We start from the raw sequence: 281,630 nt of genomic DNA, 5'->3' as shown, positions 1-281,630 counted from the left end.
CCAGTCTCTGCTTAAATTACTCGGCCTTATCGACCAGTCCGCAACGTCGCATACCGATCATTTTGGCACACTCTTGCAGCCACGATGCTTGGGCGTCGCGTCTTCAAGCGCCTGTCGCCATCGGACGACCCTGTCGGGTGCAGCTCCAAGGCAGCCGGTTGTGCCACGTATCTTGCGCCGTCTGCAATCCGCCGGATTCGCGACTGCGGATTGATCGCTCGATGCTGGTGGTTTGCCCCTCTGCCGATTCCTAAGTGTCGGTGGGCGAATAAGCAGCCCATGTTGCGCCCGTAGGCGCGCCTCCGATGACCGCAGTTTAAGAAAACTTAATAAATTACGTATCGAAAGTGAGGCTTATGATTTAAAGCTAAACTTTAAAAGTTATGTCTGCTTGGATGCAACATCATTCGATACGAAAAATCGTAGTGTTTGAAATATTTAAAATATAGATTGAATAAATTTTTTTTGCTAAACTATTTTTCTTGCAGGATAATGTATCTACGACAGCAAATTCGTAGGTTGGAAGAGTCCAAATCGGAAAATTCATTCATGTCGTCAGATGACCTATAGCGTTCATGTATCTATAGAGGACATGTTTATCATTGCATGGAACATTAGAGAGAGAGAAGAGCTGGAGATGTATGTTGAGAAGTTTATAATAAAAATTAAGAAAACGTATGGGAAAAATAAAAAAAAAAACTACAAACCATAACTACAATACATTGCTAACTAACGCATGAAAAAATAATGTTCTAGATAATAAAGAGAGTACAATATGGGATAATCTAGAAAAGTATAAGCAGATAACGATGAAGTGTGATACATATATGTATCAAAAAATAGTCGCGAAACAAATTTCTTACGTTTTTAGCAGGAGTTAGGAAAACGGATTTGCCACTTGCGTAAAAATTGGCAAAAAAACAAAGTACGGATAAATAAAAATATAAAATCTATACCTACGGTAAAAAAAACTATCAAGCAGAGTTTTTAGATGTATATTTCTGACGTCCAGCGACGAACCACTTCCTACAACAGTACATCGGATGACATTGAAAAAATTTACGTAAGCACCAAAGACACAGCAAAGCTGCGCATCCTTTTCTTACGGACATGATCTGAAGCGGATCAGTATGGGCCCGACGAGCCGTAGCTTGAGTTAGGCATTTCCAGGGAACTTCCCTTGTAGTTCCGAACCCGGAGCTGATACAAGTCAAAGTCGAGCGTCCAAGTGTGTGTAAATAGTACCGGCACTTCTCAGTTTTTTTAGTTTGGCATAACTTGAATTTCCTATTAGCAGGAGCATTTAGCAATCTGCTTAATCTGAAGCCGATGCACTTGCTTCCCATTCTTAGGTTTTTTTTTACATAAACATTTACTTATGGCTACATTAAGCGCACTGGGGCAATCAGTCCATATCTACGTTGGAGTTGTTTCTAGATGCGCTAATATCACACGACTTTTAGGGATCTTGAAACGCCAAGGGAAGCTTTTTCAAAACAGCAGTTCACCACATCACAATTGCCAATGCGAACTGAAAAAACAATTAGTATGGCTCCATACTTAACATCTTGCTTGTTTTGCAGCCGTCCTATCAGAGAACGCCCAACATTTTATTTCATTTTAGACTCATTACATAATTTTCATTCAGAGTGTTTCGTTCGATTCAAACTCATAGCATCACTACTTTTCGCCGGGATTGTACAGTGTCACATATCCTTTGAAGGTGCGAATGTTGTTTTCTGAAAAGACACGAATTATGTAACTTTTGCAACACCCTACTTTCGATATATGCTGTGCCAAACGTACCTTCACTTGACATCTTGTTCCCGGGCACCCAGCGACAATGGCTTTCGACCGAGCTCTTTTAGTGATACTTGTAGTTGCGATGGTGCTTCAACTTGCCGTAATTAATGGTGTAGAAAAATACCATGCCTCCGACAACTACTTGGAAGAACGGAGCGATTCCGGTCCGCTTCGGCTGCATGTACTTGTGTTGCCATCTCCAGAACGCACGGCTAAAAACTCCGGCCAATGCCCGTGGGTTCTTATCGCGACGTGCGAGCCATGCGCCCACTTCTCCAACTTTTACCTGGCCGAACGGGGTGTCGGGCTTGCCGTAGAAACGGGCCGGATCGTACGGGCCGTGAGTCTTCGGATTGTACTCTGCTGGATAATCTCCTATTGCCATGTTGAATTCAGAGCAATTCACCTTTGATGACTGCTTCTGTCGTAAGCGCTGTGTAAAGATGAAGGGAAGGGAGGGAGGGAAGGGAAGAAGAAGGGAGGGAGTGACATTTGCCAGCAATCGAACGTCAATTTGACTTTGACGTTCTGAAAGCATTGTCACTTTTGCCGTAAACCGTTAAAATCTTATTTTTACTGAGCCAAATCATTGTTTTGGCTTCATCAAATCATCACAATCCTTCTCTTCACAGAATAAATAAAACTGAGTAATTAAAAAATTAAATCAAGAACAGAATTGATTGAAATTTTAAAATTTAAATTATTTAAATTTGTTGGGCTCTTGAAGGACCTCTTTTCGCTATTGTTTTCTGAAACCCAGCCTAATGTCGGTCCTCCGGAGACCTTAATCTTTACAATCTTGGCAAATATGGGATCGGAATAGTAAATTTAAACCATCATTTTTATTGCATGCTTCGAAAAAAGCTTGTAGGTTTTGCCAACTACTTTCTAAGGTGGTACTCAGGAATCATTTGGAGGGGGTTTTGCTATAATCAGCAAGGAACCAGTATATCGTCAATAGAGCGATCTTCGCTGTTTATATAAGAGAAAAAACTGCAATGGTAGCAGAATGATACATTTTCCATCTTTTTTTACAATCGGACACTTTTAATAATTTGGTAACGAACCCGATATTCGCGTGTCCGATTCGCGCGAAAGGGACCCTAAAACCCTAAAACAGCGTGGTTGTCCCCGGATGAATTACTACTATTTGAATTGATTGATTGATTGATTGATTGATTGGGTTATTGATTGGAAACGGTTCATAAAAGTATAACATATTCACAACAAAAAGAATCGGTTGTGGGAAGACGGAACGACGGAAAATTAACACCGGAAACTTACAGTGTAAAAAACAAAAACTACGAGAAAACGGCACAAAATTACAAAAGGTACAAAAGTTAGGAATTGCAGCAATAAATAATCGAAACTGAACCAAACGAAGTGGTCATTTCACATGTAGTTCAGGCCTTTAACAACATATGCATCACCACACAATGACAACAGAGCAGTAACATATAGAAACAAACTTCAAGTAATTTAGAACAAGTTCCCAAAATCAATCTTGAACCAACCTCCTTGTTACAATAAAGAAAAATCACGAAGTTATGGTTGGCTACCATTGGTTCCATGGCTTTATTAATAAAACTTGTCCCGAAATTAATTCTCGCAGCAAACCACATGTGACTGATACAATCGTAATAAACCAAAAGTAATTAGAACAGGAAATAAGATGAAATAAAGCAATAAAGAAGTAGTAACTCCATTGTTAAGACCTAAATTAAGAGGATAACTTCGGTAAGTAGTGCTCTTTATGTGAAACTGTTATTATCCTAATTGTAGGAAATTTTATCAACGTGTGTGCTATAAATATCAACTTAACTGAGTCGTTATCTTCCTTTAGATACAGTGAAACTTCGAAAACTAACAACATTCTGATTGATTGAGCATTGCGTTGTGAAGACCTAATCGATACTGCCCTGTTAACAACCCATTATTTAACGAACTAAGTGACCACGAGTAGACATCTTCTGGTCGTTCTACATCGTTCTTCAGGGTTCTCAAGCAGTAAGAAAGTCCTCTTTACCGTTCATGGGTTTACAATCTCAATGCGCAGACGTTCAGACGTTTTGATTGCATCAAACAGGTCGCAGTTTTATCGAGCGTTGTTTTATCGGACTTCACTGTTTCATTGTTTTTCCATAATTCTATTAAAAAAAGAAAATTTCTAATTCGAAAATCGTCTTTCTCCACTGAAACAAAAATGCGCAAACAAGCCAAGAAGTGAAGTGAAGTTGGCGAAATTTATCCTGAAGCATTAAGAGAGTTGATTTCAAACCCAAACCATAAAAAAGCGACCACACGACCCAAGAAGTTTGTTCCGTTAGTAACGAAAAATGAACACGAGCGATAGTAATGGGCGCTGGCACCTGGGGTCAATTCGTTCAACGTGGATCTTCAAAGAAATTCCATCTCTCGCTCGATACCGACGAACTTCAGTTGCTCTGTTGGACCGTAACGATAATCGAAGAATAGTTCCTCGCCGGGTTGAATGGGCCGTTTAGCAAATATTCCAATGCGGTGGTCGCCGTTCACTACTAACACCTTGGCGTAGCAGTTGGGGTTGATGGAATGGTTGGCAAAACGAATTTTATTCCCCTTGCGTGTAGCGTCCACAACAAACTCTGTAAAAGGACAGTTGAAAAGTAAGATATTTTTAACCAATTTGCCACCTTTAGTTTCGCATTATTGTTTTACAACTCACCATTATTGAGATTGAAGAGAAAGCTGCACATATATTTATCATACACCTTGCCGCGGCGGTCCGCCTCATCCTGCGAAATTATTTCTCCACAATACTCAGAAATGAACTCATTTTTCTGTGCGCTTTCCTTCAAGAAAATTCCCCACCCAGCAACGTCCGATGGTGCCATGAGTAGATGTTTGTCTAGAGTAAATGATGGTAGGACATCTGAGATGATTGCTGTTTGGCTCGCAATTATTTTGAGTTAGAAACTTACGTAAAGCTCGCTGAACGCTCACGTTCTTGCACGTGATCTTGTTAACTTCGTAATGCTCTGCTCCGCACGTTTGACATAGATCCGGATCACATTCGCGTACAGCCAGATAACAGGGACACTGCTTAGTGTTGCACTGTGCCTTGCATCGGCATCCTGGAAATCGAATCTGGCAGTCACTACTGCAGTTGCAAAACTTTTCACAAAAACTCCCATAGCACGGACAATTGGTGTCACACTGGCCGGTGTGATCGCAGGGCGAATAATTGTACAAGTGATTCGCATTTGCTTCCTTACGCAGCTGGATCTTTCGACAGTGCATTGACCAAAGTCGTTGCTTCTTTTTCTTCTTTCTCGGTGGCGTACTATCCTTGTTCAACTCCACAGGCATGAAATCAGCAGCCTCCTGCTGGGCGAATTTGTAAACCTCCTGGCAAGTCTTCACGAGCATCGCTTCCGCAATTGCACAGAAGTTATGCAGATAGGTTTTTTGGAGCGTTCGAAAGAACGATTTGTCCGACCCATTCCACGGTTCGTGGCTGTTGTTAAACAACTCCAACACGCTAGTACCATTGGGAGATTTGGCAAAAGGAGTGTCCTTGCTATAGCGGCTGCTGTCGTTGCTATCTTCGGAACTTGCCTCGTTACCAGAATCCGGCAAGGACGATGTCTGCTTGTTACTATCGCCATCAGCTATTTTCTCCTTCATTTCATCCTAACAAAATAAAGTAAAGAACAAAAGAAAACGTTTCCGAACATATTACTTCAAACAGTTAGCGGATTTACAATCGTCTACTTAAATCCTGGGTATACGCGATAATACCCGACAATTTAACGTTTATTAAAGTAGATGCAACCTTACTTACCAGCAATAAATAACATGTGTCGCTGCAAGGTTTGCTCGGAGTTTTCAGTTCGGGCCAGCGGCGCCTTTGCAGGTTTGGACCCGAATGATTCACCTGTAAGCCTGTGCAAGCATCCATGGACCAATATTCAAGATTTGCATCGTTGGGCAGTATTAATGAGAAGAGAAGAAAAAACAGAAAGAGAAAGAAGGAGAAAAATGTTTAATGTCAATATTTGGTATCAGAGTATAAATGGTAAAACGAAATATAATAACGAGAACAGAAATATACCAACAATGGTGTAGAGTAAACTAACACAACCTCCAGAAATGTATGCAAAGTGAGTTGGATTAATTTTGAGTCTGTTGTCTGTACGATGTGTGTTGTAAGGTGAGTTATCTAATGTATCGTTGGAGAGATAAGCATATACCAGCTTAGTGTAAGTTTGGTCCCGTGAAGCTAAGGATGGCTTATGGACGTGAGGGTTGCGAGTGTTCGAAACAAACGAATTCAAACTGGCAAGTAATGAACAAACAACGAGAAAACGCACGGCCAATAAAACATACAGTACCCATACAATCCTCTCCATGAAAAAACGTTTATTTTAAATTAAGTTCCACAGGTAAAAAGAAAAAAAGAAACATATGTATTGTGAACAAAAATGGGCCTTTGTTCTGCTTTGCTTCAATGAAACAATGTTAAAATGACCAATAAACGACCCAGTTCGATCATGCCCACACAATGGTTATGTATGAATTTCTTTTACTTTTGTGACAAAGTTTCATATTAGCCATATATCGTTCATCGGATTCGCCGCGGAGCGTATGATCGTAGACTCTCCACTATACAACGGGCAACTTACGATTAGTTAGCTGACCAGCAGACGATGGAAGTCCTGCAGGCAGATCAGATAGTAGTGGTTGCAGTTGTGGATGGTTGATGATGGTTGTAGTAGCATTTTAGAAAAAAAAGTTGAGATTTGTCATTGCCATTTCCATGATTGAATGGCGGCCAGGATAAGAAAGGAGCACGGTTTTTTAGGGTTGTGTAAGTACAGAAAATTTATCATTTGGACAGAGAACGATACTGTAATATAAATACTACAAACATACTCAGTACTATATACTTTTAATATAGACATACATGTATCTTGGTTCTGGTTGGTACATTTTCGTACGTGAACCAATACATATATGAACATATATGTGTTGTTTTGTGGGCGGTGACTGTTCTAATTCCAAACTAAAGCAAAATAAATTCACAACATTGTTCAAATTAGATTCCAATGTTGCTGTGCGAGACACGCTGGGACATATTTTTATCAGCTTCGGTTTAATGATTCTCTAGAAAGTTTCGCTTCATTCAACAGCTGCAAGAAAGTGAATGCAATCCATACGAAGGTGGTGCCTTTATACTTACAACATATGCAATATATATGTCTTAGCATTGCAGATATGCAAGATATTGGTAAAGTACTATTTGCAATCAGAAAAGAATCAAAACCTTGACGGTTTCAAAGAAAATCAAACGATTTTATTTATGAGAAATATTCAAATATTATTCGACCGTCGTTTAAATCTTTTTCAACATGCGTGAAGTAAATTGAACAGGCGGCAAGCCAGCTTAAAAAATTGCCATTTTTTTAATTACTTGCCTTTCATTGACGGTTTTAAGTTACGATGCACCACTATGGCACAGTTTCATTTGGACATTGAACGCCAACCCCGGCATTTGTGGCTCGTAGTGTGCTTATACATACAAACATATATAAGAACACTCCATATATTTTATCATTCGTGTGCGAAATGAAGTAAGCATAGGATGGTTGGTACTCACGGTGAAGAAAGCAGTCATACTTAAAACAGCGACGGCAGAACAAAGTGTGGTAAGAGTGTAGCGTTTGTTCACGCGAAACTGATTCAGCACGGGCACCATCGATGTTTGGTGTACACTCTGGCGGTCGCTCAGGGTCGACCCGTTCCGTCAGCTCGATATACTTATCCCTCATTTCCTCAGGAGTACCGCGTTCCGGAAACTGGGAGCTTATAGCCTGAAAAACGATCGGTGCTGGGAACGGCTTTACATCCAACGGTTCCTTGATCAACTCTTCGTCCGGGCTTGTGACTTTATCGTTCGCTGTCTTGCTTTCTTCATCAGCACCCTCTCCGGACTCGAGCTTTTTCACAGCGCTTCTTGAACTGACTTTAATGTTGATGTCTTCAACCTTGACGACACAAGACGCTTTGTCATTTGCCGAAGATGATCGTAAACCAGTTTTACCATCGCATGGACTGTCTCCGTTGCGGACTTCTTTTTCCGAGTAGTTCATTAGTGCATGAACCAACTCAATGAAAATAGAATCATCTAGGAAGCTGCCTTCCTTATCTCCATGCACTTTTCCGTCGTAGTTTTTTATCAGTTCTTCTATGAAGGAACCATCTTTATCGAGCACTTCGTCACCCATGTAAGGTATGTTGTGCAGAACGGTTTCGTCTTCGACCATGAAATTCTGGTGTGTCGGAGCCCAGGTATACATGGTCGGTATCGGTGTAACAGCATTAATGACACGTATCGGTGCGGACTGATGGTTCCCTTCATGATCTGTAATTTCGGCCTGTTTCATACATTTCACATGAGGCAATTGATTCATGTCGCACTGTACCCAAGCCGCATTCGTCATAAGCCAGTTGTCGTTTTCCCTCATCAGCATGTCCAGCAACTTCTGACTGCAAGTACAGCGCTATTGTTTGATTTACCTAAACGCGAGAATGTGTTCTTACTCACCGGTTTCGGTTCCACGCTGATCGCACGTCGTCCACCTTTTTGTGGCGCTTGCTTTGGCGTATTTTCATATACTCCGCCTTTACGCGCTTCTTCCATTCCAGAGAAACCTTGTTTTTAAGCATGGCGAGAGCTTTTTCCCTTTCCAAGATTCGATGCGCTTGCTCACGGGGTTTCAACGTTGCTTGGTATTGCCCAAGTACGTTCTAGTACAGCAGAAAAACGGTTGTAAAAGGCTTCGCTCGTCACTCAGCGACAAGTTTTCACATAACACCAACAATTTGTGTAAAACGCACTGTTTTAATGAAGATTTTCCGTCACTAACCAAGCGTCGCTTTGGTTCAACCAACCCGCTCAATAGCGATCTGACAATTGTGCTTCAAAACGACGACCACAAAGGTGGCATTTACACCGACCGGCGTGATTATACCGTCACCGCTCGCAACACCAACTCGTCGATTGTTGATAAATTAAAAATATTATTGAACATTTTCATAACGTAATATTGTAACATAATTAGGTTTATTGGGCAATATTTTCTTTCAATGACATGAAATTTCCTGTATAAAAAATGAAGGTTTTAGTGAGTAGGCATTTAAAACTTCGGTAACGAAAGTTTTGGTTGCCTGGGAAAATCGGGTGATTTTCAGCATCATTAGGTAAAAGATTACATTTTTTATAGTTATTTCGAATTCTAAACATCGAAAATAATCATTCGCAGAGTATCGATAACAGAAAACATGGTCGCGTGAACTTTCGCTTGTCCTAGGCGTTACGCGTTTTCGCGGTGTGATTTTTTTCAAGAGTTCATGACGGGTAGGAAAAAATGGAAAAATTCATATCATATTGAATAAAATAGTATTAAAAAAAAGCAAATTTTATATTGGCTGTTCCGTCCAATGTAGCAACCTTGAACCTAGCGAAATCCGATATTGGGCATTTTACGTAAACAAAGATAAACTGAGTTTATAAGTTCGCCTCCCGAAAACTAAAAAGAAACAAACCGAGTAATCGTGTCGCAGTTTCCCCAGCGATTCGCTGGCCATCTACATACAGAACATCATATCGTTATTGAGAAAATTGAATTAAATTAAGATGAGTAACGTTCGAGGTTGAAATGAGTAGATCAAAATGTATAAATTAGCTTCGACTTCTACATACAATCGACTTTCACTTATTTATCGCCAGTGTTAAAGAGAGTTATTTAAAACTAGTTTTGCTAGTTTCTCCGCATTCGGTTCCTGTATTCGGCGACTTCGTTAAGGTAGCATCATCATGGGACCGAACTGAATAACCTTCAATGGGTGGTCATCAATGAACCATATTAACTGGCCATTCTTCCGCTGACCGACGACGTATTTAGCGTTGCTTCGCGAACAGAATTCTCCGATTAATCCCAATGGCGTATGCCGTGTACCTATGTAGCTTAACACTAGGTTCGCCCCGTTGCCAAATCAGAAACCTTTCGGTTTAACGGTTTCGTCCCAGCAGGTGAAACAGTGGATCTCGTGACCTTAACCTGTTGGAAATAATTACATAACCTAATTAACGGTGTTATTCGTTGCAACTTGTTACTTGTGAAGCCACACATACCCTTGACTGGTTGCCATACAATGGCCTCAACGGACTGTGCCGTTCCGTACTAACGATGCTACGACGAACGCCAGCTACCCATGCGAAAGGTAAATTTAACTACTTCAGGGTATGAAGCATTATTTCTCATGTCCAGAAACACATACAGCTCCTCCGTAATGGTTGTATCATAATTTTGAACTTGGTGCCTTTTTGGATTTGTTTATCGTTCTTCATAGTGCGCGCATTGAATATATGTACCTTCGCTAGACTGTGTGATGTGTTATTGTTCGCGGAAGATACGCAGATGATCGCTATTGCTTTTGGTCAGTATTGTTACGCTCGTTGATGTTGAGGATTTCGTTGTTGATTTTCACTTCAAAGATGAAAGAAATTTCACCTCCAAGCGCGATTAACACCATGTTCAAGCGCTACTGCTGTCGGAAAAGTCACCCTCGTCCTCAATCGTTTCAGCATCCGAGTATTTCGGTTTGACTGGTTGTGGAGTTTCGCCAGCACCGGTATTATCCACGTTCTCACGCTTATGACGAACCGAAATGTTTTTAAGAGACAGATTTTGCCGTACGAGAAAGTTTTGTAACCAACCGGGACTAGCGGAAAAATTGCTGATGTTTAATCTTCGAGCAATCTTCCACGCGTTTTCCTGTATCACTAAACCATTCAAAGGCATGTTATTATTGAGCGCTTCTGTAACAAAAGATGCCACAGCCGCTTCTAGTTTCGGATAAGGTACGCTTCTTGTTCTATAAACGTTCGTTTTCACCCTATTTGGTGTCTTTGCTTGCAAAAGCCACCGTTCCTTGTTTCTGTAAACAGCGAACACTGTTTTGTAGGGAACATCAAGTTCCGCTGAAACCGTCCTTGTGCTTTTTCCCGAGTCCATTTCTTCAATTATCAACAATTTCTGTCGTAGCGATAAACTTCGACGATGCATTTTGGTTTTATTTGGTTCAAGCGTTAATGTTTCCATACTGAAATAACTAAAATCGCTTATATTTTGTACAACACCACTTTCGAAGCGAAGCAACGTGTTAAATCGGCTTTCCTCGCAGCTTGGAATCGATGGGTTTTTGACGTCTAGTTTGACATTGGTTTTTTTTTTCGAACAACACACTGCTTATCGAAGGCGCAGAACGTGTGCCTGTTCTTATTTTTCATGTTCGAATTCGGACAATCCAATCCAAAAACAATACAAACTTATCCAATCTAGTAATTTATTTATGGTGTGGAAACTAGTTAGCATATGTGTGATTTTTAGGGAATAATAATAAAATAGACTGAACAATATGATAAAAATGATGATTTTGCTAATTACTAATGGCCCTTCTAGTCTTTGAGTAGTTCATCAAAATGATGGGCCAACCGCGAGCGTACCTCTGGCTGGTTACTGACCAGGTTTCGGACCCTGTCGCGGTAGCAGATGACTTCAGCTATGGAGTTGATGGAGATATTCTACATTTGCTACACAAGGGTGTTGTGGCTTAAATCGATTCAATGAGGCCGGAGCAAACAAATGGCAGTCATTGAAAGAACTGTTCTCATCAGTTACACTGCCCTGCGAAAATCCCGAACGACAATACAGAAAACCCCATGCGTTTCATGTGATATTGAATACGTCAGAACCGAAATCATTCCAAGAAACCACACGAATAGTGGTCTTAAAAGAAGTGTTGAAAATGGATTATTTGTGCATTACTATGCGTTGTATAGGGCATACAGCATTTTATGAAATGCCCGTTACGAGCAACTTTGACCAGACGTAGAGAGATTGCTCAAGCCAATATGACGCCACCAAGTACGGCCAAGTTACTTGCAATACGCAGTGTCTGAGCCACATTGTTGAAGAGATGAAGAACTACGACCTCTCCCTTTCAAATCAAAAAATCCCTTTGAAGAGATCTTGGATGTGTTGAAAACTAATGCTGACGAAAACTCAGACAATTTGCAACAGTTTCTAACGACCTGGCTCACACGAGAGATATGCTCCGCCATAAACCACCGGTGGACTCTTCGAAGGCAAGCATAACTGGCATAAATGATTAGCTACACCTACCTCGATCGGTTGTCTCTGACCAGGAAAGTACAATATAGGTATTTGCGAGATCCAAGTAGACAGATTGGGTAGAGACTTGGGTATACTCAAAATAGTCACGTGTCCAATGAGGTTACTTGATACTTTATTTACATTTTATTTATATTGATTAGGAATTAAAACATATTACTCAGAGATTCACCGAACAATGTAAATTGGTTGTAGTAAATATAATGCTTATATAAAAATGTACTGCACTCTACCGAGTGATGCCCTGGGCACGTGCCATTGTCAAGGTGTTTCAAATTTGAATAAACTCCATGTTTTCATTAGCCTCATTTATGTTTATCTGAAGTATGGCTTAGCAGCTTAACAACTGGTACAGGTCCTACAAAGTATGTGCGTGGGCATTGGTGTAACTGTTGGCAAGAAGAGAAGATGTGAATGCTCGTTAAACGGCAATAACGGCAAAAGCTATCTTTGGAAGGCTGTTGGTTCTCTTAAGCGGCTCCACCCGCCTTTTGGGTACCAAAACGAAAACTCTTGAAGCATTAGTTCGTCCCACTTACTTCTCCATCTGCTGCAAGTTGCGGTGCTTTCATTGTACCATATTGAAACATCCACTAGACGGAAGCATGTTATATGACAACACATTCGTAGGGAAACTTGTTTCCGGGAGCAAGCTGGTCAGGTTTCGGACATACTGAAATTCGTCGGTCGTTGAAAAAGAAGGATTGCAAAACGCGAAATGCAAATTTACTTACACCTATGACATCTGTTACCCCAATAGCCAGTTCCATCGCAACGACACTTGTACTGTGGCATGGCCGTAACTTGTGTGCACGATCCACCGTTCATACACGGTTGCCGGCTGCAAATATCGTTCGTGCGACCCTATCGATAAAGAAATGAGGCAAAGCAGTTAAAGGCGAGCAGCTTGGCTTTCTTATAGTAGTAACGAACCTTCAGTGCATCCTGGCACTCCTTCCGTGTTGCGTAGCGGAACTCTGATTTGCATCCGAAAGCACAAGTGCATTGGCCATTATCTATCCGGCATCCATGCTGGGTTTGGTCCAGATCGCAGGCCTGCGTTGGAGTGATAACTTCCACTGCTGTGAAAAGGGAACGACGAGCGTATTCGTCGTAGAAAGCGGAAACTTACAGTGACTGCTGATAAGGGTGATAATGCTTCGTTACTTGGTCCCTGTTCACTAACGGTTCTAGCAACCGTGTTAACAGTAGGGTTACAAGTAAAGGGTGTGTTGCAAACAACGCTATAACGCTGGCCGGATACGAATTGCGCGTATTGTGCAATTTGCCCAACCTGTTTCTCTTACTTTGCAAGAATCCAATTACTATGTTTTAGAGTACTATAATAACCAGATGATACTACTTGACAAGTTAGCAAAAAACTAAAGTGAATGGTTTCTGTGGGATGTTAGAAGGCATCGCACCCAGTTTACAAACTGTAGAACGCAAACATTTTCAACCGTTTATCGCGAATGTTTCGGTTTAATTATAGAACAGTAACAAGAATCGGCATTCACATTACCTAGTGCAATCAAGCACAAAATAACACAAAGCAGTGGTGGATGAGATTTCAACATCGCTTGCTGGACACACGCGTCGGGAGTTACTGTTGTCACTGACTCCAACCAGTTTTGGGTTTTGCTAAGTGCTGAATGTTTGTTTTCCAGACACAAGCAAAAAAGGAGCTACTTCCAACGCTTGAGAACGCACAGTCTGCTTCGGCGAGTCTTCGTCGGCAGCGTCCTTTTACCAACCCTTAGATCGATCGAAACGTACTGCCGTCCAGCAGGAGACTGACGAAATCATACCAGAATGGAAAACTGTTGGCCGTTACATCTGCTCCGTGGTTCTGTGAAAGTACTGTGTCGTCTGTGCATCCCTTACCCGCGCCATTGACCGTTGTACACATGAAAGTAAGAAAGCAGCGTTCGAGATAACCATGAACAACTGGTCTGATAAGGATTTGTTGTGGATGCTTTAGTCTGGTCTTGCGCTTCGCCTAACCCGAACGATTGGTTGTAGATTTAAGACGGAAAAGGCAGCCGCACTCTGTGACAAGTGAATCGAAACATGAATGAAGTTTTTTCTTGACCTCACAAGTCAGTAATACATGCTTGCTGCTTCCGGCACACTGATTTCCTGCAACAGGCTCGGGGCGTCCGCTGCAACGTCGGTGAATGCGATATTGGTTTTACTACGTGACTTGAGAAATGATTTCCCTCCACTATAGATAACACTGTTACTGTTGAAAGATCCGTCATAGAGATAGCTATCTCCCAAGCTTTTTAAATTAGAAAATATTCAGAATTTGCGTAATTGTGAAATAATAAACAGCATAAGAGTTGCGTTTGAAATAGTCAATGATTTTTTAACAGAAAGAAATGGTTTACGAAAAAATTCTTCACAGACAAACTAATTTTTTTTTCTTCATAAAATTGTTAGTTTCATTGAATGAAGATGGCAGAACATTCGAGGTGCATATTTAAATGTTAGTACTTTTACTTGCTCATGATACAGATAGTTGTTAGTTTTTGATAGTTGAGTAGTAGTTGTCAGAATTGAAAAAGTTGTTTCCATGAAGAACATAATCCTAAGTATGGATGATTTTAAGCGAAATTGAGACATTATTTGCAATGGCAATGACGAAGGGAAGAACTAAACGGAAGGAACACTTAGCTTGATGAAATTTTGCATTCTTGAAGAACAAGTGAACGGATTCGGCGTTCTGTGAACGGAGAGTTACCTTTTTAAACAGGCACTGTAACTGTTTGCGCTAAATTTTCTTCTACAAGCATAAAATAATATAAAGAACATTAAATAATTAAATAGCCAATAGCAGCGAAACAGTCAGCAATGCCAGCACGTTCCAGTGTGACCGCAGCTGAACGACCAATTGGCTCACTGTTTAACATTTTACAATAAACTTTCTTTCACCTTAGATGAGCTTAGATGAGCTTCACTAAGATCATAATCATGCGTTTAGTTTTATGTGTTGTTTCTTGTTTTGTTTGTTCGTTTTATTGGTTACATCAGAATTTGCGGCTGTTATACCTCGTTTGTGTTACAAGTTTTGTTGTCTTACCATTTTTTTAATTTTTTTACAATTTTTCAGTTTTTTTTCTATTTTTTATGTAATATATATTTTATTACTTATTAACCATGATTCTCCCATGATTTTCGTTTAACTTTAACTTATATTTTCCTATACTGGTTCCCATGTTGTCCTGGTTCTACCTTTTCCTTCTTCAGCACACCTACCACCAACCTGTTGTTACGCTTGGATAGTTGTTGGTTGTTCGAATCCGTCGTAGATGTTACGAATGCAAAAGCTTTCAAATTATAACATGCTACACCGCGATTGGCCAGATTGGAGTCAACGCTAGCAGACGACATCCGAGCATCTGTTGTTTCTTCTAACAATCCATCGTATAAGTTTACGATGTACAAATTCGACCGGACAAAACCCCCAAGTATAGGGGTAAAGAGTTTCAAAAACTCGATTTTATCTTGCCGTTATTCGCAAGCTTACCTTCGTATAGTTCATTGTCACGAAGGGAACTGAAACATCTACTGCACGATAGCTGAAAAAGTCTAAATTGACTTAGTCAGTTGTGTCGAAGTGAAGAACGCTCCCTCAAATCAACTTGATCCAAGTTGCGGTTTTTTAGATATTATACTTCCTTTTTCTAGCGATCGCCATAGAGATGCAAAAAAGATATTGACTGGAATGGCGCGTGTTTTGAAGCAGAATTATGGCAAATTTGGCTAGGCATCGAAAAGCAATTTTAAATCAGGTTAAACAAACAAATTTTCTCTGTGAAACAAACTCTGGTAACGTGGGCTGTACAGAAAATAAAATTCCACGAATGCTTTTATTGGATTCAAAAGCAATTTTTCGGTTTTCGATTTGTGATCGTCGAAATGTCACTTAAAACAATTTCACACTACATAAGTAAACTTTATATCGGGATTATCAAAACGAAAATATTATTTAATGGTTATTGTATCTCAAATTTATCCCAAAATCCCAAATAAAGGAGCACGGCAAAACAAATGTGAATGAAATAATCGTAATACAAATATTTACATCTCTATGGGGATTACTAGGTTGCCGTGGTATAAGTTTAATGAATTTTTATCCATGGCTCAATATAAAAAATGTTTTTGTTGTTTGTATCTTTTTTGCGTGTGATAAATATGTATGTAAAACCAAAGTAAGTAATTTAATAATTTACATACGCTCATTTGTCGTCCGATTTATGAAACATTGTTGACATTTCAAATGGTGGTTTCGTCAAGACTGTTTTCGTGAAAATTTATTTTTACAGAAACATAATAAAATATTAAAATTAAATGTTAACGTTCGTAAAATGTTTCAGAATGCTTTTTTGTGAAACTACATGAGCATTTTCTCCAATATTAAACCACCATTTTTACGCACTGAGCTAGCCCAAATTAATTTTCTAGTTTGAAATATACAAAACTTTATGTGCGTGCGTAGCTTGATTTACATACTAACGCACTGTAACTGATCGTGTCTATGATCATCGTTTTTTGATCCCGGTTAAATTTTTTATTTTAAGCTTAATGCGCATTCATTAATTATTATTTATTGCATAATGTTTTTTTTTATTTCGTGTGCATGTGAATATTTCACGTTTAAAGTATAATTTTAGATGTACTTCGTTTTTTTATTTCCCTCTGTCTGCTTGTGTCTGCGTTTGCCTTATCCTTTCTTATATCTTCTACCTAGCCACTGTAGCATGCACATGATCTGTCTTTGCCCACATTTGTTAGGTGCGCTGCTTTATCTTGACTAAAACGTGCTGCTTTATCTTGACTTAGCTAAAACGTGTAGCATTTAGTTAGTTGGATTTTGTATTTTTATATAAGTAATGCTCTAATTAGCAGCTTAACATATGCTTTTTTTTAAAGCAAAATGAAAAATGATACTTTCCTTTGCAAAAGCCTATAATGTGGTTTGCGCTTTATTAGTAAAACTTATCAGTTTCTTTCTATTGATCGGTTTAAGCTATGATTTTCAAAATTGTTTCATAATATCTACTTTGCTGTACTGAAATTTTATGCTCTCTTTTGTTTTTTTAACCATGCTTTTTTGGTGGCGTTCCTATTTTCGCGTTTCTGAATTTGCATAGATCTGTTATTAATTTGTTTCGTAGACTAGATCAAGTTCATTAGAGGAAATATGCGTTGGGATACTAGTTTCTTTCGATAGCCTTAAGGTGTTAGTTTGGTCAACATAAAATTGTGGGGCTTGCCTACTTTATTACTCTATTTTACTCCAGTTTGCTGGATCTTTGCAGACCGCTGAGTAAAAATAAAAAGAAATGATAATCATTCTCAATTATTGGATTTGTTTTTCCCCACACTAGATTCCTTGTTGCTTACAATCATGTTGATGAATATAGAAATATTTTACAGACGTCTGAGGTAAGTTCTAAATCTATTAAAATGTGCTAAAAATGAAAATTAAAGCATTTCCGCAGTTCTGAACGAGCGAACGAGAAACGACGTGTTTTTTTACATCTCTTAGGACGGACAGAGCCGCAGGCATATTCGCGCATATTGTAAGAACATTTCAACAAAAAGATGAACCAAAAATCGAAAGCCACTAAAATGAAAGCGCATCACATGAAGAAGGTTTGCCCAGAAAAGTAAAATTGGATGCAAAAGAAAAACTATTGTCAACATGACACAACAAATCGGAAAATTTAAAACTGATGAATTAAATTGATATTCAAACATGCTTTTTATACGATTGTTCGTATGTTCTGGTAAAACTCGTGCCATAAAACACGTATTTTAGTTCCCTTCTTTAAGTTTCCTAGTTCCATAAATAACTGACTAGTTAATCTGGAATCTGGAAATTAGGGGCGAACATTTGTTGTAAAATATAACACAGTTCCTAATTTTCCTAGTTTGAAAATTACATAAAAACAGTGTGCAAATGATACGACGTATTGGTCAGCTGTGCGGAGAAGCAGCTGTGTTATACTAGGACATCCCCGATTTAAAGCAATCAAATTAGTTGAGGGAACAAATTGTGGATCAAATTAGTTGAGGGATTGTGGAAAGTATTACAGAAGTAGCACTAATAATCGCTTTTATAGAATGATTGGTACTTGACTTTATTCCATTAATATTATGCTAAATGTAAATTGAATTGTAACAATGCTTAACAAAAATTCCGGCAATCGAAGAAAAAAATTCGCCACAATTTGCTAATTTTGCAATTTCCAACAATTCGCGATGTTGTATGGTTTCGTGCATGTCCCGAACAACCGTGGCGAACAAATGTCGACATTTCAGTTCGTGGTTTGTTCCAATGGACTCGCGAAATTAGATTCGAACATAGAGTTTGATCAGTTTCATGAAGCACTACTTAGAGAATGATGTCACTGTGAAAAATATGAGTCGTTATTTAAACTGATTGAATTGCTCACGGCTCTGCTTACGCCCATTGAGAAATAAATTTGAAAACAAAAACGCTCAATCTGAATGAAAAATAATATAAATTTCTTCTTCAATCTTTTAGATTTTCCTAGTATCAGAAATTGTGGTTTTTATTTCATATATTTGAAAAAAGGAGACGCTTGCATAAACAAAACTTGGCCGGAAGGCTGTTACGGAAAAGTCGTGTTCATCAATTTTTAAAATCATTTCAATCTATCCAGCAATCTCTATTTCCTTTTATCTTGTTGCCTTCTGATGCATATACATATCGCTTATTTGGTTTTGTTTGTTGTTGATGTACTGCATCGTACAATATAAAGAATAGAAATTAGTTAACTAAAAGTCTGCATAATGTTTTTATTTTCTTTTGCACCGACACAATAGAAACAATATAACCTCTCTGTCGATTCGTGTGTTTGTATGTCATTTCTCTGTTGTTTATACTTGAACCGAGTTATTTTTGAATGCTCAAATTTCAGATGTTTGATTTAGGATGGACCATCGTTCAACTTAATCGCTCGAAAATAAAAATAATGCGGGTTCAGTTGATACAATTTTATTATAATTGATGAACATGATTGAAGTTTCTTATTCGACGCTTTTTGCTGCAGTGAATAAAAAAACCCACGAGATCATTACAAATGTGTCTTCAGACAAAAAAACACGAAAGAATTCACTACTTACTCAGTACACGCGGAACTCTGATTGATGTTTGGAAGCCTTTTGTACCGTCTGGTCCTTTAGGTGCACGAATGACAGTCAAGCGAGGCCTGCTCTCGTCAACAGAGTTTAATTTGATGCGAGAGATCATTCGTTCTGGTCGGGGTCCGTTTGCATCGATCAGTTTGATAACGTTACAGGCAGACGTTTTTCCATTACGCTGAAAGTAAGCAATAAAAGTGAGACAGCTAGTAACAACGTAACAGAAAGATGATAACACAATACTAGTACCAACGATCATATACACCTACTTGATTTGTAACAATAGAGAATTCCACAAAATCACCCGGATACAGATTGGCGTTGGCCTGAACTTCTGACATGTGGAAAAACAACTTCTTGCCCTCATCCACCTCGAAATCAAGAAACCCGAACTGTCCCTTAATCGAATCTACTTTGGCCTGTTTCTTCGTGCGAACCGGAGCAATCTAAAGAAAACATAACATTACTAAGTATGCTTGAACATTTTTGGATCGGCAAACGATAACTTACTTCCATTGCACGGCTCAATTCATCGATTTTAAATGTAACGACGTCGTCTTTCTGAAGTAAATCACGTTTATTTTTCAAGCTCGTTATGCCAAATTCATGAGTTGAAAGGGAATCGCCGTGTTCGCTTTTTACTTGCACCAAACCACAGTATTCCTCCTGGTCTGGGTTTATGCATCTCAATGGGCGAACCACCGAACCATTAAAATTCTCTGGCAAAACCTTCGGTTGAACGATGGTTCCCTTCGGTAGAACTTTAACATTTTCCGCAGGAATACAGTTGCCTGTGTTCATGGCATTGCGCGTAGAGCGCGTATATTCTACCTCTTGGCCTAACTCCAGTGTGTTACTGTTACCCACGAAGTTACTGAAATGGAAAAACACTTCTTGGTCGTGTTCTACGGTTTCAATAAATCCGAAGTTCTCCTAAAAAGCAAATAATTTCAAAGAGTTAATATTCTCGAAACAAATCATTCATAACGTTCGCAACAAAAACTACCTTTAAGACTGCAATAAATCCTTGGTGAATGTTTCCAGGTTTAATATTACCGTTTGTATAGTTAGACTTCAGAATGGAGTTACCATTAGCTCTGGTACCATTCGTAAGTCCTTCCGTTGGTGATTGAGATGTTTGGTGCATCGTTATAGAAAGCTGTTGCCCCTCAGCAACTAATGAAACTTGTTGTGACGGTTGTTGAATTGGTTGTGTATTAGATGTAATCTCCTGGATGTTTGTAGCGATGAATTCTTTATTTCTTTTAACCTGGTAATAAGATTTTTTTTAATTTTGTGGATCACTGTGCACTAAACGCAATGCTAGAGCTTGGATAAGAACGAATCAAAGTTTACCTGACAAATATTGAATCTTACTTTATCACCCACACGCGGTGGCTTATCACAATCTTTCAAGAAATACATTATAGTCTTTTTGGTTTGACCATCGCCATAGGTTATAACACCACCTTCGGTGCGTTCTTGCGATTTGATGGGGCTTTTAGGTGCCTCCCGTGACACGATTCCGTCGACATTGCTTTCGATCAGCGTCTCAAACTTCACCGTACTGACGGGCAAATGTTTGATACGAATTGCACTCTGTCGATTGTTGGCAAAACTTGATCCTGGATCCTGGATGACCGTAAACTCAACCTCATCATCAACACAAATTTCGCGACTCTGCAATGAAATATGGTAGTAGCCATAATTGATTTCCATATTGAGTGATTAAACATATCCTGCAGTTAGTGCATCGATAAAGTTTCGATGGGGGAACGTACCGTATCCAATACTTCGGTGAAGTGGAAAAACAATCTTACGGTTCGCTCAACACAGCGCAAAAAACCAAATCCTTCCTTCAGGGACGCCACTACACCTTGCTCTCGTTTTTCGCCGCTAACTTGGAATGTTTCGTCCAGCAATGAAATCGATGTAGCACGTTGCAACTGATCACGCCGATCAGTGGCTAACAAAAATTGCACCCAGTCGCCGTGACGCAACGTGTAGTCTCCTTTTTGATCTTTATCACCAAAGGACACCTCGACCTCCGAGTGATCGGCGGCACGATAGCGTATGCGGCCCGGCAGAGGATCGTTGTTTTGCTGTCGTGCCGGATTATTTCGGTCCAACGGTTTCAAGACTTGGCCCTTGTAGATGGTTGAATCAACGTCCTCGAAAATGACTGATCCCGGTGCTAAGCGAGCGATATTGCAAGCAACTTCCTTTCCCTGAAATACAATCGAACAAATAAAATCAATAAGCTCTCGAGCGATTCTCTCTAATGCATACTCACATTTCTAGTTTGAATAATAAATTCAACGTCGTCCCCGGGACGAAGTTCAATGGTAGTGTCCGTTTCGGAGAAATGGAAAAAAATTTCCTTCACAACATCCGCCCGCTCGATGAAACCGAAAGTATCTTTCATCGAGCATACAACGCCACGGTACTTAACCGGATGGGCTGGATTTTCAAGCCGTATGTGGCAAGCTCCTAAATTTCCCCTGTAGTATGACATTTGATTATTTAATTATCCACGTTGAATCTCAACACTTGGACAGTAAGTCGTAAATGCAGTACGAACCTTTGATTAGTAGCTATCTGAAAGCTAACCTTGTCTCCAGCACGTAGCGTAACATTGCCTTCGACATCGTCTTTGGTATAGGGTAGGAAGAAACATTCACCGCGATTTTCATAACTGATTCTACCGGTCGTAGTGTCGCTCGAAGTAGACGTGCTGTTACCGGACGATTCGCTTTTAAGTTCCGTTGTAACCGTTCCAGTGACGCGCTCTTCCGAGAGGACCACTTCGGGGGCAATTTTCGTGACCTGGCTAGCGATCGGTTTCCCGGTGCGTCTGTCATACGTCATCTCGAACTCTACCGGATCGCCAATTTTTAGATGCTCAATATTACCTCCGAATTGCGAAAAGTGAAAAAACAGTCTAGCCTGCCGCTCGCAGCACTGTATAAACCCGTACGAATGCTAAAAAACGGAGTGAAACGTTATGACGTATTTTTACCAAATATCCAAGCAACCTATAGTTGATGGTTTTATACTGTATCTTTTTGTATGCATACTTGATGCTTAAGACAACTTACGAGAAGTTTTTCAATGATACCAGTTTCACGGGTTCCCTGACTGGTATCGGCACCGTTGCTTGTTTGGTTCGAAAAAGGATTGCTTGGTGTTCCTCCCATGCTGTTCGGAACACTCATAATCGCATTGGCGTTAAACACGCCAATCGACCCGGACGTTCCTGCATTGCCTAACACGCTCACATCTCCGCCACCGAAAACACTTTGCGCCGGAGTGTTGATGGGGTTCGACTCCAAACTGAACGTACCAATCGGTGGGAACACATTAGAAGGATTTACCGGAGGCCTCGGGCCAGAGGGTTGGTTCGCAGGTTGTCCGCTGAAGAACACATCACTACGCGGACCACCGTATGCAACGTAATCCATGAACGATGCTGCCGATGGGATAAATGTACCATTAAATTGGTGTATTTTCAACTCACCGTAGAATATAGAATCGAGATTTAAATCAGATAAAGAAGAAGCTTGCAAAGATAGTAATTGAACAAATGAGCTGACTCCGCATATTTAACAGGAATAAAATAACAAAGGATAATGATGTTAAAACAAACCAAAGAGTATGGAAAAACAATACATAACTTTGTTGGACGGTGAACTTAAAACAAAATGCAATGGAAATATTCAATTATTGGAATATTCCAGAAGCTCGTTGCTTACTGTTAGGATCATTTCTTACCATCAGTGGATCGGAAGGGTTTCGTTTGGCTTCCCATAACGCTCGTACAGTTGAGGCGCTTATTCTTTCGAAAAGTGTTGACTGATTACTTTAAACGGCCAAACTTAGATAGTCACCTGTCGCAAACAAGTTCTAGCGCAATTGTCTCGTAGTCTTTAACAATTGCAAGGTCCACGAAACGCGACACGTAAGCTTTTCGTGGTCGTTTAACGCAAAAAGCCGGAAACAATACTATTGTTGATCAATTTGTGACACTCGCGATTTGATATGGTCCGAGGAATGGAACGGGTTCGCTTTCTTCTTTACAGTTCACCAATCGAGGTTTTCGGATACATATTAGTTCATTGGTAATGGCTAATGTGCAGCAACGCAATGAACAGAGCAGTAACCTTTGGCTTCTGGATAATAAAGTTTTGTTCTTTAACCGAGCGCGGTATACGGCGATTGGATGAAGCGGTTATGCAGGACTTTTCCAGTATTACACCATTCGCTTAATTGTTTTATCTCAATATCCTAGGTGAGCACTGGGGCTCTAGTCTTTTCACTTTCGTTTTTTATAGTTTTGTAGGTTTTGTTTCGTTATCGCGTAGTTTGGTTTCCGTTATATTCACAAATCAGCCTTATGAGATATCCGTGTTTCCGGTTGTAGCGCAACTTATGTTTATCGATTGTTTACTTTCTCACCTCTTGGTTCCACTAATTTACTTGTCAGTTTCAACAAATGCGAATATATCACTAAATTGTTTGCGTGGGGATAGTGTCGATAAATTATTTGTAGAATGCGCGGAATATTAAACTAGCTTCGGTCCGTTGTTTTGTAAACCTGACGTACAACACTCGAGTCGTTGCCGGAAATTGAGTAATACACACGATGCCGCTTTGAAGGCGAACCTATTTTTAACACTCCTCCTTTCGATTGAAACTCTCTGTACACTTTTCAGCCTTGAAGTCCAGAAAGTGATCGTCTCCAGTATGCGGAACTTCAAACCAAAACGGGATTTGGGAAAAGGTAGTTGTCCAGAGGGCGAGTTTTCTAGCTTTGTATTTCCGAACGATAGCGTACAATCGAATTGATAACTAATAGTTATCCAACGTAATCTCGAAAAGTGGTCAATAAAATGTAACGCTTCTTCGACGATTTTCGTCGGCTTCGTTCAGGTTCACAGAAGATAGATCACATAAAGATGTTGCCTTTTGTTATCGCTACTTTCGTGCAATGTGTGTTCATTGGAGTTTTAAGTTCTTAGTTTACTCAAAGTGTTTCTGTTTTATTTTGTCTTAACCATTCAATGATAAGGATTGACAAACCACGTCATAGAAGAATAGCTGGATCTGTTTCAATATTGCGAAGCATTCAATTCACGATCACTGACCACCACATTAACTTTTAGTGCGGGTTCAAACGGCTGGAACATGGAATTACTTGGGACACTTAAATTTTCAGTGTTCTGTTTTTATGGTTGCTCGTTTTGATCACCTGGCTAACAATGTCACACAATTTCGCTGCGATTTTTGCGTGACTTTAATATTTGCACGTTGATTTTCGTAACACTATGGCGATTCACGTACCTTAATACCACAGTATTTCCTTTTGCTGTCGGTTTGTGTCCTGGGCCAGTTTTGGCCGACGCACTCAAAATGGTGACGGCGTACGTTGTTTCGTTTGTTTCCAGTTTTTAAGCAACCTCTGTTGTATTCGGTTTACTTTAGTAAACAAATGCTTATATTTTTATAATTTTTAATTGTTATCACAGAACGGTTTTATTTGTATTTTTTTCTCTAACTGTTTTCCGTTTTCCGTAGTCTCGCTGCTCATCACCGGAGTGCTTTAGGCAAGGCAGGCAGTCTTCTACTTTTTACATGTTCAATCTACCATTCAGAACGCACACTTTAATTTCACGCGCGTGATGATCACTTTTACCATCTGTGCACTATCAGTTCACACTCATTTGTTTCATATATTTTTTTACACTTCACTATCCGTATGTATAATTATTGTTGACCCAGTCAAACTACCGCATCTGTTTCCGGACTGGGTCTGTAGATCCAGCTAGATCCGACCGACAGGACTAAGAAAGTGGCAGAACTTGGTTCCGTCACTAGAACTTCCTTACATAGCACAATACAAATCAGTCTTGAGTGAAAATGTTGTTGTTATTCACTTACCACTTTTTTTAACTAAAGCCGGCGTATGCATTTAACGAAAGATTTGTATTTCCAAACTGGTTCCGTATGCTATTGTGCGTTTTTCACCAAGACACGTTTTGTGAGCCTTTTTGTAAACTTGTATCTTATCGTAAAATAATCCACGCACGTCGAAAATATTGCTGTTTTCCGCCTTAATCACTGACTGACATGATTCGAACTAAATCTGCCATTTCATCGCACCATCTAAACAACACAATTGTCTTGAACGGGGAGACTATTTCTATTCACGGCTGAGGTTGAGTTTGGATCATAATATTGAGCTTTTGGTTAGCTGGCGAGAAATCAATCTGGATTCGAGGGTTAATCAATTACATTGATTTGTACTTCGAATTTGTATTATCCGTTTGTTTTGATGACTCAGCTACGATTTGATACGAAGTACTGTGTTTTACGCTTCACCAAAACCCGTTGCACAATGCACTACTATGTTTCGAAGTTTACCGGCAAAAACACTACACAGGAGTAAGGAACCATACTCAAATCGACGCCTGCTTGTTGTTGGTATGGTTGATGAAAAACGACTCTGGCTTCGTTTTTAAAACAGTGCAGCAGCGTATGAAATTAGCAAATGAAAATATCATTCATTGGTTTGGTTGATCAGACCGCAACACGGAATTTGGGATAACTACAGTGTGTAAGGTATGTTTCGCGTGACATCTGGATTCGTTACCGAGTTATGGGCTGTCCGTCGCTTTTGTAGTGCGCCCAAAAGTGGACCCTTTTGGTGTGAGGAAACAGTATTGATTTCGTTGGTGTTACTGCTGTTGTTGTAATTCAGAATAGGCTTATTGTATCTACCGGTGCCGGACCTTCCTGATGCTTAGCGGATGCTGCAATATCATCAAACGGGTTGAAATCTGCTTGAAGCGTATGTTCACATTCCAGCATAAAATAACGGTATTTTACTAAAACTGTTTACACTATTTTTGTTGTTACTTTTTGTTCATGCGACAATTGCTGCTGGGCCAATTCCGTCTGGCGATCTTTAGCAGGTGTCACGCAAATAACTATTCCAACCGTCAGGCTAGTCAACGATCGCCGCGCTGCCAGTGGCATCCAAAGTGTTGTCCTTCGTTCAACCTCTCCTTGCTTCGTTGGTGCTATGCCTGGCGTGAGGAACCGAAATGTCGTAAATGCGTGCTAAGTTGTTCTTTGTGTATTTGTATTGTTCGTTTGTTGTTTTGGTGCTCGTCGCTAGGATGATGTCGAAACTATTCGATGGCTATCGTACATCGATCTTATTTACTTGTTCTGTGCGTGTTTGCCTGGACAAGCTCTCGCTCAATATGGTGCGACTCAACTTTGCGTATTTTGATTTCAGCGTCGGTTTCAACTTTTCTGCTTTTGAACGTTTGGGAGACGATTGATTTGATTTCTTTTATAACTTGTTTCGAAGAAAAAAAAGGAGATCACAATTTTTTACGGTTCATAAGGCCGTGGGCTTGTTAAACCCGCGAGATGGATTTTCCTCATTTGCATCTAATGTCGCCGTCACTGGCTTTAGTGTTTTTCTCCTCAGTAGTAACAGTGATTACAATTGCTCCTCCATCGTTGCGCTGGCCAACGCTGATTCGTTGTGGGAAGGTAGAAGATTGACCACCTCTGCTGCACCGTAAATCGCTCGTTTTGCTTGCCTTGGTAAATACGCTTTTTATTTGGTAGAAAATCGTGGGAGTATTTTCCGAGTTGCAGATGTGTACAGAAACAATTATTGATGAGATGTGTTTGATTCTTTTTAGCTTTTTGTTGGTTTTGTAAATGATGGTAGATGTAGATTCTTTATACGGCTTTTAGACTAAATTAGCGGTTTAGTTACACAAGCTGTGAAAAAAGGAAAGCACAAAAAAACACAACGTTAAAGCATCCATTCTGAACACAGAAATTTTCACCCAGCCCGCAATGTTTTACTGATTATTCTAGATATGTAGCATGAAAAGTGTCGAAAAGGAAAACAACACTCTTCTGAAAAGCTTTGCCGAACAGTCAATTTCTCCATATTTAGCTTTTTCCCCAATCGTCTCCCGTAAAATGAATGTCCTATCCCTTTTACACTGCACAATTTTTAGCTCCCTATCATTCTCGCACATTGCCCGTCGCCACTGCGTACTTTTGGTCCATCGCGGAGGAAAGGGTTAACTCATCCAACAATTCGGAGCTGGTGGCGACGGCAAACTGGGTTGCACGTTTCAATCAACCAGATTCTCGTGGACCCGCGTAATTGCCACTACCTAACTATTGCATCAGAACAAGCGAACTCCTAGCAACGTTTGGCACGTTTTTTGTTCAATTGAGATTATGTATAACTAAAAGATTTTGTAAAATGAAAAATCTTACCACGACCAAGCACACACTAACGACACAGTCAGCCATGTCATTTTTTCCGTTGACAGTCACATCAGACCTGTCACATAGCAGGTTATAGCAGATTCATAGTCATTTATAGCAGATTTTATAGTGAACTTTGTGCAGTTTTAAATTTTACTGTGTGGTTTTAACCACCACGATAATGATAAAATTATTGGGGTTGCTTAAAAAGCAACCCCCCAACGGATTATGGTTTATGTGCAAAAAAGCGAACATTTGGGAAATGTAAATGCTGTGAGGTAGCCAAATTTGGAGGTTATCATGCTCTGCAGTCACGCAGGAGAATTTGCCTCAATTTGTACACACATTTTCCTTCGTAAAATGTTCTTCATATTTTCGTTCGTTCGTTGGATCGATTAAAACGTTGATTTTCCAATGAATAATGTATTACATAATGACGCACTAATCTGGTACAAATTTCTTCCGAACAAGATTCAAATCGCGATAAATAAGTACTTTCTATTCGGTTACTACCGAAATACTCGGTGATAAATAAGTAACACCACGAAGAACAATGTTGCTTTTCCAGGGAATACCGCTTATGGAATGGTACAGTCAATCTATTACAATTACCTTTATATATTATTTTGTTGGTCGACCGTAACCAATATAACATAATTGGTCTTTTTATCGTCGAAGCCGTCTAAAACGTTGTTCAATGTTGTTTGTCTTAGTTTTATTATTTTAGAATTTTACTCGTCACTGTAAAGGATCACATGATCTTTACATTCTTAAGCAGAATAGTTGTTTCCACCACTTAATTACTTTATTTACTATTATTGTTATGATTTTAACATCTTTTGCATCTCATTAACTACCTCCTATTAACAAAGTTCAGGTTTTCCACAGAAATCCTTTACAATCGTCTTGTTATCCACACTTTACCGAAAAGGATACAATCGAAACAAAATATAGAGTTGTCGATGATTATCAACCATTAACACAGTTGTTTGACAAAAAATCGCTTCGACTATTATTATTTAAAATCATGCAAAAACCTTTTTGACCAGTTTTGTGTAGATTGCATTTTTCATGATGTGAATCTCTGTTTATCTTAACTTATAAAATATAATGAACCTTTTTGTTTGAAAATTTCTCCTAGCAAAATACAATAAAAGTTTTAAAGCTTTGTACTTATAAAATGGAAGTTTTGCTAACATTTTGTTTCCGAAAACTATGATGAATCCGAACGACTCGGCATGGCAAAGACACCGGAAACTATTATAAGATCGTAAGTATGAAGTCCTTCGTTTTGTTTACCTTTGTTACATCAGTTCATTAAATTTCCACGCTCATTCATATAGATGGTTACATCTAAGTCGTGAAGAGCTTCGGGTTCCGCATCGTCCGGTGGCTGCTGGCCGCCAAGAAGCGATTCCGCGTCCTCATCATAGCATCGGATCGGATAAACTATACCATCACCCATGCTGGAATAGATATTTGCAAACGGTTTTCAGTAACTCGTTTATCGTTTATGTCAACTGTAATACAAAATAGTTGGGGATTTCCCCAAATTTGTAGCCCATGAACAATGTATTCAATTTTCGACTCACGCAATCCTTCGACATGCTTCGACTACATTCTTCTGGTGTGTATCTTTCATGTGATTAATTATTTGAAATGGCCAATGTGAATAAGAGATAAATGACTTTTAAATGATGATGCAATGATACAATGTGTTCCCTCATAGTTCTTAAAAGACTTATAATAAAAAATTGAGAATAATTTTGCAGAATGTGAGAATGAGAATTAAATTTTCATTACCATAACCTTGAAATACTGAATAACGTAAAGCATATTTTTCAGAGGAAGTAGTGTCCATATTTATGCACAAAATACAAACGGATTTTCAAACATTTGTTGTTTCAAACGTGAAGAACAAATTCGAATAAAAGGTACACAAAAGACGAAAAAATCGAACAATGGAGCTAGTTTCATTTTATTCCTATATCCGGATAAATATCTTACAAATTTAATACTCTACCAATACGAAACAGTTTACCGTTTTACACCTTATTTTCTTATTTTGTTTTCTACGTTCGAAATTTAAACGACCTAGCTAAACTTAGGGTTTTTTCTTTATGAAACTGTATCATATTGGTGATGGATGTAGATTAGAAGAGGATTGTACAAAGTTGGGTAAATGTTTTAAAACATAAATATTTATCTATTATGAAAATCAATCGAATCTCGGTAGAATAGTAAGGAAATAATACGACGTGACCTTAACTTATATCCTGCTATGCCGTTGGACTTTAAACTGAATGTCGTTCGAATACAATCAATCTGGTGAAAACGCTGTCGTTGATGATATGAATATCTACGGAGACATACGAAATCTACAAAAGAGTTTTAAACGCGTTACTACAATTACAACTACCGCTAGTGAGGATGATGGTTCGAAACGAAGCTGTCTTTTGTTTCTTGCCGTGGAGGGTCCCCGTTTGCTGGGAGAGCTGACGCAATGCAAGAAGCAACTTTTTCGTTCATTTGCTGCTGTTGAAGAAGCTGGCGGAACTCAACGCCGTCCGTTGCTTTCGTTTCGTTGACGTGCTCTACAACAACGGTTTGGTCGATTGGAGGATTCATCGTCGCAACGGCAGCGTTTTCAACCGTGCCGTTACAATAATGCTGATTACCAGTGGCAAGAGGGGCCACTGGCAACACAACCTCATGCGACGGGATCGATGATAAATGGTGAGACCGGGTGCGAAACAACATCCCATCCCCAAGGCTACAAATGAACAAAAATGGGAGAGAGAAAGAGAGAGGCAGACATAGAAAAGAAAGAGAGAGATAGAGATTCGGTCAGGTATTTTTATCTATACTTTGGTACGGATTGCAAGATAACAGGATGATCGAGGACGAAACTAAAAAATCAGGGTGTGGCGTTACCCACAAGTAACGTAAGGTTTGAATTAACCAACAAGGAAAATATATCAGATGTACTGTAAGCTACGCGTTCCATTGAACAAACCATGCTTGTAATATTATTACTACAAACAACACAACTCAGAATCAAATCAGTTCTACGTCATGGCATAATAAATATTGATAGTAAATGTATGTAAACAGAAAACAGCAAAAACGAAGCCAGAGCAAATCTTCAAACATCTGAAACGCAATTTATCAAATGATAATGTACATGTATTTTGAAATAAAGCGGAAAAACTTAATGCCCAAACATTAAATCGTACTCCAAATGTTCTTGTGGTAGCTGGCAACCGAAAACTGCTTTCAACCAAATAGATGAACTAGAAAACTTAGAAACTAATTTTCTAATGTCTCTCTCAATGTTTAACATCAATATGTCTTAACAGCTTCAAACATTCACACATTCACGCATTAGCATTATCATCGCTGTAAGGAGCCCAATGCTTTAAAAAAATTTCAGTGATCATATTTTGTGCATAGATAAGAACGCAGTTTGTAGAATAATAAAACGACAGCTCAGCTTAATATTTCTAACCTAGCTTTTCTAACAATGACGCAAATTGTTTATACTTGTTCATCTTCGTAATCGATATTTGATTACTCTCGCAAATTTATAGCCCCAATTTATTATATTTATGATGTAGGAGATGATCATACTCGAGATTACCAACTCACCTAGTATACACTGGAATAAACCAAAGCCGTTGGTCATCACCGAAAACTTCTTGAAAGTTGCTCATCTTCCCCAAACTAAATCCATGCTTATCGGGGCCACCATAACGAAAAATGGGCGTTCGGAATGATTCTAAAAATATATCTAATTCAGTGTTTAACGATCTTGTGAGCGAGCTGAAATCTAGTACAACCTAGTGTGGTCCGGTTCAGCAACACCAAATAGCAATGATAGCCGAAGAGACTCACTAAACTGATTGCGAACATCACTGAGACGAAAAACAGAAACAATATATGGAATCGTCCGTCGATTTTTCCCTGCAATTGATGGAATGAAGGCTTAATGTAGCGATTCCATAGAATCTTATGTTGACAAGTCATACTTACCGTCCATATTAGTTCCATGTAGGCAACAGTTGTGAATGCGATATACAAACAATAGAGCAGTGCGTATCCCAAGAATAAGATGAAGAATTTATAATTGGTAAAATTTATACAGTTGTTTACCCACGGGCAGTGATGGTCCAGCTTGAGCACACAGACACCACACACACTGCAATGATGGGCTCGGTCCGGTTTTATGAGCCGGCATTTTTCGCAAAAACGCACCGAAGCGTTCAGCGTTCTCGTGACTACCGGAAGCTCCTTAGCAAACGTTTCAAGTATCTGCTTTTGCTCGTCTTCGTTCGTCGCACGTATAAGGCGATCAAGTTCCACTCGCGGTACCTTAAACTTTAAAAACAACGCAAAACAAACAGAGCGAAGATTGTTATCTTATCAATTCGAGGAAAATGTTGCAAAGGGTCGGGTACAACGTCCCAAGATGTGTGTGAAGCAGAGCAAACTGCATGGGTAAATCTAACAATGAATCTAAGAAAATTATGTTTACTTCCGGACTCAGTGCAATACTTACTCTTGAAGGTACGCGGCCAATTTCGGTAAAAACCGTTTTATAGTAAGACCATAAGAACATCACCAGCACAATATGATAGAAAAGGAGAAACAGAATTCGCTGGACAGTACTAGTGACTGTGACTGTAAAAAAGAAAAAGGAACGGTTAAATCGTTACCAAAAGAAACAACGAGAGTGACTCACAGAAAGATAGTTGTATCACGAACGCATAGTAAGACCAACAAATGACGGAAACAATGAACAACACAGGAAACCATTTCATTGTGCGGACACAGCAGGCGCAGCAGCGATTGTTGCGTTCTTCATCGAACGTCCTATGGTAGTTATAGTTTGTACCAAGTACGGACATTTTACACACGAAACGCGTGTGCGAGGGGTTCTTTAGAGCTTGCACTGTAGCTTCACGATTTTCTCCGATATCGTGGATTTCGTCGTCGTTTTCGTTCAATATCGTTGGATGCCGGTAGACTTCTTGGACATTGGGCGTGTGTACCGGTATAAGCAATATAATCTCCTAACAAGAAGCGAAATCAAGAACATTCATGTTTTAAGCGTTTGACAATCTTTTGGGTCCCTGATCGTTCTCGAGCAATATTTTGCAACTTGTCTTTTTGTCTTGTCTTTTGACTTTTTGTAGCAATGGTATTGTCAAAACAGAGTCGACATTCGACATAACGGTGCCACAGGGTGTCTCTAAACCACACGAACCGCCACATAAACGTTGATGTTTTTGAAACCGTGAAACCAACAAAACTCTAACTGTCTTGCCACACGACGCACAACGAAACGTTTTTGACATTTCAGATTAATGCCAAACTGGTTGCGCTGCTGTTAAAACTGGTTGCGCTGCTGCTGGTTGCTTTGACCGAGTAAACAGTTTGGCATTTATCTGAAATGCCAAAATCGTTTTTTTGCGTCATCGTGTGCCCCGGCAGTTATATTTAACAAATTACTCAGTTTAGTTAAACATGGCGACCAAACATAGCATTTTTTGAATTGTGTTGCTACAATTTGGCTAAGCGTTACTCTATAAACAAGTTATATGTTTGGTCATTTTCGTGATACGAAAGTCGAAATGGCCACAGCAAGCAACGCTCAAAGGAGTTGCGAAAATTTATGTTGAACTAATGACGAACAGTCGATCAATGGAATTAATGTCTACACATCCGTGAGAACATTGGAAAACCGGAAAAAATACTTAACACTCGTGTATCAGGTGAGCGGTGGGGATAAGAGAGAGGAGTCAGAGCGAAACAGTAGAATATTTGAGAGAGAGAAGCCCAGGAAAGTTCTCACCTTAGCAACTGGAGAAAAAAAATAGAGCATCGTGTGACTTTGCGTGTGTGGGAACGGGATGAAACCATTGTAGATAAGGATCGTAACGTAGGATCGAGAGAGAAAAAGCGAGCAAGAGAGAGGAGCGCAAAATGTGAAAACCATGGTCACACGAATCGAAACTGAACTTGCGCTTGTGAAAGCTGTTGGCTGGCCGTGCGTAAACGCTCGTTTCACTATTCACTCGTTTCCATCTTGTGAAGGTTGTTTTATTTTTTATTTCCACCGTGCACTGCGCTTTCCGGCATTGGGTTGGTACAGCTAGTGCACTTTCCTGCAGGATACCAGTGAAAAAATACCCGAAAACGATCAAAGGTGAATTTCTACCAGGCCAACGTGACGCAAAGTTGACGGATCGGTTTGTTCTCCGAAGGTACACCCGTTCGCTCAAGCAACCTTGCTTCCACCCTGTTGAGAAAAAGAAATAAGTCAAATTGTGATGTAAGTGCATTTTTCATCGGCTGGGAATCGCAAAGGCGTCGCGTGTTCTGTAAGTGTGTAGGCCGAATTAGAACCCCGTTCGCTTTGGGTCCGTTCATCTGGCTATCGAAAAATACGTAGCTGATTTTTCGTACTTGGAAGCAGACAGCCGAGAGAATTCATGGGCCGCACGAGAGAAGCTGCTGCGATGGTTGTACCTTTGAGCGTGTGACAGAAAGAGCACTGAAATAATCGAGCCGAAAAGAGAGAGATTGTGTGACGTATAAAAAACGCAGCGAAGAACGTACAGACTGCGATTTTCATTCCTGCCCAGCGTCAGGTTTTGCAACGGGAGCGTTGGGGCACAGTTTGCTCTTCTGCGAAAGGTGAGCGTTCGGCAGTGCACTTGTGTGCTGGAGACTGGATGTGTGCGTGCGTGTGTATGTGTGTATGTAAATGCACTGAGTACATGCTGTGAGCTGTCGAGATTTGTTGGGGCCTTGAACACTGGGGTAGATGCTTGGTTGAAGCTCCTATCTCTATTGGACGCTGGAACGCCGTTTAACTAGACTTCGGCCAGCAACACCTGAGAAGCGTCGTCTAAACGCGTATTGTTCCTGAAAATTGCAATACATAGTACAGAGCGAAGCAAATGAAAGTGGAGAAAATGTGGAAAATGAAATAATGTTTTTGCGGTTTCAATCACAGGAGGAGAAACATACTTCGATCAGTGCACTAGGTTGGCACTACCATATTCGCGACCGATTCACCGGTGACAACCTGAAGCGCACACGCAGTGAGTGCTGAGTTTATCTCTAACAAGTGTTTGGTGTGGGCTCCAAATTATTAGAATTTTGATTGAATAACAGTGAGTTTATCAGCGAGTAGTGGATCGAAAATCGCAGCAAATAGCAAAGAGGTAAATTGAAAAACACTAGACTTGGAGTAAGTTGCTCTACATTGTTTAAAAATATCTTGAACCCGCAGCATTTCATGCGAAGTTACGCAAACATGGCTCAAGAGTTATATTTTTAATGTCCTTCTGTATGATATGAGTGGGCTATAGAACGTCGCGCTTTTCGAGATACGCGGCCCTTTGAACTGAGAGCGTTTTTGGTGGACTGGCACAGAGCATAAGTACTCTGTGTGGCAAACCGTGTTTTTGAGCAAAGAGAGATTTGTTTCCTACTAAATGGGAGCGAGAGAACCGTCCATAAGGATTATAGAATAAACTTTTCAATGATCCTATGTGCACGTAGCCTCATGGAGCCCCTGTGCGCCTGCCAGTCCAAAAAAAAGGATATGTACATTATGAATCCGTTTACAGGCCACGGTATTATGGTATCAGGTAGAATCCAAACAAATCTTAACCACTTTCTTGAATCTGGACAAGTGGTCTTTAAAATTGACAGGTATGTTGATATTTTTTGAATGGTGCTCTGGCGCTGATTAAACCATGATAAAATTTATCATGATGCAATTTATTGGGAAGCACATGTTTTCTTCGTTTAATATATCTTCACCATCAATCTAAGTAACGCTTTCATTGATTTATTGATCGCGGTTTATTATTTTAAATAAGTAACTGTATAACATAGTAACATGTGTAAAATATATCTAACGTTGGACCTTTTGGAATAACTTGATTGTTGAACTTTCTATGAAGGAGCGGCTTTCTAGTTGCTAGTTATGAAAAGTACAGAACCTAAGTATTCTATCGAAACGGGTCACATTACAAGGAAAGGAATACGTAATTAGCATGTCAGATTATTGTTGAAACAATCAGCTTCAAGTCAATTCATCTGGCATTCAATTCATTGAGTGCCAGCTTGTTGAAGCTATTGAAGCTCTGTTTCCCATATGTTAAAAAAATAGATTCAAAGCCCTTCGTTTTTAATTAGTTAATTAGCACGATTAAAGTGAGGATTATTTTTTTTAATAGACTTTGTTTCGCGGAAGGGCGAACATTAAACGAATATTGTGTCAAGTTTCAAAACAGAAATCCTGAGAAGGAGAATGACCTCAGCAGTTCTGATTCGAAATTCTGAGCAAAAGATGCAAAATGGGCAGTTTCAGCAACCGCAACCGTTTGGTGCAAACAGTTTAGGTTGATCCAATACGAATTATTGGAGAAACACCAGATGGCCAACGCAGTACCTATCGGTCCAGGCCAGGCCAGACCAACCTTATACACACGTCTATCGTTTACGCACTGAACAAACGTTGCAAACGTCAATTAACAAGTTTGGACCGTACACGACACCAAAAATTCCTCCTGCACCATGGGAAGTACTGCCGCAGTTCTGAATCCGTACACCAATTTTTGAAGCGAGTTTAATGCAGTCCATTGACTTCATCTTCATCCGTTAACTTTTTTTTTCAATGATAAGTTATCCAATCCAATGCAGGATAATGGTGGAAATTTACACGTGTTTGTATTGTTGCTAATAGGCTTTAATTCGCTTTACTTTCAGATTCTTTCTATAAAATTATGTCGAGTCAACAAAAGCATCGCGTACAGGTTCCCGACAAGCTAAGAGATGTGCTGTTGGAGTTTTCGATAGCCTACCTTCTTGAGCAGCCTGGAGATGTCATCGACTACGCGGTGGCGTTTTTTACTAAAATGCAGGAAGACCGCAGAACAATGGCATCGGCCGAGCCAACTTCACCGGACGAAAGCATTTTGTCGCACGACGAAGGTTAGTCCGATTTGTAAATCATGCTTCGTTGGTGCGACTCGCTCCAACGAATTCTCTGCTTTCCGAAATAACATTTTGTACTTGTGTAAAGTATTGATCGTGGAGAATCGACCTTCAAGCATAAGGTAGTTGAAACACTGCGGCAGCCAAAAGGCCTCGCGTAAGGTGATAAACGACTGGTGTTACAGGTGTAGAGGTTACCGAAAAAATACCCTTTGCCTTTACTAATCGCAGTTTGAAGCTACCTTGTTATAATAACTCCGCAGTGACAAAATACATGGTTAATGCTAGTATGGCTTTGAAACTGTTCGATGATAAATCGGATTCCATTACTAGTTTATCAAGTACGCACAACCAGATGAACATACTAAACTCGGAGAATTTGGGATCCTTTGCAAAAGTAACCATTGCGACATTTTTTGAGGTTCTACTTTGACATTTTCCTAACCTAGTTACCTGATTTAAATTAGTCACTGCTAAATGAGCTTTTAGTTCGCGAATCGCTAAAACCATTCGATTTGAATTCATGTTCGAATCTAATGTACTGCATTTTTGATGTACAGGGTCATCCATTTCGTAGAAACCGTCGTGCTGTGTGCTCCGTCTTGTTGAAACCACACCCGTTTGGATTGTTCTATGTATATAATTGCAAGCAAAAAATGTGTTATCATCTGGCAATATCGCTCGAAATTGGCGGTAGTGGTCCTCCGTTCGTGGTTTTCGAAAAAATAGAGCCGTATGACGCCGCAAAACCATAATGTTCACCATACTGTCACCTTTTCTGGATGTAACGGCCTCTCTTCAATCGGTTAAGGGTTTTCAGTGCCGCAAATGCGGTAACTTGGCTTGTTTACATAGGCGTAAAGTGAAAAAAGTGCCTCTTTGTTGAAGCAAATTTTGTGTAATGATAAAAATGTAAAACACTTGCTTGAACAGCTAAAAGTGTGATCAAATTGAATTGAACATTTAAAGGCCTGGCCAAACAGTGTCTAGTGTTTTTCATCAGTATTTGACTGTATTTCACAAATACAGTAAAGTAACAAATAATTGCCGTGCGATAGTGCAACAAGTCACACCTGCTTGTTCTAGTGTCTGGTTTGTTTATCGGTAAACTTGAATGAGAGTGTTTGTTATTGGTTCATTAGAAGATGCTATTCTGTGCTAGAGCTCTGGCATTTATAAGTAAGGTTGTGTTGTGTTTCTGGCATAAATAAGCGTGAACTGTTTGTGAAACACAAGTAACGTATTATTTGCTCAGCAGTACCTGGATAGTTGTTGCATGTTTACTTTGTAACAACAACTAAAACCCTTTTATTAAGATAAGATAAAGATAAACCCCACGTATTAGATAATCTGATTGGCATGAACACATTTAATTGGTTTTACTGGTATTTCTGGTTAATTGACTACTAATTAGTGGTAAAAAGACACGATATTTGGGTGATGGATGGATTAAGACAAATAAAATTCATGCTTCATGCATGCTTAAAAATGCTTCAAAACTTCGAGAACATAACTACGCTTTGGGCGATTCAACCTTCATCTGTAGCGTGTAAGGAAGATGTTCTTTCTGACTTCAGAACGCATTTGTGTGAGAAACGTAAACAAGTTTTAAGTGCTTCCAATGTCGAAACCAGAGCGTACACGATGACCATTGAATCCGTTGTTTGCTCACAATTGCTCTATTACGCTAAAATATTCAATTAGGGATAAATAAACATAATCAATGGCAATCAATCAATACCTAGTCTAAACTAGGCAGAATTGAAGAGCGCCAATTCTAGTCGATTTGTTCGCCTTTGATTACGGAGCGCTAACGTGTTTCAGTCCGCAAATGTGAGGGATTCGGCTCCCAGAACCAAATGTGAGGGATAAGGCGAGGGTCCCAGAACCAATCGGGGCTTGGATGATTGCGAAATATTTAGCCAGTCTTCATGTCTCCTGTGCTGTTGGGTCAATAGTAAAACAAACATTGCATTGTAAGTTGAAAGTAAAAATTACGGTAGACCAGTGATAGCGTCAAGTTTTTATCATCACCAAATGTATTTGAAAGCTGTGTTGCTTTCGAGAAGATAAAAATCGATTTTCTTAATGGGTTTTTCCAAAACACAGCCGAGATTTAGGTGTATAAATAGCATCGATTGGCCATCGGCAGATATACAGTACTGAGGCAAAAATATACTCAGGCTGCGGTGCTGTGGTTCTGGAGGTTGTGTTTCTTGCAAAGGTGTTCATTATTGGATAGGAGCAGTTCAGTAGTAACATCTGGTTTTCGATTGATGAGAGGTGGAACAAATCTTTTCGCTACTTACAGACCATCCAATATTACGTCAGCAGCACGCTATGTAGAAGAACGCTTCAAAGGATGTTTCGGCCACGCATACAAACATTCAAAAAAGGATTGAGATACTCGAAGTTTTGTACCTGGGTCGGACGGGCCTGGGTTCAATTGTTTAATATTGACTCACTATAGTTACTATATAGTGAAGGCAGCATATGGTGTGCAGCATTTGTTGTTGTTGACCAGTCAATTTTAGTGGTCACTCGTCCCGGGTTACCCAGCCGGCTTATCTATGATTGCAGGCAGGGTTTGGATTTTTTTGAAAATTTGGAGAAGGTCGAGACATTGTTTTGTGTTTTGCCAATATGTCAGCCATACTTTAGGCAGAACAAGCAGTGGGCGTGTATTGAAGTTTGCTTGGTGCAGTGAAAATAATAATTTATTACTGCTCGCACTATTCCAGTGCATACAACTGTTGAAGTTGTCGCTTCCACGTTCATCACACGTTACACGTTACAAGTCTGTTATGCACCGGGACAGACTACAAATTACATACCCTAAGGAACAGGATGGTGCGTTGCTGTATTTTGGGCCTGTATATTGAGGAGTTTAATTCCTATTTTGGTCGCGTTTCAACTGCATCTTTTTCACAGGTGACACCAGTTGTGTAGTAAGCAGTTTGCTCATTGGCATTCGAATGGCAAGCGTTTGCTAAAGAGATTTCTGGGTTATGGACTACATTTCAAAGCAATATGCAAACGTTGTGCACTATTTTGTAGGCTATTGAAGTATATAAGACAGGTTTTGCATACTGCACGGCAATTACGTTGTTCAAAGATGTATAATTTTCAAAAAAACAATCTTTGGATTGAAAAAATCGCATAAAGCGCTAGCTGATTGTTGGCCACAGTCGAACAACGACAATGTAAAGAGAACGTAGACGCCACCTGCCACTGTATAATCGGTCAGTCGGTGAGGTTGTAAGCGCTCGTCATAGTTTCTCCTTCGAAGAGTACCTATCCGGTCAACTGACATGAAAGCTTTACATTGTATTTTATCCCGAAACATTCATCGCCGACTGTTTGAAAAAAGGGAACCGAAAAAAGCGTTCTTTTCATTTTTCCAGTACGTATTATACCTTCCTGCACAATCGGTTGATATATCTATAATCGCCTTTTAAAAGTATTCCCGGGACGACGATATGCCTCATAACCAATTAGCAAACGTGACTGAGCGTTAAATCGGCGCGAATGTTTGGGAGGCAGTTTACGGAATTTGACATAAAAGGGGTTGCTTAGGAAGCTGTTCGGATCCGGAATTTAAAAAATGGGCAAAAATATCCTGGACAATCTACGAACGAAATGTAGTTAGTGGCCCAATCAGAGAAGGTGGGTATTGAGTTTCACCTTGTGGTTGCAACCACACGAAGTTGTTTTATCACAAAACACCACAACTTGAAATGGCTGCGAGACGGCCGGAGGGAATGCGATGTGGGAATGGTTGTGACTTTTTGTGTGTGTTTTGTTGCTGTAGTTTCGCTTTCAAAGGTTTCTCATACTCGAATGGTATCAGAGAGATATGATACTTGATAATGATTTAACAACATGTGAACACTGATATAGCCAATTTTCCTCTGAACGTAGCGCGTTTTTGTGGTACGATAACACAGTAACAGTGGCAAAGTGTGCAGATAACGAGTTTTGGCGATAAAAAATAACAGTAAAAATTACATATGTTTATGAACCATTACATTTACAACATGATTTGATATCAGTGAACAACACAAATAGAGATCAGCTGAAATTCCACCGTCGTGTAGTTGGATCTTATTCTTTCGACTTTTCTGAATGGAGCAACTAATTTAATTTATGAATTGTAAGGGTACGAATTGACTTATTTCGCATCGACACAGATTGATCGCTGCATCGATAGACAAACGAATGTTTCACGGTACACCTTAACATCGAATGAAACTGTTTACAATTATAACTCATTGTGATAACACAGGCGTCCTTTATTTTTGGATAAGAATGGTTAAAATAATATCTTTGCATAAATTCAATAGCTCCATTTTTGCTGTACATGAAACGCTTATCATCATTTCAACTATACAGCAGACGAAACAAGCCAAACGAGTAACTTTTTTGTGTTGCAAAATAGTCGATCGAGTCGATCTTCATTCAGCGTTGCCCAATGGCAAAAAGTCACACATCTTTACTCACTCGTTCCTCGGAAACGGAGCTTTGAGATTTGTCAAACATTGCAATCCACCTTCACAAGAGTTGTCGGTCTCAGTCCAGAAGACCGACAAAGATCATAAAATTTCACTCCATCAAATTGGTTTTTGTGACGATCTAAACAAGATCGTAAGATTCTAAAAGACCTTTTTTGGGAACAGCCGCAATACCGACCGCCGGGTGTATTGATCGTAGATAAATTGCATAAATGCAGTAGCATAACTGTACACATAAATAGCACATAACTTTTGCATATCATACACCGTGTGCCTTTGCTTCGAGAAGTTCGTTGTAATTCTCGTTGTTCGGCGCTGCTAAAGCTAACGTTTCTTATGCTCGTTAGTTCACCTCGATGGGAACTCACAAATTCTCTAAGCCAGCTTTTAGTCATTGTTGTTGGTCTGTGTTACATAGGCCTACGGCCAAAACAGTACATACAATTTTGCCTGGCGCCCATTATCACGCTGGTTGCATTAGACATGTTGGAGTTGGAGTACGAGCGCCATCCGTGCACATGTGATAAGTTATGCAACGTTGGTGGTAGGCATCACCTGTTGTAGCTGCTTGGTTTAATTGCTTGGTGATTTCGAGTCCTCACTAACACATCGCGAACGCGAAGCGTGCAAGATGAGATGAGGGCTCAAAGTGTGGTTCTCTATGTTGGCTTATCTTGTACAGATTCGTTGTTCTTTTTCTTCTGACAGTCTTTCAATGTGGTCTCTCTAAGCATTGCTCTTTGTTTCACGCTCGGTGATAGGTCCGTACACTAAACTAGACGATAACAACAATGGAATGTTCACAACGGGGACACTCACAAGACAATTCACTGTGGTAGAAGAAGAAGAGCTTATTAGGCTGACATATTACCCTCACACTTTGCTCCAAACTCTTAGGTTCCAGTAGTTACTTCTTAGCTTTACTATTGCTTCAGAGTGGGACTATTTGCTGGTTCTGTAAACTATAGCAAACTGAGCTATGATTAAACTATTAATATGATCTTAAAAGAAGTATGAGGCATGACAATCGTGCTCATCATGCAAAAATCTTCAGAATCATCAGAATTAGTCATAGTAGTATATCATTTACTTTGTGTTCATAACAAGTTCCGAATAAAATTTCACATTCAATAATAAATGGATGGCTTTATGTTGAAAAGGATCGAGTTCTGAGTTGTTTATGATGGTTCAGCCTCCGTCAGTTATCGATTTACTGTTGACAATTGCATTACATTTCGCTTTAGGGAGGCACCCTCTGCCTAACTTGCTTACTTTCACAGTTCTTTGAAGCAAGAGTTGCTAAAGTTCAAGCAAGAGAGTTAAAGCAAAGCAAAACAAATGCAAAAGATAAATAAAAATTAGCCCAAACAGACAACGACCACAGGCGGCAGCTTCGTTGCTACTATCAACTGCAGCTTCATTTGCTGTTGCTGTCGCTTTGCCTATCAGTGTATGTTGCGGAAATTAAGAAAAGATTGGCAGGGAACCGTTCCCCCGAGCGTCTCTGGTATTCTCTGAAGAATGGAGTTATCAAGCTTGTTTTTGTGATTAAAAACAGACAACGCTAGCGAGCTACGATAGATTGCAAAGTAACTAATATGGTATTGAGGTGTGTAACGTATGATGATGTCTTTTTTAATATCAATTTGTGCTTATTGCTTATAAATAATTTAAGCACATTATTAAATGATGAGTGGCATTTATTTCCAACTTCAGGCCCTTATCCCGAGCATACAAGATTATATCGAAAAGTCTATTAGAATTGAAAGTTTTATGGGTAACTGTCGAGCAGCTGAAACAATCCTGCTTGTTTGTCGATACTCCTCGTAGGTGCATCGGTCACAATGGTTGCTCTCAGTTAGACTGTCAGCTACAGTGTAGCACTGTATGACCGAAGAATTGCAAAGTTATTGAATAAAATAAATAAAATAAAAATGAAATAAATAGTATGTACTAAGATAACTAAAATAATAATCCATTTTGTTCTCTTTTTCTTAAATCTTAAATAGAACCGCTGGTAAATCGGTATGCATCACGTAGAAAATCGGTGTTCGCAGAAACCTACGATCCCGAAAACGACGATGAAGACGAAGGAGCAAGAGCGATATTTCCCAAAACGGATGAGCAGCGGGCTAGATTGTGTGATTCGGTCAAAAACATTCTTCTCTTCCGATCTTTGGACAAAGAACAGGTCAGTTTGATGTGATTGATGTAGAAATTGAATAAAACCTAGAAGCATATTTTATTACAGTAAATTGTATTTTAGTAGTTTTGTTGTAGTTTCTGTTATCGTTCGAGGCAATGATGCGGTGACAATTTTTTATATTGGCTTCCGTCACATTTGTCATTGCTATAGGTTGTATCGTTGCGTTGCTGGTTTATCATTTTGTGATTTGTCTTCGGTACAGATGAACGAGGTCCTTGATGCCATGTTTGAAAAAATTGTGGAAGCTAACGACTATATCATCAAATTAGGGGATGATGGTGACAACTTTTACGTGATTGAATCGTAAGTATAACTACAATTCTCATCGTTCTCGCTAAACGATTGACTTTCCTTCTTTCCAACAGGGGAACTTATTTCGCATTCGTAGGTGAAGAACAGAAGCACATACACACGTACGATAATAGAGGTAGCTTTGGGGAGCTGGCTCTTCTTTACAACATGCCTAGGTATTCCTGTTTGAAACGGCAATTTGTTATTAAATCAAGTGGTTTGATGCACTTATGCCGCATTTAATTATTTTGTAGGGCTGCCACCATTCAAGCGCAAACAGACGGCAGGCTATGGGCAATGGATCGTCAAACCTTCCGACGAATCTTACTAAAATCTGCGTTTAGAAAACGGAAAATGTATGAAGCTCTTTTGGACTCTGTTCCCATGTTGAAAACACTCCAGGTAACTTCAGGGACAAAGATGAGATTGCTGTGCAATCGGTTTTTAAATTTTTTTTTCACTTTTAGAACTATGAGAGGATGAATCTGGCTGATGCTTTGATACCACAAACATACGCTAAGGGCGATCGAATCATCAAACAAGGTTAGTTAGTGAAAACATTTTTTTCATTTTTTACATTAGTTCCAGTTGAATTCAGCCAGCCCGATCCGTTCTTCGTACATGAGTACTAAGTACATGAGTACTCACCACTAAAAAACAATTTCTCCGTTGTTGGTAGTTTATCATTACCCTACCGTAAATTCCTCGCAAAACGCTGAGTTTCTCTCATTATCGAGCCAATTGTTGACCATTATCAACTATTGTTTGTTTCTTAATGCAAGATACTTGTCGTGCTGAATCTGTGCGTTTATGACGCTGAGGAGACTGACGAGATGCCACTTTACGTCACATTTGAAATTATTTGCATGTATGGAACTTGTTCTGGTTCTATATCGTTTCAATAGATTACGCCTTTGAGTTAGCTAATGTGTTGAAATTGTTCGTATTGGTGAAGTCACTATTGAATTTACAAAAAGTCAGCTCAATGTTACATCCTGTATTCCGATCACATCTTTTCAGGCGATGCGGCTGATGGTATGTACTTCATTGAGGATGGTAAAGTATCCATCCGTATTCAACAGGATGCCGGCGAAGTGGAGATCTCCAATCTAGAAAAGGGAGGATACTTTGGCGAACTTGCTCTAGTGACGCACAGGCCCAGAGCGGCATCCGCTTACGCCGTCGACAATGTGAAAGTAGCATGTAAGTTTTCTGTTGCATTGTTTTCTGTATATTATCTAGCACTACAGCTACATAGTTTTCAATACAATTCCTGCTTAAGTTTGGGTACTATCTTGAGCTATTACTTAAGGGTACTTAAGCTACATACTATCGATTCGCAACGACTCGAATAATGCTGTGTTCTTGTAATTTCTCGGAGAACTTAATTTTTATGTTGTCACCTATTGATTTAACTAAATATTCGCTTCACTGTTTTAATTTATCCTTTTCTTTCTAATGTTTTTGCATGAACCGTTTCGCTTACTCAATTCATGTGCCCAATTCTCGCGCGTTTCTTCGACCATCTGGATAACCGCTGTCATACTAATACATATTTAACACTGTTTACACTGCAAATCTCATTCACACAATGGTGTTTTGTACTTTTTTAAACATGTGCAATTCCAATATAAAAATAATTCCAATCAATCGTACTCCCAATATTTTATTTTGTCTCATTTGCCTGTATTATGAATGTGTGATTCGAAAATGTTTCGTTTGTTTTATTTTTGTAGTCTTAGAAACTGAATGTTTTGAAAGATTGTTGGGAAATTGTATTAATCTCTTGTTACGCAGCATGAAGCATTATCGTTTTGTGGATGATGCGGTTTACGCAATGATTCGTGAGGCGTGTCAAAAATCTTAAGAGGTAGTCGATATTGTGTAATATTGTGTAAATGGTGCAGTACTTTGCTCCATTTGATGTATATCGTTGTTCTAGTGGAGATGTTCTAAGACTTTACAAGCTTTACTCAATTAAAGGACCGAAAACAAACATATTTTGAAGTTCTTGATCATATCATTAACAATCATCGACGTAACAGATCCCGTTTTCGATTTTCAACGGAGGACAATAAACCTTTCTTCTTATCGTTGTTAACTGCTTTTTTTTGTATCGTGCGAATCTGTGCGTTTCGTGTGTCCAGTGTACCTTAAATTTGTACGAAATGGATCCAATAATCCAACATATAAAACAAGAAGAACATTTCTTTAGAGTTGCAATTCAATTGTACAAACTGTTTTACAACAACAATTATGCCACTGTCGCCCTTTGGTGAATCTACTTTAATTACCTTAACTATTAACCAATGAGCTAGTGGTACAAATTTTACTGAGTTACATTCACATTACATATACATTACATTCACATCATAACTAAAAAGGTAAGAATAAATGCATTTTATTTCAATCAATACTCAAATATTGGCCGTAACAGTGATACGCATGTGCTTTCGAATTTTTGAAACAAATTATAATCTATAATTTGAACATAGAGTAAAGAACTAAATCGCCCTATATATATATCAACATCCCTATTGGGTTTAACTGTGTCATACTTCCAGACAATTTAAATTTACATTTTTTCATATCACAGTGCCAAATATTATATACTATTATACATTTTTGTGTATTGGTGCTTGTTTCAGTTTTGGATGTGGATGCATTTGAACGTCTTCTCGGACCCTGCATGAACATTATGAAGCGTAACATCGGGGACTACGAAACGCAGCTAGTGAAAATCTTTGGCAGCAAAAACAACATCACCGACATTCGATAAAGAGAAATTAAATATTTTGCTATCAATAAGAAATTTGCTAAGAAAAGAATGACGAAATCATGATCTTAATCGTACACACAATCGTCAATATTTAGGATAACTATCGTTTCCAGAATATTTTTTCCAGAGTAGATGATGCAAAATGCGGATTATAAAACATCAAAAAGTCACTCTTTAGTCAGAACCAATTGGAATGATGTTTCACGAGTATTCAATAAGAATAGTAACAATGAAGTAATTCATCTGCTAAGCCCAGTTTTAGGTAAGAAGCGCTACAATTTGTATACACAGAGAAGCATACAAAATCAGGTAAAGGTGTTTACCGTCTATCCGGGTGTGATCGAGAATCAAAATTTCATCAAATGTCATCAAAGGACACCAACGGAGAAAATATGAAATAACGTTTCCAAACGTTAAAATCCTTTTAACAATCAATATCCAGCCTTGTCCCCGATTGGTCAGCACACGATGCTTCTCAAGTAAGTGATGAGCTTGAAGCATTCTTCCTTCTACTAACCCTTCCAATATTGACTCAATAACGTGTAATGATTATCTATGATATCAAGGGACTTATTTAAAAGGCGCCAGACGTTTCGATCGGATGTCATGTATAAAACTAAAGTTGATGGATATATACAGATGTGTATAAGGGATGTTCCAATGTAAACGGTACTTTTTTACAGTAGCGTGCTTTCCTTTCCATTCTTTACGCCCCCCTTTAGCTTCTAATTTGCATCTTTATTGAGTCACGCATTTCAAGACATTGAGCCTTTTCCTATGTGGTTGTTTTTAAATTTGTAATCTTTTGTTTGCAAATACAACCAATATCAAATATAAACATACAACACATTTTGAGCAATTGGGGAAATGTATGCAATGATTAGGTGAAATGTAGAGATTGGCTCATATTCATGTGCATGTAAGTCTCTTGAGGATGGTCATAACGTTGATAATTACATTATGAAAGCCAAACTATGTTGCTGTAGTGATCGTACTTTCAAGCAGCTTTCTACATACACCCAATGCAGATTATTTGAAATATTTCTTTTCGTAACAATAATTTGACCAAGATTGAACCACTGTAGACTGCAGTGTTTTACTTTCTTTGGAACTTCCTCATTTACATACATATTATACCGATCGAAAGTCTCCGAACAATGCAACTACAACAATGCAATTCCAATGTGATAGTATTTAAATCCAGTTTAAACCGTAACCGTGGGGAACACGGTACAGTTTTTCAAATTCAACCAACCGATTCGTTCCATTAAAACTTATTTATTTTGTTTAAATTATAAAAAAATACGGAGGAATCAATAAGCATAAACCAGCATGATCTACCATGGTACACAGTTACAGGATTATTTCCGCAGCAGAATTTCAAACTTTAACACCACACTTTACACTCTTGAATTGAATTTACAGACAAATTCAAGTCGCACCCAGGCATGAATAAGTTAAACGATCTAATTTTATATTTGTCACCATCTCTTTCTCTTGCAATTAGAAATCCATAGACTCTTCCATCTTATCATTGTTTGTGAATGAAATTAGTCAAGCAACAATTCTGTCATGAGAAAATCCTAAAACCCGTCGATTCTTGCATTGATCGGAGACTAATGTGTATGTATTTCTTTTCCACCTTATGGGGCAGTCTTTGAATATTTACGGCGTGAGCATATGCCTGTTGTATGAAATTTTGGTTTGACAACGTTTAATATTGTTAAGAATATTAAATGCAAAATAATGAAAATAATTCTTAATTCATTGGTTGTTTGGCCGAAACTGCTGCTGGTCGGTTGATAATTTATACCTAATTTATTGTTTGTTATATGTTCGCCATTTAGTAAGACATGTTGAGTGTATGCTTAAGACGAGTTGTTATTTAAAAAACCCAAAACGAAACGAATTGGTTTTGTAGAAGCTCATTAATTACAATAAAATTTCGTTTAGTCAAAATAGAACTACAAATGATGAGATGAAACTATAAGAGATCAGAGATGTTAGATAATCAGAAGTACAGAATGCGTACAAAAAACTAACAAACTCTGCTTTATACTGGAACAAAGAGAGAGCCCGATTGCTTTAATGTAGGACACGTGCAAGCACAAGCAGAAGGCAATATTGCAAAGAGAGGAGCCATAAAATTTTAAATTTTAACTAAGCCCATGTGACACCGGCGCATCGTACTAGAATATCAAACGAAAACACCTATGATAAAATGTAAAAAATGCAGCAGATTGCTTTGAAAATATGTAAAAACAGAATAAATGATGTATTATTTTGCACGGAGTACTTTGACCACTTTGTACGTGAAGTGTCGAGCGCGAAGTTAAGCCGTTAAAGAAAAACTAACACATTGAGGAGTACTTAATTAGAAACATAACGGCGTCTGAAAGTACTGCAGAGGAAGTGCATAGCACTTAGAAAAAAGCAAACTAATCGGCCCCTTCTCGTATTGAATATCTACACTGATGAAACAACTAAACTCGATGATGTCGCCAATAGTCCAATAAAAGTATCTGTTTGTTAAAAAGATCAAAAAATCAAAACACAAAAATGTATTATTAAAAGAGGAGAGCTTACCTAGCGATAGTGTGGTTTGATTAATGCAACGCTTCTTTGGCCAGATATTAATTTATAACGGTCAACATATCAACTGTGGAAAGATGCAAAACATTCGAAGTATATGTAAGTTCGCGCGAACAATTTGCAAAGCATTGCACTTAATTAGTATTAGTGCCGTGCGATCTTGCTCTTTTAGATAATAATTGACCCCTTTCAATACTATTTGTCTAGACAAGTGAGGAAGTATGTGGAAGATTTGAAAGAAGGAAAGTTTATTTCGCTGAAAGTATAAATTTACGTGTTCATCAAACATGTTCTTTTGCTCGAATGAAATGTGTGTCATGTCGTGAGGAAGTGATGAAAGAACATAATGTGAAATGTTTTTTACATCCAATGGTCATGCAATAAAGTGTTGCTTTTATCATTTCCATACACCCGTCGGTGTTTGGAAGAAATGTAAAATGATCTATTTTAACCAAAAGTTCTTTCAATTTATGTGTCTAGAATGGTCTGGTTATTGATCCATAAATTATTTGTAGCTACGTAAAACACATCATTCATTTCTATTCTATATGAACCCTTTCAGAAATGGAATTGATTGTAGCTCACATGATTGGAATTATTAAATTGGAAAAAAACAGTCCCCTCGATTTTCGGTACTCTTTTTAATTCATTTATCCCTTCATACATTGATTGATTGAATTGATACAGTCTCGCTGTTCATGAGTATTGGGCATCACGACCATAACATTAAGACACATTGCCATAGTTTAACACTTGGACAGCAAGCGTTTAAGATGTATTTAGGTCACTCGGTGATCTCTGGAGTCTAGAGACAGTGCGACAACTAGGCTGTTTTGATTAAGAAAATAGGATTAATACCTTTCTGCGTGGCAATGACTTGAGGTGCGGAAGCTATTGAAACTGCAAGCCTTTCCTATCTGTCTCTTTCTTTCGCCATTTCCTAGCAGCAACCACGGAATGTCTGTGTGACTGGTTCGACTGGGTTTCGATTCAACGTTGTGAAAAATGTCCCTGTACGTAATTCTAATGCACTATTGTAGTGCCCTACGTGCGTGTATTAGCCAAAGTGAGTGCTGATTGAAAATCGATCCAATAAACAAACCGTTGATCATATATTGTTCATCAGTTGACTAAAGAATCAGGTAGCGTGCATTCAATAGTCTGAGTGGATATATTGAAAAAAGATTTTACCGAAGTTGAATACGTTTTGACTTTTCGAAACATTTTTATCCATAGACGGAGGCCAATATGGTTTATGGTCATATTAGCCGACGTCATGCAGACATTTCTGGAGTTATTTATCTAACTATAGATAAATGTCGAAGGTAGCAACCTGACGCGTAATTCGTTCTCATAGCTCTTTTTAAAGAATACGTAGAGGTAGCACAGGATGCGTACCATACAAAGTTGTCCAGGCTAAGCTGGTAAATTTACACACCGTACTCCGTACACCGTTTGGTACTCAAAATAAAAACAACGGACGATTGTTAAGCTTCTAAACGGTTTCAAGTAGCAGGTTAGAACAAAAGATTCCACAATTATATTGTTTTTTCCTGTTTTTTCGAGTAGTTTATGTTTCCTTACATACCTACTACATATCAAAACTTATTCAGTAGCAATCGTATAGGAACATCTTCATTTCACCAAAGGTCCCACGTTTTGCAACCTAAAATCATTCCTACACCGTGCTGTTTTGAATTTGTATTGGATTCTCGTGCAGGAGATGGGCATTGATGTTTTGTAAATATTCCCAAGAGCAAGAAATATTTTGTCAACGCTCTGGCTTGTTGCTGGTCGCTGTTATACAGAGGAAGCGTCTTAGCGCGTCCTATTTTTTAACAAAATCGTACAATGGGTCTGCGAAACGAACCTAACCTTATTAATACCTGGTGTCTGCAGCTTATCCGCAATACCTCTCTTGTCAACCTATGAAAAAACAGACATCTTAAAGTGCGCCTGAATGTTGATCGGAATAATACTTCTTAAACAAAATCCTGAACGATCAGATAGGAGTGACTTTAGGAGGAAAAAGTAACCAATGTAAGAAACAAAATTGATGATAATTCGAGAAAAGAAGGATACCTTTCTTATCTTATAGGACACAGATAGCTGGGCAATCATGAATTCTAGTATACAGTAAATGCAATCTTACAAAAAAAAACCACCAAATCTTCTTCACGATGGCAACAATGCACAATGATATTGCAAAAGAAAGGAAAAAAACTACTGCCAGCTGAGAGGAAAAGTGAAATGGGGGTGTCATAAAGAGATTGCGAATGGATAGTTGTGTTTTATGTTGAGCTATGGATGTGAATAGAATATGTGAGGCAGTTAACAAATCGGTCAGGCATCCTTCTTGAACTAGTTTTAACATAAGTTGCATTCGAATGGTCTCTCATATATGTCTAAACGTTATATAAGCACAATCGCAATATCATGAACTCATGATTTAGTCACAGTTGGGCGTGAATGATTTGGTAATACCAGCGGTATGATGTGATTCGAATTTCCATTCTACATGCCTATTGATTATTGTTAGTGCGAAATTACTACTGTGGTATTGGCTTTCAAAACGCCATCACTATTATTTATATAATGAAGAATTCATAATTTGTACTATTGACTGCAAAAGCAAACGTTTGCATGCACCATCCAGCTGGGGGCCGGCTGTTGAACAGCCGACAGTTGGACGTCAGAAGATGCGGGTCGTTTTCGGTTCAAGAAAGTTTAGTTCGAATTCATGTTTTTTTCTTCTTTTAACTGTTGTTGATCGGCTATGTAACGTTTGACAGCCAGCGATTATAAATGAGCAGTTTTTATTTACGTGACAGCATATACGGGGAGACGCATTCAAATTCTAACATGCATAACTACACATTGATTGGTTATTATATAAGATGCAGGCATAGCTCAATCGAGTGACATTTCGATACTAGATAACAACCTTCGCCATTAATAGGTTAATATTGGTAGTTAAGTTACATTTTCTCAGCCGTATTGCGTTGACCGTTAATTCTGAGTGGCAGGTGAGAATGATCGAACAGACGTGGCATGCGTGAACTAGAAGAGACAGCGATTGATCGTTTGAGGAGGAGGATCGTATCAACCGAAAGCTTCCTTACGTGTACGCACACGCAAGTAGACAAAACGGGCGACTCTTGCTTAGGATTAACTGCCTCGAGTAGACGCGAGAAAATTGATACTATAGAATGAATTCGTGCGTTAAATTTAATTTTCCGGATGGCGGTTTGGATAGTGAAGCAAATCAATAAAAAAACAAGACAAAACCTATGCGTAATATAATTAGCTAAGGAACAAAAATAATTAACAAAATGAAACATAAAAAACAATGTTGCTGTCTCGTTATTGAAGGTGTCGTATATTATAATAAAAATAAAAGTGGGAAGTAGAAACAAAGCACACGCTAATAAGTGAAGAATGTCCTGTATGGTTCGCTGTCTCATTAGATGGTTCCGTGATTTGAATGAAATATTTTTTTTCCCAGGTATCTGTAATATTTTGAAAGGTAAGAGTAGTAAGTGAAGTGTTATCCGGATGCGAAAGTATTCAATGAAATTGGAAAGAAAAGGATATAATCTCTAGAATTTCCCCTTGGATTACCGTTACCATTTGTACACGAAACGTGTGAAATATGAAACGAGAAATAACTCAAGCTTCTCCATCGAGTTGCTGACAATTTTGAAATAAAAAAGGTGATTATGGTGATAGCATAATGGTCTTACTCAACATTAGCCATGATTACCGTTTGTTTTAAATTCCCTTGGCTTCAAACTGGTGTTTGGTGGAGTCCGACGGTTTGGAAAATGTTTTGGAACAGCAAAATGTGTCTTCCCTTTTATTCGAGTTTAATTTGATTTATAGTCTATTCCTTTAAAATTTATTACCAGACGGCATTTTAAACGTTAATTTGTTTGGGCTTTAAACACGTTAATCGAACCCTTTGAGCCACTGTTACCAATGGGTAACGTTCCTTAAGCCATATACTGTGGTATGTCTTTTTCCGCAGCTGTTCGTGTGGACAGTTCAATTGCGTGCAATTTTCCATGCATACGAGTAAAACTAAGCCGGTCTATTTTCTATACCCCAATTCAATGTAAATTTTACGCATGCGCCGATGCGCCTGTTTCTCAGATATTCAGGGTTTACGAAGCATCAGCACGAATATAATCAAACCGGCCCAACCTTCCTTCTGAAGTGCAGTGTGAATTTTGTTGATGCTTATTGTCACCTCATGTTTGCTGTGCAATTTGGCGTACAATGGAGATCAATAGTGAACTGATTCGAAAACGTGCTGAAGTGGCACTAGAAATCGCCAAAGACCTGCTAGTTGATGACGACGACAACGACGACGACGGCGGAGATATCGATGAGGAGGAATATTGCTGTGGTGATAATGACGAATTAGAGGAGGAATCGAAAGAAACTGATCGTGACAGTGGAATGAAAACGAATGCCAAGGACGAAAAAACGGTATTGCTCTTGTGTCGGCACGGTCGAATCATGTCGGTTAACATAAAAGTTTTCTCTCATATCGCTAGGAAAACTACAAACACAAGGGATCGCGGGCAAAAAAAGGTTGGCTGAACACTGTAGCAGGGGTAATAATGCGTCCTTTCGGTGTGTCACGTTTGAATAGCAATGAAAATACACAGAAACTGACGTAATTTTATGGCAAAACATTTGCTGTTTGGTACTTCAGGTAGCAAGCTGAAATGGAACATCAATTTTAACCTAGATGTTCAAGCTTCGAACAAGAACAGCCAAACGAAGGGAAATTCTAAACGAAACGCTGGTGCTTCATCTTCCACCGTCAGTCAGCAGCCGACCTCTGCTGATGCTACAGTCATAAAAAATGTGAGAAATTATTTGCGCTTCAGATGCTGAGTGGAGACATGACTATGCTTTCCCAAATTCCCTGTTTTAGCTTAAAGCGGAGAACAGACGTCTGGGAAAATTAGCTGATACGTTTTTAAACGGTAATCATGATCGGTATTTTGAACAGGCAGATAGCTACAACTTTTGAAACTTCTTTCTCTTTTCAGAGTGTATTCAGTTGAAAACAAAAGCGAGTGAACTTGTAGAGGTATGCTAAGAAGACTTGTAAATCAATTGTTACATTTCCGGTGCTGCCAGATTTTGTATGTTATTGTTAATTTCGGTAATTTGATGCTACTTTTTGTGCTCTTCCGTAGGCTAAAGAGCAACTACTGTCCAGCAGACTTGAACGTGAGCGTTTCGAGAAAGGTAAAAGGATTGCTGAAATGTTTTCATCACACCGAAGTAATTTCAAACTTTTGCAAATTTTGCAGAAATAAGCGAACTGAAAAGATGTCGAGAAAGCTTGATGGCGGAACATGCTGCTGAGTCCGAACGGCATCATGTAACGGTGGCGCAACTCGAAAAGAAGGTCCAAGACACGTGTGCGCAATTAGCTGATGTTAGTGCTTCTTAGAAAACGCTGAAAAGGATGTTCTCGTAAAATGTTTGATTTGTTTTTACAGATGACCAAAAAGTGCGACGAACTGTGTCGGGTTGGACAGGGTAAAGATAAAGGTATCATACAGTTATTTCCTAAAAAACGCTTTCATATTTTCATCAAAACATTTGCCGCGTGCCAAAATCATCTATCTTACTCAAATACTCGAATAATATCATTTCTGAACCTTCATTACAACTAATTTGTTTCAAGTTATAATGTTTTCCTGCTATAGTGTTTTAAGCTCAGACTTTGATTCAAAGCAAAACACCGGGAAAGAAGTAATGGATTGATCAAGCAAGAGCAGTTTCCAGAGTTTTAAAAACGCTTTTTACATATTTGCGATAGTGTTGCGATCATCTCATCTCCAGAGCTCTTGTTAAAGACTACTTCCAGGTTATCGTATGACACTTTTTATAGTAACCAGACCAATGATCTTGCGTAATGAACTATTAATGTTCAACAAATTACTAGTTACATTTTGATCGTTTTATATTGCTTTTGCTCATCGTATTATTAGCTCAAAATAAACATTTGCAGGCATATTTACATTGTGTTGCCGGAACCATAAAACCCATCATAGCACGTTTTAGTAATGACAATTGTTTGGAAATTTTTAGAGCTTGATACGCTTACAAAGCAAAGCGAGGCTATTGCGCAAGAGCTACAGCAAACCACAGAGAAATACCAGATTAGGTTTGATAATCTAACAGAAAATCTGTCAAAAATGGAGATAGAGAAAGTCGAGATAACCAAGCGGAATGCACTCATCGTGGCAGAGGTAGGAAATATTATATAAGGCTAAAAATAGACCCAAAAGCGGTCGAACGGCATATTTTACTAGATGGTTGACTTTACTAAAAAGCATTTCTTTCAACTCTTGGTACAATTTCGAAACAGATATCACATAATTTAGAGCAAATGGAACGCGGTAAAAAAGAGGCCGAGTCGAAAATCGTCGCGATGAATAACAAATTGGGTGAGCTACAAAACGAAAAGTATGAAACACAAAACGACTTAGAGATGTGCCGGGCACAGATGCGTGAAATGCAGCGTGTGGTTGCAGTGTAATTATTATAGTGTACCTCGTATGATCGTTAAGACGCACCTCTGAATAGTAAATATTCTATTCTTTCAGCTTGGAATCCACACAATCGGTCACCACTACCAGCGAGAACAACAAAAATGGGCTATACACATGCCCGCTGTGCAGTGAACAGTTTGAGTCTCTTGCAACCATGCAGCTCCACGCCGAAGACTGTGGCTAGAGCACGCGGGCAGTGTAGGAAACCGTTCTAAGCGTGTTTCACCCACTTCAAAAATGTACCGCGCTTTGGTGATTAAACTTTTATGGATGGCATTTGAAATATAAATACATTTTATGGGTGTAAAAAAGGTAACGTTCTGATAGTAACTCAGTCTGTGAGCTGTGGCTGTGAGAAATGTCCGTCCGTCTTTGTCCTTGAAGGAGCGAACACCGTCTTGGTTGATTGATCAAATATCATCTGTCTGCACAACAAAACTAAGAGCTCAACTGGTGCTTTTTTATAAGCCACGCAGACAACAACATCTCTATTCCAAGCTGTGTTTCCCAACATTTCCAGATAAAATCAATCTTCGACTTCCTCATTTATTTATTTATCTGGAACTGCAGTGGTCCGGTGGTCCTGGTCTAGGAGCTGACAACGTCAAAGACGCCCAAAAACAGACACAACTCATGAAGTTGTAAAAAACAGGATATCTTATTGGAAAATCGTCAAGCAACTGAAAGAGATTTAGTATGAGGCCTAAGCTTCGCATTGAGCAGTATAACCATTATTTTGACTGAAGTATTGGGTTTCAGAAAGCTTCGCTAAAAGTGGAACAAAAACGCATTCGAATGCAAGTTTCTCGGCAACATTTGCGGCGGACCATTTTCGGCAAGATAAAGTGGATTTTGTTCATTGAATCATCACAAGGGCTGGGGTCTAACACCATGATCCTGAATCAAAACAAGTGGCTAAAGGGTGGTGTAAACCCGGTTCTGCGGCTCCGAAACGAGTTCGTGCCCAGAAACCGCCCAAAACGTATTAGCAACAGTTTTTGGGATGGGAATGGAATTTTGTAAGCGGATTACTTGCAAACTGACAACAAACATTCAATTTCGATTGCTGTTGTAACCTTTTATTAAAAAATTTGTAAAAATAGACCCGTTTTAAAGAAGGAAAACATTCTCTTTCAGCACCATGTCACAAGAGCCGTTTCAAAATCCGAGCCAAAATCCATGAACTAAGTTTCAAATTGTTGGAGTATCCACCGTATTTACCAGATTTAGCCCCTACCGACTAACGCTCTTCGCTGTCAGCGCAGCTGACCACGGTTCGAATCCCGGGATCGGTTGTCACTCAACCGGCCATGGTTTCGATCCCCGATACCGGCGCTGACAGAGGGGGTTGGCGCGGGACCAACAACCCCGCCCGTAAAAACGAAATGTTACAGATAGCACCGGGGATAATTGACATTAACAATTGTCTCTGGTGCAGGCCAAGACCGCACAGCGGTTGTAGTGCCAAAGAAGAAGAAGAAGAAGAAGCCCCTACCGACTTCCATCTGTTTTCAGACCCATATAAATTGTGCGTGAAAAGCGTTTTTCATCCGATGAAGACTTCATAGCAGCTGCGGAAGCGAATTTTGAAGGCTTCACTTCAGCGATGGAATTCTTAAATTGGAGTCTCGTAGGATCAAGTACATTGATGTTCGAGGAGGTGAAGGGTTATCGTTGGCGGGACGTCGGCGGGTTACCGTACGCAGCCGCTGGGAACTGTTGCATTCGATTTCGGATTACAGCTTTCCTCGAAAATACACAGCATCGTTTTGTAGTTAGTTTTTTTTTTGTGTTTTATTGAGTGCGTTCTTCGTTCCTGTTTGTGTTGTTCTTTAGACGACATAGTTATGCATTTTTGTTTTCAGTTGTGCCCCGGATCACAACAGCGCCCATTGAATAGTGTACTTTTCTGCTCTTATGCTTTTCTCTCTCTCTCTCTCTCTCTCTCTCTTTCGATTGTACAAAATTGTGTCTTAACGAAGATGACGACAGTTGTATTGATTACTCTGTTTCGTATTTCCGAAATGCTTTACCGCTATTGGCGGCACCAGTTTCTCACTTCCTTTTATTTTCCTTTGTTTTCTTCAGTTTGTTCGACTTTTCCACCCCCTCGTTCCTACCCTATGGGGACCACACAGTGGGGGGAGTGCTCAATGATGGACTCTGTATATAAAATATAAATATATTTCATATAAATTTACGCAACCATTTGCTCTCAACACTTATGCCGCGCTGGGGCATGCAGGAGTTTTTGTAATTGTATTTTGTATTGTATCGGTTGTTTTTGTTCGTACCTTCTTCAAAACGTTCTAACAAAGTGGTTCAACGGTTAGAATCTCTTCAAGCTTTTGTGTATAACATTTTTCACGCTCTAGTGTGTTGGGACAAGGCTTTTCTATATTCTTCCTCCCGTGATGCCGCCTACGCCTAGAGTGACACTAGAATGACACAAATGTTCGTGTGTGCGGGAGATGGAAGGTGGTGGGGGAGTATTGCTGGTTCTGCGCTCCCACGAGTTGGGCAAAATATTTGGCGATGATATTTTGCCGAAAATGCGCACCAAGCGTCCTGGCTCCGGCCAGCCGCCGTTGGTGAAGTCACAAACACCTCATCCTACGTAGTCCGTTAGCATGCTCCACTAATTTCTACGATGGCAAAAATCATTGCTTGCGTTGAAGCACGCCTCATCTGCGCACGTTGCACTACACTACAGCGCGCTGACACTACGCTACTCATTGTTGCTGCCATTGTTGTGTATACCAGCGGCTGTTGCTCTACGTACAGAAATGCATCTGCTCTGCGCGATGGAAATCGTGTTGGTTACTTACTGCTTATGTGCTTTGCTTTATGTTTACCGATTTTGTGTTATTTTCACGAATATTTGTATTAAAAAAGAAGCTCTATTTTTATGATTGCCTTGCATTCCTAATTTCATTTTACGATTTCTACTTTTTCCAAACGGTTTCGCCATATGTTTGTCAATTTTTTTTAAATTTTAACCATTTATGTGCCCCTCGCCCGTACTATGCATATTTGTGTGTCTACTTTTGCTTGCGCTTTTGCGCGCCTGTTGCATCGCAACTGTACCTCTTTCCTGTTTACCGTTTTCGTTCCTTTTCCTTCTTTCAGTTTTTCTCCAATTTCCGGCTAGTGGCTAGTGTCTGGCACCATTCCTGATTTTCTTTTTCATAATTTCAGAAGAAGCATACCTCAAACTTGAATGAAACAACAATAGAAAAACCGAACCCTATCCGGCAAGGGTAAAAATGGAGATTTCCGCCGATTTCCACTGGCGGGCGAAGCGGGCGATACGTATCGTTTGCGAAATGGTTTCCTGTACACGGGTCTACGGCTGCATTCTTTTGCAGTGCTTTCTTTTTTCCGACAGCTGAGTGGAATTATCAATCGGTTCATTATTAGATTATTACGCGCTGCTGTGAATGTTTTGAATAAGAATTTGCTGTGGATAAATGTATAAAGTGCGTTGAGGTGCGCATTCAATTTGTAACACTGAGAAAATGACATTTATCAAACATTTAGTTTGGCACCATGCGTCACACACGCAAAGACACTTACAAAACGGGCTTTAATTTGTGTGTCGTGTGTTGTACGGTTGTTTTTCATACCCTCTTTTTGTGTGTTATTTTTGTGTTGATAAACGATTTGTGTTTTGCTTTGAGAACTTTTCTTAGTTTTATGTTTCACTTATCCTTGCGATGGCGTTCCTTATACAAACATTTTAGGTGCGACATCTTTTACTGGATTGGACCGAAAATTGAACGTGATGCGTTTGAATAAAAGGGTTTTTTTTTTTATTTGTTGCTTGTGTTGCTTGTTATTTGATAGGTAGTTTAGTAAGTTACTGCGTGATTTTAATTCAAAAACTTTTCAAACACACAAACATGCAAAGACATAAACGGATCTATTTTATTTATACGCAGATGTCTTACAGATTTTTGCGAAATGCTTTGATTGGTCAAAAAAAAAATGGGCCGTACTTTTGTAATAATATGTGGAATCCACCGCTTGTTGCGCTTGTGATACGCAGTGTCTCTGGTCGACACATTCGCGTTGGCATTTGTGAATAAAAGTTTGAAGCAGTTACGGTATGTGAACGAAAATTATTTTTGAATCGATTTCGATTAATCTCCTTTCAATTCCCTTTTAACTCTTTCTACTGCAAGTAACGATTTCATGGTTTGACAATACCATGATGCTAAGAGCATTGTTGGTTGGGGCCGTTTTATTGTGTTTTACTGTTTACGAAGAAACATATAAATGAGCATGAACTATTCCGCCAACATAAACGCGTTTATACTTTTTCGTCAGCCGCTAACACACTTGCTTACTTGGTATGGTGGTTATGTGGGTAATATTCAATACATCCTCGTAATTCTGCAATATAAAATGGGCAAAGTGCGCTGCATAGCGTACAAGTTGGAAAATTCCTGTAATCTGATTTGTGTTTGGTTGGTTTTTGCTTTAGTATAATGTATTATTAAATACTGGTTTCTTTTCTTTTAGTATATTCTAGCATATCGTGATGCGTGCGGCCATGGTTCTGTTGGTTTGAGCTGATAAAATTACCATAGGCAAAGTAACAAAGTTCTCCAGGTATTCCTAAGAGCGCTGCAACGCATTCTAAAACGGAAGAACTTAGGGTTGCAAAACTGAAACATTTCGAAAGTCCAACAACAGACTTCAATTGCAAGTAAGGGGCTGCTAAACTTTGTTGTTAAGCGCAGGAATAGACAAGCAACTTAAAGTAGACTAACTGAAAACCAATATCCTTCATTTAAAGAAATTTACTTTCCTCTTTTCATTCACCACACAGTGCTTTTCGTCGAACGGCAATACTTTTTTTGCTTCTCCTTCTCTTTGATAATATGTGTATATAAAAATTATTTCTACTGTTTTATCATTTGCTTTTCTTACGTCTTCGCCTGCTTGCTGTACAGTGAAGTTTCTTATTTACCTAGCACTGCTACATCTCTTAGTTCATTACGTTTTATAACCAGGTTTGCTTACTAGCATACAGTTGTTACTCATTCTATTGTATCACTGTTTGTCCCAGTTTAGACTACAACATACTAAGGTAATTCAATATTTGTCACTATACACGGTTTGTTTCTTGATACTTATTCCGGTTTGTTTATATCCCCTTGAAAAAAAAAATGATATGAAGTAGTTTGGAGCAATTACTTTTCGATTCTAAACAATAGGCGGTGTGTACTGATTCAGCTTAACTTTGCGGCGTATTTTCTTTCAAACTGAAAGCTTAAACACGTTTGTAATAGATCCGAACTACAAATCGTGTGCATAACGTGAAAAATGAAACATCAACCTGTGAAGCATGTGTGATGATATTACATTTTCACTGACCCGTACGAATTGTGAAAACAATAGCCAGAGTGAGTTCATTCCTAATTCTTATTGACTTATTGAACTTATTATGTTTACAAAAGTCTTCAATTGCTTTATATGTTGAAACCTTACGCGTTTCTATTGTTTATGTTATCACTTTGGCTCTCTGCTCTCAACATACCAACAGTGGTTTGTTCCGTGTTAATTCTCCATTGTTTAAAAGTTTAACGGTGTAAGAAAGAAACAAGAAAGGTAAAAAAGAAACATCTGCGAGTAAGGTGGCGAATTTTCGGTGTCATTAACGCGAACTTAGGAGCGAAACATATACATGGTCGATGACAGTTTTTTCTAAAGAAAAATAACTAAGCAGAGATTTCAGAGTGTCAGGTATTCGTGTCTTGTTGGATGATTCATTCAGGAAGAAAAAAATAAAACAACAGATTAACTAAAGTACCACATTCATTTATTGAAAATAAAAATAAACTATTACATACAGTAGTAGTGATAATGCTATGTAGAACTTAATATGTTTAATAAATTCACTGATAGTTTTTAACAACGCAGTACATCGTGGCCAAACACGTTTCAATAAACCTAATATAAAAAATAAAATAAGAATATCGTATAATTGAAAAGATTTCTTCCACTGCTCAATTTCATGTTACTGCCCTCTTTTCTTTTCACTTCGCTTGCCCTTGTTAAAAATATTAAAACGATACCTACAGAGCAATTGCAACACGTTAAGCAATTGGGCAATTTCAAAACCAATCAGTCTCAAACACTCTTCTAAAGCTTGCTCCACCAAGACGACATTTTCTGCTACTAACAAAAGGCTTTCATACTGCACGTTTTGAAATAAAGAGTTTAAAACGCAATTTTTTGTAAAGGGGGCGAAACATTCAATCGACAGTTATTTTGATGTTTGACGAAAACTGAGTGTGAATCAAAAATCTGAAATGGTAAAATGTAAAACTTAAATTTCAACACAACGTTGGTTTACTTCATTTAAAACAAAATTCATCAAATAAAAGCTAGATTGAGGTAAAAATTAATTTCCAAAAATTTTGCATTTACGTGCGCATACACTAGTTCACTTTATGTTTCTTCAATAAGTATTCAACTAACGATGTGCAACTGTATGACAAGAGATGCAAAACCTTTACAGAGCGCAAAGACACTTCATTCCGTTTGCGTTTCCTAATGTTTTGCTCCATAAAGTTTCAGTAGATGTGCGCTGCTAGCGGGTCTGTTGTGAGTGAAGAGGCAAACATAATTTTCTAATTTCAGGTGAACAAAATCAAAAAGCTACTTTCAAGGTGTGTTTCATACGGGTATGAGGTGAGCATACAAATGTTCAACGATTCACTACTTATTGTGTTCTATTTGGAATATCATATTACACACTTTTTATAGTTTGTGTGTTATCAATTCATTACTTATTGCTCTTTCATTCAAACGTTTCGTTACGCATTTTAGATTTCCACTTCTATTTGATGGTTATACTTAATTCTTCTTCTTCATACCCATCTTTTCCGAGTTGTTTTTGTTGTGTTTACTGTACCAATGCATTTGCTCAGTTTTCAAAGGAGTGGACGACGAAGGAAATATACGGTTGGGTGCTGATTGAATAAGTTTTTTTTGTATTTTTGTCGTACATACTCAAATTACAACTGAGTGGCAAGCACATAAAACAACCAATAATGCAATCTAAAACATAGTAGTGAAACATAAGTTTTTGTACCTCAATGAATGAATGATGTAGGTTGTACAATTTAAATTAATTAAAAGTCATTGTGGGACATGTAATTCAAACAATGAAAACATTGTAACTTTTGTTGTTGAGTGTTTAGTTACAAATGTGAATAGAACGGTGTCGCGTTGTATTCTATTGCTAGACATTTGAACAAGAATGAATAAAAGCAAATTTAACAGAATTTTATCATTAACTTTAATTGAGAACTGTAATTGTAGAAAAATCATCAATAAGTGAGCTTAACTTAAGTTGAACTAGCAACTTTCTGTATCATTCCTACGTTTCTTATGAGTATATGATGAAAACACCGAAATTAATACACAAACAATGCATCCTAGTAGTTTAAATGAATATGTAGAATAGGTTTTAAAGCTAGCAATAATATGCTTTATGTTTGCTCAATTGTTGCTGCGACAGAAAGAATACTACTAACGACGGAAGCAGTATAAATGTCACTGTAGTACGTGGCACGATAGAACGAAAGAGTTCAATGATTGGTTGTGTATCATCGAGAAATTGTTCTGTTTGATTGCAGCATAAGTGTGATGGGAATTTAAACATTAATACACATAAAGGGACGTGGTTTTGATGAACTCGTATAGATTGTGTTCACGAGTAGATGCTTGGTTGGTTTCTGTGTTCTCCTTCAGCTCTAACCGGTGGTTGTGTTTGTTTGGTTTGGTAAGTGTGCTGGCGTTGGTTTGGTGGTGTTGCTTTTGGTCTTCGAACTATAAACTTTTTTCTGCTGTCCAAGATTCGGAAAGGAAAAGAACTTTGTTCACTTTATTCGTAGTAGCGGAAGATTCGATCGCAAACTGCAGCAATGCAGCTAATCGCGCTACAAAACACACTCATCACGGAAATATGGAGCATGTAACGCACGTTACGTTTCATTCAGGAAGTTTGGGTGAATAAGATGTTTTCATACAATTGTTTGGAAATTTAACGTTATCGATAACGTTACGCTAATGTATATGTACAGTCAGCGTGGAGCATAAGAATTGCGATTTAGCATAGTGATAACGCTTAGATGATAAATTAGGATTGACTGTATAGTTTGAATCAATAGCAGAAACCAAAAGCGAAATCGATAGACGATTTCTTTAAACAATGTAATGCTTGTTGCAGCACTAGTTGAGTTTTGTAGAAAAATACTCCAAAGATCTACTTTGTGTAATCGTTGCCGCGCACAAGCGACGTGAAAATGGCTGTCGTTCATTACCTGGGAAATATGGGAAGAAAATGAGAGCGCAATTTGGTTCTTGTTAAGGGCACTTGAATAAAACTGTACCGTGTAGTGGCTAGAAAAACTGCATCCAGCTTTCGGTCGGAGAAATTCATATCATAGCGGAAATGCAATCATGTAAATACTTCATTTAGTCGACAAAATATTGACTAGATGCACAGTATCAAAACGACCTACCCCGCGGGTTTTGCCAGATAACCTTTATAAATATAAACGAATCCATTCTTTCTTTGTTGTACCCTTTTACGTTGGCTCAACCGTATGTGTTTTGTATACGTGGTTTTGCACACTTTACTTTTGTCGCTTTCGTAATAATGTTCCAAACGATGCTGAGTCGCTTACAACGTAACTGCACCGAAAGAGTGTAAAAAATGATCTTTCGACTACTATATTAAACCGATTTAATCTAAATCTTCCTTCGTGAACATTTTATGCGTCGTTCTTCGTTCTTGTATTTCAAACAACGTAGAGTGAAGTTTTGTTAAAGTTCTTTTCTATTCCTGTTTGACTTTGCTTTTTTTGTCGATGCTCATGTCCCGTTAGTTCAGTTTTTATACATATTCCTCGAAGTTTGATCAACCAATCTCCCTAAGCTCAGCGCGCGCAATGCAGCATTTGCGTTCACTTTTAAGTTCATTTTTACATCTACCACTAAAATCACAGCCCTTTATGCGTCTTTAGTGAAAAAACGAAATCAGTTGAAAAGTTCATCACATATCTCCTTCAATAATCGCCGCTCGTTTGTTAATTTCTATTGTAAACAATTGATTCATTGCATTGTTCACCGTACATATTTATGCCTGTTTTTGTTTTATGAGAGCCGCCATTTGTGTTTTATGCTTTCATGCATAGAGAAACTAACCAGTCATAAGATATACTTTCATAAAGTTGAACAGAAACACTGACAAAAACTCATAACTTGTGATGCGAGTTGATTAACGTAGTTTCGTTAAAAACGGATTTGCCGCGGAGTTTGACACACGAATTCGAGTCACCATGAGAAAAAATGGTAATGAGTGTATTTGCGGCAAGCACTGACGGCTTCCTTAATTAACGAGATGATTGCCATAAATGTAGAACCTAAATGTTGAAACTAGCTTAATCGTAAAAAGGAAACCATAACTATTGAAAGTAAATGAATGGTCTTAGCTTTGCGATGTTCCACGATCCAATTCAATCACGAATAATGCTAATAATACCGCCGGAGCGTACTAGAACAACAAATTCTTGCAGTGTATAGTGATACAATTTTTGCCATCATTTTTGAATGCTTCATTTGTTTGATATTTTGGCATTTTTTTCCACTCAGTATACATTGGCATGTTTAATAATCTCTTCTTTGTTCAGTCAGGTTCAAATGTGTCTGCGTGTGGAGGTGTAGTAGATACTTTCTTATTACGTGTCTTGCCTTGTGCTTGAAAGAAGATATGACGTAATGGTATGTGTGTTCTGTATATCTTTGTTTGAGTGTGATGATGAATTATTTTTATTTCGTTTTCTTTGGTTATTGATCCCTTTTTAGATTTGCATAACAATTTACTGTTGTTTCCCATGCTCAACGATAGTAAATCTTACATTTTGGTATTTATTATCTAACAGTCAGGAAATGTGATTTACATTTACATTGTGTGTATTATATGTCTCGTTCACCAGTGGTTTCAGGGTGTTTTGCTATATTCTTACTGGAACTAGAATTGATATTCATTTTGTGTCTTTTGTTAAATTTTCTGTATCCTAAATCTTATTTCTTAATGAGATTATTATTGTTTTTTTTTGTTTTGATCGACATACACAACTCATCATCACATAGTTATGACGCGATACCATGTGTTCACACTGTAAACGATGTAGTGCTGAAATCTTGGATTAACATTTTACGATTCCTAACATTGAAGATTTTATAAACACTAGCAACACCTCAAGATATTTGTCGAATCTGTTTTCTTGTTTTCATTGTGTGTAGTGTGATATAAATAAATGATGAAATGAACAAATTAACCATTTTTCGTTCGCGACCAGTTTCGGCATTGTTTGTTGAAAAAAAATTTCACGTAAGTGTCAGTGGCTGTCCCATATATGCATGCTTTTTGATATTAGCGAGAAATAGTAATAAAATATTATCTTCTTACTCATTGCAAAACGTTACAACACCGGAGGAGGTATTTGAAAAATATTTATGGTTCTGGAGCTTGTTCTTTTTATCTTATGATTCCGAAGACTATCTGAAGGGAGCACATATAAAATGGTGAAAGAATGTGTATATCCAATATGTGTAGATTACGAAATATGTAATTGATGCATTTCTATGCGCGATATTTTATTAAAATATTCCACTTCCACGTGAAAGTCACTTTCCCCGGAGATCGTCGAAGAAAGTAAAGCTCTTCATTTCGATTGACATGATTGAAATGTATCATTTTATGTTTCATGCTTGTTCCTAAACATATCGGCACCAAATGATGTCCTTTCGCGCAGCTAATGTGAACTGCCACACGATACTATTCATGGTAATACAAAAGTAATGCATCATATTTTTCAAGTAAATGAATGCATAAAAGAATCCATCTTTAGAAAAATATAATTTTCGTCACGTACCGCAGTTAACCGTACATTTATACTTTAATTTGAAAGCATCCTTTGCGGTGTTGTTTTTTTGGCCTTGCAAGAGTTATCGGTTGCTCTCATTTGCTTTCATTTCTTTCCTCAGATTTCGTTTCGTTCACCAGATTTCTCTGTTATCAACAGTTTTCATGCTACTGCCATGTGTATGAATCTGGTTGTGAATTCACATATTATTGCTTCTTTAATAAATTCTTTCGATTGGAAAACTATGACGTTTAATTCATTTTATTTTTGTGAATCTAATACCGTCCTCTAGTTCCAATGCATGAAACTTGATAGTTCACATGGATTGTCATTGTCGTAAAATATGTTTTACTTTTAATGCTTTTTTATTGGATTTCTGTTGACAAACAAATGACCCATGGAGTAGATACTAATCCATCATTCTGTAAAAAAGGAGTTAAAGAACTAAGAGCTTTGAGATGGAATCAAATCCTAAAGACCAATTTGTTCACTCTAGTCATGAATATTTCAACAATATTCCCGATTTACTTACGATTTCGGACAGACTTCCACCACGGTTAACTCTAAAGAAGCGAAACGTAGCGGACATAATCTTCTACTCAAATTTGTCAAAACTTCTTTTAATGCGTGTGGATATATGTGCATACAGGAGGCTTCTAAACGATGCAGTTCAGCAGATCTGTAATGCCAAATTAGCAACGATGCCAGGAGACACTTGCTTGCTTTGCAATACACCAATCATATGCTACATTCAAATCAAACTGTTTGAAGTGCTTAAAGCTATTCACTAATCCTCGTTTGATATTTTCTGAATGTTTTGCTAGTATGCAAAGGCTATATAGAGATTGGGAAATGAGAAACTAGACAGTGGTAATATAGAACCAATAAGTTCAATAGTGTTAAGGTGCTATAGAACAGAAATACCAACACAATGTTTAATGTACCCTCAACAACGTCATTATTGAATATATCTACGCTACAATCTTTGCCTCATACTATCATATATTTTGGAACAACATATGTTCCAGATTTGCGTATTTTTCCTTTTTGTCTACTGCGTGCATTGCAAAATTGAATACACTACGCCGTGAGAAGCACAACTTTTAACCCTGTTTTCCAGACATCAAAAATACGACCACTTTTAACCGTGAATGATGTGTATTCATGTTCAACGAATCTGCAAAATCCTCCGACAACCAGAGGTTTCAAATCTTGTTGAATGTTGAATGTAAAGAATGTTTGGTATGCTCCCTGGATAAAGCAGTTGGTCTTGAGTGTTTTTACTATCTCTGTAATACGATGAAAACGACGAAATTTACATTATATTTTCTAAATTTTACTACATTGAGTAGAATCGCTATGCTTGTTGTTGTATGCTATCTTTAAACGAAAAGTGACCAAATGTAATTGAAAAGTGCAGAAGAATAATGGCAGTAGCCGCGATTGGATTACCCACTAAGTAATAAAAACATAACAACGTCCGTGAACACAATTTAATTCATTTATGTATGAAATTGTATACTCAGCGCGTTCAGTGACCCACGCTTAGTACAGAAATCGTCTAATAAAACCTTTAAAATTAAAGGCATTCCAAAACGTTACTTCCTTTGCATTTAATTGGCTATATCTATTATTTTATTTTTGGCACTTACGTTTCATTGAATTTTTCTATCCAGTAAAAAGTCCTCGTCCAACCGCCTGCACTTGGCATTTGGAAAGCGAGTTTCACACCTCATTCCGTTTGATCTCCCATTACACAAAGTGTGATCGTATGCTCCGAAAATTCCGTGATAGTATTTAATTTTTTTATGAAAAAAAAATTTCATTCCCAAACACCGTCCGTGCGCTGCGCTGGCTGTTGCCGTGCGGCGTGCATATTCTGCACGGTCTCTGTCTTCTCTAAACGCTAAATTGCATCTTAATTGCTGAGCAAAATTCATCTAGTACAAGCTTAAGAGAAAGAGAGAGCTAGCTCGAATCTAACAGATTGATTTCTCCTACTAACCTTAAGCAGTAAATTTTGTTTTTGTAAAACGTGCAAATGAAAATCATCCTCCTAATAGCGCAACAAACAAAAATACCAGATTCTCTATTGCGGAACAATGGTTCTCCGGTGGCAAGTGATTCCCTTTATGTATACAAATGAACAAATATAAAATAAATAAATTCATCTGTTTTCGTACTCCTCTGGATATCATTGATTTCATTTTCCACGTCCGCCTCGGCGCATACATAAGTATGTGTTGTGTTTCTTTTTCCAGAACTATTTTGCTATGAGAATTACTAATAATTGTGTGCTTGTCCTACAATAAATTTTAGCTGTTTGTCCGGAATTCTTTGATATGATACTTTGAACGAATAGAGGATGCTGCAACGTTCGTGTTACTGTACACGATATGTGTTTATTTATATGTGTTTGTTTCTTAATGTCTTAATACTACCTTCATTCACTTATTATGTGATTAGCAAACGTTTTCATCAATGAGTATACTTTAATAAAACTTAATTTAGTTTTGGAATTTCTGCCGCCAAGGCCCATGGTATTCTTCGGCATTTCTCTGTCTTTTCGCATTGCTTTTTAAGTAATGTGTTGAATATTTCGACTTGAAGTTACGACTGTCGTGAGTTAAACCGCAGCTGTTCGACGCTGCACGGAAAATGCGTCTTTATTACGTCTGTTTTAAAGTTGGGTTTTATATGAAATGATCAATAACACAAAACTTGTCACTCGGCGATTTCACATGTTTACTGTACTCTAATACATACGATCATTCTCGGAACGCAGAATGTTGTGATGTCTCCGTCCGGGCAACGGCAACTATTTATCTCTAGACTCTAGAAACGAGTAACTTCGCACTGAATCAACTGATGTGGTCAACTGCATCGACCATTTCAAACGCTCCTTTAAACCCTGATGTAGTGGCGATTACCAAACCCTGTGGCTACAGTGATACTATTCGACTCATCGCATCTGACACTCATAAACTTACGGTGCCATCCGTTTAACTTTCGCCACCCACCCAACACGTTTCAGACAAAGGCTTTCTGTTTGTAACGTAATTGCGAACACCAGTCCACATTTTGTTAAACTTTAAGAGGTTTAAATGTCAAAACTTCGCGCTCTCCGAGTTTATCGCAAATCAGTTACTTCGCGTGTTCTTACTTGCGAGTTCTTACTGCGTTTCCTACTGCGAGTCATGTGTAGTTTTGTTGTCGCACGACCGATTTTGAACTGTCTTGTTTGGAAGTGATGCACACAGTTTTGGCGGATGAACTTAAATTCCTTTTTGTCTCGTCTTATTATCATTTGTTGAACTTTTGCAGCACTCTAACCAACGGGAGGTCTATGGAGCAGAGCTTTAACTTTTTTGGCATTTTTCCAGTATGGCCTTCGTGGCTTCTTTACGTATGCTTCATATGCTCGCGTAACTCAAAAGTAGTTTTGTCGGAAAAATATATATGCAGAGATATGTTATGTATAAATATATTGTTGACACAAGGTTTACTGATTTTGGCTGGTAGAGTAGTGATATTGGCGGATGACGTTGGCTTGAGGTGATGTAGAGTGTAGCGAGCAGAAAGATGATAACGAATTCTCCATATTACTTTCGCTCTAGGTTCAAACCGTAACGCAAGAACGGAAAGGCTGCTACTGGCCCGACCGCATCTGCTTGGGACATTCCGTTGAAGCCGATTCCTGCCGCCGGTCCCGGTGGTCCTACTGTTACCGCCGTGGCACTCCCGATTGAACCGTTTCGTAAACCGGCTGCCGCCATTGCTGGGCCCATTGGCCGGAGGATACTGCTGGCACTACCGCTATTGTTAGCCACATCTCCACTTCTAAAGCTGAGAGGAAGAAGAGAGCGAAAGATTTAATGGATGGGCGCTTTGACGATGTGATTCGGGGTGATGTAGTGATAACCCGGGATTGGCATTCCGGCAGTTTCCATCGAAATTCTGAAAATAGACCGATTTGGGGAGCGCGTACGTATTCATGTGTGCGTATGTTTGGTCCAAATGATCGATATTTAAGGTTCAATTTTAGGAATTGTTATTGGAGGAATAGGAGTACAGTACATAAGATCCCATAAAGATTGTAAATGAATTGAAAATTTCGATACGGACATGTTGATGAAGAGTGCAATCCGGACGGAATAGAAACAGGGAGAGGCGAAATGCGTAAAAGAAAAAAAGAGAGAAAGAGAGAGAGTAAGAGAAAAAGAGAAAGAGAAAATGATATATATTAATTATTTGAAATATCAAACTGATGACATGTTCACAGACAAATCACTGAATGCATTCAGTTATACCAAACAATGAAAACAAGTACGGCATGTTTCATTAAACGTATAATAGCATATAGTGTTCGATAAGGTGTTAAGAGAGGGAGAGTTATTGCTCCTTTTTCGTTTCTTCCGAGCGATGGAGCGATGCAGGTTTGCGATACTCAAAACATCTATTCAGATAAATATAGACCTCCATCTTTTCTCTAAAAGCAAACTAATAGTAAAACAAAACGTAAATCAATAGGGAATTTGTTGTGCTTGACAAAGCACACCATAGTAGACTAAAATGGGAGCAAAGAGTACGATAACTACCGAGTGTAAACTAGACGAGAAAAAAGTGAAACCAAACACGCAAAAAATTGTCATAACCACAAAACTCTTGCAAAGATATTGTAGATATGATTCGAAGTCAATTTAATGTAGTAACTATTTATTCCATATATTCACAGTAGTTGGTATACAAATTACACATCGACGCAAATTCGCCAATGTTATATAACTCGTTTTATAAGGCTATAAATTGATCAGATCTATGCACATCTAATGAAAACGTGTAATGTCGTTATTCGATTGCAAACAGGAATGAAATAAAAATGAATTCGTTTTACTATGGACTAGATACGGATAACTGTGTCTATTACAACACGAAAAGTAACGCTAAAGAAACAGTAAGGAATCATATAAAAGACTGGTCACTAAAGAAGAAAAGATTAATGGAATAGCAAATGTCTCTAAGGGATTAGAAAAGCCCCCAGTAAACACAGCCTCAGATTGCTGAAAGCAAACGCACGCACACACTCTAGAGAAGGTAAACGAAACAAGACGATACCGACGATCGCAATAGGATGAATGACAGTTGACGTTGGCGTTTCTTGCGGATTCTCGTGACAATTTCTAACCACTAGAAGAGGCTTTCGTACGACAATTTGTATAAGGAAACGGATAACTTGTTGTTATAAAATATGCATACGAAGGATAGAGAGAGAGAGAGAGAGAGAGAGAGAGAGAGAGAGAGAGAGAGAGAGAGAGAGAGAGAGAGAGAGAGAGAGAGAAAGAGCGAAAGAAAATACCAACCAGCAAACAGGAGAAGTAACGTAAATATAAAGAAAGGAAGGAAGAACTTTCAAGGATGTACAGGGATATGCGTAAGATCAAATAGTGAAAAAGTAAAAAAAATACTACAGTATTAATAATAAGAGAATAAGTTCATACCAAAGTAAACAGAAAATATTACATAAAAATGGTTTCTTACCAGGAATGTTCATGATAGTTTTTGGTCTTTGTTTGATTTAGTTTAGTAGTATTTGAACAATTGGACATACAGTTTTTTGTTGGGTTTTGGTAATAGCACAGTCAGTTATTGGTTGGACAGGTGGTTGTTGATTGGTGCTATAAAATGAAAGAGGAAACGATTTGGTCTTGCACATATATGACACCTGAACACTACACAACATAGATATGTGAACGATGAAAAGAATGTCGATTGGATTTATGAACGATAAGGAAAGCTCGAATTTAATTTGTCTTCATTTTTCAAAACCCAGTACTGCTTCCACCCTAACATCGTGGCTAATTTCCGTAAATATTGCTTCAAGTGTACGTCAACCCACACCTTAAAAAACACAACCTTTGCACCAAAAGACAAAGACAAACAATATAGTAACAACTAAGAACTAAAAAGATTCTAGTTCGAATGTATTCAATAGGTTCAACACCGGTGTAAGGAAACTCGCGGAGGCAGTCTTGACTGGTCCTGGAAATGACCGAATGTCATTGTAAAATACATTGCATCAATAACCATCCCCGTATTGGATATGCGCTACAAAAACACGCAAAAAATCAAAAACATGCAATTCAAAAAGCCTATGAAATTCAGAGGAATCATACTAAATTTCAAAGATGGCATCAGTCATAAATCAGTTGAGGTAACTATTGATCGTACAGAGCAGTTGCTGGCCTTTAACACAAAAATAATTTTTAATTTCATCCAATGAAACTGTTTTAATAAAACGGCATAAGAAACAAATGTAATGTTTTTGGTAGCCTATTTGTATTTAACAAACAGTAAACGGAATAATCCAAAATCCATAACGCGTTATGCATTGCGTTTTAATGAAATACCATTAGTTCAGGAAAAAGTTATCTGAGTGGTGCGAGGCATAGGAAAAGGATACATGATGTTTGGAGCGAACATAAAAAACACAACATTCTCCCGGCTGGCCTATACACTAGACTAAAGGTTAGCAGGGCTTTCAATTATATATAGTAATATATTAATGGGTAACATGAACATTTAATTTATATGAAAACAAAAAGACGCGCATTACAAAAAGAATAGGATGGGCTTTCGGATTTTGGATGGTGTTGTTGTAATTGAGGTTTTGTAGAAACGAAGTGGTTTTTGGTTGTTTAATCACTCCCAAATGTGGCACATATTTAGCACTGTTATTGTCATATCGTTGTATAAGACGTGTTAAAAATTTGATGACTACCCGCATTTGTATGGTTATGTACTTTTCTTCGGTTCATGTGAGTGATACTGGATCTATATTACACGTATATATATCTCCGCAATCGGTTCAATTTTCATATGCTACCAGTGCTTACTTTTAAGTGTGCGGTTTTCATAAAATCTCTCATAATTAAACATCACGAGGGTAAAGTCCAACAATGGTGCTATATAGGTGCCGTATTGGGGACTCGTTGGTGTGATCGTGTATTGTGTGTATTAATATATGACAAAATGTGTTGCCAATGGGCTAATATATGACTTTCAAAAGCTAGGAGAAGCATTAAAAAATTAGATTTTTTGTTGCTTTCTGGAACATAGGTTCTTTTGTACAGGTGGCTGCAAAATAAGGTGACTGGGAGGATTGATCGTAAGAAAGTACCTTTTCTTTTCTCAAAGCATACGACTGAAACTATTCTTCTAGTCAATACGTGACAATAATACCAGACAAGATGAGATAAGACGAATAAGTTACAAAAAAAATAAAGAAAACTCCATCCTTTGTTCTTTGCCGAATCAATGAGTAAGTTGAACAGTGTACGGTTGTTTGAAGAGACGATTTAGTCAAGGCAGTTTGACATGAGGTACAAATGCAATGATATCGTAATTTGAACAAAACATTCCACGATCAACCCTCGTAATTAATGTAAGCGTAAGTTAATGCTTGCCTGTTGGTTCAGGATGTTTATGTGGTTATGGGTTACAGAGCAGTTACATTTGCAAAACAATGACAGACTTGTGGTTTTTGGTTGCTTTCGGTGTAGGGGGATTAATATTGGTAGCACACTTTGGAAGATTTTGGACATTTTCACTAAGTACTGAGGCATATGGTAGATAAGGTCGGATCGGTCGGAGTTGTGGAGAATATGGAAGGATGACGTTCAGGATATTCCCATGTTATCGTTGAAGAAGGCGAATTTGAACTTCATATCCCACGCTGACGAACACCGACACGATGAGGACGCGGCGACGAGCGTTGCTGATTTAATAACCATTGCTGAAATAGAATTGAATCGAATATGCTTAACTAAGAACAGGTATTAATAGTTATTCAAATTAACACAAAATAGCCTAGCTTCAAGATACTTTGTTTCACTTAACTCATATTCTAAATCTTTATTTGTTTCAATTTTTCTGTTGGCTAATATGTAACTAATTACACAATGTGGAAGTATTGATATTAGGACTTTAACCTTTTTTTCATTTTCTTGCAAACTGCTCTATCAGAGATCGATCTATACTTGGTTTAAGTGCGTGAATCAGCTTTTGTGTAGCTACTATTTTCTTCAGTACAGTATAATTGTGTTTCTGATCCGTTTGGCTGTACAAATGTGAGCAATTTGTAGTGACAAAATTTATGTTACGAAATGGGGACTTGCTGTTTAGAGTGAGAACTTAAAAGTAATAACGATCAGTTTGCACAGTGCAACGAATGCGTACCAAAACGATTTTTTGAAACGAACTGATTGTTCCCGCCAAGCCTGTTCGAATGTAACATATGCAGTTGGCCTTGGAAAAATTTCGAATCCTTTAAGTTCTTAGTGAGTACTCACTATCAGTCTCCTTCTTCCAACGTAGTGGTTTTTTTTTTTCTTTAATAATATGCTGATCAGCGCTTTAGCATTTAGAAACAAACATTTTCTTGCTGTCTATTTGGTGGTCACACTATTATTGGTTAGAGTATCCTTCGTTTACCCCGTGCAGTCATGAGCAGCTACTAACTGAGGAACTACCACGGATAATTCTAATTTACAACGTTTTTTTGCGAACAAAAAATGGATTTCCGTACTCGGTTTCTGCTTAAAAACACTGGCTAAGCCTATGTTTACAAAACTATCATATCACTATGATAGCTGAATAATAATTAGTCTCAATTTTCTGGACCTCTTCGCCAGTTGTGTCAGTTGAAAGGAGCACAAGCTATCTGTGATACCCTGCACTCAAACTTGGGTTGGGAATAAGCTAAACAAAAATGTGCCTTGTTAGCCAAACCTAACCTAGGGCCTAGTTCTTACATCGTCAGTGCCACTATGAAAGAAGTTTAAGCATTAATACAATCCGTTGTACTGATGCGGATATCAGGACTAAGGTTGCGGTTCCGTCACGCCTTATCTACTATCATGTGTGATTATTGAGTGTGCGGTTCGGTAGCCCTCACACGGTCAATCCAATAAGTAACGCGTTAAAACATTTGTACTATATCCGATACATAGTGTCTCATATGGTAGCATACAGCAGAAGTTCTAGTACGTAACTCTAAAATAATAATTTCAACACAAAACCGAAAATGATGCCGAAAAATTGTGTAAACACGTACACAGGAGGCAAGAACCGGTGCGCATCCCTCCAATCACTTCATTTCGCTCGAAACATCGCGAGAAAGTCTTTTGATAAAGTACATCCAAATCTTCCCTCTAAATATTTGTGTTGCTATGAAGATTTGGTGGTGCGCAGTGATGACTGAGACTGTCGCCCAACTAGATTTCAACATCATCCTGCTCTCTGGGACGAAATGTTAATGTTCCGCGTCAGATTCAAATAAGTTATCGCGAAAATGGAACCTTAACCGAAAAAGGAACCAGGTAAATTTAAGTCCCGTGCCACCAACTGTCTTTTGTTATGCTGGACACTGGTGTAAGTCATCCGACGGGGTGAACCCCGCTAATAACGGAGAGAAAATTCGAAAGGTTTCGCACGAGAAGCGATTTTTTGTTTCGCTGCAAGGGCGCGTGAGCCAACTAAAAATGCATTGCATCATGATAAACTAGCGCTCTTTTAATATACTATTGTTGGCATTCCTTTCAGCACCACCCGAAAGAAGAGCGTGTGCCCGATAGAGAGCTGTAGGTTGGTGGTTACCGTTGGAAAAGTAGTACACTACTCATCGCCGCGTTTTCGTCGACGATTTCTATCCGCAGACGCTAATTTCGAAACCTCGTGGTGGAAATCCGTTCCACGGTTCGTGACCTTTGCGAGTGGTTAAATTAAAGCACAAGAACAAAGCAAAAGGCAAGCAAAGAGGTGACGGATCAGTCAGAGTTTCCATGGCTCGTGGCGCACAAGAGATGCGCCCTGGTTCGAAGTACAGGGGGTTTGCTAGATAATTTTAGATCGGGACTGCCACAGTTGGAAGTATGGCGGCACAGCCCACCAAAAAGGAAAATAACAAATTTGCAGAAGGTTTAAAATTAATCCATCCAAAATCAGTTCTGAAATGGTGTGTGGATGCGGATGCTTGCAATATTCTACTGCGATTGGAGCCTGGTGGTGCGCGGCGCCGCCCGCTGGTGTGTTGCACCCTAATTTCATTTTCTATTCCTATCCTCTCTCGCGCGCAAGCCGAGCATGTCCGTCTACTTTCTACCATCATCAGATTGTTTCGCAGACCCAGAACCCAACGTTACATTTTCCCTCTTGGCAAGCGTTGCGCCCTTATGCACGACAAAAATAAAATGACACAACATATCGCACTAGACGGATTACAGAGCACGATACAGGCGATACCAAACAGAAAATGGCGGCCCGCAGGAAGTAGAGAGTATTGGTAAGAGACATTTTTTAAAATCCTTATCGAGCTAGGCTGCTAAAAATATAATCGTACCGTAATTCTTCGCTAACTGTGAATCGTGTCCCTATGGACACGAAAAAGTATTTTTAACTCGCGCTCGGCCTTTTTCCAGATAAGGGACATAACCTCGCGCGAAAGGCAATGAACAGGGCAATAAAAGAACTGTTACCAAGTCTACAGAATGGGGCTCGAGCGGCTCCTCCCCGGGAAGGTCTCTATCAAACGAATATGACGAACGAACACTTATAAAATGTATGTAATGTAAAGCTACAAATGCCACGTATTCTCTGACATCACACGAATATCCTTATCACTAGCAGAAAGATACAAGTAAGACATTGTTGCAAAACGACCCCGTTGCAGGCTTGGCTTTTAAGAAGTAATATGTCTTTAGCACACTTTATATTCCAATTATTTATTCATCCTTCCGTTTCCTTTCACAGACACACGTACACACACATCTATGTGAAGAGCTATGGCGGCTATGGAATCATTAAAACGACCAATTTAAATTATTCCGCCCTTTCAACGTTCACTGGCAGCAGCACAAAAATTTGAGTGAATCCGTATCCGATGTGAGTTAAAATAAATTGTCCAATAGCTTTAAAATTTCTTCATTCGATAGACTTTAGAAAAGAAAGTAAGGGTCTGTGACGCGCGCCAAACGGGAATGTGAACCACGTCGAACTTTTGCCACGCTTCCACGTAGACACGATGTAAATGTAACCTGATCAGAAGGGTGTGCACATGAAGGATGTTTATATGAATGCAATTAGATGTGTACAGCTCTACTGTACACAAACAACACGATGTAGAAAACAATCGACTGCTCTTGCACTCCTGCCTTTCACGTTCTTTCGTTCCGTGTTCTGTTTCCGTTCAACACGCGCTGCCTTATTAGTTACAGTGTGTTATGTATGTTATCTCAATATCCATGAGATGAAGCTCATGTCTGCCCATGTTTCATCCTCCTAATATGCTCCTAGCTGGTCTGCTTCTGATCGTGCGCTTGGCGATCGCTCGACCACAGGCTACCGTTCTCGACTACAGAGAGAAGTTAGCGATAGTAGAGTGCCTGCTAGTCTTTAGTATGGATTGAACTTGTTGCGCTCACTCTTCTTACTACTATCGCCGTTTAGGCTGTTGTTGGTGTTTGGAGAGCGCATTCGAGTAGTTTTTGATCGATTGACACCGGTTGTCTGGATCGGTGTCACGGCAGTTGCACCGCTGGACAGATTGCCAAGCAAATCGGTGAGACCACCGAGTGCCGATAGGCTTGTCAACGCATTGAGCGCCCCCGGCTTAGACAACAGTTGCGCCAACGGGATGGCCGTGGCCAGCGGATTTGCGACCGAAGCGGCAGCAGCTGCAGCAGCGGCCGCATTTGCACCGACCGCCGTCGCGCCAGTGACATTCGAGCTGGCCGCCGCCGCTGCGGCCGCAGATGCCGCGGCAGCTACCGTGGCCGCCGCCGCCGACGGTGGCACTAGTCCGGTCGCGGCCGGCTGAGCACCGCCGGCCCCCTGCGCAGTGGCAGTGACCGCTGCCGTGCTCGCTTCGTCGCCTAAATTCGCCTTCTGAAGTTCGACGCTGTGGGAGGATAAGGAGGAAGTTTGTTAGGTTTAAGAAGAGAGAGAGAGAGAGAGACAGACAGAGAGATAGATAGATAGAGAGAGAGAGAGAGAGAGAGAGAGAGAGAGAGAGAGAGTGACAGATAGTAAAGAGAAATTTGTGAAGGATGTGCCCCGAGAAGGCGCCGGGACGGACGTAAGGATTCGTTTTTGGTGTCATTTGCAATAATAGAGCAAAGAAAGAGAGAGAAAGGTTGTGTTTTCGTGTGTATTATAAGGTACATGAGAACGGTTGGGGACAACAATGTGTGTGGTACAGAGAAATCGGGGAAAGTGCGCCTGGTTTACCTGGTGATGAAGGATTTTGGTGGAGGTATGATAGAGTTAAGTTTAGAGAAAAAAAACTGGTTCGTTCACCTTTGGAAAATGTTAGTACACATTGAGTGTGGATGGCTCTAGGTTTTGGTTTAAGAGGAGGACGTTGGTTTTGTGTTCTAAAATGTGGACATTCGCAAGTAGGATGGGAGGAAAGAGCGCGCGTAACACAGATACTGCACACAGAGCTTTGCGAGGAGTTGCATCGACTGGATAGGGTTTCACAAGGAAAAGTCCCCTTGTAAGAGGGTTGAGATCGGTTATGCTTTGTGGACGGATGTGGACTCAGTCGTTCTGTGTTCGAATGACGTTTCTACGAATCACGTAGGTAGCAAAATCATTGCTGCCTTTTAAAAACTAATTGTAAAGGAAGGAATCAAACCTATAATGGTATATTGTGGGGGAGAAAAATAACACAAATCTATTATTTAAACCAATTATTTCACAAAAAAGAACCTCGAAACACAAAATAAAAAAAAAACCTTTACCTATAGTGTCATCAACGAATTAATACTTTTCCAAACAGTACAGCCACCGAATGAGCGCGAGTGGTTGGTTAGAAGGATTTGATTACAAGGGTTGATTATATTGTGAGAATCTCCCGACGATCTCCGCTTGTTCGTTTTCACATGCAGACCATTAAAAGAACGGGACAATTTGTCGATGGGATAAATCAACAGACTTGCGAGATGTGTTGCCACGTGCACAAATCGGGGGAAACGACATAAGCAATAACAATCCATAGACATAGGGAGAATTAGACAAACGGAGCAGAACGTACGTAGTTTAGCGGAACAATCGATGGTTTTTGAATAATTGGGAAAGAAAAAATGGATAATCGGCGCAAAATGCGACAACTCATTATCTGCAATATTTATATGATGATGAAAAGCCGTCGAAGTCTATCGTCATTTGAAACATTCCAAGTACATAAGGAACCGTGGGTGTTAACGGGTAAGTTAACAGGGAGGTAGAGAGACAAAGACATTACAAACCAACATGAATGGGATTTATGGAAAACAAAAACTAATTTACAATCGCCAGTATCTAAACGTCTGGTAAAACAATAGGACCACGAATGAAACTTGACCACCTAAAGGAACATTCTGAGAGCGCAGAACTTTAAACCACCATACATTCTCGTAGAGACAAGGAAGAGGCGAAGTGAAACACATATACTACACACCGGCAGTTTGTAAAGAGGAAGATAACTTTTTACAAACAACCACATTTGCATTACAAAGGGATCTATAGAGACAGAGAGCGAGAGAGAGAGAAAGAGAGAGAGGGGACCAGAGACACTCATGTGATTCAATGTAATTTTTTAGTGCACGAACATAGTTGGTTACAGCTACTAAGAGAGAGACAGAGAGAGAACTTAATAGAGTTGCAATTTCATCGTATCGATCGAGAGAGGGTGGATAAGAAAGGCACGATTTCCTCCTGAATGTAGTTCCCCAGCGCCGAGTATAGTCAGTGACCAAATATAAGAAATATAAAACGGTTGAGCAAACGAAATCTTCACTTACCTCATGTTGATCAAGTACTGGGCCAGCGCGACCGAGTCTGGATTGCCCGTTATGGTGATCGTGCGATCGGTATTTCCGCTGTCACGCTCCTCGCAATTGGAAATGCGGATCATAGCGCCGGAGATTTGGCGTATTTCGGCAATCTTGGTGCCGCCTTTACCGATGATGCAGCCTATCAGGTCGTTGGGTACGGTCATTTCATGCGATTGCGACTGAACTTGAGCTACGTTGCGGTTGTTGTTGGTTCGCAGTTGAGAACCGGCCAAAGCGGCGAGAGCTGCGTAGGGTATATATTGGCAGGCATTAGTTTTTGTACGAACAACTTTCGTGATCGTCTCTTTTTGTGACAATTCTAGGACGATATCCGGGGAATGGTAATCAGAATCTCAAAGACTGCTTACCAGTTGGGTTGAGCCCTCCGGTGTTTGTGGGAATCGCACCGGCTAATCCTAGCGCCGCCAGTCCAGCGAGCGGATTTTTGGCGATTCCTGATACCTGTGGAGAATTGCAATCGAAAAGAAAACAAGTACCATTTTTAGCGTTCGACGTTGAAATCAATCTAAATCACTATATGGTAGAGGTGTGTGTTAGGAAATTAGGTGATTGCTATTTCAATTTGTATTACACCGGGTGTTGCCACCAGCCAAGTTAAACGGGACAATGTTACAGTGACAATAAGTGTCGCATGACTAAAGTAGTTTTGACCCGAAACCGAAAATACTGTTATTTTATTGATGTGTTAAACGACGTGTAGAATGTTGTTGTGTGAAGGGATTCACAAAGGATTTCTTTTCATGTGTCCTATTTTTGGGGTCGTATTCCATGATTTGAGAATTGGTCGTCAACTGTTTTCCAATTTTGTGCTTTTTTTCGCGACTGTTCTTCAATGCGATTCATCCTACCCAGATATATCTTAACAAACACTTTACAAACAGGTTAGAAATTAAAGTGAACTATTTTTGGTGTTCAATTGAAGTATCGTTTATTAATGGCTGACCCAATTCTATCGATGGTTAAATAATAATTAGGTGCAACATATAAGCCTTATATACCGAAGAAACGCAGATTTTTTTTTAAACCGGCTCTGTCAACCATTGTTCTACAGTTGATTAGAACAGATTGGTATTATTTTTAGTACAGATTAGTATATTTAGTAATATACATAGGGGCCGCTGACTAATGACCAATCAGCGTGGAAATGCTAAAGCAGTGAAAGTTTTTGTGCAAAACTATCATAATTAAGCACACCGAATCGCTCACTCGAATGAAGGCAATATGAACGTTTGACGGCAACGGTAACACTAAACATTACTAAAAGGGACACATTTTAAAGACGAGCATTTTTCCGAAGCATTCGTGTCGGGTGATAGTGAAAAGGTGGTTTATGCTCATAAAGCATTAAGGCATGATCGTGTAAATGTATATAATCATGTAGTCGAGTACAGTGAATTAGAATTATAATTAACGATCAATAATCAAGTGGTATGTTCTCGCTAGCTACAGGTGTTGGTGTAAGAGCCGCCCAATGTATTCTCTAACAATCATAACATTTAAATAGCTACGGCAATCAGATTTCAAGCATATGTACATGTTTTAGCAATCTACTTAGCCGATTATATAGATTAGTTTAATTTATACGTCTATTATATGAAACTAACTATACAATCAGTGAACCCTTTAATAACTAAAATAATGTACAGAGAGAGTCATAAATGTTACAAAAATGCAACATTAAACCATTATCTACTCCGAAATGTGAAAAAGGAATTTGGTAAAACCATAGAGAAGGCAACAGAAAGCAATCCATTGCTGCTCGGGGAAAAAGGTTCTGCATTGGTTTGAAACGGACAGGGTGTACTAAGAACGATTCTCGTTTACTGGAAAAATCCCATCATTAATGGTGATTTCAATTAGAATGGGGTAGGATTTGGTGGATCTTGGGACTTTTGCTTGGATCGGGTATTACTCTGCCAGGCAAAATCAGCACCAATCAAAAACGATTAAACTCACATCAGGTATCGGTTGTAGATGATGTGGAGGTATCGCTCCCTGTAGATGTGTTCCTTTTAGTAATGGATCGGCTAAACCAGAGATGCCCGCATGCAAGCCACCGGTAATGGCAAGTGGAAATACTGTGCAGGTCTAAACGAACGATTTATGAGACAGTTATGTTGAAACAGACAGATAAAGAGAGAGAAAGAGAGAAAGAGAGAGACAGAGAAAAGAGATACAAAATGATAGCAAAACATACTGGGCTAATGTGTAGTGCAAGCCATTCAGAAGAAAAGCTTTACTGGACTTGCTTCAGAGGATTTTTGGGCTTTTTTACATTCGGTTCAGCCGAACATCTTTCTATGTTTTTCCTAACAGTGTCCAAATAAGGAATAACTCCATTGAATAGCACACTTCGAACTAACGCGCATAAAAGCCGTTGAATTGGTGCAGCATAGAAATCGATGATTGATCTACGCATGATCCATCCATTTGATCCATTGTTAACTATGACTGAACATTTTCATTACGACACTTAATTTTAATCACTGGTTGAACTCTACATCCTTGTTTGAAGTATCATTTCGTGGTTCAAATGTAAGCGAAAAATGCAAATAAAGCACAAAAATGTAACACTTTCTGTATGAATAATTTTAATATTGTTACATCCGTCATAATTGAATGTTTTTTTCGGGTTAAGAGAATTAGAAAGATACGGGAACAAAAATAAGACCGTCATGGCTGGCCCGTAAGCTACGATGAACCTACGGTTTAACATGACTACCATTTCCTTGTTCGTAAATTAATGTAGTTTAAAAAAAAACACGGTAAACTTAGTTAGAGGTTGTGACATTATGTATGAAGCCACGTTACTCGATATTTGAAACGTAATATTTGAAACATACATAATGACTTAACATGTAAGGGCATTATTCGGGTCAATTATTTGTGGCCTGTAGTGCAATAAAGAGAATGAAAAATGAGCTTGAGTTGAGTTTTCATCTCTCAGAGAGTGTTTAACTCGTTCATAGTTGAAAAAGCCATTATCAATTATTTTGTGTAATCAATCAAGAAGCAGATTTAGCGCGGCGTTCACTACAAGAATTGTGACAAAATAGCGGACAAAGCTGTTCTAATTTTAGTGACAATTGGAATCGAACATCGTTACTCAAAACCTATTATATATAGAACGCTTTGGCAAGCAAGGGGTAATCAGGGACAGAGAAAATTTCATAATGATTTTAATGTTCATGGTTCGGCGACCAAGTTCACTTTTGTGACGTTCACAATACTTACTTCTTGCGCTGGAACCGCGTAGTTGCCCTGGATGGTGTAAGCCTGTCCATTAGCCACGATTACCGGACCATTGACTTGTGGTTTTGGTCGATACGGAATGGTGGCTCCCTTGGGAGGGGACTAGAATTTAATAAAAGTGTCGTGTATGTGATTAACATTGAGCTCTACAGACCTTTATCACTAAAAACTGCATATAGATAAACTATTCATCGGCAAACTAGAAACTAGCAACAGTTCACTTATGGGTAACCAGAATGGTCCAAGTATTTGGATTAATATTTAAAGTAAGGTAGAATTTTCTCCGATGTAATAAGTTTGCGAGAACCAGTGGAAACTGCGTAGCTTTTTCCAAACAAGGTTCCTGAAAGGTTCGATAGGCTAGATTTTATGCTCTCATGAACCATATTTTAAATAACTTTCGTTTGGATTATGGTGGAAAACAAATTGTAACAAACTTTATGATAACATTAGATGACAATTACTTTAGTTTAACCTGCAAAATTTTTAAAATCACATATTAAAAAAAAAGTTTCTACAGTAACAGCTGTGACCTCATCATTTGATGAACAACTTTTTTTCACGAATGATTTTTTTGGGTCTAAAAACCGATGGAAATCGCTAGGGGCCAAATTTGGTGAATGCGGTGGATACTCCAACAATTCGAATTCTAATTCATGGATTTTGGCTCGGATTTTCAAAATGCTCTTGTGGTAGCGTGTACTGCCCTGATGAAAGAGAATGTTTTTCTTCTGCAAACAGGCTCTTTTACACAAATTTTCTCTTTCAGTTAGTCGAAAATGATACAACAATAATAGAAATTTATTGTTTTACCAGTTTGAAAGTAATCCGCTATCAAAATTCCATTCGCATACCAAAAAACTGATACTAACATCTTTTTTGGCGATTTCTTGACACGAACTCGTTTCGGTGCCGAAGAACCTGTTCACACCACTCTTTAACATATTGTTTTGATTCGGGATCATGGAGTTAGACCCAAGCCTCATCCACAGTGATGATTCAATGCACAAAATCCACTTTACCCTTTCGAAAAAGCTCAAAATATTGCCGAGAAAGTTGCATTCGTTTTTGTTCCATTTTTAGTGAATGTGCACCAATTTTGCACACAGCTTTCTGAAACCCAATACTTCAGCGAAATATTGGTTATACTGCTCAATGAGAAGCTTAGGCCTTATACTAAATTTTGTACCTATTTTGTTTTGTAATTTTTGGCCTTATACTGTATTTTTTCTACGATTTCAGGTGCTGTGTTTATCTTTGGTGTTTTTGACGCGGATCGTCTTGAAGGCTACTACGACCACATTTAAACTCGGAACCCCTTCTTTCAACCACCGAAGGCGAAGAGTCCTTATACACTTTCAACATTTTTCATAAATCTCCTTTGCTGTTAAACCTTCCCAAAGTAAAAATTCAACATCTCCACGATACTTGTTTTTAAAATATACTGTGACATGTCGGTACTATTTAATGGCTTGTAAAAAAAATGATGACCGAGTTAAATGAAACTTCACATACGTTCATATGAAGAGTACACCAATATAACAAAAAAAATTAGGCTCGTAGCAGCGCCTTCTGTTATCGACCCGTAAAACTTAATGAACACCCTGTTAATTTAATTTTCGATTTCGGTATCATGCGGAATTCTGAAGCATGTTTACACCATCTTCAAATTCTTGCTTCTAGAACTTTCTTCGAATGGAAATAGTGACTAGTTGTCATTGGCAAAAACGACAAACAATATATGACCTAATATCAAAGAAGCTTAAATATAAACCAAAAAACATTGGTCTATTTCCAGGTAAACAGAAGCATATCAATTCAAACGAAAAAATGAGTAGTCAAAAACAATAATACTGTTAACAGAATATGTTTCGAAAACTTACCTCCAGCATAACACAACATATGTGATAGATACATTGCGTGATTGATTCCGCTGATCCACTAAGTGTGACAGCACGTTCCGTAGAATTTGGCAACATTTCACTTGCAACTTGAATCGAACACCCCGTAATTTCTCGAATTTCTTTGATTTTCGAGCCGCCTTTTCCTATGGGACGAAAAAATTAGTCGAAAACTAATAAGTACAGAACGATCAGGAACCAAAACCATACGACTGCTTACCGATCAACGAGCCGCACTGACTAGCTGGCACAATCAAGCGAATTGGAATTTGCGTTTTACCCTGTGCAGTTGTATTGTCTTGAAACTGTGAACACCACTGCGGGAGAAGAAATCGAATTCATCCATTACTATTTTACTTATTAAGAATGAAATAATACAACGAACGTGAACATTTTTGTATAACATACGTACCTCTTCGAACTTTTTTGTAATAAGTGTAAAGGCTTTGTAGATAGCACTTCTTGATCCGGAGACCGTAACGATTCGTTCCGGGCACGAGCAGTCTGATATGTTGATTTTTGCACCCGACTGAATTCCGCACAAATTGTTAAAATTGTGGCGTTTTTGGTCGATACGTATCACATGCAAAAAAAGGTAAACGAGAAAATACAAAATTAACAAATTTGAAGAACACAGGAATTATAGTCAATATTTTCATTTAGCAGTGGGAAAAGCTGATTTTTTTTACTTTTCTAGTTTTTCGTTTTTTGCTATTTACGTTCTACGCTTTTTGAATTTAACCATGTTAAGAAATTTCACAAACCAACACAAATTATTCCGATTTATTCTTTGGTAGCAACAATGAGTAACATTGTCTATACAAAGTTTGAAAAAATCAAATGCTCATACCACAATGAGCCAGTTTAAATAGCGTTTAAAATCAATTTATCAGCATGGTATAAAACCTCATGGGTTCTGACGTTTTCGTGATTGTTCGTACGGCAAGACGAGATTTACTAACTTTTTTGTACATTGCCTCTTTCTATATCCTATTTATACTGCCTTTAAGCTTATTGAAATAGAGAAAATTAGAGAGGTATTAAATCACACCGAAAATATGACTTCTTTAAATAAACAGTTAAAAACTGCTTTTCTAGTTTACTATTTTTCTCCATTCACTTTCTTAAAATCCATGTGCTTACCTCTTCCCTAAAACGCTTAACGATTTCTCCCTTTTTTCCAATGATGCTTCCGACCTCCTAGAAGAAAGTAAAAGAAAATGAAAGAAAACACTATGTAAGTTTTGTGATAGAATAAAATAAGTAATATATTTGAATCGTTGATTGATTAAAAGCCGATTTTTTTCGATTCATTCAAAACAAAATCAAAACAATAGATATAAGATAATATCATTTTTATAGGATAATATAACGTTAAACAATCATATAAATCAATACCATGTCTGTGAGATGATCCTCCTCTAAATATCATTAATAAAGAATGCATGCTATCATCGAGAAAGCAGTACTAAATAATGTTTATAGTTGTAACATATGTTAACAATCAAAAGTGCAAGGATTGTTGAATACCATCGGGCTATTCCTCTAACTTATGTGATTTAGATGGATAGCAATTACTGGCCATTTGGCACTACTAGTAAACTGCCCAAAAAACCCGCAACTGTGGTATTTACGCAACTGGAAATTAATAACGAATGTTGTTGCCAATAAAATTACATTTCACAATTACTACGTATCACAGTAATTGTAAAAGGTTGTACCAACAAGCATCAAACAATAACAGCCAAAATGGCACGTTATTTCGAGAAAATCTATTTATTAGTAACCGATTCTCAAGTCGTTTAGTTTTGAAGATACAATGCAATGTTTGGGAAATCTACAATTGTTAAGTCCCAAATTACAAACATTCGGCGGAGATAAAGCCAACGTTATTATTGTCTTAAATTTCAAGTGCATGGCACAGGTAGACATTACTACGCCTAAATCTATCATTAAGTTTACTGGTTTGTCTATTGTCTGCAGGTGTTAAAAAGAATAAAAAATCGGTATGTTAAAACCTTCAGCCATATTTACAACTTGTTGAGAACGGCCTGGACTTGTTGTTGACTTTTTGAATATTCATTAATCGAAAAAATGTTATAAGAAACTGTATTACAAACAGATACGGTACAGCACATAATAACACCATGGTGTTAAAAAATGATGTTGGCAAACAAAACATGAAAAAGTTTAACGCTATCCTCTACATGTATTCATAAGCAATTTAAAACTACAATAATAAATAACAATAAACAAATAATCCTATTAATTTTAATTTAAAATCGATAATTAATTAACACATGAGCAGGTAGAGATGTTTTAATTCTACCGATAAGTGTTAAAGCAACATAATAATAATCCTTCGGGCGCTTCTAGCTAGATGAATATAAGGGACCGTACGATGGGTACCTTTACTTATTCTGGTGCAGAAAGAAAACCCAAAACCTCTGCGGTGCTAATTCAATGAATCTAATTAACCATAAATCAAGCAACGCAAAGGCCAAACCGCAAACTTTCACCATCGTCAAAACTTGGAAGAGCACAAACGTAGTGCACCACGCTGTGGTGCCCTCCTTCTTTGCGTTCCGTGGTCAATATGAGAAACATTCATTCGCGCGCGCGTCTGCTTCCGCATGTTTGACGCGGCCAAAAACCACGCCAACAAGACACGCTACTGCTATTGAAGTGAATTTCGCTTGCGTTTAATTAGAATTTACCCAGAATCTTAGAGCAAGTGCCGTCTCAGGGTAGTCCCGTGCCACCAACAAAAGATTCGTATAAAAAATCAACTCCTTGCGCCTCCATCACACACAGCTGCGATCTATGTAGCGGACTACGACGAAGAGTTTCGCTTGCCTTAACGGATTCTCTACCACGGTCAATAAATTGCGTGTCTGCTCTAGCTCTGGTACTACTTAAATGCAAGCACTCTGATCTACGGCTAATCACAATTGCTCAGTCACGTGAAGTTTTGCAACCATTTTCACTTAGTGTTTGTCTAACATTGAAGGCATTATTTATATAAAAAAAGTTATGATAGTTTCAAACAGTGAACTTTCCTTTCCCAAATAAACTACTTTGCAACGATTGACTACTTCTCGCACATTTCTTGCGCAGGTCAAGATCCGAGAAATGGCAATGTATCCTTCATTCTGTGTGCTCACTGACGCGTTGCTACAAATATCATGGCGACGAAGATCCCCCGACCGACCGAAGTCTCCCAGGGAACACTGCACACGAAATTCAGCGATTTTGTTTAAAAAAATTAAATAGCTTCATCCCAGGTACGCGACACGCCAGTCGTCTGCAGCGTCATCTCGTGCGACAGGGAGGTAAGTTTAGATCGTGAATCGCTCGTTTTTTATACATGACTAATTAACGGAATAAACCGTAGACTTAAATTTAGATGCCAGCCCGCGCGTCAATCTGGCGCGGTTTTGCCATTTTCCTCAACACTAGAGCGCGTGTTAGCTAGTGTAACTTTTTATTACGTTTTCATTGTTTTACGATATATAGGGGGAAACTTTTATTTCATTTGTGTTATCATTTATGGACATTAAAATGGTCAATTACAAATTAAAACGTTCCATCAGTGCTTGAGCCTCTTATTGTTCGTTTGCTGTTCTTTACGACGGTTGGATTTGATGAAAAATGACAGTTTGCTATTTAATAGCTCAAGATTTGTTACATTTTCTCGTTCGAGATAACCTTTGAATAAAAATCGAAACAACAGTAAATCAGGTTTGGGCCAAACTCATAAGGTTGAAAACATCAAACAATCGCTTGAAGTACAAAGTTTTAAAATCTTTTTCTTTACTTTTTAAAGACGAAGCATGTTGGTTGTTTTCTTTATAAAGTGGAACATTAAATGCTTAATTGCTGGCAAAGGACACCTTTGAATGCAGTTTTGCAGCTGGCTTTGAACATTTTCTTTAAACCGAGTCCCCTCAAAAATTGTAGTACGCGAATGGAAGTATATTAGCACGTTACTCATTGCTGAGTTTACAACTAAAACCAGCCAAAATATGTACTGCTCTTTATGTGAAGCGTGAAAAACAAAAACCAGTCCGACAGGGTGGAGCGGGGGGGTCCTCTTCGTATGTTCAGCGATTTCTACCCTTCAAACATGCATAAACTCTTGAGCAATGGTATCTTTAGTCGCAAAACGTGAGCGAGTGGACGTTAAAGTATAAAAAGGGTGCCTTGCCTTAGCCTGCTTGTGTTGTCTTTGACGTTTTTTATTCTATATATCACCCACCACCGGAGTGTTTCTGTACTTGGAACACACAAAAAACCCTTTTGATGGCGAATATATGCTCAGCGATGATCATGAAAATGACGGACCTGGCCAGGAGACGACGCACGAGGGACTAGACTAGCAACGAAAACATGCTTGCAGTGTTTCTGTAGGTGTAGGAGGGATTCGTTCCCATCTGCTCACCCCTTTTTATTGCTGAATATGTAACACATATCCAGTCTGAGATTTTCTTTTTCAAGTGCTACGGAGGCGCATATAAAGTGCACTCGCAAGGCTGCCGGGTAGCAGAGTGTGTGTACGGTGTATGTGGCACAAAATGAATGGAGAAATGTTTACTGCGGATCGTTGGCGTTACAGACAGGGAATAATATAAGTAGTACTACTCAACATTAAGTGATGTATAATTAAAGAGTCTACTTTTCGTTACAACAGCAGAAAATCATCTTCTAAGCTCAGCGAAGGACACAGACTAATGAATTTCCAAGACGAGACCAGATTTTTGAATTTCCAATAAGTGGGCACCTTTAGTAAAGAAAGTACCAGTAAGTTACTGTTAAGCATTTAATATTAGACATACGGCAGTACGTCCCCGATGTTCTTACGATATAGTTGTATTATTTTGACGTTTATTTGCTTTTATCCATTTAACTATTGAATAAGTTTACTTAAGCTAAATTAATCTAAGCTAATTGAATTTACGATTACTCAACTGATAGATGTGCATACATGTTCAAGAAAAAAAATGAAAAGCCTTCACCCAGCCTTCCCGTAAATCAAAATCCAGTAAAAGTATCAATGTACTAATACTAAACAAAAGCAAGGAGATTGTCAAAAATCGAGACGCATCTCAGACAAATGAAATGTTTCAATAATGCGTTTTAGGGAGGTTAGCTAAGAATAAGACAGAATTAGAAAACGAACATAACGGCTAATAATATAAGCAATGCCACATGTTGCAACTACATTTTTATCCTTAAGCATTTTCTAATAGAAGCATAATTCTAGCTTGCTCTAGCTCTAGATGCTAGGCTCTAGATGTCCTTTTCAAAACCAATACAAAATATTTAGTTGGTTCGAAAGGTGTTCATGAAACTACTTAAAACGAACTGGATTCGGCCGTAGTCCCTTTCGATGTTTGAAGGTCCTGGAAAAGATCCAGAAGGTTGGAAAATTGGTGCCACATGAACGAATTAAACGAAAGACAGCAGGAACACCGAAAAACCAAATGTGAAATTCTGTTCGACAGATAAAAAAGGAAGTCATTTCTTCATCCGATCGTAATTGGGGATGGAAAGTGGATTCATTTTGAGAATCCATATGGATAAATCATCAGTCCGGGACAATCATCAACCTCGACTACAAAAAGACAATGCTGTGTGTTTGGTGGGACCAGAAAGGTGTGGTGTTTGTCAATCTCCTAAAAACGGGTGAAACCGTTAATACAGATCGCTACTGACAACAAATGATCAATTTGAACCATGCATCGAAAAACGACAATAAAACACGTTACGGTATCTTGGCTCCATGGAAGAAAAAAAATCCAAACCTAAAATTGGAAGACTAATTGATTTCCTTAAAAACACGAACAATTCTTTCGGCGTGGCATCCAAAAATTACCAGCGAGAGTACACTTTTTTCATCATAACAATACGAAAACAAACGCAATAAGTTTGTTCTACCAGATATCAGCGAATATTCTCAACCTCGCTGATTGTTTTCTTCGCTTTTCATTTTTCACGCAACACTTCCGGTTCTAGTTTCGGAAATCTTCAACTTATAAAAATTTAGTGTTAAAAAATTTACATCAAAGATAATCTATACACCTATACACCAAAATCCAGTGTCGATAATCTCGTACAGAAGCATGACACCTTTAATAACGGAATCCTTTTTAGGCAATCTTCTAAAATAAATCAACGAACCAATCGATCAGACGGTCCGTAGAATTAAAGTCAGTTGAGCTAGATAAAGTCGACGCAATAATGTGTTGAGACTGCTTCCTTCGTTAAGGGATTTTCAAGGAACGGTTCCGTCATTACCAACATGTGTTGTACACGAGTTGCCACTTAGTAGGAGCGCATGCGCTTCAATTTTTTTTATATGAAACTGATACGACGGTGATGGCTGTCATCCACGGCCATGCAGGTATTTTAGTAAAGGCGGAAGCATTTCTTCGAAATCCCTTAACGAAGGAGCTAGCATTGAAACTTTTACTGCTCCATCTTTCTGTAGCTCACCTGATTTTACATGGAATAATGTGAGTAAATGTAGTCCAGTAAGCAAGTCTTACACGAAAGCATGTTTGACAAACTGTAAATCGCCCAACGGAAACATACCTTGCCTTGCATGATGAGTCGTATTGTAAGGGTGACCGCCGGGTCTTCGGATAAGTTGATTTCGGTGAGTTTTACTTTACTTTCCTCCATGTTGGCGAACGTTTTGAAAACGAATGTTTCGCTTAAGAATGCTAAACTTTATTCACTGCGCCGTATCGTGTGTAAGGGCTTGGGATGTTTTCGCGAAACACGCACACACAGTTTCAACTTTCGGTTTTTAATTAACTGCAAAATTTACGGTACACAGAACACAATTGTTTAACTAAGATAATTTTTTAGGTGTTACATAAATGCAATAGCACACAGCGAATAATGGAAGGACCCCCATAAACAAGATAACGTTAGAAGTGTAGCAGATGTGCATACTACTGGTTGTTTGGTTTTTGTTTTCACATGTTGTCCGCTGAACACTTTTGATTTGAAAGATAAACTGTAGCAAGTTTACTTTGCTGATCTCAAACGTTGGCTTCCATTTCATCCATAAACGATCCAGACGCTAGTTTCTCACATTGAATAAAAATATCTACTGGGCTGTTTTAATGGAAAGAAAATTGAGTAAAAAAAAGCCGAATGTTAAGAGCCTAACCATCTGGGATCCTTGGAAGATGCCATATCAATGGAAAAGCGTCAGATCAGCGCAATTAGGGATTAAATAAAACCTTCCATCAATTTTACGTGGTGTTGTTTGTTATGGTTCACGGAATACATGCTTCACTTCAGGACACTTATGTTTTGCTTGAATGCGCTAAATCCATAGTATCAACAACGCCATCAAGTAAAATTTGTATTCATTTTTCCCATTTTCCACACAGCACTCGCAACCTTCGTCACGAATTAACCGTTGAACACGAAAGTTGGCGGCTACGTTGGTCTTTAGGATGGATCGAGGGGGATTACAACTCGTCTGGAAGAAAAAGGAAAGAAAAGCGTGTTTAACAATGGGAAGGATTAGGACAGAATCACTTATTATTAGTTTCTACTATGCTATCGAATCCAATAAGCTTCACTGATTAATAGATAAAATTGAAAATGTGTTGTATGTACCTTTTCTATATACCTGGCTGTTATTGAATAAATAGCATCAAGACGCAGTAAAAACATCGGGAACCTTACAATAGCTGGATAACGATTTGCTGGACCTAAGAGACTTGGAATCCAAGCTTTTGGATCTTTACCAACTATCATCCAACTATCTTTATACCTCTACTCTTCTTGTTTATGTGATTCTAACGTTGCCATTTCATTTACTGACAAAGCTAAACTTTCAAAACGAAAGATCTACGTTATTGATCTATTGATGGAAGATGCAGAACTTTTCCATAGGGTGGGTTTCATGACTTTATGATCGTGAAGTAAGATCGCGGGGAATATTCAGATTTGTAAATCTATCTATATATATAAAAGAAAGTCGCCTAAAGGTTACACAATTCATAACTCAAGAACGACTGAACCGATCTGGCTGAAAATTGGTGTGGAGGTAGCTTAGAACCCAAGGAAGGCTTTAGGATACTTTTTATATTCCGACCGTGTCACAATAAATCTGCACAATGATTTTTCTTCGTACTGAAACGAGACAGACAGAGTGCGTAACAGCAAACAATTGTTGGCTTCTCTTTCTCGCTAAAGCAGCGTTCCCTCACCCCAAGCAAGCGCGGCAGACAAAGCGCGCAACAGCAAATAACTATTGGCCTCTCTTTCTCGCTAATGCAGCGTCTCCTCCTCCCAAGCAAAAATAAGCCCCCCCACCCCTCTCTCACGACCGCGTGTTTTCATTCCCTTCTCGAGAAAGGCCAGACAGAGAGCGTCACTACGAGCAAAGGTTGAGCGAGTTTACAGCGAGTCTCTCTCTTTCGTATGTTCTCGCGAGTCTCTTTCGTGCGATTACTTTGACGATTTGACAGTCTCTCTCGCACATTCTCGAACATTTGGAAATTTTTTATTGTTACTTAGCTGTCGTTTTTATAACTGTCAAAATGTATTAAAGTAACCCGCGAACACAGCGTAGTATCGTGATATACCGGACAGTGAATAACAAGTGCCTCATACATTTCCTTAACAATGCCGCGACCAAGACGGTCGAATCTTTCCCGACAAAGTCGTAATGCAAAAACTATGCGAAGTGTTGCGAATGAAATGACTGAAGAACAAAAAGAAATTGCTCGCGAAAGGACTCGGTTGGCAAACAGAAATCGGCGAGCGAAAAATAGAAACGCACAAGTAGATAATTTTCGACAAGATGCCGATTTGAATATTCGCTCAGTTTTTGTTGCAGAAGAAGAAGCTGATTTGTATCGGGCAGCGTTTCGATACAATTGCATCGCTAAGTACAGCGAGCATTAGAGCGTTCGCATTGGGCCAATGAACATTGTGATAAGTGTGATGCGTTGAAATTTTCCGGAGAAACGGCCGGATTGTGCTGCCTCAGCGGAAAAGTTAAATTGCCTTCACTGACTCCGCCACCAGAACCAATGGAATCATTGCTTCGTGGCGAAACTCCCGAATCACGTCATTTTCTGGAAAACATTCGAAATTACAATGGCTGTTTCCAAATGACGTCATTTGGGGCAAAGATTATCAATGAACGAGGATTTAATCCGACATTCAAGGTATTTAGTTTTTTTTTTTACTAACACACAGTATAGTGGAAGAATAACTTATTATAGTTATTCCTACGTATTATGTTTCTTCTTCTTCTTATTGGGCAACAAACGCTGAGCGCTCTTAGCCTGAACCAGAGACAATGTTAATCTCTGATGCTTTCTGTAAGGGTTTGCTTTTACGGACGGGGTTGTTGGTCCCGCGCCAACTCCCTCTGGCACGCCGGTATCGGGAATCGAAACCATGGCCGGTTATGTGACAACTGGTTCAGGTGCTGAACTGAACAAAAAGGAAAGCTAATCATAATAAAAAATATTTACTACATAAAATCCAAAACCTGCTTACTAATTGCCTTTGGGGCGGAACAAAGTTCGCCGGGCCTGCTAGTCTCTTATAATTTTAAAATCTTCCAATTTTTGCGTTGCCATGACAATAGAGTGTGACGATCAAATTAAAATCTGAAGTTGCTTTGGATAATCCAATGTAATAAGGAGATATTGGCATATTTTTTAAGCAAACGGCTACATGCTGGAAGCCTGCTTCAGCCAGTGTGGTACACATGTGGTATCGCAAGGACCGAGTGCAATTTTTTTTTTGTATATGGTAGACACATATGGTCACATGAAAACTACGCAAGTTACACAATGGTAATGAGGAATGTGCGCCATGGACGACAAAAACAGAACTGAAAATACCGGGATGCTGCTTTTCTGCAAAGGCTTATATCAGGTTAATACCGTTATATGAACTCGCTCCATTTGATCTAACCAATACCAAGGAGAAGATTGTGCTGTGCTGGTGCCGTAAAGCGATGTGAAAGAACTTAAACCGTGGAACCATAAACAGGATCACATAGCGACATAGTTGAGAAGACGGCAAAATGATGCCATAAGAGACTGCAAAAAATAGAACGAGGGTGAAGAGCAGAGCAGAACGAATTCCACGCTGCTCCACACATGTTACAAGAGCATCTCGTGTATTATGGTCACAACAGCTTTATAACCAAAAAAAATCATCCACAATTTTATCAAAACTAAAAAGATTCACTGCACAAAACTAATGTTTTATTCAGATATTTGAACTATCATCGATGACCCAGGCAAATGACAAGTAACGGGGACATTTTTAAGCGAGAACTATGAAAGTGCAGTTATGATCACGAAAGTGAGAAGGAAAACCTAAACTGCAATTGCACAAGGCTGTGGCTGTGAGCAAACGCACCATCAACACAAAAGAAGTACTAAACAACCGATTCGCATCGCCTTTTTTGAATATGCAAAATAATAATAATTATTGTAATGAAAGAAACTAGATAGTTTTGAGACACGCGCGCGTAAGTGAGGAAGTGGTGGGTATTCTGTACGAATAGAATCGTTGGTGTCAATTAGCTAAAAGCAGATGATCGGGTTTTTGCTTAGTGGCACCACATTATTAACCAATGGTAACTGGAGGTGTCACTACAAACAGAGCAAGAGAAACCTGCTGCGCTCTGGAGAGTGGACCTTCCCTCTTGAGTGGAGCATTGTCATGGTTTAACACTTTAAGGGATGGCGACCGTTGTACGAAAGAAGTAAAGCTAGGTGCCATGATTCTAGAGAGTTTGTTCCCATGCCCCCTCTCGCAATTTTTTGTTATTTTGTTATTATCTAAAGATAAATCCGTCCTTCTCAAACCTATGCAGGGGTAAGAGGTGGGACTTGTCATCATCACTTGGGTGCCATATCCATACACAGATTGGATATTTGTTGTAGCCATATCAATCGCTCGATGAAGCAACGAAATATAACAACAACAAAAACTCTAGCCCCAGCAGGTTATCACTCTTGATAGCAATTCTGTGTGATTTTTTTTCTTGGAAAAGAAATGTTTTATTAGACAAGCCTCTACATTTTTAAATCATGTTAAATCATCATCAGTATGTGGCGAGATTCCGTATTGGAAATGCATACAACATGAAATCTAGCCAAACAGCAGACCATTTATAAAATTTTCGAACTGCGCCAGATTGTAATTATGTTACCTAAGCCAGATATATTCTATTACTACCTGGCTGAGTACGCGCCAGTATTCGTATTTGCAGCAGTTACTTTATTTTAATTCTTGAGGAACGGACTGTGCCGTATTGCTTAATCCTATTCCTTAATTCTATCGACATAACAATACATAACATAACAAATTTAAGCATCGTGGAGGATGCTGGGGCTGGTGGTATTTCCTCCACTTTTCCTCCGCGCATACGCCTTATCCCGGGTTTGCTCGGTTGCACCAGTTACATTTTAAAGTATTATCGTATACCTTATTCAACAGTCTCTGATGAACGATCGCTAAAAACCATCTTCAACCATCTTAACCGGGTTGAATGTTTTGTATTTTTCAGATAAAAATGTACTTATCAGCTATATGTTTTCATATCTCTTGCCGTTCGCAAACCCACATTCAAACGGATAAAATTGCATTATAAACAAGCAGCTGAGGATTTAAATCATGATAACACTTCGCATGTTCGTGAGGCGGACAGTAGAAAAACACGCAATCAACATGTTGTTTTTTGTTTAGCGAATCCAAACCCTTAGAAGGTACAAACAGATAAAAAATTCGGATGAGATATACTCCGAAGGAGTATCGAATGTTTGAAGTTTTGCAGACAGGTTTAAATCAAAACTAAAAACCTGGGGTAATCTAACGATTCCACCTTTAGATTACGGCATCAAATTATGTGCCAAATGGAAAACTCGCAGACCTAAACCCAAAAAAATATTACAAATTCCAGTTTCATGAATACTTAATGTATTTCGTTTTACCCTTCCGTCCAGGTCAAAGAATACTTTGTATTCAAACCAATTTATTGAACCGTCTTCATAAAACGTGTGACAGACAAAGATAGATAGTAATTTTTACAGTTACATCTTGGCACTGAAGCAAGCCTGTAGACCAGAGTTTAAGTTTTTCCTTAGCTCTGGTTCATGTAAATCAAAATAAAGTTCTTAAGAATTTTTCGAGTGGCAACATTTAGAGCGTTTTTGTTACTTGCACAATGGGAAAAACAATAATTTCTAAATATTGTTGTAACCTTCTAGACCAGCTGAAGGGAAAAATTCGTGAAAAAAGATCCGGTTTGCAGAAGAAACAAATTCGTTGTTCATCAGGATTATGAACCGTGTCATCAGAGCATTTTGACATTGACAAAAATCCATTAATCCATATCCATAAATCCGTTGGCGCATCCGCCGTATTTACCAGATTTGGCCCCTGGTGACTTGCATCTGTGTCCAGATCTTTAAAAAATCATGGGTGGAAAAAGTGTTTTCATCAAACGACGAGGCCACAACAACTATGGAAGCGTATCAAAATACCGCAAAAAAGCCGCAAACGGCCCTTCCAGATTGTGACTTCGGGGATGGAATTCATAAATTGGAATCTCGTTGGAACAAGTGTATGTATTGTACAGTATGGGAGACCATACTGAATAATAAAGTGTATATCAAACCATAACATTGTGTTTTTCTTCTCGAAGCTCAAAACTTATTGAACAACTCAGTAGCTAGTGTAGAATAAAACCAATAGGGGTTTAAAATTTCGTAGTGTCTTTGCCCAAATAACAGAGAACTAGTGCATTTTCTACAAGGGCTATTGTTGTTTAGAAGAAAAAAAATTTAAATCTTTTTATTTATTAAAAATGCTATTCAATTCTCTACAACCCTTGTTGAGTTCATTTGGTTCAAAAGTATTCCACAACAGAGTCCGTCATCCAGTACGTCCTACAGTTTGATAGTTGTTTTTGTTTTTCTCCGGGAGCCGAGGGACACCATTTGTTTAACATTGAGCATAGAGTGATAAGCACTTTTTAACAAATTTTCGTCGTTCGGCGGACTGCAGCATAATGACTGATATCTTTCTGATATCGTTGTTCGGCGGAAGGCACGGGTCAAAGAAGGCTATCAAATCAAGCATATGGCACTACGAAACAAAAGCGTTGATATTTTCAAAGATGGCGCTACTGTGTATGTGAAACGAGAACCGGGCAACATGCCTGTGAACCATGAGACGTGCTGGTAATCACAATGGAAAAATAAATCCTCTTATCGCGTTACGCGAGGAACTGGCCGCCGCCGGACCGGTCGATGCAAGCCGGCTGAATTCGGTAAAAAAGCGGAGAGTAGCGATCACTGGCCCCGTTTGGCGTTGAAAATGCACTGGTAGTGGTGCGCGCAGCATATGCCGTACGAACACACATCTTTTCATGAGCGGTTCTGAAGAATCCGCCAGTTAGAGCTGCTGTGTCCATTTGTACAGCGGAAATAGAGAAATCGACATGAACATGAAAAAATACAGCAAAGCTACGCCGCTGACAGTACGGAGAAGCCATAGGAACAGCAGACAAACTTTCAGTGTGTACAACAACGCTCCAAAAGAATGACTCTAATGGTGTAAAGCGCCTCAGGAGAAACATATACGGACTAGGGTCAGAGGTAGAAATAAGACTTCCAAAATCAATAAATGTTCCCCCTTTGCGTCGATCACGGAGAGCATTGATGCCCCGATGGACACCACAATAAAGCAATGTCTACTCCAATTCCATTTTCCCCTGCAAACGAATAAGGACTTGTGAAGCACCTATTTATGAAATCACATTCGTAGAAGCCATTACCCGAGCATTGCTGGCGAGATGTTGGAACTGCTATAAATGTTTTTTGACGTTCTGCCACGGCACGGTGAACTAATTCAATTATAATGTCCGTAGCATGCAGGTGAAGAGTTGCGTTGCGTTCAGAGATTGGCCAAATTTCTGGAAATCATAGGTTCACAGACGAAGGATCACAGCACGCCGCGGTAGGAAAGTGGCTTTTACAATTTCTCGGCAATTTATCGAAAAAACAACTCTTTCGTTTCGCGGGATCTAATCGTTGCTAGAATGGAATGAATCTCATTAATGAACGTTTGGAAAACATTGCTTACGGGCTTATTAGGAATTCGAGCAGCTAATTTACCTTGCAAGGTAAAAATGAAATGAAAATGATACGGCGGTTTGCACTGACCGACATTAAGCGGTCCGATTAGTACCACATCACTTACATTAAAATACAAAAACAAAGGTACACTTACCCGGTGTGTTTGCTGATGAAACCCATGTCGACAGCAAAGTAACGGAACATTCAAAACAAGTATTCCCTTTTACGTTACAGCTTTTGCATACTTGGGAACAAATGGGACAATCAGGTGCGCTACACGAGACGATTCGGTGGCTCTCCGGACCCGAGGTTGCATTGATAAGTGGCCAGTTCGAAGCGGGAGTGAGAGGCATATCGGGATTTCACTGAGGCGGATGCTGGCCGTGTGCAGAAACACTTGTTCTGCCACACGAATGCACGCCATTTCTGCGCGGCCGACGCACGTAACCTCGACGCAGCTTATGCCGGGCGATGTGAAAACCGGAAAACATTCGACACTTTCGGCAGCATCGCGCCGGAAGAAACTTTCTTCGTCGATTCACCCAATGTAATTGTTAGCACTGCACCGCACGCACATTGCGAGTTCTTCGCCTGATGGGGCGGCACACTCAGGAAATCGGAATTCCGCAGCGGAGTAAAGTTTGGCCTTACCAGCAAGCCGGCTCTTTCCGGGCATCGTTCGTGCCAAAAAAAATCAAAGTACTCGCGCGAAGAAAATACTTTTCTTCCGTCCAGACACTCACACGGCCGTAAACACGAGTCTCACTAGCAAATTCACAGAATTTTCCCGATTCGAAGCCAGGAAAAGCACCGATTTAATGCGCGTTGTGTGTGCCCCGACGATGATCGAATGCAAATTGAAACGAACCTAAAAATCGACCGCACACCACCACCACCATTCGGGCGAGAGATTTGGTAAAACTTTCGGAGAACCGCAGAAAGGCACCAGAACCTAAATTCGCGTCTTACCGTTAAATTACGGGATGCACGATGTTACGAATCGCGGCGTTCGGTAACGCGGCTTGAAAAACTACTATTTTCCAGATTTAATGGAAGAAAGGTGAAGAAGCGTGTGCAGCTCAAAACAAAGATAATACAAAACTAGCCAGCGTTTCGTCAGCGTATCGCGCACCGACGGACGAGAAAACGCAAAACTCGGGCATGATGCCACGCACACCAGCGCGAAACCAGCTATACACACGAAACCAGCTCTCCAACACCAGTTTCGTTCGAGCTTCGTTTTGCGAATTTGGCACGAGCGGACACGCACACACGCAACCGCTGCGGGTATGCGCAGTATCAACTAAGCTGCACAACACACACACCACTGAACAATTTGTTCGAAGCAAATGTCGCTTCGTTGAGGCACCGTTTATACTGCCTCGCCTGGGGGTTAGCATCATTTTGCGAAACTTGAAAATAAATAAATGTGTTTTATTGAATGATTTCAAAAAACTTTGAAAACAAACAAAATTGAGATAAATGATGAAGTTTAATGAAGTTTCATTTAAGGCAATCAAAATAAAAATCCACGCCGCGTGTGGAGGGTTCTTATTTTCATGAGTGACTTGAAATATTTCATAACTTCGGATTGTTCCGGTTTGCAGTGAAAAATGGTTTCGATATCATTTTCATTCTTCGGTAATTCGTGAATGATTTAAATCTTACCTAACAAGTCGGTCATATTCTACTATGCGCTCTGTTGTACTGGTTTCAACGATTCATTTGCCTAAATTCATTGCGGTTTGAAAGCACGGTGCCAGCGCATTTTACAAGAAAGTACAATACACGTGTCGAGCCGTTCAAGCCACAAAGACGGTTTGGAAGTGAGAATGATTTTGAAAAATATCTCCCAAACCTCGTTTCGGCGGTATTTTAAACCACATTCCTAAACCACTCGAGCGGAACGTTTCTTCATTGACATAAATAACTGTAAACTACTTAAAATGTAGTAGTCATTATTAGTGAGATACTAGGAGGTGCAAGCGAATTCAGTTGAGGCGAAAAATCGATATGTACTGTAATTAAACTGACATTTTCCTTTTTTCATTTTTTTGACGAACAACGTTTTAGTTTTTTGCAGTTATGGTAAATGTATATCATAGCGCCAAAACTGCCTTGATTTGAACTTTGATACTTGCATCGCCAATAGATAGTGCCTACACAATGAAGGGCCGCTGTAATTTTGTTTCATAAAGGTATGAACTCCCCAACAATTTTGCTGATAGTTATGACACAGGATGTAGGAACGTTCTGTTTCATGTCGATATAGAATCTCGGTGTCAAAGTTCTGACTCTTTCTGTCTACCGACTACTGAAAAAGTCGAGACTACACTACAAACTACTACTACTACTGAAAAAGTCGAGACTGACTACAAAAAAAAATTAAACCATTAAAAGAATCTTGAGCAAAACTTCCAGGCTGAACACCCAAGATTTACTAACACTTTTGATGTTGCTTTCCAACAAAATTGCGTACAGTTTTGACAGCGCTCAATGAGCTAAAATTCAAAATGAGCCGGGTGAAAATTTATATTATATACTTTGTTCATTATATACACTGTTTGATAGCTACTTGCTCCGATATCTATGAAGCTGTTTCGGTAGAAACTTCGGTTCTCAAAGCAGTTTCTGACAAATAGCTTGAAAATCTTACGAATAAGACTTCTCCAATTCAATCGTCAAATTGCTCGTTAAATGACTACAGGTGTCATGCAGATGGAGGGTGATACATGGTTATTTTTAGATACATACAGATATTTTATATACAAACAGCAATTGTTGTTTAGGAAATACAAAAAATACAAAAGGATGATTCCGATGACTTTTTATTGCCCGGTGAAAACTGTACCAATACTACTGTGTCATTTCTTTTGGATACTCAGATCAGATCAAGATCACCTGGCCATGGGAAATTCGAAGTAATTTCCCTGTTTTGTTCGAGAAACAAACGTCGAAACATCATGTTTGAGGATCCGAAGTTGCTATAGAACTCTGCTTTTCCTATAGAAGAGACAGCCCTTTTCTCCACGGCGATACTCATCACTGAATACTGGAGAACCCGACAAGTAAGGCTGTTTTTCGATTGTCTCGTTTTATTCTTATTCTTCCAGTTCAGCTCTCGAAATTCCTTCTCCGAAGAACTTGCCATGTTCGCTGGTCCGCATTATTAGACCCGTAACCGGTACTTAGTAAAATTGGATGGTGTTCCTAGCATCGGAACCTGGAATAATCTTGAATCTCGTCGAAACTTTACTGCTTGAATTGATTTTCTCACAACATGTTTTGCACAAATAAGCCATGGTGAACATGAATAATTGGATTTTGAAATTCTGATTTGCTGAATCGAGTAACGTAAACATTCGATGTAGACTTGCTTTAATTGTTAGGAATGTTTGATAGATGTTCAAGATGAAATGCAAGGTATTTTACTACGTTTACTAATTTCTGTGTATTTTTCTAGGATATGTACTATATTTGACAAATCTACTATTCCACGCATCGTTTACATTAGTCTTCATAAATTTGTAGATTTTAATGCGGGTTTCCACGACACTGTATATACAACAAACAAGAATGGACTCATATGGCTGAGCTCAAACTTTGTAGTGAAGCACGGCAAGCCAAACAACTTTCACACATCATTCGTGCAGTTTCATTGTGCTATGCACTGCTAAATATGGTTCTTAGTACAGAAACGCTTGTGCCTTGTGCTGCTTTCTATCACTGGGTTGTAGATTGCTTGCATTCATTTGTTGTCTACTCATTTTGAGCAAATCGTTTATTTTTCGTTTCCGAGCAGAGATAGTGCCGTATGCACTAACTTAGAAAAAGTTGGAGGACTATAAATAGATGATGAATGCATCTTTTTTTACACCCACAATGGACGCGTTATGTGCTACTGCTACTGGTTACCTGCATAGAAAGATGCTCTGCAACATGTTTCATGTGGGTTCCACGAGCCCCGTGATGTAGTTAGAAAAAAGTGCTAAAAATCATTTCAACCAACGCCTTCAGAAAACTTTCAACAGAAAAAGCTTCTCTTCGGTAGTCGTGATGGAGAAGCGCTTGCAGTAAGTGAAAAGGGCACATTTGAAATCAACGACTCTTCCGACTGACGTCAATGTGGCCATCCTAGAAATGGGTTGAAAATTACAAAAATCGATACACAGAGAGTTATTTGGCTAGGATATACTCTCGCAGGTTCACTTGTCGCAGAAAAAGGCAAGCTTAGTTTTGTCGCAGTATTTTATTCAGTCGTTCGTTCGTAGTTTTGGTGGCATGAACTTATGAACGAGCGCAACTTATGATTGGAATTTTCAATTAGTGCAAGTTAATGGAAAGAACGATCTATCGATCTTATATTAGATGCTGGATGCAAGTTTGCCCAAAATATTTGAGTACACACATCGAGAGAATGCCAATAAGTTCAAACAATTATATAATTCTATTTTTTGCTCGCATAGTCATAGCTTGCTTTCGTTGTTGGGAGATACACCACATCCGTTGTGTTCTTGCTAACATTGTGGGACGTCCGTTTGGCACGTAGTTTCGCAAGGATGGATGAAAATCGAAAAACAAAAAAGCCCTTAAAAGCTTGTCTAATTTAATTTTATGTTCCATAAGTCACCGTGAAATGATTCACCTTTACACTTCCTCCTAAATGACACTGATGATGGGGAGGAAACCCGTTTCCTTAGAGAATTATGTTTTTTTTATGTGACAGCGGGGCAGAATTCTGGTTTCCTTTTCACCCTTTTTGCTGTGGCCATAAAATACTTAGAGTGCTTTTCCCGTTTGTGTTCCAATTCTGCGACCCAACCTCTCAAGTGTCACAATGGTTTTAAGTTCGTCCCATCCCGATCCAGCGATCCAGACGACAGGTAGTTTAGTCAACAATGCCATAACAAGGATGGCAAAACGCAGAGTGAAAGTATATTGAAATACTGTGAGGAGGAGGTTATTATGCATCTATTAATATTCCAATAATAGATCCCTTCTTTCAGCACTCTCTACAACAATAGAGAGGGATTCTGAAATGGAAAAAGAGAAAACGGGAAATATTGCTAGGAAACTAATTAACGTATTCGAGCTCAAGGTGGAGGAAAGAGAATTAGAACAATCGTATTTAGCCCAAGCAGGATGACATTGAATACTGGACGCCCATACCTCCACGGACCTCGTAGCTTTTTGGACAATAATACTGCCCATGGCTATTACTATTACTATTCCTAATTGAGAAAACTACTTTTGAGTAAATATATATTAATGAGCGACAGTGGGAAGTCTCGTCGCGTTTTTAGGAAGAGAAATCGACATAAAGACTTTTGAGCCAAAAAAGGCGTAAACGTGTTAACTTACGAAAACCTTTTACCTCTTAGTACTAATATGCCTTGCAAAATTGGATAAGAAGCCTTGGAAAATATCAATGAAAGGCTTCATATTTCAAAGGCTGAAATAGTCACAGAGTTCTCCGGCATCGCCGACAGACTTGGTAGATATGTTCTGTTTTGCGATATGATTCTCTGCATGATTCTGATACTGCTACTAGACTTATACCGCACTGAACTGTACTACAGGACATTGTACATCATTGAAGTATTATCGATCAACCAATTTAATATGGTTTTTGCTGTTGTGAAGTGTCAAGAACGTCCTACATTGTTCTGACCTAAGTGGACTTCATGAACATGCACGATTTGCCCTTAGTTTGTACTAGTTGTATCTTCTTTCAACTCTAGAAACAAAACGAAACACTTAACCTATCTTTACCTAACTCGAAAACTATTGTTTCCATCTAATGTTGGAGACATGTTACTATTAGTGATCAGAGGTTTAAAATAGGTTCTACGAATACACCCTATATTTTATGTATTTAATTTTCGTGCTAATTAATTTCATGCATTGTTCCGTGGGGAATAAATAAAGTTCCGAAGTGGATATTCTGATCTTCGTAAAACTTGGGGGTCGTTTGTGATTTTTTCGGTGGTATCGGTTGACAGATATTCTTTGTAAGTTGCTCGTATACAAGCATCTCTGTACCATGTACTCTGTCCAATTCTAGAAATACACGTTTTCGTTAATCACGATGTGTGGTTTCTTAGCTTCCGCAATAATTGCAATGTTTAGAATGGACAGGTGTTACTAACCCAAATCGCAGCTTCGAAATCCTTTCCTTTCTGGTACCGGTATAAAAACTTCCCAATTATAAACCAGAATACCTTCCATTATTATTCCTTACCTGTGATAAAATGGCAAATTGGTTGGGTGAAATTACTTAAGTGCGAAGCATTTAGAGTGCGTAACATATGAGAGCGATAAACGTTAAGCATAAAATAATGTGGGCGGCACTGGTTGCTCCATTAGATGTCCTCGGCATTAAGGAACCCTTTGCGACGCGTAATGTTTTCGAACAAGGTCCCACGGTTGAGAAACGCAATTTTAAACTTCTTCTCCGCGAATACTACGCTTTTTGAACGACACACAGGTTGATTCACTGACTTGGACTTCTTTGTAAATACTAGCAACGTGCGTGTGTAGTATGCTCAAGATGGTGTTGGCCAAAATCGCTAGAGATGTTGTAACGCAAATTGATTTTGCTTGTTTCCAGTGAGAGCCTCGTTATTATTCAATTACTGGTTAAAAGTTCCCAAGCTCCGCTGTCTCTATTTCGAGCATAACATCCCCGGCATTACATCCCAGCATCACGCCCGCGCACTTCCGTACCGTGTTCTACTTTTCGTTATCTATTGTATCATTCAGCTGCCACTCTGTCTCCTTACTATCATCGCTTCCCGTTGGCTAGTCGGATGCTGATTTAGAGAAGTACAATCACACATCTAACAAGCCCTCACCGTATGCTGGTCACCCTGAATTAAAACTGACTTATGACTTATCGTTGAAGTGTAATAGAATTTTGACAATAGATGTCGTGGATGTTTAAACAGATTGGAGATGTTAAAAAATGTGCACCAAATAGGTGTAAAATATTATTTTTAATGTGTTTTAAAAGGGGTTAAGTGAGTTGCTATAAAGATGATATCTTATTTGAAGAGCTAACAAAACTCTAGCTAGCTTATTAGCTCTTAATTCTATTTTGTGTTTGTTTGATTGGTAAATGTTGGTAACTAATAATAGTAATAAAAAATCCTACGGCAAAATTTTAGAAAAATATTGCACGTTTTCATACTTTTCGTATGTTAACTGTCCACAGTTCATTTCATAGTGAACTGACTTAAAAAAGGGCTCCAAAATACTATACAAATTACTCCAGCTCTTAAATATTATACAAGTAATAAATGGCCGTGCTCTTTTATTTGTACCATTGCATTAGTATACTTAGCAAGATAGTTATTGGAGTTACCTTATTTATTTTATTCATCTAAGTATGATACCTTGAATGCAGATTTCGTATCGAATATATCCTCTTTCCTTCTCGCCCCAGCTCCTTACTTCAAGAAATGCCGTCGTATGGACACTAATATTGGGAAGGTCTCGTGCGGTACGCAGCCCACAGTGGTTAACATTTCGCATGTTTTATGTATCGTAACAAAAAAGTATATTACGCATATTAAATATTCAGTGTCCCGTGGAGATTCACGGTATTGAGCAGCCTGGAGAACGTACAACGCCGAAAGAAACCGAACGCTCGCACGCACCTGCAACCTGCTATGCTACAGTATGTAGTGCCGACGAAAGAATTGCCTATATTCGAACTTAAAAGGGTAGTCTTTTCATTTTTCTCAGTAGAAGGTAGTGCGCGGTGCTTTTTTCCGGCCTATAAACATAGGAAACCCCATTTTTTTCAGAAGTAGATTACCCGGCAGGTTACCTCTAATACAACGGACGGTGCTGTTTTACTTCGGGTTTCGTCAGTTTAGCCTTATTTTTTCCCGTGGCGGTATTCTGTTATGCTTTTATGCAAAATACTACATCTTCTGTTCGGGGTGGTGAAGCGTAGGAAATTCATTTTGTACAAATTGATGCTCAAAACAAAATGAATAACTTAACAGTTCATTTGATATGGAATGTAAACTCGTGGGACTAACATAGTAGGGCTGAGTTTTTGGAACTACATGTTAAAAAACCACTCAAATTGATATGCATCGGAATAACCTTCGGAGTACAGTTGCGCCTATCCATGTATTAGCACCTTGTATAGTAGCATATTTAGACATGGAAATCTATCATTGCGAACTGAAATATATAAACAAGCTGGTACGCAACATTCCGATAGGGCAAAATGACACGGCTTAGTGTACTTAGCTTCCAGCACTTTTTTCAAATAATGACGCAACTGTGGATGATATGAGCTAATTCCAGTTTTTTGGGAAACAATAATAATCAAACAATGAACAATGCTCGTAATTGTTAACCATATGTGCCACATGCAATATGGAAATGGTCCAAAATCATGCTGGTAAAGTGCAGAAAACGCCTTTACACCAGAAATGAGACGACAACGACTTAGCAGATATTCTGTTCCATTTTTATGTTTTAAGTAAGTTTTTGTATAATAAAGCTCCATGGTGCTCTGCCCAGAAAGATTGAAACCTTTTTTTTTAACGTTCCCGAGAAAAAAAAACATAATTTTTATATGATAATACAACTACTTTTCAACCTACAATTATCGAAAATTTCACCAAAAGGAGCCGTTTCACAACAATTCTTGCAGAACTTCAAGCTTCAGCAAACTTGTATGTTCAGCGAAATCATCGGTTGAAACAATTTTTCCAGCGTCGCAATATTTTTCATTGGAAAATTCTGCTGAATTTATTAAACCGCGTAATAGAACCTTTGTAGTATGAATAGAAATTGTTTCTTAAATAAATAATCTGACGACAGAAACTACCAGATAAATAACGTACAAGTAAAGCAATAAATTGATACATTTTATAGGAAGCCTTTTTGATGTGAACGCTGTGGCAAAAACAGTTCACTTCTTCGGCACCCACACCTCGTTTGTAAGACGCAGACATGCCGTTAAAATGAAGGCAAAAGTTCAAAGGGCATAAGGAATTTTTAGATCTTTGAGCTTTTTCAAAACACTTTTTCTAACACTCTTCGATAAATTTGTTAGAAATTTTTTATCGTTTTCTTATGACTTTGTTACAAATGGAAAACTTTACTCAATTGCATTAATTTACGTGATTTTTTACTTTTTTCTACCATGATTTTTATTACTGTTTTTGAAGCCAGACCAAAATGAAATGGAAAGTACGAAAAATCGGTCCACAACCAGCTATTGAGATGGTGGATTGGATAAATTACTTGAAGTAAAGATAAAACCTTTCCAGCCAAGTAGACGAGTAGACAATCTTTTGCGTTTCCTAGCGATATCCTTAACGAAGCTCTAGGTATTGTTTCTTGCTTCATGCTCCAAATCTGCTCGAAAGAGCATACAAACACATTTGCTGAAGGGCTCTCTTTGAAACAACAACATTTTCATTTCTATGATGTGCTTATGTTTCATTTATGAGCCTTTATCCTTCGGCTATACATTTTATCTTTAATAACGAACAAAGCCACAAATCCTTTATCCATATCGTTTAGCTGTAGCTGTGTCTAGATTTTTATTCACATAAAAGCTTGTAGGATCAAGAAAAACTCAAACAAGATCGGTCTGTTTGGCTGTGTACAGCATTCTTCCGAATGTTGCAAATAAAAAAAGTCTGTTTGTTGTGTAACAGATCGATCTTGTTTTGATAGTTTACGTGTACCTTTAGGGACGAAAGTAATTTGAAAGTAATTTTAAAACGAATGAGAAAAAGAATTTACCTTGAGCTTTCGGTATTCCTTCCAACTTTAATGTGCCTGTACGAATTCGTTGTGCCCACTGAGTCTATATCGTTACCCACTGAATGTACTGCCACAAAAATGCTTGTTTTAAAAACCACACACTCTAATTACACATCTAACACACTGGTGCTATACTGTGATCCACGCGTAATTGATTCGATGTTTTATTGCACCATAAATTGGCGAAGAAACAAGACGATCGTTACGTTTTCTTTCACCAGCCAGGATTTATGAAGCTTCGAGAGGGACGGTGGGTGGACGGTTGCTGTTTGATTCCCCTTGGCCGACACAGTTCGTTTTCACATAGAACTACGGACAGATTCGTAACGTGTTTTTCCATTTAATCAAGCTAATGGCACTGTAAGGACACGAACTTGTACCTTTCGCATACAAACAGCTATTCGATGGGACACTAAAAATTCACGTGAACCACAAGTTTCTTAAGACACTATTTTGGAATCGTTTAACTCAGCAAGTGCAATCGATGGAGAAGTCACTGACACAGGTATTTTCTTTGCTATAAAACTCAATCCACTACATTTAACATTTGCCGCTGATCGTTACTCGAACCCTCACAATTGATACGACCGCAGCAGGCATCACTGGCTCATTACTATGAAAATGTATGCTCATGAATTACCAGTTATGGGACCAATTGAAGAAATACTATTGCAGGGTAGTGTTGCAGAAGCAGAATCGAACGAATTGCAGCAGTGGGAGTTTCATCACGTGATCCGGGAAAGATAGATTTCGGTTTTTTGTAACACACGCGTCACTCAGTCACAGCTTCTACGTTTTCCTTATGGAAAAGCAGCCGCGAAGCACCCGTGAAGAACAGTGAAGCGGTGTGACAATGTGTAGTATTCGCGTACTGTAGAACCACTTTGGAGAACGGGTTTCACTGGGCTTGGATGGGCTGTTACAGGACGACGTTACCCACGGCGACGGCGGCGGCAGCGGTGATAAGCGAGCTGAGATGGCGAGGAGAAAATGGCCAGGAGTTGCACATGTGTGTATGGAAAAAGGTGGTGGTTGCTGTGTGTTTGGTGGCGGAGTAAGAAAATTTATCAAAAGCGTTCAGCGCGCGCGGCCGTACGGATCAAAATTACACAGAAGACTGAAAGGTTCAATATGGCCGGAAAGGAAATCTCATCTCGCCACACTCACTGGTCCGTTTTCGCGGATGTAAAGAGCAGCCAGCTTGTGTATGTATTGCTCTGGGGCCGCCGGATTCGCGTGGATTCTCTCCTCCGGGGGCAGGAGCGCAGCGGATTTTTCATCTCACTTTTCTCACTTGCGGTCGGCGAGTTTCACCTGCCTTTACACTTTACAGCATCCATCACACCCACACATTCACCTACACACTATGTTAACTTCAGTTGGTTGACGGATCTTCACCACTGGTCCTTTGGCGGAGTGAAAGAAACGGCCAAGGTGTGTGAGCGAGTCCTACAGACACACCACTCCAGCGTGAGCTTTTTCCCGGTCTACGGAAAGCTCTCAGCTCTCATATGTTGCCCGTTTGCTAGAAAGAATCAACGGAATTCCCCATCTCCAGCATCTCGCGTGAAACGTTGTGTTACAAAAACACGCACACAGACCCGCAAAGCCTGTGTGTTGGTAGTGCCTTTCCTTCGCCGAACCAGGTTTTGTGCAAGTTCGCAGGTGCACTCCGTGTGTGCTTTACAGGACCGTTTTTCTGCGTGCTCGTAAAGCATCGACTGGAAAACTGGAAAAGCGGACACCGATGCGTTGGACCGATGATTAGCAGTGAAGCGAGGAACAGCTTTGGCGAAACCGTCGCTTCACCGGGGAGGGGAGGAGAGGAGAACGTGAGCGGAGGATCGTGGAACAAATCACATCCCGACGACGTGTACATGCGGACGCGTCGATAAGAGAACACTTGGCCCACTGGCCAACGACAAAAGATTCGGAAGCAATTGTCGCTTTCGCGTAGGAAAGTTTACAATTAACTCGTGGTTCGCGTGGCGGGTAGACGATGTAGAAAGGATTCCCTAGCCAGTGGAATGCGCCTACCCCAAGTCACGAACATCCAAAACGTTGCAAACAAAATCACCCAAAACATCGTGCATTGAAACGAACTTCATTTGGTGCTGTTCAACGCTTGAAAACCTTGTTGGGACTTTCTACAGTTTTCCTGGACAAGTAAATCCTTACTTTCAAGTCGGGCATCCGTGGCGACACAGTGGATCCATGGCTTTACAACGTGGGTTCATTTCTTCAGAGGTCAAAGGTTTGGGATATCAATTGGAGGCGTCGCTGGTAGACCCAGCGTTGCTGGGGTGGAGCATGATCTCATTTGACGTTATGCTTAACCCGATTGTGCCGAAATGTCGCTATTCTGCGGGTAGTGAGCATATCGCCTGCAAATCAATCCGTTGTATATTATGTTATTAGTGTCCACCGTTGTACTAAAAATGCAGAATTGATGGAGAACCCCGGGTTCCGAAGAATGGTGGAAACAATTAATCGAATTTGAGCCGACACTTTGAGCGACAGATGACGGTTTAGCGTTCATCGCAGGCAAATGTAAGAATCTAAACTTCCTTCCAGATTATGGGATCGATATTCTGATTACAGCATTAGGATGCTATGGTAGAGTTCTCAAACACACTCTTATGGTCGGATTTGGTCTTTGGTCAATTTTTTGCACCCCTAATGACAGAACCGTGTGTAAAGTGCTACTGGAACAGCATTGTTAAATGCAGCACGATGCTCAAGCAGAATCGCACAGTAATGGTAGCCGATAGTAATCAAATTATTGCGCACATAATTGAGTTAATGATAGTCGCACCAACAACCACCAGTTGAGATGGCAAAGCTTAATGTCCGATGATGTGGCCTCGATGAAATGAAATATCTGATGCAAAGTATCAAACAGATACTTTCCAGCGATGAGGGACGGTTTACTATATTTCAGGCAGCGCTGTTTCAAGTTTAAACGCTTTATTTTTCAAAATTTGGTACAGTATTTGGTCGCCCTCCTTGGGCTCTTTATTAAATATCGTAAGCAAACAATAACCATACCAGTGCCAAGGGCGAGTGTTTCTGCGAACGGATCCTCTTTCGTCGAATTTTTCGAAATGCTGACGAATTTTGATTCACATTGGCCAGCCCGTAGCAACGCAAGATCTAACATTGGGTTCGTGGAATATGTTGATGGGACAGAGAAATATACCCTACCTTGAAGCCCGTGAAAACCATCTCGCCAAACAGCTTTAATGGCAACGGACAAACCGTTTCGCAGTCACAGTACACGACAACCAATAGATTTGTGACATTTATTAAGAAACCGCACGACCACGATAATTGTCATTTCCGCTTTCTTGATTGCCCTGCCCTTGGTAGTTGGTTCGATGTCCGTCTAGCACGACAGAAAATCCTGGGAACGTTTACGTTGCGAGTCCCTTTGCAAAAGTGGTAAAAGGTTTTTCGTGAAATTCGATTACAGTTATCAGCAACCAGCCAGTAACAATGCGCGAAGTTGCTATTGTTTCTATTGAGAAATGACTAAAATAGTGGAAACATTTTCTTAAGTTTCTCCAGATTTACTGGCCACACAGCAAAGCAAAGGTTTGAAATTTAGTGTTTAGAGTTCTTTCATTATGTATGACAAATAATTATATATGGCATTCGTGTACAACAGACGAAAATCCAAGGATATGCACTTATTAAACCATATCTTTAACGGGTTGTTATAAGACATCCTTTTGTAACAGTTGTACGATTCAGAATGTATATGGAAGTAGCTTCTTCAAATGAAAGCTACAAACAATCTACTATAAGCTTTTGCTTCGAACCCTCACCCGTGGCGGAAACTACACCGAATGTAGAAACAATCATAAAAATAACAAACCTTGTAAAACCGTTCCTTGATCAAATTATGTAGCACACCATCCCGCACGGTACATCAAAAAGGCATTGTAATAATCTATGACATCAATCAAATTATCTACTTCGGACCATCAATAATAGATTTGCTGTTCGCGTGGCCAGAAAAAAAGATGCATTGCCTTGTCGGGACGTAAATTTCCACCCACTTGAACTAAACGGAAGAAGAAAATTCGGAAATGCTGTGCCAACGGTGCAGAATAAAAGTTGGTTCCTTATCGGTTCACCGTGGACGCTTTGGCGGTACCTTCGTGCTTTATTCAAAACGGTGGAAATAGAATATTGCGAAAAGCTCTCGAATCGTACCGACAGCTAGGGCAGTAGGGCGGGAATGACAGAGAAAACAATTGAAATGATTGATATCTTCCGAACAATTCAATCAACAACCATATCTTGGAAAAGCTTATTCATTGTTGGAAAACAAACCGGTAATCCTTTCGACTGTATTTGTGTTATTAGTGCCCACAATGCAGTGCGAAATGTTTCGTACATAAAGTTGCTACGACTTCATTTTCTATCGATTTGAAAACCTTCACGGATCTTTATTGTCGAACTTGGTCGGATTACTTGTTTCCAATTATTCGACTATGGAATACAGCACACAAGGTGGACAGCTTGAACCTTTACGAAAGATTACATTCAATTTTTGCAAATTTTCCAACCTTTCCAAAACAGGCAAGAAAAACGAGCACGCATCCCGGGGAAAGGTGATCCTGTACTAGTAGAAACGAAATCTGGACAGTTTATCGACACTTATTTGCACACCACCAAACGAATTATCAAAAGTAGTGGAACAATACTCGGTAACTGAAACCTAGGCATTGCTATTTGATTAGGGCAACAACAACTTCCAGTGACCGATATACCAGGGAAGTCTCGAACGTCAGTTTCCTTGAAAGAACAATGCCGAATGGCGGCGACCCACGTGACGAAAGGCAAAACACTGACCCACAACCGGAAGCATTGAAGGGGCTTTCTAGGTTAGTCTAAAGCACTAGATAAAGTGTAATCATAATGTAATCTGAAACGAGAATAAAACCTCGGCCATAGATAGTCGCTTATCTCAACCGACGAAAAAGGATAGCGTTACAGTGCCAGACAAATCCTAATCGCTGTTGGAGTTCAAATCGGGATTAAAGCCTAATTACGCAGTTGAATTTTTATACGAAAGATAAGCCACCTTTGAGCCCTTATTAGTAATCAGTCTTCAAAATCTTACGTTTTGTTCGGTAATCAAGTTTAAAATGGCATTCATCAAATGATTGGTTTAGCAATCAATTGAATAGCAGCAAAATTGGTCTAACCCCTGTATGGACGATGACATGATTGAGCCGTTCTTCGTCCTTCCGTCCGTCCGTTGATAGGTGCTACCAGTGTGCTGGCAGGCCAATTTGCAAGGCCTAATATTTGCTCTACCTTTATGATGCTATGCAAAATCGCGCATTGTTGCTCCGGGTTTTGATGCATTCTTTCCAAGTAGTCTTGCCTCAAGTACGGAAGTCTGGGTCAAGCGTGTCTCTTTAGCAATCTTCGCGGCCGTGTACCGTGGTGTGGTGGTACACCTGGTGTAACGTACACACCTTCACCCCACAGTACGCCACAGTGCGAGATTTAATTATTAGGCCCATTTCGTTATGAGTGAAGGCAAATTAGATTTCCTGCCCGAGCCCAACGTGAGGAAAGAACTTCACTACCGGACCGACCGTCAGTTGTATCCCGGCACCGTTATTGAAACTTCCTATTTGATACCCCGCTCTCTCTCTCTCTCTCTCTCTCTCTCTCTCCCTCTCACTCTCTGCATCTCTCTATGGTGTGGTCCACACCACGGACTCTGCATGCAAGTGGCGCGGAAAGGACTTTGAAGATTACGGCCTGAACGGCTATGGGCCCCGATGGGAGGCTATTAATATTGTGCCACGTGGCAAATGGAGAGTTACGGCAACGACGGATGATTAGGATGGATGTGATAAATGTAGCAGCTACGGGCACGCTTAAATGAGCATTAATGAGCACATGGCATATCAAAGGGTGACGCTGTATCCCAAACCAATGGGGCTCTTGCTTTCTGTAATAACGGCCATTTCATCCGTTACTGCTTTGAGATCTATTGCTGTCCATTGTGGCGATGAATTTGATAAAAAAAAGAACAGATACTGCCGAAGCGGACCATTGGCTGTATGGTTAGTGTACATTGTGCCAACTGGTGCTGGTCCATTTTGTTACTTTAAACTAGTCAACAAATTTCTAATGGTAGTATCGGTAATGTTCGTCGACATAATGGTCGTATGCATCAGGTAACCAAAATATATATACGGTATGTTGGTATGGTGTTGATCGAAAGTGAACCAGAAACAAGCAAACACAGCGTAGAAGTTTGCCACAATATTTTGATGGACATGAAAATGCTTTTTGCTGCTGCACAGGACGCCCTTCCGCAGCGAATTATGATCAGAGTCGAGTTGACGGATATAGTCCAGCAAAGCGTGGTCCGCTGCTCGGAATTCTCCCATGATGACTGTATGTATGAATAGTCCTCAGTTGAGTCCGCATAAGTGCAACAACCGCCACCGCCAATGCCTGGCTCAAGGCCTGGCGACGGAACGCAAAACCGAGATAGGAAGCAGCTTCGAGCAGAAAATAGAAATGTCCAACAATCACTATGGCTGACATTATCCAACGCAGACACCTTATTCAGGATGATTCGCTCCCAGCCATACACCTGCTGCTGCTGCCTCTGCTGCTGCATGATGAATCTGTCAACGTTAACCATTCGTTTGGTCTGCCCGTGCTCTGGTGTGCAAAAAAGTTGCAGATCCCATAGCAGTGCGCCAAACGACCGAAATGTGGAACACTGGGTACCATCGCATCGCATCTCATAGAAGGCAAGTTAGTACTTTAAGCATGAGGTTCCACTATGTACCTAATATTACTTATATAATGTTTGTTAACTACAATCCCAAAAGCGTATTAAATATTTGTTTTACAAATTAATCTTCGTCTAAGAAGGCCTTTGTTTGGGGTGGCCAAAATGTAAGTCATGGGAGACGTGAAAGTACAACGCCGAAAAAGCTCATGCAAATGCAGTTCTTAACGTTCCTACAAAAACTGGGACATATTGAAGATGTATCGATACGGCATCCCAATTGCACACCCGTTTGGTAGGGTGGCTGACTGTCCGATTGTTCCACCTCCATTTTGGTTTTACACAAATAAACGACCGATACACTAACAGTGTCCGAGTGTCGGAGAATGTAAGTCTTTTGAAGGTATTCTACAATAAAGCTAACGACTGGGGGTTACCAGCATTAATATCAGGTTTCTGCGGTGGAGCTGGACTATGCCCAGACTGGTACAAACATTTATTTTATTTACGGGATACTGAACTGGTGTGATCCCACTAGTAAATGTTGGCCTGTCCTGTTAGCAATAGTGATTCCCTGGAACAGAGCCCGGTGATAATAGACTGGTCCGGGACGGGGATTTTCTCACTCCTATGCGCAAATATGTTCCTTCATTTGCGTACGGATGGATGTTTAACCGGACAAACGTCCGTCGTACGGGAGCTGGGTGCTCTAGAAAAGCCGTCAATGTTGCGCCAACGGCCGTAGTTCATCTGCCCATCTGCTACGTTCGCTCCACAACGAGAATCTAGTTCATCAACGAAGGTGAAAAAATAGGTTTTATTTTCTCTATGTGTTTTCGGCTTCAATTAAAATCACTTTCTATTCCGTTTTGCGAACTCTATTTTCTCTCCCCCAACGCAAAGGACGAGGACAAATGATTTACAAGCCACAGCCTTTTGCCTTTCGTTCAACTCACGACACTGACAGAATTTGACAAACGAAAACATTGTCTGGTGAAACGGAAAAGTGAAGTACGACTTTTCTTTACGCAAGACAATCAACATCCAACTTTTTATTCGAACGCTTAGAACGTCTGATGAATGAAGATGATGATGACTTTAATTTGCACGCACTTTAATAATACCTCGTTGTGTTTCTCGCTCTCTTCCTCTTTCGGTCTCTCTTTATGCCTCTTTGATATTTTCACATTACTTGGCTAGCTTAGCCACGAGGTCTTACGGGACACCCAATTTGAAGCACATTACATTCGTTTTCATAGTCCGAACCGATACTAAATGAAAATCGGCTAATATAAATCTGTTTTCCACCTGAATGGATTTAAATAATTAATTATCAACTAACACGATAGGATCCGCGAAGCTTGCCTCTTGAGAGGAATATCCTCGGGGCGCCGCGCAGTAATCATGTTTTGTTCATGAATAATCTTTGAAATTTATTTTCTTTCATTTTTCGCCCAACCCGGTTTTGTTGCCATTGCAGTGAGCGTTTTCGGCCACACCGAATGGAGGGTACCAGCGAAAGGGATGGGCACAATTGAGAGCCGGGAATCAATACCTTCTTCGAGGAGTGCTGCTTAGCAAGTCTATTAGACTCTGAAGCTATCGGTCACGGTAAGGGCGTTGGCGTCCAGCTCAGCGATTTTCCGTTTTCCGAAGTTTTTGTCGAGCTGTTACGAAATCGTTTGCATTCTGGCCTGAGTGTGCAGCCGGCTTGCTTTTCCGAAGGAAGTTAATTTTGTCTCTCCACCCTGCGAACCTATGCTGGCCATTATTCCTGCAAGTGTCTTGCAATAACAATAGGCGAATATTAACACCAACGAGTAGCATGAGTTAAGCTGATAAAGCACTCTTCAATATTTCCGAGAGTTGTTCCGCACGACGTTGGATACGGACACTAAGCCTGTACGGGCTGAATGGTTTGTGGTGAGTGCAGAAAGCTGAATACCCCACAAGCCAAGGTTTCACGGTTCAGTAAACTACTGCTCCTATAACCAGGATACCTATTCTGACCCTATATTCTGATACCTATAGAGTTGACCTCGCGTACTGTTATGAAACTGCACTGCGTACCTTGGGTGAACCGGGATGTTATATAGCAAAAGCGTAATGTAATTTACTAACTTCGAATTAAGCTTATTTAGGACGGTAATCGTGGATTGGGATTGCTAACGTAACAGCGCTGTACACATAGTATTTTTTAAAGAAATATGATAATACTAGAGGCAGGCATTGATCATTTGTACCATTCTATACATCTTTAGGACGGTCAATAGAACAGTTGCCTTAATCACGCGACAGTAAAAGTGGTTCAATAATTTCTAGCCCTTTTGTGTAGGCACTGATTTTCCAGTGCCTAGACGAAAATCTGCTATTGTAAAAAAATCATTGTGCTTTTAACAGATTTAGAAACCTTCAAGGATGTTAAAAAAGGCCCAAATCCGGGCATTTCCAGGCTGCTTTACGAATATCTGGTTCAACATTTTAATTATGCCTCCACGTATTTATGTGTCTGCATGTGAGAGTTCTACGTTTAGAAGTACACAAATATTGTATTGAATGATACGTTTGAGTAGACTTCATAAAAAGTAATTATTTTAATAACTCTACAAGTAATCGTCGGATAAGTATCGCCACTGATGATAGTTTTTTGAGGGTTTGAAAAATGTTGAGCGCTATGCTATGCTGTTGGAAAATTAATTAAGAAACCTAGCCATGGCTTCTGAAAGGAAAAAGAAAGATCGAACGCACACGTCGTTTTATTATTGTTCAGAACGACTTTCTAATGTCTTTGAAATTTAATTCCCACCATAAGGCCCTATCGAAGTTTTGTTTGCTGTGGTTTGGTAGTCTTGACAGCAAACTTTTACTGGCTTACGTTTTTCAAAGGGTTTTCTCTAATTAGGAGTCATTTTCATTTATTCCCCTTTACGTATCATCTCTCTCTCTCTCTTTCTCTTTCAGTCCTCTCTCTTTTCAACCCAACCTGACTTCGTAAAATCTGTACATTTTTTCTGCATCTTCCGCTTGTTATTGCGAAATTACACTTTCCTGCTTCCCCATGTTAGTCCACGAAGGCTACTCATTGTTATGCAATGGCGGCCTTATTGCTGGACTGCGGAAGTACGAGTGCTTTTGGGGAGCAGAGCATTTTGGCACCATTAGTTTTCCATCACTGCCGGTCCGGGCCAGTCAAAGAAATAGTAGTTCTTCTTCTGTTACGACCACATCCGATCGTCGACGAGCAGCTTCAAGTTGCTCGACGTGAACATGTCAATAACATAGAAAAAAATCGAATACCGAACAGACAGCAACAGACGACGGGGGTGTATTACGTGCAGGAGAACAACATTGGTCTTGCAAGACGATGTCGCTAGCGATGAGATATATGAGCTCACGAACATACAATAACATTCAGCGAAGGCAGTGTCGGCCGGATGTTCTCCGGCACCGGAAGTCTGCCAACCGTGGCACGCTCTTCTTCACCTGCACCACTTGTTACTCATTCTGTCCAACGTTGCGTGGATCGAAAGGTGGACAAAAGTGGGAAAAACCAGCTGGGAAATTTTCAACAAAGTTGAGGAAGGAAAATGAATAGAAACTGTATATGGTGTGACGTGAAAACCCACGGACGGAAATTAGCGTCGTAAAGCAGAAGTTACTCAATTTATGACATCTCGCAAGTTATTGTAAAATCAGCTGCAAATCGTTGTACCTCTTGAACCTATGCTTTGATGTATTCTAAATAATCCATTGTCTATAAGAGTGCAAATAGATTTCTGAGATAGGTTTTCATGAATCTGAAGGACACATTACTTCTTAGCTAAGACTCCGTATTATTCTTTTTGGTGCCCACTAATTCCTACTTATATTGTTATTTGTTAACATAATCGACCTATTCGTATCGACATATCGACCTTCAATTCTAAATTCGAAATTCAGGTAGATTAAAAATTAACTGCAGACCGTATTATCGACATTACTCGAAGCTGGCCAAAGACAAGTTCATCTCTCTACTAGTTATTAAGATTGAGATATTATTAATCAACTCACCATAATGAAATGAAAAATCTTCACAAATAAGATCCATCTCACTAAGCAACACCATATATGCACTAACATTTTTGTTTGCTAAACATGCAGGATCATTTTTTTATTTTTATTTAGATTATTTTGGATTATTTTTTTAGATTTTATATAGGCTTAGGAAATCCTTCAGCGTTCTGTTCCGATCGAACTGCTATCCACATTTCGTAAAACATTCAGTTGAAAATTTATTAAATTAAAACTTTTACTGAATGGCATAAAGTCATCGCAGGCTCACAGGTCGGCAGAAGCATTGAAAAAACTTATCCAGTACCAGTGACAACAGCAGCAGCAGAAGTGTTATCCGATAGGACGATTCGCAGAGTAGTTCAACAATTTCCCCTCTGGCTGACATGCAACATCTCAACTGCTACAAAAAATTATACTTGTACTTAAATGAATGCAATGAATGTGGCGAAACTCACATATAACCAATAAGGAAAGGAGCTAAATGATAAAGAATAAACAATACAGACACAAAGAATAACAAAGAAGCAATGAATGCAAAACAAAAGAATCAACAAACAAGAGAGAAATAAAGAAATAAGATGAGTTAGTTACTAACATATTCAGTTTACGCTATAATAAGCACCTAAGCGTATAGTAATTTGTAGGTCGATAACTATTGAAGATTGCACAACAAAATTATAGTCAAAGGCTCGTCGTAGGGCGACTTATCTCATAGCGCAGATAGTTCAGATAGTTCAGTAATATGGAGCTAACGCTGTAAATGAGCCTCAGTATCCTGAGTATCCCCTGTGTAAATGAACCTCAGCCACTAAGGTGCAAATGGCAGATCGCGCCAACATTTCCGTCAGTTCTCCAACAGGGACGTCTCACATTTCGGTTCGTTCGGCCCATTGCTGTTACGACTTATGGAACAATTTTTTTTTTTCATGCAAGTCCTTGCTATAAGAATGCGAAAGCGCGCATGCCGGCCGTAGTTGCGAAATGCCTCACTCGCTGGGGTTGGGCAATTCACAGGGCAAAAACTTAATGACAGTGATTAATACATGGGAAGGAGAGAAATAATTAAGAAAACTGTTCACTGCTTACCGTGCTGCTCGCGGCGCGCACAGTCAGAACATCACCAGCGCGGGTAATGCGAAATAAAAGTTTATTCACCACAACAATTTGTTGTAAGCGTGACTCTCTTTTTTCGGTGTCAAGAAACTTTATCTTATTAACGGGGAATCGAAATTTTAATCAATAAGAGCATTAACGAACTTAAAAGTTTGAATCGATACCGGCGTACACGTCTCTATACTTGCGGATGGTGGTTTGTCAAGTGCCATGGACATACCTTGCTTGTCGTCCGAAAAGAATATGGTCGGATGGTTGTTGAAAGCACCAAGCACAGCACCGACCAAGGAAACCAGGGCTTCTAGGCCAAGATAGCTGCCCGCATGCAATGGGTAGTGGCACCCGGTGAGCAGTGCCGTCGATAAATGTTTTCAGCCATATAGTTTTAATTCGAAGGAGCCTCACTTTATGCTCCAAATATTTATATCAAAGCGAAATTTTCTGGAAGCCTGAACATTCGCCAGTCGCCTTTAATCCGGTTATGCACGTGTGCTTTGACACATCGCTGAGTTTATGACCTGCCCAGGATCAGCGTGTGTGTTTTTCTCCTAGCTCACAGAAGCATGAACTCTCGGGCCCTCGCTGCAAATGTATCCATATCAGTGCCAGCTGAATGGGTTTTATTTATAAATGCTTTCAGAGGATATATCACGGTCGAACGTGGGTGTTGTTGTGGGTGCCTTTACATGAGGCAACGTCCTCCAGTCGAATGTGTACCAGTGTCGCTAGTATGCCGCTAGACACCCGAAGAGATTGTAGTGTAAATGTAAATTAAAAAAAGCGGCCGAAAACTACTTAATACTCACACACAGTGAAGGCAACAGAGCGGGAAATGCTCCCAACGGAAGCAACCTCTCAACGGGGGAAACCACTCGCAACAACCTCTGGGCGAACTGCTAACAACCACGACACATTAAAGCGTGCTGTTGGAAAAATTACTACCGAAGCCGGTTCCGGTTTATGAAAAAGACGCTCACGCCATCAACCCGGGCATCGGAATGTTTTTTTTTTGTTAAAGACAAGTTTAAAAGAAAATATCTTGCAGAGTTCAACACGTCACAGCACTTTCGGTTCCAGGTCAGTGGAAGCTACGGTTCCGACTTCAGCTTCTTAACTCAGGGAGAATCGGCAGGCAGCGGCCACATTAACACACATTTTCACCCCGTGAACAAACATGTCCTCGTCCACCATAATTATCTCATTTTTTATTTAAACCTTAATTAAAAAGCTGTGTTTTGGGTGGGCATCTACTCTATACATCATACACAACGGATCTAGAAGGAATGTGCACCGGTTGGCAGTGAAAACCACTAGTGAAGCTGGCTCAGCGTTCGACCTAGACGCTTGTACTCCATTTCTAATCAGTGGAAAAAGCCTAGAAAAGCGTACTAAGGTCCTGGCCACTACGAGGCTTAAAGCAACCTAGCCACGTATGTATGTGTGGGTACTAAGAGACACTTGCAAAAAAAAATCGAAAAACACAAAATTATTATGCACAAAATTAATAATAATAACAATTATTGTTATTATTATTATTATTTCGCAAGCTTCGGAAAAACATTTGGAGAAAATCATTTATTTGTTGCACATTTTTACATGGTTTTAAAATAAGTTCTAGATGGCGCAGGAAATGCGAGCTTTGAAAGCTTCGCAGCTTTCGTAGGGGATATTTTTCTAGCAGCTTTATAGCAACTTTCCCTTCATTCTCACAAAATTTCCACTATCTCACTGTGTCACTATCTCACTTCTCACTATCGAAAACTCTCCGCAGTGCCGATATCAGATTTTAAACGGCCTCATCTAATAAATAATAATAATAGGTTATTTATCATATTTGAATGCGTGTTATTCAAAGTATGTGCCATCGCTAGATGTACATTTCTCCTATCTCTCTGGCAAATCATGGATCCCCAGACGAAAGAATTCTTCGACTTTTTAAGTAAACTAATTAGTCATCCAATTTCGACTTCCTCGTAAAAACGAAGTGCTGCTCAGCCAATACGTGTCCCATCGATTAAAACGAATGATATTAAGAAAGAACCAAGTATGGTGAATACAGTGAAGGGAATAGTAGCTCCCATCCAAGTGATTTGTTAGTATCCTGAAAAAGTTTTGCATGTGGGGGCATGGAGACGCAATTATGCCCCACCAGGCGCCTCCATTTGGAATACTAGAAACTGTAGTTTGGTCGTTTTTTGATCAATGCATGGTTCAAACTGATCATTTGTTGTTATTAGCGATCAGAATTAACGTTTTCATCAAGTTTTAGGAACTTGTGAAGCATCACACCTTTCTGTCCCATCAGAAAGTCCGTTTCATTCAGTCCTTCGACGCTCTTTGTTTGTTAAGTCAAAATCGCCATTTTGAATTTTTTTTTATACCTCTGAAAGCACTGTGATCTTCTAAAACCAAGTGCCGATAAGCATTTGGTACGATTTCGAAGCAGTTTTCTTCAAGAGGTAGCAGAAAAATAAACATCCCCGCTAAACGTCATTTACAGGCACAAAAGTTGACATGGTCTAACCCTTTAAAAAATGGATTGCAAACCGAAATAATTTTTTTTTCGGCCTGAATTCATTTACCGGATGTCAAAAAAAACGTAATGATGAATGAACAGCAAAACTGGGAAGTCCAAACTGACGGGTAGAGCCATATGTTCAAAAGTCGCATTCCCAAGGTTGAAGAAGTTTGAATTTAATCAAAACACATGTAAAGAAATAATAACGTTGAAAAAAGACCGTAGATCCTTTCTAAAACTAAATATGTCCGCCTATCCCGTACAAATTCCCCACAGTGCGCCCATTCACCTGCCGGAGAATCGAGGTGTGAGAGGATTTTAACACATTTTTCGTTCGCGAATATTGATTTATACCTTCATCAACACTGTTTTGGCCAGAATCATGCATATGTTGGCGTTCGACCGAAGTGTAGGCAACGGGTTGAGATACCACCCATAGCATCGATATTAGCATGTAATGGCTATAATGGCGCCACACGGACGGACTAACTCGGAGTACTAATGCTGGCCTATCGTTTCCTCTGTAACATCCGCTGCAGAATGTTTCCATTGTGAATGTTAAGAAGTTGGAGCGGCAAGTAGGCAGTTTAGTTGCAAATCGGTTACTGGCTGTTACGTGTTTCAATCAATGGTTGGTGCCACGAGGCGCGCACTGAAAGGACACACCAGGCTGACCAGGCTCCTTCCATTCCTATTTGTTTAGTCTGTTGCGAATGGCAAACAAATCAAAACACACGTCCCTCGACGGAGTAGCGCGGAGAGAAAAGCATCGAACGGGAGAGCGAAAGAGGACCCTTAGCAAGGAATACGACAAGCAATACACGCTCACGCGAGAGGGAAAGAAAAGTGGAGCGGAGAAAATGAGAGCATAACGCGCGTTTGGCTGGACAGGACAGCGAAGGAAAAATGGAAAGGGAAAAGAAAAGCGTTCGCCGATATTCACAATGCACCGTGCTTCTCCATCAGTTCACATCGTACTACTTCTAGCGCAGCACGCACGCAGCAGCACTAGTTTTACAGTTTTTTTCCCAACAACCGTTTCCAGCAAATTACCAGCAACCTGTATTCGCTTGCAGCAAGAACACCTGTGCCACCGACACTTTGTTTTATTTATTTGTGGCTCAACATCGCGACTCCACGTTGACTCCACTCGTTGACCAATTACATTCTACGACGACCTAGTGCCTCTTGAGAAGACGAACGAAGTGTCTAGCGGTGCAGAGTGAGTCTCGGGCTCGTGAACAGTAATTTCCTAATTTACCCACTAACTTACGCCAAAGGACTGGCGATTCTTAGCACGTAAAGTGCATGGAAGGTGCAAACACTTATTCCTTTGGTAGTTGACTACTTGAATTGCCTTGCGAAATGGCCACTGGGCTTAACTGGGCCCGTGCAACCGTGTTGTTCCATGCCCAGTAATGATCGATTTATGTAATGGCCGTGCGGCCTCCCTCCGTGCGCAAAGTGGTGAGGATTGTGGCTACATAAGTAATTTTACGTAGGCTGAAAACTCAAAATGTGGATGTGTGTGCGCTCACAGTTGATGTCTTGGGTCCTTATATCAAACACAACCACAGCTTGCTTAGCTTGCTTTCTTGGTCTGAACAATTTGTCTCGGGTTGGATTTGGATACTTTCAGCTCTTCATAACAGCGTAACGCCTCACACCTAAAAGAGTTTGTGGTGGCGAAAGAGAAATAAAGTGTGTCTCGTGTACAGCGGCAATTAGGAAAAAACACTGGACCCGTTTTTATCTTCATCCTACTGCATTATGTAATTACGAAATCTCGTAATCTGTTGGTCGGCTGTTCCAGATAATACCTCCATTATTTATAAAGAGGATTGGAGGTTCTCAAAAAGCTGGAAAAGTTTTCTGAAGAATTACTCAACATTTCCAGCTATACATGGCATACACACGACATCAGTACGCCACGTTCTGATAGTTCCCCCAAAGCAAAAAGCCTAAACCCGCGGGTATCGTCTTCGCAGCTCTTTGGAGCGGCTCCAGAGAAACATCTCGGCATACTTTGGGCATGTGCAAACCGTCACAGTGACGAGAGGGCCTCCGTGTGCGAGACAGGAAAATAAGGAGCAGAACATAACATGCAGCACACCGGCGCACACACAGTGACAGAGCGAATCGCCAACAACAACGCTATCAGCAGAGCAGTGTGTCTGTTGAGAAAGTAGTGCATTTTGTTGTTGTAAAAGAAGTATACTTCCTCGAGAACACTTCCATACTCAGTGCGGCCTACCAATCCGTCATGTTCACAAGCGTAATTTTTTTGTTTTTTTCTTCAAAGAGTGTGTTTTTGTAAGTGATTTAGAAAGGATCCGAGTGAAGATTAACGCGGAGTGAATCCTACATGAAACTGCTCCATGCGGAAACAGTGGTTGGCATCCTGTGGTGACTATCTAGTGTTTCAAGTTAAATCGTAAGCAAAATGGATCCAATTCAACCAGCACTCGATACCGAAAGTGACAAAATTGACTTCCGAGAATTGTTCGGCCTGTAGCGTCTGTGATTGCATTGCACGAAACCTTGTGGGTCACGCCATCGAACTGCAACACTGTATGAGTTGTTAAATGAATCTGCCATCACAGCACACTCGGACTGGTACAACTCGTCAAAGATGATAGTAAGTTTCATCCCCGACAGTGCCCGGGGACTTACAGTGAAGCAGCACCAGAAACAGAAACACCTCCTATACCATAGGATCATCGATAGCCTCATTAGCGATAAGTACAAAAACAAAACGCTACGAAAGTCATCCTTCGCACTGCTGTATCTGTCCTACATGTTCATCAAGATGCTCCCAATGACACTCGCTATCGAAACGCACACGGGGATAAAATCAATATCGCCGTTGACTGTGAAACCGCGCACGTCACCGGAAATGCTGGCATCACCGCCGGACGACGAAGACGACGATTACTTCGATGTGTACGACAATGTGTATGACCTCCCGAACGGCACGGCAGGTAAGTGCTTAGTATTTTTAGCCTTTACATTAGCAAACAAGCCCCCATAGTGGACAGATGTTACTGAGTTTCTCTAACCGTCAGAAGGCGTCGGACTGCTGAGGAGAAGGACTAAGAATGGTGGCCCGAACGGATCAATCAAAATATGATCCTTAAAGCAGATTAGATCTTGATACGTAGCGCCTGTGTTAATAATTGATTTACAGAGATATGTAAAAAATGAAATTTCTTACTACAGCATGGTGTACCGAGTTTATGTCTAAAACTGATACACCACCAGTTTCGGTAGCTTGAGCTTCCGCTTATAATGACCGGTCGTATAATCTGAGTAATGGCATCAAAACCTAGCTCGCCAGGGTCAAATTGCGTCACTAATTTCGCCCTAATGATAAGTTGTAATGACACCCTAAATGCTGCTAATTTAAACCGTATAATTGCGCGCGGGTTGAACAGATTTTGAATTACAGATTAAATTTACCGTTTGTCTTTCAGCAAAAGGAATGTATGTAGGGGCACCGTGCGAGTTTACGTGCGACGCCAACCTGCATCACGTGTACTGTGATCCAACCACAAATACTTGTAGCTGTGAGAAGGACTTCGTCGTGCTGATTGGAAAGCTGAAAGGATGTGCCAAACGTAAGTTGCTGCCCCAAGTCACCCGCCCCAATTATAAAAGCAAGCCATTTTCGAGCGCTTGCACCTCCGGCGAAGGCCGGGATTTGCGGTGAAACCGGAAACCCCGGCCAGTATCCGTTTTCCTGTTCCATTTATTTTGTTTTCACTTTTGGGATGGCCACGGGCACGGGAGCGGAAGCTGTTGGCCGGTGGCCAACGATTCTTAAATTGTCCTTAGATACAAAGAATGCTTGTTAGAGCATCACATAACCGCTCGGAATCGATCAATAAGGCGACATGTTCACACATATGCGCGCCCAGCGGCACCAAATGGCAGAGTATTTATTTGATGTGGTTGTTTGTTCTTTCTTGTTTCCGATGCTGGATGCTGGCTGGACCGTGCCGAGTAGCCAAAAAACTCGGAGATCAGTGTTTTTACGATCAAACTTGTTTCTACAACGACGAGAATTCATACTGCAAGCAGATCGTGCACAACGCCATCTGTCAATGTATTCCCGGTTTCCACTCCGTTAGCTACTCGAAACCGACCAGGCGCGTCTTCTGCACACAGGGTAAGTTTGCCTCCAGTTCATCCTTTATCCAATAGTTTCGTGGGACAATGAGAAGTTGAGCTAAGCTTATGAAATGATTGTAACTATGTTTTGCCGGTTTCTTCCATTCCAATCGCACGAAATGTCAGTTTCTACGTCCAGGAATGTTATCGTGGCATTCTTGAAGGTTGCTTCTGATTAATTTAGTTCTGATTGCGGATTTATGAGAGACAGCCGCTTTTCCGTTCCCGTTTACGATATGGTTTGAAATCCCGAAGATGTCAAAGTTGTTCTGTTGCTTACTGTAACGTTTTGGCTGTAAGGCCGTAGTTGTTGTTGGCTCCGTCATATCTGTTTTCCTATAATCGATTACATTTGTGTTTAAAAGACCTGCTTTAAGCTCCCCAAGCAACTCTTGACATCTAGAAGCTTGCTCCGATTGCTAATTCGTATCCCGGGAGGATCTAGGATGTTAAAATGTGGGCAAACCATCGAAGTAGTGCTTTCTTTGATCACTGCCCATTTTCATTCATTTCGCCCCCAAATTCCTGTCCTTTACGCAGATCTTAAGCTACGGGAGTGCAAGATTGTATTATATACACTGCTATGTTTGTTGCTATCTAAAAATAGCAAACATCCATTGCCGCAGGCTACTGCAGACAACGTTAGAAAAAAAAAAACCGGTCCTGCAAAGCAGCGCTCTGCAGTTCCGCTGCACCACTAATCGTTGTTTGCTTTGATTTACTTTACAGACATGGCGACATTAACTGCAGATCTTCCGACGCTCTTCGGTGTCACGAGCGGCATTGCCGTGCTGGCGGGGCTGATTTGCATGGTGTTGCACCTATTTAGCAAAACGAAGTACCCTCGGCCGAGGCATTTCGGAGACGCGAACCTTGCGCCACCGATTCTATTTTCCAGTGATACAGGTACGCTTCCTTGCCTATTTCGGTTAGAACTGCGCGTGAGTGTGTGTTTGGCAGCTATTTTTATCATTTGCCTGTTTCGCGCTCTTTTCCCTCGGCTCCTCGGCCGTTCTACTGCATTGCTAGTGCCAACACATGACCTTAGAGACCGGCGCGCGTGCCGCGGAGCTACGGGCTCCGGACTCTGGTTTTGGGTTGTGTAGCGTTTCCCGGGTTTCCCCGGTTTTCCTTCCGCTTGCTGGCCCGTCTTCCGTTTCTTCGCTTTTTCCTTGCAACAGTGCTTCCGTGATTGCACACCTTTCTAATGGGCAAAGAGCTTCCGCTTATAGCGCACATGATTAGCACCGAAACAGAGTACAACACCAAGGCCAGCGCACGACAGATAAGTCACAGCTGCATGTCGAAAACACATTTTCGGGCTTCGGGCCAGTCACGCGCGGCACTACTCCTCTGTTTTGACATAATGGCCATTAATGGGCGGCCCGAGCCGGTGGCGTGCTCTGCTCAGTGTCGGGCGCCATATTTGTCCGGGATGTACCAGATCCTTCCGCCCCCGTGACACGCCGTGTGCTTCGTTGCGATGTTTGTGAGGTGATTAGCGTGATACTTTATGCGTTTCCTTTCTGTTCTGTTTTGTCTCTACTTTCATGCCACCATGTTGTTTAAACACAAACACTACGGCGCACAAACACAACGGTCGGTCGGTCGGTTGGGACGGGCGCACACACACAACCACCATCACCCACGCCACACACACGCCTCGGTCTCGGCTATCTCGGTTGGAAAATCTTCCCGAACACCCGGTCCCCGGTCTGGGTCCGGGATCCAACCGGCGTCTTGCGCACTCGCTGGGAAACCACCTGCGTTGGCTGGACTCCGGGCCGGAACTCCGGGACTACGCCGCAGGGATACCGTTGACAATACAGTCGGCCAGACCGTCGTCTCGTTCCAGTCAGCGCTCGAGTGGCTCGATCGGTTCCTATGGCAATCGACGGGCCTCCAGCGCCCCGTTGCACCACGGCTCCAAGGGAGTGCTGGTGTCGACCTCCCGTACAGGTGCGGCCCGATCTGCCGCCATATTGCTTGTATCATGTCACATTTCTGCAATTAGAAATAGTCAATCCACTAGTACCGGTTCCCAGCACCCCGCCAGCTATCTGAGCGACGACAATATGACCAAGTACCTGGAACGCCAGCTGGAGCACCAGAAGCAGCTCCTCTACTTGGATATACCGTCGCTCAGAACGCATAACAAGTTGTTTTCCAAGTTTTGCAAAGCCACCGCGCTGGTTGGCGCCAACCACGCCAACGGCGGCAGCGGCCAGCCCGGCCACAGGAGGGCCCACCACGCGGCGGTGGGCGGCGGTAGCACCGGGAGCGCGATGGGCACCAGCAGCGGCAGCGGCAACGGGCACCACCACCACCACCTGCCCTATCATTACGCTGGCACCTCCGCCAACGACGACTCCAGCTTCGACGACGACGACGACGGCGACGGCACGACCGATCGGTTCATCGGTTACAGCTACGATCCGCACGAGGGCAGCATCGGCCTGGGAGCCCTGCCGACGCCGGCTAGCGAGGTGGCGAACGTAGCGGTAAACCCCCTTTACGCCACTCCGGCTCCCAGTAAACCCCCGCCCCCGGCAACCTCAGTACTGGTGTTGTCGAATGATAACCGACTCTCCCCCCTATTATGAAACTCGAATCGAGAACTCGAACGATCGAGTGAACACAGTAAGAGAGAAAGCAGAATACAGCAAGCGAGAAGGCAGAAAGAGAAAGCTACAGCAAAATGAACTCAAACGATCGTTCGAGTTCTCGATTCTAGTTTCATAATAGGGGGGTCTGTCCCGCTAACTGTCCCACCGTGTCCCACCCTTCCCAGACTGCTTTACCCTCCGCCGACCCCCCTTTTCTTGTAACTACTCCGCCCCCAGCCCGCCCCGAGCTGTTGGTCACTTCTTGCGCTGTGTGTATTCCTCTGTTCCTCTGTGTCCAGTTCCGGGCGGCACCTACCTTAGAGTGTGTTCATTCGTGTTCTAGATGTTACTGAATGTTACTGTGTTCGATTTGGGTTCATCTACTCATGCTCATGACTAGCGTTTGTTGTAGGCCTAGGCATCTTTGTGGTCATACATATATACATATATACATATTGTGTTAGAATATCTGTGTGTGTCTCTGTGTGTATATATATATATGAATATCCTTCCGTGGTTCATCCTGCTTACGAGACATACGATATACCTGCCCAAAGTCTGTCCTAATCCCAACAGACATGAGCTACAAACTCGCGCGCGCGTGGTCAGGTTGTACACAACACCTAACACAATTCGGAACTAGTCCCAGCCCACTATCAACACTGTGCAGTAAACAACATATCAAGGAGCCTTACTCTACAGAGCGCTAGAGTTTTTAAGTAGACTTAAAATCTCAGACTACCCCGACGATATTCGCAACCTAAATTGGTTACTCTCGTTGGACACGATTATCAGTTGAAAGCTGGTTTGGCTCAAAGATGTTTGCAAAAACTGATGCCCGGTTGCAACGTGAGGTGCGTGCGTCTTCGCCGAAACACTAGAACCCAATTCATTTACCATCGCTGCATATCATTGTCTATATAGTTGTTCCTTGTATTTAGGAGTGCGTGTCTGTGTTTGATTGTGATGTGTTGAGTACAAGTGGTCGATCAGAAACAATTTCCGCTTTTCTTTCGCAAGGAAGTGCGCGTAAGTTTATGGTTTTATTCTCTATAACTCTATAACTGACGAACTAATTTCAGCAGTGTTTCATGCATATAAGCAATATGGCGAAATGATTTATCTATACACCCAAAATCTAACTGGTAACTGGAAACCCATAAGCGCTTACGATATTTTCGATTGCTTTCCCGTTTGTCTAACACACATACTTTAGGTTGCAATTCTTATTAACTCTTTTATCACTAATCATTCTTTGGTTGGCTTCTTTTTCGATGTTGTGTTTCAAAGAACTATTAACTATTTCCTATCTATGGTATTCGCAAACGACACATTTTAGAGACATTTTAAACACACATTCGAATCAGGTTCGAACTCTCGAACAATTAGTAAGCCCAATTTCTTCTCATTTGGCATGAACATTGAAACGATCGGCATTAGATCAAGGATCATGTTATAAATATTGCGCCTCACTTCAGCTTAGCCTTTTGTTTGTGTAACAAGATTGAATACTAAAATTTTAAGATGATAACAGATACAGTGGTCGAAAATATGGTACGATCTTCACGTCACCACCGTAAGTTAACCTTCGTGCGGCATTCGTGTTTCAAGTGGTAGTTGTCATCTTCATTTTTCGTTCTGGTTTTCCAATCTGGCGTACATGGATTGTTTTACTTAGCACTGCAAGCTTGTAAGCATTTCACAAACGAATCTGAATGTATTTTTTCTCTCTTATCTGTCGCTCTATACGAAACTGTAGCTCTTCAACTTTCTAACCAACTCAGACACTTATCGCTCGCGCTATTGGCTACCTGAACTGAGCAAGATGAAGCTAATCGGGAAACAATTGATGAATCGGTGTCTTTCTGTGTGTGTTTTCCTACTTTCTTCCATCTCTTTACCGTCACCGGGCGGCGGACACAAGCAGGTTCCCGAAGACCAAGTTTAGCTTCCGTACACAGTACAAGTTCTTCCGTTCGAAGCTACAGCATGCGACGATTCGAGCAGGAAATTCAGCAAAAGGAGCTACGCCAGGAGATGAAAAAACACCTGGCCCGTTTGCAAGAGCAGCAGCAGCTGCAGAAAATTAAGCCCAACATAATAATCGGCGATGTGATATCGTGCCCCATGAATAAGCCCATCCTCACGACGCCCAGCCCTATGACTCCGAACTCCGTGGATGATATACTGCCGTCGGTGGACGAAACGCAGGAGGTACGGTGGGGTGACGGGCGGAGACTGAAGACACGGATTCGGATCGCTGATACACTGCTTCTTCGTTTCAGTTTTCACCCAATCTCAGCCAACGGTCGGTGAGCGATAGTACTGGCGGGTGCTTCGATGGACCGTGTAGTTCCACTGAGCTGCTAAAGTAGTCTTACAGGACGGCCGCGTGGCAGGGATCCTAACGATAGCTGGGTGCAGCCATTCTTGTATAAGATGTGCTTTATGGTTTTTTATAAGATTTAAGACGAATATTAGCAGAAACTACTAAGCAACTGCTAAGAACCTTGCATTAGCACATGGCGTGGAACTTACAATGGCTGCCTGCCTACTGGTGCGGTACTACCGAATCCAAGAAACTAACAGCTGTATACCGAACTGTGCTAGCCGCCACAGTGGTACAATTTGTTAAGCATTACCATCAACAATTTTACTTCTCCAAACCTGTTACGAAGCGTTAAGTGCCACAATCAGACCCCTTTCAATCATGCTAAAGATATCGGACATAAGCAAACGTATCTTTACAGCTTCAACAACGAACAAAACGCTATTACCACAAAGCAAGGCTATGGATATGTTCTTTTAAAAGTCATAAAATTCGTTTGCTGTGAAAATCAAAATCAATCTTCAATTCGATTACTAACTCCCTAGTTTGTTTGTCCTTTGTTTGGCTGGACAACATTTATGACTAAACTGAAAGTAGTGGTCTCCATTTCAAGTTTTACGAGTAGTTCGAATCTAGTGCACTTGACAGGAATTGTAAAAACTAAGTTGACGGTACTACCCGTTCTTACGGCTAAGGAAAACACAGTTAAATGTTGACAGTAGTTAGTTCTTGGTAGCTACTACTGTAACTAAGTTATAATCTAGCTACTACCTAGGCATACAGGCTCTACTACTTTAAATTTGCTTAACAACCGTTCAAGAGAGTTCTAAACTAGCAACGACAGCAACCATGTCCAGGGCTCGGAACCATGACGGCCTCAAACACACTTCTGCTACTAGACCAACCAGAAGCTTATTAAGACCATCTTACTTCAACGGAACAGCAAAGATTTACCACTGTAAGCACTGTTATGTTTCAAGAACCGTGATTTTCCATTTCTGATCGCATCTTACAGACACATATTGAAATATTGTGTTTCGTGTGCTGTGCCGGTGAAGTGCCGATGAAAACACAAACCTAAAGTGGAAAGCGTGCAACGGGGTACACGACGAAACGGATCGAAATTAACGAACGTGAGTGTTTGAAATGGTGGTGGATAACTATAAGGAGTTACCCGCAGGTACGAGAGAGACATAAAACCAATCTAAACAGAAGATAAAACCAAATTAAACGAAAACCCAGTAAACTAGAACGTTCATATTGATAAATGTTGTACTAGTATTAAGTAAGTAATTAAAATCCACTGAATGTATGTGTGCTCAGTCTTACGCAGTTATACGTTGCAAGGATCTTCCGAACCGTCGGAAGTTTAGCGCACAAAACGTTGAAGATATACACCTTCAAACGAGGAAGTAGTTAATGTAATGTTAACAGTACGACAAAGCTAGATGATTCGATCGAATTGAATGCGAAGTATTCTAAAGCATACCTTATGCATTCAATCAAATAAGTAACATGTTCGAACTGTAGCTGATGTGATGGTCCAAAAGACGAAAAACCCAAAGACGCTGTTTAGAAGACGAATGGATAGTATGGGCCGATAACGCCGTGTTCGTAAAAAAGCAATCAGGGAAAATTACGGCACAACAACAACCTCATTCGATGTGTATGGAACAGGCGAGGCCATCGCTGTAGAGTTGTGTCCGTGATGACGAGTGCCGTTTGTTGGTTTGGATTGCTTTTTAGCGAACATAGCTTTTGCGCTCGCACTATCCACTCGCCTCCTATACTTTCAATGTCTTTAGAAAATCCTAGCTTAATTTGATATTATTTGTACCGTCGAGCCAGTCGTACAGCTCCCAGGCTACAAAAGACTTTTCGTTCCTTTTGGAATTACCTTTCTTTGATACTGTTATATCAATTGCTTGGCAACTCCACACTATGCAACTTGTAATAGGTACACTAACTAGTAATACTTAACTGCTTATGGCACGGGACGAAGCAGGACCCAGTGATTTTTTGTCTCTTTCAAAATCTATTCAAGGAATTGTTGTACCGTACAGGTGAATTACTGTTCAATTGAAACATTGAAGCAATGAACCACAGGAAATTTAGAATTTTTTTATGGCGACCGCTCCCAGCATGCTTAAAATTGGATTCGTTTCAAGGCGATACGACATCGACCGTACCCAACACCAGTTTGCCTGGGACTTTACCTTAGTTAATTATGTCTGAGTGGAAAATGTGTAAATCCCTTAGGTGTCGGAGCGATAACATGCACGTTTGCGGACACTACAGCAGACCATATTTCCTAAAAAAAGATCCCCAGAACATGTTCCTACTCCCTTCCTTTCGAAAAAGTCGCACACTTCGAAGGGGGTGCGATCCAACGGAACACGTTCGTAGTTTCTCATTTAATGTATGTAACCTTGAAATATTGAGCATAGACTGATATACCTTTAGAAGAAGAGCAGAACCCAGCAGGAAACTAAATATTATAAACTGACACAGTACATGAAAACGTCTCTGGAGGAAACGGAGTCTTGAGCAAATGCAAAGAAAATCAAACGAACTTACGATTCAGTTTCGTCTGCGAGTGTAAACTCGGAAAATGCTTCAAAAGGTACGTCTCGTGCGGTACCTAGGCTATGATGTTTAAAATTACCGGTTCTTTACGGCTTCTTTTCGCTACTCGCAAAAAAAGTTCATAACGAACCAATGCTGCCATGATGGATGGCAAAATGAGTGTCTGTGCTATCTATGCTGCAAGCTGCGAGTCTTTCTTCGGTTATGATAAAATTCAATTCAAAGACTTATGTGCTACAGTTTTAGACGATGCCCGATGTTGTCAAAAAAAAAAAACAATGCGCTCCAAGTAAACTGCACATTGTGGTTTTTTCACAATGAAGATTCCATTGGCTAGTGAAAGCAATTGCGGCAATGGTCAAGCGAGAGAAAGGAAGAGAGAGAAAAAGGGAGATTCGTAAAAATTGAGCAAAAAGAGAGATAGAAAGTAAATCGTTTCAGTGAAAGATGAATTAATAAAAATGTCAAGAGTTTTGTTAAAAAGTTTTCACACGAACTCTGAGAATTTATTTCCATCAATCGATTTCTTCAAGAAATTGCCCCGGAGCCTTTTGCCTTTGGTTATCTGCCTTTTCATCTTGTGTTCCATTGTGCGTCCAGTTTTAGTCCACTTCCTCGATCGTTGGACCGGTACCGGATGATGGCGGCGGAGGTGCTCCGGCTCCGGGCATTCCACCCGGCCCACCGGGCATTCCTCCAGCGCTCTGATAGAGCTTCTGAATTATGGGATTGCACACGGCTTCCAGTTCCTTCTGTTTGTGTTCAAACTCTTCCTTCTCTGCCATCTGGTTGGCGTCGAGCCACGAGATGGTGGCGTTGCACTTGTCCAAAATGAGCGTCTTATCGGCATCGGCAATTTTGTCTTTGAAATTCGCGTCCTCCACCGTCGACTTCATGTTGAAGCAGTACGATTCCAGTGCGTTCTTGGCCGCCACCTTATCGCGTTGCTTCTCGTCCTCGCTCCGGAACTTCTCCGCTTCGTTGACCATGCGATCAATGTCCTCCTTGCTGAGCCGTCCCTTGTCGTTGGTAATGGTGATGCGATTCTCCTTGTTGGTGGACTTTTCGATGGCCGACACGTTCATGATACCGTTGGCATCGATGTCGAACGTAACCTCAATCTGCGGAACTCCCCGCGGAGCTGGCGGAATGCCGCTGAGCTCGAACTTTCCCAGCAGATTGTTATCCTTCGTCATGGTACGCTCACCTTCGAACACCTGAATCAGCACCCCAGGCTGGTTGTCCGAGTAGGTGGTGAAGGTTTGGGTTTGCTTCGTCGGAATCGTGGTGTTGCGCTTGATCAGCACCGTCATGACACCTCCTGCGGTTTCGATACCCAGTGAAAGTGGTGTAACGTCCAACAGAAGCAAATCCTGAACCGCTTCCGATGTATCGCCCTGCAGGATAGCGGCCTGCACGGCTGCCCCGTACGCTACGGCTTCATCGGGATTGATGGACTTGTTCAGTTCCTTGCCGTTGAAGAAATCTTGCAGAAGCTTCTGAACCTTCGGGATACGAGTCGATCCACCGACCAGCACTATATCATGAATGTTGCTTTTGTCCATTTTGGCGTCCCGCAACGCCTTCGCCACCGGTTCCATCGTGTCGCGAAACAGGTCCGAGTTAAGCTCTTCGAAGCGCGCCCTGGTCATCGAAGTGTAGAAGTCAATGCCCTCGAACAGCGAATCGATCTCGATACTGGCCTGAGTCGATGCCGAAAGGGTCCGCTTTGCACGCTCGCAGGCCGTTCGCAGACGACGCAGGGCCCGCTTATTGCTCGAGATGTCCTTCTTGTTCTTGCGCTTGAACTCTTCCACGAAGTGCGACACCATACGATTGTCGAAATCTTCGCCACCCAGATGGGTATCGCCGGCGGTGGACTTAACCTCAAAAATGCCATCCTCGATTGTGAGGATCGAAACGTCAAAGGTGCCCCCGCCAAGATCAAAAATAAGCACATTGCGTTCACCGGCACCCTTCTTGTCTAGCCCATAGGCAATGGCCGCGGCCGTCGGTTCATTGATTATGCGCAGCACATTCAAACCGGCAATCGCCCCAGCATCCTTCGTTGCTTGGCGCTGCGAATCGTTGAAGTACGCCGGCACGGTAATGACCGCATTCGCAATGTTCTTTCCAAGGTAGGCTTCGGCCGTCTCCTTCATTTTCGTGAGTACCATCGAAGAAACCTCCTCCGGGAAGAACGACTTCTTCTCGCCTTTGTACTCCACCCGCAGCTTCGGCTTGCTTCCATCGTTGATGACATCGAAAGGCCAATGCTTCATATCAGCCTGCACAGTGGGATCGTCAAATTTCCGCCCAATCAAACGCTTCGCATCTACCACCAGAGTTGGCACGAAGAACATGATGAACAAGATTAGCTCACAGATCCCATGCGCTTTTGATTTTCATCCACTAGAAGCTCGATGCGTGACATACTTACCGAAAATTGTGTTATTTGGATTCATGGCCACTTGATTCTTGGCAGCATCGCCGATGAGTCGCTCTGTGTCAGTAAAGGCCACATACGACGGTGTAGTACGATTTCCTTGATCGTTCGCAATAATGTCCACCTTGCCGTGTTGAAACACACCGACGCAAGAATACGTCGTACCGAGATCTATACCGACTGCCGGAGTTTTTGCCATTTCTGGGGCGAAACAAGGAAAAATCAAACAGTTTAGGCAAGGAAAATCATATCCACATGTTTTCTTAACTGTGTCAGACTTGCACCAGGCTTGCACATGGCAGCGACCGTGCGAAACATGCCTCAAAATGATTTCGTTTCTATGCAAAATGGAATTTAACAAGTACCTGTGCACTGTGTGTGTTTTAATGCTCACTTGGATGTTAACTATCCTGTCTACTGTTCAATTCAATACCACGTATAATCCACGTTTACGCAGAAAAGTGTTCAAATGGCTCCCACAACGGACGATAAGTGACTGCTCTGCTAGCTGCTAGCAACGGCGCTTAAAATAGTTTAATCCATTATGTCACCAGGCAACCGACGTAGCAGGAGACGAAAATAGTGACGGATCTAGAATATTCGTCCAATTCGCATGGGCGTAAGTAACCATATCGTTGGGCACAATTCTGGTATCTTCGATCTTCCGTAATAAACGTGAAGCGAGTGCTTCGGTGTGACGTGATCTAACGAAAATAATGCTTAGACCGGAAGTGATCCACTTGCAGAACATGTGTAGAGCACATTTCATAAATTTCTTTTACATATATAAGAACGAATGCAGTCGTACTTCCGCAATTCAAAATTGAAGGTAATGTTCGTGTAAATGCAAACCGTTCGATTTTGGCAGTATGTAACATTTGTATGAGACAGACGCGCGTATCCTCCATGATCAATTCAATTTTTATTACACGATGAAATATTAAAGATTAAAATTATATTCATACTATTATTCTATTATTACACTATCTGTCATTATTTATTTTATACTACAAAATGAATCTTAATCGATTTATTTTTAATGATCGTTTTCCAAAACACTAGAGGCAATTGTTATTTTTGTTAAACAAAATTTTTATTGACCTAATGACTTTGTGACATTAATTTATCATGTTGATATGAAAGGAAACAGTTATTGAAAATGATGGTTGGTTGAGCTGCAAATAGAAAAGTTAATGGTTGTCGTGAATGAAATGTGCAAAAACGAACGAAAAAACGTCCCAGAGTGGTGCGCGTTATGTGTTCGGATTTACAAAGGACAGCGTATCAATCACGGCGCAAAATACTCGGCGCAGTTCAGGATTTTGTAAAGTACGACTGATAGACCATACCGAGCGATGATGCCGCAAACCATATGAAGCAACTCCACCATGTTGCAAATCCAAATAGTCCTCTATAAACGTCTTTGGTGAAGACCGATTTCAAGTTCTGCAACGAAAGGTGGAAGCTTTGGGCAGTGCTGAGTATATTTTGTTCCACTTCTTGGTCGCTTTCGGGCGCTACAGCGACAAACTCGTTCGTTTCTACAACAGCTTTGCTGTCGCTCGCCAACGCTGCTAGTACCGATTTTTCGTACTCTAAGTCAGCAGAACATTCATTGGGTTGAATCGATTGCTTCAGAAGTCCTCCCCACGTGTAGTCACCAAGGGTTTTGTACATAAGTGCGAAGAACAAGCACATCAGAATTGGAGCCACGTACTGCAATGTAACGACGCAAAGGTAGTAAAAGATGGAAGACACTTTTTTCTGCAGCTCCACGTTCGTTATGCGACCCGCTTCTTTCTTTTGCTCTTCAACACGCTCGTGCGCTAGGTTGAGGTACGCCTGCAGATAAACTGGCATCAGTAAGAATCTTAAGAGGACGGACACGATCACAGCCGTAAGCCTCATGGTTTCAAACGCTTCGGTCGAAAGGCTAATGGAGAAATGTAATCGACAATATTATTCCATTTAGTTCCCGCGAGCACGCTTTTCCAACCATTCCTGCACTTACAGTGGGGCATCCATGCCTGCAAAAATGCGCGCAGTAAGATAATCTCTGCTAATAGGTTTAATCCACAGGATAACTAATAGAAATGGCATAGCGAAGCTGATGTTTAAAAGCAACTTCAACCACAGTTTGTCTTGACAAAACCTGTCAGCGATGAAAAAAAGGAAGCAGTTACCAAACACACGGTAACTTATTATTCCTTCTGTATAGTTACTTTAGTGAATCCCAATGCATGCGCGCCATTCGCAGCCCGGGAAACGTAAAAAGCGCTCCGAGAATTCCGCAACTGCAAGCGATGAAGAAGTTAACGACAATCTTCGACGCTGGTCCACTGAAAATGATGTGAAAAATGCAAAATAAAATTTTTGGATTTTCGGTGAACATTTTTCAAAGATGTGGCATACTTACGAGGAATTAAGACCCTGTTCTTCGAGGAAACTTGACGCACTTTGGTTAAAGCTGTGATAGGCTTTATCCAATCCAACCTCGAGCGTGTGTTCGGGAACGATCAGAATGATCATGGCTATCAAAAGGTAGGCCAGCCCGGTAACGATGCATGTCGAGCGTTCGCCGATGGACTCCTCGCTTTGAAAGTACTGTACCGTCAGCGATGCGAGAAGTTTACTGGTGAAATAGTTTGGCCATTAAGGAAATATATGTATGTAAAAAGTGTTATGGTAGCACACTCATGGAGTTTTGCAAAAGGATACAATGCGAAGAAAACCACGAGGAAGCACCACAAGATGCTGAGATTGATCTCCTCTTTAAGGGGAAAGAAAAAGTGATATATCTGAAAAAGAGCAAGAGAAAACGTTTTGAATTGAGAAAAGAATCAATCGCCACCGCCAATTTCCTTCGAACCCATTACCTCGGAAGTGGTATAAACTATAGCAGCGTACAAGCTAAAGTCTACCAACCATTGGTACTCGGTGTAGAATCGTAAGTGAACGATATCGTAGGAGGAGATGGGAGTCGTCTCGAGCTGAATATCCAAGCTACGGGGAATGTGAAATGTGGACGACTTTTCTTCACCCGCTTGGTGGTGGCCGTTGCGTTTGTCTCTCTTTCCTTTACTTTTTTCCCGTGGCACACCAGACAGTTTCCGCAGTTCGTCGTCGGTAGGGTGGAGGTAGCGAGTAAGACCGGTCGAACAGAGTATCCATTTGGCCAGCGAAAAGTGAGGACTTAACTTTTGAATTATGCTGACCATAATCAGTGTGATGACTAGTTGAGCCCCCAGTAGAGCCTGCAAATGGAGGAATCAACATGCTTCATGATCAGAGTTATGACTTGGCCCGGCTGCCGGGTCCCAAGAATGACAGAACGCGTGTAGGAAGCTATCCATTAGGCACTAATTATAGACCAATTCTCACTAAAAATAGGCCAACCGACACGATCTGTCCAGGCAAAGTGAGCCGGAATCGACCGTACCATTGATTATCTTTTGGTGCGCTGCGTTAAATATCTGTTAACATAACAACATTACGACCGACTCCCGATGCGATGAATATTTGGGCGGATCTCGAATGTTGTCATTCAAAAATCTCACAAATGCTGAGAATCAATGCACTTCTCACGTAACGCGAAACACAAGAGGCCCAATGTTTTCCTTTTGACCGTAGAACAGTGACAGTTGAAAGTTTCGAACATGTGCCTAGAACGTTTACAGTCGCAGGTTGAGAGACTCAGCAACGCTGCCAGTCGTAAGGTAAAATGTAGTTGATAAGGGTTATTTTTAATTTATTATTAGACGGTTATGAATGATAAACCTGCGGAAACAACTATTTAAACATTTCATGCAAAATAAATTGGTGACTGTAAATAAATTGGTATAAAAACTAAACTTGTTTAATGACCTGTTCAATTGAAGTTCTGTTAAGTTCAAATCTATTTATGGATTTGTTTAATGTTCGAATGATCAAATGATTTTATGTTAATAACAGTCGTTCAGATTCGAGGTTCTAATTATTGGTGTATATTTCGTTATGATGAACAAGAAATATGCGATGTACGAATACACTATTCTGAATAGAATGTGAACTTCTTACAATTCACTTTCAAGTTATGAATAAATGTTTTCCCAGACAGGTTTGATACAGTTTTAGCAAGAAGTTTCTAACCTAAGTCTTAACCACTAGCAAATGTGTGTGAACATTGCATTGCGTATTACACTAGCTCCCGCGATCTTTGCTAAGGTAAACGAAATAATATTGAGACTACAAGCCACAAATCCAATAAATTAACGCACATACAGTCGTAGTTGAGGCGGCGGTTTCGGGGTGGCTATACTAGTAGATAAACACAAGAGTCCTACCGATCCTAATTTTAGTGCATCAACTGTTCCTGCTTGTAGACAGCATGATAAGCGTTACGGATGAGGGCATAAGGAAAGCAGGATTCCAGCAGGTCCATCGTAAGAAACGGTGATTCTTGTACGATTTGATCAAGCAACAGGTAGATGGATTCGCGGTTTTTGATTGCCTCTTTGTCCGACTCCTGACCCAGCCGTAGCAGTGACGAGCTAGCGAGGGCGAGAAACTCCTTCATGCGATCCTCAATGTCGTTTTGGCCGCAAATGGTGAACATGGCGCCAAATATGTTATTGATAGCAACCGCCATGCAGTGCGTGTTGTTTGTGTGTGCTTCCAGTGACGCCCGGTAGAAAGAGGCTTCGTTCTTGGCTAACTTCGGTATGCTGACCGCGACAAACACCATTAGCAAGCATATGTTGAGGTGATCGCTCTCGTCCGGTTCTGGTTTCTGTGCTTTCAGGGCGCTCGACAGTGCAGGATCCACTCTGCACTTGAGCCCCGCAGCCGACGCCATCTCGGACACGGTTTTTAACGGATCCCCACCAGGAACGTGCTCTTGGAAATCCTTCACAGAAGAGAGCAAAAACGGCACGCGCTGTTCCAGCACATCAACCAGGGCTTCTTGTGCCAACTGTCGGAAGCTTAGAATTACACCGATGATCGTCATCCGCTGCAGTAGATTGTCCACTTGCTGTAAACGCTTGAATTGCTCTTTCATGATTTCCGGTTTATCGAAGTTGCTACGCAAGATCATCAACACCTCCTTGTTTTGTACCACAAGCCGTTTAAGCTCCTGCACCTGGTTGGCAATGTGCCACATGAGCGACTCATTCAGCAACCGAATACCGTACGGACCGATCAACTCAGCAAGCGCCCTCAGTTCGTTGAAGTCGGAAAACTCCTCCGGGTTAAATGGAATGTAGCCTTCGGGTGTGATCGAGACGAACGCTTTCTGATTGAGCGAGAATACGATGTTTCCTCCGCTCACCTTCCGTAACAGCGCATCGGAATACCAAGTGTTGTAGAGAGAGGCGATCGTCTTTTCGCCGTGACTGTCCTGAGACTGCGTCTGCTGCAGCAGACAGTTGTTGAACACGCGCGTTATGTCGATGTGCACATAGTTTTCAACGGTCTGCAATACATTCATGTACGCTCTCACCGAGGCCAGCAGTTCAGATGGTTTCGCGATTTCCGATGTATCGGCACTATACATGACCATGCCGACGAGGGCGCGCGAAAAACGTGTCTCCAGATGCTGACAGAGGTATTCACGAGGTGCAAACGCATACTCCCAGACATTAACCGTGGGGCAGTAGTTGATAGCAAAACAGAGCTCGGTAAGCGCCATGTGTAGTTTGTCCATCGTGGTCAACAGCTCGCGCGTTTTGCGATAACTTTCTTCTCCCGGCCGTCGGATGTCATCCAGATGTTTTTTGCTCTTGTCCTTCTTTTTACGGCTTGCCGACGCGGACAATATTTTGGCGCAATGCTTTGGCAAGAGCGCGTCGGCCATCATGCACTGCTCATCGCAAATCGTCGTGATTATGTTCTTCGCTTCTTTCGCCATTTCATCGAGAAACATGTTGACGACCGATAGCGATCGTTCGCGGATGTGGTGTCGCTCCTCTGGGCACATCTCGTGCGTGCAATTTTGGAAGTGGCTGCATATGAGCGGAAACGCAATGATGTACCGGTTTTGAGCCGGAAACTCGAGACACATGTGGAACTGGTCTTCGAACATTTTGTTGTAGAAGCAAAAAATCGAGAGATCCGACGTTTCTACCAATGACTCGTCCAGATAGTCGACCATCTTGGTGTGAAACACCATCGAGTCCAGCAAGCGCGCCAAGTCTGGGAAATCTGTAATGCGAACCGCTGACTTGGCGCTCATGAAAGTCTGCAGTCGAAACCAGTCGAGTCGAAACGCACGGAAATCGAAAACCTCGTTGTCTTCCACCTGCTTCACTGAAAGACTGGTAGCTGTTTTGTACAGTGACGACAGGATGATGCTCTCGTCTTCGGGGCACACCTGTAGTTGCTGCATCCTGTAATTCAGGTCGATCGCGTCGTATCCGGAGAGATATTGTACGTAGTAACGCTGCATAACCTGGCTGTACTTGCGCACGAGTGCCCGCAGTTCCTCCATGTGAAACAATAACTCCGGCAGGTGACGATCGACAAGATCCTCGGTCGATTTACCCTTACTCTTCACTACCGGCGGGTTGTCGTTGTGGCGCAACAACCAAAGAATTTCATCGCGCGCATAGCACAATCCGATGAACACGAGTAGCGCCTTTGGACCCAGCAAACCTGGCTGATCGGTCATGATGAGCGCCAGTTCCTTGAGAGCGGTGCGTAGGAACTTGCGTCGTTCGCGATGCAACAGGGCGGCCTTCTGGAGTGCCTGATTGTAGCACTCCTTCACCTCGGAAATACGCTTTCCGTAACCCTTCAAACCTTCGAAGTTGCTCTGGATGTACTGATGAATATAGATGACCTCGTCGCGGAACAGGGCTACCACCCAGCTGGAATCAAGGGCCGAAACCCACATGTTGCTTATCAACCCCGGTTGCCCGAGCGACTGGTGATTGAGCATCAATCCAAAGATCACCCACCGGTCGAGGGTTTCTAGCGAGATGTACTCGCACGACATAGTGTCTGTTTTGGTGGCCTTCAGCAGCATCGCCGGCGTTCCGATCAGGCTCAGAACTTGCAGTTCGCGCCACTTTTCTGCGCTCAGGTTGCGCATCGAGTAGATCTTGGTGAGCGAATTTATCGCACTCGATAACAATCGCTGATGAGGTATAAACTCATCGGCCAGCTTCTTGACCGGCACATCGTAGTCAATAATCATTTGACCGAGTCGCGGGAAGGCTTGGTCGCTCTGACTGTGCTGCATTTCGTACGCAGCGTTAAACAGACCCAGTACCGCCTTTCTGTCTTCCACGCGCGATAGCAAAATCATAAGCGATACATAGGTCGTCACGAGGTCCAGATAGTTTTTTGACAGCTCAAAGTTGAGCGTTATATCCAGATGGATCTGAAGTGCATCCATCGTAGTCAGTATTTCGCACACATTGTCCTTGAAATCAAGCAGATCGACGAAGGTGTAATAGTAAAGCGAAAGCGACTTGATGATCTCCGTTTTGATGCTGGCGATCGCGGTCAGTCCCTTAATGTCGATGTTTGGGAAGCGCTTGACTATGAATTTTATGGAAGATTCCAGCGACTTTTCCGACAGGAAGCCCGGTTTAGATTTCGTATCACCGCATGCTTTCTTGATATTGTAGATGCGTGTAAGGATGCCGACACCTCGATCGTTCAGGATAATCAGCTTCTCCGCGATCTTTTGCTGGTTCGGATTCAATTGACGAGCCATCTTGCCCAATCAAGAAAGCGAGAGAGCGCCGGACGAACAATAGCTGCCCTGTCAAGACTTGCGGTAGGGCGTTCAGAGTCGCCCACCGTACAGACTGAAAACAGTAGTTCCTGAGGGAGAAAACAAAAAAAGATAAGCCCATCGCACGCATCAATAACCACGAAGGGGGAATGTTAATCAGTGCCAGCAAGTTAAACCATTCGAGCGTACAGCAACGCAATGAACGCAATTCGCTGCATCCGCTTGTAACCATCAACAAATACAAATCCGGCAGCCACCGACGGAGTGGAATGCGCTTTGAGGGGTAAACGTCATCGTGAGACCATTGCAGAGGATACAACAAAAAGGGCGAGTCCGTGGCGCACACCCATCGAGTTTAATTGCAAGTCCTAAGCCTCGTGCAATGCTTACTGAACGCTACCTTTTCCACCAAAGAGTATACGCACCTTAAAAGACAATTTATCACTGTTTTTCGGTCCACTATTCTATAATTTCTACGAATATTCGACACCACAAATCGTCTTGCTTCCCGTGAAACTGGTTAGGCCGTGAGTAATGTGTAAAACGTCAAAATATATGGCATCGGCTCTCAACTGCATATTGAGAGCACTGTTCTTTACACTGGTAAACATTTCGGTCCGTACACGGTAAATTCACGTTACAAAATCAGTTACAGGGTGTTTCAAGTTTGTGTGAATTTAAATATCGATTGCGAACAACGATTTAGAATAACGATACGAGCTAAAAAAATTACTTTATTCAATCAAAAATACGCCCTTGCTAAACAAACTTTGTCAGTCTTGATTTCTATTCAGAAAGACATCGAAATTGAATGCGCACAACGACCATGATTATCGTTTACAATCGATCCCTTGTTGGTTATGCTATCAATTAGACCTTTTCTGAAATGTGCTAATTTTACAGTTGACTTTAAATGAGCTCATGCGATACTTCTATTAATTCACGACATTTTATCCCTACTCCGCGACCCAAGTATGATATTTAATGATGATTATTTTTCTTATTAAATATCTTTTCTTCCATTTCAAAAGCCTCACAAAACGTATCCTGCGATGTTTTGCTTTTAAGACGCGGTCCAGACCCTACGATAGTCGCTACGATAATCGTTGCTCAGACACATCGTAGCGTCAGGTCCAGGTTTTAGAGAAATGGTTACTTCAAATGTGAATTACCAGCAGTTTTCATTTTCAAGCATGTCCTCGTCAGCAGTCACACGTATCAATCAGCCTATTTTAAGTCCATCAGTTTTCAATTTAAAATGCAAGGAAACGTAAGAACGTCCATGAACTTTAGAGCTAAGAGCCGAATTTAGCTTAATTTAATTATAAAATTGATTCAATAGTGTGTTCAACATTCAACCTTCTTTATATCTCAACTATGGATTCTTCAACTGCTAATTTTGAAAACAGTTGGTTAGGATGCTGAAACAACAAACAGCACACGTCGTCGAAAGCGTATTGCATTTTACGGATTTATTGTATGAAACATAACTCATAACTCAACAAAAGCACTTTAACATAAAAACAAACGCGATACAAAAATGGTTCGCGATCATTCGCTATCGTCACCACTTTCGTCACTGTTGCTGTGATCAGCAGGATGTTTGACTGATTCAGATCGTTGAGTAGTTGTTGTAGATTGTTTTACATCTTTCGGTTCTTCCTTATGATCATCGCCAGTGTGTTCTGATTGTCCAAGGTTCTTTAATATTTGTTGGACAGGGACCGGGCGCACGAAATGAGGCTTCTCGTTGTCTTCATTTTGACTCACCGTTGCGAACGTTGTAACACGTTTCGGGACAATGGTAGATGCTGTCGAAGTGGCCACATCACGTCTAGACCGGGCAGCCACGATTGGAGTTTTAACCGAAACCGCGCTGCTGGTCGTGCTGCTAGGGGCCACACTACTAGTTCTCACCGTCGTAGTGGACGGTTGATTCCGCCTGAAGGCAGCTTTGGCCGTGGTGCCTTCATTGTCCACCGAACGTTCAGATTTTTTCTTATTCGGCTCGGTGGTAGCGCTGCTGGTGCCAATCTCTGCACTAAGTTTCACTCCGGACGCGGGAATTCTCTGAACATGGCTTTCTGTGGAAGTATCTTCCTTCTTTTGGGCAGGCGTCGGGCCGCTTATAGTGTCCGCGGGATGAGATAAGTGTTGCGGTTTTGTGGCTTCATTCACAGGGTCGATTGGTACCGCGACGCAGATTGCTGCGAAAAGTGCAACCAGGGAGATCTGCAAAAGTTAGCACAAAACGTTGAGTATATTGACACACCATCACTTACTAGCGAAGCGGCACGGATCCGGCAAAGGTACAATAACTCACAAATTTGATCATCTTGAAGGGGTGGCGATACAAAGCTTAATGATGGATCATCGTATCTAAGCAAAATGTTTTTATACATTTCCGTCGATTCGCACTACTCCCACCATTTGTGCTTACGTGTGACAGTAGCCGTGAATATAAGCAGAAGAATTGGCCAGGGTTTGATATGTACTTAACTAATTTACAACAACGCCGCTACCACAGGCCGGCCTTGTGTGGCTACTGTGGTACGGGAATCCCGCGGAAGAGGACAACACGGATAATTATCACTTCCCTGCCTCTCCTAGTCGGAGAGGTTGCAGTAACCTTTCTACGACGATAAAAGTGTTGACGGGACCTCATTTTGTTACGCATTAAATAATGTCGAAAACACATATTTTGGAAAAATTTTAATGTATAACGAGTGGTTTGCTCACTGTTGTGTCGTTCGTAATCTATTTACACAAACTATTAGCTGCTGCTGCGCTTAAAACTGATATTCAGTTTCACTTATTTACCTTGGCCCGAAGTTGAATAAAGCATACTGAATGTTGGTCGAAAATGATTATTTTTCCTATTTTTCACTCAATTCCATCCACTCCATAAAGGTTCCACTCCATAAAGGTTCTGTATAACTCCAGCTTCGACTGGGAAATAATTTCTTTTTGATGTGGACTGGCACGCGAACTAGTATGTTCCATGGAGTTGTTGATAGGACTTGGTGGTGCTACCAAAAATTTGATCTTGTTTTCCTTTATCTGCAGACCGAGAATGTCCACAATTTATTCAATCCCCATATAAGTCTGACCGTATAACAAAACCCTACGTAAGCATTCGACCTACAATTTAACTCTGGCGATGAGGAGATGCTAAATGATTTTAGGAAAATCAATCATGTTTCACAGGATCCGCTACATGATGAAAATTTAGTAGTCTATTCTCCTATTTTGAATCCTCCCTGGTAGTTACCAACAATGTATGGAACTAGTCACTCTTGCAGAACATAGGAGAAGATCTTTTTATATTCCTATAGTTGACTCCCTTTTTGTGTATACGATAAAAAGAGCAAGGTTCTAGTCACAAACCATTGATTCATTATCCCATGTCCCAGTTATGATTTGAAGAATCTTATGGTCCACTCTCTTCCATGAGTACCATGGTACTTATGGTACCACTGTTCGTTCCATTAGCTTAGTTTCATATTCGTAATTGTGGTCCTTTTTCGTTGCGTGGGTCGTTCGTGGATCGATTGTAGTTAATCCGGGCCTTCATAAAGTAAAATTTGTTTTGCTGCTTTAATTTTACGTTTTTAACCGAATGGGGTTGTTGGAACACCGCCGGAGTGCCTTTATGATGCCATTCGTCATTTGCGTAGCAAGCTCCCGGCGTGAAGTAGGAACAGAAAAAATCATAGAGATGTGATTAAACCTACCGTGCTAATAGGTTTTGAAAAGAAACTATTTTATTCACCATGATTGCTAGTTTACAAGATTATTCTTCAAATAATCGTTCCCACTATCGACTTTTGCTAATCTCGTTTCAAAGAACTCCTGCACAGTATCTGTGTTCCATTTGTTGATAGACAAGGTTTCCTGCACGTTTCCCTGTTCATCCATTAATTTCACTATTGGATCCAAGCCTCGCACGTACTTGATTGTTAGGTTTGGAAATTTGGCCGGGCGATCACTCTTGATAAAGGCTTGGATTTGTGGGTAGGCCCCAAATTTGCATGTGCAGACTTCCAGCACTGCCGTAGGGTACACCTTCAGCTTCGATGATTTGACTGTTTTATCATTTTGACAACATTCCAAACAGTGTTCTCTGGCACAGGAAAAAGGGTTATTAGCAAGGGTTGGTGGGTTTTTGTGAACAAAAGTAGCTTACTTCAGTTCGTTCAGACCGTAGTCGCTCAAGGTGTTGCAAGATGAGCAGCTAAGTTGTGATTTAACGAGCCCCAATTCCCGACAGTCTTCTGCGGAAAACCCGGCCAAAACCTAGGATGATAGTTCTTTTTAAGTGCGCTGTTAACTAATAAACGTTAAACATTACGTCTACTTACGGCTGAGGGAAAGACCAACATTAGAATTCCGTAGATATATCTTTGCATGATGTTCGTTTCTCGATCGATACGTAGTGTGGTTTGTGGTTCTTGTGGTTTGTTTACGAATTTCGAGACCGCACCATTTTTTTTGACAAGCCGCACCATCAGCAAAAAGCGGCCGTGTTAAGCGTTACAATTGTAACGTCTTGTAACGCAACGAATTGCAAACCAAAAAATTGTACTAACGTTTAGTACATTTGTACGAATATCTGGATCTCTCGCAAATGCCTAGATTTTTGCCATTTAATACAAAAATAACCAGAAACAGAAAAAATGTTGTCAATTTCAATACCATGATATTAACAGTTATATGGTCGGTGTCAGTAACAAAAGTGGGAAATTATATCTTAATAACAATTCATTTCATTATTATAGACACTATTGACTATCGAATAAAGAAATCGCATAATTTTTTCATTGTTGTTACCGAACTAGGACGCCCCGCTACTGGCCGTTGTTGCTGTGAAAATGCCAACACCTCCGGGTCGAATAAGTGTCGAATCCACCGACGCTGCCGAGACACTCGTAAGGTTTCGCATTTTGCGATCGGTAAACAATACTCCTCTGTTACTCATACGGTTGGTTGGGTTTATAAGATTTCTTTCCAAAATTAATAATATTGTACGTTATTATTTCACGATAAATTTACTATTCGCCTCTCCGAGTTCTAATTATCTGTTATTATTCATTGTGAAGGGCGAAAGACAGCCATTCATTGTTCTTCATTTCTTTCCCGTATCGCTATAAGCAGGATTTAATGCTTTTGTAATACTATCGTAGGTTATGAACATTATGCCTTTCGTGTAAAAGTACAAATAAGTGTAGATATGAGTGTAGATGTGTACGGATGAAATGGTGTAATAGTTTCTCCTATGATTTAAGATCATCCTTTATTGGTTGGATTTGCATCCTTTCTTAAAATATATTTGTATATATTATATACGTGAAAGGTGCGAAGCCCTTTCTTCTTTTTGAGAAAACTTCTGAATACACAATAAGATGCAGAGCGCTATTGTTGCTACTGATGTTCCGTGCGTGTACACGCCAGAATACATCGTTTGTTTTCGTCGGTACGCTATTGATTATTCTGCACTTTAATTTTGGGCTCTCTGTTATTTCTTCGATATCGCGAAATTCTCTGTACTATCGGTATACAGTTAAGTCGTGTGTCTGCGCTGTTTAGTAATTCGGATTTCTGGCGCAATCGAAAATATAGCATTTATTGAACAAATCAGGCAAATATTTGTAGACAAACAACCTATGCAGTGTAAAATTGTTGTACAACTTCGGAGTTGTTCAAAATGTCCGCACTTCGTCTGCAGACACCCACACTAAACCGCATGTGGAAATAAAATAACAGTACCCTTATATTTGGCATGCAATATTAACTTAGATTAAACACAATTGTATGAAAGTGAAGCATTTTTGCCACAAAATGCAAATTGAATCAAATTAAAACATTCTGAAGACGGAACGAGGATTTTTCACGTGCTTTTTTCATACAACCTGCCTAGTCCCATACACCTATCTTTATGAGTTATAAGCTAATGATAATTAGATAACCATTTAAGACTAGCATTTTCTCTTTTAATGTTCAATTACGCACAAGAGGAGCCATGGGTATGTTGCCTTAATATTATCAATACTCCAAGAATACCAGCAATACAAATCTTGCATTTCGATATTATTCATGCGTCTGTAAAGCATACGTTTAGTTCAAGGAGACACCATTTGCAGCCTAAACATAAATGTACTGAGAAAGCTAGACACACGTTTTTGATTAGTGCAATGTGTTATACGACATCGTAGTTGTTCACAAAAAACTTTTTGGGAAACTAAACTAACACGAAATTATTTTTTTTCGTTGGCTCAAGAAAGAACTGCTTACGCTTTAACGATTCGCTTCGTAAAAAGTTCCAGTTCCTTAAAGCATTCGGATTTAAGAATCAGGCGTGGAAAAAGGATAAATAAGCATTAATGAGGAGAAAGCCTTCTAGAAGGAAGCCTCTTACTGATGCAATACATTTGCAACATCTAGCAAACTTCAGATAGGTTAGTATTTGTCACGGAAAATATTCCAAAGAGGAGAAGCTTGCATGTAGAGAAAGCGAAACACAAAATATGCAACCTTATATAGGTTGCATTCAGCATTCAGCTTCAAGCACTGGTGCTTTAATGATCCGATGAGATGGGATCTTATAACGAGTCCCGTAGATTACTTATCAGAAACATATGCCAGCCCAATACGAAATCAACCGATTTGGTCTCGATAAGTTATCCAAATGAGTCTAGTCCTACAATTGAAATTCTAGAAATGGTCTTCCTTTGAGAAGGTAGCTATGTTTCGAATCGCCGACATATGTAATTGTAGTATACGTAATTCTTTACGCAGAATGCTTTGGGAAGTTGAACTTTTTACAGTTTTCCCCACAGTTTGGCAAGAGAATTTAAAAAATTAAACTTATATTGTCGAAATAAAGACGAAGAATTTATCGTCTGACAACTGCGACGACTACCCGTTTGATTCACCTTTACCTTTAGACATATGCCGACTTTTGACGCTGTTAACGTATCTTCTTGTTTAAAACTAGAAAAAAAGTCTTGAGCTCTTTGGCCTAAAGTTCGCGATAATAGTGTTTGCTCTGTGGTTTAGCATTGTTTTCAAATTATTTCATTATTCATTATGCTAGTTGCGTGTTAGTTGTTGACTGATGAATTCGAAGGTCATGGACAGCATGCAGTATAATAGATTTTAGTTTTGATTTTCCTTTTTCAGTATGCTTCTTGCTTTATTTCAATTTGGTATCGTTGCAAAGCTTATGATCCTTTGCGCTCAAGGATATATTTTTATAATAGAGTTACAGCGGACACGAAATTAATCACGAGTTGGGTGATGCGTAATCTAAATATCATACGGTACAGCGTAGGATTTCGCTGTGCTATATGACATGTTTTACAGTCTTCTAAGGTTATTTGACTCTAAGCCAAACCACACATTTTGTTTCGTTACAACTAAAAGTGTCTTCAAATGCGTTTCACATCCACTCGGCCGGATGCAAAGTTCATGTTGTTTCCTGTCCGTACATTGTTATCCGTTAATCACGCCTCATATTTTTCTCACGACTCAAAACGGAAAAATATGTTTCAATAAATATGAATATTTTACAAGTGCAAAGGTTTAATTTCCTAACGATTAAAATTATAGCTCATCATAAAAGCAAACGCAGCACAATATCATGGTTAAGTTTTGCTTTTATCATTTCAAAACGTGTTGCAAAGTTCTGGTAAAATTATGTTGCATTTTCAATGTTAAAATTTACTCGTTTGGCAATCTTATTGAGCATAAACATATGACATGTAATAGCTCTTTCCTCACAGCTAGTAAATTTCACAAAATTAGCAAACCCTGTAATGAAAAGCAATCCATCATCACGTTCGAGCGTCTGAACCACGCCATGATAAATTTTTAAAAGGAGCAAGTGTTTTGTCCCCTAGCAGCCAATTGAAAATTGTTAAAATGATTTACATAAAACGCTTAAAATTGCTTCCCATACGGCCATGACCTCTATACACATACTGCTACAGTGAGATGTATTTAATCTTAAGGATCCAAAAGATATAGCCTCATTCAAAGGTCGGTTTCAATGCTAAACGATTCATGCACCAGGAGCCGAAGAAATGTCCAAAATCACGCTACAATCAATTCTATCACATGTAAGTGATAGGAAAAATCTAGTGCTTTGAAAACAGAATATGGTTTTATAGTTTTAAATGTAACAGAAATAGAAACATTAAGAAAATACCAAAAGAAATTCCATATGCTCATTAAAATATATACATATTATGCCATCGTTCTGGAATTCTGCCTGTTTTGCTCCTTCGATTACATACCGCATCGGAACTAAACTGAAACTAAAATGACTCATCGAAGTTAAACAATTTTACTGGAAATTACCTATGCAAGGCATTTGATATTTGCTTGAGAGATTGACCAACCTCGAGTACCAGTTTTTCGTTGTCCTTGATGTTTCTGTTACTTGCTGACCGCAAAGATAGTGACTGATTTTCAACACGACTCACCAACTCTCGGAAATGGAACTTGGCGTGCGGCGGTAGAGATTCGTTGTCGGAAAATGCGATGCAATACGATTGCAGTAAATTGAGGCGATCACTCATACCTAACCATTGAGAACCAGAAATTGTTGCCACCGATAACTTTAAACTATCCTGCAGTAGCTGAACTTGTTCCAGAATTTGTTCTCTTTCACCTGGTGTTGACGGTGCTGGTGTTGATTTCTCAGATGTCTGTGCAGTGTTATCACTCAGCTTAGCGACGTTACCGGATGATGCCACGTTAGTTGAAGTCACTGCACTACCTGTACCGAGCGTTGAAGAAGGAACAGCTTGGGTTTGTATCGGAGTTGCGTAAATTGAAGAAAACTTGGAAGGTTTCATCGGAACAGCTGGTTTCTTGTTGCCACATAAACTTGCCGCAGCACCGGTAGGTAAATTCGATTGTGATTGATCGAACTGGTGGTGGTTGAGCGAATTATCGCGATGGTCGTCTGTTTCTACATTATTGTTCATCCTAGGTATCATATTGGAGACACATTTTGTACCCATCTTCGGGCTAAGCTGTACCGGTTGATCATTTGGCGACTCCTTTGCTTCCCATAGCTTCTTCAAGCTACTAATGCTGCCCGTGCTCTTTCGCTTACTATCCCCTTCTTCGGCGCCCGCTCCACTGCTTCCGGTGGACAGGTTGTCGCCACTGCTACCGCCACTATCCAACTTGAGTGAGTTACCCTCTAAACTTTCCCGTTTACGATCATCACTCAGCTCAATTTTGATTTCAGTCTTTTTTAGTTCAATCACCTTGTTACTATCAATCGGCGCTAGGCCGGTCACTATCGACGGACAATTTGTCTTTTTTGATTTGAGCGAATTGAGTGCATTGTTCTCTAGGATCAGCTCCTTGCTGGGATCTACTTGAGCTTTGCTGAAAACGCCGAAATTGGTGCCATTTTTTTTCACCCCATCGCTAACTTCTACCTTTGCCCGATGATTTTCGTTCTCGGAAGAAGACGACGACGCTGAATTATCGTTATTATTCAAAACGTTACCATTACTATTGTTAGAACTGCTCACATTACTATTGTGAACGCTGTTAACAGTGTTGCTTTCATGATGATGTTGCTGATGCTTGTTGTTATTGTCCACTGACAGCGAGTCTTCAAGATCACATCCGCTGACTCCAGCACCATTGTTGGACAAGTCAACATTGTTTGGATCCACTTTACGAAGTCTAGCCTTAAAATCAATGATACTGGCCGAGTTGTCTTCTTTTTTCACTGTGGTTCCCGGTTCCACTTTTTTCAGCTGAGTCTTGAAAGATGGTGGCTCAGCAGAAGGACTACAACTACTTAGGTTAGTTTTTCTGCTTGTAGGGATGGTGGACTTTGATACTGGTACAGGTTTCCGCAAGGAACTAACCACATCCGACGATTTATAGTGGGATATTGGCTGAGGAGATTCAGAAGAATGATGTGGCGATGTCGCTTTTGGTTGATTTAAAATTTCGCATGAATCACTGGCCAAATGTAATGATGTGTCGGGTGTATCTACTACAGCACCACTGATACTTTTTTCATTGTTGCTTCCGTTATTACAACTATTCTCTTCAGCCTGCAAAAATTTTGGCACGTACGTAGCATCTTTGCATGGAGGGGCTTTTTTCGCTTCCATTTTCATGTCATTATGGTTGGGAGGCATTGCCAAGAATGATTGATCAACTACACCGTTAGCTGCGGCATCCGCAGGGCTTCCCAGAGAGCTGCATGAGTCGTTGGAAGGTTCGCGTTTGCGCAAGCTCACACCGAACCGTGAGCTGGCTTCTTTGACGCTCGGCTCGGTGTTACTCACATCGTTAGCTGATGGTACAGATTGATCCATGCTTAAACCACGTTGATCGGACGGCGAGTCAAACTCTTCCGGTGGCGGAGGAAGATCGACGGGTGGTGGTGGAAATTCTAGATCAGCCAAAGTGGGTTGAACAGTTCGCTTTGGACTATTGCTTCCAACTACTCCTCGGAAAGAAGAAAAGCTCATCATCGACCCATCCGTAGTCGTGCGATGGCGCTGCAATTTTGAAAGACTAGCTGTTGCAGAGTTGGACATTGTCACGCCACTGGATGAATTGCTACGAATCATTTGGGGTTGGGACTTAATTGCTTGATTTCTTTGCACCAATATACTATTTGATACAACGTTGGGAGTTGCCGTTATTGGTGGTGGTAGCGATTCTGAAACCAACATCGTGTTTTGATTCGATAGCTGTTTGCCAGAGCCGAGTGCGCTAACCGGTTGTTGGTGTGACAATTGCTGGACCGGATGTTGATGTACCACGGTTCCATCGCTTTGGCGTAAAGATTCAAGATAGGCTCCTATTCGAGCATCTTTTGGTAGAGTTCCGTATCGATTGATTGCTTTCTTCACGTTTTGCACTTCTAGTGCACCCAATATCGGTTGATGAGGTAGTCCAGAGGTACCTACACCTGTTTGACTTGGCGCTGGGACTCTAGGCGGCGTTTGATCGCGTCGCGTTTGTTGTGACGACAATCGTTTACTGCTACGCGTTTCAAGTCCACGGTTTCCCATAATTGGAGCTCGTTTGAAAGAGCTTTGTTGAAACGGCTTTTGAAACCCAAGCGGTTCTTGATTGTCCGTATCAGTGTCGGGTGTAACTTCTGTATGCTCGTTCTCCGAATCGGTACCTCTGTTTATAAGGCTCACCATGTCCCGAGTAAAACCTATAACACGTAATGTATAAATAATTAATAAAAAAAATATAACGGAACAACGAAACCATCTTTTACACACTTGTAATTAGTTTCATTAACTTGAAAAGCTTAGCACAAATTTAGTTTTTTGAGAACAACAAAATATCGGTTAATTAGGACTGCGACTCTTAAATGAGAAATTATTTGGTGAATGTAAAAAATGTGTTGAATGATTTCTTAAACATGATTTATGATTCAATTCCTCGGAGAATTGAGGAAATAAATCTAAAATCAAAAGGAAATCAAGATTTCAAATAGCTAGGAACATTAGTTAGGCACAATAGTATGGTGCTCCCGAAACAAACTATAACCACCGTAACTAGCTTACCGAAGTATGAAAAAAATGAAATCAAATAAGTTTATAATATTTTCCTCCAATTAGTCTCAATCCTTTAGTTTCACATCAATCCGGAAAAAACACACATCCAATCCGTCAAATCTGAGTTAAGTTTACCATTTTGATCAACCGAATGAATTAGACAGAAACTCTGTGTTTCATATAGTTTCTTATTCGCACGTCAGTAGTACAAAACTAGGAATTTTTGGTGTTAGTACTAGGTACTGTCACGTTTGGCTAAATATATTACAATATTTAAACACAGCTTAAAAAGCATTTGTTATCTGTATGTTAAAGTATTAAGCAAAGTACATGAACTCAACACGGATGCCAAATAGTTCAAGAATCTCATTTGTTAAGCGAGTTAAAAAAGCAATCAACGATAATAGACGGCGGTTTGTTGAAATACCTCGAAACAGCTTATCAATAAGGAAACTACTGCAAGAGGACGATTTCATGATGGGATTTGTTTTACCATTGGCATTCTGCTCGAAGTCTCCCGCTTTACAACTCTCATCGTCGCGATACGTTGAGTCACGGCTCGATGACAATAGACTGAGAAACAAGAGAAAACAAAACATGTAACAATGGCTATGGGCACTAGCAACCACACTTCAAATTTACCTAGTCCTTTTTGGTGGTGCTGGTGCAGTTTTTCCACGCTTGTTAGTTGTTCGACGCATTTGTACACCAGCTGTCGTTGGTTGCTTGTTCCCAAATGTACTAAACTTCGAACCTGACCCTGAATCTGAAATATTGTGAACCAAAAAAGCTTTGTTCGATGATACATTCTAGCTGTTATTACAATAACCTTGGCTTAACTGTCAAGTACACCCAATAGCGGTAAACATTACTTTCTGTTAAAGAATGTGCAGGTAATCGTAAGGCCTCAGCAATTGTAGGCCAATATATTAGGAATCTATCTATGAACGACAAAAGGTGTCAAGTGCCAGGCGAAAATGAACCAAGTTCTGCATTGCCAGCAATGCAAGCAAGGAATTGATGAATTTAACATAAAATCGCTGCACAACAAAATAGTAAATTTGCTCTGCTGAGTTAAAGTTCCAGTAATTTTGATAAACATTAAGTGTAGAACTAACCAGAGATCGGAGTTGTAGCTTGTTCGTGGGAAAGTGATTGCGGCTGTAGTAGAGCCTGCTGCTGCGGTGGTGAGGCATTCAGAGCCTGCTGTGGCATGGTACCGTGAGGTTTCTTGCTCATTTGCGGCGTAAGCTGCGGAGGAACCATGCACACCCCTTGTAACTGTTTCTCGACGGCTTCAGTTATGGATGATTCCTGTCAACAAAAAATCTATACCAATAAGATATATTGTTGTTAGGAAGACAAGCACTTTATTATTACCTGAAACATGTGTTCTAAATCGTGATGAATGCTCTTGAATGTTGGACGATCCTGGGCATTCCACTGCCAGCATTTTCGCATCAGATCGTACACTTCCGGGGGGCATCCAGGAGGTCGCTCCATTCGATAACCTGATTCCAGCTTGTGAAACACATCGGTCAGATCAATGCCCGGATAAGGTGACATACCGTAGGTTGCTATTTCCCAAAGTAGAACCCCGAAGGCCCATACGTCGGATTTGGTACTGAACTTATTGTATGCCAGACCTTCCGGAGCGGTCCACTTAATGGGAAATTTAGCGCCAGCGTGAGCTGTGTATGTGTCATCACGCATCAATCGGGCCAGCCCGAAATCAGCCACCTTCACTAAGTTGTTGTCGCCAACTAAACAGTTTCGCGCAGCCAAATCTCGGTGAATAAAGTTTCGGCTCTCCAGATAACTCATACCAGAGGCAATTTGTGTGGCCATGTATAACAGCGCCACTGCGTCCAACGTTTCTCTGCCAGCTGTACGCAAAAAATCTAGCAAGTTCCCATGGCTCATAAATTCGGTGATGATATAAAACGGTGGTTCTCTTGTACAAACGCCTAAAATATTTATGAAAAGAAAAAAATGGTTATTGCATAGTTTGTGAGATTTCGTAGCATTTGTCCAGTAAGATCCAGATCTATCAATCACGGCACTCACCTATGAGCTGGACCAAATTAGGATGCTTCATTTCCTTCATGATGGAAGCTTCCTCTAGGAAATCCTTAAGCGCCATCGTATCTTCCTTCAGCGTCTTTACGGCCACCGTGTTACCATATCGCTTCCATACAGCCTCATATACTTCTCCATACTGTCCACCTCCAAGTTTATGTTTCATCACAATATCTGTCCTGCATATTTCCCACTCATCCGGTTCGGGACTCAGCGGAAACACTGTTGGCTTGTTTTGTTTCGGCGCAGGGTACAGTAGCGGTGTTATCAGACCATGTCCTTCGTGCAACGCACTATGATGATGCACCAGTTCGGCCAATGTATTAAATTTTGCGTCTGTCGTTACGTATACCTTGCCGTCCGAATCCTCCGATATTCTATAGTGATAAACGCGTCCGTCGTACCGCAGACTTATGCTACGCTGACCGGGAGAACTCTCACTTTCCCTTACTAGGAAACTTCCATTGATACCAGAGCTGAGCAAATACTCGGCAGCATTGCGCGAAATCGGACCATGGTACCATGAATGCTTCTCCAGTGAGTTGAGTGGCGTCACATAATTGGACGGAACCCAACCAACGTGGCCAGAATCGGAATGAGCTTCGCACCATTCGCCAGATTTGTTGTAAGAAAGTATTCGCACTTGTTCTCCTTTCTGTAAGCTCAGTTGATTGTCTCCTCCAGCTTTAAAATCATACAGAGCAACAAACAGCTGCGGATCATCTTCTTCTGGTCCTGGTGCAAGGAGATTTTCCTTCGATGTCCACCGATGTGCATTTTCAAAGCTGGACTGCACTGTGCTTGAACTTCCCTGTGAATGTATCGTACCAGAGTGATTTTCGGATACATCTTGATTTTGGCTTAGTAAGTCTGTTGGCAGCAAGCTTCCCGGAGGAGGTATATGTGGGAGCGGTCGAGATTGAAGCAGTGCTTCTGGAAAAATAAAACAGTAACCAAATTAATGTAAAAGCTATCAGTCCGTACTCTCTAGGTCAACAAATTATCAGCAAACACAATGCAAAATAGAAACGTTACATCTTACCGCTCGCTAAAATCCTTCAGAAGGATTAAAAATTGCATTGAACTCGTTATTCGTTTAGTCAAAACGGATTTTTATGGCAAATAGAAAGCATTAACTTCTGCTAGTTGTTGGTTGTCTTATGCCTTAACTTCTCAGAACAGAAAAACATAGCATCACACATAACTCAGATAAAACATAGCATCGAGAGTTGAGGATACATGATCACATTACAAAAGCTACGCCAAACTGGTACATGAATTGCCATGCTAATGCCGTGTTTCTCAAACTGGCCCAATTAGGTCTTCAGCATCCAATCCCTCCGCTGAATCGTCTCTCGCTTTTATTGATTCAGCGCATAACTATATTGATCACGCAAAACACATCGTCCTAAAACCACAAAGTTTCGATCGTATTACTATGATTCAAAACCACCAGCTGAGGTGATTCAAAACCACCAACCCTATCGTCATGTAATCGCCCTTCTTATATTTGTCTATAATTGTTAATTGATCGATTGGTATTGATCATTTTCACAGACGTTTTCGCAAAAGACTGAACGATATCGCGAATCATTTATAGATCCAAGTTCGAAGTTATATTCAAGATAGTATTCCCATTTTTGTGTTTCCAGCTACGAGAAACAAAAATCCATAATCCATAACATAAACCATATGTGCCTTTATTTATGACCATTGTCTATGCTTCTAACCGTAAATGGAATAATTGAATTTCAATATTTCAATGTATGATGAAAAAATTAGACACCCCTCTACCTTTATTAGTTGTTGCTGTTGTTGTTTCTTTTCCAAATTTGATGTTTTTGGAAACGTGAAACGTTTTTATTACGTAAAACAGTTGTTTCGATAATATTGTTTCCTACTCATTCCAAAAAGTACGTGATCAATCCCCATCCTTTTAAGTATAGCTTTTCCCGCTTTACATTCCTATTTGAGAACATTAAATGCTCCGTCCCCTTAAATGTATTTCTCTGCGGTGAGGAAACACAATTTATCCATTTTTAACTCTTATTGTAATATTAGAATATTCCGCAAGCCAAAACATCAGCCACAATTTAATGAATTTAGAATCAATCAAGCGATCCCTTTTGTGGGAAAGTCGATTGTCCGTATATCAGCTGCAAACCTCCGATCGGAATCCATTGCCTTAAGTTTATAGGCAAGTCACAGACTGTTCATTACATCGGAGCATTGTATGTTGTCAACGCAATGGAATCCATCCCCGAACTTTTACCGAAACATATAACTAGTTTATTTTGTCGATATCGCTAATAACAGTAAAGTCGCGGTCAATCGAGCTTCAGTTGAAAAAGAATTCACTGACTTCCCATTGGTAAAAAAAGAATAGTAACCACATAAAATTGGATACCTATCACTAGGAACAATCAAAGGAGTAAATACAGAGGAGTCTATGGGACCCAACATTTTATCTGCTTTTCAAATGTAGCACTTACAGAAGGCTAACAAAAGCAAAACAAAGGTGTAAACATTTGTTTTGATTCGTCGAAAAATCGAAAACAATTATCTCTTTGTAAAGAACAACATTGATTTTTCTTTCATTTTAAACTTGAATGCATACAGTAATACTTTACATCCGAAAATATACTTTACACTTTCGGCTTGACGATACCCACACCCAGGCTAATTGCAATGTCGAACCTGAACTGTAGCTAAGTTAGTTAACATAATGTCTATGAAGCGTGTAATATAAAACTTATAAAGTTATAAAAAAGGCGTTATAAAGTAATAAGTTAAAAAAGAAACCTTCAAATGAGTAAAAGCAACCTCTAAACAGAATTCCATATTCGATTGTAATTCGATGGAATTCGATTGAAATTGGTCTGGCTATCCAGCAACTTATCATTCTTTATGTCGAGTGGAGCAGCTCTCAACTAGAATGCCCTATAAGGAAGCAATACGCAACAAAGAAGAATCCGTCTTTTCGTGGCGCAGTAGCAGTAGAATCAGACTTCCTACTTAAAAATATGCTTAATGTTTGAAATAACTTCATAGTTGTTTACCCCCGTGCTATCAATGCTATTCGTCCTGCACCATTCCATTTGATTTTGAGCTGGAAGTTGAAACTTCCCTCAATATCCTACATCCTGTTTCTAAGTTTTTCATAAGAATTCTTCGATCGTTGTTTTTTGTGTACACCAATTGTTGTTGCTTGACAATAATTGGTCATGCTGCATACATTTACGTGCAATTGGCACAAATGGAATAAACAATGGCAAGCACAGTCCGACATCCGACAGAATCCTGAAAAAACAAACAACGTGTTGTTTCACTTGTTAGTCTTACCGCTATGTTCGGTGAATATATTCGAGCCCAGGGTACGCGCATCCTTTGATGAACGTGGTTTGCTGCGACTGGAACGTATCGAGCTGCCGGCTCCTAGCGAGGACGCTGCTGCGTGCCGTTCTTTCACTTGCTGGGCTCCCATTGCACACTTCGTGCCGCTGGTTTGTGACACTGACTAGACAAAGCACCAACCTACTCCAACACGCTGGTTAAAATGTGTGTATCTGAAGACAAGACCGGTCGCGAGGGATCCGATTATCACGGAACGATTGCACTCCTTCCGAATGTGTGTGCGATTGCGCATTCGCTCACGTACTTGGTTTTCAACGCACACTTTCCAATTGCCAATCCCAATGCTTGGCGAGAAACCAGCCGCAGCACAACGCACCTTCCCTCCTCCGATACAAATTTACAATTCGCCTGCTTTCTCGCCTTGGCCGACCCCCCGCCGGGTAATTTTCTTTCACGGCACGGCAAGCCAAGCACCACCACAACTGTAATATCTTTAGAGCTGCATTTTTCGGGCACAATCTTCAGCATTGGAAAAATTCAATCACTTGCACGAACACACATATTTTTCCCGAGCTACTCCGAGGAAAACCTTTGCACCAAAGAAACAATTGTAATCTCACTATCATGCATAACCGTACAACTTTAAGCCGACAAGACACATATTTACAAAAATTCCATGCTGTTGATCATGGACCCACAATATTGGCAGTGGAACCACCACCACTTCATAAGGGTTAAATCTGAAGGTCTCTTTGCTCCAAGAATGTCTGAAATGGATATCTTCAGATCAGAATGAAGGAAATCTACCTAAAGATTGACAGCTGTAGCAACAGGACATGACTAAAGCAGGCTTTTCTCATCATACCTTCAAAAGGATTGGGGCTACCACTTTTCTACGCAAAATTTTACGATTAATTCGAAAATTAGACACACATATTTGCAGACGAAGGAATGGGCCTTTTCCCGTATCGTCATGTTTTGTCGTGACAGCGCGCTACGCAACGTAGCGAGCAAATCGATGGCTTTCGCGATGTAGTGAAATAAAGCATCGATAGGCTTTCATTGGGAATAAAAATCTCACAGTTTTTCTGCAAAATGGAACACCGAACCAGCTTTGTTGAGTAACTAAGTTTTGTAACAAGTCTTTGGTGGGGTTTTTTCGCTATCAGGCAGGCACCACGATTCTCCATTTTCAGAGTTCACTCACTGCCTTCATTTGGCCAATCAAGCCAAACTCAAAACCCGAAGCCAAACTGTGAGACAATGGGACAATGTGGGAATCACCTTTCGGCCCAGGTTACTTCCTGGCTACTTGATTCAATCAATTAGCTGGAGTTCAATAAGTTTGCATGGAAAAAAGGTTCACGCTCAATCCAGTACTGACACTTATGTTCCTTTTCTCGGCGGAGACCGATTGTCCACATCCGTGAGGCACTTCGTTCGAAAAACGGAAAACAGATGCAAGAACACCGAATTTTACACACACTTGGTCACAGTTGATTGCCTTGTTTAGCACAGGCGAAAAAATGATTATACGTACAGCGGATGATGCATTAAATCTGTCGACTACGGAGCGCTTTTTCGTTATGCAGATTGCCCGAGATGACCACTACATATGTGCTCTACACAGCACACGTCTCACGCACACCTCTGTTGCTTTCGCGATTCTACTTTCCTTTGACAACACAGCGAGCCTGGAAGCGGAACTGGCACGCAACTATCATTCCGCACAGAAAATCATGAAAAAAAGACAATATTCTCAATTCTATTTATTCAATACTAATGAATGCAAGCCAATCGCACTATGGTACCCTATAGTTTATAAGCCCAACAAAACTTAGGAAGAAGCTGTATTATAAAATCGTATGCAATATGAATGTGACGTTTTATTGCGAATACAATGTGCTTAGAAGTAGAGTGACGTATGCTTATGCAACTCAAGTGAAAGATGTCTGTTCTTAAATTTTGCATTGTTTTTTAAACATATCGGTTACACAATAAAAAATTAATAAATTAAGTTCGGTTAATAAATCAAACCAAATTTATTTGTACTACTGATTTCAAAATGGTAAAAGAGAATGAAGAAAATGAGAGAAGTCAAAGGTAAAAATAAAAAGTATGTTATAGCATATTGGAGCATAAATATGTTGTTTTTTTATCTTAGAAGAACGGAACGGGTATAAATATGTAGTAATTCAAAGTTCAATTGAAGCACACACAACTGGGGTTACCATTGTAAAATGGGTTGGCTCGGCCGGTCGTATCGATTGCCGCTAATTACGGAGCTCAGAAGGGATGCAAGTTCAGTTCCTGTTGAGTTCTTGAGCATATCGTCTTAGACAAGTGTAACACCGTAAATTTTCTGATGTTCGAACTAAAACTTATTTTTCGATGCCTTCCCAGCGTTGTTCAGACATGTAAACACACTTTAAATGGACATATTAAATTCCCAATTGTTTATGACTCAAACAGACTGCTTATGACACGACGTGGCTCATTTTTATTATTACTTTAAGTGTATATAATTTCTATCAGCTGCTCATAATCAACGGCCTAAACAACATTTCCGCGGTTTTTCAACACTTGCTCTTTAACCGCGTAGAACCAAGGCCCAATATTTGTGTTTTCTAAACAATCTGCGAACGCTTGACATCCCTCCATGCTATTTAAAACGCCAAACACTGCCAAATCAGCCAAATTGGGATGTTTTCCTCCAAGAAAAGTTGTTTTCCTTTTATCTATCTCAGCGATCCAACGGTCACAAGCATCGTAGATGTGCGATCGCACGTCATCGCTTAGCTGATGGCGTTTCTTCAAACGTTTACTAATGCCCCACATAGCGAAAGCTCCAACATAGACCATAAGGTGTCTTTCCCACGACGGAAAGCTATTGTTCCAATCACCGACTTCTGCAAACCAGTTGAAAGTCTCTAAGGCTTCATCCATTGTACGGTAAACGTTGGGAGAGATCAAATGTACCATGTGATCATCGGCCCACGCACGCCACTTCCGTTCCTCCCTGAAATAAACATTAAAAACACTTTTCATCATACCTTTTGTACTGGTGATTTAGCTTACTCTTGCGCTTCCTTATTTTTTGCTTCGTAGTTTTTTCCGTCAAGCATTACAAAATATTTGTTCATAATGTCGAACACTTTCTTCCCTGCATCATTTTCGTAAGATATTGAAGGGTAGTATCGAGCCAAGTCTCCAATATCGTGCTTGGTGTCCTGAAGGTAACTAGTAATGGCAGATACAATCATGCTCGAATCCGTCAGTTGGACATATTTTCCGTCCTTGGTTTTTGCTAGCAAAATCGGCACTTTTTTGCTGTCTGACCATCGAATGTCCTGCCGAAGAACCGCGTCCACCTCCACTACAGAATACGATAATCCCATATAATCGAGGAAAGCACGAACCTGAAATTATAAAACAAAAACCCATTCCATGTGGATGCTTACGAAAGATTGTAAATAGAAACAACATTAACCTTGCAACAGAACGGACACGTTTGAAATTGAAAGAGCACCAAATCCAAACCAGAAGTATCCTTCGGGTTTACTATTTTGCGGAATATTTTTACATCTGGCACCTTCTCTAACAGCTTGGCCGGTACATGCTCATGAAGCATGTGATCTGTTGTTCCACTACCTGTGAAGAATTTATAGCCAGACCATCCCGTTCCAACCAGCGCTCCGACAAAAACCCCTTTCATTGCCAATCCAAGAGTTCCGGTTGCACTCCTTTTGCCAGCTCCTGTAGCTAAATGGCGCACAAAGTTTACATTTGGATTACGCGATATCCCTCGAAGTGTTGTCCTGAACGCAAAGTTGACAATAGGGCTCAAACGTATAGTTGCCATGATCGACAAACCGTAGACTAGTAAAATATGTTCGTTTTATGTGTTTTTAATTATATATCAAACTTTTAGGCGTGATTTATGTGTCCGGATCACAATTACTGCTTTGCCTAGAATTAGCCGGTCGGACACGATCAAACAAAACAAATCAAACATCAGAATTTTCTATCGCTTCTTCACCATCCAACATTTTGACAGTACTCAGTAAAGACACAGGGTTGAATCAGAGGAACTGCAAACACCAAATGATTCGGGCCGCATAGATCGATTATTATTATTTGTCTTGTTTGTCATCAAAATTAAAAAGAAATGCAATTGGATTATTTAGTTCTACGCCTACGCAAAGTTTCGATTCGAATCGTAGGCTAGGGCTCGCGGCTGGAGAACGGTGAACGATACAGCATAAACAGAACATTGCTTTTCTACAAGGAGTCTACACAGAAGACGAGAGAAAATAAGAAGAAACAGGGCACGTCAAGTTTTGTCCATATGGCAGATCCTAGATCAATTCTCTCGAAATTTCTCTGTTGGTAAAAGAACTCCGAAGTTGAAGCCACAGTGTCGGAAAGAGAGCGAGAGTGTTTCTAAATATAGTCATTTGAAGCATTTGATTGTAGCAATCTCTAAGTTTTTTCGGCATTATTACGACTTACAAAGGAAAAACGTGCGCAAACTGATAAAACATGTCTGAAAGCGATTGGGACACGGTAACCGTATTGCGTAAAAAGGCACCGAAAGCGTCTACTCTCAAGACTGAAACAGCCGTAAATCAAGCTCGTCGACAGGGAATACCGGTAGAAACTACACAAAAATGTAAGTACTATCCAGCGCTCCGAATAGACAATAGAGAAATAGTAACAAGCCCATTTTGTCGGCATGTTTCCGAACTCTGACTGACAAAAACAATAGGCATCTAAGCAAAGTGCCGGCCAAGGGTGTGTTTGTGTTATTTTGCTTGGGCATTGATGTGAAGCATGTTAAATACCTTAAATGTATGTTTTTCCCAATGTTGGAAAACTAATAAATCCCAAAAATTTCATCAGATTCTTTTTGACAACTAGCCGGCTAAAATTGTGCAACTCCCTTGTTTGTAAATTAACATTTCGTAACATTATGAGACCATAATAATGAATCAATGTTTATTTGTAAACATTATGTTCGTCCTCAATGGTGAAAAATCACATAAGACTGAATTTAAGCAATTCAATACGGTCAACAAATGTTCCATTATTTATCTCCTTTACAGATAATGCCGGAACTAATAAACAACATTCCGCAACCAAAAATACGGCCAAACTGGACCGTGAGACAGATGAACTACGCCACAAAACCGTCAACGCGTCTGTTGCAAAATTGATTATGCAGGGGCGTCAGGCTAAAGGTCTAAGCCAAAAAGATCTTGCTACGGTAAGCTCAGCTCTACATTTAGCTATAACACATCGTTCAAAAAGTCCCGGGAATAACTATGAAAACATCATTTTATCGGCAAAATTCTTTATTATTCATCAAGATAATCTTCTTCAAGTGTAACACAATCATTCCAGCATTCTCTAACTTTTCAATGCCATGCTTGTAGAACGATTTGTTTTTTGACTCAAAATGCTACTGTAAAGAGCCAGTAGTCGGTGGGTGCAAGATCTGGCGAGTACGGAGGATGAGAAGGCAGCTGGAAGCCTAATTCGTTGAATTTGGTTATCGTTTTGATTTGTGATCGTTTGTTCCATTGTGAGCAAACGCGGCAACCTTTTGGAGAAGACCTTTAGTTAGTCCCGGGACTTTTTGAACGATGTGTTACATTTAGACAACTCTACATTTATTCCTTTACTTACAGAAAATTTGTGAAAAACCACAAATCGTTAACGACTACGAAGCAGGCAGAGGCATTCCCAACAACTTGATTCTAGGGAAGATTGAACGTGTGATTGGAATGAAACTGCGCGGCAAAGATATCGGTACCCCGCTTGTGCCTCCCGCTAAGAAGTGAATGTCGGGAGGCATAATCTATTGGGAGGCGTGACTGCCATTTGAATAATGCTGATGCAACATCGGTGGCAATGAGTTAATTTTAAAAGCTTCTTGATCGCTAATAATCAACCGTAGTGAAAAGAAAACGTTCGGCGCCGAGGATTTTCACTATGGTCTGCATAAACTTCAAAGCGAGCCGACCGAATAGGAAACAAACGTGTGTCGTATGTATGTTGCGTTGCAACTAAAGTTATTCGTCTGGAAAATAAATCAGTTCACACATATTTGGTAACGCTTTCTAAACAGCACATTCTGGAAACAGGTGTAAAAATTCCAGATCCAGAATCGTAATCGAGCATATGTGGGTCTGAGGCTGTCATTCTTCCCAAAACTCATACAGTTACTCATCGAGGAGATGGAACCCAGTATATGATTCAATACACTCGGTTTAATGCACTTTTCAATATTACGGAACATTAACTGCATCGATTACTACGGTAGTTTGATTTTGGACACAATGGCAGAGCCGGCAAAAGGACGGTAAATATTCTATTGATATTACTGTTTGACCTTTTCTTGGGCTCGTTGTGCTTTGAAGGCAAATCGCCAAACGGTAAAAGACGAACCAGTCCATCGCGTGGCGTTTTTTCACGAGCGGTAGGAGTTTCTAGAAAGAAGAGGCTATGAATTCTCAGTTGTAGGTTGTAGAGCCGGACTAATAAGTACGACATAACGACAATTTGACTGAGTTTTTTATAATCATTCGATGTTCGAGTGTTCGAACCAAATTATAAAATGTAGCAGGCTTTTCCGCCATTTCTGTATCGTAAATTGGCCAGTTACTTTCTGATTTCTTTTATAAATGTTTTACAGAACGTGCTAATTTGGGCAATGTGGGTTGCTGGTGATATTGATTTTAGTTTTTTGTTGTTCGCGCATGATGATGGTTGATAACACCGATGAAATTGAAACAGTAGACGCAAGAACATAACTTAAGAAGACAGTACTGTAGAGTGATTACTTTTTCTCGCAGATTAGCGTTTTCCAATATTTATTGACCAAAGAATATAAGTGAGAGGGTTCCCAAAAAATTAATCTTTACGTAGTTGCAGAGTTTCCTCTTTGATTCCATCCTTAGTTAAAATGTTGATGATGACCGAGTCTCCGGTGTATATGTCTCGCTCCGTAGCGGAAATGAACGTGTCCTTAATGACCGACACAGCTTTCTCCAGTTGTACCGGTTCTGCGGTTGTGTTGAGCATGTTTTTAAGCCCGATTTGATTGTCCAACACTGGTTGCAGAAGCGGTCCGGCTGAACCACCGGCACGGTAGGTGGTCATCTCACAGTGTCCAATCGGATCGTAACTATACACGACACCCTTTCCGTTCAAATCTAATCCAGCGAGAACGTTGGAAACATAATAAGGGAAGAATCGCCTGTTGTACATCAGAATCGACAACAATTGTGCGACGGCTGGTGTTGACATCTCCTTCTGATGCTGATCCTTATACATTTGCATACGCGCTTTAACCAGACTGGTAAGGGCGAGGGTATCGCACCAGCAACCGGTAGACGCGAGAACTATACTGTTCGATAAACGAAACAGTTTATTCTGCGTGCGCGTATGGATGGAATAGCCCGAACTGAGACGAGTATCGGCGCCAATCACGGCAAAGTCTTCGCCGGCTATAGCCACAACACTCCTGGAAGAATAGAAAAAGGCCAAGTCATTCACGACATCTAACCCCGTTGGAAAGTCGGTAAACCGCTAGAGCGTAATTCTCAACCTACCCTCCGTTCGATTCGTAGGGGTAGAAAGATGCCTTACGAACGCCAGACACTTCATATTCCGGAAAGTTTTCGATTCCAAGCATTTTAGATTTGTGAGAATAACTTCGCAGAGACTGTTCACAACTTGCTGTTGATGACTTTACTCTTTACTAACTGAAATGCTCTTGTCATCAACGTCAAAATTTGACGGCACAATCAGGTCTGATTTTCGTTTAAGGTCCTAGGTTGAAATTTTTTGTCATAGTGCCGCCGGTTAATCACACTGCGAACGTTCTATATTTGAAATTGTAAACAAAACAAAGCATAGGCATCGAATGATCGGTACAAAGTTTAGACGATTTGCTGCGATTCCACATAATTGCATACGTTAAGATTTCACATGGAGTTCGTTTAGTGCAACACATTTTAAAAGCGAACATCTTCAGAACACATTTCGTCGAATCCAACGGAAAAACGTAATTAAACTTGAAAGCTCTTTGTTTCACCCATTTTCACTTGATCATACTGTGTTGTTGCATAAAGCAACCTCTCCCATTCTGTACAATTTTTCCTTTTCTCTCTTCCAGTGTTTTCTGCTTTAATATTCTCGTTCCGGTTTTCTTACTCATACATACCCAGCATTCTCCGAATTCTGTTTTCAAGATAACACGGTACGACTGTTGACTGTTCTTAAGATGCTGAGCTGAGCTGAGCATAAACAAGTATTGGAAAAACTATGCGTGAGCATATTATACAATAAGAGAATCGTCTCGATCGTCTCGATCTCAAAAAGGATTGTGTGATGGTTCTTATTTTCCGAATGCCTAAGAGTATCGTATTCACAATGAATAATTTCATTCATATTTCAGCTCACAACGTTTGTGTGGCACCAAAGAAGATGTGTGAACCGTTAGGGGTATTCTTTAACGCACACATTGGCAAGAAGGAGTTTTGGGTGCTGTAGAGGGAAGATGCGATCAAGAATGCTCAGCGAGGATCGCGCTGCGTATGGAAAAGCGGTAGCAAGAAATTCTTAGTTTCACACAGACGATCGACCGGAGCAGACCAGTTTTCGTGGAGGTCTGCTCTTCCATGGTGTGGTAGAAGAAAAGAAGAAACATTAGAAAGATAAGTGCAGTTTTTAAACACGGTCCCGGAACCAGATGCAGTGAAGTGGGAGGTTGGGAACGTGCGGTGTTTCATTCGATAAGCAAATATTGAAACGGTGCGAGCTAATCTTTGTGCTTTTGTGGCCACATGTGAGTAGCTTAGGAAATCATACTTAATTATGGTAAATGTATGCATAATGGGTGTTGCGAGAATCATGAATGCACTAACTTACAAGCCACAAAAAGGAAAGTTAAATATCTCGCTCAGAAGAAGAAGTATGGGAGAAATTAGTGAACCTGTTGCAATGTGTGGTAAAGCATTATTTTAAAATGCTGATACAAACTTATGTAAGCAATATGCACAGTTGGGAAAAAAGTGGCAGTGGTTGAAAATTGAAATGCACTCATAGCGCGTTGCGGATCGTCCGCGATCACGTCCAGCCAACTTCCAACAGTCGAAGAAAAAAGGATGGCTAACATAATGGCCTAGCTGGCAGAACTCCTATTTGTGTTTCCGGATAATCTTCACACTTTACTGCTAACCATTGCAGTAGAGCTATGCAAGGCAACGCAAAGTGCAAACCTAATGGATTCCGGGGTCTGCCTCGAAAGCTCGTGATCCGATGATTGTGAAGCAGAAAGCAAAACTGTGTTCGAAATCTAATATATGTAATCTAATATTCGAAAAGCCGAAACAGCATAAAATCGCTGCAGCGTCGAAGGAAGCCGAGAAGCAATGCAGCGAAACACGACGTCCTCCGTTAGCATATGGCCGCCGCTGAAAAATGGTTGAGCACGCGCTTCTTTTCGGAATGGAGATGGTTTGCGCATGCGGTCGGTGCAACAGCATTGGCTTCAGTGGAGTAGGGAGTTGGTGATCTGTTTCCCCATGCATGGTGTGTAGTTAAATTTAGCTCGTTTTATCGCCCATCCCGAGAGCCAGCTAATGTTTGGAGAAACAATTGCGTCATCGGTCGCAACGGGCCGTGATTTAATTGTTTCCACATTTACCGCTTGACCATGTGTCCTCCACGGTACCAACAAACATTCCGACAGTTTTCTTGATTTAATACTCGTATGTTTTCTCTGTTATGTTTACGCGATACAAGCTGCGACGGTATAGTCCATGAAAAAAAAATGCTAAAGGTGCAATGATGCTAATTATGAATATCTAAATATTTAATCCAAAGTTTTGAAGCCAAATTAAAAATCCCAAAAATTCTTTTCCACTGCCAGCACTGCCTCGTACGCATGACATCCGTCGGTTGTACTGTAAAAGTGGGTTAAAGATGGGAGTTTGTACAAAACTTTCGTTGATCGCCCTGTGCATGGGATTGATCATTGAGAGTGTTCGGGCAGAGTTGACTCCTCCGTATTTTAATCTTGCTGAAGGCCGCAAAATTACTGCCACCGCGACATGCGGCGTTGATTCCGACGGTCCAGAGTTGTATTGTAAACTGGTGGGAGCTAATACCGAGACTGACAACCAGAACCACTACTCGGTCATACAAGGACAGGTTAGTTTCGAATTTTATTCCTCATTTCATTTCATTTGGGCAACACTTTTGAGCCGAAAGTGCAATAAATAACACATTGTGTTTGAATCCTTATCGTGATTAGGTATGCGACGTGTGTGATCCTACAGACCCGGACAAAAACCATCCTCCAGAGTATGCTATCGATGGTACTCAAAATTGGTGGCAGAGTCCACCACTTTCTAGAGGCATGAAGTACAACGAAGTCAATCTGACAATCGATTTCGACCAGGTAAGTCCGATAATCTGACGAATTCTGTCAGGGTTATGATCAAATACAGCATCAACCAAACTTACGTCACTGTTGCCAGAGCAAATACATCTGTTTGATTTTGTGCATATAGACATAAGAAACTTTGGTTTCAACGGTCGCCACCGCCTACGGGTGACTTCATCTTGGACAGTGGAACCACATGTTTCCACACATTTGACCATTCAACAGGAAACGGGACATTTCCGTTAGCCGGAAAATAGAACCGCGTTGATAAGCGTGCTTAAGGCTAAGTTTGTAGAGTTTGATAGCTCCTGCGAACTCTCTTGTGTTGTTGATAAGCGGCAACACTCTTGGTCCGATTTTTTCAGTCACCATTTCAACAGTTGTGCTACAATCAGCATAACTTGTTTCTTATCAATGTGGAACCTTTCAGCTTGAAGCTAAACTTCTGCTCGACATACAAAAACTATGTAGGAAACATTGCATTTTTTAAAGCTAATCTTATTTAAACGGTGAGTATTGTGTAACGAAATATACACTGTATAACGTTCTATTTTGAACCGTACAACGACTTGATGGGGTCCATGTCGCTATAGAAGAGAACTGTACAATTTATTCCAAGATGCATAAACTTGACAGTGAAACGGCACTTGAGGCGTTTGCGGGTTTAATTATTTGATAGCGACAAATTAGTCCTATTTAAATAGGTGTATTCGGGCAATCGCACAACTGCAAAATCGCGACTAAGGTCATGCAAAATTCTTGTGTGGGTTTCGCCATGCTTCAGGCTTGCAACCTATGCTGCAACAGCACATACACGATTCATTGCTGCGAATTTGAAGATGCCGGCCGCTCCTCGAACTGGCTTTTTACTTCTTCATAGAGATAAATACTCTAGATCAGAAGGATGCAGTAGTGTTACAAATATTCTGCGTTTTAGTTTATTTGTTTTTTAAAACTTATTTATTTAGTCCTTCTTTCATATTAACATAAGAACCAAATGGCGCATGCTTGGTTGATAATGTCCCGCCTTTCGTATGGCGGAAACCTTTTTTCGCTCAATTTATACATACATGTCTAGGTAGAGCCTAGTAACTTTTACAACCCTTGGTCCTGTACAAGGGTTTTAAAAGGTACTAGACTCTACCATTAAAAAAATGGACTTTCATAGTTGCACAATTCAAGGGGAAAATGAAGCTAGTACTTCCTAGGTGTTGATTTTTGTTCATAATCGTATATGAGCATAAAATTCTTCTCACCCGTTCTTGCGGAACGTTCTGGTAAGCCTTGGTTGGCGAGTACCAGGTCATGCGGATTAGCTTTAACCCCGGTTTTGTGGCCTGCACGAGATCGCTTTTCTGCTGCTTCTTTGGCTACATTTAAAAGCGGGGCACTCTCCGTTGCGTTGCTCACTTACTTTGTATTCACCCTTCTCTTACTCTGACGCCACCTGGTGGCCGCTAGCCGGAATAACATTTTACTTGGCCGCAACATCCACGCCCGCAGCACATGCCCCTTTTTTTAATTTTTCCCGATGCGGGGAAACAACCTGTTTCTCCCCCCCCGGTCTGGATCCTGTCTGGCATACAGGGGGGCAAACACATGCCCCTACTTCGGCATTTTCCCTTTCAGGTGGAGATCTGACCATTTTTCAAATTCTTGCGCAGCCTCAACTTTGTTCCCAATCATTGTTCAAAAGGTTTTTTCAACCCTCTCGAAAAGCTCAAAACGCCATGTGTTCTGTAAGATTCATGCTGGCTCTGGCTGGAATACTCGATGTGATCTCGACGCATTTAGTCTGAGCGGGGCTGATAAATAAGGGCGAGTCTTTGCGATCTTCAGTGGAGTGTTTGAGAGAACACGAGGGGAAATGTAACAAAACAGTCATTTCTTGTGAAGAAATCGCGTCTAAAGCCGAACAGGATCGCGGGTTAAGCCGGGTTCCGCAAACCTTCACAATGCTCTTACACATCGGCTCATTTCAATTGAGGGATTGACATCACTACAGAGTGTCGCGAGATTGCATCTATCAACTTCAAATCACAATCGCGCTGGAAATGTTCAAATAAATTAATATGAATATCTCACATGCGGTAGGTCTTTGAAAAGATGGTTGAATTTCGTAAGAGCGCTTACCATCTCTTCATCGATTTAGAGACTGAGACCATCAGTCCATGACTAGCTTCGGAATGCCGGCCATACTTACCAGACTTGTTAAAATTACCATGAGCATTAAGGTGGTCAATGTGTTTCTAGGCTTGTTTCTTCCTAAACACGGAAATGTGTTTACCACTTATTTCGTATACATCAAACGCCGCTTAATTAATGAGGTTTGTTTGGCATATGCTGGGTAAATCTGGCCTTCATTGGAAAGAACTACTGATCCACGGTAATAAAAGCTAATCGCCGGTTTGAAGCAATTTTGACTGTTTCAATCAATTTGTCCCAAACTGTTGAGACTAAACCGAATTTGTCTGTTTGCAATTCTCGATCGCCGAGTTTCGTTTATATGGACGATGGATGTGGATCGGCTCTCCAATGGGCGCCGTATTCGGTTTTTGGATTTCTCGAAAATAGTGTACACGAACAAAACGCGCTTCGGCGACTCAATGATCCTCTAGGTTTGAAGGAGTTGAATAAGTAGTCTGTCCAAACATGGTAAACCAAAGCACCTCGCTTGATTCCATCCTAATCAGTTTTTCTGGAATCTCGCCACCAAGTCCCGCACTAGGTTTTTCTCTCAAATAAATCGCCTGTAATTTGGCTAGGAGGAAGATACCTGAAGCACAGTTTTGTAGCACGATTCAATGAATCGGATTCTGAGATCTGGGAGCCGTGTTTTTCATAGCACAAGCGTTCGTTCGTTTCAGGAATTTCACGTGGCATACCTGTTCATTCGGATGGGAAATTCTCCGCGCCCTGGTTTGTGGTCGCTGGAGAAGTCGAGCGATTATGGCAAAAGCTGGACACCGTGGCAGCATTTCTCCGATTCGCCAGCCGACTGCGTAACGTTCTTTGGTCCGGACAGTTTGAAGCCGCTGCAGCACGACAACGACGTCATTTGTACGATGGAACATTCGAAAATCGTACCTCTCGAGGGCGGTGAGGTAAGTATTTCAACAACCAAAGAGGTTCCCAAAACCATAAGATTCACCTCGAAACGTCTCTCACAGATACCCATCCGGCTGCTGAACAATCGGCCGTCGGCAAACAACTACTTCAACTCGTCCACCTTGCAAGAGTGGAGCAGAGCCACTAATGTGCGCATTCGGCTGCTACGAACGAAAAATTTGCTCGGCCATCTGATGTCCGTTGCCAGGCAGGATCCGACGGTGACAAGACGCGTAAGAACATTGGCGCGTCGCGCACTTTATCTTTATCCCTGCCCGCGGCTTCTTTCACATTACCGTTTCCACTCCGCAGTACTTTTATTCGATCAAAGACATCTCGATCGGGGGACGGTGCGTGTGCAATGGGCATGCCAATACCTGTAACGTCCTGGATCCGCGCTCGCCGACCCGTATCCTGGCCTGTCAGTGTCAGCACAACACCTGTGGCATCCAGTGCGCCGAGTGTTGCCCCGGCTTTGAGCAGAAGAAATGGCGACAGAATACCAACGCACGGCCATTCCAGTGTGAACGTAAGTAGTGGTCACGCACTCGCTGGTAGGCACTACAACTTGAAGCCTTCCCACAGCTTGCAACTGCCACGGTCACTCGGATGAGTGCATTTACTCGGAGGAGATCGACGAGAAGCGGCTCTCGCTGGATATCCATGGCAACTACGAAGGAGGCGGAATTTGTCAAAATTGTCAGCACAACACGAAGGGGATCAACTGCAACGAGTGTCAGGACAAGTTCTACCGTCCTTGGGGCAAGCTCTGGAGCGATCCGGAAGTGTGCAAACGTAAGTGTGTCGTATCGACTTTCTGTTGTATCCACTGTAAACTGATCTTGAACCGCGTGCGTAGCTTGCGACTGTGACCATTTCTACTCGACGGGCAATTGCGAAGAGGAAACCGGTCGGTGCGAGTGCCGCGTAGAGTTCCAGCCCCCGAATTGCGACTCCTGCTCGTTCGGCCATTTCGGCTACCCGAACTGTCGTCCGTGTGAGTGTAATTTGAACGCAACGATTGGCTACTATTGCGAAGCGGTGAACGGGGCCTGCCCTTGCAAGCACAACTTCGACGGACCCCACTGCAAGCAGTGCGCCAAGAAGTACTACGATTTTCCAAACTGCGAGTGTAAGTAGTGTGTCCGTGCGCTCAACCGCAATGCGAACTATAGTAAACCGTAATCATCTTTGTAGACTGCAACTGCAACCCGAACGGATCGATCGACGATGTCTGTGACGATGTGAGTGGCCAGTGTCACTGTAAGCCCAACTTCTCCGGCCGTCTTTGCGATACTTGCAAGCACGGTTTCTACAAGTACCCCGACTGTACATGTAAGTCCCAATCTCTTTGCTCTGGCCATCCCCCGTACAAAGCGTATCCTTTGTGGTTCATACACAGATTGCAACTGCGATGTTCGCGGGACACTGGAAGAGGTTTGCGAGAAGAATGCCGGTACCTGCTTATGTCGCGAAGGCTACGGTGGACCACGGTGTGACCAGTGTACCCCGGGGTATTACAATTATCCGGACTGCGTACCATGCAACTGCTCGAGCGCTGGTAGCACTTCGACGGTGTGTGACATCACCGGACGGTGCTCTTGTTTGGAGAACTTTGGTGGGCGCCAGTGTACGGCCTGTCTGGCGGGATATTATCAGTACCCGGAGTGTTTGCCGTGCAACTGCGACTCGTACGGTTCGCTGGCCAAATCCTGCACCAACGATGGCCAGTGCCAGTGCAAGGACAACTTTGACGGGAAAACGTGCCAGCAGTGCCGGGAAGGGTTCTACAACTTCCCCGCCTGCGAGGAGTGCAACTGTGATCCGGCGGGCGTCATTGCCCGGTTCGCGGGTTGCGGCTCGGTTCCGGCCGGGGAACTGTGTCAGTGCAAGGAACGGGTGCACGGCAGGATCTGCGACAAGTGTCGCCCACTGTACTGGAATTTGACCTCCAGCAATGTGCACGGGTGCCAGGACTGCGAGTGCTTCATCGATGGAACGATCGGGGCGCTCGATACCTGCGACACCAAGACGGGTCAGTGCGCCTGCAAACCATCAGTCACCGGGCGGACGTGTGCCGAATGTAAAGATGGCACGTTTGACCTGTTCGGATCGAGCCTGTTCGGTTGCAAGGACTGTGGGTGTGACATTGGCGGGGCTGCGAATAACGTTTGCAACAAGGAAACGGGCCAGTGCCGGTGTCATCCGAGGGTGGCCGGTCGAGCATGTTCGTTCCCCCTGACCACACACTACTATCCGACACTGCACCAGTTCCAGTTCGAGTACGAGGACGGTTACACGCAGACGGGAGCGCAGGTACGCTACCAGTTCCACGAGGACATCTTCCCCGAGTTTAGTAGTCGCGGGTATGCGGTTATGTCTGCACTGCAGAATGAGATCTTCAACGAGGTGAACGTGCTAAAGTCCTCCGTCTACCGGTTGGTAATCCGGTACAAGAATCCCAACGCAGAGAGTGTGCTGGCTACGATACTGATCACTCCGGACAATCCGACGGAACTGGAGCAGAAAACGAAGGTTCTGTTCCGGCCGACGCAAAATCCCGAGTTTGTAACGGTGTCCGATGCGCGGGGCGACATACCGTCACCGCTGGTACTGGATCCGGGCAGCTACACGATCAGCATTAAAACGGGGAAAACGATCTTTTTGGACTACTTCGTGCTGCTGCCCGCTGCGTACTACGAGGCGTCCATACTGACGAAGAAGATAGAGAATCCCTGCGAACTGACGGACCTGGGCCTGTGCCGCCACTACCAGTACCCGAGCGTCGGGCCCTACAATCCCCAAATGGAAGCGTTCATCGTCGAGGATGGGCAGAGCTTCAAGCCGGTGGAATATTTCAAAGACTACGGCCACCTGGATGTGGTCCAGGAGCGGGAACTGCCGATTCTGACCCCGTCACAGTCGGAACTATACTACCCGGTGGAGGTTCCGCACGCCGGTCGCTACGTTGTCGTGGTGGACTACATAACCAACCGCACGTATCCGGAGGTGGCCATCCTGCAGGTGAACCTGGTGGGCGATATAGACCAGGACGGGTCGGCCAATGCGTACCCGTGTACGTACACCACCGTATGCCGGCAGCCCGTCATCGATAAGGAGTCGCGCGAAAAGATCTTCTTCCTCGATCCGAACAACGCGAAACCGATCCAGGTGACGACGCACGATCTGTCGAGCGCTGCGGTCGCCATCAAGTCGCTCACCGCCATCCCGTACGAGGACTGGACGACGGACTACATTCGCCCGAACTCGGTGTGCGTGATGCAGAGCGGAAAGTGCGTACAGACCAGCTACCGCTCGGCACCGGACTCGAAGAAGATCGAGTTTGAAGCGGAGAACGAAACGCGCCTTGCCGGGGAGCTGCCCAAGATGCTGTTCGATAGCAGTACCAAACTGATTCTCCTGGACAACCGGCGGCCGGAGGTGAGCACGTACTCGGCGGTACAGCACCCGAACCGGTACGTGCTGATAATCAAGTTCTTCCAACCGGACCATCCGTCGTTCAACGTGCAGTATCGCGTGGCAAGCAAGAGGCAAAACTACGACGGCCGGCTAGAGGTCCGACACTGCCCCGCCAACAGTGGATGCCGAGAGGTGCTGAAGCAGGATAACGGCGCCATCGAGTTCGATCTCGAGGACAGCATCGAGTTCACGATCGTCAACGGTGGGGCCAGTCAGCGGGTGTGGGTCGATTACGTGCAGCTGGTGCCGGCCGAGCAATTCCACAATGGGTTGCTGCAGGAGGAAACGTTCGATCAGACGTCCGAGTTCATCCAGCAGTGCGGCCAGGATCACTTCCACATTCCGACGAACGCGAGCGAGTTCTGCAAGCGGGCGGTCTTTTCGCTCACGGCTGACTACAACAGTGGGGCCCTCGCGTGCAACTGTGACTACACCGGCTCGACCAGCTTCGAGTGCGAGCCGTTCGGTGGCCAGTGCCAGTGTAAGCCGCACATTATCGGGCGCAGATGCGAAGCCTGCAAAACGGGCTTCTACGGGTTTCCGGATTGTAAGCCGTGCGACTGTCCGTCCACCGCCCAGTGCCACAAGGACACGGGCGAGTGTGTCTGCCCGGATCGCGTGACGGGCGAGAAGTGCGACCAGTGTGTGCCGTACACGTTCGGGTTCGATCAGATCATCGGCTGCGAGGAGTGCAACTGCAATCCGCTGGGCGTGACGAACAACAATCTGCAGTGCGACATGGAGAGCGGCCTGTGCGATTGCAAGTCCAATGTGGTGGACCGGAAGTGTGACCGGTGCCAGTACGGGTTCTACAACTTCCCGTACTGCGAGCCCTGCCGTTGCGACATCCGCGGTACCACGTTCGAGATCTGCGACCAAACGGACGAAAGCTGCTTCTGCAAGAAGAACGTCCAGGGGCGTGAGTGTAGTACGTGCGTCGACGGAACGTACAATCTGCAGGCCGCCAACCCGGACGGCTGCACGAAGTGCTTCTGCTTCGGCCACTCCAGTCGCTGCCATACCTCGTTCCTGCGTCCGTTTAACGTGAGCATGATGAAGGACGTGACGGTGAATACGATCCGTCTGTCCGGTGGCAAGGTGAACGTAACGCGCTGGCTAACGGCCCCGGACGAGCTGATGCTGAACGAAACGTCCGCCGAGGTGGTGCTCGGTGGCGTTGGGCACGAGGATCCCGCGGCCGGTTTGGTGTACTTTGGCATGCTGGACCATCTGTTCCACCTGAACAACCATTTGTCGGCGTACGGTGGCTATCTGACGTACAAGGTACACTTCACCACCGGGCTGTTCGGCAGTGCCCTGATCGGAGCGGATGTCATTCTCGAGGGCAAGCAGGCGGAGATCATGCACCAGAGCTACCGGCAGCCGTCCTCGAACCAGCTGTTCAGTGGTGCGGTGGAAATGGTGGAATCCAACTTTCAGACGGCCAACGGCGCCAAGGTCAGCCGGGAACAGTTCATGATGGTGCTGCGTGACCTGAGCAACATCTACATCCGCGCGTCCTACTGGCAGAACGGGCTGGTGTCGGTGATCTCCGACGTCAGTCTCAGCATGGCGCACGACGATCTCGAGCACCCGCAGTACTACCGGGAGCTGGCGGTCGAGAGCTGCGAGTGTCCGCCGGGCTACACGGGACGCTCGTGTGAGGATTGCGCCCCGGGCTACTATCGCGACCCGAACGGACCCTACCTGGGGTACTGCATTCCGTGCGAGTGTAATGGCCACGCCGCGACCTGTGACTGCAATACGGGAGTCTGCCATGACTGCCAGCACTACACGACGGGTGACCAGTGTGACCAGTGCATCGAAGGGTACTACGGAAATGCGACACGGGGCACACCGAACGACTGCATGATCTGTGCCTGTCCGCTGCCGGTGGAGTCGAACAACTTTGCCACCTCGTGCGAGGTCTCCGACGACGGGTACGAGATACACTGCGCCTGCAAGCCGGGCTACGTGGGCGAAAAGTGTCAGAGCTGCGCCCCGGGCTACTACGGGCAGCCACAGCACGAGGGCGAGTTCTGTACGCGGTGCGACTGTTCCGGAAACATTAACGCCGAGGAACCGGGCGCCTGCGATTCGGTGTCGGGTGAATGCCTGCTCTGCCTGAACAACACTTCGGGGCGGGCTTGCAACCTCTGTGCGCCCGGTTTCTATGGTGACGCGGTCCACTTGAAGGACTGTCAGAGCTGCATCTGCGACAAGGTCGGCATGGCCCACTGCGACAATTTTGTCGGCACGTGCAACTGTCTGCCAAACGTCATCGGGGAAAAGTGCGACCGCTGCGAGGACGATCACTATGGGTTCGAGTCGGGGCGGGGTTGCGCACCGTGTGACTGCGGGCCGGCTTCCAATAGCTCGCAGTGTGACGACCACACCGGTAAGTGTGCCTGCAAGCCGGGCGCCACCGGGCGGCAGTGTGATCGGTGCGAGCCGGGCTACTGGAACTACTCGGCGGACGGGTGCGTTCCGTGCTCGTGTAACACCGACTACTCGCGAGGGCTGGGCTGCAACGCGGAGACGGGCCAGTGCGAGTGTCTGTCCGGGGTCGTGGGCGAGAAGTGTGACTCGTGTCCGTACCGCTGGGTGCTGATTCCCGACACCGGCTGCCAGGAGTGCGACGTCTGCCACCATGGGCTGCTGGACGTGACCGATGAGCTGCAGGACAGCGTCGATCCCATCCTGAACGACATCAAGACGGTGGCGGACGATTACTTCACCTCGCAGAAGCTGAAGTACTTTGACGATAAGGTGGACAAGCTGGAACCGAAGGTGCGCAGCCTGGACCCGCACGGTGTGAACTTGAATCCCTCCCGCCAGCGGGTGGAGTCGCTCGAGGTGGACATGAAGAATCTGGACCGTCGCATTCTGTTTGCCAATGCGAACGCGAAGGAAATTTCGGACAACAGTGAGCACCTGCTGTCGGCGGCCTCCGACGTGCTGGACGGCTGCCGGATCGTGAACATTAACACGAAGACCACCATCGACGAGGTGGTGCTGCTGGGAGCGAACCTTGGCTCGTCGGAGCTCACGAAGCTGGATCAGGCGGTCGAAGAAGCGAACAGCTATCTGGACAACATCCGCCAGTACTCGACCACGCCCGAAGGTTTGAACGCGCAGCTGGACAACGCGACCCGGTTGCTGGAGCGCGTCGTTGAGTTCGGTGACCCGGTGCAGACGCAGCACGAAAAGCTGGCGGCGCTCATGCACGAGATCGGCGTGTTCGACGTGAAGCTGGAGGATCTTTACAACTGGAGCCTGAACGTGGAGAAGGAGAGTGCCACGACGGCCCAGTTGAACCAAGCGAACAAGGGCGCAGCGAACGTCAAGTTTGACACGGTCACGGTGCACGCGAAGGAGGCCACGGGCAACATCGAGAACAGTAAGGCGCTGCTCCGGAACTCGTCGAACATTATGAAGGATATCGACATCACGCACAAGGAGCTACAGCACGCCAACAAGGAGCTGACCGAGTTGAACGAGGGCGTCGATAAGGAGTTACCGCAGGCCGACGACGAGTACCAGCGGCTGCACCCGTTGATCGAGAAAGCGTCCGCGCACGCCTCGGAGCTGAACATTGAGGCCGAGGGCCTGGCGGAGAAGTACTCGGACGTGTCGGCCAACTCGGAAACGGCACTGCAAGCGGCGACGGCGCACTCCAACATTGTGGCGGCCGTCAGTGCCGCCGGTGACAACATCCGGAACGCCACGCAAACGGCGCGAAAGGCTGCTGAGCAGCGGGAAGGGATCGACAGCCGGGCGGCCGAGTCCGACCTTGCCTCGAGCGAGCTGCTCAACGAGGCCACCCGTATGTTCACGTCGCTACAGCTGGACCTCGAGCCACACAGCAAGCGATCGATCGACAAGGTGGAGGACATCAAGAAGCGGAACGCGGGCAGCGACGATATGCTGTACTCGATCAACACGGCGCTGGACGGCATTCCGGAGGAGTCGCTCACCGACCGGTGGGAGAACGCTCGCGATCAGGCCGTCGAGGCGCAGGCCAAGTCCCACGGGTCGCTCAAGCTGCTCGACCCGATGATCAGTGACCTGTCGAAGAGTGTCTACCTGGCGGAGCAGCTGCCGAAGGAGGTGGACAACACACAGAAGGACATCAAGCAGGCGTCGGCCCAGATCGAGCGCTTCAAAACGATGATCCCCAACATCCGCCAGCTGGTGGAGCGGCTGGACAAGAAGCAGAACCAGGTGGACTCGATCGTGAGCGACATCGGGGATCGGCTGGAGTCGCTGAAGCGCCAGATCGGCGAGGCCCGCTCGTTTGCCAGCACCATCAAGGTGGGCATGCTGTTCCACCCGAACACGACGGTCGAACTGATGCCCCCGCAGAGCCTCTCGCATATGGCGTCCAACTCGAACGTGTCGGTGTTCTTCCGCACCAACCAGCCGGAAGGGTTCCTGCTCTACCTCGGCAACGAGGTCAAACCGGACACGAAGAAGAGCTCGCGCGATGACTTTATGGCGCTGGAGATCGAAAACGGATACCCGGTGCTGTCGATCGACGTGGGCAGCGACCCGGAGAAGATCATTAGCACGAAGTACGTGGCGGACGACCGCTGGTACCAGGCCATCGTCGATCGGACGGGCAACAACGTGAAGCTGACCATACGGGAGGAGCTGGACAACGGGACGGAGGTGTTCCACACCAAGGAGCAGGTGCTCCCCGGATCGTACAACGTGTTTAACGTGGACCAAAACAGTAAACTGTTCGTTGGCGGGTACCCGCCCGAGTACAACATGCCGCCGGACGTCAAATCGAGCGAGTTCGATGGGCGCATCGAGCAGCTGCAGATCGGGGGCGAGCACGTGGGCTTGTGGAACTTTGTGGACGCGCAAAACGTGGACGGTTCCCAGGAGCGGGACGCACTGCGTAACGAGGAGAGCCCCACGACCGGGTTCCGCTTTGGCGGCCAGGGTTACGTGGCGATCGATGCCAAGCCGTTCGCGTTCAAGCACCAGTCGCACATCCAGTTCCAGTTTAAGGCACCGCCGGACACTCGGGATGGGCTGCTGTTCTACGCCGGGCGGAACAAACACTTCATCTCGGTGGAGCTGCGCGCCGGCGCGGTCCTGTTCCAGTTTAAGCTCGGTCAGCATGCCCAGCTCGTCACGATTGGCTCGGAGGGCGGCTTCAACGACGACAAGTGGCACAAGGTGTCGGCGGAGCGCGACGGCAACGATGGCAAGCTGACGGTGGACGACAAGGTGGTGCTGCAGCAGACGGGCTCGGCCGAGCAGCCGCAGCTGCACATCTCGGAGGTGTTCTACTTCGGCGGCTACCACAGCCGGGTGAACCACTCCGAGGTCACGTCGAAAGGGTTCGACGGGTGCATCGACGATGTCTACATCCTTGGTAACCGCGTGGACCTCAGCATCAACGTGAAGGCTCTCGACATTCGGCCCGGCTGCCCGATGAAGTTCTCGTCGCTGGTGTCCTTCCCGCCGCGTCAGTTCGGCTACGTGAGCCAGCCGGGCGTTGCCTCGCTGAACGGGCTGCAGGTGAACCTAAAGTTCCGCACGACGCAACCGGAAGGGGTACTGTTCTACACGAGCACCTTCGACCAGGGCGGCACTCTGGGGCTGGCGCTGCAGGACGGTGCGCTGGTGCTGAGCAACTCGGGTGTTTCGCTGTCATCCACACCGGGCCGGACCTACAACGACGGTGAGTGGCATGCCGTTACCGCTGCCCACGATCACGATCGCCTGACGCTGGTGGTCGACGACGAGGATCCGCACTACAGCCCGTACCCGCCGGAACCGCTGTACATCCAGAATGGAGACATCTACTTCGGTGGTCTGCCGAAGAACTACGTCACGCCGATGCGGGCCCTCGCATCGACCGCATACTTCATGGGTTGCATCGAGGACATTACGGTCAACGGACAGATCGTCAACTTTGCCGCGCTCTCGGACAAGAGGTCGGCCGTGCTGGATCAGTGCTCCAAGGAGCTGTTTGCAGTCGGTGGCGAACTGCCACTATTTTACCCGGACGACGGCAGAGATCCGGAAGTGTTCGTGAACAGCCGGTTCGAGCCAGACCACGACGCGCAGCCGGCAGGACAAGAGGAACCAGAGACACACCCTACGCCGCTGAAACCATCCCCGGAAGCACCCTCCGTGCCGGGACCTACACCGTCGGTGAGGGAAGAAACTACGACGACGACCACGACCACGGTACCGCCACCGCCGCTTCCCCTGACGCCACGTCCGGTGGCACCGGATGAGCCACCGCCAGTGTGCAGGCTGCCGGTAACCCCCGAGCAGGACGTGGACTTCGATTCGGGCTACCGCTTCGGAACGGGCCAGTTCAGCCACATCGAGTTCAGCGAGGTCCCGCTGAAGAACAAGCGACAGTACGACTTCTCGCTCTCCTTCAAAACGGAGTTCTCCGAGGGTGTCCTGTTTTATGCGGCCGACTCGCGCCACACCGATTTCATCGCGCTCTATCTGCGCGACGGCCAGGTGTTCCACTCGTTCAACTGTGGTTCCGGATCGGCCAATATGTCGTCCGAGCGGCGGTACGACGACAACGAGTGGCACACGGTTCACTTCACGCGCCACACGAGCAAGGGCAAGCTGATCGTGGACAGTGAGGACGAGTCCAGCGGTGAGTCGTCCGGCTCTACGCGCACCATGGTGATCCTGGCGCCCATGTACGTCGGTGGCGTGAGCGGCGATAACTACGAGGAAGTGGCCCTCAACCTGAAGGTAATGTTCCGGGCTCTTGTGGTGTCCACCGTTAATTCTACCAACTTATTTTCCCTCGACGCAGATTGACAAGAACGTGTTGGAGCGGAACCAGTTCGTTGGGTGTATCAACGAAATCCAGGCCAATGGCCGACAGCTGGGAACGCCATCGAACATAACGCGAACCATTCCGTGCTCGAGCAAGATTGAAACGGGAACGTTCTTCGGCAAGGGCGGAGGCTTCGTGAAGCTACATGACAAATTCAAGGTAGGCAACGAGCTGACCGTCAGCATGGATATACGGCCCCGGGCACAGAGCGGGCTGCTGATGTCGGTGCACGGTCGGAAGGCGTTCTTCGTGCTGGAGATGATCAACGGCACAATCAGTCTGACGGTGAACAACGGGGACGATCCGATCACCGCCACGTACACGCCGCTGCCGGAGGAGAACCTCTGCGATGGGCAGTGGCGCACGGTTTCGGCCATCAAGTCCCAGTACGTGATCACGATTAAGGTGAACGACGTTAGCTCGAACCCGGCGATCGGCGATGCGCGCAGCCCATCGACGGACACCACGCGCCCACTGTTTCTGGGAGGACATCCTCACTTGCAGAGGGTAAGTCTCTTGAGATCACCCAGGGAACTATTGGCACTAACTTCGCTTTCCGTTCGTTCCAGATCCGCGGATTTGTGGCCCGTGCTCCGTTCCAGGGTTGCATTCGGAACGTTAAGGTTCGCGATGCTGCCGTCCAGATTACGCCAAAGATGAGCGTCGGTAACGTCCAGACCGGTGTTTGCCCTACGATTTAAATCCCACCACGAAAGAGCAATAAAATCAATATTGGTGTGTGTGTGTGTGCAAACGATAAAGGAGAATGTAACAATCGTTTGGCGGTCGCGTTTGTTCTGTTAGGACAACCCGCGACGCGAAAACGTTGCGCGAAAGAAGCTTCCATTCGTGCACCTTATTTTGCATATCTTCTTCTCTCTGTATCTATCCTATTCTCGCTTCTGTTGTTACTTTTGTGACAACTGTTCTTCTATTGACCCCTTGCTCAAGTTACTAAAAATGATCCCAATTAACTACTAGCTCGTAACCACCTGCCATGTTGCATGCCATACTATACTACCATCGTGCCTTTGGTGCATTGTACTCTATGTAAAGCGAATACCAGCCCCGGAATACCAGCACTCGTGAACACTTTAAGTACCAATTTAACGAGATTGATTTTAGTTTGGTCCACCAGAACCAAACTGAGTGGAAAAGTGGATCCTTGTGTGGAAAAGTGGAGACCGGCTAGGAGGACTTTACATTATACAATAAACTTCTTGTGCAAAAAAAAATCCTGAAACAGGTTCCCTGTCTCTCCAAACATGTTTTATTATGTTGCTTTCCTATCTAATATGTCCACGGTTCTCCATAATGTTGAAAAATTTTTTCGGATATTTTCTGATATTCTCAAATATTTCGAAGTTTTTTTGCATATGCTGCCACCTTCTCCGACCTCTCTTTCTAATTAGGGAAAATTGGGCTACGGCCGCGGTACAACATGGAGCCCTATTGAAAATATCGCTGGAACCGGTCCTCTTTCGAGAGGATTTTTACGCGAGTGGGCCGTCGATAAGGCAGCTGCCGACCCGAAAATATCCGACAAATCAATCTACAAATATAAAAATGAACGTTTGTCTGTCCGTTGTCTCTGTACCTCTATTGCTCCAAAGCCACTGAACCAATCAGCGGGAAATTTAAATAAATGTCGATAGGTCTGCGGGAAGCACGATCGTCTGAAACGGAGGAGCAACGGGAAGTGAGAAGGGAAGCCAATCGGACATGTCACCAGGAAGTCCGATCCTCTGAAAAATTGAGAAATAAGAATGAAATGAGACGTGGCGACGCACGTCGGGAACAGGTAGTAGTTTATAAGTGGTGTCAAAATGTTCAAAGAAGGTCGGGAAAGCAGTAAAGACCAGGTATGCCCCCCTATTATGTAACTCGAATCGAGTACTCGAACGTTCATCCGAGTTCATTTTGCTATAGCTTTCTTTTGCCTTCTCTCTTGCTGTATTCTGCTTTCTCTGTTACTGTGTTCACTCGATCGTTCGAGTTCTCGATTCGAGTTTCATAATAGGGGGGATGGCCAGGGCGACCATCAACCTTAACTGATGAGCTACACATTATATAGATGATTGACATTTGTAGACCTCGATGACGTTGTTGGAACATCGAAACGATCAATGGAAACCAGTGAGTGACCGTTTTGGGCCTCAGGCAAATTGAATTGTCGCTTGGTGCCAAAAACGGAATGTTCTTGCCTAACATTTTTGTGATCATTTTTTGGTCAACAGCAGTACTTACATATTTCAAAAATACGAACCATTTCCACGCCACGCCATGTGATAGTAGATAGCACACTAGTAGTTACGCTTTGTTCTTATTTCCTTTAATTCACATAATTACTAACCGAGGGTAGAGCCGTATAGTGTACAGTAAAAAATCGGGTTTCACATTGCATAGGACGTACATATTAAAAAAGAACGGGAACGTACGAGGCGAGCAGTGTAGGACCTTACGGATAATTACGGATAGTGTGTGGTGTGATTGAAGCAACTATTTTGTACTCTCGCCCATTTAGCATCCTTCTTCACTTCCGCACTTTGTTCGCTAAAGGATTAGGAAAGACAAAAGACGCGTTCACGTGGGAAGGGAATAATTTTATTATCATTGGCTTCTCTATGCTGCCAACCGGGATGACTTCCGGTGCTCCGCGATGGTAACTTAGGTGGGCACGCGCATTTAAACTAACCCAAAGTCGCATGCGCGATCGGGTGAGAAATGTTGCTTCGTTCGATCGTTTGCAAATAAATACTAACGCGGTAACATTGTTTCGATAGATTGATTGTGAATGTGGTCAAACATTGGGCACAGGGTTTGGATCGTTAGGGCACGTTACGGTAGGTTTGGCTACGCACGCTGTTTTTACAATTACAATCTTGAGATCAATTTTAACTGAATCAATGGATACCTGTTACGTTGATTGTGGGAACTTGAGAGAAAAGCAACTTACAGCAGGACTTAAATTTGAACAACAAAGCGACCGAGCGACTCCACGTGTAGAAAAGGTAAATTATTTCAATAACTGCAGTTTACGAATAAATACGAGCTTAAAGTTTACAAGTTTACTGTATGGAACTATGTAAACGCGACACGTTAATGGTAGGAGCTCTACGTTAATGTAAATTACACACTTTCGGCGAAATAGTATCTTAAACATTCGATGGGGACAAACGAGCTTGTCTCATGTGAAGGATTACATCTAAAGCTATCGGATAATTTTCCGGCTGCCACCCCATCGTCGTGAGTAACCTTCGGGTAAGCGCTGGGGGCTTTTCTTACAACCGTACATATTCAATATTGACCGTCCAGATAGTGCGTCGCCGACGTGACGTTGGCGGACTCCACAATGTCCTACCGCTGGTCTGTCCACCCGAAAGCCAGCCACTATTTGAGCGACAAACGAGGATTGTGGGGGTGAAACCTAATTGATCGCGACCGACCCGGCAGGTGTTAAATAGTTTTGCTATTTTGTGTCTCCGCCGGGGGCAGCAGCTAGTGTACAAGCGGTGGACTAAATTTTTATCTTAAATAACACATTTTTCTGTTTATTTTCTAAAATACCGTTCGTGTCATGTTTGGGCGTGGGCGTGGAGTGCAGGATTGTTGCCCGTAAAATGGTTGACGCATTGACGCAGTGACACCTCGTAGAGTAAAACTAAGTCGCGTTTTCGGCGACGATTCGTCACTCGGCGTCGTTCGGCGGGCTATGAAACGAATTGGGTATTGCGCGAGTGCAATGTTTATTTTGGATATTAACATTGTGCCACTAAACAGCTTTAATCTTTCGTTTCGAGTGTTGCAGAACGCATTAACACGCACTGCCGACCGTTTACTACACCCGTTTGTAATTCGACTGTGTGATTCGGCTCCGTGCCACGTGTTTGCACTGAATGAAAAAAGAGAGAAAGAGAGAGAGACAGAGAGAGAGAGAGATAGAGGGAGATAGAGAGACACAGAATAAGAGAGTTTGGGCTTCGATTCATCAATTCGCAGCTGGGTGTGCAGTGCGTCGTCGGCCGACTTCTTCATTCGAATCCATTCTAAGAACAAACTTCAGTACTTTCAAAGGCCGCTCTTGTTTTCTTAGTTAGCGACGACGCTACTTCTTCAAAATCAAAATTATTTGTCTAATGTTTTAACTATTTATTTTTTGGTAAATGTCGCTTCATGTGAAGCGCTAGGTGATCACTGCGGGCGAAGCTGCGTTCGCAGACGATGCACTTGAACGGCTTGGCCCCGGTGTGCTTGCGATAGTGGCGGGTCAGCTCATCCGATCTGGCGAACCGCCACTCGCACTCGGGCCACTGGCAAGTGTAGGGTTTTTCACCTGAAACGAGAAACAGAATGCATTCATTTATTTCAGCACTACAAGGTATACATAATTTCTTATAGATTATATACTCTGGATAAATAACATGATAAAATGGCAGTAAGTTGAAGCGATTTACACTATAAAAGTGTTTTGAATTTCGGTACCAAAAAATGGTTCCAATGCTAAAACAGAGAAGTCCCTCTAATAATTTGTTTTTCCTTTGTTTATCCTCTAACCCGGGCGCCACACTATGAGAAACTTGGATAAAATGTATGGCAGGCCAAGAAACTATGAATCTTTTGCTAGAGTTCCGTGAGTGACTTTGAGTTGCTTTTGAGCGACTTATGTTTACGGAATATTTTCTCGTTTCGGGGGTATTTTTTTCAATCTGACAGTTTACGGCAAATTTCGGCAAATTTTTATTGCTTTCCAAAAATATGGCTAGTTTTTCGACAGCGAAACAAATTTTGACAAAAATGGCCATAAAAGGAGAAGGAAAGGAAACTGAAAAATCAAAGCATAAACAAACGAACTGTCATTTCACTCACTGGAGCTCACGGAATATCTCGCGCAAAAACTTCAAGTGTGAATGCTAGCTTATCAAAAAACCTGTAGAGAAAACTCATAGTGTGGTCGAGGCGTAAGAACTGCTATTCCTTCGGGATAAATCGAAGCAAAACGTTACATTAAACCAGATTAATACGACTCCATACGGTGCAGTCGCAGCATAATTTCATTGTTTCGTTTCGTTTGCTACAATTTTCATTGTTTTCATAAAACAAAATTGATTCATTTGCCAAAACTTTCATCTTTGCTGTCGAAATGCTGCGAACAGTTGTCAAAAATTTAAAGAAATTCGCTGCTTCAACAACAACTTAATTTGTTTTATTAGAGGAGTTGTAAGATCGCAGAAAGGTCGCATTATGACAAGAGAACAAAGGTTTTACTAATAGTAACAAGAGTTTTTTTACCGTAAGATGAACAAAGTTTAATGTTCATCTTGCACAGGATTTTATCAAAAGATTGTAAGTGCGTGATAGGCTGAGGAAAGTATTTAAATGGTATTTCAAAGACGAACCCAGTTTTACCGCTGTGTTCCTGTGAAACCATTTTTTTAACATACAACGAGGCAGAGTTTTTTGCTCCCCACAAAAACTCTTCATCTAAAGACATGCGAAGGATGTCTTTGAAAAATGAAATAAAAAATATTTAGTATCGATAGGTGAACTACAATTTAAAGGCATCTAAGATATACTTTGTCATCCTAAGTTACCTTCAAGGCTCAGTTTTTCGGTTTACGATTGCCAATGAAGCTTGGACAACATTATTCGTGTTTGTATGGCCACTTGCAAAATCTTTTGGCGCTAACTCCACAATTCTCCCAAATGTCACGGCTTGTTTCATAAATTTACGTGTCCAATTTCTGGATTCTTACGAAATCTTTACAGCTATCATTACAACGAACCTACATTCAATAAAAAGTAATAAGTAATTAATTATTGGGAATATTATTTTGGCCAAGTACCGTAAAGCGGTTTATAAGGACAGTCCGTTGCAGGATTATTAGAGTCGGTTGAAGTTGTATTCTATTTTAAACCTTCTTCAATTCTATTGATACAATTGTTCCTGATTTAAATCGTGTGCTGAAACTGCAGGAGCACCATTGTAATTATACATTACTTTAACAATTGTGAAATAGTAAGAATCAGTTTTCTAAGCTTAGTAGACCTCCTCCAACGAGTGGGAATGTTCTTTAAATGCGTCTCGTCGCGCAACCGTATCGTTGTGCCCCTCGAACGATGCCACGAAAGTGTAAACCTAGGCTCATAGGAACCTCTCTAAGAGCAGTCGATCGAATGGTCCCTTGGAACGGGTGCGCAAACTGGACTTCATGTTTATGCGTCCGAGATCGGAAGCGAACCCGAGAAGGTTTGATTTATGTAAGGGTACTTTTTCTCTGACAGTTTGAGCTTCTGGCCCGCACAGTGTGGAATGTTTGCTCAGAAGCAACCAAGGTCTAAGTGGAGTAGCAAAAGCAACCACTGAACAGGCAGTTTTCCCATGCCCCCTTCGTTGCTGAGATTATCATATTATACCCAAAACAATTGCGTTGTGAAGAGTGAACTCAATGTTTGAGATTTTTTAGTGGTAACGGAACAGTCTTCGGCAGCTTTGCACTAATATTTTATAAATAGGACTTTTCCGTTGTTTCATCAGTAATTGAGTTGTCTGAGCAAACTTAAAGGATTATAAAAAGAAACGGCGCAGGGAGCAAGTGACGCTTATGATGCCGGATATTGTTAAACAGATTTGTACTTTGTTTTTTTTCGGCGATTAAATGAAAAATGGTGGTTCTCTATTTATCTATGTTAATTTTAAAAAGCTCATTTTCGAAATTAACATATCCCTAGTCATACCACGACCTCTCAAGCCACTGCAAGCACGGCATAGATCGAGACGGGACTAGGGGAGCCTAAGTTTTCAAAGTATACGCATGGCGCAGAACGTACCGTGATTTAGTACTCGTTTTCGTCGGGCCTGAAGGAGGACAAAATCCAGGCCGCCCGCCTGGCTTCATCAATTATCTTTGGACAATGTATAATCAACACGCCTCTGGCCCCATGTCGAAGGCGAAAGGCGTCATCGTCATCAGCGTTGACATGTTATGCGGCCCACGTACCAGCACCAACGTTTGGTGTTGGTACGAAACAAGGAATTGTTTCGCATAAACTTACTCATTACGGGGCCAATGTTATGCATATTAACGGGCACCGAGCAAGAAGCGAGAAAGAGTGTTTGGGCAGCATACTGCACACGTTGCCGGTGTCGCTGGCTAATTGTTTGTGCAGAATTATTACTGGGTGCGATGGAGCGTGAAACTGTGACATCCATTTGGCGGAGTGGCGGAGATTAAAGAAAGATCATCATTAATCATAGGAAAATATCTTTTAAATTGTCTCCACAGGCGCAACGGAAACACTAAAAGCTAGATCCTACCATGGTCTAACGGAAGTCATCGTCTACCTAGGAGTAGGACTTTTGGACGTAGAACTTGAGAGTGTTTAAAACAGTGGCGAATTTCCGAACTGTATTTGGTTTTTAGATATTTTCCTTTGTTATTTCTTTTATAGGTACACGATGCCACCATCTACTACAAGTCTAGATCTTGGTCTATGTTGATGACATGGACCGTATAGGTCAAAGGCCTCACGGAGGATACGAACAAGTCGTATTATGTACTCGTGTCGTACGAATAGGTGACCGAAAGTTCGAAGACATCTTGAGCTACAACTATCTAGGGTCAAAGGTGAGCAGCCATAATTCTATACTCTGAAGAGCATCTCGTGTCGAGACGGTCGAAGGTGGAGTTATTCAGAACCTTTATGTAATTGGTTTGTGGTACAAACTAACTCACAGGCTAGCGTAAATTCACCGATATAATCATATCAACGTGATAAGTATTTAATTCTGACTTTTATGTGGTATTATAGAGTGCCCATAAAAATTGGCCAATAAAGTAGTGTCGATTGGATCACTTCATAGAGTGGATTATAGAAAACATCGCAGAGCAGAATAGAGCAAAACTTCTTGCCGAAGGCTCATAACAAAGTCGTTCAGTGTATAGTACATTATCAAAAATGTTACCCTCTAAGACCCTGTTTTCCGATACCATTATCAACTGTAGGGTTGTAAGGTTATGAACGACACGACACTATCTGTCGAAAGGATCGGCCCGAAAAGCTTTAATATGTTGGTTCTTGAAGAAGCTTAATCAACAAAATGATCAAGTTACCGAACCTTTTCAACATACCAAAAGCAAGAGTATTAGCGTGCAATTAGTGTTTGCGACGAAGGGGACATTCTTGAGGCACGCGAACTGCGCCATAGGGGGATAGTTACATACTAATTTCTCATGCGGAAGCCACGCGGATCAGTTTATTATATTCACAGCAGGAAAGCAATGACGTGAGGGGCGATATGCATGCCTTCCCGGCAAGGTATCGTGTCTAGCTGAAAGCTGCCCAGTCGATGGTCGGGCTGGCCTTGGTCGCTGCCTGGCGCTTGGCGCTTGGCGTTTGGCGCGTGAGCAACGCGAGCTGCTGGCGGGCGAATTGCAGCGACCTCGCCATGGATTGTGCGATACATTTTTTGCAACCACTTTGGCGTTCCTTTGGCAACTATTCATATTAAGAGGCACGCTAGATGTCTGTCACTCATCGATTATTTATAGTGGTGCGTTTTTTTGCGTGGCTTCTCTCATGTCGGTGTCGATTGTCACCGAGTTCTCTGCGCAGGCCGATACTAGGGTCTTCCCAGCGCACCTTCAAGAAACGAATTCCGTCACGGATTCCGTTGGTCTCTCGAGTATTGGATGCATGCGGGGAGCAAGATGTTGTTTTGATCGGTGGCTAACTTTAAAGATAGCTGCCTGTTACCTCAAATGCCTGTACATCAAAATAATCAAAAGTGGCATTTGACGCCACTAAGAATTATTGCGCCGAACAAGGTGACCCACAATTCGATTAAAGCTCCAGGGTCTTTCTGTTGACGCGTTAAAAATTAACCAATTTATGGCGATGAAAAGGAGACGAAATTCCTTATTTACAGGGTTGTTAAATAATAATGCATCCCTCTTGGGAAATTTACAGAAATGTTTTTCATTCGTAGAATTCAGGTCATGATACTAATCAGATTATGAAGTATGCTTTAACTGTTGCGGACCTTGCAATGGTGCATTCAGATTCCTTCTTCTGCAAACATTCGTATGCAACAGGGTAGAGCGAAGAAATCAAGGAGGAAGATAGACGCAAAGAAACGATGAAGCAATTACTTGCTCAGAAAGACAGGCTGTGCTGGTTTGTGCCTGATAGCCAACGAGTTTTCTCCACAGATCAGTCAGTCTCGTTTACATGTAATGTTTTATAATTATGATGAATTGGGTATTAATTCCACACGATTAATTAACTACTGGTTTACTATTCATTGAAAACGAAAAGTGAACGATCATCGCTCGATTATGGCAATTAATTGCGGTTCGTTCGACGTGATGTACGTAAAACGCGTGAGCGTACGGTCAAACAAATACTAGTAACGAAATCTACGATAGAGTCATTGAGTTCGAGATGGCTCCATGACATCGATTCCGATAATAAGTTACACATTCATATTATAGAAAACTATAACTTTCACTGTATTTGATGAAACTATACTCGTATGTGAGATAGAAACGGTGGTGGCATAGTTAGTAGAATTCCTTTGCCGAGTATATTTAGGTTTGAACATAAAACCGATTATCCGATCCTTTTAAGACACAAGTGAAATAATGAAATCAAATGAAGAAAAAATCAAAGAACAGCGAGAAACTCGCGAGAAACAGAGAGTTTGAAATAATTTAATAAATTGAGATGAAATAATTTGACGGTTTTATTTGGACGTTGTTAAATTTGTCCGTTTACAAAACGAAGACGCATTTGGTTCGAAATTTTAATGCGAAATCAAACTAAAAGATTAAGAAAAAATTATTACATTTCGTGATAGAAAAAAAAAACAAAAACAATAATCAGCTGAAACAATATTGGCAATAGAATATTTACAGATGAGTCTATTCTACGTGGATATTTTGTATATGTTGTTATATGTTTTTTTCTAACTTTAAGTATACTAGGAACATTAATCATTTAACCTTTAACAACAACCATAACCAAATAAAATATGCAATTGGCTTCTCCAGTTCCGGGAAATTTTCTTGGAGTTTTCTATAGTTTATATGCATTTTTTACATTTTAAAAATGATCGTGATTGGAAAAACAATTGAAAATCCAAAAATTAAAGACGTGGTAAAACAGATATGCAAACATCGCTATTGTAATCCAATTTCATGGAAATGAAGTGAAATTGTAACTTTCAGCATTCCATTCAAGCAGAATGTAGTAAATCGAACACGTATAAAAATCCCATGGTTTAACCGAACGGTGTAGAAAGCGCGTAAACTTTGGCGCGAAGCAAATCGTTCGGAAAAAGAACTCAACGTAGGGAGAGAAATGAAACGGGATCCACTGTGTGGTACATCGAGCGTACGAATTCACCTGGCACCTCTCGCATGGAGAGCCGGATCACATAATCACACTTTAAACAACCATAAATATGACGTAATTTACGGTTATGGATTTAAGAAAAATCCCCCTGTGGCCACTTCTGTTCTGCTTCCCGATTCCTGTATCTGCGCCGAGTGCGACGGCGGCATGCTGGGTGTCCTCCGGATAGACCGAAAAGCGTAAGTGTTCTGTCGAATGCAGAAAAGCTGTATGGTCAGCTAGATTTTTAGGCACCATAAACACCACCGGGGCCGGTATGGTTGGTCATTTTATGGGTTATAAAAAATAATTTATACATCGATAAGGTCGGATTTCCTCTGAGCAACGCGAACGCAAAACCTCAGAGGAGGGCAGTAAAAAAACAGGAAGAGACTTCGGGTCACAACAGCGGATCACAATATTCGTTGCTTGATAGAACATGACACATCTTATATGCTTCGTACAGGGATGTAAATAGTTCGTGCAATGCGGAACAATTGAATTCAATCCAAATTTAAAACGTACGTTTAAATGAAGACGCGAAATAGTTGTTTTAATTCAATGCGTAAAGGTATTTTTTAAACCTGTTCATGAAAATTGAGCATACAGAACACTGCTGAACACTGTGATACTAAACGAGACACTGAGACACGCGAGCAACAATGTGTGTCAACTGTGTGTTTGTTGCATTTGTATCAATAGCTTTATGAAGGCGATCTCCAATGTAAATGAAACCCGCGATGTTAGGCATCCTTCATCACTGAATTAGTTAACCGTTTAGGTAATTTATGAATGTTACACACTAAGGGACCAGGCAAGCAGCACACTCAAGCCGTGACTCATTACACGAGCCACATCACCGCATCGGCTTGCCTGTAGAGTCCTGGGGTCCGTAATGGAATTTGCTAAAATCATCAATCAGATTTTTTTCTTCCATTTCGCCACCCGCCAGGCGTGTGGAGGCGTTCGTCTGGCGGTGCAGCGCCCGAGGCCGCCGCTGGCGTGAGCTAAACAATCAGCAACAGTGATCAGAACTGTGTGCACTGACAATGTCTTGTAGGCGTCAGGCTAATCCCATCTTCCAGGCACTCGAAAAGTGCGGCAAGTACCGGCCGGATACGTGCAGGTTTCGAATCGAAACTACGCTCTCCGACCATCTCGGATCTTCGACCCTACTCGCCCCCCTCGGGTCGGGAAGCTGGGTGATGCACAGCTTCTAACCAGTATTAGCAACGAAAAACAGTCATCTGGCTTGACAGCCTGCAGCAGACGAGCGGACAGGCTGCATAGATGTTGCTGCGCGATCGCAGATTAAAACACCTACGGTCCTGGTAATCAGACGCTAACGTTTACTTACTTCAGTGGCTACCCGTGAGGCTACGATGGGACTTTTCTTCTGTAATATGATATCATTAGCAGTGTAGTTAGCTGTAGCCGAGTTGCCTTCTCGCGAGCAGCACTAATCGGACGGTTTTGACATTCGCGCGGGAAGACTTACCGGGGTCTAATGTGTGCAAATCAATAATTGTTACCCGGCTGCAGGGCGAAGAATGTGCTGATTGCTTAGTGTGGTTACAGATTACATGACATGGAGGGTCACGAATGAATCACGTATTCAGATATTCGCACCCCTGAAGACACTATTCCCACGTCTACAAGAGATTGAAACTATTGAATACAATCAGACCAAGAGTTCTTGGAAGTTACATGATCACGAAGTAAACCACTTTGATCTGCTGGAAATACGTACAGTTTATGCTCTGTCTAATAACGCTTTTCCCACATCTCAGACCCTTGAACTAGTTGCAAACAATGCTTCTCAATAAAAGTTGTACATACACGGTATGTCTTTTAAAAAGTATTTAAATTTAAAAATTCAAACATGCCGCCATATCTATTAGTTAGTAGTATAGTTTGAAAGGTACGTTCTTCCTCTTTCGGACGCATCCGATTTCATGCAAATCGCCTGACAGATCAACAGGTTATTCACGTTTATGTGTCAGTAGGTTCGGTAGCCGTGCTACAGACGCACGAGAATCGCTGGAATGTCGTCTTAAACTAATCCTTTCAAAGTCAATTTGAGACAGTCTGTATTCAGGTCATACTCGTAATTTTTTTAACAATATTCATTTCAGTACTTCCAAAACGTACAAACGAAAAGTGGGAATCTGAGCAATTATAATAAAACAAATGTATCACTTTATCCAAAATGATTGTAAATAAATTTGATTTTTAAGATATCTCGATAAAATTGAAATAATAAAATAATGAATCGAATAAATCGAGCTTCAGAAACGCAAAGCCGCACCAGTAGCACTGTGAGTGATATAACGCGTCACTCCTGCAGTTGACGCAAAACGGTGCCATTCCCGGGGTCTCGCGTGCGGCGCATTCCGTGGACGAAAGTAACGCTATCGGCCAATTACAAGTGCTTCGAAAACGCCCTGTTTTGCTACCGTCAATCAAACGAACAAAACGGCGTTGGTACGGCGTCTTTTGGGCGAAACATTGCGCGCTGCGCCGTAAAGTACGCAACGTCCAGCAACTGGAGAGAAAATCGAGTTTTGTTCTTCGGAAGCAGGGCAGGCTCGCGCTCAAGAGCTTGCCAAGGGGCATGAAATGAAATGGAACAGGTTCCGAAAAAAATAGACTTCGCAGCCACCAGCAACAATATGGGGATGACTTTCACTCGACACCCGACGAAATCGCAAATTCGTAAACACTCGCAGCGAGAAGGCTCGCTTCGAACGTTTTAATGGTAACACGCATAAGGGAAGCTAAATTGTGTTAACGAAGGCCAACGAAAGTGGTGCAGCAAGTCCTCCAAGCTGTCCAACTTATTCCATACAATATTTCCATACTTATTCCTTAATGAAGATTTTGCAAATGTGAAAACTCGGTAAAAAAAAATCGAGAACGGTACTACCACAAAATGTAACAAACATGTACATTTGGAAACGGTGTCGTCTTATGTTGTATTTGATTTTTGGCCAAATCCTGAAACTTACACCCTTTTCATATAAATTGGTCTCTCCATCATTGTATCGTATATAAAGGGAACAATTGACAATTGATTGCCGAAAAGCGACTTAATCAGACGCTAGGCAAAACTAAGATTAAATGTATGACATTTTAAACGTAAAGGTTTGTGATAAAGCAAAAAAGAAGAAAACAGCAATTAGAAGATATTGGACACTACAATTTTTTTAACATTACGACAATTTTTTTTGTATAAAAAGCCGAACCACATTCATTATCTAGACTCAGAAACAAATGTACCAATAATGGTGTCGACATTTCGTTCACCTAAAACCCATCTTCGTCCTTCGTTCGCCATTTGTTTGTTGAAAAACACCTATCACTTCTTGTTTCATCAAATTCACTCACCGGTGTGTATTCGTTGATGGGCCTTCAAGTGCGAACTTTTGGTGTACACCTTCGTGCATCCTGAAAACATGATCAGAAAAAAACGAATTTATTGAATTTGAAAACTAAAAAAAAAATATTTCATCACATTCGCCGACACAATTCCAATCAATTGACGAATTAAGAAATAGCAAGGAAAAATCCGATCAATAATGGCGAACTTTTCATAAGCTCTATTGTTTCCGAGTTCAGGCACTAGGACAGGGATGGCCAGGGGTTCGGAAACAGTGTATGACACTCATCGATTTGTCGACGATGCTGTACGGCGTCACAGCGGCAACACTTTCCACAAGCCACCACCTAACTAGCCGATCAGACCGCTTGGAGCACATTCTGAACGGATAAAACTCAGTATCAGTAGCAGAGCCCAACTGTTTCCCATTACACCTGGAGGAGACTTGTACATGTGCTCCATGGTGCTCCCTGGTACTCCCTGGTGCTCGCCCCGCAAATGAAAAGCACCTCAAGTGGTTGATTTAGAGTCTGAAAGGGCTGAAGCGCATTGTGAGCGGCAGCGGCCAGTCTAAACGGAGTAAATTGCGCGCGAAAGAAGAAACCGAAGGAGCCCGTTTTCTCCCATCTTAATAAGGAGTAGCCGTCCGCGGCCCGGGGGCAAAGCTGTCGAAGCGCCTCGATCGCTCGATGACAACTTTTTTCAGCAAAGAATCCAGTTGCTCATAACTTGATTGCAGCGCCCTCGATCGCGTGGCACCTCTGCTCGATTGTTAAAGACAGACAGGAGTTAGACGTAGAGAGATGAAATGCATGTTGACGTTGGCTGTAAAAGCCGTTTCGATGCAGAATTAAATGGCGATCGAGAAAAAAAGGAAAAATCAACAAGCCTGGCGTATGATACCGGCGTCGCCAACGGTGCCTGTGGACGAACGAATTATTAAACATTATTACGTGATAGATCTTGATTAACAATTATACACTTCACAGAGCTGCAGCTGAATGGGCAGTAAGGCAAACAATTACCGGCGCCGGTAAACACGGTTTATTGGCGTAAGTGCGTAAAGGCCTCACCTCAACGCAACCACGATCCGGCCAGTTGAGCATTGATATGTCCCTAGTCGATTCTATATTGCCTGGTTTGTCGTTCATTTATTTAATTAGAGAAAGTATTTACGCACTTCGTTAGCGGCACCGGTAGGGCCGTGCCAATAGGAAACGAAAGCCCATGAAAAAATGTCGTTGGTCCTACCTCGACAGTGTGTCGACCCACATTAGAACTTCTGGCTTGACTGACTGGCTTTGCGCTTCATTGATTGTGAATAGGTAAAAGGCTACGCACACGCAGACTGATGCTGATGGCAGCCGAAGAAAATCTTACGAAAAAAAAAAGAATAATCATAAAGCGGCTCATAAAACGAAAAACATAGTGCATAGGGGCATACCATAGTGGAGTGTTAAAGTAATATTTTTTTCTAACAAAAATAATGGTCAAATAAGTTACAGTTTGTTAAAACCGTAACCCTGAGAGTTTAAGGACATTGGGACAATCGAAGGGACTCCGGCGAAAAACTCAAACTTAAAAATACTAATGTTCAGAAGACATTTGAATTTGAGTTAGCGAAACTACCAATAACCAGTTTTTTTCCAGAAAACCTTCGATTAAGAAAAAGTATTAAACAAGATCGTGTGATTGAAATTATACTTTATACTTAAGTAATACTTACAAATCACAATTGAGAATGTGTAGGTACAAGGATATTTGGATCAAAAGGCAATCAATATACTGGCTTCGTATTGGCTCCCATTTGTGTCCTTCGCCTGGCATAGTCAAGGACAGGTGCACTGATAATCGCCCATGAACTAAGGACACTTCACCCAGCACTGAGAGTGTATGTGTAAAGAGTGTGTAAAGCTTTGGGAGTCGGTGCGACTTGTGAAATAACATTTTAAAATAACTTGCAATCGATAGGATGGCCAAAATTGAGCCAATTATTCCACCGGGGAATTTGGAGTTAACTTTTAGAATTCGACTTTGCGTTTTAGATTCGATCTGGTTGAGCGCTTCATAACCTAGTAGTTTTTTCTTATTACCGTCATTAGGGAAACTCAACTTATTTATGAAATATAACATAATCTGATGTCATAAAGCTATGTGAATTGTGTTCAACATCCCCGTTGATTGAACCCGAGTACAGCACGCGAAAGTCGCAATATTAATCACTGAATGTACTCTGGTCACTAAACAAATTTGACTCTTAGTTACGGGTTCTTTTCATTGGGCTGCTTCACATTGCCTCTTGAGTCCTTTGACTCTATACTTTTGGAATCATTTTTACACGCTAAGCTAATTAAGGACGAAGAAAGTACCGATCAATCATCACAAAAGTAAGTCGAACAACCCACTGCAATACTGACCATCAAGACGTATTCCAGTTTCATCCAACTTAACCTCGACACTCGACGCTGTCCGGTGAAAAACAACAAATTGAATGAGTCGTGTAACTGTTCGCAATAACAAGTGTTCGTAGTAGCCAAGTGCACCCCTCCTACAGGGAAATTCGTGGTCTCGGCATCGGGAGGCACTTCGAATATGGAAGGTTCACACCCAACACCGAAACGCCACCGATATGGTCCGCCGTGGACCGTCGCTCCATCTCTAACGTGACTGTTTGAGGAGGAATGAAGATAATTATCGTTTCCATAAAGCAGTGCGCGCCGGCGTGGAGATTTTCACCACTGGCCCCCCCGGCCAACCTGATCTGTTTCGGAAACGGTAACACCTATATAACATCATAATCAGGTAGGAAGATAATTGAACACCGCGCCAATGTCTTAATTGTATCGCTGCGCAGCGTTTTCTTTTCGTGTCTGGTGACGTCTATGAAGGGCCAGTGGCAATCAATGCTGGTCTACCCGATAGGATCGTGTGAAACGCCTCCGATCGTGCCTCGCGAAGGCAATTGCAAACCATTTTTCTCACATTCCCAGCCCTGGACCCCGTTTATGGATTTACAGCCGTGTGACATTTGTACACTGCTGGGCCGTGCGCATGAAGATTCGAAGTTGTCGGTAATCTGGCCTGTGGATCTTCCGCAGCCCATATTGCGAAACTGTCTCCAAGTCGCTCTGGCTGACCAGGCTCTGAATTCAAACATCATGACAAAACTTGGGCCCAAATTTGACGGCCGGCACCGTGACAGAGAGCGACACATTTAAGGGGCAAAACGAGGAAGCTCCACGTCACGCTCTCTTAATTGGTCGCGCTGCTTGGGGATAAATCGACGTTCGATGGAAGTCTTCGGTTTTAGAACGAGCCCGTCTTGTTGGCGACTGGCCACTGGAAACTGGCCGAAAGCGTACTTGGTATGGGCGATTTAATTAGCGTGGTTGTGGGCCCATTAGGGTAGTGAATCTTACTCCGAAGTTGGTAGTTACTCCGACTTGAGTCACCTCCCTTGCCGTGATTGTGCCGAGGCTGATAGGGACACAAGCAAACATAGGTTGACCCCAACTCCTATATTTTACGATTTATTCTTGCTAAAATACCACCTGCTTGGTTGTGTAACGTCAGAAAAATATGCTTTTCTGATATTTGCACATGGTTTTTGCAAATGGAGTTGAATAATGTCAAAAAACAACTTGAAAAAAGGGTTAAAAATCCATGTGTTTTCTATGAAAAAAACTGGCTTCATAATTCCTGGCTATAAGCTGCATTCTCAGCCACTTCCCTGATCGACTGTTGATCGGATGCCATAATTTTCGAATTGAACATAGAATTTTCCAATTTCGAATGAATCCATAATTGAACTTCCAAAGAATCAGGAAGTTCACTTCAAAAAGTAGAGACGGATGCTGTATTTCATTCAACACCACAAACGTCAGGTCTTGTGGGCCGATTTGACCCCTTCCCAATATTAAATTCTAGTTCAGACGAAGTATACAGAAAGTAGCAATAATAATAACCAAACATGTGACCTGAGAAGTAGTTGGATCAACTAAAGTAGTTTGGTCCACCGTTGCGACTCCAGCAATCCCGTAGCCAGCCAGCCAGGGTGGGGGACTGCAGGAATCGTCTCCTACTACTTACCGATAAAATCACAGTGGTGTATCCTCCGTTTCTCCAGCTCGGGATTGTTGCGTCGATTGTAGCGGCCCGCAATGTGCTTTACCATAGTCGCACTGCTCAGCACACTACTGAGGCTGTGCACCGCTGACGTTGTCCGTTTCGAGCCGGAACCACGGTTGCCACCGCCGCCATTCGCCATCGACGCCTTGCTGGCAGCACTTCTGCCGGCCACTGCCCGTCCACCACTTTCGTCGGACCGACTTCCGCGTGCGTAACCAACGTGCGTACTGCCCCCAACGTCCCCTGCCGTGGCTACTAGATCCGGTGCACTTGGATTTGGCTGCGGCCCGTTGGATTCTGGCTGCGTCAGGGACGAGTGGTGCAGCTGATGAAGCTGGATCGTCGGAGGAACGATAACCGACGGGCCAAGGCCCAGGATGCTCTCCTGCCCATGATGGTGGAGATGATTTTGAGGAATGGCTAGCTGCTGCTGCTGCTGCTGCTGCTGCTGCTGGTACGGAGGAGGCGGAGTCCTCCGAGATGGATTCTGTGATGGATAAGGCAGACAACACCGTAAGCGACTAGCGTTCGAGGAGCTGAGTTCGGAAGAACTAACCTGCAAAGTGTTGCCGGGGCTTCCGGGGTCCGAGTTGGGTGGCGTCAGCGGTGGCACGTACATTAGCCTCGAGAGCGGAGCAGGGCACATGGACGCACACTGCGACGGCATGTACTTGCAGTGGTGATACATCTGGTTGGCCGTCGCCTGGTTCAAGGAGACGCTCCGCGGCGCTTGGTGCTGCGGCGGTTGCCAGTGGCCAGGGGGTTGCCAATTGTTGTTGTGATTCACGTGCAAGTATTGCGGGTGTTGCTGGTGCTGGTGCTGCTGTTGTTGCTGCTGCTGATGTTGTTGCTCGGCGTGCAAATGATGCTGGGGATGGCAGAGCAGCTGGTGCTCCTGAGTCAGCGTGTGTTGATGAAGAGGCTGCTGCTGAAGCTGCTGCGGCTGGGGGTGGTGGCGTTGCGGAGAGAGGCTGGTGTGGTGCCGTGGGCTACCGCCACCGTCGGCCGTCTCCACCATGTACCCGTTCGGGGTTTGCTGAGGCTGACCGTGAACTATGCAGCTGCTGGGGGATGCAGACAAGTTTTGGGTGTAGCTCGGAACATGCTGTTGGAGGAAATTATTGCTTCCATTGTTGTTGCTGCCGTTGATGGCGGCGGCCGCGGCGGCGGTGGCGGAAAGGTTACAGGAGGCATCAGCGTGCATGATGGTTTGGTGAACACTAGCGTTGCTGCTGCTGCTGATGGTGTTGTTGTTGTTCCGGTGAAGGCTTTGCACTAGAAGGTAGCTCTTTTCGGTTTTGATCTCTAACGGACTGAGCAATGGCGAGGACAGGGGCTCTAGGAGCGCTTCGTCGGCCGCTTCCATCTTGACCTGGGGCGTACCGTTCATACTGCCCAGCATGATGGCATTCTCGGGGTCAATGTTTTGTATCGAACTGGTGATGTCCTCCCACAGCGGTGGCCGCAGAAAGGAGTCGTCCGTGTCCGGGCACAACATATCCCGACTTTTGTGGCCTGCCGGGCAACCAGAAGCGGTAAGTATCGGATTAGCCACATAGAGGGAAAGTAAAAGTGATCTCAAATAGACTGAATGAGCTGATCGTAATACAACAGGCACTGCCTGTAAATGTCCTATCTTTCAGCAAAAGCGATCAAAAGTGAAAATTAAATTAGGTCAACTGGTGTCTGGTGACTCTACGTTCTCGTTATATCGACTCTACCAGCTTAGCAACATGAGTCGTTTTCAATGTCGGGTTGTTTGAACCATGCTTCTCGGACCAAATTTTAAACCAACCCTTAAAACGCTTCGCTTTTTCAAGGCAATACGTCTTGTCAAAACTTCAGAGTCTTATCAAAAATTTCGGACTTCAGTCAAAAATGTTCATACACAGTCGCGGAATTCTGTGTAAGTTCATTCTTACATTGTCCAGACTTTTTGCAACTCCGAATCGTCTTCGTAAGTCTGTACGATTGGGTAAGACTCCGAACGATTTGACAAGACGTTATTTTAGAAAATTATGATAAAACTACAAACCAAGAAGCAAAACAATGTATTGATGTCAAGCTGCACTAAGCAAGTAGTTCGATTATTAAGTAAAACTATTCCGTGAGTTATTGTCGTTCGATAAATTTAGAAAATCCAATGTAAAAAGATATTTATAAGCCCCCCAGGACAGGATCTGCACCGATCACTTACCGATAAACAGCTCTTTGCCATACTGTTCGTAACTTAGACCGGCGTAAGTAGACAGGCCGGAGGACGGCACGGGCGAGTTTGGTTCAGGGTGATGCTGCGTGCTGGGCACAACATCCAGTTCGAGGTTAGATTCCAATTTTTGCAGACGCCCCATCAGCTCATTCCGAAATTCAAGTTCCGCTGACTGCAAGTGATGTAGAGTGAAAGGATGCAGCAAAACTTAATCAACGTAAATCAAAATATGGTAAATAAAATGTTCGACTCTGCCAAACCGTTACGCTTCGCTCGAAGCGTAACGAACGCCAACTTTGCCACAACACGTCACGCCAAACCGCAAAGATCAAGATCACAAATCGGCACCACGTGGTGTTGGCAGAGCAAGAGCAAATAGGTCAAGGATTAAAAACGCAGCAACCACGGCGTAACTGCGGGTAATTACTATGGTTCCTACACCGATGGCTCCGTGTGGCTGCCGTAAAACTTGAACTCGACCAACGGTGGCGATACGTCGTGGAGCCCCCAAACAACCATTACACCCTTTGGCGCTGCAAGATGCCCAGTATTACACTATTGACCATTAAATGTTCTACAATTCTTCGAATGGGACTGATTTCTACAGTGCAAATTTGGGTGTTTCTAGAAGGCACTTCTGCGAAGAATCCTAGAGTACGAGCGTCAGCTACTGGGTGTCCGCTGGTGGAGTAGGAATTTCAAGGCTGAAGAATTTCAGGTCGCTCGCCTTACCGTGCTGTCCCTGCACGGCCGGGGCAGAAAGTCATAAACTGTGGACGTATGTAGTGCCCGCTGAAGGCTTACGCCGTTGAGCTTAGAGCTAGAGCATCAGCTAGATTTGGGACATATAAGCATTGGTAGCTCCCTGTACCCTGCTAACTCCCAAAAGCATGTGGCTAAGGTACAGCAGCCCGGAATGGAACGGTAGGCAGACATTTGCCCAGAATGAGGTCACCGAGTCAGCACCACACACAGCTACACAGAATATTGATCGACCGGTTGAATAGCCCCGGTTGGGCCGGCGAAGTGGCGACGTGTGGCGTTTGGGAGTGTGGAGGGATTATTCATTGAGAGTGTTCTTACCCAGAACGGCGTGACAGTTGACCTAACCTAAAAACAACGCACAGAATATTACGCTTATGTTTTCGCAGGCCCCAACCAAGATGGGGATCACCCGATCCGGCGGCTGGAGCTATGTATAATGCCATCGGAATGCCGGGCCAGGCGCGATGCTTTGTGATCGTCGGCTGCCCATGAATACACACTGATCCGCTTGACCGGTGCGCCAAATCTGTATCTGCATAAAGTACACCAACAACCCCAGCACCCGAGGTCAAAAGCAGCCCAGGGCACAGTGGACAAATACTTTAGAACATACACACATTAGTGATAGAAATAATAGAGACACCTCCGTGTGTGCGATCTATTGGAATTGAATAGATCTTTATACCTATGGCCTTGGTATCTCGGTGGCCGTCGTATGAAACGCGGACCTAAATTTATTGCTTCGCTCACTCGGGCCTCCAGTTTAACCAGTTCCACCGAATCTGATCTGATTTTATCGTACCCCGGCACAGCACATCGCATTAAATGCGTGAGGCTCAGCAGTCAGCCAGAGGGAACTTTACTCAACGGTAAGTTTCTTCCAAGACCCTGCAAACTAACTTTTTTATAAAATTTCAGCTTAGGACGACTTCTGTGCGGAGTCCCAAAAAGACCCTGCACGGTGTGCAAAGAATAAAATTGATGTTTTTTGCCTACTATAAAAAATGCTACAAAGTATCTTATAAAGACAGATTGTGAACGAAGGCGTAACATGAAACGGAGAGAAATAGGATTAAGTTTAATTTTTGGTGTATGTTCTTCATGTACGTTTGCATCTTATCTGATGTACAGGACCAACTATAAGCACTTGAATGCACCGGGTATTAACATATTGGAGGATCGTGTGGATCGTTCGGATCAAATCGTCTCACCACATGACAGCATACGGTATCCACAGAATGTAATCCTCCACTGAACAGTGGGGAGTTTTCGTACAATTGGCCTACCAAAAATGTCTTAGAGGATTATGGATACGATGGGACTTGTGGGTTCCTTTGGCGGCTTACTTTATGTAACAAAGTTTTTCTAACAATGACAAACATAGAAATAAGCATAATTATATGAAATTATATATGACCATACTATAAATCAAATTATAAGAAAAAATTTTATTAAAATTTGTTTGAACAAGTATAATGAACAACCATAAATAAATTATCCAAACTTTGATTAAATAAGACGTAGAAAAATAGAAAAATAATTGTAATAACTTGAGCAGAAGCGGCTCCACCGTTTGTTTGTCTTTTCTTTTTTCGGTGTACTTTTAAAATCTACAATTTATAATCCGATTAATGAAGCTAATCTTTGATCAAAAAATGTCTGAGAAAATATTCCACTTTTACAAACTTTTACACCATCAAACATGAATTAATTGATGTAAGTAAATAATTGAAATAGATGTATTTAAAAGTAATATAACACACGAACATAATGAATGTATCATTACAACGAGTGAGCGAGTAGCGAGCCTTAATACATTTTATAATGGACTTGCTATTAAAAGGCTGTAAATATATTACAAAAGTAATTCAACACTGGAAACGCCAACCAACGATCTTCAATTAATTTTGACCATGATAGCTAATGGTCGATTATTCGCTGAATGTATATTTTTAAACTCCTTAAAGTAAGAAATGAAACAATTTGACAACAATCATTGTTCGATGAAAGAAACTCGACGATTAATGATCAATCAAAAAAACCAATCAACAATTATATTCTTATACGAAAAAAGTCCCTTAACGATAAAGTCCAACCAAACCCCGATTCCCGATCGATGCTGTTTCTATAGCTTTCTTCCTTTTCTTATCGCCGGCTCCAACAGCTGAGCGATCTTGGCCTTTACCAGAGAAAATGTGAATCTCCGTTTCTTTCTGTAACAGTGTGTTTTGCGGGCGAAATTACCGACTGCTGTATCAACGGAGCTTCTATAGCTTTGGAAAGAGCGAATCCCATGAGGACGGATCAAGCACTGCTTCGTGCGAAATAGGAAAGGATACCCGGTTTAAAACCACTATTTTTGACATTGGACATCATTGGCCAACAGGATTAACAAAATAGAAATAGGATTAACAAAATAATTATTTGCTTTTAACAATCACGTCTGCTTACATTCAAACATGGTTTTGCCCTGGTACACTATAAACCATTAACCAAAGCATTGTTTCACGGCTGTTTCGCCTACCTGCCCCAGACACAGAACGGCCGGCAGTGCCAATGAGTTTAAAGAAAAGCTGCTTTTATGCTGAGACGATACGCTGAATGATTCGACTGGCCACCTCGGCGCACGCTACGCCTCGCGGCCGCAGCGAGGTCAGACAAACAAATTGATTGTCAATTTAATTAAACCTACCGAGTAAACGTCCCAAATACCGATCCTGGGAGCCTGGACGACGGTAACGATCTCGGTTTCATAAATCCGGAACCATTACTCATAGGCCCTCATGGGCCTTACTACGGGCCTTAGCATGGGCCTTAGATCGGTGGAAAGTAATATGTATGTAACACTGCAGCGTTCAATTCGCACCGCGCACCTCCTCGTCACCCACCGCCACCCGTCGCACGCCGCGCATGGTCCAACGCGCTATGTTGTCTTGTTTGATCCGTACATATTTTCAATTATTGAGCACCACGAGAGCGCACCAGACCTGTAGTTTAGTCAAAGGGCAAACATAGCTTCGTTTGTGTGCCGTTTTTCCCTCCCCACCCGTTGCTTTTCTTCTCCTTTTAGTAGTTTCGCAACGCCGCGAGCGCGATCGATGTTGCGGAGTCTTCGCCATCGGTGGTGGCCGGTTTCTTGAGCGGTCCTTCGGTTTCTTCTTTCGCTAACTTGTTTGCTTTACGATAAAATATGTTTACCCTGATACTAGTTGCGCTCATTGCGCGCTCCTCCATGCCGGCCATCCACCGGCATGGCCGCGGTACCCCATGTGATGCACATGCTTCGCGCTTCGTGGAGGGACCCGCCAGTGAAATACGTCCATTGTTGATTTGGCGAACTCTTCAGCGAACACACGGGCACACCGCACACGGCAGAACCACACGACTTAGATGCTTGCGCGGCCAATTAGATAAATTTGTTATTTTTGCGCTATTGCGCAAGAGGTCGGCCGGGTTCCAGGTCCGGGACCGAGGGCCGTGGTCGAAATTTGGTCGCCAAGTCGGGAGGTCGGGCCGGCACGGGTCGCCTACTGATTTGTCGGCCACCCGAACGCACATTGGGTGTCGATGAGACATTATTTGCTTTCTGATACCCCTGCAACGGTTCGGTTGAATTGCACCGAAATACCTGCCACGCCGCGGAAGCGCGACGTTCCGGAGCAGCAAGTTGAAGCGAACGGAGACCCCTTGTCAGCCGCCTTTTGGGATTTACAGGTTTATGTGGCGTAAATTTCGCAACAACCAACCAGCTTGATAAGATTAGTGCACGAGTGACTAGTTTCTCGCGCCTTATTAAAATCTAGTTCACGTTGCACATCCTCAAGCCGGCCGGCGATGAATTTCGGTTCAAATCAATCATGTTTGGCCACTTTGTTGAGCTGTCGATTTCTTGAACGTTTTCTACGTTTTAAGTGGGTCTAAGAAGCATAGAGCAGCAGCAGGTTACAGTGGTTTAGTGAGGCGCGGTTATTGGCTGCTTCTTGCCAGGCACCGTAGCTCCCCCAGTGTTAAAATTAACACGGAAGTACGTCGTCGATCAGTGCCGCTTTTCATGTCAGTGGCCTTCGTTCGAAGTTATGATTTAAATCATGGTGCACGCAACGGCATGCGGAGTGGTTCAATTCTCAATATAATACAGTATTAGTATTAGGTGTATTAATTAAGTCTTGCCGTTTTCATTCGACACGTTCTCCCAGAAAGAGCATCATAAACACCCATTAAAATATGATGGCTTTCGGGAGCCCTTTTCTTCATATTGATGTAATGAAGAAGTACTCCTCGCAACACACTCAGGAACAAAACTCGACATTTTCAGATGCTAATAAAAGGAGTTGTTTACACTTAAAAATAACCTGTACTGCGTCAGATGTGTAATGACAGTAGCTGTCAAACACTTATTTTATCCAAAAATAAATTGACATTTAGTGAGTGATTTGTTCTATTATAAAACCGCAAGAATTAATTTGTACACCCAATACTACGATTACTACGACTAAAGCTAAAACGACTTCCTGGCGTGCGTAAAATCTCAACACCCCAGTGATCTGGACTTTGATCATCAACAGTCAATGTATTTCAGAAACCATCTGCGAATAAAATTTGTTATCTCACTGAGTGAATTTGAATGTTTGCATTGTGAATTTTTATCATGCTGCTCAAAAGTATAACGTTTGCTCGGCTCGACAAACTTAATCGATTACACCCAAACTTGTTCGTAACGGCGTCTATTACGAAACTGCTGAAATAACGGAATATTTTCAAATACTTCGCATGGCGCAACAAATCAACACGTTTTTTCCGATGCGGAAGCTGGCTGCTTCTTTGATTGCGTTACACTTAGCAAAGCATGGAGCATGGAATGGCCAAGCTCCCCAACAAATACGCCCTTAGCAAAAACCCAGGGCCCCGCGTTAAGATCGTGTGTGCGATTGGCGATCTGTTCCTTGTGCGCCGTCCCAAGGTCAGGCGATTCCTTTGGCTATTTTTTAAACCCCGTCTTCCAAACATCGCCCCGTGCGCAGGCCAGTTGGCGTAAAAGTAAACTGTAACCCGCGTGGTCTTTCATGGTTTCAGTCAAGGGGACAAAGATAATTACGCCACAATTATTGCAAATCAATTGCAGCTAACGCTTTTTGTGCCGACGACGCCGATGTTTCTACTGCAAATTAGCAGAACAGGTTTCCAAAGGGCTTCGTTGGTGATACTGGCGTTCAAGTCGCTTGCACTTACTTTCACCTACCGAGTCCCCCTGCACCCTCTGCAGGACACAAATAGGATCGACTATCCGGAACCCGCCCTTTAGCCGGCGTGTTTAGTGTAAGGTCCCCGCAAAATAGCGGAATGATTGATTATTTCGATTTTTTTCGGGTGACCTCGAGATGTCTGATAAAGTTCCACTTTAACGGTCGAATTCAGCAAGCGACTGGCGGCGAATTCAGTATAGTAAATCTTTTGCGTTTATACTACTTCTCTGGTGATTCATACCGTAAAAGAGGAAGAAACAAAAGACGGAATTGGACTGTTTCGACCCAGTTTGGGGATACCGGCGCCAAGAAGCTACTGGTAAGCCTCAATATCAGGGTTGCATTTGAGAAAAGATCAAAACGGCAGTCTGATCTGATTGGGTGGTTTGGTTTCGCCTGCTTGAATGTTCCGTTTTAGCCAAACACGATCGACAGATGACCAAGAATCGAGCCTTTGGCAATCGTTCGGTTCGGTATTCGGCTTTCTTATGTTTACACTATTTAAATGTTGTGTGCATCGGAGCCGCGATAGAGTTGCGCAGCCCGTCAGGCTCCTTCGTCAGGCGTTCGGCGCAGTACTTTTTACACCAGACTCGAATGACCTCACGTTGAAGAGAACTAATGATAGCAATATTGGTTGGCAACTGGGGCTCGCGTTGGGGTCTCCCGTTACCCTGTGTGCTACTCATAAAGAGCAGGACGACGATCTTCCACGTTACCCTATCTATCGCATGCTCTATCGCCATAGAGCCGCTCGTACAGTACACAAGAAATTGGTCACGATTCTGATATTTCGTTCTAAATTCCAGCACACCACAGAGTGCAGAGTGCTCGGCGCCGTACCGGTGGGGTGGCCTGGCCCGTATCCAGGTCCCATCGAGATGTGGTGTTTCGTTCCGAAGCCGCTTCAACTACCGTTCGGGTAAGTTCAGGTCGGGCGCGCGCCCGCGCCGCTCATGACAAAGTGACTTTTCATTGGCAAATCATTGGGAACCGATGTACTTTAATGGCAATGGCGACGGTGCTGGCGCCGGAGACGGTGGCGGTGGGAGGTGGTGCATATTCACCTTCAGCCCAACAGGCTCTCCGTGCTCGCCGTGGTCTCCGTCCGTGGTGCAGTCGAAATGCTCTGGACTTTATTAGTACCCTGCTACTCTAGGTCCCCGAAGTCGCCATCATACATCAAAACTCCTGAGGGTAGCCTGGCTCACAAAGCACAGCACAGCTACGGTACAAGGTGTCCAAGGTAATGCAGTTGTAGTGGAAGTCTTCGAAAAGGACCTTTGTCGTGTTTATGAGGTGAAGAGGCTTATGTTTACTTGACAACTAACCGTAGTAGATCGCGACACGGGTTACAGGGAATGGAACTTGTGGTAGCCCCTACGGGCTGTCTCTGGCTATTCTAGCTCCATGTACGGCGTGGGATTCCACTGCCGCTTGTCAGTAAAGTTCATGGAGAATACTGGGCTTGAGCTCGTTGACTACCAAACCCAACGGTACCGTCAACCTCCAACCGTCAAGGCCAGTCCAAAAGCCCCAAAACTAGGTCCGTTTGATCGCGACGGTCGATAGTGGAGCCGACGGAATGAGCCACGTGAGGGTTGCGAAACTTACGGCCAAGAACTGCCCAACAGAAACGATGCCTAAATATACTTTCGGAGTAAACAGATTCGGAGTCTCGAAAACAACAACCACCAGCCAGACCAGCGAGGGACTATGGGAAAGCCCATAGTCCTGGGGCAGCCGGGACGGGAAATCAATATCACCAGTTCATTTGGGTTATGTTTGTCACGAAGTGCATCCGCCGGCTCGTCTCCTCCGCACAGTCCGTGCAGGTCGCCTGCTGCAAGGCAAGCGAACGATCGTTCCTCCTGGTCTAGCTGCATGCGCAGCCTTTAGGTTTCATTCATGCTGCGCTGCAGTGAGGAGAGCAATCTCTGCGTTAACCGTCGGCAGCATGCGCTCTCGATCGAGAAACAGGTCTGGTTACTTCGCCCGCCCGTAACGTCATATTCACTCGCCTGCGGGCAGCCACCGGGTCTTGCCAAACGTCGCGGCCGATCGGTGGTGCTTGAGGCTCGAAGCCGAAGATGACTATGACAGCAGCAATCGCCCCGATCGCTACTATACCTCCTGTGTACCATTCGTGGCCAGAGGCATGTCTGCCGGTGTATGATCACATTAACGTCTCTCTCTCTCTCTCTCTCTCTCTTAGGCTGCCATATCGAGAGACGGCGTCGTAGAGCGCGGCGTGTAGCGAATTAATGCAGCATGAATTGGAATTAGGAATTCACTCTTACTTTTCACGGAGAAGCTGGTGCCGTGGCTGGCTGTGGCTGGGAGAGACATTTGCATTGCAGTTTTTGTTGTTTCTTCTGCTCGCTGATCAGCTCTCGATCGGCGGGGTAACGATTTGATATTAAATGTTTCTGTTTTTTTCTCATTGTGCTTGGAAGAGCAAAGTGCAAAAACTACGGAGTCTCATCAAGAATCGCGTCCGGGGATCGGTGCCCGGCCGGAGTCTGTTGCCCAAGCCTGGACGGCAAGCCTCGGAACGAAATCGACTGAATCGCTGCTAAAATATCAACTGGCAAGACCTCAGGATCATGCTGCTTGCGATGCATTTGTATCGCACACCGTCGCAGGAGCATTACGTAATACGCGGGCTCCGATGTTGGGGAGCTGGATTCTGGATGCTGTGCTCGGCAGCACTAACAAGCACTGCTGGCCTTCCCCTCCCTCTCTGGGTCGGTCGGAACGGTAAACAAAATGCAAAAGTAAAGGCAAACAATGGCCAAGATAAACTTTGCTTCTGCGGTTGCGGGACGGCGACTTGCGGCCGACGATGGACCGCGAGCGAAGCCGGCAGGTGAAGCAAACTTTGACTGTTACTTACTCTAAAGTAAAGTGGAAAGTTTGTAGAAAGTGAAAAAGAAAGTGGAAAAAGGTCGCGTAGCTTGAAGTGGTCCACAATACTGGCCTGGATGTTTAGTGGTTCTAATAGAGATGCTTGCGATACTAACCACAGCTCCGGGATTTTTTTTTATATGGCTAACACGTGGGCTGAAAAGTCTTGAGCCTAACAAATAGTTGGCGCTGGCCTTATTGAATTCACCACTTTTGCAGTTAGTACTAAGCTGCAAAAGGAAAGAAATAAAAAATGAAGAGATAACATAAAAACATAAAAATCCTGCATAAAAATCATAAGCTGTTTAAATCATCATCAAGAACGTGTCGATGATTCTGAGCAAAGTTTGGTCATGTTTAGACATATCCAATCGGATTTTTTTGCATCAATATGTGACAATGGATGAAACATGGATCCGGAATCAAAACGACCGTCATCTGAGCGGACTGGAGCAAACCTTGCCCAAAGTGCCGGAAAGCGCCACAATCTGCTGGAAAGGTTGTGGCCTCGGCATTTTGGGATGCGCGTGGTGTAACATTCTATCATCTTGAGAAAAGGAAATACCATCAACAGTAAATATCATACAGCGTTATTGGAACGTTTGAAGGCCGAAATTGCAATGAATCGACCGCATATGGCAAAGAAAAGAATGTGTTATCATATACTCGAGATGACGTTAAATCTAACCATTTCTTGATAGCTTTGTTTTGTTAATTCTCTAAGTGCAACTTAGTACTTATTCCGCTATTGCATTTGGCAGCTAATCCACGTATATCGACGTGTTTTAAATAACATTTAAACATCCTGTTACTTTTTCGGTTTTTCATTCAATATAGTACGCCGGTCTATATTTCCGCTGTAATCGCAAATCTTATTTTTGAGTACAACCAATGAGAATGTCGTTCAAGAACTAATTTAAAAGTATGGCCGTGACCGGCACTTGATAGAACCAAGAAGTACTGTAAAGATAAAATTATTGCATTGTAATATTAAATACACTTTTGAGTGAATCCGATTAAGGAAGCACATCACACGAAACAAATCAGACTCAAAACGATTATTGTTCGAGTCCTTGATTATCCTAGTTGCTGATGTTATGTTCAGTGAACGATCAAATGCTCGAGGATCACTTTACGCTTAACGTTATGCTATTTTACGAGGTTCAACGCGCCAAGGATCAATTTATGTTCAAACAACAACCAAACGTTGGCGCTGGATCTAAATCTAATTTAATGTTTCAAAAAAGCGCGATAAATGTTACACAATCAAAATTCAATTATGAAGAAGCTACGAATGTTTCCGAAAGCTCCTTTGCTGCACTACGACCGCTGAGCATGTTTGATTAGATTTGACTGATCGCTGATCGCCTGGCATTGTCGCAAAGCATTATTGCTGGAATGATATTAATATTTCCTTGGGTTGCCGAAACGAAAACCGACGCTCAGAACGAATTCCGATTGTCATCCTTCGACCAGGCGAAGCCTCGCGGCTCTCACTTCGCCGAGCGACCTTAAGCGGAGCGGAGCCCAACAAAGGACCTTGTGAGCCTTATGCTTTTGAAAGTATACCTCCCCGCAGCGGGGGTAGAAACATTACCAGCTAATTCGATTTTCATGGTATCGATTTAAGGCGGTTTGACCCCATCCCATATCGGAGCGTCGCGGCCCACCTCTGGATTTGCCCGATGGCCGCGGCGATAGTCGCGTTTGCCATTCTATCGGCCACCCGGCCACACTGTGGACGCGCTGTGTACCGTTATAATTCAATTAAATATCCTAACAATCCCCGAGCCAAGTCACTCAAAAGATCACTGCGCGTATCTCACGCCGCGGGGTCTGATTCGCCTATTGAGGCTACGAAATTCGTTTATCGCTTTTCGAATGGTCCTAACCCATTGATAAACTTGCGCAGGTGTTAGCGTCACCTTTTAAGCCGAAAGCTTGCTCCGACACCGACGCGAGAGCTGAAAACCGGAATGCGGGGAACGGAAACGGAGCATTATGCCGGAGCCGATCTGAGGGCGATGGAACGAGCCAGCGCGGGAGGCTGTTGAAGATGATGAGCATGAATGAATGTCGGCACGAGGGTGTTGTAGAAATTGACGAAACTAGTTAGATAAAAGCGTGTTAAAATTTATGGTTATTGGAATGGAAAGATGTGTTTATTGGTTTTGTGTTTCACGGCCCCGTCGGCTTTGCACTGCTTTGGGTTCAGGTGTTTAGCGGATTGTTGACGGAAAATATCGGTTACACTGACCTGTCCACCTTGTCGGGTATTGCGCTTAAAAACACGAGACAGCGAGAAAACGCACCTTCCATAATTTTGCCCCACCGAATGGCCAAATGCCGTCGCAGCATCCCTTGATGGTACGATCTTAAGTAGCTTTATAAAACAACAACAATTCATGAATGGAGCGCCATTTTGTATCAATATAAAAAAATAAACACGATAAAACGAAACCATTGATATCCCTTCGGGGGCCGACAGTGTGAAGTGGAAGCTTCTCAAGGCAACACGACTGTCCGGCGCGGCTCAGCACACAAAACCGCGTACGAACGATGATCAAGAGAACGTAAACATGAAATTTCCATAACCGTAAGATTATCTTTACGCTCTCCTCAAACATGCCTCACTATAGCCGGCGGACCGGGGAGGATTTAAATTTGGTAAATAGGCATGCATAAAGGCTTGCTCGTACCATCACACCCGATAAAAACCGGCAACCAGCACAGAACACCATTTCTGGCCATTTCTAGAACCCATTTGCAACACGATCGGAATGGCACGCCGAACGAAATCGCCGAGCGTGAAGCAACATGAAGTGCTTTCGGGTTCGTCGATTCGAAGAAATGATTCGTTATGAATTGAAACTGACAAATGTTGTAAGATAAATAAAACAATTAATAGGTTAAACACACGGGTAGAGACGTTTGCGTTTACGGAACACGTGTTTTACCTAACAGGGGTACGTTTAAATTAATTTGGTTTGATGCCAACTGATTTCTTGCAGCAGTACGATACGACCACAATATAGTTCAATTCTGGGCATTTGTGAGCTACTCTCTAACGTACTTATCGTGTGATTTTATTGTAAATTTATTTAAAATCGCTTTGCAATGACAATCAACAAGCATACTAATGCTGCAATTTATTTTAAAAAACTAAAAAACAAACATCTGAGCCAAGAGTGAAGTGAAAAATATGATATTACATTGAATCGAAAGAAAAGAAGTTCCCAAAATTAATAAGATTTGAATTAAATTAAACAATGAAGTTAACGCATTGCTGCAAAGAAAACCCACAAACCAAACAGCTCAAATCGGTACATTTCTTTCCTACACGATCAGTCAATTTTCAGTTTCTGTTTAGTTCTTCAGACTTATCGTTTGTTCTCAACGAAAACACTGTTAAAACTTCCAAAAGTATTTAAAAGATAATAAAACCAGCTGGTGAGATAAATGATTATTTCCTGAAGCTGCTGATCAAAGCCACTAAAAGAGTGATTATTTACGTTTACGATGATTTAAAATTCATACAATTAATCTGGGGAAAAAACGAAGTTTCGGTGTTAAAAAAACATTCTAACTTAACTATCGTGTCAATTACAAACCATCAATTAACATTAAACTTTAAATGATCGTCGGTCAAGTTCCCCGTTATGGAAACTAAAAATTAAACAAACAAATTCAAGCCCCGAGGTGGTTACTGGAATCTGTTTTATTGACCGAAGTGTCTCGAAGAAGTAGTCGTTCTAAAGGGTGTACACATGAGCTGTACACAAATAGCTCAAATTGCCCGTCACCAGCACTGATAATATGCTATTTAGGCAGACGACTTCACACGACGATTCGGCGGGGGCCCCCACAAACATGTGTTGTAGCATCAATGGGACCCCCCCCCCCCCCAAAAGGACAGCACAAATTTACATTAATTAACATCCATCCCGGCCGGGGCTCGATGATTGGTTGAGGAGTTTTCTGACAAAACTCCGGATTTTCAGTTCCATTCCCGGCGGTCTGCGGTCTGTGATGGACAATTATTTACGTTTCTCATCATCGAGCCGCAATGAAACGATGATAGATACTCCCCGGTGGTTGCCGGTTGGTTGGACGTTTGGTGCTGGCAACATAGACACAGGACGGAACTGATAAGCATTAAAATGATCATAATGTTTGCGCCATTCGGCATCGCTTTAAAACCGCTATTCGTACAGTCAACAGACCTCAGCGGCCTCAGGTGCTTCGTACCGGTATCGTCCAGCCAATATGGGACCAAGTTCGGTAAATGAACTGAACAGTAAATCATGTTGTAAGTATCGGACCCGTGTTAGGCGATGGCTTCGGACGAAGCGATCTTTTTTTAGCTGTTTCGTGTTAACATAACGTATTTCATATTGAATGTGATTAATTAGGCCACAGTTTCGTTCATGATTCGACAACAGCAAAATTGAAGAGCCAAACTAAAAGTATAAAAAGCATGCACATTCTTCGGAATCGGAAAAGCTGGAGCAAATGAGTAAACTAAGCTCCCAAAGACCGGCTTCGGACATGAGAAGCCAATGAGCCAATCGGTCAACCGCGGAGAGACCGGACACATAATTGTTTTTCGGAGGGCCAGCTGACAAATTGATTGGCCGTTCCAGATAGCCGGAACTGGCCCCGTTCTGAGCACCGAGGGCACCACTTGGCGTCAAAGTTGCAAAATAGAGTCCGGTCCGAGTCCTTCAGTACTCTTAGCTTATAACTTAACGCCACCCAAAACGCGACGAAGGTGACGCCAAAGGTACAGTTTACGCCAAGTTTGTTGCATGCCACGTGGTAATATTTAACACAATACTCCTCCTAAATTAATCCGATCCATTAGCCCGGACATTGAACGGTCCGGGGAGAGGGTCGGCTCGGAAGGGGGCGGTAGAAAATGGTCAACCCCTCGTGCCATTAGCACGAGGGGTTATCCTGGATCCTGGCGCCTGGAACACAGAAGGGGACGACGCGGCGACGATGAGTCTACCCGTGACTTATGCGCGTATAATTTCACCTTTCATAGCCTATTAGCCTGTTGAGGGGGGGGGCCACGGGCCCCGCGCTCGGCAGCATCGAATTGAAAGTGAAAATATTTATGAGTGTGAGTGTGTTTGTGTGCTTCGAAGGACCATTAAACCTTCGAAACGAACTCGAACTCGAACCAGTTTCGATGCTGCTGTGGAGCGGTGGTCAGCCGCAACACCCTCAGGCCGCCCTTCGGCTCTCCAATGAATCATCGCCGCCGGATCACCGGAACATGAATGCCTTCGAAGCGGCGAAGAGCAGAGCGAGAAAGTGACGGGTGGCCAAGTCCGACTGATTACAATCGGATCGGTGAATGATGACCTGACAATTTCCTATTAATTTGTGTTGGTAGAGGTGAAGAATAAAAGGTGTTTTAGCAAACGTGAATCATAGTCGCGTGGTCGGGATTGGAGTTATCTGTTGTCTAACCAGTGGCCAGTGATCTGTTCCAGGCTGTTCACTAAGTTTTGATAGTAAGGTATCGCAAAATACAGATGCCAGCACCTTCCTGGCTTATTTCTGGACAAGAACTCGTTTCGGAGTCGAAGAATCAGACTCACGCCACTGCTTAACATTTTGTTTTGACCCAAGATCATGGTAATAGACCAATGTCTTTGTGTCTTTGGGATGTGTCTGCCCCGTAGTCAGCGAATGCAGAGGGCACAATTGGTTTCTAAACCCAATTCTTTAGTTAAAATATTGCTTACACTGCTCAGATGAGATCCCTAGGGCTTCGTCTAAAGCTCTTTCAGTTACTCGACGATTTTCCAATACCTGTATTTTTACTACAATTTCAGGAGTTGCTGCTGTGTTTGGACGTCCTTGACGTGGATCGTCTTCAAGGCTTGTTCGACCACGTTTTAATTTACCAACCCATCTTCTTACTGTTTTAATTGACGAAGAGTCGTATATTAGGACATTTTCAACATTTTTGTTCATAAATTTCCTTCCTCTTCCAAAAATGAAAATTTAATTACTGCACTATGGTTGATTTTTTTAATCGTAAAAAAGTGTGATAAGAAAAACAATTAGATCAACAGCAGCGCCCTCTATTATCAAGGCTTGAAAGTTATTGAACAATCCCGTATCACTGTCAGCATCCTGCAAAGACCGATCACCGCTGGGCTGGGCTTTGCTCTATCCGATCTTCAATCGAACCCGGCGGTATAGAATTTAAATGTCGTAAAATATCGATTAACAAAGGTGAGAAGGCAATTTTTCGATCACCGCCTCCGCCGCCACCGCTGCCACCCCCGGCGGTGCGCTATGCTTCGTGGTGTGCGGTGTTTAAAAAGGAAAACACCGATCGGGCCCGGCGGCAGTTATGCTAACACGTCGAGGAGAATAATAAAAAACCGTGGCCCAAAAATACCCTTTCACCTCCGGCCTCCGGCGGGCTGGCAAATAATGTAAATCGACCGTGCGGTGCGTGAGTGTGCGTGCGCGCGCGTCGGCGCGTTCCTTTCGCGTTTCTTGCGCGCACGTGGTCCGGTGGTCCGTTTTTTCTTCCCCATTTTTTGTGTCTCCTCCGCGTTTCGCCGTTTCGCTTTAGTTTATTTACACACGTGACCTTGTTTGACACGATTCCAATGCCTCATTTAGGTGTTGTGATGTTTGACCGCGCCACGCACGATATGCTAGGTAGGTAGGTAGGTTGGGCGCGGAATTCATCATCACCCGCGCGAGTCAGGCCCGGGGTGTGCGGGGGGCTTGGCTTTGTTTCTCGGCGCTCGGGAACGGTTTGCATTGCGTCGCGGCGTGCGTGGGTTGTGCCTCACATTTGCTGGCCACCTTTTTCACCCCGAACCGACCGACCGACCGGGGTCCATCACCTTTCTCACGATCTTGGATAGGAAAGGATAACTGGATTTTGTAAAAAAAAACTTTGGATGCGCAAGACATCGTCGCGGCTATCAATTCGATTCGGTTCGATTCAATTGCTACGACTCTTCACTCAAAGGATGAACTTGGCGCCAGAGTCAACCGAGAGGCTGCGTGAGAGGCCAGTCAGAAAACAAAGCATCGACGTTGCATGTTTGCTGCGTCGCGCTTTTAAACCCCACGCGTCGTTATTTAACTTCCATTTAGCATCTGACACCGAAGGATGCGTCGCCAGGATGGGTCCATTTTCGTGGCCACAACCCGACTTGGCCACGTGCGCGTGGCGCATAAAACAAGGACACCCGGACAGTGAGACACAAAAAACATGGGGCGATTTTTTTTCTTTCCTGTCATCATCGAAGGGGAACTCGTGCCGTGCAAGCTGCCACAAACAAACACGCCGGAGTTGATAGATTATCTATCAGCCCGTGTGATAAATTAACTCCAAATGACTCGTGCCGAATGCACTTAGCACGATCTCTGAATGAAATGGGAGCACAGCGAGAGAGCATCAGGATGGGTGGTGTAAATTACTGTTGTATGTTACTGTCAAACAATTGCTTCATGTTTCGTTGTTTCAATTTTTTACATCATTTTGTCACCTATTTTTGCTATTATTTTTACAGTATTCATATTTTTATCTCAAATTTAACTTTTAAATGTGTCTCCAAATTGGCTAAACTAACATAGATTGTGGAACTTTCTTGGAGAGAATCGTCCGAAATGACGACGAAAATAAGCGACACTTTTAACAATTAGTTAGTCGTTCCAATCGGGATGTGGAGTTCAAAAAGTCGGAACGAAGTCGAGTCAAGCACCCTATTTGAGAAATACAAATTTACAAAGAAAAGTCAGAAAACGATCTTAATAAAGTCGCCTTCTATAAAAATGTATAAATAATAGGATGTTGCTTACTTTTAATTGGAAATATATTCGATGAACAATTTAATGTTTTGATTGACCCCGTGTCGGGGCTATTCTGTCTGGAAACTCTTCAACTACGCGATTACAGCATTACTGCAGGTTGCGATCCTTGGAAACACGATACGTACATTTTCAGTTCGGACGGGAACGCCAGAGATGTCACTACATGGCTATGTTTAGCATCTTGGAATGTTTCTTCTTTAGCGAAAGAAAGAAAGAAAAGAAAACAGTATTCAGCAAGCACGGCCGAACCTGTTGCTAACCCAGCACTGGCGGCAGAACGAAGAGAACCGGTTCTGTGTCGATGACTGAATCGCGTCAGCTGGCTGAAGAAATTCATTCACCAATTCGCTCACTGCGGCCGTAGTTCAAGCCGCTGGCCTAATCCCACCGGTTTTCGGGGTCGGTCAAGTATGGACGTGGAGTACGATGCGCTTTCCATTCCGCATACTTCAGCTGTTCAGATCCAAACGAAGCTCACCTTTCATTTTCCGCGAAGAAAATCTGCCGACAAGGTGTCAAACGCTGTTGTGAATCCATCCTATCGGTTCAGTGAAACTCGGAACCGGCGGTTTACAAATGGGACTTTATGTTGGTGACTCTTGAGAGCTCTGCCTGTTCTGCAGGTCCCGGATAAGCACAACTAATTCAATGAAGTATGATTTTTTAGTAAATTCATACCAATTGTTTCAGCCAATTCCAATTCGGAAACAACATTATGTCCAACGAGAAATCCGATAATCACTTCATTCACGGCCGCGGTCCTTGTTCCATCTGCTTGTTACTCTTACTACTCTTGCTCTTACTGTGTGTACTACATTAAACAAGATTATATTTGTTGATGTTTGATTGTACACATTTTAACGAGAACTTTGCTATTGGCGCTACAAGTCCTTGGAATTGATGTCTACGCAGTTCAAAGTTCCATAAAACGGTACTAAAGTAGACAAAATAAGCTCGAAACAGTGTACAGACTTCGGAAAAGGGTAAAGCACCCACTGGGACCCGTCACTGTGTATGTCTTTTGGTCTCTAAATTTGAAAATGTCCCAAAACGAACCACCGAACGGAGGGCTGTAAAAGTGTGAGTCCTCCCGGCTTGGACGGACATTCAGCGGGCGATAAAAACAGTCGCTGATCCTATCTTTCTTCAATGGCACGGGCACGCTTTAGGAGCTGCCTGCAGTGGAACAGTCGAATTCATTAATTAATGGATGAGAACACAGTAGCAGCTCCGAGGTTTCTGGTGCGTGATGTTATCTACAGCCATGAAATTTTTTTTCCATGTTTTGTGTGGGGCACTGATGGGCATTTTGGTTCCCTTTTCAGCCATCCACGGTCTAGACGTGATGTCAGCCGCACTATGTAGCATAAAGTAGTGGATTACCTCGGCGGTGTATGAATGGTGCGCCCCGCCGAAAATGGTCGACCAAATGCTTTTTAAGGAACTATTACACCTAGCAAAAATAGGAAACTGTATAAAGTGGTGCATGAAAGCGAATTTCGATTCAGAAACCACGTTTGAACTAACCTTCGTCAGGAGCAAAAAAAAGGTAAATACATCTTGTGTGCCAGAAGGGTACAATGAAAGTTAAATAAAAAATCAGAAAAGTCGATGAGAACACCCAAATAGTTAACTTGTCACAGCAGCGATCATCACACTCCTCAGTTATTGCAAATTACCTGCTGAACTTGAGAAACTTTAGTTATGGTTCTTACGAATGTGCGGTAATTAGTACGGTTGTTGTTGAACTAATGTAAATAGTAATAAATAGTTTTCAATACAGGAAATTTTAGACACTACAGTACAAACTAGTACTAGTTTTCGTTGAATTGTGCAATCAATTGTACAGAATCAATTTGAAAGGATAATAAGAACTGAAAGATACCTCCCGAATTCTCTCCACAGTTTCCAGAAAGGAAAGATCAAATTATGCCCTCTCAAACGTCCATCCCTTGAAGCAGAGGCGTTTTATATAATTTTGAAGTTTATATAATTTCAAAAGAGGTGCTGTATAAGGTAATGAATTCACCTAATCATAAACTAATCCAATTTGCACCTCATTTTAACCACAACCCTCATTATTTTTAAATCAGGAATAAGGGACCATTTTTCGTCATGTTCAAATCATACAACTTTTATTTCACCTTGTCACATCCACATTCTAACATTTCAGGATGTAGACATTCCAAAAGTTTTTTTTTTTCTCAGTGTCTTCGGTAACATGTTTGGAAGCTTTACTAATATCTGAGCTAGCATTTAATATTGGCAAAGGGGTCAAATCAGGCCGAAAAGCCTAACGTGTGTGATTTTGAATGCAAATACAGTAGCTGTCTTTTGTAGGTACATTTTGACGTAAACTTGTTGATTCTTTGGAAGTTATGAATTGGTTTGAATTTTTAATGAATTATTTTTACCACCCGACATTGGACCAATATTTGTATCTGGATAACATTGGTTTTTCATGACGATTTTGACATGGGAATGATACATTTTTGGTTAGGACCATAGCTTCTTGGTTAGGACCATATCTTATTAGGAGATTGGGAGCATTTCTACCTATTTCGGCTTCGAAGTTAAAGCCATCTTCACACAGGGAACGTTAATTACGTTTCGACGCGACGCTTTTTCCGACCTTTCACACCGGTTACGACGGCGGCGACAGGCAACGGAAAAGTCTTTCGCCCTCTCGTTCGGGCGAAAACAATTAGACATCTTGGGTAGTTAAAAAATAATCGAAGATTACTCATTTGGCGTTTTTTTTTGTATCACAAGCATGCAAAATAATTTTAACTTAATTATTACTTGTAATACAAACACAAATTCATCATAAAACTATTTTAATTCTCGCACCAAAAATTCAATGTGTCTTGATCTTCCAAATATAAACACAAATAATCTGTCAAAACACAACACTTCGCCCCACTCACCCAAAAACCAAGTATACGAACCTTGGCCAAAGTTTTTAGGCGACACAAACGGAGCGTTGTCTTTTCATACAGATTCGTCGTTGCCGTACAAAGTTTTCGTCGACGGCGGTGTGAAGGGTCCTATAGAATGCCATATGAGACAACGCGTCGTTTGCTACGTAACGTTCAGTTCATTTTGGTGTGAAGACGGCTTAAAACATTTGAATTTTGTAAAATAAGCGCCATCTTTTGTACTCGGAGACCCATGATGAAGTTTCTATCTCCACCAACGTACGACAGCCATTTTGGAAAAGCATCACGGCACGGTAGAATGGGAAAATTGCATTGCCCCTTCTGGCCGATCGAAAAGCGGAGCGGAAAATGTAAATCTCGGCTTTCCCAATTGGACGTAGCAAACCGCCGACACGCTACAGCGAGTATATGACGCCGGGTCACCCCTGCGCAGCGTACCCCTCGAAAAAGAGGGCAAAGAAAACTTACCCCCGTCGGTCGGTCGGTTCCGGTGGGATGGAAAATGCAAACGAACGAAAATCCTAACACAAAATGGGAGTGCCGGCGTAAAGAGTAGCTATGTCACGTTAGAAAAGAAACGCCATAATCTGGGCGGGAGCCTCGCAAACGTGTGTATGTGTGCGGCAGGGAAAAGAACAAAGGCTCTGGGAGGTATGCTGCTGGGAAAGGATGATGATGTTTTCCCCGCAATGGACCGTAACCAAGCGAGCGAGTTCAACAACAATTCCTAGTTGCGCGCTGCGTTGAGGTTTCAAATGCGGTCATTTGCGCATGAGTGAGATTAATGATGACCGCGTCGACGGGGTGGTTTGGAGCGCGGAGTTTATTGAATGATGCCATAAAAATGGAGAGCACCAGCATAGAGAGCAGGTACAAAATGTCTGCCGGTGGCACTGCAAATGCGCAATGAAGCGATACAGCACACATTGGTGGGACCGTTCTGTTGGCCGACCACAGGATCCACGTCGGCGCACTGGTGCCGACCCGGAGCGAACCCCCGGCCGATACCCGAGCCGATTCGGACTCCAAAAATACCATCACGATCGATGTTTTCCGAGCCCCAGCAAACGGTGCCTGCAATTCGTCGCTTCGAGTTTTCCAAAATAAAATATAACAACTATTTCATATTTATAACACAAAAATAATATAAAAATATTACAATCAATCATAACGTAAAACGAACCCGTTTTTTCTATTCTCTTTTGGGATTTAGATTTTTAATTGGAAAAGAAGAACCAATCCGACGTACGACAATTCTTTAGAAGCGGTTAGGCCAGTTAATAAAATGTATCAGAAACATCGATGGAACATTACAAAGGTTGGCCCTTTAATTTGCTTCGACTGAAAGGACTGTTGCACACAAGATTCGGAGTTCGCAGGAAGGCAATGCACCATTTGTTTACTATAGTAATAATATTATTAGCTATTGCACTAATAAACCTGCATTTCTAATATGTTTTTAATAATAATATTGCCAAACATCAACGATTGGCTTTATATCGAACGAATCTTTGCCTCCATCGTTCTTGTGAAAAGTATCTATGAAGATGCACAGCAAAACTCACTGTAAAAAGAGTGATTTCAGCATCCGTTCCGGGGAAGAAACTGATTTCGCGCCGATCCAGTCGCATGCAGTGTCCGCGGCAACGCGCCATACATAGAATGAACATTAGACGAAGTTGGGGTATTTACAACGAGCGGAACAAAACACACGGGACACACGGGACACACGGGACACACTGTCGCAAATGTTTGCTCGCCGTAAAGAAAGGCAAACATCCGATGTACTTCGCACATGAATTGTTTGAAGGAATGGTGAGTTGCCCGAAAATGCCGTTGATGTTTCCGAATGTCGGACCTGTTCTCCCGGGGACGGCCGCGGTGCACCAAAGTGCTGATAGCGGCACCGACAGTTCGATTTCCCCCTCATGCTGGATGGGTGATTTTTTCCTCACACAGGAAGCCCCAGTTCCTGTGGCCCGGAGACTAACATCCGCTTCGGCGCCGCGCCACTAAAAGGGTGACTTTGCCGAAGACTAATCGATGCCCGATGAATAATTATACGCTACATGACTTTCCGGCATCGGTTTGCCACACGGCGCAATGATGCACATCAGCATATTAAACATAATTTGTTGCTTCCCCTTGCTGCGGAGCATGAATATTTTTCGCTTCACTGCATCCGTGGCGCAGGATTTGACGAAATGTTTCAACAGTTCCCGTCAAGGCTGACTGAACAATACGACGCCGAAACCAGCGAACAACGATTGTTTCTGAAATGGCCCAATACGTTACTGTTAGCTGGTTTTATTTCAGTCTCATTTTTTTAAAGTAGAAGTTAGAGCTCGCTTTTCTACTCCATATAATTTAATATTTCGTTATTCTTAATGCTGCTGCAACTGTTGAGTCTATCAGTCTGTAAACCTTCCAAAAATTTGACAATTACGAAGAACCTGAACCAAGAACCAAGTCACAGTTGATAACATCCCATGCAAATCGATCGTGTAATTTCGTAAGTAAATTAAGTAAGTACGATGAAAGAGATGTAACTTTTTATTTTCATACGCAAAGTATCATTCTCAGGGAGTTGTTTAAGCAACAGCGTTTTCGATTTTGTCTCCTTCAACGGACCTTGTGGTATTTGAGAGAATGCAGTTTTGTGTTTGCAGAACCATATGCTGCAAGTGGCCGGCATCAATGAGGCCTCAAGTGTGTGCGTGTGGTGTGGTGTGCACGTTGTGCACCAGTGGTAACATCCTTGTTTTGCCATCATGCATTATTCACTCTATCGAATGTTTACCACCATTCTTGACACACTCATGATGAATTTCTTAACAACTATATTCACAACCAATGATGGACGGAGTCATCCACAACGGCGAACGTTAGCAGCGTTGATAAGCTCCAGCGGAAAGTGCTAAAACCTTTCAGCAACGCGTCAACCGTGGGACGCGCCAGCGTAGAATTGGTGCCAGTACAACATCCTCGAATCGAATCCCGGAGGCCTCAGGGGTGGGTTGTCGTTATGCGAAAGAGCACACGCTCCACACGGTGGTGAATCATCGCACAGCACACAGATGCCTACGCCTCTTGGGACTGCCAGGTGGAAACATGCAGCATGGAAATGGCAAAAGCAAAGGGTGTATATTATTGTTTCAAGTCGCAACTTATGTCGCAATCCCAACTCAATTTATGGCAAGATTGGCAGACGTGTGCCAAAGCGAAAAGAAGCCTAGCTACTGAACATTTGAATGATATGTGAAATTATGAGCATATGACGTTGAATGTTAGTTTGTGGTTCTAAGATTAAAGCTATGATGATTAAATGACACTTTGATTCAACCTCGTAGACTGGTACGACCATTTGAACATCGCGAAAATAAGTTTAGCTGAAGTTGGATGCTGGAAGCTTTCAGTTTTTGTCTTCAATTTCCCTCGTTTTGCTCGATAATAAAGGAACTAGAGTAGATTTGGATATTTATGAGTAATAATAACTTGATGTAAAAAGGTTTTCATATTCAACATGAAAAATTTCGGACTGAGAAACGCCTCAATAATGAAGTTGCAGAATTCACAAGACATCATACTGTCTCTGAGCGTGTAAGCTGGCAGAACCCTTGAAATATCATAAACTAACCGAAAAAGATCATTAATTGGTTATCAATATGAGCGTTAGTGGTAAAAAGAATAGGGATATTGCTAAAGCTTTTCGTAAGAAATCAACACCCCAACGAATTGATAAACGTACGGTGAACCTACTAAAAATCTATCCGTAAAAAATAGTCAACAAAACCTTCTGTACCTTGCTTCTATAAGTGTGTCAAACTACCAGTGAAGGAAAATGACATTACGGCATTACGGTCTGGAAATGCATTTCTCCACAAGAAACTGGAAAATCAATGACCCTTCAAGGTCGTGTGGACTCGAAAATTTACTTGAACCTGATGAAACAAGTTCAAAAAAAAACAGCAAAACTATCGTTTACACATCTTATGTAATGTTTTCGATTGATTTCTGATTGACTACAGCAAATTGTTCATTCGCTTCATTCATTCACACTATTCACTGTTCGAACAGTTAATCGAAGTAATTTATAAACAAATAATCCACGACATCTTGAGCTCACACGGCACGGGGTTCCTGTGGCAAGATTTTCATCGGTCCGACATAACACGACACATAAAAAGTCGGCATAATTACCCTCCCCTCCTCACCTAAGCACGCGGCCGGGCCGAGGAACTTTATCTAAGTTTATCTCACACAACAATAGGTAGCCGTTTTTGTTCCAGCAACACGCTTCAATGAACTCGCTGGTGGTCCGGTCCGGTCTTCCCCCGGCCCGGTTTGAAGCGGAAATGCATATTTTCAGATTGTTCAATTTATACCGTTTTCATGCTCAGTGAGCAGTTGCCGGCCCCTTACGAGGTCCGTCGCTGCCCGTTTTTCGCGCACGAAGACCTTTCGGCCTTTGTGTGCGAGGGTATTTTGGTCCATAAAACGGAAAGTGGAAGTTCCGAATGGAGTTCAACTAGCAGCGCAGTGGTTTTTAGCACATTCATTGGGCAGCATTATGCTATCAATTAAAGGATGCTCTTGTTTGCTTTTCCAAACCACAAACTCATTTCCAAATTCTGTTAGTGCTTCCCTCAACATAGAACATCGGCGGATGGGGCTATTAGCTGGCTGTCTGCCTGCATGCCGATTGCATCGCCGCCAGTCTTCGTGGCGCACTCGTGGCACTTTAGTATTTAGTCTTTGAGTGTCGTGTGTGTACCCACAATACCTTTGCCTTTTAAGGTGAGACATTTGAATTGCCCGTCTGCCCCGGGGGATGCTCGGAACCAAGCTCGAAAAGAAGTGGCCCGGCAGCCCCAGAGAGCCCGGGTTGCATATTATTCACTTCGCGCGCGCTGCATCACAGAGTATGGTAATTTTCGGAATAGTAGCTCCGGTACGTGCTTTAACCTTTGGCGAACTCGTGTGGCCTGCGCGCCCGACGAACTAGACCCACGCAAAAACCACTCACGTAATCCTTTACACACACCGCGGCACGCAGCCACACATTGTGCGCAAAACCAAAACATGACAAATTATTGTTGCAATAATAATAAGCCGAATGGGGATGCGTCTCGTAAGAACGAAAACACCGTACGCCCATTTGTTGCACATAACACTCGACACTTTGGCTCAGGGAATGGCTGGGTAATCAGCATATATTCCACAGAAATACTAGGGCTTTGGCAGACGTTTCCTTTCGATGTGACAGTTGAAGACGTTGGAAGAAAACGACTTCTGGATAAGCTGGCCGCATTAGTTGATCAGTTTTGGTACTTGAAAAGAAGAAAGTAGCAGCGTGTAGTCGCTTTTTCTCACGTTAGGCTATTAAAAACATAACTTTTGACCCCAGGTTAGGCACCAGTTGATTCGCTGCAATCGTTGGGGAAAAAAGTTCTCATAATTTGCAATCGTTGGACCCCACCTGAACCGGTTTCCCGTGTGGACGGACCGTCGACCCTTCGAAATCGATTTTTCACAAGCATTTCACGCCCCAGTCGATCGCGTCCAACACACGTTATGGTAACTAGGCTCATTGTCTTTCGCAGGCTCGTATAAGTTCATATTAACATCGAATCGAAAGGGTCTTTTTGATAGATAAATCGATCAATTTGAAATGTGACCTGTTGCTGCTTCCACTTTTAATGGAATGGGGAGCAAGTGACACCCTAGGGCTGGAACTGTGGGACACAGTCGAAGGTGGTGGAAAAGGGGGACGACACAGAGCATTACAACATGCGTGGCTTTTGTATCATAATCTACGGTTTGTCAGTGGTTCCCTTCTCAGCACATTAGCACCGCATTCCTATAGATATTCACAATATAATGATATCATAATTTTTCCAATTCTGCCAATTCTAAGATCTTCTAGAGACGACTTAAGATGGTGCAGTCTAGTTTTAGTAAGTTTCAGAATGCTTCAATGAGATATAAAAATAAGACACTTTCATTGTTATATTTTGTTAGTGTATTTTTTTAGACTTGTATGTTATGTTTACGATAGTTGCTTCAAAGTGCTTTAGTGCTGTAGATTGTTGTAAGATGTTGGAAGCCGATAAATTTGTCTTCATAAACCAACCTTCCATTACTTTACTCAAATGCGATGTTATGCAGCGAAAAACGGATGGCGATCGACAAATAAATGCTTCCTGAAACCAGTCACTAATTAGGAAAACTTCAGAAAACAAAACGTATGTACGAACACCAGAGGCAGGGTACGAAGAACAACGAAACGTAATGTGTCAATAGTGCACCGTGCACCAGAGCCACTTGGCTTAACTTGGCGCGGCATTTGTTTTCGTTTCGTTGCGCTGCTAGCAAATAGTATCGCGAAAGACAACGATTGCATAACATGCGACAAGGGATCGTGGTTTTCGAAGAGCATAAAAAATTCCAGCACCTGACGCGTGATTCGTGTTCGGCTGCAAATCGCAAGCCAAGCGATCGGCGTTCCGCAGCAGCTGACATTTGAAGTAGTAGATGCTGCACGAAAGTATTGCAATTGCAACACTTTGCGCTCCCCATATCATCCGCAGTATCACGATCGACGGTGCGAGCAGGCACGTTTATCTGGAAAAAGGTTTTCACTAATGTCACCATCGTTTTTGCGGTAACAGGTTTTCCTTCAATGCGATGATGCTTATTTCTCTAATAGCTAATGCCCTTTAAGCTAGGGCTCAGTTCAAATTTCCTTTTGCTGTTGTGTGTTTTTATAGAGATACGCAACATAAACGAAAAGCTCACGAGAAATAGTAGCTATTTCAATTATCTCTCTCGTCCCGATTGGTGCTGTTATCGTAGCAAATAAATACTCGAAACCGTTTCTCAATATTCAAAATGGAACATAATGATAAAATGAAAAATTATGTTGGATTTCAGTGAGTCAAGGATACTTGAATTCCAAGTGAATTTGCATCGATCAATGAAATTGCAGCAGTAACACGATCGTGGTTCGAAAAGTGATTTTGTCTTAAACACGATCGGCCACTGATGAATGCATCGCGACATAAAGTGCAGTGAGAAAGCCAAATGGCACTTAATTAGGAAAACAAAGAATATTGGACAAACGTTCGGTTTTCTAGGTGCAGGACAGAGGATTTGTTTATTGCCTTCCATTCAGATGTTATTAGTTTTTCTATTAATCAAGGTGCATTGATTGGTTTATTGAACGTTAAATAAGTTAAAAACGTTATATTTTTTCCCATTTGGAGTATAAACTTGCGTGAGTATAAACATAGTACAAAATATCATCGTAAACCGAGATCATACAGTTTTAATCGACTCTTAACTATTTCAATTTCGATGTTCCCATTTGGCCATTTGCTTCGATTCCCCATAACGTAGTCTCAAACATTTTTATCGGTTAATTGTTAACACCTATCTAAAGACAACTAAAGAAGTAGAAACAGAAAGCCGAACGGTAACCTTTTCAGGATCAGATACCAAGTTGTTAGGTATCGAAATATATCTTAAACAACATACATTACTCATAGTATGTCAGAGAGCATTATCTTTGAGACCACCTTAAAAAACGTCCCAAAGAATGCCCCGTTCAAGTTTATTCCTGCCATGCTCAATTTCGATTATTATTAACTTTACAACTAATTAACTTACCCACTTAGTAGGCAATAGGTAATTGAGATCCAGACATTGCCAAAGATAAGGTTCAATCAGTTTTCGTAATAGTCATGATTCCTGAACCATTACCAAAATTCCAAATAAACGTAAACTAAGAAAGTTAACTGATCAACATTTTTTCTACATCATAGGTCAAAAACCATAGAATTTAGATGTAAAAAACTAGAAAAAAAATACTCCCACAAAATAATTCAGCCAATGTTCGTTCAATAGTTCAATCGCTAGAGTTTATTAGAGTGGACGATGCTTTCAATTAAACATTTTCCATATATTGAATTGCAAAACACAACGATTTAAGGTGGCGGAAATATTGTTTTTTGAAATGCTATTTAAAAACGCATATATCGTTACTAATACTGCCTTGTTTAACCATAAAACAAACAAAAAATTCATTACTTCATTTTCTAGCTGAATACAGAAAGGAAAATATAATAAGGACCCTTCCGTCGATTGCCAGAAGATATTTTTAGAAGCTAAGTTGTGCAAACAATCTGACAGTACAGGTTCAACATTGAAGAATTGATTTTTCTTAATCTTAGAAGATCGGACCGGGCCGCATTTATCAAATTTACTTAATAGTTAACTTAATCTAATTTAACATATTAACTTGAGAAACATGTGGCATTTCTTCCACTTCAGGATAGCCTCATTCCGGGAAAGGTCAGTTTGAAGAATTGAATAGTATTTCAAAATTTTGGGTTTGGAACGTTAAACCGTATTCAATCCAAACACAAAAAATACATTTTTAACTGAGTACCACAATCTCCATAGTTTTAGAGTATACCAGTTTTATCATCACACAAGTTTTTATGAGAATTGTTGACGAAATAGTAGTAATCCATATAACATTTTATTTGAACACAATTGCAAAGTTTTCTTTCATGGAGTTGATAAACTTTAAAGATTATCAATTCGATGGGGTAAAAGATTAATGACACCTATTGGCAGAGTTTCCCATTCGTTTCCTGCGTGTCCGTAATGTTGCACAAACCGGAGTGAAAAATGATTTCTATATAAATTTTTGTTCGATAACCAAATTCATCATCCAGTAAATACCTCAAGTGCGCAGCTCTGACCACCTGACCACGCGTACGATATGGAAATGGATAATGGATACACATAACGACACTGTCATCATCATTATGACTATCGATTTGTTTGATCGATCAGCTTGTTTTCGTGAATTTCGCATAATTCATCCATCAATTAATATCGTCGAAACCCGCTCGATTAGAGCAACTTTTTTTCTCTTTTTTCCCCCTATTCATCTTTCCCTGCTTACCTTGCGTCCATTGATAGTTTCTCGAAATAGACCCCATTAAAAAAATCCAAGCTTAAGCTTGAAGCAACTTTGAGTTTGTGGTTAATGGTCTGTAGGTGATGCCTTTATAGCCGTTTGACTTTTTAAATCAGGAAACATTATACTCGATCTTGCTTCTTTATGAAAAACATACTTCCATTCCATATTTCGAGATGCAGGGCCATTTTGCCATTCATTGGCACGTTTGGTTGGTTTGCTTCTCTAACATAGCAAACCAATGGACGCGGAAAATATAATGAAAGTGATCTGCTGATTCAGACTGAATTTGATCACATCCATGATGGACGCTAGCCGGTCGCAGGATGGTAGTATGACCAAATATTTGATTAGAAAGTGATATCACTCTTAAATGCTTTGGCTCAGGCAAATGCTCTTTGAATTTTCGATTAGGTCACTGCGGACAAACCAAACCACCATGGGGCAAAATATTTCGGTTTGGTCGTTTTTCGTACGATGCTTTTCTACTAACCTGCATTACCCAAACACTTGAGAACGGTACAATCTGGTCGCCGGTTGTATCCATAAAAGGATGCACAATCCGTAACTCAAATGTCAACAATAGCACTGTTATCTTCTGGATCGTGCATGCGGCAGATCATTTAGTATCTTGCCGAAGATCACTAACAAAACCGTGGGTTATTCTGAGCATGATGGCGCTCGTTACACCTTTCTGAACGTTTCACTTAGTTACACTAAATCCAAAACAAAGTTAGCACCGCATTAAAATCCTCGCATTATCGATCGCACTGAAAAGTATCATTCATCCACGTTGAGCACTGTCAAAGCCGGAAAGGAGCAGACACACAAACGCACACAGATGTATCTAAAGTACAACATTCATCGTTTGTGACAAACTTTCGTAAATCAATTATTCATAACCAAAAAGCGTTCGCTTATCGTCGCGAGTATGCGTGCCTTAATTTCGTAAGTTTGCAATCAATCACGAGCGCGATAAGCGGTGAAAATATGTCGCACGCCTCGGACAATCTCAGAATTCATTTTTTTACACTTGGCTTCTAGTATCGATCTTCGCGGAGGGTCACACGATGCAAAAAATACGTAGCGATCACAAACTATGCGCGCCGAGAAACACAACTAAGTTGAAGCTACGAGCAGTTTTAACTCCTTAAAACAGTGAACAGTGACAATTGACCGCACAACGTCTTCGCGCAAACAGCAGCGCGCAAACGAGCACGAGCGCCCGCACGCGCAGAAGTTGGAACCTACGAAAATCCCGAACACGAAACGAGAGAGACAGAGAGAAACTTTTCTCTCTCTCCTAACTCCTTAATAGTTCCTGAGAATCCAACGGACTTTCGAATCAGACTTTGAATTTTCGAACCTGACTGCAGCTTTCGGAACCGAACATTTCCGAATCAACGTTCGGGATTTTTTTGCAAGCGCTTTCGTGTGCGAGAGAGAGAACCGCAACATTTCCTGTGGTTTGCTCTTTTCGGCAGAGACTCTAACGATTGTTTGCTCGTGATTGGTGCACGGTGATCGTGTGCGAGTCTCTAGCCGTTTGCCTCACGCTCAGGCGCGTTGAAACAGCACCACTACAACTCTGACTGGCTTCAATAATTTTTAATTTCTCCATTCATGTGCGGTTTATGAGCGCAAGTCATGTTCAATGCGAACAGGGAATGTATTTTTATGGTAAGTTCAGAGACCATTTTTTTCACTCATATTCAGTACCTATTTTAGTGGGTTCAATAATCTTTTTATGCGTGCTGGATTACGCAAATTGGAAAAATTGTGTAGAAAGGAAAGAAAGTTCCGTGATGGTTTTACTCAGTGTTGTTTAAACTCACGTCAGAGTTGAACGACGTTATCATTTAAAACACCGAAAAACGGTGCTAGATGACCAGAGACTCACGTAAAAGTATCAAAGTCAAAAATCAAAGCATCTTTTCCGACTATTTAGAAAACGGTTCAGCCTAAGCCTAAGCTAAGCCTAATTCGTGCGATACTTTACGCGATCGTGCAATAAATAGCACTCTCAAAACCTTCCGAATCGGAATGATATCTATACACAAATCGTGGCTATCACAAATTCGATACATTTATGACGCTGATAGTAACCCTCAAATCATGGGGTTAATTTTTGTACGAAGGGTACGAAATGGAGGAACGATGCCCAAATCAGGGTTTAGTAAGATCATGAACCGATCCGTTTATCAAGAATGTTCGATCTAACCTTAAGTACTCTCTGCTGAATGCAGAATCGCTTTTGGAATGTTCCGAAGTTATTTGCTCCGTACCGTACTCGATTGCTTCGTCTGAAGTACCCGCTTTAGAATTACTTGGGAAAGTCTACAAAGGTCCAATCATTATTGAGCCTAAAATTTACAATGAATAACTGATGTTGTTAGCAGATCTGCAACATCGTTGAATATGTTGAACCCGATTTTAAGATTATTACTTTGCAAGCTTCCAGTATACGATTGTATGTACAAGTTGAAAGTCCAAAGTTTATTTTCACGTCCAAAGTTTCTTTTAACATTCAAGTGCTGGGAACATTGAATAGGATTAATCGAGGAGATTGAGTTAGCACACTCCGGCTTGAACAGTACGTCTTCACCTTGTACAATCTACGATAGCTTTACTTTTAAGCTACGTTTTAGAAATTTAAAGGATGACTTTAAAGGATCATACACATTTAAATCTTTCGGATCGAAAGAAATCCTCATATCATCTTAGGGCTTAATCTGGAGCCATTTTTATATCAAAAATACAAATCTCAGGTAGGTTCTTGCCGCTCTTTGACCGACATTTTCAAGTTATCCGAAACATTACGTGCTATAGTCGCCTCAGAGCTTTACTCATAAACCTTATTCCGTCAAGTTAAATCAAAACTAACCGCATGTGAGCAAACTCACATAAAGCGCGAGATAAGATTTGAGATCCAGGTGTGAAAAATTAATAAACTATCGTTTTACAGCCTGAGTGTTTTTCAGTCTAACAATACCATTTTTCTATTTATGAAAGTGCGTTTAATAAATTTAGTTTTTTCTGTATTCACCCCGTTGCTGTGATAAGGATCTGCATTTATTCTTGTTTGCACAAGTATTGCATACAATCGTCTATTCAAATTCTTTTGACATTCACCGTGTCACGCTAAATTATTCAACACCATTAGGTTCTTCTAGCACACCATACTTCATCCACAGAAAACAAATTCATCTTAACTCACCACAACCTTTGTCGGTTGCCAGTTAGTCGGAAAAAGTGTCACGTTTAAAACACAACGTAGGAAAACACGCACATGTTAAGTGTCGACCAATAAAACCATTCTTAAGGCATCGTTGTCGGCATGTCAGTAGTAACTGCCTCCGTCGACGTAGTCGCCGTCGTAGTGGATGTCGTAGTATCGGTCGACGAAGAATCTGTTGACGTAGAATCCGTTGACATAGAAGCCGCTGACGTGTCTGTCGTCGTAGAGACTGTCGTCGTAGAGGCTGTCGTCGTAGTATCTTGCTTGCGTTTTACCATCATTCGGCTCTTCTTCAAGCTGTAGTTGGCTCCACGGAATGTTTCCCAGAACATACCGGTGGTACCACCTGATAGGCCCTTCAGGTAGAGACCGTTCAGGTTGCTGCAAGAAGCAATGAGAACGAGAATTGAACGCACCCAAAACGCTTGAATCCCCCGTGGACAACCCGTCTGAACTCACCTCATACCGCAATCGGTGTACCACCAAGCACCGCGGTCAGTAACGGCGCAGTTGCTTTCACTATTGTCAAGATCTAAGTCGAAAGTACTGAACAGTACCCCCACCACTCCACTGAGCGAGTCTCCTGCAGCGCCACTGTATCCGTCCAACTTAGTGATCGGATAGAAGTCGCTACCCGATCCGATCGCAAAGTTATCGTACCGGGCATAGGTGACGTTCTTCTCAAAGTCCTCCAACACGATAAACAGCTCGTAGTCACCGGAGTTGGTCATTCTGTAGATGTTATCCAGACCAAGCCAATAGTCGCCACCATCGAAATCTCCAAAACCGGCCTTGTACTCTTTGAAGGCGTGGTAGAAATCAGTGGAACCATCCTGGCGGTTCTGGAACACGGTGTATGCTCCTGGTCCAAGATCTAGAACGCAAATCACTTTCGCCGGCTTCTCGAAGGCATCCTGCACGATGTAGGTACCGGTCTCGGTGATGCGCACGTCGTCGCAAGACGTGTAGACGATGTCACTCTCCGGACCGACTGGAGGAGGTCCGGAGCCCGCGGGACGTCCCTCCAGATCCAGTAGCGACTCAGTCAAGAACGTCTTGGTTACCAAGCTTTGCTGGCTGATGGTCAGGTCTCTGCCAATGCCAATAAAAAGTGTCACAAGTCAGTGGAAATCATTAGTAAATCGTACAAACTAACGCAACCTACCTGATATATTGCATGATTTGCGACAAGTTCATGGAAGCGCCTACCAGCTGGTCGTTCATGGAGTCTCCGGTGGCCGACGTTTGACCTACGTACCAGGACACACTCTTGACGTTCTTCTTCATATCGAGCAGCTCGCTGTACACGGCGCCATACTTGTTGCGCAGATTCAGAATGAGCTTTAGCAGATTAGATTCGACTTTTTTCAATTTTGCCACAATTTGGTGGCATCCGCACTTGTCGATACTGTTACTGCCACTTCCGCGTATGAGGGGCGCAGGAGTTACTGGCGGTGGTCTTACACCGTATTTTGCTGCACCGGTGTTGGCGGCCCCAAAACCAACCATGCATCCGAATGTTACGACAAGCACGATCCACTTCATCTTTCTGCTAACCCTTTTCAATTCGAACTGATATCGAGCTGATCCGGTGATCGCTTTTTATACCATCTCCCGAAACCAGTCGCGTCGATGCCGATTTGGCAAACGGTAACGGTACCACCGAACGCGAAAGGTGAAGAGGTTGCCAAGAGAAAGAAGCTAGAAGATGGGCGAAGAATTCCTCAAATTGAAAAAGACCCGTTTTACGTAGTATCGTTTTGTCACTATTTCATACCTCATTTCGTAAGACAACCTCTACAATTTTATTTTTCAAATCAGATATTCGTTTCACAAATGGATTCAAAAGCTAACTTCAGTTCCACGTTTTTCAGATTTGGAAGCATTTCTGGATACATTCATGAATGAAAGATTTACAGGCAGATTGAAATATGGTTTTGTATTTTGTACATATAAATATTGTCATAAAACAAAAAATTAACTAAAATTTACGAATATCAATCCAATAAATAACTTTCAGATTAGTTTTATCATGTTCAATCCACTAATAAAACCAAACAGACGGATCTCACTATGTCTTGTTTAAGAATTCCGATTGGAATTATCGCGTAAAGTTAGAAGATGTAATGAACTGAGACAACCGTACGAATATTTCCGCACCGTATTTTGAAATATACAAACCAAAAAAAACAAGTCGAAATAAAACAAAAATGTCGTATCCTTACATTCGATCCATTTCCAATGATATCATACGAAACAGTATTTTGGTAAAGATTGTTACGCTTGTGAACAATTCTGGCACATTTAAAACCAAAGAACAAAAAAAACTTGCCTTGTTCATTTTTTCGTAATTTTTTCCAGAAAATAGGAAAATAAGGCCAACAATGCAAAAAAAACGTATGCACGAAGAGTATTATTAATCTATGCAAATTGGATTCAACTAGTAATTGAGTTTATTTGGAAAACAAAACCAAACCATAAACGGAAGTATAGAAATTGGATATCGAAAACCGAATATGGAACCGGCGTCCGCGTCATAATGAACCTTTTCTGCGAATTTCAGAACCAGTTCTGGGTCCGAAATTTTGCATCTTCTAGAGAAATTTACATAAATTTAGAAGAAATAGGCCAATTTCCTCGCCTCTTTTGTTTCCCGTGCTATCTTACGCTATCTTCGTAGTCTCATTCTCGGCACGTGTAGTAACGAGCTGAGTTTTGGGGCTCGGCTCAGCGGGATCTTGCTGTATGTTAGGGAAACCGTAACAACGTCCAGTTTTTTTCCCTATTAACTATTTATTCATGTTAGTCGGAAAACGCCAATCCGGCCGGCCGGCCATATCAATAAATTATCGAATGGTGAATGGGATGCGACTATGTAGAAGGTTGCTGGATGTCAGCATCACTTCGTACATAACGGTAATCGCGTCAGAGGGAGAGAGGCGCTGAAAAATTTCCTATAAATTGATTCAGCGGCCGAGCGGTGGGATCAGTGTCCTAGAGCGCCTTCGGACGTAAACAATCAGAGCCCTGAGTTGTGGTAAGAATGAGGAACCTTTTGATGCTGTTATCGCTGGCACTAGCGCTGGTAACGGTTCACTCGAGTGCCAGAGACATTGAAGACATTGAAGACAAAGTACCAGAGGACATCGTTGAAGAGATTAAAGCCAGCGACGACGATAAGTCTGCCGACGATGGCGACGACGTGCGGCGGTATAACTATTACAACGTAGTGCACGGACACCATCATCCAGAGTCGAGTGATCACCAGTACCGGCCGGCGAACTACGCGCCCCAGAAAATTGGCTACGGCGGTGGCGGCTACGGTGCTGGGGGCTACGGTGGGGGTGGTGGTGGTGGCTACAGTGGAGGAGGTTACGGCAGTGGATACGATGACTATCCAACGCCCCCACCTACAAAGCCTGACACCGACTACGACTTCCCAAAGCCGAAGCCGCCACCGAAGTGCAACTGTCAGGACATCATCGATCAGATCGACGATCTGGACGAGAAAATTATCAAGTCCCTGTTGGATCTCGAAATCAAGGCTGACAGCATCCAGACCGATGTCGCTTCCATTCACATGGAAACTGAAAAGGTCGCCTTCGTGTCGTCCCAGACGCAGCTCGTTGCCAACGCAGTTGAGAACCAACTCAGCATCGTCCGCCAGAATCTGACCATTATCGAGTCCGATGTCAAGTGAGTCAAGTTTCACCTGTGTTCCATCATATTGTTTTTTTTTTGCAACTTTACACCGTGAACATTATTTTCTTCTTTGTCGTTTCAGTGAATTAACACAATTCCAGCAAAACATCCCGGACAAGACCTATTTAACCGAGGCACTGTTTGGGTTGAAATGTAGTTACGAGCGTAAGATTAAGAAGGGCGACGACAAAATCTACGCTTCCTGCGATGATCCCAACATTAAGAAAACCGGCAGCTACTGGATCAAGGCCAACTTTTTCAAGCCCGTCAAAGTGATCTGCGTACTGGACTTTGGCGGCCGATGGATGGTGATCCAGAACCGTTTCGACGGTAGCGTCGACTTCTACCGCCCGTGGAGGGAGTACAAGTTCGGTTTCGGCAACAATGACGGCGGCGAATACTGGCTGGGTCTGGAGCGCATCCATCAACTGACAAGCAGAAGCAGCTACGAACTGATGATTATTCTGGAAGATTTCGATAAGAACCTGACCTACGCGAAGTGGGAGCAGTTCGCTGTTGCAGACGAGAATAACCAGTATAAGATTCTAAAGTTGAAAGGATTCCAGGGTACCGCAGGAGACTCCTTTGAAGCCGAGGGCATGCGCTTCTCGACCTACGACTACGATAACGACAAGTTCGATCAGAACTGTGCCGCCATTACACACGGTGCCTGGTGGTACAAATCTTGTGGTGAAAGGTAAGCTAACGATGAAAGTACGAGTCCGGAAGGATTTTTAACATCATGCCCCTCTACGCATCTATTCTGCAGCAATCTGAACGGTCTCTACCTGAGCGGATACACTCTTGAAAAGACGGGCATCTACTGGAACACATTCCGTGGTTACAATTACAGCTTAAAGAAAACGCGAATGATGATTCGCCGCAAAGAGGGCAGCGGATACTGAAATAACAAAAAGTTTTGAATTAGTCCTAATAAACAGCAGTGAAGAAACGTAGACTATTCGTAGAAACGTAGATACAGAGACTAACAATGATGACCAATGCTTTTTGCGCCACCCTTAGGAATTCTACCTTGAGTGTGGATCGCGCAGAAATACGACTTTCCACGTAAGCTGAGGGGGGCGCAGGGGGGAAGATATTGACGCATGTAAAGTTGCGTTATGCGAGTTGCTGGAACAGCTTTTTTTTTTTTTCGTGTCAAAGCTTCATGCTTCTACCAGGTTCCTGTGAAGCTGTGGCTCGTCCTACGTGGTGTTACATTTCTTCATGAAAGGTGCTGTAAAGCGAGCGGACATCCGCCTAAGATAGGGAGTTCCTAAACGTTATTTCCTGTAAAGAATTCATATCTTTACTGTCCGCAGGGCGATGCGCCCCAGCTCCCGACGATCGAAGCTGGCCTCATACGAACACTAACGGCAAGAGATCTGGATCACCTTCGAGACAGATCTGCCCGTACAATAGGCGTTTTTGAACCAAGAGTACTGAAACCAATCTGCGCCGTGTCGGCTGTCGGAGGATGGAAAAGACACTCGAAAGACGAGGTTTCATGAGCCGCTAGAGGACATTTCCATAGCAATCGCGGCAAAAGTCGGCAAGATATGGTGGTTGGATCACGTAGCAAGGAAGACCGAGGGATATGCGGATCCGCTGGAGGCCCAGCATCCGGATGAACACGCCGGACCGCTTCAGTCGGCATTGATGGCGATTCACGTAAAGCCAGAGCGTCAACTAAGTCCATAGTTAAATACATCAGCTGCGGCACGGTATCATAGTTGTTTGTGCACGAACACGTGGTTTTTATTATAGCTTATTATAGCTTATTCCCGACACGGAATTCGCGAAGATCTTACTCGTTTGACGTCCACGAGAAGAAGAGAGCGATAGTTACGGCCCTCGACCGCTCACTTACAGAGATTTAGTATAAGACCAAGCCATCTTATTGAGCAGTATAACCAATATTTTGACTGAAGTTTTGGGTCCGACAAAGCTGTTTGCAAGATGGATGCCGCATTCGCTAAAAACGCATTCGGCAATGCACCGTGTCACAAGAGCATTTTGAAAATGGCAAAAATTCATGAATTAAAGTTCGAATTGTTGAAGTATCCACCCTATTCACTAGATTTGGTCCTTGGCGACGTCCATCTGTTTTCAGACCAAACAAAATAGTGCGTGGATTACGTTTTTCATCAAACGATGATGTCACAAGAGCTGTAAAAAATACTGTGACATGTCGATACTAAATGGCTTGTAAAAAAAATTAAATGACCGATTGAAATGAAATTTCACATACGTTCATTCGAAGAGTGTACCAATATGTCACAAATGACACTTGTAGCAACGCCCTATGGTATCGAACATCAAAACTTAATGAACACCTTAGTAGCTCTGGCACCCGAAGCCAATGGCCCGTCCGCCACTTGGCCGCAAGCAGCGGCATCGTCCGGATCGTCGGGGTGGCAGCGATAAGCAGAGGGGCGAACAAGCGGACGTTCCGCCTGTACACCCTGCTGCCGATCTTTACGCAGCCTTGGTGGCAAAGCACACGAAGATGCACACGTAGACATCGATGTTGCAATTGCCCCTTATTCGAGATGCCGAGAGAGTTGGGGCTCACTTTTTCTTTAACTTCTTGAAAGAATCACTTCATTAGCGAGCCCTTGCCAACAACCCATAGTTGCCGACTCCTTCAGAGTCAGGGCTCTTGGTACTTCAAAGGTACTTGCTACCAGTTTACGTCTTTCGGAAAGGCCAGAGTTTTAAACGCCCTGGTACTCTGATTGGCAACAGGTATTAGAATAAAAATTAGAGTTAGAAAGAGACGAATGTTAGGCCACTATAGCTCAAAGCCTAGCCTCAAATACAAAAAAAAAGAAAAAAAGGGTGGGTTGTGATCAGTTACGAGCGTGAATTTGTTTCCCTAGAGGTAACGTCCGAATTTTCCTACCGTCCATATATTTGTCGTCCACTTTTGTCTGCTTTTATTGACGCACTGCAATGCCCGCCGTCGGCATGACTTGGAGATCAGAACTGCTCCACAAATTACTGTTGCGGGTCACAACGAACCTTTATTGTCTATGTGTCGAACGTATAATCTTTGTTCATCTCATATTGACTATAACATGTCAGTGTCGTAGTTTCCTTGATCTCGCATACTTCTAATAGCCGATTACCAGCTTTTTGATCGCATCCTCGCCAGATGCAGTGTTAGGTTAGCTAGGGTTTTGTTTAAGTTAGCTAAGTTCATCTTTGTCAACTAGGTTCAGTTTACCCATTGACTAATTTTATACTAAATAAATGTTGGCGAGAACTTCTTTTTCTGTGGTAAAACAATGGCTGTATAATAAATAGTTGTTTGTAATCTAGCTATATAAGAATATCGGAAGATGATAAAACACTTTTCATCTTTTCAAAACATTGTCTTTCTATGTCGGATAGTAAAATTATGTTATTATGTCTTATGTTATTTGAGATTCCTCTCCACCTGAAAAGATTTGAAACGGATGCAATCAGTCCGGTACGGGTGGTACGTGGTGAAGTGGCAGTGGCAAAGGACCGGGCGATGTTGAGAAATGTTTTGATTATGGCAAGATACGGCAAGTGGCTCCATTCCGAGTTTGATGATGGTGTTTTTTTCGCCAAACCAAAGCTTCAAAAAATACCGTCTCTATAATCACTTGTACACGAATACGTAATGATTAATGATAATTGATAAGGAAATTGTAGTTTTGTTGTCAATTGTTTCGAAAAATATAGTACGCAAATCTTATATAAAGCATTCACACAACGTTTTATTATATAGTTAATGATGTGGTGTATAAATCAGGACTTTTTGGGGGAAACAAATCACTGTAAAAGCCTAACAAATCACCTGGAGCAGTTGCGATTACGTTGGTGACTAAATAGAATTATTCTTTGTTCAGCTTTATTCCTCAAAATGATTTTCAGCATAGCGTTTGTTTTTGTAACGGTACAGGAGTTTTGTACTTTTTCTTTTTCGTTATGTTTATAAGTAGAAATATGGAGCTATAGACTAAAGCATATAAAATACAAATATAGATTACCAACGTACAACAATAGAAAATAATAAAAAAGCAAGCTTTTTGTGTATAGAGTTTCGAAAACCAAATTCAGACTTGGCTGTCGGCATAACAATAATGATTGCTTATTGGCTGGGAAGGCGCACACGGTTTTCTTTACGAATTTACTTTCGTTAGTAGCTGACTGATCTCTGCGCTCAGTCGAGCACGCCTAGAGGATGCCGACATGAGGAGAATCTTTTTGCTGGGTCCTGACGAGCTAAACATTTTTTTCAGCGACGACTTTTTATCACGATTGCGCAGTAACAGCTCAATGCCATCATTCAGCACAGAGACACTCAATATTTCCGTCCACTTATGAGACCACTCGGACTGGAAAATGGAAACAACCCGTTATAATATATGTGATAAAAAATGGTGTTCGGATCACAAAGCAACGAATCGCTCACCTGCCATCCTCCAAACATTTCACTCTTGATGGCGTAGATAATTCGGCAGTCGGTTAGTACAACAACATCCTTATTGTCAATGATCACTTCGTAGTACGCATATGCGTCCGTTTCGGCGAACTTGCCTTTATCAATATCTCTACATAAAGAAAATCAATTTCAGAAAAAGTGAATATATAATACGTTATTAGTAAGAGAACGATTCAAAAAGTGCACCGAAAAGGAACAACTGAAAACAAAGCTCTTCAAAGAATACTGTTCACCAAATTATCCTTTTAACCATAACATCGTTTCTGTTAAATGCACCCATTTGAAAACCAACCTAAATTAAAAATCCTTGAAAGGTTTGCATCAGGTGTTGTTCTTTTTGAAAAAAGTATTTGTTAATTATTGAAGTAACATGTGAAGAGTCTACTCTTGACAAATGCCATCCACTTGGTAAATCAAAACCAGTAAGAAGATCCGTTCATCAGTTCAAATTTTTTTGAGAAAACAATCGTCGTTTCGTTCACTCGACGTTTCTTTCACTCATTGCATTCATTCATCATCATTCAGCGGAGAAAGCAATATTTTGATACTAACAACAAAAGTTCTTGAATGACCTCACTTTTTACAGCAATTCCCAAGAATAGAACTTACCTCAGCAACTTGCATCCTTCCGCTTCTTTGCGGTAGTATGGTCTCACAATGCCATCCTTATGCAGATAACGAGGTGGACGCAATCGAATGACTTCATCCGATAACTCTGTGGCCCGTTTTACTGCATCAAAACTGCCACTTGCAAAGTCAGTTACACCGGCAATCGGGCGAGCCACCAGCCCAACGGCACCCTTTCCGAGGCCTTTGAAAAAGCCCTCTACGCCTTCTTCTTTGGCGCCACTTATGGGCTTCGTGAAAACTCCCGTCACACCATCGAACACGCCCATCACCAGTCCTTTACCGCTGCGGGCTATTCCTTCCTGAAGACTAGCGGGTTTTTTGTTCAACGCATCACGTCTTTTTTTCTGGAAGTCGTCATCGAATGTCAACGCTGCTAATCCTTTGCCCATGGCTCCAGTAATCCTGCGAAAGATGAAACATTTAAAAAAATATGAACGCACTGGCATGGAAGACATGAAACAGTATCTCCTTACTTTGAAACAGCACCCGCTGCACCACCCACAGTGTGTCCGAAAAGAGACCTTACGCCAAGCACCAGTCCCTCAGCAAATTCTCCAGGTCCTTGTATGGCACCCTGAAACGGCTCGTAGAACAAGTCTTCTACACCTTTGGTAAAACCGACTACCAAACCGTACGGATTTCCGATGACATCCAGTCCCAATACCAGCACGTACAGTTGCTTTACTGCCTGCCCACTGTAATGGGTTACGCATTCAGAGACAAGTTGACGCTGTGTAAGGAACTGAAATTCACGCTCGAAGAAAGCCAGCCGAAAGACCACATCGTTGACGTCCGTTAGCGTTACTCCGACGCCCTGAAGTATAGTCGACAAAATGCCAGGTAACGCCTTTGATTCAGACCCGGCCATGGAAAAGCTAACGTGTATCTTTAGCGGGCCCAGGTGCAAATTATCGTAGAAGTTCTTCACTTCTTGTTGCGACTGAATTGTGACGTGCGCGTGCAATGGTTGTGTTTGCAATTCTAAATCCTTTGCGAACAGTTGTTTCTTAAATTGATAAAAAAGAAACAAAAATTAAGTAGCCCGGTCTCATTTTCATCATTTTACTGTCAAATACATACCGCTTCCGTTTCGGTGATCTCAGTGCTAATAATGTCGAAAATTTCATTCACAAACGGTAGATCGACTTTTACGTGAAATTCTTGAATAAGCACAACTAGGTACTTGAATTGCTTCACGTTCGAATGTGGAATTATTCGCTGAACCATGCTCATCTCAACGAATGGCTTAAACTCCGTAGTTGCGGCCACACTCTTCGGTGGTGGCACTGGCGCTAGGACCACAGGAAAGATGCAGTCCACCAGTTGGTTATCAATTTGAATGCGGTTTACCTTGGCGTGAAACTGCAGCTGATGGCTGGACGACTTAATTTTAACCCACAGCCCAGGGTAAAAGGCTCGTTTCAAGCGTCGTTCGGTAGACTTTCGTATTTTCATTTCCACAAAGTTTACCTCATTACGAGAATCACCATCGAGAAAGTACTTCTTGTTTGCCACTGTGCCAACCTCTTGGTCACGTAAATACTGCTGGTAAAGATTTTCTATGAGGATCGTTTCCTGTATCTTCATTTGCTTGAAACGGCCAGACTTTTTTTGCTCTTCCCATATGACCCCGGAGCTGGCAATACCGATGTACATCAGGTCTATTGGTTTCATATTGTTCACGAGCGAAAGTCCAACGCCTTGTATCTCCAGTTTCACCTCTTGCGTCACCTGGTCGAGGTGGATAGCACTGTGAACACCAGATGCTATGCTGCAATTATCCGTTATCAACAGAACACGTTGCGTGCCATTTAAGAACGACACCCAGTAAATTTCGCTACCGCTGGGCGTCTTGAATTCGCTGATGCCATCTCGTCTCAAATCATTCTCGATGGCCGGTGCTTTGGATCCACTCTCCCACACGATTGTACGTTCACCAGCTGGATCAATCCATGTGTGGAGAACCATTTGATTCGGCATTAGTATCTTACCGTTTACGTCACCTTTTTCTTTGAAAGCGAACGGTTCTTTCGTATGATTCATTAGCAGCGCTGGAGCATCCCCTGGATGGTAGCCACTAAACGTAATATAGACTGCTCCTTCCGTAACATGCACATCCACGTTAATGCCACCATACCGGTTACGCAACTGCAATAACGTGCACTGCACATCTGTGTACTTGAACGGAGCCGTCACCTCAGGCAGATCTGCACTCTTTACTCTTAGCATACGATTGTCTTCGGTTTTTGGCCAAAGCGGTACGCAACCATTTATGGGCACTTTTGTGAAGGAATCACCAGGCCGAAGATGTTCCTGCACCTCGACATCAAAGTTTGCTCGATTAATTAGAACAAAGTACGGCATAAACACAATCTGCTTCGTGAGCGAATTGTGAGTCAAGGTGTTGTTTACGCCAATTTCGTACTTCATGTTGTTTCCGTGGCACAACACCACACCACTCGAGCCGGCCACATCTAGGGAAAACTTTTCACTCCACTCGCCATTATCGACCCGCACCGCAGCTTTCTTCTTTCCGAAAAACACTTTCTCCCGGAAAGAAAATAAAATTGGTCCTTCGTACTCCGGGGGGTGGTAGAGAATGTTTGTATTTTCGTCATTGGCCTAGAAATAAAGTATGTAATTAAAAAGAAAACATACATTTTAGCCACATCAATATTTAGATTAAACAATACACAAAATTAAACAATACATTTATTAGTTGAATACAATTTGGAGCTGGCCAAATGTGTATCAATAATTAACAACAAAACATTAAAAACTTAACAAATGATGATTCAGCTATATGATTGAATATTTCATAGTTACAATTAAAAGCTGAAAACAGAGATCGTGCAACATTTTCATTAATTAGGTGTAAAGTGGAAAACATAGAAAGAGCGACACTATAGAAAAACAGTCACGAAAAGAAAATGGGAGATTTTAAAAGAGAGGGAAGGAGAAGACGAAACTAGGTAAAGCCTATATAACCATAGATAAGTAGCTCAATAAGCAGAATAAAATCACGAGGAAAAATCAAATTGCACCCAATCCACGCGCAAATAAAAAAATAACCGCATCGCGCCACTAGAACAATAACCATCATAATATATCATAATATAATCCATTTAATATGTTTAAATTAGTCAAAACACCTCTTGATAGACAGCCAAAGAAAGACTGAGAGACAATTTTATTCTCTCACAATATTCTTAATATTTAAGAATTTCCAGTTTTTGTAGCACACCAATACAGCACCAGTTCATTGTAGTAGTTTACAAATTTATGAATCTGTTTTAAACAATTTCACAAAAGTATCCATTTGTCACCTGACTGTAATGACTGACTGTAATCCAATTTTAAATGATTGCTTACTGTTCGATCTCATGCATCTTTAACACAAATCATTGCTTTAAACGAAAATGATGCACAGGAGCAAAAATAGTTAAAGGTAACATATTCATTAGAGATGTAGTCAACAACGTTAACAACGTAACATGATTCAAGTTAATAACGCAGGCCAGTGTAGAAAAGCGTGAATACATAAAACTGATCAACCAAAAATTAACATTTGAAAATCTCTCTATTCAAATAAAGCTTGTAAGATAAAGATATACCTTTTTTGAGATTTTACCGCTTAATTCTTTCTTCTCCGTTTTGCTGGATTTCTGTTTCCGATGCACAAATATTCGTACACGTTTTTCATTAATTGCATATATTGATATCGAAAATAAAAAAGCAAAGCATTATAATATTCACACTTTTGATAATTGTGATCAAAAGCACTTATAATTTTGAAAATGAAAATAATGATAAAAGCTACGAATGTATTCCGTATTCGGAAGTGCTATATTTTCGCCAGTCATAAACGTTTACGACAAACAACATACATTTAGATGAAAGAAAACAATCAATGAACGTCTACGGTTAGGGGAATTGAGAAAAAATAAAATAAAAGAAAGCATCAAAGGCATAGAAAAACAAAACAGCCGAACAAGTAGAGTGGATTTCAGATCATATTTCTAGTGTGACGAAAATAAATAGAATAACGATTTGGTTCACATGACTAATAAAGACAGGATCAATAATAAAACCATAAACAACAAAGTATTTTTTTATGCCAATCATTGCACATTATTTTGCAGCTTACTCAAAGCATATTTTATAAATAATTCAATTATGTTTCAAATTTTGTTTGTAAACGACAAATTAGTTGAAAAGGCAATTATCTCGAATGAACGAAACTGACCACAGAAACTTTCGAAATGGACTATTATCGTTCTGAGAAGCCAATCGCGAAAAACTCGAACTGATGATTCTTATTCATTAATAAAAACAAGAGGGCTTTAAGATGCTGTGCAATTTCTGATTGAAATACAGATACGTTTGAATATGTATGGTGGGAATCCTGATGCATTCTATTAATATTAGCATAATCCTTTTTTATCATTCATTTGATTTGAACAATCATGTAAAAGGGCCAAGAAAACGTTGCATGCATTTTAATACTAAACATTATGTGATTGCTTCACTTACCCGGTAACTCAACATTAATCCAGTCTTATTCAACATCCAGAACGGACAGTAAACGATCGCAGTTAATCCGTCTGCACGATGTTCGTATCTGAATTGAAATCCAAAAGCAATTATTATTTTACACATGAATAGCCTTACCGAGCCAGCGTGATATGGCGCTTAATATAACTTACTTTACACCCAATTGTAGAGACATAACTTCTACAGAATCATAAGAATTGAATGTCCAAACACCAAATTCTGGTGGTTGAGCTGGTATTTCTGTGGTACATGACCAATCTTTATCCAAGTAGTTAACAAGCTAAAAAAAATGCATGATCGTGTGAAAAATGATCAAAAATCATCGATAAAACTGGGAGTAAGCAATAATAGATTATGACTCACTCTAGCAACAATATACGACGTTTCACTGGTGGAACGTGCGGACGTTTTAACGGTTGGTAAATGAAGCAGTTCTCCCGGTCGCAATAACTTTTCGCCGTAATCCAAAAAGTCTTCTCCAGTCACAGTTGAAGAATTCGAAAGACTTTCATGACTAGTAATTTCGCACTCGCGTCGAACAGTGCACCCGGCAACGGAGATTGTTAGACCGATGGGAAGGGCGTTCCTCAACAAAAATGGAGGCCGTAAGTGAATTTCGTAACACGCACTCATCATCGTATGATTCGATGATATTTCATAAAACACTTCTTGTCGTTGTCGTACTGCCTGCATATAAAAATAATCGTTGAGCATTTCGTTAAGTATTACAATATAAAAAACTTACATTAATGTAGAACGGCTCAAACGTTTTGGTTGGATCACATTGCAAACCTTTTATAAGCTTGAAGTTATTGGGTGATTCCTTCCAACTTATTCCTTGGGCTGAGGAGTGATATCCTTTCATTGAAAAGTGCAACTCTTTCATGTCACTGTACAAGCAGTATAACGGAACATTTAAGAATCCTCCTGCACGAACTTCACCAATGTGACACTTTTCGTGGTTGATAAACTGATACATGTCTATCGGCAGAGTGAAGTGATTATGCACTTGTACAATGCTACGCAACACCAGAATTGTGCAACCATGCTCGATTTTCACCTCTGATATAAGGCCCCACGGTTCTTCGCCCATTTTACGAAACAAGGGGAAGTAGCGTTTGTCTGACTTGTAAACCGGTAATGTTAGTTCTTTGTCTGTGTCAGCGACGATTACTTTCATAAACATGCGTTTGCTCATGTCTTTATCATCCAATACCGTTAGGATCGACCGTTCCAAGCAGTGATGCTTGGGCTGCAAGCTCAAACGTCCATTCGAACGAACGATGCAATTGCTTATCGAAGTCTCTTCTGCTGACTGGTTAATTACAATCAAGTCATCGGTATGCGATGAACTAAGATGCGATGGATGAATCAGGAAATCGCTGGCAGTAAAATTCACCTTTACGTCTTGACCGGTATCGTTACGCAACACATAAGGCGCCTGTACACTGGACATAATCATGCCTTCCCGTTTGATGGCCTCTGAAAACGCTTTTGCCAGATTTTGCACTACATCCAAGCATGTCTTCGTTACGGTCATCTCTAAACTATCTCTCGAAGCGATGTGCATCCTGGTTGTCGGTTCCCGAGATCGATCTTCGTGGTGATCAACTTCCATGTTGAATGTCAGCTCCCATGGCATGTACGTAGTAGTTCCGTTGGATTGCTCGATAACGTTAGGTTCGATCACGTATTCCCATAAAGCTAGCGTTTGATTGTAGTACGACATACTCAAACGCAAGGAGCTGCTTATCTTCATATCTGAACTCCAATTTGCAACGGATCCCTGCAAGCTGGTTTCGATAAAAAGCATCGGAATCGTGTTGGTTGCCAGCCCAGTTTCTACGATCAACGATATCGATGGTATGTCAATGAAACACTTCTCCTCCTTCACTTCCACAGTAGCTAATGATTCTAGGCTGAGCGCGTCTTCTGCTATATCAGGCTGAATAAACCAAAACTGATCCGACTCATATTCTTTCACGTGCCATAGTTCTTCATAGTCAACAGTTTTATCAGACTCGCTCAACTGAGCCTGTTCTTTGGCGGTTAGCGTTTGAAGTGCATTGTTCATTAGTTCAATAACAGCAGGTGAAACCGATAGTTTGATTTCTGTCGAATTGATGCTAAGATGAAGTCCTAATCCTTCCGGTGTAGATCCGTTAAGGCTGATTGAACATGGACGCACGACGTAATGTTTTGTGGAGTTGCGTCGCTCGGGGTTGAATTCAGCGTAGTATAAGCACAAATCCTTCAGTTCACCCTTAATAACTTGCCGTTCGCCAATCAAACGCACATTCAAAGATATTTCGTTGTTCAAGATCAACGCATAACAGTTGACGTCGTCCATCTTTTCCACAAGTATTATGTCGGGTTGCTCAATTTTGATTATCACGGTCATTTGTCTGTCAGCTTCTTGCGGCGCACTGTTCGCTCCGGCAGACACACTTGCGCGGCGTAGTTTTTCCGTTTGTTCATTTTCAGTCACACGTGAAGCTTGTTGTTCAACCAACTCCTCTGGTTGGAGAAACTGCTGCAATTTTAACAAAAAGTCTACCGATAGAACCAGATTGAAGCTGGATACTTCAACATCCAAAAACATATCATTTTCCTTCATGTTGAATGTGATGTTAATCATTGAGCGAGGAGTGGAAATAGACGGAGAACTAGCCACACAGACTTCTTCTTGTGATTCATTAACCTCATCCAATGAACCGTCATCATTAACCCGACGTTCCATCAGTCTGGTAAGCATATGCTCACGATTCGGTCGGATGTCATCGAGCCGGATATCGCAAAGCACTACGGCTGTATGCAGGCTACCGTCAGTGAGTTTTTTCCCGCGGAGAGACAAGTAGTATATTTCGAATCCCGCTAATCCTTGGCCGGGTGCTGAAAGATTGGTGCATAAATGTTAATCTGTAACAAAGTTTTAGGCTAATTCATGAATGTTTACCAGTAAAAAGTTTGATATTGATGCTGTCAATTTGGAAATTGAACTTGAGGAATGTATCAATCTTCACTTGCTTTGCTGCCGAACTCTCCACGGTTTTCAATTGATCCACATCTACACCGAATGGCTTTACCGTTGCTTTCTTGGTAGCCGAAGTCCAATTCGATTTAGCTGCAAAACGTTTGAATTGAATGTTTGAATTAGTTATCCCAAATAAAGATGGTTTCTGTCTGCTATCAATTCAGCCTCCCACTGAAACAATTGCAACTGCTATCATTATAATAAATAATAGAATGATAATATGTAATTACCTGGAATATTCGAGGACGTTTTTTCATTCGGATTCGCGTTTAATTTTGCTGGCTTTTTGAATTCATTCTGACCTTCGGTCATATTCTTTGATAAAATTTGCATGATCACAGAATAGTCAGTAGCTATAAAGTTGAGCTAAAAATAATGGATTAAAAGAGGTATTTCTTTAAATTTTTATAATAATTTTAAAAAACAAAATAGTGATTTACCTCGACTATCTTCAAGCGACCGGACACGTCAATTTCAGGAAGCTCCCGATACCAGCCAGAAGATAGATTACGTTTTATAGCCAATGTAAAATTGGTCGGACTAAGTACGGACCCCTGGTCTGTGTCAAAATCATAACTGACATCTTCATCGTTGTGTAATGAAATCGAATCGCATACTGCCTCAGCGCGGCGAACACCGACTTTGCCCAACTTCATGTCTTTCAGTTCGATCTTCATTTCGTCAATTATCGCCGGGCCGTGCTGACTCTCCGTATCAATATCACGGAAGGTGTTTGTGATGCTCAAATAACCAAAATCCATGGCCACTGCTTCTAAGCTAGTCGAATCAACGGGTATAATAATGATGGGTGCTTTTACTTTGACGTTCAGCTTTATGCGCGTGGCTTGAGTGTATGCTTCGACTACATTATTTCGGGCCGCTTCTGCTGCAGCTGCACTAGCATCCTTGATGCGCTGTTGAGCCGACTGAAAGTTATCCAAGAATGATAGTACCGATGCTACGAACCAGTTGAGAAACACAATTCTTGCGCAACCCATAAGAACATCAATTTTCATATTATCTGAGTTGTAGTCGCAAGTAGCGTCCGTATCGAACAGGATAACTTGCACGTGCAAAGCGTCGTCGCCTATGATGGACAATATCTTATTGTGTATTGTTGCCGGATTTGTATCGGTTAAAACAATATCTTCCAGTCGCAAGTTTATCTCCGTGTAGGATGTTTTCATAATTATGCTGCCGGTGAGATTTTTAACCTAATAATTCAAACAAAAAAATTTTATCAATTGTTGATCGTTTCAATTTATACTCCACTCTACTTACTGCAAGCACTGCCAGCGAACGTTTATCATTTTGCAGTTGAACAATAACATCTTCCAACTTTGCCGTGACTCTAACCTTGATGCTATCTACAAATGATCGACGTTTGCGAGATACTAGTGCCATTAATATCGACCAGTAAAAGGTAGGATGGTTTACATAAATTTCAATGTTGTAGATGGTGTCAAATTGTGTGTCAGTTGGTTTGTATTGATGTTTGTCGGTCCAAAATCCGGCAATGTTTTGGTGTTGGATCCAAAGTAAACATTGTTGTTACACAATACATAAACAATAAATGTTACACATATACACAGCCATCGGTTTTTTTATGCATCATGCCATTGTAGTATAATTGCGCAGTACAGCACATTGCAATCGAAACAATTGTAAACATAGAAAGAAAAAGAAAAACAAATTGAAATATACAATACTACACAAATATTTCTATGTACTGAAAGAAGCCTATTGCGAAATAAATTGCGCCCAATAGTAAGATAAATGATAAAAAATTGAATAATTTCGTTTGTTCAGTCATACATGGCGACGAACAGATATGGAAAACTAAAGCCTGAACTACCCTAGAAGACGACCTGATAATTATTATTGTCACATTATTATACTGATTATATATTAGTAATAAATTTGTTATGTAGTCACGGCAAAACCCGCAACAAGACTTAAAACGACAATAAAATATACTGACCGTCTGTCAGGGAGGTATGTGTAATTTCGTTTTCGAACTCTAATAAATTCCACTATTAAACCTACTGCAATTGTAGCGAAATAGACTTGGAAGAGCAATCTACTACTACGTATTGATAGTGCTAAGCATAATCTATTTTAGAAACGAATAAGATAAAGAAACTAAAAGATTCCTGAAAAGTGAAGCTCATACCTTTTTGGATCGCATTGTTGTCCAACACACTATCGTCTTCCAATATTGTTGGTAATCTTTCGCGAGCGGCATTTAAAAGTGCTGTTGCAACACTTTCTTCTTCGTGAATAGTAGCAATACGATCTTTTGGAACCTGTGCTCCAGAAGACTCCAATTTGTTATTCTTTGTTGTTGCCTCCATCCGGGATTGGAAGTCGTTTGCAAGCTGAATCAACTCATTTAGTCCATCTTCGTGAAGCAACAACAGTAGTGTAGAGAAGCCGAACGCCACTTCCTGTTCCACTGATTCGTACTTGGTAGCGAATTCTGGGCTGCTCTTTTTACACTGGAAGGAGAGATTGAAAATATGTTTTTTCAATCATATTTTGAAGAAAACATTTAAATACTATGAATAACCTACGTTTGTGTAATCCACCGAAAATAAATAGGCATCGTTGCAGTCATACTTCGGAGTCTGAATAACGTTCAAAATCAGTTCTTTGTCGTTGCGCCAACGGAACTGATCCAATGTTACTGCACCGAGTTTTAAAGCAAGCTTGAGGTCGTAAGTACGCTGTACCATGGTCATTTCTAGTTGCTTAAATTTGAACGCAATTATTTTTTGCTGATTTTCGTTAGTTGCACCTATACTGGGTAAATCAAACGCTACAATTTTTGTTTGTGGAGTCACTTGTTCCTCGGGAGATTGTGAAAACTCCTCAGTCGGTGTCGTAAATATATCCGAGGAGCTGCTGAGCGGAGCGTCGCCTCCGCTTTTACAAACAGTTAGCGAGCATTCTGAAAAAAATTAAATGCAATATTAATTGTTTGCACTCCATTTGCATTTTTTATCACAGTTCAGCGTACCATTTAGCTCAAACTTAATTTCCATATCAATGAACTGAACAATTTCACCGTCGAGTGCAGTCGCCATTTCAACTGGACGTGCAATTTTTGGCAGTTTGGCTTGTTTTTCGTCCAAATATTTCAACAATGACAAGCTGGAACTGACCAAATTTGTGTCTTTGGTAATGGGCGCTGGCACGATCGGTTCGTCATTTTCCGGAAACGGTATGCTGCTTACTATGGACAAAACTTCCAGCACGCGCTGTTCAGTTACGATAATGTTAACCGAAGGTAGCACGCCAAAAATTTTACACTTCGGCAACCGGGGATCGTCATCGATAACGCACAAGTGTGCAGATACGTGAAAAGATGTTGGCTCCAACAGGTGCATCTCGGTGACGGTGTTCAATCGCAGAGATCCAAGCCAGTCCTCATCAACAGTGGCAACTATCGCTTGTACGTCGCGCACCTCGAACACAAATTTATCATAACTCTGGTGTATGATTTCCAATAGAATTTCATCCTGTCCGATGCCCTCGCTATGCATAGTTTGTACATCTCTGCGATTCAACGGACGAGGTTCGGTTTGAACCAAGAGCTTGCCTAAGCTAAGAACTAAAACGGATTCTCGGGAAGAAAAAATTCCGCCACGAGGAACTATGACATAGCTCGGCATAATGTCAATATTAAGCTCCAGGCGCGGATGCTTTGCAATCGCGTACTGCAATCCTGTAGCGGAGCGTTCTTTGATGTTGACTAGCTTTTCTGCAGCAGCATCTGTTAATCTGCAAGAAAAAAAAGACAAAAAATACACAACATTGCTAAACACTCTGTTTCCTTTGTACTTACTGCGAAATTGTTGCCGTGCGCGGAGTTTGAAATACTTTGGCCAACTGTATTATGGTTTCCGCGTCGTAAACTATTTGCAATGGTCGAGAGTTTACCACAACCCGCTGGTCACACTTCTTGTCGGCAGGATTAGTTTCGAACGATACATCGAGCAACGTATTCGAACCTTCTAATTGTGATCTTACCATTATCGGCAAGATTTCGCCTTGCTTAAGACCTGAGATAGTTAGTTCATGCATGGCCAAAGATACTCTAGAAAAAGTTGAAAAAACATGTAGTTTCTTACTATCGTATATGGGATCTAGTCTCTCACTTCATTGCAGCTGCAGATGGACGTTGTTCTACCCCACAAACGACGCTTTTCAATTCTAATAACATTACACGATTCAAAATTGCGCTGTCATCAGATACATCACTTCTGATCGAAACCTCCAAGGAATTCAGCTGGAACTGAAGCTTTTGAGCGACGTAATGCTCTGGGAGCTCAGTCGGAACATCATTTTCCTGATAACCAATGGCTTGAAACAATTTGGCCTTCTCAGCCGGCGTCATAGCTGCTTCGAATTGTTTTTCTTTTAGAATAAATTATAAAATGATTTATTAGTTAAATTATCATTACTAAACCATACGGAAATGCCATCAAGTACTTAAGTACTTACTTATATCCACCGCAACGGAATCCTCTTGTTTTTTCGCTCCACCGCTCCACCAGGAACTGAACCAACCAGCGGACTTCTGTTCTTCCGCTTGTCGTTTGCCTTCTTTCTCCACATCCAGCGATACTTTCTGTCGAATAATGATGATGTTTTGCAGGTCAAGTATTTTTTCATACTCTTCACTACGACTGATGATGTCCGGGGTTAACTTTTTCGCTGTTAGTTGTTGACGATAGGCTTCTTCGTACAGCTTTAAATTTTTTCGATGCTGCATCATATTTTCCCACAGCCAATTATTGCGGCGTCTTCGAACCTCAGTTTCTAGTACGCAGGTGTACGCAAAGTGCCACCATTCTTTGTAGTTTCCCTTGTATCCAATTCCATGAGGTCGGTACTTTCTGTATGGAATCGCACGCATCATCCGGCCGAATGCCTCCAGTAGTTGCATCGTTGTCTGAAACTGCAAACGTGTAAGGCCAATGGCGAGTGTTTCCATGCAAAGCTTGAGCTTAATTTTCGGCGAAGAGAATGGTACATCTGTTAGTTCTGGGTTTGGTACCATTTCCAGACACGCTCCCGAACTGATGGGTCCAAAAATGTAACGATACTCCGCCAGTTGTCTGGATTTAGAGGCAATCGATTCCTCAAACAGTACTTTGTACAACGATGGATCGGATTGCTGGAACAACTGCGTGTTACAGTTCATGTAAACCGACAGCATATCCAACTGGGCCATTTTATAGATTTTTGTCACCGAGTCAGCTACTAAGGTTTGAACCCAATTTTCATCCGTGGTGTGAACGCTCAGATCACTCAGAGTTACGCCAAAGGCAAATGGCTGGCCAGTGGTTGTTGTGTCTTCATATCTGATATGTATATTGGATATTTTAATCTGTACATTGTTCACAATCTGCGTCGTCAGTTTTTCCGCAAATGACTTGTCTGCAACAGGAGTTTCTTTTTCTTTCCCTTCTTCGGCTTTCTTGGCCTGTTCAATCCGAGATAGTTCAGCCTTCTTTGCCTCAAAGGCATTTCGTTGCTCCTTTTCTTCATTGTAACGAACGTCCGAGTTTGGGATGGCCAACAAGTACAAATTTTCGATGATTGCTTCCACCGGGGCACTGTATAAATTTTTCCATGGGATTTTCAAGATTAACTTTCCCAAGTGTCCATACAATGTGGTAACCGGCAGGTCGAGCTCCTTAAGAGCACTTTGCTTAAGGATGAGATTGTTAAGCACGACATCACCTGAAATATGATCCAAGCAAACATCAATATACGGATATTGACCAATCGTGTGTTCATTGCATTAGTTCGAGATAGAGAACTCTTCAGACAGTAAAGCTATAGTCGATTCACCGCTGACAAATGCTAAATGCAATGAATAACCTTGAACAATTTCAATACATACGAAAATTGAAATGAAAATATTTTGAGAACGAAATTGCACTTAAAATAGAGGTGATTAAGTTTAGTTGTGCGAAGCAGTTGCTAAAGTAATATGCACGAGCAGATGTAAATATCAAATCAGACAAAATAATAAACATCATCTGCTGCCTGCTGAACAGAACATAGATATATCGCCTTTTGAACAGTATCCAATAACCATAATATTTTGATAATGATTTTCCAATAATATTTTGAATTTTCATATTGAATTTTACAAAATGGTTTTTCTGTTTACTTGTATGCTTAGTAGCATGTCAAGATTTGCCGGTTGGAAATGGGATTGCAAAAATGCATAATCCATAAAATAATGGTATTACGTTTGTAAATTTTTATTTTTATTGGTAAATGTTACAAATATTCTACTCTGATTCTACTCTGATCACACCGAAAGATAAGATCGTGTCAAAAGCGCGTTAGTTATCCGATTTCTAGGAAAAAAAAACTTTGGCTGACTAAGCAAAATAGAACTTTATTAAAGTCAGATGTGGGCGTAGTCTCGTTGATACAAGTACTTGTTCACCAGATCTGTAACGGTTTGAGCGAAGCTGGCAAACCAGACTCATAAAATTGAATAATAAAAATAGACAACCCCTCGATGATTCCCATACAAAACATCTCTCTTAGATTTGTTCCATTTTTTTGGACAAAGGAACAAAAAGATTTTTTTTTCGAGTAGACATCAAACTAGAATGGGACGAGATTAAACTTTACAATTCAAACAATTTACGTTGTTTTTAAAATAAAGCCAAACTATTTGTCGCCTAGTTCTAGTGTAAACGACATGAAATACAAATGCGTCATTTTTTAAGTAAACAGATTAAGGCGCCCTTCCCTTGTTTTGCGATCTAGCCTTAACGATGCGTCGATGATCATGATGCAACGTGTTCATCAATGTTCGTTGCGAAACAAGCGTCACCACATACCAGAGCAAAGCATACCAATCATTTTGTCGCCATCGCCACACAACGTACATGATTCGAGGTCGTTGATTACTTATTCGACCATCCTGACCTGCTTTTCAAAACAGTACCACAGCCGCCCCGCTGTTTCCTTTACCCGGCCTCTGCCTGTTTCATATATGTTTACAATTAGAATAATCGAACCAAATACAAACTGAACGCAATTTGCTCGTGCCGTGTTTGCGTACCAGCGTGCGTCTCACAGAAATCATACCTTAGCAAACATTTACGAAATACTTACCACCCCAAATGCCGATCTTTAGTTGCTTTTTGTCCAAGTTTTCGACATAGTCACCGACAAATCTGTTCAACACATCTGCCACTATACTTTCGAACACCATTTTCTTTTTTTAATTGCCCATACACTTCTTTTAAGCGACCAAAATCCACAGGTTTTCAATAAAGTAACTGCAAAATAGAACAATGCGTATTACTAGAGGTCGCGCAAAGAACTTCGTTGTTATGTCTTTCTACGCGTTTGTGATAAGAACGCACTGCGGTCGAAAACGTGCGGTGGTGTTTCGTTATTACGTTATTACATACGCTTTTTAAAGTTAATGTAAAATTAGCTACGAAATTCTAACGCAGTTGTCACAAAGAGCAGTTCTACGCAAGAACTGATTCTACTTTCACACATCGCAGTGAAAAAAGCACACACAAATAAGATTGCTCATGGCAGATTGCACATTATCGTCCATCACACGACACTTCGAGATTGTGCACGCTGCTGGGATCGGTCGAGAGTACACGGGTCGGCATCACCCCGGTGACATCATTGCCGAGAAGTTCCAAGGTTCTTACCGAATCTAACTAACGTGTGGTTTGCCGTTTACGAGAATTGTTTATTTCTTCACGCAGCCCACATGAATATGTTGCGTCGGTATTGTTTATTTGTTACCACCACCACACTGCAGCCTCTCCGGGTCAAACTAGATTCTTCACCAGATTCCGCAACGCTAGCGAATGTAATGAAATTGCCAATTCCGCAAGGCGCGCTCATACTCTTCTGCCGACTAAACAATACTAGCGCACTATTCTCGGAGGTATGCTAACTTGATTTTGCCTTGTTGACAATGACGTCAAAAAAGGGCTTTTGTTTACGATTTTTTAGTGTGGAACACATGACTGGTGCCAAAATCGTAAATTTACACTCAACTCTCAGGCAATGGTAAAAACACAAAAAAAGTAAGGCGATAAAATCTATAAAAAAATGAAGGATCGCAAAAAGATTGCGCTTGAATAACACAGATTTGACGAACAGAGAAGCCGCGATTAGGTATCGCTCGGACGTAATGTAGACAAAGTGCGGTGGTCCTAGCTGGAAACTGATTAGGCTAGACACCAATATAACTTTTCATTATTTTTCGTAGTAGTTATTTCGTTTATTCCAGTCTTTAGATATTTCTGTACATGCTATACCACTTGGTAATATTACAGTTCATCTCGGTTATGCTTTCCTTTGTACTCCTTGTTTTCAATCGATACATGAAGACACCTTTCCTGTTCTACCAAAAAATCTTTGGCCTCCCATGCTTGGGCACCATCCTTGAACATGAAAATCGCACGGTTATCATCGATCAAGTACCGCTCCGCCTGTATGTGATTATTCCACAAGCTGGTCTGCCAAATCTTGGTTATATCCTCCGTTTCCTGCTTCGTGGGATTACCGTTAACGCTAACAAATGACATTAATGTGCGACCTTTCTTGGACATCTGTAGAATGCCTTCCGGATTAGAGGGATCAACGTTGGTCATATCGATTGCAGGAGCTGGCCTCAAGTGTTCGGGCAGTTCATCGGGCTCAAGCGGCTCTTCATCCTCCTGTACAAGTAAATGTTTAAGTTTATACTAACGATAATGGTTATCACCAACCACCCGCAGCAGCTAACCTCCCATTGCTCCAGCAATCTTTCCATATCGGCATCATTGAAGTCGCGTATGTCTTTCTTCGCCCAACTGGGCTTTTCTTCTTCCTTGAACTTTTTGGCTAAGATTAAACTATTCGCTAGCACGCAAATGCTCAAGACTACCAAAGTTTTACCCATTTTATTACTTACGGTAACTCTTGTGAAAGATGTTTGTTTACGTTGTGCCCCTCGTGAGATTCCGACGTGTATTTTAACCGTTTGTATGAAACGTCAGAGGGCTCTGTTTAAATCTCGGATCGTACTTCATGACAGTACATTTTTTTAATCGAAGCATGCTAGTTCATTCTGACCTATGGTTATAAATGAAACAAGATTTTGCTCCGATTCCTGTGCGAATGTCGTAAAAGTTCGTTAAATAACGCGCGTTGTAATTGAGAAAAGAAAACCAAATCGTAAATGTCCATCCGGGCATTAATTAGGAAGATTATTTTAGTTTTGATGTAAAGGTAAGGGAAGCAGTGAATTTGTAGCACACGACAGTGAAACTATAAATAAGTTATAAAACCACAATGTTCGTGAAACAACATTGTTGAGTCAACACAGCTGTTGTGGTTGGGATGGAGACTTGAAAAATGCGATACAATGAAAGTGAATCTTGAAACTTTGCAAAAGATAATAAAGTTAACAAATATTTGCGCAATTGGACATTGAAAATATAGTAAGAAAAGACATACGGGCACGGGTTTCGGCAGGGAAACGTCACTCTGATTTTAGATTTTTTTCTCTTTTTAAAGTCGTCAAGTATTTCTGGAAAACACATGTTGACTTTCGTTGTGTTTTCATACCAACAACTGAAACGAGTGAGAAATACGCGCATGTGTTATCGCTGCAGAGGTCACTAGGGTTCTGATTAGCTGTTTTATTTGATTTCAATTGGATAGAGGTGTGAATAACCGGTTTTGGAAGAGATAAAAGAAAGATTACAAAAAAACATGTCCTTAAACGCTCGAATTGGTCCTTCGATACTTAATGCGGATCTGTCCCAGTTGCACGAAGAATCTCAAAAACTGCTCGATAATGGCGCCGACTATTTGCATTTGGATGTTATGGACGGAAATTTCGTACCAAACCTTACCTTCGGTCATCCAGTTGTGAAGTGTTTAAGAAACAAAATCACTGTAAACATTCTACAATGTAAGTGTAGTAAGGAGACCATTACTCATTGCGCCATATTCTTCCATTTAATTGCAGAACGCCTTCTTCGAAACTCACATGATGGTCGAACGTCCTGAGCAATGGATCGAACCGATGGCTGATGCTGGAGTCCAACAGTACACCTTCCACATTGAACCTGTTATGCAAAAAGTGCCTGAAGTTTGTAGAAAAGTACGGGAAGCAGGGATGAAAGTGGGATTGGCTATCAAACCCGGAACACCTGTAGATACCGTGCAGAAGTTCATTGAAGCTGCGGATATGGTGCTGATAATGACGGTAGAGCCTGGTTTCGGTGGGCAAAAGTTTATGGCCGAGATGATGCCGAAAGTGCGATGGCTACGAGAAAACTATCCCACGTTGGACATTGAAGTTGACGGTGGTGTAGGGCCATCGACGATCGATTTGTGCGCTAAAGCAGGCGCAAATATGATCGTTGCCGGCACGGCAATCATACGGGCAGACGATCAGTCAGCTGTAATTTGCGAACTAAGAAACTCTGTATTGCGATCGATAAACCAACAATGACTGGTTTATGAGAACATAAATTTCACATATCATTTCCATGTTTAAAAAAAACGCAGACTTCTAAAGCCTTCCGTACAATTCCGAACACAAACAAATGCAAAAAAGTTAATGTACAATTGTTTTTGGTAACTTATTTTCTACGAAAAATACACATTGCTCTTTGTTGTATATGAAACGTAACCTTCGTTTGCGTCTTTTACTTCACAATTATTTGCTGTTTATGATATGAGATGGACTGGCATTTTTGTATCATTTGAAAAAGAAGTTCCGGAAGGGATAGGAAGGACAATCAAGAAGCGGTTTAGTGGGCATAACCTCGGTAGCGAGGGGAAGTCCCATTCGGCGCGCATAATTGTGTTCTCGTACATGAAAAAAAGGCGGCAGGCGGCTGCAGCAGTGGCCAGAGAAACTGAGGCCGGCTTATTAGCGAAGCGAACAGCAAATCATCAAACACCGTAAGGATCGCCTCCGGGCACAGAATCGGTCCACCCGACACCAAGCGAGCGGCAGGATATGGCGTCGTCAAGAAGTCCACCTGCAGTTACAGATCCGACACATTCAAGGGGACGGGAGTTATTCTGACCGTTGTACTTGCAACGGTCAGCGCTGCAGCGCCAACCTCCCAACTGACGCAAAACCGCGTGGTGTAGGCCGGACGAGGTCGTCCGATGGCGCTCGAAAATGGGCAATCTGTAAGGAGAATGCACTGCACTGATGAATGAATGGTATTTTTCATCTTGTGAAACCGAACCCATGTGTTTTTTTAATCCTTTACACTGCTTTACCCATTATAATAGTAATAAATATAGTGTATTTTTGTAATTGTTTGCCTTTGCGGGATTACAGCATTATAGAGGAAACAGTAAATTCAATTATTATCTAAATATTGTTATATGCAAACGTAAGTAAAAAATACTCACATCATTTGCATTTGTTGGCAAATTAAGTATAAAATAATAAAGATTAGTGCTGAAAATTTTGTGAATTTGTAAAATTTGTGCACATTGGGTTGAAAAACAAATCATTAGTTACAATCAATGGTTCATTGATTATATTTGTTATCATGTGTTATCTTATATTTTATGCACTTGTGAAAACTCTATATTTTCTATTATTTTTATTATGTATTTAGTTTCTTATAAATTCCAGCCATTAGTTTACACAATTAATTTTTAATATTATTTATAATTATCTTTTATTTACTTTTTGTTCTGCGCTAACTGCTTACCATTTTCTACATTCGCGTTGCTTGACTCACACGGTAATCACGTTCGCGCATCTTTCTCACATTCCGTCACGCACTTTCTCATCTTAAGTTGATAATCTGCTGTTGCTGACTAAAGTGTTTGACACGTTCGTTTTTGACTAAATTTGCCCGCCAGTTGTGTAGAGTAATGTTTCGTCAGTTTTTTTCTGTTCGTCTGTTGATCCATCTATTGGTAATCCAACCGTTACACAACAGCATCCTCGAGTGCCTATGAGTGTCTCTTTGCGATTGGATCAATGAATGGGATAATTGTATTTTTATTGTATTTCTGCATTCCTGGAGTAAGTGTCAACATTACTCTGTTTCAAAGCATTGCGTGTGTTTTTACTGATAGCTTGTGATTGTAAACGATCGCTAAGACTTGTTCCGTATATCAGTACTCTTAGCCGCTGCTCACTCTTGTGACTCACGCACTGGCGCGACTTGCTCATCTAGAAAAGAATAAAAGGGGGTCTCGCTTACCTTCAGTGAGCAATAATTTATAATTTTTGCTTATTTCTTTACGATTTTCGTCACGCTGGTCAGCGTGATGCTTCTTCACTTAATGCTCGACTTTAACCAATATAGAATTCGTGTTACCTTTCTTTCTCTGCAACACAATGAAGCATTGTCGTTTGGGTTTTTGTTCTAATTTTAGCATACGCTTTCCTTCTTGATATATTATTAAAACATAAATATATATAATTAATTTTCGTTTACAATTTATACCTTACAATTATAATGAATGCATGTTAGTGTTTGATTCTCTCTCTACTCTCATATTTCCGCCGCCGAGAACGTTTCGTTCACATTTTGTTCTCTCTGCAAGGAAAACAAACAAACAAACAAAAATGATTACTATCATCATTAAAATATTTGCGTGGGTATGTAGCGACGCCTTGTATTCGCAACATTCTTCCAGAAGGCATATCCAAGGGTCCGCCCTACATATGTACTTTAGTCTCGTTTGCATCATTGCGTTGGAATGAGAAAGAGCAATGATTAGTTTTATTGCGCGCACTTTGCTCAGCTTCTCTCGTTTGGTTAATTAAAACCCTCATACAGCATCACTTAGCATAATTGTGCAGTAAATACAATTGCTGTATCCGTTTATGTTTCGAATTTTCTTTACAATTAGGAAACGTGGGTCCAGTTTCAATGGCACAGGTATTCTGGCTCGCGCCTTAAACGATAACGGCTCAACTGGTACGATGAATTATTGTTACGATGCTTTCCTGCGTGAAAGAGAACCATTTTACACATTTTTAATCTTTCTTTGTCTTCGAAAAACGCATGACTTAAACACAAATACACTGAAATGATTCGACCAAAGCTTATTGCAGCGCACAATTGTGCAAACCACAATGCAATACCGGAAACCGCAAAGGCGAAGAGCAAGATAGACTTGACAATAGAGTAACTAAGCTTCTCCGGCCGCTCAGCACTCAGGCTAAAGATTTTTGATCGATCTTTTTCTAAGACCCATACAATGTGTTCCAAACAACAAACAAGATGACTCAAAAGACCAAGAGCATAAAGTGAATTCCCTTTCATTTGCGAGGTTCTTTGTGTAGTTTTGTAAGTCCTTTTACGCAGCGCATGGTAGCTATGAAAACTGTGGTAAGTATAATTTTGTTCGTTTGTTTTCAGAGTAGACTCGGGGCATCGTTTAAACTCACACTGAACGGTAATCAATTGGGCGAATTGATTACCGCTCGGCAAAGTTTCCCCAAAATAAAAGGGAAGGGCCAACGCTACCACTGTTACCTATTGTGCAACATTCGAGTTTATTCGCGTTGCAGATCTTTTGGCGGATACGTTAACAAACAAAGAAACTGCAAGAGTGCCTTGCTGATGCTGGAAAAGTCAGTTTGCATCACACCCGTCAATCCTTGCGAGCGTACTATGTTTCATGCCGCCATACTTGCTACAACGAGGGAAGCGGAACATTGCAATCATGGTGATCTTAGCAATATTCTTCTCTTTTTTGTTATTAAAAGCGTTGGTCTCACATGCAGCTGTAGTGAAAATGTTTGCTTACGTCATATTACACTTGCAGTGTTGTTCAAGGGCATTTTGCAGGAATTCTAGCTGACCTTGGTTTATCTACTTTATTCAATCCCTTTTCATCTCTTCACATGCCCGGTATAATAAAAAAATTGTTGCTTTTTGCAATATTCATTTTCAATGTAATTTTTTATACTAGTGAAGTTTTCGACTTTTCCTATATTATATAACTTTTGGTTTCTTTTTATATTTTTATTTTTTTTATCGAGATATACGTAAGTTTCTCCACACGTTGAAACATGCTTGTATGTTCATTGCATGCAGGTTTCTTATTTCTTCTACTTATTAACTACAATGTAATGTACGCACATTACATTTCTTTTTCGTTGGCATGACTTGCACATTATGAATATTGTTTAAATCGAAATACAGATACGTTTCCCTAACGTAAGGGTTATATGCACTCGTGTGTGTTTGTGTGATACTCGACACTGGATGTGGATGTGTATTTTTCTTTTTAACAAATGCAGAAGATGACGCTTCTATCTGAATTCGTAGCACATCCAGTCATCCAGCGTTATTATTGATGTGATCGATTTTCTATCGAACTGGTGGATTATTTCATAAATGGACCACTTGCTTTTCGTCACCGTTGATTCTCTTGAATTCGACAGTGTCTGAGATTATGCAGGTTATAATGTAATATGTTTGCGTACCGGATACCAGCGGCGGTGCAGCTCTTTCACAATGAGAAATAGGTTGCATATATTTCATGCTGTTCCACTACTCTACCACCTCGCGGCCAAGAAAACAAATCACTCGTTTAGAAATGGTTAAAAGCGCTGTATTCTCGAAGAATACAAGAACGGAAACGGTAGATAATTCTTTAGCGAACAAGCCCATTTTTTGTTGACCATTGTATTAGTGGAAGTTTTTGACTGTTTTTTTATTCTTCTTCAAATCTAAAACTACCACAGCGCATCACATCTTGACAAAGGCAACGAGATTAAAGAAAATGCCGAAAACACAAAAGATATGCCGCCAAAAGAGAATTTTCTTTTTATTTCATTCGTTAAGCAAGCAAGCAACGTGCCATTCAACCGCATTTTATTGAATTATACTTGTTAGATTCTGTTAACAATGTGTTTTCATTCCTGATTACTTTTTCGAACATATCCAACCAAACATAATGTACAACCAAACTACAACTTAAACAATGGTTCGAGCAAAACGGAAGTTCACGTTGTGTATTATCTTGCGCATTGGTGCCGTACTTTAGTTATTAACAATCAAAAAATTTCAGACAAGAACTATCTGCCTTTTTCTTTCCAAAACATCTTCATTGTGGTGTGGTTTACTGGATTTCCATCGTCAAAAGTTGTACGAATCTAATTTCCATTGCCTTTTAATTTCATAACGTCTTCGTATCAGATTCATTTAAGAAAATTGCTAAAGTGAAATGGAGTTTAACCGTTGCAGCTACATTTGAAAAGATTATTCTTCCCATGACAGTTTCAACAACCCCGAACTCCACCATGGTCATCGCCGGTCTAAGGAACAACTGTTCTAGTTAAATAAATAAATAAAACGATAAAATAGAAAAAAGGCAATAACTATTGAAAACAGGGATGACAGATCTCGGACAACGTGTGCAAGTGCAAAAATTGGAAAAAATACATAGAAAATGAATCTATGATTGTGGACACTATGAGTATAATCTAGAGCAGCAGGTTGCATGATTTGCTGACACGAATATTTTTTTTCGTTTGAGCAATTTATTAACTTAATGTTGACTGTTGGGTGTACCATAAAACAGCAAGAAAGAAATTCAGCTTAGCGACTTCCGTTGTTGATCTAGCGTATGCGTAGCGAGTGTTAGAAGTACAAAACAATAACTAAAAGCACAAATGACTGTCTCAAATGAATAAAAGAGTACACAAACTGCATATGCAAAAACAAACAGTCTACGATACTATCTTCTCAAACCAAATTCCTCCACTGAACCGACTAACACAAAGCTATAAAATATCGGTAATAGGTTAGACAATACATTTAACAGTTACAAATGGATCTGTTTATGTTAGAGAAATTTTGAATCAATGTGCACATTTTGTGAACGAATTTTCCACGTTTGTTGCTGAATGTAAGATGTATAACGAAGGCTCTCAATAATATAAACGGTCCTTAGATGTTACGCTCGTTGCTTTAACATTAATCACATTCAGCTAGGTATACAAAAAGGCATGATGATGAAACGCTACCTGTCTGCCATACATGCATTTTGGGATCTTATTCCACTCCACTAATGATGATCAATATTTTAGGGGAGGTTTAATCGTAAACCCACTTCCAAGTTTGCATTGCTCTACCCGTGATCAGAGATGTAAAATTAAAGTAACATTGAAATTTACAGTATCTAAGCAAAGGAAGAAGTGTTTGACAAAGGAATGAAATGCCGTCGAATAGAATATTTGTTTTACTCTGTTGCTTATGGCTTGGTTATTACCGTTACGAATCAATTTTCTTGCATTTAAGTGGTTTTGATATCAGCGGTTAACTCTTTAATTAATCGGATTGCGTAAAACTGCCATTGATTCATGCTGTTTCAAAATCAAACTAGACGAAAAAATAAAAAAAAATAAAAAAACTTAATCATGCGTAGCGGGCTCTTCGTTTTTATGTGTGAGCTAATGTGGTGCAGCTGGCCAATTTCGGAAAAGGTATATTCGGAGAAGATATATTTTAAATAACAATAAAAATTGCACATACCCATACATACCAGAACAGTAAATTAGGTAGTAGTGATTGATATATAAATAACTAGCCCAATCGTTGACCATTCTTGAGTTAATAAAATTGTGAACTCAAAACGCAAAATTATGGTTTCGAGTTTCAAGGTTCGAGGGCAACCGGTAAACATGCAATTATGAAGCAATAATGTAACATGGAGATGCGACGTACATAAATCAGGAACTATCATTAAACGACGTAAGACAAACCAAGCAAGTTTGTAAATACCTAACACATATTTTAAACATTCTGCTTAGTGGCAAGAAATGGCTTTACATTAGTTTGCATTCTGATTGCTGAGAAATGACAACAATAAAAAATATTTGTAACATACTTTCAATTGAAAACATACATATGTCAACACATGATGCTGCCAATTATCAATCATTTGCCGAGAAGCGCGACCAAAATGTTCAATTAAGCGAAAACAATAGCTCTCTTACGCTGAATGCATACAATTGTCACTACTTCCACTATATTCTTCTTTACGTCCGCAGTATTTAAAACGTCTGTAAAAAAAATGTGTAATCATTTTTATGAATTTTCTTTTTATGTTTGAATCACGTTTACACTTAACAGTCACATTGTTTGACATCACGCAGTGTAAAAATAATTATACAGACTGTGTTAGCAGTGTTCGCTTTAGCGGCCGACAGGAATCAGCAATCGTAACTTATTTCTACCAAAGCTGTGTGTTGGACAAAGTTGGATCAATCGTGAATGAAACGGTATTTTTGCTGGACGATCTAAAATGTCATCGTTACGGTGCACATGATGTTAAGTCGGGATTGTTGAATGGCGTTACTGTTTCTGTATAAAATGCCAATGCGATAAACGTGAGGATCGGTTAAAGTTATTCTACTTGTATCATTCGATTCATCTTTGTCTGGTTTGTCCCATAATAGATGTAAGTTTTGTTGGTAACAATAATAGTTCCAGTAGAATGGCACCGAAGGCAATGATGAAAGGGCCGCCGCTGACGTCAAGCAGGTCATCGGAAGTGAAGTCCACCATAAAGATGTCGGTACCAGAACAACTGAAATGTTTCACCCGGCATTCAAACCAGATTGTATTCTTTTAGGTTGGACTGTAATATAGTATCTTTGACAGCGGCAAACACAAACCGGATGTTTTCCGTGTCTGAGTAGTGGTGGAAAACGAGAAAAAAAGAAATTAGTGAATCGTAGAATTTTGTGATAGTTTTGTTTGACTTAAATAAAATAAGACTGAACTCTTAAAGTTTTACATAATGTCGCTTTATTAGAAACAATTTCGTGAAAACAAAAATTAAGTTACCAAAAATTTGTTCTTTGAAATTAATCAAAGCATTAAGCACACAAACCTGCGCACGAAACATACGTTGTTGGTACTGTTTAAAACAGAGCTTAAAATTGTTAACGAAAACGACTTAAAACGAATTCGAGTTTATAACCAATTTCATTGGATTCGTTAAATGCAATAGTATAAGTGCATGTTTTATTAAGCTAAATTGAATTCTTTAAGTGCGGTTTGCATGATAGTATCTTTCACGGCACAGAACACTAATTTAATGTTTTCAGTGTCTGTTATCGGTATACATCGCACAGAGTTTACAGGACGAAGAAATAATCCAGAACGCAGGCAATCAACAGATAATAAATATAAAAAAGAGAAAATGTGTCAGTAATTTAAATAATAAACGAAAAAATCAGTACTGGCAAAGAATAACTAAATTAAAGACATTTTTTACTTGTGTCTGCTAATCTGTAAGAGTTCGAGCTTTGATCATATAAAATCGGAATGAAAGCTAAATGATTGGTTGCTAGCAATAAAACTTACCAGTCGCACATGTGAAATGGGAATAAATAATTTTCTCCGAGTCTGGATTTAAATCTACAAACATGCGAAGTATGAATTCTCTGGCAGCTATTGCATCTCTCTGTGGTCCTGTGATTATGGAAAAATATATATTTGTGCATTAGCGATACTAAAGCATTTTATAAGGTATGACACAATATACGGGAAATGGATAATAAATAGGCCACTAGCGGTTTAGCTTATACGATCATCTCCTTCACAACCACATAAAATAACTTTGTCGACGTATACATTACACTAGCGATAAAGAAATCTGTTCGCAAGGCCTTGCCTTGCCATTACTGAATTTACATTTAGCTTTTTTCTACTAATAATTGAGGATGAGTCCTTAACCTGTGGCACAAGTGAAATGTGAGTAACACATTCGATCCGGATCAGGGTTTTCACGGAGGTAAACTTTCAAAATAAACTCTCGCGCTTTAACATCGTCTAGTTTAGGACCTTCAAGACGTTAGTACATATCGAAAATAGGTTATATAGAGATTAGAAAATATAAGATAAAATATAGAAAAAATCCTCGTACACTCAATAACACCCCACGGCAACTTACCATCATATTCGGGGAAATAGTCGACCAAATGTGAATACATTATCTTTTCCTCGAGTAAATCTTTTTTGTTCAAAAACAGGATTACTGAAGAATGCTGGAACCATGGGTACGTAATAATCGTTTTAAATAATGCCTTCGACTCTTCCATTCGATTCTGTTCATAAAGATAAAGACAACATGATTAGCAAAAGCTCTTCTATATGGGAACTAGTACTTATTGAAATATTTACCTCATTTTCGGATTCAAACAGAATTTGATCGTACTCAGAAAGAGCAACTAAGAAGATGATCGATGTAACATTTTCAAAACAATGAATCCATTTCCTTCTTTCAGATCTTTGTCCCCCGACGTCCACCATTCTGTTGTTATAACCACAATTTAATTCATAAAAAGGTACCGTTAGAAAAATATTAGAAATTAAAATAGGGAAAAGTTTTGAACGTTGTGATACAGTGTTGTTCAAAAGATTAGTTTTCAATCGTATAAATTGATAGCCTACCTATTAAGCACACTACGTAAAAGTGCCCGCATGCAAACCCAATGATTTAAAAATATAGACATTTACGTACAGAAAACATGCGTTTTACATGCAACACTTAGTGAAAATAGTTTACTTTTCTTGGAAGTAGTAAAGAAAATACCAAAAATAGGTAACATAGCTTGTAATGTGTGTGTTGTATTGAAATGAGGCAGCTGAAGCTTTAATCTATCTTATCGTGTGCCCAGTAACATTACAATAACAGAAGATCGAAAGCAATTAAAATTAAGCACAGATATAAGGTGATTCACCAAACTTCCAGCAAAAGTTGAATACAAACTAACGCACTTCGATAGCCGTAGCTTGCAACATAATTTTAGTACAGCAGTTCCTATTAAAGTTACAAAAGATAAGTTTTTTGCTAAGAATGCTAGAATCAGAATATAAGCTTTTAAACAACTAAAGAAAATGGTTGAATATTAAAAAACGCAAAGAACGTATCGCTTGTAATGTATTGTTATTTACGAAAATAGTAATGTACATAAGTGAAAAATCAAATATATACACAATGAGAACAAACCAGCGAGAAAACGAACAATGAAGCAAGAAAACGAATTGAAATACACAACTTACATTATGACTATACTATAAGACAATGAAGAAAGCTTCGTCCAAACATGTAGACGACCTATATTACACTACGGCAGCGTGACGTTCGGTCGAATCTGAGTTCTTGTTTCTTCAGATTTTGGTCTACTGCTTTGAATTCGTCGTTGAAATTCGTCGACAGAAGGTTCAGGGTTTTCGTTTGCTGCTGAGTTGTTAAATATTCCAGCACAACGCCTCTTGCGAATTTCAGTTCTAGCCCTACGTATTATGCGTCCAACCCATCGCCACTTGCGCTCCCGAATATCTATTACTCTGGTAAAAACATGACGAACATTTGAGATCCAGAAATGTGACCACCAGACTCGAACTATAACTACCCAAACAAGAAGCCTCCACCGTGGAGACAGACCCTTGAACTAGTTGGATGCACTGAAGTTTAACTTAAACCGTTGGTAATTAACTGTTTTCAACTGTTCGCGGACTACACGAAATCGGACCCGAACCCATCGAAAGGAGGACGAGTGTTTGTCCGTTCGTCGACCATCCCCGTTTGACACCGAATCTTCCGCAACGGGCAATCGACGGCGGCCGCTTCGATCACAGAGTTGCCTTGCTCAGACGTATTAACGTGCCCTTCTCAAACCTTCCCAAGGCATTTACAATCGGGAGGTAAATATGTACTCGTACGAGTCCTCCACGATTATCACTAGCTGGGAGTATTGCTAAATAGTACTGTTTTCAGTACCTATTGAAGGCATGGGCGATTATTTATAAATTTGTTTCGTTAGCAAACTACACGATTTCAAATATGGAAAGGGACTATGCGAGCTAGCGTAGATTTTATGGTCGTTTTACAAATTCATCGCAACTTGGACGAACAGAAATAGCAAGTAGCGCTGTAAGCTTTTAAATAGATTTTTTAAAATCATACCTAAAAATGATGCTATCCAAATCGAATGGATACTCTAAAATACCCGTAGTCGGTGCCCTAGCTCTCAGAATATCTTGCTCGGTAGGGAGAAAATCTTCTTTTTCAATGCGCTCCATATCGCTTAAGTAACTAGATTTATAAAAGAAGGTATATCGAAATTAAAACGAGTATCCAATGTGTTTGCATAACGGTCAGTTAGTTCTGCTCTGCTACTGTATTCAGACAATGCAGACACTTTATTATGCAGGTCAAAACCGCCCGGTGGATGTAGTAGCCAGATAAACATACACTTCATTGCCACATTGTCAAGAGATGTTATTTTCGATATTACTGACATTGACTCACGATTAACTTTATGATTAAGTCGATTGCCGACTTATGTATTAAATCGAATGGTCTTTCGTACCGCTTCCATCTAAACCTGGTTCTGTGTTTGATCGCAGCATAAGGAACTGATTTTCAGGTTTATTGCTTAATTTGCGTGGTTGTTAATACACGGCATTTTCACAAGTCAATTTTATGTAACAAAAAAAAACCATTTGCCACAAAACAATTATTGGGATGATATATCATTACATGATTGATATATTGATATGTATCACCGATGATAAAAGATGGTACAAATTAATCAAATACTTTGATTGGAAGTAAAGAAAAAATGTCAATTGCAAAATTTGTTAGAAGCTATTTATAGTGGAAATGAAAAATATGAAAAATAGGTAACATATTCAATCAAATCGTGCTTTTTATGTTAGATTATAAAAGCTACATTGAAACCAAGTTAAAATGACACCCAAAAGCCATTCATGCATAGAACCAGTGGATGCTAAGTATATCGGCTGTGATTGCAGAAATTAAAGCAATGTTTTAAAATATTTCCTATGAGAAAAAGTATACCTAAACCGGATTTCTTCCAGATCGAAGGGATACTCGATTATTCCAGTCGTGGGAACACGCACTCTCAGAATGTCCTGCTCCGTTGGAAGATAGTTTGTTGCCGCGACACGATCGATCTCCATTAGATAACTAAGCGACAAGAGGATACATTACAAATCGATATAATTAAGCTAACGCTCAAAACACATAAATTATCCGGATCAAGTTGTTCCCAAAGTAATTGTTTGTCACTATAATGATTAAACTTTTGGGGTTAATTGATTGAATAACATATTGAAAAAGAGATAACATAATAAAATAAGTGAGGCTAACCCAGTAGTAATAACATACTATCTTTTCTTCTTTTCGTATTTTCTTAAGGTCATTGTTATGAAAAAAGCATTATAATGAACTGTTTTGTTCATTCAATCAATAAACACAGGGGAGGGAATGAAATTTCAAAATGCTGACACATTTGATGAACTCAATGCATCAGAACAGAACTAAGCCGGTATACTTAAAAAATTATCAATTCAACATACTATTTAGCGGAATCTGTTAGTTGATACTCTCTCCTTCGATCGTAACATTCTTGGATGCCAGCGTCGGCCCATAAGTCTTTGATTGCTTGAACGTACGGCGGTTCGAATGTGGTTACTGTTTCAAAGTCTACACTTCGAATCAATTCAGCGTGTTCCTAAAATGATAAGAACAGGCACTCAGTATCCGTAAATAAAATGTACAATTGCTTTGAAGTATTTCCTGGCCGAAACAAATTATCAAATACATACGATATTTGCTGGATCACTGTAGAGGATTTTCAACAGATCCATCGCTCGTATCATCGACTGCATTGCCATGAATATGTTTTGGTAGACTAGTTTTATGAAACCCCGCTTATCTTCGTCCGAATAGCCACTACCGTGGATAATACGCATCTGTTTGATGAATGTTGATTTACCCGATTCACCAGTACCTGTAACAGAATAACATAAGAACGGTTTTATTAAAAGTAACTTTTTTATCTGTTTTATATTATCAAGTTATGCTATTTTGTTTAAAACGATCCACCACGTGCATGCTCTACCATCGATTTAATAGAAATGAACAAGTATAACAAATCTAACTAACATTGCACCACTCGATTAGTCAGTTAGACTGATTGTTTTTATTTATTAGGTCTGCCAATTAATTCTTGCGGTTTTAATCGACATTTATGACCTAACTACAACCACAAAACTTATGACTACCTTAATGAAAGTATTGTCCGTCGTTAGCTACTACTTTCTTCTATCTTTTAGGTAATTCCTCGAGTCCGTGTCGATAGAACGAACTCCTCGTCTTTAAAAGCGATCCAATGAGAGACCCATTTTTCAATACTTTCATAAAAAGTAAACGTTACTCATGCAACGGAACAAATACTAGCCTGAAAGAGCAACATCTGGTGAATACGGCGGCGGGTGTTAATAGTTTCCATCCGACATTTTCGAGATAGGTTTTGAGATGTTTTGCGATATGGGGTCAAGCGTTGTCATTTTGAAAAACAAACCCATCATGTCTTTTATCCCATTCTGGTCGTTTTATGGCCAAAACTTTGCTTCAAAAGCATTAATTGTTGTCGATGGGATTGCGCAGTGAGTATTTAGCTTTCCAGGGCTTTTTGCGGTTAGGATTCTTGTAATAACTCCTCTTTTCATCACCAGTAACGATTCGGTACAAGAATCCCTTTTTTCTACCGAGCAAGCAGTACTGAAAAAGTGCTGCCCGCAAAAGCTTTCTATCAGGAACCAAACTCGACATTTTCAGAAGCTTAAATCAGGTGTTGCTTACACTTTATGACCAAAATAGTCTATACTGCGTTAGATTCGTAACGACAGTAGCTGTCAAACATATATTAAAAGGGGGGGGCTTTTAATTTTAAGGGTTTCGATAGATATGTTATATTCAGCGAATGTAATTCTGTCGAAAAAATGTTTTGGTTGTAATCGGTTAACTTCTCTGATATCAAACATTGAAACTATGACCAAACGAAAACACTTCATCGAAAACCATCTTAAGTATCATTTGGTGGAACAATTACTTTTTTGGATAATTTAAAAAGCCGAAACTCGAATTTTTAGTTTTTATTCGAGTGAGAAAACTTTTTCGCTATAAAAAAACTTGAACAATTCATTTTATAGGGTTAATAAGAAAGCCAAGTTTTCGGTCAAACATCGAACAAGAAATAAAATAAATAAAAATCGAAGTAAAAAGACGAAAACTACTTCCACAAAAAATCAATATATCACTAATTATTGACTTTAAAAATTAAAAACATCGCGGGAAAGTGATCCGTATACGAGCTATTATTACAGCATTACAGTGAGTTACAGCATTATTTCGAAGATTGCTAGTATTCAGAATAGTTGCTACATTCAATCGCCGTACCATCGATGATTTGGCGATTACAACTGTAACACTTACCCAGTAGCAACAACTTAAGTTCGCGCCTGGCATCCCGTTTGTCTCGTCGCAGCTGCCGCTCAATCTCCTGATTGATGCGCTTTTGCTCTTTGGCCTCCTCGGATAAGCAGCACTCCATTCTGAAAAGTTAGGTCGTACTCAACAGGCGGCTTCCGTTACTACAATAGTTGTGGGTCGAGAGAATGGCTTAGCTAACAACTCCGAAGATGTCGAATACCAGTAGCTTAGCTGTCGAAATGCTAGAAACCCGAGAACTTAGCAGCTGCAGCAGCTCTCAAAAAATCACGACGAAGGTGCCAACTCTTGTGCCGAAAAGCCCTTCCAGATCTCAGATTACGCGATAACGGCACCGACAACCAATAGTAGCAATTGTTATACACTGGCGATATCCATGTATACACTCTTCTTCATATGATGTGGCCGACTGAGATCACTTTGCTCTCTTTTCTTTATTTTACAGCAGTAGGGCAGCACACTAATCGTCCGTGACACGTGCTAGGATGACATTCGACACACCTTGCACTTAGTTTGCTTCTATTTTTTCGTTCCTTACTGCACTAACTCAATTATCACATAGCCGTAATCCACCTTACAGTGCGCATGGAGAGCATACGCGCACTTGCCTTCTGTTCGACACTGTAACTGTACTCGTCAAATGTTGTGGACTCGAAGACACAGGGCAATCTCTTGATGTAACTAAACCGTGATTTGGTTCGCTAGTAGCTGGTGCGTTGTTGGTTGTGTCCTTTTATGCCTAAAGGTGCCATTCAGTTCACTTAAACACACACGTCGCTTGCTGCAGTTTCAACTAATCTTCCGATTGCTTTTGACAAACGAATTCAAAATTGGACCAAACTTCACACTAAGCGCATTCCGCAACGCAGCAACAAACAAAATAAACAGATAAAAAAGACCTGACATAAAAATTAACAAAAACAATTAAAAAAACGGAATATTTTATTAAATTGGAATGATGAAATAACTCATTTCATTGTAAAAAGAAATGAAAGCAACGAAAGACAGATTGTTAAAATTGATCGAACTACAACAAGAAAGATCAATCAACCAAACGGGCGAATATTAATAAACAAAACAAAGATTCGGGAAGAACGTTGTTGCTTTCGGTCTGATGTTCTGTTCATATACCAAACGAAGGAGGTAGATGTGACCCAATCCGGATGATCTACTGGCAACGAAATGTTTGATGGTTTTTTTCTTTTTCTACTCTTTCCAACTTAACACCATCTTTCGGAATATTATTTCCGCTACGGTCTCCAATGAAACGGCGTTGTTGAGCGGCGATGACCAGATCTACTGCTGGCAGCAAATTGCAGGCACTGTTGAACGTACGATCGATCGTGCAACAAGTATTTTCAGTCACTGCACTGCTGCCACAACAAAAACACACTGCTCTGCTATGTGGTACCACGTTTTACTTTGCTTATTGTTGTCGCCGATGCACTTGACTTTGGATGCACACACTTTCTTCTGCGAATGCTCATTCACACAAGATTCTATTGCGTTTGCGTTGTCGTAATACTTTTCATTCGCACATTACACATTCAGTACGACGAAATGTGTAATTGGTATTCACTGGCAAACAAACTATACCGCAATCGTCTTGGTGACTATAAAATAAAAATAAAAAAGAAATGTTTTACAGTACTTTCTTTAAAAAATCCACTTTTAAACAAAATTTAGTAGCAAATAGTAGAATGATACATCCTTTTTCTCCCATTTTAGCTTCTGACTTAGACACTACCGATACGATGGTCTTACCGCTCACTTATTTTGAAATGGTACTTTATAAATTTTCATTGCTTGCCTTAAAAGGTGTTCTGTTGGACTGTTTCAACATGAAACGTTGAATATAAGACAGAGTTCAAAATAAAAGTATCTAACCTCGATTCGGAACACTTAACTAACAGAACACGACTCGGCCAAACCACTGGGCAAGAACTAAAAGCCGTAGCGATGCGCTCTGTGTTTTTATAGGCTTCTTCAGTAAATTGAAAGCAATCGATAGGCATTGGCATTATAAAGAACTCCTGCGTTAAATATATGGTTTTCCCTTGTGGTGTCTCGTGCAATGCGGTTGTCCTAACCGCCTTGCCACGAACTCATACCATATCACCAGGACCAACCAATCAGCAACACAGAGTGTCAATAGTGTTGGGACGGGACAGCTTGATCGTCGCCAAACGTCACCATGACCCTAACGAATGTTTTGCGGTCTTTATTTTGC

At 41.6% G+C, this 281,630-nt stretch overlaps 26 protein-coding genes and 1 long non-coding RNA gene across 57 annotated transcripts in view; 8 read left to right on the top strand and 19 right to left on the bottom strand.

Moving 5' to 3' along the window:
- Positions 1 to 955, top strand: part of LOC131205495 (WW domain-containing adapter protein with coiled-coil homolog) — a 7,428-nt gene extending 6,473 nt beyond the window's left edge. For both annotated transcript variants that reach the window (XM_058197613.1, XM_058197612.1), the window contains exon 11: positions 489 to 955. In XM_058197613.1, coding sequence (XP_058053596.1) covers positions 489 to 570 — 82 coding nt within the window. In that variant the 3' untranslated portion in view covers positions 571 to 955. The remainder of the gene's footprint in view (positions 1 to 488) is intronic.
- An 851-nt stretch (positions 956 to 1,806) lies between these two features.
- Positions 1,807 to 2,242, bottom strand: LOC131210777 (putative ATP synthase subunit f, mitochondrial). The gene has a single exon (XM_058204072.1). It carries the CDS (start codon positions 2,186 to 2,188, stop codon positions 1,865 to 1,867), a length of 324 nt encoding a protein of 107 aa, XP_058060055.1. The 5' UTR covers positions 2,189 to 2,242; the 3' UTR covers positions 1,807 to 1,864.
- Positions 2,243 to 3,358: 1,116 nt separating this feature from the next.
- LOC131216738 (histone-lysine N-methyltransferase E(z)) lies at positions 3,359 to 8,541 on the bottom strand. Of its 4 annotated transcripts, XM_058211302.1 has the most exons (7): positions 8,390 to 8,541; positions 7,442 to 8,331; positions 6,468 to 6,500; positions 5,627 to 5,727; positions 4,764 to 5,475; positions 4,508 to 4,690; positions 3,359 to 4,427 (listed from the first exon to the last, which is right to left on the bottom strand). In XM_058211302.1, exons 1-7 carry the CDS (start codon positions 8,509 to 8,511, stop codon positions 4,201 to 4,203), a joined length of 2,268 nt encoding a protein of 755 aa, XP_058067285.1. In that variant the 5' UTR covers positions 8,512 to 8,541; the 3' UTR covers positions 3,359 to 4,200. The 4 variants fall into 4 exon arrangements, with proteins under 4 accessions (XP_058067285.1, XP_058067293.1, XP_058067310.1 ...); XM_058211310.1 differs by lacking the exon at positions 6,468 to 6,500; XM_058211327.1 differs by lacking the exon at positions 6,468 to 6,500 and having other exon boundaries at positions 5,627 to 5,729; positions 7,429 to 8,304.
- A 701-nt stretch (positions 8,542 to 9,242) lies between these two features.
- Positions 9,243 to 10,382, bottom strand: LOC131214964 (uncharacterized). Its single transcript, XR_009157053.1, has 2 exons — positions 9,980 to 10,382; positions 9,243 to 9,905 (listed from the first exon to the last, which is right to left on the bottom strand). It is a non-coding gene; the product is annotated as an uncharacterized LOC131214964 (long non-coding RNA).
- Positions 10,383 to 12,134: 1,752 nt separating this feature from the next.
- On the bottom strand, positions 12,135 to 13,844 carry LOC131216470 (neurogenic locus notch homolog protein 2-like). Of its 2 annotated transcripts, none has more exons than XM_058210968.1 (5): positions 13,564 to 13,844; positions 12,975 to 13,123; positions 12,776 to 12,905; positions 12,581 to 12,714; positions 12,135 to 12,430 (listed from the first exon to the last, which is right to left on the bottom strand). In XM_058210968.1, the coding sequence occupies exons 1-4, from the start codon at positions 13,616 to 13,618 to the stop codon at positions 12,650 to 12,652; spliced, it is 399 nt and encodes a 132-aa protein (XP_058066951.1). In that variant the 5' UTR covers positions 13,619 to 13,844; the 3' UTR covers positions 12,135 to 12,430; positions 12,581 to 12,649. The 2 variants fall into 2 exon arrangements, with proteins under 2 accessions (XP_058066951.1, XP_058066952.1); XM_058210969.1 differs by having other exon boundaries at positions 12,975 to 13,120.
- A 4,316-nt stretch (positions 13,845 to 18,160) lies between these two features.
- Positions 18,161 to 26,845, bottom strand: LOC131206383 (cold shock domain-containing protein E1). The gene is made up of 11 exons (XM_058198918.1): positions 22,989 to 26,845; positions 22,316 to 22,686; positions 21,799 to 22,199; positions 21,511 to 21,718; positions 20,999 to 21,445; positions 20,574 to 20,897; positions 20,224 to 20,487; positions 19,728 to 20,150; positions 19,487 to 19,663; positions 19,200 to 19,395; positions 18,161 to 19,120 (listed from the first exon to the last, which is right to left on the bottom strand). Exons 1-11 carry the CDS (start codon positions 23,023 to 23,025, stop codon positions 19,104 to 19,106), a joined length of 2,865 nt encoding a protein of 954 aa, XP_058054901.1. The 5' UTR covers positions 23,026 to 26,845; the 3' UTR covers positions 18,161 to 19,103.
- A 1,503-nt stretch (positions 26,846 to 28,348) lies between these two features.
- On the bottom strand, positions 28,349 to 32,657 carry LOC131215083 (palmitoyltransferase ZDHHC15). Of its 5 annotated transcripts, none has more exons than XM_058209486.1 (6): positions 32,250 to 32,657; positions 32,080 to 32,188; positions 31,554 to 31,898; positions 31,361 to 31,505; positions 31,170 to 31,299; positions 28,349 to 28,987 (listed from the first exon to the last, which is right to left on the bottom strand). In XM_058209486.1, exons 1-6 carry the CDS (start codon positions 32,426 to 32,428, stop codon positions 28,831 to 28,833), a joined length of 1,065 nt encoding a protein of 354 aa, XP_058065469.1. In that variant the 5' UTR covers positions 32,429 to 32,657; the 3' UTR covers positions 28,349 to 28,830. The 5 variants fall into 5 exon arrangements, with proteins under 5 accessions (XP_058065469.1, XP_058065461.1, XP_058065453.1 ...); XM_058209478.1 differs by having other exon boundaries at positions 31,361 to 31,484; positions 32,080 to 32,201; positions 32,263 to 32,657; XM_058209463.1 differs by lacking the exon at positions 28,349 to 28,987 and adding an exon at positions 29,568 to 30,294 and having other exon boundaries at positions 31,361 to 31,484; positions 32,080 to 32,201; positions 32,263 to 32,657.
- A 525-nt stretch (positions 32,658 to 33,182) lies between these two features.
- LOC131205544 (cAMP-dependent protein kinase type II regulatory subunit) lies at positions 33,183 to 49,441 on the top strand. 9 transcript variants are annotated; one of them, XM_058197679.1, is made up of 10 exons: positions 33,574 to 33,617; positions 34,543 to 34,753; positions 36,309 to 36,533; positions 43,057 to 43,238; positions 43,456 to 43,556; positions 43,619 to 43,720; positions 43,799 to 43,946; positions 44,012 to 44,087; positions 44,565 to 44,747; positions 46,193 to 49,441. In XM_058197679.1, exons 3-10 carry the CDS (start codon positions 36,326 to 36,328, stop codon positions 46,321 to 46,323), a joined length of 1,131 nt encoding a protein of 376 aa, XP_058053662.1. In that variant the 5' UTR covers positions 33,574 to 33,617; positions 34,543 to 34,753; positions 36,309 to 36,325; the 3' UTR covers positions 46,324 to 49,441. The 9 variants fall into 9 exon arrangements, with proteins under 9 accessions (XP_058053665.1, XP_058053662.1, XP_058053659.1 ...); XM_058197676.1 differs by having other exon boundaries at positions 33,579 to 33,729; XM_058197673.1 differs by having other exon boundaries at positions 33,579 to 33,787.
- Positions 49,442 to 53,147: 3,706 nt separating this feature from the next.
- On the top strand, positions 53,148 to 55,680 carry LOC131215337 (restin homolog). The gene is made up of 11 exons (XM_058209725.1): positions 53,148 to 53,406; positions 53,475 to 53,553; positions 53,636 to 53,790; positions 53,861 to 53,912; positions 53,979 to 54,019; positions 54,129 to 54,180; positions 54,246 to 54,373; positions 54,438 to 54,489; positions 55,033 to 55,193; positions 55,313 to 55,479; positions 55,551 to 55,680. The coding sequence occupies exons 1-11, from the start codon at positions 53,194 to 53,196 to the stop codon at positions 55,678 to 55,680; spliced, it is 1,230 nt and encodes a 409-aa protein (XP_058065708.1). The 5' UTR covers positions 53,148 to 53,193.
- A 13,037-nt stretch (positions 55,681 to 68,717) lies between these two features.
- Positions 68,718 to 92,359, bottom strand: LOC131205310 (poly(rC)-binding protein 3). 8 transcript variants are annotated; one of them, XM_058197360.1, is made up of 10 exons: positions 92,085 to 92,359; positions 86,634 to 86,690; positions 85,903 to 86,019; positions 85,711 to 85,807; positions 85,473 to 85,636; positions 83,572 to 83,691; positions 82,290 to 82,425; positions 80,669 to 80,771; positions 80,284 to 80,589; positions 70,238 to 70,402 (listed from the first exon to the last, which is right to left on the bottom strand). In XM_058197360.1, the coding sequence occupies exons 1-10, from the start codon at positions 92,172 to 92,174 to the stop codon at positions 70,318 to 70,320; spliced, it is 1,275 nt and encodes a 424-aa protein (XP_058053343.1). In that variant the 5' UTR covers positions 92,175 to 92,359; the 3' UTR covers positions 70,238 to 70,317. The 8 variants fall into 8 exon arrangements, with proteins under 8 accessions (XP_058053342.1, XP_058053343.1, XP_058053344.1 ...); XM_058197361.1 differs by having other exon boundaries at positions 80,284 to 80,565; positions 80,675 to 80,771; XM_058197359.1 differs by lacking the exon at positions 82,290 to 82,425 and having other exon boundaries at positions 68,718 to 70,291; positions 80,284 to 80,560; positions 80,685 to 80,778.
- A 32,749-nt stretch (positions 92,360 to 125,108) lies between these two features.
- On the top strand, positions 125,109 to 135,989 carry LOC131206425 (uncharacterized). The gene is made up of 8 exons (XM_058198973.1): positions 125,109 to 125,132; positions 126,191 to 126,869; positions 127,362 to 127,505; positions 127,895 to 128,056; positions 128,788 to 128,964; positions 129,868 to 130,017; positions 132,592 to 132,878; positions 132,950 to 135,989. Exons 2-8 carry the CDS (start codon positions 126,521 to 126,523, stop codon positions 133,037 to 133,039), a joined length of 1,359 nt encoding a protein of 452 aa, XP_058054956.1. The 5' UTR covers positions 125,109 to 125,132; positions 126,191 to 126,520; the 3' UTR covers positions 133,040 to 135,989.
- Positions 135,990 to 136,119: 130 nt separating this feature from the next.
- On the bottom strand, positions 136,120 to 146,281 carry LOC131206423 (heat shock 70 kDa protein cognate 4-like). 3 transcript variants are annotated; one of them, XM_058198970.1, is made up of 3 exons: positions 143,741 to 144,459; positions 138,020 to 138,205; positions 136,120 to 137,914 (listed from the first exon to the last, which is right to left on the bottom strand). In XM_058198970.1, the coding sequence occupies exons 1-3, from the start codon at positions 144,447 to 144,449 to the stop codon at positions 136,182 to 136,184; spliced, it is 2,628 nt and encodes an 875-aa protein (XP_058054953.1). In that variant the 5' UTR covers positions 144,450 to 144,459; the 3' UTR covers positions 136,120 to 136,181. The 3 variants fall into 3 exon arrangements, with proteins under 3 accessions (XP_058054953.1, XP_058054954.1, XP_058054952.1); XM_058198971.1 differs by lacking the exon at positions 143,741 to 144,459 and adding an exon at positions 138,391 to 138,499 and having other exon boundaries at positions 138,020 to 138,226; XM_058198969.1 differs by lacking the exons at positions 136,120 to 137,914; positions 138,020 to 138,205 and adding an exon at positions 146,171 to 146,281 and having other exon boundaries at positions 142,007 to 145,834.
- Positions 139,040 to 141,604, bottom strand: LOC131206424 (transmembrane protein 161B). The gene is made up of 7 exons (XM_058198972.1): positions 141,465 to 141,604; positions 140,902 to 141,279; positions 140,744 to 140,823; positions 140,442 to 140,657; positions 140,248 to 140,364; positions 140,037 to 140,177; positions 139,040 to 139,958 (listed from the first exon to the last, which is right to left on the bottom strand). Exons 1-7 carry the CDS (start codon positions 141,465 to 141,467, stop codon positions 139,340 to 139,342), a joined length of 1,554 nt encoding a protein of 517 aa, XP_058054955.1. The 5' UTR covers positions 141,468 to 141,604; the 3' UTR covers positions 139,040 to 139,339.
- A 910-nt stretch (positions 146,282 to 147,191) lies between the features above and the next one.
- LOC131216706 (nucleolar protein dao-5-like) lies at positions 147,192 to 148,174 on the bottom strand. Its single transcript, XM_058211262.1, has 2 exons — positions 148,069 to 148,174; positions 147,192 to 147,977 (listed from the first exon to the last, which is right to left on the bottom strand). The coding sequence occupies exons 1-2, from the start codon at positions 148,078 to 148,080 to the stop codon at positions 147,297 to 147,299; spliced, it is 693 nt and encodes a 230-aa protein (XP_058067245.1). The 5' UTR covers positions 148,081 to 148,174; the 3' UTR covers positions 147,192 to 147,296.
- A 1,310-nt stretch (positions 148,175 to 149,484) lies between these two features.
- On the bottom strand, positions 149,485 to 150,220 carry LOC131216496 (selenoprotein F). Its single transcript, XM_058211006.1, has 3 exons — positions 150,107 to 150,220; positions 149,932 to 150,041; positions 149,485 to 149,868 (listed from the first exon to the last, which is right to left on the bottom strand). Exons 1-3 carry the CDS (start codon positions 150,152 to 150,154, stop codon positions 149,526 to 149,528), a joined length of 501 nt encoding a protein of 166 aa, XP_058066989.1. The 5' UTR covers positions 150,155 to 150,220; the 3' UTR covers positions 149,485 to 149,525.
- Positions 150,221 to 152,134: 1,914 nt separating this feature from the next.
- On the bottom strand, positions 152,135 to 162,869 carry LOC131205738 (tyrosine-protein kinase Abl). The gene is made up of 7 exons (XM_058197969.1): positions 162,728 to 162,869; positions 159,374 to 160,318; positions 158,687 to 159,273; positions 158,425 to 158,620; positions 157,949 to 158,072; positions 157,734 to 157,879; positions 152,135 to 156,957 (listed from the first exon to the last, which is right to left on the bottom strand). The coding sequence occupies exons 1-7, from the start codon at positions 162,867 to 162,869 to the stop codon at positions 154,100 to 154,102; spliced, it is 4,998 nt and encodes a 1,665-aa protein (XP_058053952.1). The 3' UTR covers positions 152,135 to 154,099.
- Positions 162,870 to 165,210: 2,341 nt separating this feature from the next.
- On the bottom strand, positions 165,211 to 166,774 carry LOC131214923 (prostaglandin E synthase 2). Its single transcript, XM_058209267.1, has 3 exons — positions 166,230 to 166,774; positions 165,818 to 166,158; positions 165,211 to 165,758 (listed from the first exon to the last, which is right to left on the bottom strand). The coding sequence occupies exons 1-3, from the start codon at positions 166,599 to 166,601 to the stop codon at positions 165,293 to 165,295; spliced, it is 1,179 nt and encodes a 392-aa protein (XP_058065250.1). The 5' UTR covers positions 166,602 to 166,774; the 3' UTR covers positions 165,211 to 165,292.
- Positions 166,775 to 167,082: 308 nt separating this feature from the next.
- Positions 167,083 to 168,839, top strand: LOC131216177 (endothelial differentiation-related factor 1 homolog). The gene is made up of 3 exons (XM_058210594.1): positions 167,083 to 167,411; positions 167,845 to 168,005; positions 168,430 to 168,839. The coding sequence occupies exons 1-3, from the start codon at positions 167,282 to 167,284 to the stop codon at positions 168,580 to 168,582; spliced, it is 444 nt and encodes a 147-aa protein (XP_058066577.1). The 5' UTR covers positions 167,083 to 167,281; the 3' UTR covers positions 168,583 to 168,839.
- Positions 168,840 to 169,572: 733 nt separating this feature from the next.
- LOC131213591 (proteasome subunit beta type-1) lies at positions 169,573 to 170,496 on the bottom strand. Its single transcript, XM_058207665.1, has 2 exons — positions 170,356 to 170,496; positions 169,573 to 170,267 (listed from the first exon to the last, which is right to left on the bottom strand). The coding sequence occupies exons 1-2, from the start codon at positions 170,436 to 170,438 to the stop codon at positions 169,655 to 169,657; spliced, it is 696 nt and encodes a 231-aa protein (XP_058063648.1). The 5' UTR covers positions 170,439 to 170,496; the 3' UTR covers positions 169,573 to 169,654.
- A 2,236-nt stretch (positions 170,497 to 172,732) lies between these two features.
- LOC131211509 (laminin subunit alpha) lies at positions 172,733 to 187,837 on the top strand. Its single transcript, XM_058205011.1, has 11 exons — positions 172,733 to 172,960; positions 173,064 to 173,210; positions 176,063 to 176,299; positions 176,366 to 176,536; positions 176,616 to 176,832; positions 176,889 to 177,098; positions 177,163 to 177,435; positions 177,501 to 177,638; positions 177,706 to 186,527; positions 186,592 to 187,122; positions 187,185 to 187,837. Exons 1-11 carry the CDS (start codon positions 172,733 to 172,735, stop codon positions 187,314 to 187,316), a joined length of 11,106 nt encoding a protein of 3,701 aa, XP_058060994.1. The 3' UTR covers positions 187,317 to 187,837.
- A 2,923-nt stretch (positions 187,838 to 190,760) lies between these two features.
- Positions 190,761 to 235,970, bottom strand: LOC131215336 (dendritic arbor reduction protein 1-like). Its single transcript, XM_058209724.1, is given in 10 exon segments — positions 190,761 to 190,948; positions 200,395 to 200,454; positions 204,476 to 205,001; positions 205,071 to 205,217; positions 205,371 to 205,575; positions 205,736 to 205,773; positions 205,776 to 206,029; positions 206,236 to 206,238; positions 206,712 to 206,895; positions 235,917 to 235,970. Coding segments are annotated over 10 exon segments (1,659 nt in total).
- Positions 235,971 to 238,741: 2,771 nt separating this feature from the next.
- On the bottom strand, positions 238,742 to 240,206 carry LOC131215335 (microfibril-associated glycoprotein 4-like). Its single transcript, XM_058209723.1, has 3 exons — positions 239,827 to 240,206; positions 239,121 to 239,753; positions 238,742 to 239,042 (listed from the first exon to the last, which is right to left on the bottom strand). Exons 1-3 carry the CDS (start codon positions 240,204 to 240,206, stop codon positions 238,742 to 238,744), a joined length of 1,314 nt encoding a protein of 437 aa, XP_058065706.1.
- A 1,498-nt stretch (positions 240,207 to 241,704) lies between these two features.
- On the top strand, positions 241,705 to 243,268 carry LOC131205422 (fibrinogen-like protein 1). The gene is made up of 3 exons (XM_058197509.1): positions 241,705 to 242,357; positions 242,446 to 243,060; positions 243,133 to 243,268. The coding sequence occupies exons 1-3, from the start codon at positions 241,705 to 241,707 to the stop codon at positions 243,266 to 243,268; spliced, it is 1,404 nt and encodes a 467-aa protein (XP_058053492.1).
- Positions 243,269 to 246,097: 2,829 nt separating this feature from the next.
- Positions 246,098 to 262,349, bottom strand: LOC131205864 (intermembrane lipid transfer protein Vps13). Its single transcript, XM_058198148.1, has 20 exons — positions 262,211 to 262,349; positions 259,565 to 260,809; positions 259,219 to 259,477; positions 258,906 to 259,157; positions 258,078 to 258,841; positions 257,632 to 258,008; positions 257,232 to 257,556; positions 256,340 to 256,452; positions 255,499 to 256,272; positions 255,306 to 255,424; positions 254,981 to 255,210; positions 252,770 to 254,916; positions 252,388 to 252,711; positions 252,177 to 252,304; positions 252,004 to 252,091; positions 248,551 to 250,092; positions 247,944 to 248,476; positions 247,450 to 247,872; positions 246,811 to 246,949; positions 246,098 to 246,733 (listed from the first exon to the last, which is right to left on the bottom strand). Exons 1-20 carry the CDS (start codon positions 262,308 to 262,310, stop codon positions 246,518 to 246,520), a joined length of 10,098 nt encoding a protein of 3,365 aa, XP_058054131.1. The 5' UTR covers positions 262,311 to 262,349; the 3' UTR covers positions 246,098 to 246,517.
- A 989-nt stretch (positions 262,350 to 263,338) lies between these two features.
- Positions 263,339 to 267,806, bottom strand: LOC131214879 (LDLR chaperone boca). 2 transcript variants are annotated; one of them, XM_058209215.1, is made up of 3 exons: positions 267,780 to 267,806; positions 263,859 to 263,988; positions 263,339 to 263,790 (listed from the first exon to the last, which is right to left on the bottom strand). In XM_058209215.1, the coding sequence occupies exons 1-3, from the start codon at positions 267,797 to 267,799 to the stop codon at positions 263,401 to 263,403; spliced, it is 540 nt and encodes a 179-aa protein (XP_058065198.1). In that variant the 5' UTR covers positions 267,800 to 267,806; the 3' UTR covers positions 263,339 to 263,400. The 2 variants fall into 2 exon arrangements, with proteins under 2 accessions (XP_058065198.1, XP_058065197.1); XM_058209214.1 differs by lacking the exon at positions 267,780 to 267,806 and having other exon boundaries at positions 263,859 to 264,074.
- Positions 264,689 to 265,767, top strand: LOC131214878 (ribulose-phosphate 3-epimerase). Its single transcript, XM_058209212.1, has 2 exons — positions 264,689 to 265,015; positions 265,089 to 265,767. The coding sequence occupies exons 1-2, from the start codon at positions 264,830 to 264,832 to the stop codon at positions 265,575 to 265,577; spliced, it is 675 nt and encodes a 224-aa protein (XP_058065195.1). The 5' UTR covers positions 264,689 to 264,829; the 3' UTR covers positions 265,578 to 265,767.
- A 4,814-nt stretch (positions 267,807 to 272,620) lies between the features above and the next one.
- On the bottom strand, positions 272,621 to 281,298 carry LOC131214877 (guanine nucleotide-binding protein G(q) subunit alpha). 4 transcript variants are annotated; one of them, XM_058209211.1, is made up of 10 exons: positions 281,165 to 281,298; positions 280,822 to 281,013; positions 279,386 to 280,299; positions 277,714 to 277,898; positions 277,465 to 277,619; positions 276,944 to 277,072; positions 274,258 to 274,387; positions 274,028 to 274,181; positions 273,439 to 273,546; positions 272,621 to 272,760 (listed from the first exon to the last, which is right to left on the bottom strand). In XM_058209211.1, exons 3-10 carry the CDS (start codon positions 279,501 to 279,503, stop codon positions 272,678 to 272,680), a joined length of 1,062 nt encoding a protein of 353 aa, XP_058065194.1. In that variant the 5' UTR covers positions 279,504 to 280,299; positions 280,822 to 281,013; positions 281,165 to 281,298; the 3' UTR covers positions 272,621 to 272,677. The 4 variants fall into 4 exon arrangements, with proteins under 4 accessions (XP_058065194.1, XP_058065192.1, XP_058065193.1 ...); XM_058209209.1 differs by lacking the exon at positions 276,944 to 277,072 and adding an exon at positions 276,047 to 276,175; XM_058209210.1 differs by lacking the exons at positions 272,621 to 272,760; positions 273,439 to 273,546 and adding exons at positions 272,840 to 273,182; positions 273,811 to 273,918.
- Between the last annotated feature and the right edge of the window lie 332 nt (positions 281,299 to 281,630).

This window comes from Anopheles bellator, chromosome 1 (assembly GCF_943735745.2).
Source record: "Anopheles bellator chromosome 1, idAnoBellAS_SP24_06.2, whole genome shotgun sequence".
Classification (NCBI taxonomy): Eukaryota; Metazoa; Arthropoda; class Insecta; order Diptera; family Culicidae; genus Anopheles; species Anopheles bellator.
The sequence above is the reverse complement of the archived record's forward strand: the minus strand, read 5'-3'. Positions and strand labels throughout refer to the sequence as shown.

What these genes read in the sequence shown, in the direction of transcription:
- LOC131214878 (XM_058209212.1), top strand. Translation starts at nt 264,830, where the DNA reads ATGTCCTTAAACGCTCGAATTGGTCCTTCGATACTTAATGCGGATCTG. An exon ending in GTTTAAGAAACAAAATCACT is followed by an intron (nt 265,016 to 265,088) that starts GTAAACATTCTA and finishes ATTTAATTGCAG; the next exon opens with AACGCCTTCTTCGAAACTCA.
- LOC131214923 (XM_058209267.1), bottom strand. Translation starts at nt 166,601, where the DNA reads ATGGCAACTATACGTTTGAGCCCTATTGTCAACTTTGCGTTCAGGACA. An exon ending in CGTGTCCGTTCTGTTGCAAG is followed by an intron (nt 166,159 to 166,229) that starts GTTAATGTTGTT and finishes TTATAATTTCAG; the next exon opens with GTTCGTGCTTTCCTCGATTA. An exon ending in AAAAATAAGGAAGCGCAAGA is followed by an intron (nt 165,759 to 165,817) that starts GTAAGCTAAATC and finishes TGTTTATTTCAG; the next exon opens with GGAGGAACGGAAGTGGCGTG.
- LOC131206383 (XM_058198918.1), bottom strand. Translation starts at nt 23,025, where the DNA reads ATGGGAAGCCAAACGAAACCCTTCCGATCCACTGATG. An exon ending in CAGATAGCTACTAATCAAAG is followed by an intron (nt 21,719 to 21,798) that starts GTTCGTACTGCA and finishes GTCATACTACAG; the next exon opens with GGGAAATTTAGGAGCTTGCC. An exon ending in TTATTATTCAAACTAGAAAT is followed by an intron (nt 21,446 to 21,510) that starts GTGAGTATGCAT and finishes ATTGTATTTCAG; the next exon opens with GGAAAGGAAGTTGCTTGCAA.
- LOC131205864 (XM_058198148.1), bottom strand. Translation starts at nt 262,310, where the DNA reads ATGGTGTTCGAAAGTATAGTGGCAGATGTGTTGAACAGATTTGTCGGT. An exon ending in TTTCGGTGGATTACACAAAC is followed by an intron (nt 257,557 to 257,631) that starts GTAGGTTATTCA and finishes CTCTCCTTCCAG; the next exon opens with TGTAAAAAGAGCAGCCCAGA. An exon ending in GAAGGATGCAAGTTGCTGAG is followed by an intron (nt 246,950 to 247,449) that starts GTAAGTTCTATT and finishes TTCTTTATGTAG; the next exon opens with AGATATTGATAAAGGCAAGT.
- LOC131214877 (XM_058209211.1), bottom strand. Translation starts at nt 279,503, where the DNA reads ATGGAGTGCTGCTTATCCGAGGAGGCCAAAGAGCAAAAGCGCATCAAT. An exon ending in ACAGTGATCCAGCAAATATC is followed by an intron (nt 277,620 to 277,713) that starts GTATGTATTTGA and finishes TTATCATTTTAG; the next exon opens with GAACACGCTGAATTGATTCG. An exon ending in CTAACAGATTCCGCTAAATA is followed by an intron (nt 277,073 to 277,464) that starts GTATGTTGAATT and finishes CTTGTCGCTTAG; the next exon opens with TTATCTAATGGAGATCGATC.
- LOC131205738 (XM_058197969.1), bottom strand. Translation starts at nt 162,869, where the DNA reads ATGGGAGCCCAGCAAGTGAAAGAACGGCACGCAGCAGCGTCCTCGCTA. An exon ending in AGCTACAACTCCGATCTCTG is followed by an intron (nt 158,073 to 158,424) that starts GTTAGTTCTACA and finishes ACAATATTTCAG; the next exon opens with ATTCAGGGTCAGGTTCGAAG. An exon ending in TATTGATAAGCTGTTTCGAG is followed by an intron (nt 156,958 to 157,733) that starts GTATTTCAACAA and finishes TACGTGTTATAG; the next exon opens with GTTTTACTCGGGACATGGTG.
- LOC131206423 (XM_058198969.1), bottom strand. Translation starts at nt 145,724, where the DNA reads ATGGCTCGTCAATTGAATCCGAACCAGCAAAAGATCGCGGAGAAGCTG.
- LOC131216177 (XM_058210594.1), top strand. Translation starts at nt 167,282, where the DNA reads ATGTCTGAAAGCGATTGGGACACGGTAACCGTATTGCGTAAAAAGGCA. An exon ending in GGTAGAAACTACACAAAAAT is followed by an intron (nt 167,412 to 167,844) that starts GTAAGTACTATC and finishes TCTCCTTTACAG; the next exon opens with ATAATGCCGGAACTAATAAA. An exon ending in GCCAAAAAGATCTTGCTACG is followed by an intron (nt 168,006 to 168,429) that starts GTAAGCTCAGCT and finishes CTTTACTTACAG; the next exon opens with AAAATTTGTGAAAAACCACA.
- LOC131214879 (XM_058209214.1), bottom strand. Translation starts at nt 264,014, where the DNA reads ATGGGTAAAACTTTGGTAGTCTTGAGCATTTGCGTGCTAGCGAATAGT. An exon ending in GATTGCTGGAGCAATGGGAG is followed by an intron (nt 263,791 to 263,858) that starts GTTAGCTGCTGC and finishes TTACTTGTACAG; the next exon opens with GAGGATGAAGAGCCGCTTGA.
- LOC131215335 (XM_058209723.1), bottom strand. Translation starts at nt 240,206, where the DNA reads ATGAAGTGGATCGTGCTTGTCGTAACATTCGGATGCATGGTTGGTTTT. An exon ending in CAAATCATGCAATATATCAG is followed by an intron (nt 239,754 to 239,826) that starts GTAGGTTGCGTT and finishes TGGCATTGGCAG; the next exon opens with AGACCTGACCATCAGCCAGC. An exon ending in TACACCGATTGCGGTATGAG is followed by an intron (nt 239,043 to 239,120) that starts GTGAGTTCAGAC and finishes TGCTTCTTGCAG; the next exon opens with CAACCTGAACGGTCTCTACC.
- LOC131216470 (XM_058210968.1), bottom strand. Translation starts at nt 13,618, where the DNA reads ATGTTGAAATCTCATCCACCACTGCTTTGTGTTATTTTGTGCTTGATT. An exon ending in TTTGTGCTTGATTGCACTAG is followed by an intron (nt 13,124 to 13,563) that starts GTAATGTGAATG and finishes CCCTTTTCACAG; the next exon opens with CAGTGGAAGTTATCACTCCA. An exon ending in GGGTAACAGATGTCATAGGT is followed by an intron (nt 12,715 to 12,775) that starts GTAAGTAAATTT and finishes GACGAATTTCAG; the next exon opens with TATGTCCGAAACCTGACCAG.
- LOC131206424 (XM_058198972.1), bottom strand. An exon ending in TAGTTTATACCACTTCCGAG is followed by an intron (nt 140,824 to 140,901) that starts GTAATGGGTTCG and finishes GCTCTTTTTCAG; the next exon opens with ATATATCACTTTTTCTTTCC. An exon ending in ATGCATTGGGATTCACTAAA is followed by an intron (nt 140,178 to 140,247) that starts GTAACTATACAG and finishes CATCGCTGACAG; the next exon opens with GTTTTGTCAAGACAAACTGT.
- LOC131216496 (XM_058211006.1), bottom strand. Translation starts at nt 150,154, where the DNA reads ATGCAAAGATATATCTACGGAATTCTAATGTTGGTCTTTCCCTCAGCC. An exon ending in TGTTGGTCTTTCCCTCAGCC is followed by an intron (nt 150,042 to 150,106) that starts GTAAGTAGACGT and finishes CTATCATCCTAG; the next exon opens with GTTTTGGCCGGGTTTTCCGC. An exon ending in TACGGTCTGAACGAACTGAA is followed by an intron (nt 149,869 to 149,931) that starts GTAAGCTACTTT and finishes TTCCTGTGCCAG; the next exon opens with AGAACACTGTTTGGAATGTT.
- LOC131216738 (XM_058211302.1), bottom strand. Translation starts at nt 8,511, where the DNA reads ATGCTTAAAAACAAGGTTTCTCTGGAATGGAAGAAGCGCGTAAAGGCG. An exon ending in GAGCGTTCAGCGAGCTTTAC is followed by an intron (nt 4,691 to 4,763) that starts GTAAGTTTCTAA and finishes CATTTACTCTAG; the next exon opens with ACAAACATCTACTCATGGCA. An exon ending in TCTCTTCAATCTCAATAATG is followed by an intron (nt 4,428 to 4,507) that starts GTGAGTTGTAAA and finishes GTCCTTTTACAG; the next exon opens with AGTTTGTTGTGGACGCTACA.
- LOC131215083 (XM_058209463.1), bottom strand. Translation starts at nt 32,428, where the DNA reads ATGTCCGTACTTGGTACAAACTATAACTACCATAGGACGTTCGATGAA. An exon ending in CGTGATACAACTATCTTTCT is followed by an intron (nt 32,202 to 32,262) that starts GTGAGTCACTCT and finishes TCTTTTTTACAG; the next exon opens with TCACAGTCACTAGTACTGTC. An exon ending in TTTATTCCAGTGTATACTAG is followed by an intron (nt 30,295 to 31,169) that starts GTGAGTTGGTAA and finishes GTTCATTTGTAG; the next exon opens with CCTTGGGGATGGGATGTTGT.
- LOC131210777 (XM_058204072.1), bottom strand. Translation starts at nt 2,188, where the DNA reads ATGGCAATAGGAGATTATCCAGCAGAGTACAATCCGAAGACTCACGGC.
- LOC131215337 (XM_058209725.1), top strand. Translation starts at nt 53,194, where the DNA reads ATGGAGATCAATAGTGAACTGATTCGAAAACGTGCTGAAGTGGCACTA. An exon ending in AAGCGAGTGAACTTGTAGAG is followed by an intron (nt 54,020 to 54,128) that starts GTATGCTAAGAA and finishes GCTCTTCCGTAG; the next exon opens with GCTAAAGAGCAACTACTGTC. An exon ending in TGGACAGGGTAAAGATAAAG is followed by an intron (nt 54,490 to 55,032) that starts GTATCATACAGT and finishes GGAAATTTTTAG; the next exon opens with AGCTTGATACGCTTACAAAG.
- LOC131213591 (XM_058207665.1), bottom strand. Translation starts at nt 170,438, where the DNA reads ATGCTTGGAATCGAAAACTTTCCGGAATATGAAGTGTCTGGCGTTCGT. An exon ending in CCCTACGAATCGAACGGAGG is followed by an intron (nt 170,268 to 170,355) that starts GTAGGTTGAGAA and finishes CTATTCTTCCAG; the next exon opens with GAGTGTTGTGGCTATAGCCG.
- LOC131206425 (XM_058198973.1), top strand. Translation starts at nt 126,521, where the DNA reads ATGATAGTAAGTTTCATCCCCGACAGTGCCCGGGGACTTACAGTGAAG. An exon ending in CCTCCCGAACGGCACGGCAG is followed by an intron (nt 126,870 to 127,361) that starts GTAAGTGCTTAG and finishes TTTGTCTTTCAG; the next exon opens with CAAAAGGAATGTATGTAGGG. An exon ending in GGTGTCGACCTCCCGTACAG is followed by an intron (nt 130,018 to 132,591) that starts GTGCGGCCCGAT and finishes GGACACAAGCAG; the next exon opens with GTTCCCGAAGACCAAGTTTA.
- LOC131205422 (XM_058197509.1), top strand. Translation starts at nt 241,705, where the DNA reads ATGAGGAACCTTTTGATGCTGTTATCGCTGGCACTAGCGCTGGTAACG. An exon ending in ATTATCGAGTCCGATGTCAA is followed by an intron (nt 242,358 to 242,445) that starts GTGAGTCAAGTT and finishes TTGTCGTTTCAG; the next exon opens with TGAATTAACACAATTCCAGC. An exon ending in TACAAATCTTGTGGTGAAAG is followed by an intron (nt 243,061 to 243,132) that starts GTAAGCTAACGA and finishes TCTATTCTGCAG; the next exon opens with CAATCTGAACGGTCTCTACC.
- LOC131211509 (XM_058205011.1), top strand. Translation starts at nt 172,733, where the DNA reads ATGGGAGTTTGTACAAAACTTTCGTTGATCGCCCTGTGCATGGGATTG. An exon ending in TGACAATCGATTTCGACCAG is followed by an intron (nt 173,211 to 176,062) that starts GTAAGTCCGATA and finishes CGTTCGTTTCAG; the next exon opens with GAATTTCACGTGGCATACCT. An exon ending in AAGTGGCCCTCAACCTGAAG is followed by an intron (nt 186,528 to 186,591) that starts GTAATGTTCCGG and finishes CCCTCGACGCAG; the next exon opens with ATTGACAAGAACGTGTTGGA.
- LOC131205310 (XM_058197357.1), bottom strand. Translation starts at nt 92,174, where the DNA reads ATGGAGGAAAGTAAAGTAAAACTCACCGAAATCAACTTATCCGAAGAC. An exon ending in GACTCATCATGCAAGGCAAG is followed by an intron (nt 86,691 to 92,084) that starts GTATGTTTCCGT and finishes ACTTTCTTCTAG; the next exon opens with GAGGTCGGAAGCATCATTGG. An exon ending in TTAAGCGTTTTAGGGAAGAG is followed by an intron (nt 86,020 to 86,633) that starts GTAAGCACATGG and finishes TGCGGAATTCAG; the next exon opens with TCGGGTGCAAAAATCAACAT.
- LOC131205544 (XM_058197682.1), top strand. Translation starts at nt 36,326, where the DNA reads ATGTCGAGTCAACAAAAGCATCGCGTACAGGTTCCCGACAAGCTAAGA. An exon ending in AACTTTTACGTGATTGAATC is followed by an intron (nt 43,557 to 43,618) that starts GTAAGTATAACT and finishes TCTTTCCAACAG; the next exon opens with GGGAACTTATTTCGCATTCG. An exon ending in CGACAATGTGAAAGTAGCAT is followed by an intron (nt 44,748 to 46,192) that starts GTAAGTTTTCTG and finishes TGCTTGTTTCAG; the next exon opens with TTTTGGATGTGGATGCATTT.